A 249,056-nucleotide genomic window follows, 5' to 3' on the forward strand; every position below is an offset into this window, starting at 1 on the left:
CAATAAAAAGAAAACAAGCTGGTATGATGTGAGAGGTTTACAAAGATCCTTGACTGAAACTTACCAAAGGAAATGAAGGTAGGGGGCAAAAGGCAGGGTTTGGGACAAGGTGATCATTAGTCACTGTTTTACTAGTAGTCATTTTCTGGAAAGCACAAATCTTGGAATTTGGTTAGCCTCTAGAGGGGGAAGAGTAGGAAGGTAGTTTGGAAAGAATTAAAATTAATTCTGTCTTGGGGAAGTGGTTAGAAGGCAGGTATCAGTCTTCAGACAGCACAGGGTCACTGATACATGGAAATACGTGCAGTGTAGATCTCGGTGTGCTCAGCAAACTACTCTTTCTGTTTCTGACGCCATTTTCCGATTTTGATTATAGAGGCTAGTTTTCCTGCTGTAATCAAGCAAGAACCTTCAAAGGGATGAGAAATGTGTAAAGAATGTGTAGAGAAATGCTAGAAGTTAACACATTTCAGACGTTGCTGGCTTCTGTGTGTCTTGGTCAAGGAGTGCAGGCAAAGCTGCCTGCTGCTAGGAACCTGGCTGTTGGAGGGCAGAAGGTAAGAGAGAGGAGAGCTGGCTCCTGAGATGCTGCCATACCTGGCTGGAGGAGGAGACTGGAGAAAGCAGGTTGTGTTCAGTGCAGGCAGATGGCAGCTGGGCTGCCCACAGGCAGCTCTTTCTAACTGAATACCTTTCATTCTTTTGTTTTAATTCTTTCACGTCTAACTTGATGTAGCATTAAGTTGGCTATTTCTCTCATTCCCCTCCCTTCATTCCTTCTGCAGCTTCTGAGTTAACTTTCCCCTGGTCTTCCTTCAGCATCCTTTCCCTGTATGACGTTTTGTCTTCTTACACTGTTGTTCACCTTTTTGAAACTAACCCAGCACAGTCCCTTGCTCCACTGCTCTCAAAGAAAAATTTTTTTTAAAGATTTATGAGAATGGGAGAGGGAGGGGAGGTGAATAAGCAGCAAAAAATAGAAAACGACATCAAACAGGTAGTTAAAAACAAAAGTTGGAAAGTAGCAGGCAGATCTTTAATTAAGTCAGGAAAAGACTTGGCTGAAATGAAATACATGATCTTGACAGTGTTTACTAAAAATGAGCCCAAGACACATGGAGCCAAACCAAAGTTCCACCTAGACCAGAGCTAGGTGCTAGCCTGCTACCTAGCAGGAGCTTCCTGAGGCAAAAGTGGTTTTTGTATCTTTAGTTAACCCTTGGTGGATTTTTCTGCTCTGAACTTGTCTCTCTTTAGACCCTCACAAGCGTTTAGCATCCATTACATCCATTGCCATTTGAACCAAATCAGGATCCTAATGCTTCTGGTTTGCTCTTCTTGGGAAAACACATATCCTTTCTCTGCAATGACTGAAATGAGAAGTGTCCCAGGTACTTGACATGGGGGCTGCCTCTGGGTAATGGTCATTTTTAACTCAGTGTAATCTGAATAATATCAACAAACTATCAGAAGAGGTTACCGTAAACAAAACAAACATAAGTTCTTTCAGCATCTTAGTCTGGAGACCTTAGTGCCCAACACACACTTCTTATTTCATGCAGACTATTGCAAAGATAGATAAAAAAGTGAAGCTAAAATTAACTCACTGGGCATAGAAGATCTTTCATAGGGTAATCCCACCTCTACCCTCTCATGACTGCATTTTTGAGGACCAAATTAGGTAAGTTCTGTTTCACCTAGGAGCACCTACAAAGATGCTCCCAAGAAGGGGAGCCTGTGATCCTAACATGTACTTGGGGTTGGTTTATTTCCTAGAGAGTTTTGAAGTTGTCTTAATTTTCCTGCTGATTCTCCCATCTTCTTTATTCTGGTCTACTTCACCTTTTCACCATTAGCACTCTGGGTTGCTGGACCAATACCTGTGATAAGGATAGTGCGAACTGCTCTCTAAATGAGAAAGTAATGCTTATGGATGTGATGCATTTCACTGCTGCATTTTTCAGTCTGTTTTTTTTCCTTTCCTACTTTGCTCCTGCAAGTTTCTTGTTTTGAAATCCCTTTCTTTGTCAATCAGCCTGTCTACACGTACCCCCATAGCACACAGTAAAACAGCTCTCTAACTTACCTCCCTACTGTTTTGAACAAGGTATTGAAATGGAGTTAAACTCAGAGTGAATTTGGCCCAATGTGTTTAAAGTGTGATGTATATTTTATCAATTATTTGAGCAAGAATGTATGCCAGCTTCCAGTATATACTTAATATGCATGTAACTGTTAGAACAAGATCTGTGGCTTTCAGTTGCTGCATGTCTAATTTTCTAGACTTACAGCTGTGGATTGCAGATACTGCCTTATCTGGAACCTACAACAATCAGTAAAAGCAAATATGACACCTTCTCTCTTATACAGTACCAAAATGTTTAGTAACTTTCCTGCTGTTTCTGGAGAAATGAGTTTCTCCATAAAACTATTTTTTTGACAGAGGTTTTTCATTATGTATAGAACAGTATATGACCTGTTAATTGTTATGTATTGTTTATTTTGCATCTCTCTGAAGGTAATCATTGCAGTGAAGACCTCATTGGGAGACACTTTGTACTAGTACATGAGTAGAAGCTATCTATGGCTGAAAGACTGTAGCATCTTCTTTTAGTTTGTTTTGCTTAGAGGCATTTGTGATTTATTTCAGTGTTCTGCAGTCCAAAGAGTGCAATCTAATATTTAAATCCTTGTTCTGCTTCTCTTCAAGCTTGGTTTAAAGTATGTATTTGCATGGGGGCCTTAGGCTCACAAGTGGAAAAATACAACAGGGAATCCAAGATACCTTTTGGCCATCCAAGGACTGGTCTGTGGGATCTTTGAACTGTCTGGTTCTTGAGGGAGAACATCTGACCCCAGGGGAGCACAGCACACAGTGGTTTAGATCACACTGATCCTGCATGGGGCAGGGAGGGGATTAGGTGCCAGACAAAGGAGCATCTGTCTACCTTTCCAAAGCCGGAGATAGCCTCTTACAGTGCGTTCTAGTTCAGTGTTCTGTGATTGCACACAAAGGTGGATATAGATGCAGGGAGTGAAGCTTAACTCATTGCCAATTTTTCTTTTCTTTCTGTACGTGCAAAGCAATTCCACTCACAGAGCATGTAGGCAAAGGGAGGAGAGCCCTAGGTTTGGCTGGGGAAACTTGAACTCCGGCTGTAGTAACTTGCCCGATATGTAAGGCAAAGCATTTCTGTGTCCCAGGCTGTACTTTCCCAGTTTCGAAAGTAACTACAGTGATATGAATGTGCTCTGTAAAGCACTTGGCACATTTCAACAGTGGGTATCCTAAGCTAGGTGTTGCTTTTACTGGGAGCAAGCTGCCAGGGTAAATGGAGTGAACTGCTATCACTCCAAATGATAACTAGAGCTAAGAGTAAAATGTGTTTCACTGGTTTTCATTCTCTTTTTCCTATCTGGTATTTTAACGTCTGGTCTATGTTTCTGGAGCCTCCCTTCTGACCTGCACTGTTCTGTATCCGACTCTTCTGTTTCATTTTCCAGCCTGCCAGCACGCACGCTTTCTTCGTGAGCTGCAGCTGGGTTTCTCTCCTGAGGCACGTGGCCAGCGTAGGTCCCCAAACTTAAGTGTCCGTCTTCCTTGTAACATCAGTTTAATGTAGTTATTAAACATCAGTGAGCTCAAGTTTCTCAAGGGTCTGTGTGGGTACCAAGGAGTCTTTGAAGAATTACCATTGCCTCTATTGCCTACAACTATGTTTTCAGTATGAAGCTATGGGAGAGTTGTTTTAATTCTGGATGGAAGGTCTTTTCTGCTGGAAATCTGGTATTGGCTGCCAACAAATAAGGCAGAAATTAGGAATTCCCAGACTGTTCCTACCATATTACAACTCTGGCCTCTTCAGCTATATTCTTGGCATTCTTCCTTACCGTAAAAAGTGTGTGAACATCTTGTCATACTCACTAAACCAGGACTTTGAGAAACATACTGGAATATTCATCAAGGGAAACCATGTAACTTGAAAATATGCACATGTTGAATAAATCATTTATTTTTGAAAGAGACAGAATAAAGCTCTTTCATCTCTTGTAGTCATTTTATTAATACTGTCATTTTTTGCCCTTTGTAATGAAAGGGAGTGTTTTTTTAGCTTTACGTTGTATTCAATTTACCCTGTAGATTGGGGACAATTTTATTCTTAGTTTGAAATGTGTAGGGAACATTCACAATGAAATCATGTCAATAAGTGTAGCTTTATTAAATATCTATATAAAATAAAAGGGAGGCTAGCTGATCCTTCTCTGTGTACTTTAAATCCAGAAAAATAACACAGATATTGCTATGGTAACCAGAACTGAGTACTCTACCAAGACTAAGTTTATACTGCTCCTCTTGTTTCTTTACCTTTTTTGTGGCTGTTGAATTTCAGTAATGTAAAGATTTCAGATGAGGGCCAGGCTAACCCTTTGGTTTAAAAAAAAAAAATTTTTTACATGTTGTCATAATTTTGCTTGGAAGTGAAACTGACTCCTTGAACGTGTTTTTTTGAAAAGAATTTTCCTGCCTTGGTTTTCCTGTTCACCACTCTCTCCTTGTAGCCCTCTTTGGCTCAGTGAATATTTAATTATCTACCCAAAAGGAAACAATTCCAGCAGGAGAGACAGACTCTATAAAGTCTACTGTTAATACTATAGCTTCCTTTTACAAAAATACATTGAACTTATAATGCTGGTATCAAAATGTGCTTGACCATGACTCACAAAGGTCTGATATTTCCCTCTCAAATGCCTGTTACCCGTTTTCTGTCCCCTGCTATCTTTCACCAGCTAAAATCCTTCTGCAGAGGAGAGTAGTTTTTATTGCTGTTTCTATATGGAAATGGACCATTTAATCTGCCCTTGAACTTAATCACGTTATGCTGCTAAGTGCCATGTCACGGACACAAGTAAGAGCCTTTACATGGTGAGAGGAATTGTATGAATTCATGTTCAGAACACTGACCCAGACAGAAGGGGATCTGAACGTTCCTTTCCCATGGTCCTGTCCACCAGGCTGTTATTTAAGGGAAAAATTCTAGTTTTGGAGAGCTTGCATTTTCCAGAGGAAAAAAGTTCCATCAAAACCAGAAATTCCATATTAGTTGTCTTAGCATAGAAGGCCTAATAAAAGTATTTTCTGGGTTTAAAAGAGAGTGGTTAGATATTTCCCTCAAGATATATTTGCTTGGTAGGTTACCTACATGAGTGGAAGCTTTTCCTTACTGGTGCTTTCCAATCAAGCACTGATCCAAGCCTCCTTGGACATGAGTGTTCACCTTTTTGCTATAGAAGCTGATGAAACTTCCAGAGAAGTATGTTATTTTTTGGATTTAACATTCTCTACTCTGTCCAGGCTGTTTTCCAGCTCTTGTTATGCACAATTGGAATAACTCCAAGTGGAGGACAGTACTACAACTCCTGCCATCTAAATGTAGCTGCCTTGTTTAAGAGGTTTGTTCCTCATGTTCCCCATGTTGCCTCAGCATTTAATTCGTCCAGAGTGTCTTGGTAGGCTCCTGGCCAGCATTGTCCTCTGCAAAATGCATTACTAACTAGCAAACAGAAGTGTATTAACTTAGGACTCTTAACTTCCTCGCTCAAGAATCCAAGTTGAGCAACTGAGGTTAGGCTGTGCAAATATCCCACAATAATGGCCCTCCTGTTGCTCCACAAGACAGTCCACATTCAGCCCCAGAAGGTACCGGAAGAAAATGCAGCAGCCCCCTGATGGTTGTGGTGGCCCTACCCAGAACTCACTTCATTTTATCAGTGTATTTAGTTTGTGATGGCACCCTAAACAACCAGCCAGCTGCAGATAACAAGTCTAGCTTACTGTAGTATGTCTACCCTCCATGCTACAATATAAATGTGCCCTAATATTGTCATATAGTCATTAGTAACAGGTGTCTATATCTGGCAGCTGCTCCCTCAAGTGGTTGGGAGAAGGGCAGCCATCAGCACGGCCTTCACTCCTTTAGTGTGCTCTGGTCCCACGCTCTGTCAGGAATAGGAAATATTGGTAGCGGGCAGGTATAATTCACCTGCTCCTTAGAGGAGCTTGTCTCTTTCTGTGTTCGTCTTGCTTTCAGGCAGGTGTCAGTGCTGTTACACTGCTGTGTAAGCTCTTGAGTAGCATGGTGCGTGGCTGCTCTGAATAACATTTGGTTGGCACAGGGGACATGCCAAGGTTCCTATAAAATGATGTTGGCCAGCGGCTCCGTGTTTTGGTAGTAGAGAAGCGTGAGCCACCAAGTCTTGACCTTTTCCCTTGTGACTGGAATTTCTTCTACCCACTGGCTTTATTGCTAGCACAGCAGCACAGAAATGGTTCCTTTAGAGGACGATATGATGCAGGCAGAGAAGAAATTGTGAAAAGGAAGGTGCTGTCATCAGTACCAGCATGGTTATGTTTATTTTTTTAGGTAGCCTTCTGGTTGACTTAAACAAGAAAGACTAGTACAACTTTTATCACCTGAAATTTCTTTGTATGGAGAAGTATCTGCCTTTGACCAGTTGCACTGGATCATTTCTTGCAATGGCATTGCTTTCAGTTTGCAAGAAATCTGTGCTGCCTGCTGAAGCGTGATACTTTGGAAAGGGAGTAAATTGATACCTTTAGAGGAAGGGTAACAGTCTCCTTGGCACTGAGTATTCCTGTTGTGGAATACAAATGAAGGTTTACAGCTGGTCATTCAGTAAAGCTTATTAGAGTGAGCTTCATTAGCTCTTTTGTATGGTTTTGCTAAAGGCTAAGCAGTATTCTTTATGTCTTTGGTACTTTTTGCGCATGCTTGTATGCAATCTAAATATAGGAACCTATAGAGAGGCAATTGGTTACAGAAGACACAGCTGTGGAGTTATTATTTACAATCAAATTCGAGAAAAAGAACAATTGAAGGGAACAGAGACCCCACTAATAACTACTGGGAGCTTTGATTGAGATACTGTTTTTTCTTATATCTAAATGTATCATCAAGAGAGAAACAATTTTGTATGGTGGCTTTATTATTGGAGTACTAGATTATGTTGGTTTTTTTCATTGCCAAAATTTACTTTTTAGCTATGTTGATCACCATCTTATACAACTACTGTCTCATATTAATCTATTGCTTTTGTTTTTCTTATTTTCTTTCTGTCATAAATTGCTGGATTCCACTGTGGTACTCTAAGGAGAAAAGAATCTAAACCCAGCATCCCCTTTCCTTAATCAAAACCAGACTGCAGAGCTGATATCACAGAAATGAAAGGAAAGACCACTTTCCCAAATCAGTGATGTCATTCCATCATGTCACTGGCTGGCGAAGAGGCTCAAAGACCAACATTGGCATCCTAAGGAAAAACGAGCTCTGGATGTATGGTTATTTTGAGCCCACCTTCTTATTGTTCAAGTCTGTTCAGCAAAATTCTCCCAGATACCCCTGTATCGCCATGTTGACTTCATGCCCTTTTTGTCACAATATCCTGTGGTGCTCCTGTCCTTTCACACCCTAATTTCAGGTTGTATTTAACGCTCTGCTGCAACCTACTGATGCTCTGAGGAACTACATATTAGGCAATCCATACTAAGCTTCTTCCCTCCTGAGCCCCACCCAAGCATAACGTTTAAAATAATTTAAACACTCCATTTTCAGGACTTGTGGCATCACTGTTTGGAGGGGAATGCTCTTCTATTTTGGCATTTCTATATTTGAAAGTTTTCTATAATGCAAACTTAAGATGAATTACAGGTTCTGAAAATGGCTGTCAAGTTTGATGAGCACAGCAGGATGAACAGATTGTAAAGTCACTAACATGACGAATTGTCTCCTTCACTGTTACATTCTTTTCAGAGCTTCAGTAAGTTGTCTGAATTTATGCAGAATGATTAATAAAATCAGCTTTGATAACAGTTAGTAAGCACTCACAGTTCAGGAGCAACTTGCTCTATTAAGCTACTGAGAATGATAATATGCATAGAAGAAGGTAGCAGAGTTTTTCTCTAATAAGATGCCTTAATACCAAGGTGCTGGGATTTTTACTTGTTCTCGCATGGCAATTGCTATGTGCCCCTGTTAGCAGTTTGTCTTCAAAAAGCTGTGCAAAGATAAACTGGAATTCTCAAAGGCACATAGCTGCCAAGTCTTGTTAATTTTAGTAGAAATGGGGAACCCAACGCTGAGCTGGCCTGAGAAACAAGATAACCGTTACAGCTGAAATGATGGGTGCTTAAGGATATGACTGGTAAATGTTAGGATAAGACTAACAAGCAGGATGTCTAGCAAAGATCTACTGCAGACACCTGTACAAAGATGATAGGCAGATGGGGAAATATCCAAGTTTAGCTTTTGAAATTATACTGTATGCACTGAGAGGTCCAGGTGATGATGGGAGCTTGAGTGTATGATTATAAGGAAAATGTGTAGAAGGATGACTAAATAGTGGAAAGCGGAACTATGGACTTGGCACTTTGGATCTACGTCCCCAGGTAGTTGTACTTTATGGTGTGCTTTTGAATGACTAGACCAGCAGTCCTGTGCATCTTCCTTTATGTACTGTCTGCACATGGCACCTGGCTGGAGTCCATCCCTGAATCAAGGCTCTCCCTACTAGCGAGAGAAGCAGTTGATGAGAGGGCAGACTCTGGAGAGGTGGTTGTTAATTGGTCATGGGCTGTGAGTTATGGCCACATTTGGAAAGTCATTGGGACCACACTCACACGGCCCCGTGAGAGGGGCAGGGCCTGGCAAGAGTAGTGACTCACAGCCAGTGTTTCTGCAAGTCTCATTAGATGCCAGTGTGCATGTCACCAAGTTGGTCTTCATTCTCGTTGCTAGTGGAGGGTAATCGCACGTTCCCAGGATCAGCCTAGAACACGAGTTACTGTTCAAAAGGAGATCAGTGTTAGTCAAAGGATCTGGAGAGGCTCACAGTCTCCCAAAAGCTGTCCTAGTGTACTTCTTTGGGATTTTTAGCATTTAAAGCAGTTCCCAAATGACAGACTAAGAAATTGATTCCAGAGGGTGCCATGCTTTTGAGTTCAGTGTACTTGAGCAGGAGCTGTACTTGCGTGTTGGCATTCTGACAGCACCAACCTACTGACCCACTTCCAAGTTCAAGCCTTAGACCTCAAGAGGAAGCTCATAAGTGCTCGACTGGCTTATTTATTATGTCCCTTTCATTTAACTAAAAAAAAAAATCCTCATTTTAGGGGCACACAGATCACTAATCTGAACTGTAGGTCTTTGCCCTGCATCCCATTTTTACATGTTAAATCCACCACGGTGCTATTGAGCAATGCCTGCCTTTGTGTGAAGGCCTTTGGAATAGCAGAGCCGTATCTGGAGCTGATTTACTTTCCTACACACTGAGCATTAGTCAGAGAATGAGAACATGCTTCTGTATTTCTTGTAACAGGCAGCAGAAAAGAAACAGGGAAGAATAATTTTGAGGTTTAGGCTAAAAGGAGAATTCAGCAGTCTGCCTCCACACCAGAGAGAGGACAACAGGCACTTCCCTCCACTGATCCTTACCTTCACTAGTTGTCCGTAATCATTGGGTCCGCCAGAGATGGGGGCATTCAGCATTTCATACAGGCCCGACTCACCATCTCAAGACCTAGTGCTCGCACCCTGTGACTTACTAGTCACCTCACACCGATCAGACCTCACTGCCAGTCTGGCAATGATTTCCCAGTGACAGCCCTATGTGATAGGTTTGCTATTAATTGGTGTTTGGCTCAGCCCACACACTGACCTCACTCAAGATACATCATATAACCTTATTCCTTTCCTGAAGACTGCCTTCAGCTAACTGAAGCCAGCAGCCTGTACCTGTCTGAGAAGTTATATTAAGCGTTGTCTGTCTGGCATTGTGTTAAGTGTGGAAAGCAGTAAGTTGCAAGGTAACGTAAAGGAAGTGGTTCACGGACCAAGGGCAGACCTTATGTGACTGTAGCTTCAGAATCTCTGTGGGTCTGGAAGGCAGCTGGGGGGTGGCAGGACATGCTTGAAATGTCCTATTCTTCTCACAGTACTTCTGTGCCCTCCACCTGCTTCCATGTCTGAGCCTGAGATGTTCTCTGTTACTTTTGGTACCAATAACCAAATGAAAGTAAACCAGTTACTTTGCTGTTAGGACCTCTGAGTGTTTATTTTGCACAGAATGATCTGGAGGATGAAAAGCTCCTGAAGGGGAATGATCTGGGAGCAGAAGTTCATTAGGCTGTGGATGGCTTGGGTAAAGACAGCTAGGAGATGGAGGTATGAAATATTGTATTAGTTCTGGGGAGTAGGAACCTCTCCATGATACTCTCTAAAGGGAAGATGATGCTTTTATTTAACACTGCCAGTAGAAGATGGATTATCTGAATACTTGGAGGAAATTGTGTGAGGAGATGAGTTAAGAGCTATTAATCAGCAAGGACTGCTAAATTGAAACAAATGCAATCCAATATACTTCAGACTGTCCTGGGCACCAGAACACTTACACAGATTGGGATCACAAGAAAATAATTTATGCTGGAGAAGTTTCAACCCAGGAGGAAATTATAAGCATATGTTTTGGGGCAGCTGTAACCTAGAGCATTGTGGAATATGATTCTTGCTAATTAATATTGCGAAAGCAAGGACACCAGCATCTGCAGTGCTACCTTTAGTATATTAGCAAATTGCTCTTAGTAATAGGAGTACTCCTAGATAACAGAGGACTTTGAGCCTGATGCTGGCAAATTAATTATTGTATCACAGAGAGTGTCCTGCTGATTAGACAAAACGGCTGAATAGAAATAGGATAGGCAATGTATTACATAGCCGGAAAATACATTGGAAGAATGTAGAACATATGGAAAGCATTTTTAAGACTGTGAAGGGGGAAAATTGCTGGATCAAACTTGTGGAATCTGAAGTAAGAAATTACTCCGTGAGGCATGGAAGTTTTGAGGCTGAAGAGAGACCTTAAAATTCACGTTTTATGCCTTTGTTTTTTTCTTCCTTTCTTCACTTCCTTATAAAATAACCATTCTTATGGGAAGCCGCAGGTCACAACCAGGCAGAGTAGTGCCAGCCCACAGTTGCAGCAGTACCCAGTGTCACTCCCTTCCTGCTTCTGAAGGCGGTAGGACTTCTCTTTCCCCCCGCTCCGTGTCAGCCCAGCCCAGCTTTCCTAGTCAATGTGATCTGCATATTTTGCTACCATAATTATGTATTACTTTGACTTCTACTGAAGAGCTGAGAGAGAGATAGAATTTAAGTTTGGAAATAGGTAGAAATTAAAGTCTGTGAAAGAAAAGAATACCTGCAAATGGTGCATAGGAGGCAAAGATATCCTATAAACGCAAAGCTTATGGGTAGACTCTGGTACTGGCTTACACCTTCCTTAAGAATATGCAGCAAATCTGTCACAGAAGATGATGTATGCATTTTTCTAGGCCACTGACTCTAGATAAATGTTCCAATATTTGCCGTTCTGAACGAGCAGTTGTGATACTACAGACCATTGTTTCTTTCCCATCTTTTCTCTTGAAAACAGTGTGCCAAGTAGTTTAAAATCTCTGGCAGTTTGGGGGCTACTAAGAGTTAACAGGAGATGGCACCACCGTGCCCGTTAAAATCCAAGCCGGTGGGCTCTTTCCTGGAGGGGCTGCTAACCAGCAGCTGTGTTTGAACGCAGCGGGAATTTAAAGCTAGTCCCCAAAAAGGGATTTGCCACCCAGCATGCAACCAGGTGGAGGGCAGGTGATTTAAGTGCCAAGTTGTGATCCTGAAAACCGTGCCAAACTGCTGCCTTAGCATCTAAGCCACACAGACAGTCCTGCTCAATTTGACAATGCCCCATGTGGCTAATGCATGTTTCTCAGAGCACACATAGTGCATGTTGATAGAGCAGGCTCAGCTGTGGCTAAGGGTTGTTTCAAGATGTATTTCTTAAGCAAAAGGTGTGCAGGACTTCCTTGTCCTAAACTGTCCTCTTTAAACCAATTTGCCTTTTGGGATTTTGCATTTGGATTGATTGTGTAGAAAATAGTAATTGGAATAGTTTTTCCCCTTCTTGAGAGATTTCAAACCCACGTTTCCCATTCCTTTGGCTATACTGTAAGCAGTAGGAACCCCTCTGTCTCTCAGTGAAGCCCTACCACTGCACAAAAATAATTCAGATCTCTGTGGAAATACAGAAAGAAAACACACACACAAAAAAAGGAGTGAACATATCCTTGTATTTTGGCATTCTGCAAGAATGCTGAAGTATTCTATGTCAAGTAGTACAGCTGTGTTTTTAACTGGACTTTTGATCTGGTCCAAAGTCATTCACTAGAATTTGCAATAAAAACCCATGCCAAGGCTGGAACCCCAAACCAGATTTCCTGCTTTCAAGTCTTCCCTCCATACCTGAAAGTACTGTATTCTGATATTGACCATTTAGGAAAGTAATTTCCTGCTTATTTTTCATATAAATTCATGTTAAGAGGAGATGCCCCACTGAAGAACAAGATGCACTTGTTTTTCACCTTGTCAACGTTATTTTCTGACTTAAATACTTATGTTTCTGTTGCATGTGTGTGCATGTGGCATTTGTGTTTATGTGTATGTAGCTTCAGAACTTCAGAGAAAGTTTGAAAACATCAGATGAAAAGCTGAGAAGGCAATTTTTTATATCCATAGGGTGGACAACCAGTTTAAATACTATACTAAACAATATGGAGGGTTAAATATAGACTAAAAGTAGTCAATTATAATTGTAAGTAAGCAAAGACTGGGAGGAAGTGGGGTACCATGACTAATGTGTGGTATCTAGTATAAAACTAGACATGAAACATGTCACGTTCTCACCAGCAAGATGATATCAACAGGGCTAATTTACCCAATGATATGCTGAGTTTAATGCAAAATAAAGAATCACGGAATGTTCCAAGTTCTCACCAGTCTGACTTTTTCCCCTCTGATATTAAATGAAAGTGATGTAAAATTTTACAGTGTATGATATTTCTATTTGAAAAGCTTCCACTGGGAAGACCTCTTAAACTTTTATTTATTTCCAGCATATTATGTATTACTTTACTCTCCAATGGTTGTGTTGCCTGCAGGACAACTCTTGAATGTTACTGTCCTATATATACATAAAGATAGTGTGTGTGGGAAGGGGCTATATTTTTTAGGCTCTGACTTAAAGTCCTTGATCTTCCAAAACTCATGTACAGGAGTAGCTAAATGTTACAGTACTGGCACATACTAGCTAAATGTTACAGTACTGTAACACATGTATAAACACTGATCTCTACCACACCTCGACAAACTGGATGTAGTTCTGTGACAGGGAACTGCACCGGTACATAAATCATATGGTGGAAAATCTTTGGGAAACAGACCACATTCTCTTGGTGGTGCGGTACAGGATCTCGACCCTGCATTTGAGTGTGCAAGAGTTCTGTATTTGATATCTTTCCACGTTAATTCTGAATTCTCCATTGTTAATAGAAGTTGGCTCACTCCAGGCCTTTTGTTGTCCTATTGCCCTCATCTCTCAACAGAACTCTTTTTATTATAGAAATCTTCAACCAGCGTATTAAATTCCACTGTTTTCCAGACACAGAAATACAGTGTTTCTAGGAACCCGAACGCCTGTTAACTCGAAGCATTGTTATGATCAGTGCTTTAGCTCTTGAGTAGCTGGGCTGTACTAGACTCATTTCAGCCCTTCTGTGCTATTCCTACTCTTGGGCAAATCCAGTGCTAGCTACAAACTGTCTGGAAAAAAGAGTATGCAGTGGTCTTGATAGGAGACATGCTCAGTTTTCATTGTAAAATAGAAAGACTTCGACCTTAACAAGAACATAACAAACTTGTATTGTTTGTTCCTTGATGCTATTCCTTAAAACAGTTCTACAGGAATTGTTTTGTCTATTGCTGTATCTCCTTCATTAGCTACTTTGGATAGGAACGTCACTGATTAGATTTTTCTGCCCATTTTACTACTTTGAACCTGTGCCTAACTCTCTTCCCCACTCCAGGCCTCTGCTGCCACTTGGAACCTTTACCCTGCATTGTGTTGGGAAGGATATGGATCTGACCGGCTTTTATTGTTACTTGAAATTCCTCACTCTGTTTCAAAATGCTGATTTATTGAAGTGTCTACCAAAAGCTGCTGTGTGCCCTCACCAAATGAGACAAAGAAGGTACAGCGTAAAAATCTCACTGACCGACTATGAGATTTAATACCATTTAAAGTTGAAGTACCTGGCTGCAAAATTAAATTCAGAAGACTTTAACTCTGCAAGTCTCCTGCTGCTGTCTGAACTTATACTAGTGCCCTAAGTCATGACATTTTGGCTTCTTGAGATGCCCCAGAATATCTCATTCTAGGCAGTATTAAGTACCAGTGCACAAAAGTAATGCTTAAAACCTTTTAGGATTCACAGTCTGCATCCTTCTGACTTACTCACCTGCAGAGCACAGTCTGATACTTTCCAAGTCTGCCTGACAGATTGGGGCAGGGTTGTTGCAGAGAATATCCCTCAGCAGAGAAAAGAAATAGCATCCACACCTTATCCAGCAGCTCAGTGGTTAGGACACTCATCTGAAATGCTGGAATTCTCAGATCAGCTTACTGTTTAGGTGAGTTCATCTGAATCCTTTTCTCCCAGGACAATGCCTTTAATCTCTGGCTACGGGGTTGAGGTACCCAGCCTACAGACTGGGGTGACTGCAGCACACCAAGACATTGCAGCCAGTCTGTGGCACCCTTCCACTCTTCCTGAGGATTCCTCAGTCCCTTATTACTATGTGACTGTGTGTCTGTCACTTAAAAGCAGGAGGGTTCTGGAGCTGCACTTGGGCATGGGCAGTAAGGCTGGTCACAGGACATGGGGAAGGCGGGAGTGTATGACCTCAAATCTCTCAATTTCGCTGCTGCAATAGAAAGCTGGAATACTACTGCCTTTTTGGTGTGTGCAGCAATCAAATAAAGATTGAGACAGAGAGAGTATGAAAAACTAGAGGTACTGGCAATTACCTGGAAGAGGAGAGCCATATAAATCCGTGGGGGTTTTTGCATCTTGATTCTTCTCTGTGCACTGTGTAGTCCAGATTGCCTAAGCAATAGATCTGTCAAAACATTTGCATTCAGACAGTGCAATTTTCTTGTTTGACAGACCAACTGGCCTTCCAGAGCAGGGTTGTGCTATGTCTGATAAGAGTCATACTCATAACACATTCCCACATGACATTCTCATAAACAGACCAAGGCAGCATGGTCTAGATGAAATCGACGTTAGCTGAGTACACAGCCGGTTGAAAACTGTCCCAAGGTTAGGTATCAACTGATTTGCTAAAACAGGAGGAAATTTCCAGAGAGAACTGTCCTCAGCCTAACTATAATTAATATTTTCACTAGTGACATAAGAGTGGAACAAAGGTTATCTATTAACATTTGTAGATGATGATGTACAGGGAAGGGTTGCAAGTGCTTTGATGCAGAAGATAACAATATTCAGAAATTTAAGAAATGGTCTGAAATTCACCATTTGACATTCAGTCCAGGTCCAAAGCATTGCATTTCGGAGAAATCAGATGCACAAATATTGCATCTGGTGGGGCCCCTGGAGACAGAGGATAAAAAGAAGATGGAGTTACTGAATGCCTTCTTTGCGTCTGTCTATACTGCTGGAGGCTGTCCTGAGGAGCCCCGGACCCCTGAGGCCCCAGAAGAAGTCAGGATAGAGGAGGAATCTGTCTTGGTAGATGAGGGCTGGGTCAGGGACCAATTAAGCAATCTGGACGTCCATAAATCCATGGGCCCTGATGGGATGCACCCGCGGGTGCTGAGGGAGCTGGCGGAAGTCATTGCTAGGCCACTCTCCATCATCTTTGCTAAGTCGTGGGCAACGGGAGAGGTGCCGGAGGACTGGAGGAAAGCGAATGTCACTCCAGTCTTCAAAAAGGGCAAGAAGGAGGACCCGGGTAACTATAGACCGGTCAGCCTCACCTCCATCCCCGGAAAGGTGATGGAGCAACTTGTTCTTGGTGCTGTCTCTAGGCACATCAAGGACAGGGGGATCATTAGGGGCACTCAGCATGGCTTCACCAAGGGGAAGTCATGCTTAACCAACTTGATGGCCTTTTATGAGGACGTAACCCGGTGGATAGATGGTGGTAAAGCAGTGGATGTGGTCTATCTCGATTTCAGTAAAGCGTTTGACACGGTCTCCCACAGCATCCTCGCAGCTAAACTGAGGAAGTGTGGTCTGGATGATCGGGTAGTGAGGTGGATTGTGAACTGGCTGAAGGAAAGAAGCCAGAGAGTGGTGATCAATGGGACAGAGTCCAGTTGGAGGTCTGTGTCTAGCGGAGTCCCTCAAGGGTCGGTACTGGGACCAGTTCTATTCAATATATTCATTAATGACTTGGATGAGGGATTAGAGTGTGCTGTCAGCAAGTTCGCCGATGACACAAAACTGGGAGGAGTGGCTGATGTGCCGGAAGGCTGCGCAGCCATTCAGAGAGACCTGGACAGGCTGGAGAGTTGGGCGGGGAGAAATTTAATGAAATATAACAAGGGCAAGTGTAGAGTCCTGCATCGGGGCAAGAACAACCCCATGTACCAGTACAAGTTGGGAGCAGACCTGTTGGAGAGCAGCATAGGGGAAAGGGACCTGGGGGTCCTAGTGGACAACAGGATGACCATGAGCCAGCAGTGTGCCCTTGTGGCCAAGAAGGCCAATGGCATCCTGGGGTGTATTAGAAGGGGTGTGGTCAGCAGGTCGAGAGAGGTTCTCCTCCCCCTCTACTCTTCCCTGGTGAGGCCGCATCTGGAGTATTGTGTCCAGTTCTGGGCCCCTCAGTTCAAGAAGGACAGGGAACTGCTAGAGAGAGTCCAGCGCAGAGCCACGAAGATGATTAAGGGGGTGGAACATCTCCCTTATGAGGAGAGGCTGAGGGAGCTGGGTCTCTTTAGCTTAGAGAAGAGGAGACTGAGGGGTGACCTCATGAATGTTTATAAATATGTAAAGGGCAAGTGTCATGAGGATGGAGCCAGGCTCTTCTCAGTGACATCCCTTGACAGGACAAGGGGCAAAGGGTGCAAGCTGGAACACAGGAGGTTCCACATAAATATGAGGAAAAACTTCTTTACGGTGAGGGTGACCGAACACTGGAACAGGCTGCCCAGAGAGGCTGTGGAGTTTCCTTCTCTGGAGACATTCAAAACCTGCCTGGACGCGTTCCTGTGTGATATGGTCTAGGCAATCCTGCTCCGGCAGGGGGATTGGACTAGATGATCTTTCGAGGTCCCTTCCAGTCCCTGACATTCTGTGATTCTGTGATTCTGTAATATGAAATGGGAGAGTAACTAGCCAAGCAGCAGAAAGATGCAGGAGTGTCTGGCACCTAGGTAGGAACACCAAGATGGTGATGTTACTGTAAAGGCAAATCTCTTAGTGATGAGAAAAACTAGAGAGTTTAGTCCAGGAAGAAAAGAAGGCGGAGGGTATGTGGAGGCAAGGGACATAACACCAAGCCTTGGAGATATCCTTAAGCCTGCCTCCGAAGAGGAAGGTAAACTAGATGAACTCTTACGACCCCTATGACTATACATGTCTTTTCTACATAAAGACTTCCTTACCTAACCTGAGGCAAGTTGAGGAAAAAAGAGAGAGCGTAAAATGGGAAAAATCATGATAAGTGAATTGGATTTTTAGTATTAATGGATTATTAATATTCTTTCTGGTTTAATTGTCTAATTGTAACTTAGCACTATAGATGGGAAACCATTTACAGAGGCAGAGCTTATCTCCCACCTGTGACTAATCAGCTGGCAAAAACTCAAGTGTCGCCACCCCAAGCGCAATTTGAGTAGGGATAGAGCTTTAAAGAGGGACTTTACAGTGTGGGCCTACGGAGAAGGCAGAAGCCGGTAATATCCATGCTTTTGTTTATGGCATGTGTTGTGCCTGATTTGCATTCATCATTCCACTCCTGTGTAAGTGTAACATGATGACAAATTGGGCCTAGAAGTTTTAAGCTGTTGGGGTCCACGCAAAAACAACATTTAAGGACACAGTCAGGGACTCCCTGCATGTTAAACTGGGAATTCAGAGAACTATAATCATTGATGTGCCATTAGTGATAAATAATTACATTCTAGTCATAAAAGTAATCTTGATGTTAGCTCCTGATGCTTTTGCTATTATCTCTCAAAGGAGCTATTCAGTGTCACAGATCCGTGCCATCTTATGGCTGAGTAAGGAAGAAATGTCTTATTCCAAAGCCAAGTTGAAGAAATGCCCTTAAGGAAGACCAAGCAGCTCAGAACACAGAGCAGCAGTCTAATTGCGATGGGCCCAGCGGCACAGACGAATCCACCTGAGCAGCTTACCCTGTAGGCAGATGCTGATGCTAGAGACCTTTTTTTAGAGTTTGATATCTGGCTACTCAGCCCACTGATCTAGGAGAAATACATACACAGCATATGCCTGTGTGCATGTACAGTATCAAATCCCAGGTAATACATTAATGCAGCCTGTAATACTTGTGTGTTCTGATTTTTTTAGTGCTCTTTTAAGTGTTACACATTTAAAGTTGCATCTTTTTTCAGCCTTCTAAATGTAGTCATCTTTTAAGAACAATTGATTATGAAAACGGCACCTTCTCAGCATCTAGACCTGCTTTTTACACTTCCGTGAACTCCACCTTGCAGTGCCAAAGTGCTTTCAGTTTCCTAGTCCCATCAGCTCTCCAGATGTGGGTAGGAGGGAAGCATTTCATTTCTATTCCCTTGTCTCTGATCCACCCATGAGCCATTCCCAGCTGATCGTTGCCTTATAAACTGCTGAGACAGTGGGGCTGTAGTGGAACCTCATTTGGAACTGGGTGCTACAGTCATTTGACCTGCTGGGAATATCTGTCACAGTTGATGATAATATATGTTGCAGTAAGCAAATGTAAAAAAACAGGTAGCTTATTATCACGGGTGCTGAGGGCAAAATCTGGACTAAAAACATTCTGCATAACTGTTTTCACTGTAGGTGGTAACAGTGAAGGCCATCTTTTAAACTTACTTTGTTTTCTGTACTTGGGGAAATGAGGGGCTCTATGTTCCACTGCACAGATGGTAAAGTAAAAGGTAGCATATAGGTAAAACGAGGTGGTAATTATTGTGAAAATCTTCTCTTAAATGGTACAGCCGCATCTTTTCCCCCTGCCACATTAAGTTAACTTTTATGGAAGTTGAGTGGGAATACATTGTGTGCATTTCAGGAGAGAGTTTCTCACTCATATTAAACATGTACTTCAGTGGTAAGTTGGAATCTTTTTGCTTATGCAGGGGAGAATGCCAAAGCCCAGTGAAATCAGTGGATTTAGTCCCATTAACTTTAATGAGGTTTGATCAGTCTCAATAATGTGATGTATTGTTACTATCAACTAAAATCAAGGAACTGCTAACAGCTTCAGAGTACAGTTTCAAGACAGTTTTTTAACACTCTTCTGTAGTTACGTTAAGTATATAGAATTACCCTAAGCAGAGTACTTCTTATTCCATCTTGTTGAATGTTTTTATTTATGAGTACAGAAAAAGGAGAGAGATGTTGGCACCTGCCATTGTTACAGTCAGTGGGACAGAATTAGTTTGCATTGACTGATGTTGGCAAAAGTTCGTGTTCAGATTTTCAGTTGGTCTCCTTGGGTAGCTGTCTCCGTAAGTAGTTATGCGGCCATCACGCCCATCTGTGCTTTCATTTTACAACAAATCACTTCTTAATATTATTAGTATTTTTGTACTCCGTTACTGTATTAGTGCTCCTATTTATAGATGTTGTCATATACCCCCAAATATTCAAGAAATCCATCAGAAAGACAACCTTTGATTCTCCCATGTGTAATATGTCACACTGCCTGCTGCTTTCATTTACATCATGTGAGTTACAATCTGAGCTTGACCTCAAACTGACCTGGTGCTGGATAGGTGAAAAGGATTTTTGTTTAAAATACCATCAGTCATTTTAATTTATTATGTATCTAAATTTAAAGTAAGCCTATTGCCATTCTAGTGTTGCTGTTTGTAAATAGCAAGTGATTGCTCAAAGGCATACAAAATTTAAATATTTATATGATGCAAGCAAATCGGACACAGAGGCAGCTTCTCAACTCACAGAAATTAGATTAAACTTCAGATTTTCACTTACGGAAGTCGGTTACAATCAGCTGCCAGGCAAAGCGTTTATACTTCAATGAAGACCTTTTCCCCTCTTTCTCCTGCCAATACATACTTGAGAGTTGTCGAGATTTTTTTTATTTTTGACCTGTTTGTGATGGTCAAAAGATAATTTGATTATTTCCCTTTTTATGCCACAAGCTCCCCTGTAAGGGAAGAATAAAGCAGCAACGTTTGGCAAAATAAATCTCTAAGGAGTAAATTTCAGAATGCCTGTTTACACTTTTATTCTGACACGTGTTTATGGTGTAGCACTTTGTTCAATTCATCTGACTCAGAAGTGGGATGCGCCCAAGAGTCTTCTAGCTTGGAAAATGCAGGTCTCTGGATGTTTTGCAGAGTACCAGATTACATCAAATTACTCTTCAACACTATTCTGAGTGTTTTCCACAAATAAGTCATCTCTGGCAATGGTGTTTTTGCAGTGTCCAGATGAGATTCCAGGGGGGCTGTGGGAAGCACCTTAAACCTTTCTGCATTTTGGTGGCAAAGTGAGTGGGGGGACTTGGTCTCACAGCTGGTGTTTGTGCATGAGGCAAAACCAAAACTGATTTCAAACGCTTTGTGTGAGAGGCAGGAGGAGAAATAGAGAACAAAACTTACCCCACAACCACATGATGTGGCCATATTTCCACTTCAAGGAACGGGCTTTAAGAGCTGGCGTGTGTGTGTTTGTGGTAGGGACTAGACCATGCACTGAAGGTGGAGATGCCTGCTGTGGCACAGCCCGACAGTCAGGAGGGCTTGGGCTGGTGCAGGGGGTCCTAGTCACCTCTGTGGCATGGCAGTAGAGCAGCAGCCTCAGAGGGAGCAGAGGCAAGGCCTTTCCTTTTCCTGCGACGTTTGAGAACAATTCCTCCTCCTGCACAGGCAGAATTTACCAATGGGAGATGGTGGGAGGAAGGCCAAGGTAACGGGAGAAGCTGCTCACTGCAGTTGCTGGTTGTAGTTAGGGATGTGCAAGCTGGTGGGATACTTTCCCTGTTGAACCTCCTCCACGAGTGGAGTGCTCTGACTGGAAACTCCAGCAGGCAGATTTTTCATCCACTCTTCTATTTTTTTGCTCAAATGGAGCAAAAAGGCAAAAAAGAAAATTCTTTCCTCCCCAAAAGAAGGTACTGAATCGTATCCCATAGATTTATCCTTTTCACTCATGTTCTGCCATGCAGAATTTGCAGTCTCCAGGGTAGCCATTTCCCACCGCTGCTCCTGGCCCTGGAAGCAGTACGTCACTGTAGGCATCTTTCTGCACCCCAACCAACCACCACATGAAGTGGGCAATGGTAGGTTCAGGCTTTACTTCCCACTGAACTGAACCTGTGCTCTATTGAAACCTGCTTCCACCTTTTTTAAAATGACTGAACTTTCTGCCTTTCTGCCTTACTTGTACTGTCCGTTTCATTCTTTGATGATGGTTATTGCCGCCCTTTCCAAAGGACTTGACTGCAATTGTGTATATGCAATGCCCAAGAGGTTTGGCAGAGGTAAAGAGAGGTTGGCTGGTTCTGCTTTATTTTTATACCATAGACCTTATAGTCTGTGTGCTCTGCATTTTCATGAAGGAAAGGAGATTTGTGCAATATCTGCTTGTATAAAGGAAAATATAGCAAAGCATCCAGCTTTCACCCAAGGATTGCCCATTCAATTATGGTTGCATTCAGCACTCACACCTGTGAGGTAGCATGCTAAACACATTTAAAATAAAATTTAGAGGTCATGAGACCCATCCTACTAATCATTTCAGGCAGTATAAAAATCAAGCAGACTGTGTGTTTAGAAAAGAAAAAGAAGTCTCCTGGAATGCAGTCTTCAATGCCAAGTACACTTTGTATAGAGTACCATGGAAAAACAGCATTTAAAAATGGAAAGGTCAGGATCTTGACCTGGTTGACTTCCACAAATGGTAAAATATGCTTACTGGGGAAGAAGAATATGTGCCGTGGAGGTACGGGACATGAAAGTGAGAATTAATAGCGTGAAGACAATTAATCTTGCCTTTAGTATCATCTGTAAGTACAGTGAAAAATGTGCAGGTGGAAGTCTTACTAGAAATTTCAAGGTGCTCTGAATATCTCTAAATAAAGATTGTGATCACATGGATTTACCTTAAGCTTCTGTAATTTTATATTTAACTTTTCTGCCTGTTTTTCAAACTAAAGAGAGATAGCTATAATGATGCACACTTGTCAAGGGCTATGTGGAACAGGTAGAATTTCTACTTTAAAAGGTAAAGCCTATCGTTTTATTTGTGTGATTATATGCAATTTCACCGATGCAAAATATGACATGGATATGCACTTGTCATGACAACTGACCTCAGTCTATTGACAAGTGCTTGGTGTCGCAATTAAATCATGAACGCAATTGTATCAGTCATATGTATCAGTCAAATGGAGTCTCTCAGCAATGTATATTTAACGTAATTGATAATGGAGGAATATTTGAAATTGAGAACACATCAGTCACCCAGTGATTAAGATAAACTCGAAATTGATTTGACATGATTTTCCTTGCAGCTTCCATGGTAGAATTTTATGAGAATTTCTAAAACGGACCTAATGACATGACAGAGATAGGACGTGAAGAATGAGTCTTAGAAGGACCGTGCTGCCATGCCTGAGAATTCCTAACATCTTTGCAGAGTGAAATGTCTAAACACCAAACTTGTTATTTGCTGCATACTTAAGAAAGGCACTCTGTATTTAAAGATGCCTGTAGTCCTGTGGGTGCCAGAGCACTTGCAGGATAAGATGAGTGTCTTGTGAATCACTGAGTAATGCGTCTGCTCCATAAAGGTGCATAAATACATGTGTGAATCTTCTCCTAAGAGGCTAATACAGCTGTTGCAAATTCAAGTGTTTACTTTTGCACAGCTGAAGTGGAAAGCACTTTTTTTTATGTTCTAGCTAGATATTTATAATGCTGTTCTTAATGTAGTGTCTGACTGTCTCATAAACAGTATTGATCTTGAACTTGTACTGTATTGAAGGGGAAAGTATTGAAACCTTTTTACTGGGGAGGATGATTAATGGCAATTATACAGCTGGCCAGAAAATGGAATACAGTATTTAGATGAAAATTTTTAGTGAAACTCCAGATCTGAATGAGACTGGCAAACAGTTTAAAATAATTAACATTAAATTCGTATTAATTCCTTTTGTTCTTAGAAATATTTACCTACAGCCATATCTAGCCTTGTTACTTGTTTGGACCTTGTGAACTAAACATTTGAACACCTTTAAACTACATCCATAGTGAGGTAGGACCAACTAAAAAAAGTTCTGTTTTTCCAATCTTTCAGAGGAAAGTCAGAGTAAGATAAATTCTGCAGAACAGGAGTCAACCCAGGTGTCCAGACTATTGCCTTAACCATTAGGTTGTGCCCTGCATTACATTTAACATTATACAAGTTTAAGACCACGCAAATGCTGCTGCATAAAAACTGTCAGTAAATATTAAATCTTCAACAGATGCAGCTGTAACATTGTAGCTTCTGTAGGGGGAAGTTGGAGGTCATACAGCTGAATGTGCCCTCTGTCATTAAATAACTGCAAGGCAACCTCACATTTTACGTTTCTTACTCCAAGTATAATTGTGAATAAAAATAATTTTCCCTTAATTTTTTTTGCTTTCTTTGTTTGTCCCATATGGTAATAAGTTTTATGTTTTAAAAGAGCAGTTCCACCTGTCCCATGAGGCACTTGCAGATAAGAGTTAGGTCACTTGTTGTGTTGCATCTGTAGCTTCAAGTAGCTGGTGACTTTGCTTGCTGTGTTATTGCAAGAATATATGATCCTCAATGGAATAAGAATAATTCCTTTTCTTTCCCAGAGGATGCCTGCTCTTGTTCCAATGGAGGGAGAAGGATTTTTCTCTTGACCTCAATGCGCAATTTATGTTTCATTCTAGTCACAAGGCAAAGCCAAGTTACCCAAAAGCAACTGGTTTGGATGAATAAATATTTCTTGTAGTGTAGAATTTGGGGAGTGGGGTGGGGAGGAGTGTATCTCTAGAGTTCAAAAGTATGGATGGGGTCAGACCCACATGATGTATTCATTTTTCTGGCCACTTATCTGATTGGATGCCGTGGTCAGAGATACTGTTAAATATGTATACGTCTCTGTTCTCATTGAAATTGTGTTCTTGAATACTACGGTGTCCTTTAAATATAGCAGATTTTTTCCTGCAGTGTTCTTTTCTCCTCAACTTATATTTAACACTCTAAAAGGAGAATTTTGACCCAGCAACGCAACTAAATTTGAGGTCAGATCAGGTATTCCGTAACTAAGGAAAAATATTCTGACCTCGATGAGCCTGTGAAACAAGTACAAAGCCTATGTTCTACAAGCAGTGTGATTTCTAGCAATAAGTCTTTACAAAAAGGATACATGTTTGCCTGGTGTTTGAGGTTTACCCTTAATTACCTACTTGATCTTGATTCATTAAAGACATACCTAAGTTAATTGATTAATAGTAATAGTTCTACTCACATCAGTCAGTTGTAGCTCTTCAACAATCAGCCTACATCCTTACAACTCTAGCAGAAACAGTTAAATTTATATAGAAAAAAATACACAGAGCAAGCCATAGCAGGAATCTTGAAATATTTGGAGCCACTCTGTGACCCTCTTACCTGCCTTGCTAAAATAGCCCTACTGATGCCAGTGATGCTTCTACTCAAGCAGCTACACCCCAGCTCGTCCCTTAGAGAAAGGCTAGCTGAAGGGCTGGAAACTTATTTCTCTTAATATCTTTTAAGCTAAAAGCCTGTTTTTACAGAGTATAACCTTTGCAGTAAAGTGGACCTATAGATGTAGATATTAGAGACATTTACAAGAGTATTACTTTTGTAGTTTTTTAATTTGAGCGTTGAAGGAGATATTTTGTGTTTGCATGTTTTCACTTCCTTCCGTTATTATTTTGTGTTATGACATGATTGGCTCTGCGTTAAAACTTCAGATAGGTGTATCACCTTGAATTTGGTAAGTTCACCCACTGTCAAACGAAAATGCCAAGGGAAGTCAAGTCTGGAGAAGTAACCCAGACACAGTGCAGGTAGCAGCTATAGAGGGAGAAAGCACTCTTCAGTCCTGTGAAGGTGCGTGCTGCCTTGGTAGACTGAACTGTGTCCAAGAGCAATCGTAATTGTCCTGTAAAGGGTCAGTGGCTGCGGGCTGGTTTTGTGCCGTGTTCTGCAGGTAGCGGAATCATTAAGGATCACGCAATGCTGTCATTTGTAATAAATCAGGTGGAGTGGGAACTAGTTGGGATGTGAATAGTGAGGTCTTACGAGTTTCTGAATTACTGGACCAATTTAAAAGGCCCTTGCATTTAAAATCAGGTTAAAAGAGTTAACTTTCTTGTGCTATCAATAGTGACGGAGATTGCTAAATTCCATGTTTTGCAAATGGCTGCATCAGCAGTTAGCGACAATTTAAAATTGTACTAGAAGCTATGGAGGGCCATGTGGGCAGGAGAATTCATTTCATTGCACGCAGGAAGAAATTCAAAGCCCAAGAGAAAATGAAGCTACATTATACAGTATGTTCACTTTTTTTTGCAGCTCCGATAATAAAAAAACACAGCAGTTAGTTTCACTTTGCAGTTAGTGTGTGCTGATGATGGTACAGAACTAAGGTTGTGAACAGTGACAGAAGAGGGTGGGGGCTGGGGAAGGCATTATGTCAATGAAAAAAATGTTTGCATTGAAATTCGTGTACATCAGCTTAGAGATATAGGAAAACTGGCAACTTTTTCACTAATCAAAATAGTGACCATTACAGGGACAAAGAAAACTTAGGTAAAACATTTAACACTCACACTGCTGAGTAATCTTTTGACATGATCTGGAATCCACAGATAACAACGCTAGATCTCGGCATTAGAAAACTAAGACAATATACTGGGTAAGCTTGCAAGTACAGGAACATAAAATGATGGATTCCTGTAATCTGCTTCAAAAGCCAGTACTAGAAATGTTGGGTTACCAAACCTGTTAAAGAAGCAAACCTAAACTGAGTTTTGCTCTATCTTTTGTTTCGCTCTATGCGTGGGGGAAATGACTACTGGGGAAGGCGATTCTTTGTTGCATTTGTGAGAAAGTGGAACTATTGTCTATTCGAGCTAACACACAGCTGTGAATGAAAATAGTTTTCAGGCTTGTGCTACAAAGAGGCAAAACTCTTATGGTCTTGCTACTTAATGCAACTGCAAATTGAAGATTTTGTTTCTGATTAGCAGTGATGTTGAAACAAAATTGCTCCAAACATTCCTGGACTTTGAGAAAGTGTTCCAGATCCAAAGCTGGTTTTCAGTTGGAAACCCAGTTCAAACACTTACTGCCAGCCATTATATGCAGCGCTAAAATTGCTCTGCATCAGTGATGCTACAGTCATCCAACTCTTAGGGTCAGTCTTAAGTAGTTGTAGGAACAGACTTCAAACTCATGTTTTAAGAATGACTTCTTTCTGTAATTCCAGATCTTCAGCCTAAGACTTACTGAGTATCCAAAGTTACAACTCTGCTGTTACTGCTATTTTACTAATGCTAATTATATGTTTATCAAGCTAACACTTTTTTAAGGGTGGAGAATTAACGGGATATACCATAGATACTTTTTTTTAGCAGTCATGCTAGAACTACACTATGGGATACTTCAAATGGAAAGACTCTTACAAACTACAGTGGCCCTGTGTAACAATTGACTGAAACCTGAAAACTAAAAAACTTCTGAAATACAGAGGAACTCTGAGACAAACCAAAATAATTAATTTTGCATAATAATTATTTGGTAAACAACTATATGCATGTAAAATCCTGGACACTTGTGCTTTGCTCTATGCATGCCAATTTCAGAGGCAGCAGACTCAGCTCATCTTTGACAAAACTCCTTGCCCAGACTATTGCTGAATGTTTACTTAAGAGGATGATAATAAAAAATATGTGTTATATTTAATCCAACTGCCTTTTTTGATAATTATTTTGGTATTTGTGGATATTTCTTGCTTTCCTGCAGGCTTGAAAATGTTTGTGGTGCAGAAACAGCTGGCTCTTTTATTTCTTGAATGTCTACTAATAGATTTAAGCGGGCAACTACTCACTGACAAGTATCTGCATAGTCACTCAACCCCTAGCTTGCCCGTGTGTAGTTGTGAAGAGTGATGTGGAACACAGGCTGTTATTGCCTGACCACAGAGCTGACCACATCTGAGCAGAGGCAACAGTACTGTGCCCAAAGCCGGGGATGGCTGCAGGTTCCTGACCTGCATTATGGTGATTATTTTCTTAAAATAATTTTCCAGAATGTACATGCACATACTGAATGGAAGAAACCATTCATTTTCATTATTCTTTCTCACAGATGCAGTGTGTGTTTTCTTTGCTGTCTGCAACAAGTTGCCCTCACATGTATCAAAGATGATGTTGCCAAGAAAGGAAAAAAAAAAAGAGTAAGTAGCCTCAGTGACTCTAATGAAGAGTTCTGCCTCAACACAAAGATTAATTTATTTCTTTGCAACATCAGGCTTCAGTTTCCTATAATGAGCCTTATCTGGATTGTTAGCAAAGTGAATGGAGCCTCCTTTTTCCATCACTCAGTGGCTTTTTGTGTCAGATTTCTCAAGAGCAAGAAACCTTTTCCCATCCAGTAGTGCTTTCTTACTAAGCTTTAGCTTCAAACAAGTATCATCTTCAAGATATTACAAGATAACACCTGTTGAATGGTAGAAATATCTGGACTCGTATCTTTAATTATTTTAAATCAGTTCTGGGGCACTTAACACACTTCAGATAATTCACCTTACTGGGGAATGTTTTCCTTGCAGAAGAATACTTAAACTCTGGGCTATGATGTCCTGTTATCACTGCTGCCTTTGGTATCTTTAGTAAGTTTGGAGGAGAGAACTGGGAGCTATGTAGAGGCTGCGGTGAATTCAGAGCACACTGGTACCTACAGTGACCTGCAAACAGACAGTGTGCTCCTTGGTGAGGATGTAAGCAATGTTCTTGCAACATTTAATTCCCTAATACAACAGTCTAAATAAATGTTAACTGACTGTTGGGTTTTGTGCCTCAGTGCCTTTGCAGCTTCAAATGTTGCCCTCACACTTGTGCAGCATCATTGCCTTGTCAGGGATTGCACCTGAAGTTCCTTGGGTTTTATTTCATTTTGTCTTGCAGAGATTGCCACGCACTCAAATTTGTGATAACTCATGGTTGCGTCCTTTTCCACGGCTACCAGTGTGACTGAATTATGAAAATTCTGCGTCACAGAGGAGAATGTAAGTATTCTCGTGCGAAGAAATTCAGAGATGGCTCTCTCAGCAATCCTCTATTTTCCACCTTCCAGCTTGGTGTTAGGTGTAAAGCCATATTCCTACTAACAGAAGATAGGATAATTCCGCTGGAGGGGGAGAGCTGTGACTATTGTGTAACTCCTGTGGGCTTAAATGGCTAAACTTAATTGTACATCAGTGGAGTTTTCCGTAGTGAAGAAACAGGGATGCCATGCCAGCTGGCAGGAGGACTGGAAGACATCCAGCCTCACTCAGTGCAGGGACCACAGCAGCCCTTGCTGCTTGGCAGATGCTTCCCCCCAGCTCCGAGGGTGGTGGGGCTGACCAGAGAGTTGATTTCTCATGAAACCTGGTGGCCAGGCTCCGGGCTCGTCCGGTGAGCCGACATTCCCACGCTGGCGAGTGGTTAACACCAAGAGCAGCTCTTCCTCTGTCGAACCCAGCCCAGCAGCCCTCCTGGAAGAGCATCCTTGGTGACCACATGCACGCAACGAGGGGTGCCTGCGCTGGCACTCCTGCACCCCGCTCCCCCGGCCCCCTCCGGGGGCCCCCATCGCCCCCTCGGCGCGCAGCTGCCTCGGAGCTGCCGGGGCGGGAGTGGGGCCGGCGCTCGGCCGCGGTGCACCTGGCCAGCGAGGGCGCGACGCTCCCCCGAGGAGGGGCTGCGAACTCGGCGGCGGGCGGCCCCCGCCCCGCACACCTCCCCCGCGCGGGGGGGAGCGGGAGGGAAACCCCCAGTTCCGCTTCCTGACGGCGCCTCGGCCCGGGCGCGGAGCGGCGGCCGCAGCGCGGGGCTGCCGGCGCCCATGGCCGGCGAGCGGGCGCGGCGCTTCACGCGGAGCCTGCTGCGGCCGGGGCAGGCGGCGGAGCTGCGGCACAGCGCGGCCTCGGCGGCCGCCGCCGCCAGCGGGCGGCTCCAGCAGCGGGTGAGTGCGGCGGGGAGCGCCGGGCGGAGCGGGGCGGGCAGCGGGCGCCGGCCCAGGTGCGAAGCGCGCCGGGGAGCCGGGGGTGGGGGGACGGGGGCGGCGCAGCGGGCAGCCCCGCGGGGAGCGGAGCGGAGCAGCCTGCGGGCGGCTCGCCGGCCGCCGCGGGTCCCGCTGCGCCTGCTGCCCGCGCCTCCCCGTTTCAGTGCTACGGACGGCTGCTGGCGTCCCTCTCTCCCCTCGGCAGCGAGCTGCGTGCCGTCCTCGCTGGAGTTTCGCCGGTTTTCCTTCCTTTTGAACGAGAGTTGCGCGGGTAGATGCAGTGAAACACGGAGACCTCCGTGTCGGTGCCGAAAGCAGCCGGGGCGCCCGGGGGGACGGGACGGGACCCGAGCGCTGCAGCTCTCCGAGCAGTTGTCAGTCACGTGAGCTGTAGGTACTTCACAGCCCCGATGCTCGTCTGTAACCGCCGCTGCCGAGGTGCGTGTGCGCTCTTGGTGATTTCCACTGGAAACCCCGTGGAAGGGGCCTGGAGTGCCGCAGAAATACAGAGCCTGGTCTTCCGAGTAGCATTCGCTTCTGAAACCATTGCGTGACGCTTCTGTCCCCATGTCTCTCCATCAGTGCAACAGCACAAAAGGACTGTGAACTGTTACCACACTACCTTAACAGTATTTTCTCTCCCCTTCATGTGGTTGTACATAAGAAATTGGCTGATAGGTACGACTGGCAAATTGTTAGGGTTCACAGACAAATGTCTACTAGCCTTTTTGAATCACTAGCCATTCGTGAGTCATTTATCAGCCATGTTTATATTAAGATCCCTTTGGAGTTAAAGCTATGTGTTATGAGAGATAAATGACTCCTTCTTAGATGATTAAGCATATCATTTCTGTGAATCATGTAATTCAGATAAATATTTTCCTCTTCTAGTTTTTCAGGCAGCAGAGTTCATGAAGTAGACTAAAAAGCTGAAAGAGTGAAAGTTGTAAGTGAAATGTCATCATTCATCAAAGTGTACCCCATGCCAGTGCCTAAATGCAATGCACTTTCCCTCTGTATAAAATGGCAAATAATTCTGCAACTATGTTCCCCTAAAGTTAGTGGGCTGCTTTGGTCTTCTGAGGGGTTTTGCCCACTAGAAATGGAGAGCAGCGGTAAAACGGCTGCTCTGCTTGGAGCCAGCAGCCAGTTCGTGCTTCCTAGCTGTCTGTACACCAAATGTGAGTAGTTTTCTCTACTTCACTCGATTTGCAGTGCTTTTGCAGTCCGCTTTGAAGGTCTTCATAAAGCATTTCCAAGCTTCTGACATGTGAAAGCTTTGCAGAAACTTACTTGTCTCTCCTGACTTCCCACAAAGGTTGTACGTGCTATCAGCCAATGTCGTCTTGTGAAGTTTCTCTGCAGCTGTACTGCTGGCAGATTTGCACAGTCCTGCCCTCTGGGCACACAGAGATCAGAATTTGGCCCGATGTCAAATGGGGTATGCTATGCTGATGAAGTTTTGGTGGAGACGTTCTAGAAACCATCACAGTTGGTTTGGGCACTGCCGAGACGCTATGCTGAGTAGTTGTCCCACAAGAGAGTGTGTTTAAGTCTGTATACCATCTAAACTATTGTATTGTCTAAATGCATCCTAAGTATTGTAAATGAAGTTCTATTAGAAGTGTATTTTTCTCTGCTGCAAGAATGCAAAAAAAAAAAAAACAAACCAGAGAACAAGACTGATGAAGCAAATCTGAATTTGATGGTCTGGTTCCCTTGAGGAGAGTAGTTTTTTAAGGTGTTGCTAACAGATCTTAAACTGCTAACTTAAGAATATAGTATTTAATTACTGCTCATACATTTGAGTTATATTTTATTGTATCTGTCTTTAAAACATCAAGACTTTGGTTGTGGGGCAGCAAATATTGTCTTCTACTTCTGTGAGTCTGACTTCCTGTTGACTGACGAAACGTACTGGTGCTGGAATTCATTAGGACTTTTGATTCTGTATCTGAGGCAAACGCAGTCAGGTCTGCAAAGATGGTCTTTTAAAGATACTGAAGTTTAGATTTGAAGATGCCAGGCCAAATTCTGGTTTCAGTTATACTGCTCAGTGGGAGCACTTAGGGACTTCCAGATGTTACGTTTTATTCACCAGCAGGCACAATGGTTCTGAAGTCTGGGTTGCTTGCTGTGATGAATATGTATGGCTCTGGGAAACTTACTGAAGTTAACATCTTTTTACCATATTTTTGGGTTACCAGTAATGTTGCCTGTGAAAGGGAAATTTTTATAAAGTACCTTATGCTGAGGACTCATGCCAGAGTACAAAGCTGTTATCTTCAGAGTTAAATCTTTTCTAGCTACGTTAACTGAGAATGAGCAGAATTAACCATTGTATCTTGGCTAATAGGCAGAAGACCCCTGGGCAGCCGTAACCAGGGTTGCTGGCTGTCCATAGCCAGGTTTGGGGCTGCTACGGGGAGCTGCGATGTTCTGTGCTGAGCAGCAATCGTTGCTTCTGGATGCGTAACGTAGAGAGCTGGAGCTGGCAGGTCTGTTGAGATGTGTTTTCCAGGGAGGCTCCTCTGGCCTCTGTGCCTTGCACGTGGGATGCTGGGGTGGCACAGGCATTGCGGTAGGGCTGTTGTGTTGCTATAGTAGACAAGCCCTGCAGGACCTGAAATTTCTGGCTGAACTTGTACTGACTTTTTTGTACCAGAAGTGAATATTCTTGCAGGAGAGAAAAATCTGATGTATTCAGTGAGGTGCATTGGTTCTCATCGCGTTTTGCTCGGGTGTGTTCACGCCTTATACTGCAGTTATACTAAATCTGGCTTGTGTTGGAGTGTCCTGAAAGTTGACACAGATGCTGTCAAGAGTCTGCAAACCTCTGGCTGCTACAAAGTAGGGAAACTGTGAAGGTGTAAAGAATTAAGTGTAAGGTGTAAAGAATGGAGCCTTCTGGTACTGCCTTTGTGTATGTCCTGTACTGAATTGCAGCTGGGCCTCTGTCAGCAGGATTTGTAACAGCACCTGCAGTAGGGATTCAATCGTGTCTTAGCAATTTGGTGAGAGCCTAGTGATCAAATGCGTGTTTGACATTATCTGTCTTAGAGAAAAGTGGACTGTTGTGTCTTTTAGCTCTTTACTGTCTTCAAATATATTGCTTTTTCTTTTGTGTACTTTACCTTTCCTTTTGCTCATATTCATTTAATACATGAAAAACAGTTACTAGTATTCAGCACAAAAATCTGTTTGTATAAAGAAAAAAGTGTCAGTGTAATCAGGAGAAAGGGGATGGCAGAAGTAAGGATGTTTATCATTTGGTGTTACATTGTGTAAGAGAGGAACTTCTGTAGTGCCCTGAAAGATAGAAAGTGGAAGAAACAGAGGTTGAGGCGTATGTGTGTATCTTGTTGGTAGGGGGTAGTAGCTGTGGTGCTTTGGCACAAGTAACACATTCTATATTAATTACCTAACTCTTCAGCAGGTGGAGGGAGTGATACTATCAGGTGTTAATAGTGTGTGGCAGTAGTTCAGGTTGTTTCCATAAGTGCCTAGTTAAGCTTTCATGTAGAAAAGGCAATTCACCAACCTAGTCAGTGAAATAGATCAGCATCATCTAGAAGGTAAATAATTTATTGTATTTTGAAACTTTGTTGTGAAATTCTTTGTCTCTTCTAATAGAAAAGGCTTGTTTGAAAGTTGCTTTATGAACACTCACTCCCACTGCCGAGGAAAGCTGAATAGCTATGCACAAGAAAGGGAAATTAGTATGTCCCTTGCTTCGTTTGTGTCTGTAGCTGCAGCAGTATTTCACTGGAAGTTTTCAAAATAGGGATGGGCCAGTCAGTGCTTCTAGAAATCAGCTTGCTAGCTGCTTAGCTAATGCTAAACTTCATGTTATGCTGTTATTTCCAGATCACAATTAATTTGGCTAAGTACTGCTGGCTGCAGTACTCATCCTCTGCGTAAAGTATTGTGACACTGTTTTTATAAAAGAGCTGCGGGGGGTCTTGCTGCTCATCTCTCTTCCATACTGAAACAAGTTAATAGCAGTCTGGAATTGGGCTGCTGCTCCAAGTGTCTTTTTTTTTGGCAGGGGTTTCTCTCCATCACACTGCAGCCAAGCACAGCGAGTTGTGGTGTCCAATGACCTCGTACTGGCTGTCTCTCTCGAGTGGAAGGCTGGATTACATGGCTTTCTCTTCCCCACAAAATGGGTTTCTCTCCTTGTTATTTTACCTGGGGCCGCTGTAATTCCTCCCTGAAAGAACAGATTTCATTTTTTTCCAATGTGTATTTTTATGTGGTATGTTCTTTACAAATAGTAAAGTCTCTATTTATATTGTAGTTGTATATTTCTGGTTTTGGGCAGGTAATGAACTCTTGGTGGGGTTTGTTTGGTTTTTTTTTTGTGACTCCAGTTGTGTGTTGCAGTCTCTCAAGAGTAATGTATATTGTTTACAGCCTCAAAGAGAGTGCCCACTGCCTTGGTACCCTGGATAATAACAACAGAGCTTTAACTGTGCTTGTGCTGTAGGATCATGTTGTATGGCCTTTTCTCATTACGTGGCCATGCTTCAATTGGACTTCCATGTTGAACATCAGGCCAGTGAATGAAATTACACTGAAAACTTCATTTGTTGAGAAGGTACAGTGTTAACTGAGCTATTCCAAAGACAGAAGCTGGACTGTGAAAGGCTCCTTTCTTCTGAGGATATTCTGATGTCTGCTGTTTGTCCAGGGTGAACCAAAGTAAGGCACTTATACAGACACTGAATATACCATGGTGCTGTATGCAAAATAGACTGTGTGGCTGTATATATGTGTACATGCACAGTCTTCACAGGCCAGCTACTAGATTTTTGTCTATTTCCCTGCAGACTTCTTAATGTATGGACTCTTCCTTATTTTGTGTTTTCTTTGGTTAAGGCCAAGGTGATAGCCTGGTGAAGTAATCTTAAAAGCACATATATAGAGTGAAAGCCTCATCCCATTTTGATGGTTGAGCGGAGAGAGAGTTTATTGATGGCGCAGCCGTAAGGCAGTACTATCTGCGGTCTAGAGCTGGTGATTCTGCTTTTGTGAGCCTTTGCATTTGAGATGAGTTATGGTTTGCTCAGGGCGGACAACTTGTCAGGCATACTTGGGATGTTAGCAACCTTCTGTGAATGCAGTGCAATACTGAAGTATTAAACAAATTGTTTATATTTGTATTTTACCTGTGAATCTGTATTCCAGAATTTATCTTCCAATTAATATCCCATGCAATGTCCCTTACCTGTTCAAAGATAAGACACACGTGATTTGCAAGTAGTCTCCTTTCTCAGCAACTTTTTTGTTTTGAAGTGTCTGACAAGTAATTTTGTAGCTGTTTTTCAGTTGGGATATCCCAAGGACACTTGCAGTGGTGTGCCCCTGACAAGGATCTGATCGTTTTCAGCTGGCTGCTTATCCCAGATGTAAGGGCAAACCAAGCAAAGGGCACAGGCAAGAATGCACCGCTTGCACATTCTCCAGCTGCTAGGCTCCCTCCTCTGCAGGCGGACAAAGAGGCCAAAGTCTTCTCCTGAGCAATTCTAGGAACTTCATCTGAGGCTGGCAGTGGGGATTAAATTGATGCAGAAATGAGGAAAAGGAGATAAGGGAAGAGAGCCTCAGAGAGGGTGGAGACAGAGAAGGGAAGAAAATGGTTTAGAAAGAAGTTAAAAGCATTGGAGAAAATGGGGGAGAAGAGAAAAGACTTTGTGGGGAAAGAGAGGCTGAAAAAGATGATAAAACGAAGGAAAGAAATGAAGAGAGCTGCAAGGAAGATTCGTCAGGTTGGTGAATAACTCATACAAATAAGCCCTTAATATGCAACCCCAGGCAGTCATTTAGTAGGTAGGGAGACCTAGGCACTCGGAGTTAAACGCAGAGTTTTTGCTGTTGTCTTGAATCTGTCACTTGACTAACGCTTTGTTTTAAATTCAGGGGAAGTGAGTCATCTTGAGTAACTCAAAATGCTCTCAGTTTATAGAAACCACATTAAGTTTTTTCCCCTTGCTTACAAGATTAACTAAGGGGTCTGGGGAGGGAGAGAATGAACAGCAGTAGAAAAGAGAAGGAGAATCTGGAAAATTAAGCCTTGTGCTGGCTTTGGAGGAGGACGGTTGTGCAGAGAGAAGGTTTAATATTGTGGTTTATAACAGGCACTTCTGCAGCGAGTATGTCACTTCCAGAAGTCAAAACATGTTTCTAACTTTTCTAGCACAAGGTCAAAAGGCTATGAAATGGTGACACAGATGTGATTATTACACAAACAACAAAGACTTACTTGCAGTGTGTGTAATGTTTCCAGTTTAGGATTGCCTGCATTTCACAGAACTCAATAATAATTTTCTGAAGCTAAACTATATTGTTTGTCTCTTCTATACCAACTGTGCATTCTTATATTAGCAAATGCCAACTTTATCCCTGTTTTTGTTGATAAGAAAAACAAAACACGAGGAGCTAACTGCCCAAGATCTATAGTAAGAGCCTTAGAACGATTGTGTCCGAGTTCATCCCTGTCATGGGCTGTCCTGCCCCATATGGCTGAATAGTTTACCTGGCTGTTAAGACTGTTTCATAGTCTGCCCCACTATTCTCATTGCTCTCATGGGCGGTTTTTTCCCTCTCCTGAAAAATGTAAGAAAACTGAGAGCTGCCTGCCCTTTGTGGGCTTGCTTAGTGTAAGTGACTTCTGCTCACGTTGTGCCTTCCTGGGCAGAGCACAAACAGGCTCCAAATAGCTGTGGAATAAGAGGGCACCAAGCTGCATTGGTGCTGAATGGTGATGTGTGTCAGTGAAGCCTTCCCGAGCTGTTCTCCTACAGGAGAAACTCAGGAGATTTTTTTTCTTCTCTTTATTTCCCACCCCTCCCTCCTCCTTTATTTTGTAGATTGGGCTCACAATGCATTAGTCTCTTATTTTTTTCCCCTCCATGTCAATGATACATAATTACAACCAAAACACATTGCTTAAATATATTTTTAGTAGATTACTTGTCACCTCTGGTACAATTTTTTTCCCTATTATACACACAGGCAAGAGGCTGATGTTGCTTTTTTGTTCTTAAATTTTACTTAGCACTTTACAAATACAGGGAGAGAGTTCCCTTGGAGCACTTGGGATGGTGCTGCCCAGCTTCTCCTCCCCAACTTGTACTCTGGGAGTTAACATCCAGCCTCTTTGCTTGGGTACTGCAGTACTACTATCCAGCTGGAACCCAAATACTACATGTTTTGGAACACAATGTAATGTTTTGAGATGACATAATATAAATGTGCTTTAAGCTTGTATAAAAACACATCAGATGAGGAAATCTGGATACATTTGAGACATGCATGGGTTCGTACTGTGCAGACAGCAGTTCGAACTGTAGCTACCGTCATTAGGATCCCAGGCAAATACAGGGAAATGGAGATGGATGCCTCCTTCCAACAGGACTTTTCTGCTGCCTCTCTGAAACAAGGTTTTCTCTCTGCAGCCTACAAAAAAAAAAGTTCAAAAATTGAAAAGATACACTGCATTACATTGTAAATTACTAATTCATTCATTATTAATTAACAGTTAGCTTACTACTACATTTTCTTCCCACTATTGCTGTTGTACAGTTGTTATTATATGCATTGTACAGAAATTTAGTGAGCTGTCAGCACTGTAGTGATTTTTCTTAATTCTGAGTGTAGTTCTTCACTTCTGACTTCATGGTGTGTGGAGGAAGTACAAAGCGATTCTGTCGCTGAGTCTGAAGTGGGCTTTTCAGCTTTGAGACTAATGTTGGCTGACTTAAAGCAAACATGATTCTAGGTTACTTTGACATGTTGACCTAAATTAAATGATGTAGACATAATGAAATTTAATGAATGCAATGGAGTTGGATACAATAGAGGAAAAAAAAAGCTTCCTTTTTTAAGTTACTGTTTATCAACAACAGTAGTACAGAAATGTTCTCTCTGAAACTGGAAGGGCTAGGTATGGTTAGCATAGCAAAAAGGAAAAAAATCTTTTTTTATTGTCTCTGGTTTTGGTTAGCCATAGTGGATTTTAGTTTTTAAACTGTCATCATTTAAATGCATTGTTTGCCCATGTATGTTTTCTGCTAGATGTACCTGCTTTTGCAACTGTGAGTAGGCTGATGTATGTCAGCTGATTTTGAGGAGTGTGCTTCTAATTCATAGGCAAGAATGAAATTCTGGACTCTCAAGTGCCTCATACGTGCCCCTGCATTTCCTAGGACTAAGTTAAAGGCTCACCATGTGGGGAGCACAGCGGCTCTGCAGAGACAACACCTAGAAACATCTTTTATCCAAAAGGTGTCTGGAACACTTTAACAATAGGTTAAATTTGTGTTTTGATGCAAGTTCCTCAGTGATCTTTGTTCTAGATCGGGTTTTTTCTTGTTTTGTGGGGAGAAGTTGGCCTGGTTTGGAGAAAATACACTTCTAAAGTGTGAGAAGCTTCTCCTGTGATTTGAGTTTTTGCCAGGCTCTGGGACAATTTTGCGGGGTTTGTAAACCTTACTGGATTTCAAATCCAGCCCTTCACACTCAAATTCCTCTGACTTCCAAAAAATTATTCATTGAAATTCAAACCAGAGTTTTGTATTTTGCATGAGTTAGAGGAATTTTTTAAGAGCTATGGGCGGTTACCGGCAGTTTTCCTGTGACACCTTTACTGATTCTTTGTATTTCTTCTTGATAATAGGATTAATTCCTCTTGCCTTTCTCTCTCCTGGTCTGTTTCCTACATTTGCTCTGTGACTAGAGTTAATGCAATATAGGACCAGTACAAAGTTTAGCACTTGAATGCTCTGAAGTACAGCCTAGTTGGGGCTAACATGGGCCACTGCCCCTGTGTGCCTGTGATGCTGGGCACAAGCCCTGCTTTTCTCGCACCTCCCTGCTCCTTGCCCCGTTGCCCCTTCCTCCTACCCATCAGCTGTTTCCATGCCGTTCCCTTTCTGCCCCAGACACACTCTCTGTTCTCTCTTATGTCTAGTTTATGTTGGATTTTTTGACAGATCCTCTCCACTGTGTGGATGGTTTGAAACTCTAAAGAAAGGTTTCATGTCTCTATTTTAAATGCATCCTCCCTTACTTCCTCTCAGCTTTGACACAGGCGTGACGCATGTCTGTTCTTGGGGCATTAAAGTTAGTGTCATGGGAGAAACTGGACTTGTTTCATCATTGGCATCTATGATGGCATTGTTTGGTATTAAATGTGTTTGTAGAGTGTTTATACTTGTGCAAGAAGTATTTGCCTGGGAGTGGGGTGGGGGAAGAAATTTGGGACTTTCTACTGCCTTGCAGGGTGTCTGAGCAGGAACAAGTGTCTTCATCCTGACCCTTGCAGGCTCCTGACTCCTCACTGCGGGTGTGCTTGGTGCTGCTGCAGCTGGGAGGGGGGGAAAGGAGCACACTGGGGTGCTCTGGTTTGCAGATGATGTGTCCCGAGGGGTGCATGACAGAACAAGTTTTCTGGGAGAAGGGACTTGAGGAGAGACAGCAGGAGGACTGCTCTGGTGTCTTCTGGCCACAGTGGCATGTAATGGTGCCTCGGTGGCTTCTAACCCTGAAACTGCTTTTTCCATCCCTTTCTTCTGCTGTGAGACACTTGTTGCTGCTTCCTTCGTATCCTCTCTCCACCCCATGCCTTCTTGCCCTTTTAGCCCTGTACAAGCTCTGGCAGCCCCAGTGGAGAGTCCAAGCCAAAAAGTCAGCAGAACAGAGAAAGGGAAGGCTACTTATGGCCAGATATTGTGTAAAATGTATGTGCAGTTTGAGGGAGGGAAGGATCCAGTCCTCCATATGCCCCTTCTCTCCCCTTTGGAAGCAAATATAGCACTCCTTTCCATGCTATGAGTAGACACAGGAGAAAGTATTCAGAGCTTGTTGAGTCTTAGAGTGAAAGTGATGGGCTGAATTTGGCCAGGGGGCTATTGGTTGGACTGGGCTAGTTTAGACAATAAATGATCTTTGGAGTCTGTCCCCTGCAAGAGCTTTCTCCGTTGGTGAGCAAGTACCATGGCACATGCCAGGCTTGATGTCTTTTGTTAGGAATGCCTCTGTTGAATTTCACAGGCCATAAATTAACTTGTGGTATTTGTAGCAGTATCAGTCTCTCTTTGAAGATAGACGTGTGCAGCCTTTTTCCTGGTTGCTTTTTTTTTTTTTCTTTTTCATTAGAAGAGCCTCAAAAGTGGTCTTAAGTCTCAAAAGTGGTTCAGGGGCCAAAACTTGGCCATCCTTGGGATGGAACTGTTGCATGGCTTTGAACTTTTAAGCTATGCTGAACAAAATACAGGAAAGTGCATGGTACAGAACAACTGTGTGTTGACAGGGAGAGACCTTGGGAAAACAAGTCCTGGGTCACACCTCTGATTCTGCATGCAGAGAGAAAGGGAGTGATGAGTAAGTATTAAAAACAGTAATGAGCAGACTTTGATATTTATTCCAGAATATCATGTGGTCTGTATCTTTTGTATTCACATATTTGCAATGCATACTAAAATATGTGCTGAGCTGTCATGTCTCCATTGTCAGTATATAGACACACTTTTTTCCTTTCCATTCATGTGTAGCAGGTGGACTTCCAGCAGCAAATAAAGAGCAATTACAGTAACAATGCAGAAGTGAAATATCATACACAACTCTCATCTGAAAGCAAATTACTAAAAAGCATCTGCCTGTTCCAAAGCTCACGTCTACCTTTAACCATCAGTTGCCTTTTACATGGGTAACAGTTGTTTTTCTCTTTGAGCTGTGTGATTGTACGGTGCTTATGTTCTGCTGACACCATTTCATTAAACAGCTAAAATCGCAAACACTGATGGAAACTAAGTCGTAGAACATTAAGTAGAATTGAATGATACTGATCTCTTCAGTGCTGCATGAATTTATCCTCATAGCTTCCCCAGAATCAATGAGAACTGTTTTGGAGGTTAGTTAGGAGAACTTACTAAATAGAAATTCAGGAGATACGTGAGCAGAAATTTAGCTTATCCTCTTTCCTGATCAAATAATAACCTGTGGTTTAACAGCAACATTAGGAAATCCCTAATATACACCAAAAAAGTTGCAGTCTAGGGAGATGATAACTGTTCTTCAGGTGTCTTTCAGAAACCTTGTGCTCCTTCTTTTTATATTTCAAATACATACCCAAGCGTTCATGTCGTACTGTAGACTTTGGAAAAGAATTGGAGCTCATGAAACACAGCAAATCAGAGTGGCTTAAGTCTGCTCATTTTGGAAACAGAAGAAAATGGGATTTTTTTTTTTATGTAGGAATGGTAGCTCCATGCTGTGGATGTTGGCAATAAAATACTTTTTGCCTTCTGTATATCCTTTCTCCAGAAAGGGTAAGGGGATAACTGTTTGCAAACCGGTTTCAGGTGGAAGTTACAAGTTAATTTGTGTCACAGAGAGCAGGATGAGCAGGAGTGCAGCAGGACATGAGAACTGACATGCCTTGGTATGAGGTTTATCTCCTTTTTTTCCTTTCCGAAGTTTTTCTTGCAATGCGAACCCTTCAAATTGACTAGGTGTGGCCTGTATGTTGCACTTAAATATTATCTTACTCTCATTTCTTCATTCCTGTATCTACCCACTCCTTGCTTTGCTGCCCTTGCCCCTTCCAATCCTCAGCCCTTGTTGCTCTTTGTGTCTGTCTCCCACTTGTCTCTGAGCCTCCATTAATGCCCCTCTGTATGCAGGGAACAGTATGTCAGTTGTCTGTCAGGCACCCTATCTTTGCTTGCCAGCCACGCAATCTTAAAACCTACTTCTTCCAGGAATTTTCCTTGCCAGTTCTTCAGATGGATAATCTCTGTGCTCCTTCTTGTCACTGAACAGCTATCCTGTGTCGTTCTGTCTAGCCATGCCTCTCACCCCCATACTGTCAATGCATAGTCTTTGGGTTTGGTAGTATGCCGCTCTCCTAGCTTTAGTCTGAAGTTTTACATTAAACAAATGGTTTTGTATAGATAATAGCTATTTGAATGACTGTTCACTAGATAAATTATAATTCAAATAATAGGTAGTAACTCTTCTTGAAACAAGAACTTCTCTGCTATGTCTGTTTCCTTAAAGAGTTTCTATATCAGTGGTTCCCTGTTCAGTACGGTGTGGAAGATGATGCAATGTCCTGATGAGTGAGTGTATCAATAGATTTATACATATTTTTAAATAGACTTAAGTAAATAGGTAGCTGCCAGGGGTAACATCTGTTTCCTTGGAATAATGTGGCATGTGTGTTTTTTTGGGTTTTAAGCAGAGATACTTGGCATTTAAATTCCGTGCTGATGGATACTGAGATGTGCTAGAACGAGTTGTAAGGGCCGCTGTACTTGGGGTTTGTTCCCCGACACTTCTGGGTCTCTGTTTCCTACCACTGTTACCCAGTATGCTTTTCAGAAGAGCCTGACTCCTAATCCTAAAGGATCTGACAGGGATTCAGATTTGAAAATGTGAGGGTTTTGTATTTTGGGGAAGTGTTTGTGTGATAAAGAGTGGGAGTCAGCAAACGACTTACAATTGGAGCTTGAGAAGCTGAGGTATAAAACCTGAATGCTGCAGCAATGAGGGGATGCTTCTTAATGTGGCTGCTCACCCACGGCTCCAGCCAATGTAGCTGGGTCTAACGTCGCCCCAGCAGAATCTCTTGAATCTGTCTTGCATAGCTTGTGTTGCATCTGGTGAGCCTTGGTTGTGTTGCCGGTGCGGAGGTGAAGGCGAATGTGCTTTAAGAGTGGTGATAAGAGGAAGATCACTGTCAAGGAGCAGCAGCAAAGTGGACCTTGCCGTTTTGCCCTGAAAACACAGCTGCAGTTTTACAAAAGGACACGTATCCACTGACTGTTGACAGTTAAAAGGGTGAAACTTTTAAAAAGAAGTCCTTATATGTGTGGTTGTTAATAGTTTAAAATACAAGAATTCGAGGAATGAAAACTAAAGAAATGAAAAGAAATCTGAATCTTCCCTCATGTGTTTCCTTCTTTCCCCCCCCGCCTCTCCCCTTCCTCCCTCCCTCTTTATTTGCTTGGAGGCTTGAATCAGTGGAAGTAGATATATTTTCATGTCATCCTACAGTACTTGGGTAGATGATACCAAATGAGAATATTTAGGGACAAGAAGATCATCTTTTTCATTGTATTTCAGTTGTGGCTGTTAAGGCTGAGCCTTTGGATCACTAATGTCTGGAGCAGCCTGGAAATCTGCCTATTTGTGTTTCATTTGCTGTTCTTTGGGGGTTGTGTGTGAGGGGGGGTGTGTGTGTTATGTTTTGGAGCATGTGTCTTTTTTTTTTTCTTTTTAAAGTCCAGTTACATGCTAGGTTTTGATTCAACAGCTTCATGTGCTGACAGAACTGTGCCTCAAGGGGAACCACTTTGAGATGGGTGCCTTCAATACCAAAAGCCTAGAACCTCAGCACACCATTCGCCTCTAATTCGTGTTTATGAAGATTTTTTCCTTTCTTCAAGAAAAATACACAAGAGTAATAGCTTATGATTTCATTCAGTTAATTGGTGTTAACATATATATGGCAAAAAAGATAAGGCAGAATGACAGTGGTCTGATTCTTTTTGCCTGTGTCAGAGCTCCAGGTGTTCCCCATAACCAGCATGCCAAACAGATCCTGCTATCGTTAGCTAACCAGGAGAATTTTAAAATATTTTTCTCTGTCTTAAGTGTACAAAAATAAACAAAAATTGAACCATGACTAAGGAATGATACTTTCTAATTGTTATTATCGTGGGCTCAGCTTAGGAGATCTTTTAGTTTTTTCGTGTCTGTCTGTAAGATAACAGTAGTAAAAACCAGCAAAGTGGAAGTGCTAACGGTACAACTGCTTTTAGACAGTTTGGCAGGAAACACTGTTTCCTGTTCTGTTTGATGTTCTGTTGACTTTCTCATAAATATTAACCCATCTGGGGCTTCAGCATTTGTTGGTACAGTGGGATAGACAACATCAGTAACAGCCAAATTTAAATATCTTTGTCGCTTTAAGTAGATTGAGCAGACTCTTGTTAAAAAAGACAGAATTTCCCATGAATTCTTTTGATTGCAGTGTAACATCTTCAGATCTCTATCTGTATAGTCAAGCTGGAAAGCAGGATTAGATTTACCTTTAAAGTATGGGCTCATACAGGTGTGGTTTGCCCTTCTGAGTCGGGCTACAGCTTTCAGAAGTTATGTGTCATAGGCAGATGCTAGCACTCCTAAGTCAAATAATAGTTGTAGTGCCATTTGATGATGTGCTTCCCAGATCACCGGATAAATCTACACGTGGAGTAGGATGATGCATCCATCTTCTCCATTACTTTCGTGAGATGCATTGTACCCTTGTCTCTTGAAACCCCAAGCAAGGGCTATCCACAGTCCAACGGTAGCAGCAATACCAAGGTAGAGGTGAACCTCCCTTAACCTTTCACCATGCCTGTTTCTCTTGGCTGACAGTCGTGTGAACACTGGTTCAGCAGGATGTCTTTACTTAGGGTAGTACCTCCTACTATGGTGCAGCAGTCTTTCATGGCGGGCATTCAAGCTTGTGGTTTTTTCAAATCAGATGCTGATACATGAGATTTGAAAGGCAGAGGGTGCTGAGATCTGCTGATAAACTTGTGCTGGGTGGAGAACACGGTCTTTAGGTGTCTCACTTGAAACGCTGTGGCTTCCATTTCCCGGTGCTTATGTATGCCACCAGCAATCTGCCCCAGCGCTCTCCTCAGTAAATTACCAACCTGATCTTTTGTGAAGAGTAGTCGTGTTGAATTTAGCATTACTACATCACGAGTAAGACACTGATACTGAGAGTAATTGTAACCGAGTCCACCCTTATGCCTGACAGTGTGTGTTTAGTTGTGTGTATATGCCTTATTTAGATGTAACTGTTCCTAATTTGCTCAGCTGCTTGATAAAAGCATAAATGACAGCTAGGTGAGAGCTCTTCTGTTGGCTGCAACTCTGTGTTGCCATGAAATCGTTGTAACATTACATATAAAGAGATAAATTATTGTTAACTTCTGACTTGAATCTAATTAGAGCACTAATTATATGTTGGAGTAAATTTCAACAGAAATGAACAGTTGTTATCTCTGTATCTTAATTTCTATCAAAATTTTAAGATAAAGTTGAGAATTTTTTTCCTTGGTGTGAAAAAGGGGGTATGTTTAAAGGGAATCTATGTATCATCATGTATTCACTTGGATATCACATGCTCTAATGAAAGCTTTGGCAGCATAGACAACCAGAGTGTCTAATTCCTCAAAAAACAATAATAAAACAACCTTTATGGTTAAAGTTCCAGTGTGTAGTCTGTAACATTTAAATTATTTACTTAGGCATTTGCACTTTTTCAGCTGGAGTTACTTAAGAGCATAAGCCTGTTGAATGCCCAGCTGCCAGCAGATCAAGGGAGTGGTCCGGGAAGTGGGTCATCTATTTAAAAATCTAATTGCATGTTCAGCACAATTAGAGAACTTGATTTTTTTTTCCCCTGAAATAAGTCAATACATTTGTAAGCGTAAATAATTACGATTTCTTGAAAAAGCACAATCTGTCTGCTTTGTTCTTTATTTCCTACTGGGATTGAGAAGCCCTGGAAGACTAAATAGAGAAGAGGTCAATGTTTGGGTACTACCTAAAATTACTAGGATCCCTTGGAAGTTCATTTGAGATGTGTCATAATAGAGAATGACATCACTTCTGTTATATACTAGATCTTTTTTTTTTTTTTTTTTAGTAATGCTCTGAAATAGTTCTACAAGAACAGGATTTTTTAATAAATATCAGTTAATTAAAAAAAAGTCAACAGCAGATATGATTAAGACTTTAATAATAAAAACAAATGACTTGCAACCAGACATTTCAGTCAGTGAGAATGAAAACTCTTTGCACATATGTATTTAGCTCATAGTTTCTACTCATATTTTAATCTCCTTTGGAGTTCAGTATTAATCTTTCAAAACACACATGTTACTAATCAAAATATTATTCTTCTAAAGATTTTTGCCTGAAATACCAACCAGAAGACATATGTTTTCAGAGACTGTGTTACAGCTTAACAAATACACACCAAACAACTTATAGTTGGGCTGGTTTTGCTAATTTTATATTTAGATGAATAAAGAGCCCTGTGGATGTGAATGTTAATTGATACCAGCAACTCAGGTTCATTAGATTTGGGTTTTGTACGATTTTATTCTCTTCTGGAGTTCAAGTAAAAGAAAGGGAGTGAAACCCTGACAAGAGACATGAAATGAAAAACACATGTTGCACAGAAAAGCTGTCCAGGGGACAGAACACCACAGCGTCGCTCATTAGATGCTAAAATAGCTGTTGCTCAGTTTGATATAGTGAGCACATTATTGTGCTGTGGAAAAAGCAAAGCAAGATCATTTCTAAAAAGCGCAGCATGCTTTTTTGTTGTCTTGTTTCGCCTTTTGGGGTGCTTTTTCCTTTCCATGGTGATAAGGGCAAACCCGTGGTTTTTGGGCACTTCCATAGGTGGGGCATGAGAGGCAGCAGAGGAGCTGTGTATGAGCTGCGCCAGGTGTGTCCCTTCTGAAAGGGCTGCGACATCCCACTGAGGGCTGTTGGTCTGAGGGACCTTGTGGTTTTTGCATGCTGTTACATGGGTGGTCTCATTCCTCCATTATACAGCTTGGACTTACTGGCTCTAGTGTAAAAGGAGGTGGGATATGAGCCTCCCTGAGGTTTAGATCTGCTAAGAAAGGAAAGGGTTTGGGGCTAATCAACCCATCATTGTAATCAAGAGGATAACTTCTGTTGTATGATAGTAGCTGGCACTACATGCCCACAGATTCCGTTCCTGTGAAATGGCTTGTCTTGAGGAGAGTGATGTTTATGCCAGTAGGATTCTGTGTAGGAGGATTTCTGTGTGGAAATTAATGATTTGCCCTGTGTGCTTTAGCCCCAGAAATGTCATGACTAGGACATACATGACATGATCAAATGGGGAAAGGCTGCTTGGTTTGCTCTCCCTGGACCTATCAGGTTTGAGGGGTTTTTTTGAGCAATATATAAAACAAACAAAAAACCCAAGACCCTTCCTTAAGATTTATAGTCTGAAGAACTTCAGAGTCCTGATTCTTAGCTGCTTTATTTTGGGAAAAACTGCCACTGGATTCTTGGCACTGATAAGAAAAAAAGGATCTGAAGCCACATTATTATACTGCTAGTGGAAGTAATCCATATTCTTCTTGTGGGATCTTTCCTGTCAGATAAAAGGATACATCTGCAGCTGCTCTGTTTGGGGGAGCAGGGTGATGGCACCTCAGCATCTGAGACAACACAGTTTTTGCTGGCCCCTGTGTGTACAAATTTTACTTTGCATTTGCTTCTTACTTTATCTACGTTTTGTGCCTCATTTTCCATTTTGCAGCTGCAGAAGCTTATGCTCGGAAATGGAATGAGATTGTTCCTTTTGGTTCCTTGCTCCTGGCTGAACTCTTTGCTTATGGAGCCTCAAAGTGAAATTGCCTTGAAATATTAAGCAGGGATTATGCAGCTGACTTAAAGCAGCCTGATTGGGGGCCTCTTTTGCTCATTTCTGTGTCAGGTTAGAAAGAGAGCCTTCTGCAAAGTGAAATTGTATGGCCTAAATGGCCGGTTTGTAGCCTCTTGTTCTTGTCTTTGTGCTAGCCTTTGACTTAAGTAGCTCTTCCACTTCGGTCATGTTTAGGGCTCTCCCAGACAGGGCACAACTTCAGGCTCTCCTTTGCTAGGCTGAATAAGCTGTGTTCTTATACAGTCATGGAATAACTTATTTTGGAGGGAACTTCTTGAGGTTGTCAAGTCCATCTCCCTGCTCAAAGCAAGTCCAACTAAATAAGGTTACTCAAGCCCTTGTCCAGTCAAGTATTGAGACTCTCCAAAGATGGAGATCCCCCAGTCTCTGTGGTGTGCTGTTCAAGTGTTTAACCACCCTTCATGGTGAAAAACTTATTTTATTGTATTTAATTGAAATTTCCCTTGTCGCACGTTCTGTTCATTGTGTCTCATCCCTTGCCAGTGTATCTCCAAGAACAGTCTGTCTTCTCTAAACCCTGCTGCTAGGTAAGGTATAGAAGGCAAGATTTCCCATCAGCCTTCATTTCTTAAGGGTGGACAAACATATTTTCTCAGCATTTCCTCATATGTTGCGTCCTTCAGCCTCAGTTTATCCTGATGACCTTCTACAAGACTCGATCCAGTGTGAAGTAGACTTGTACTGGGTAAGTGAGAACCAGACACTCTCTTCAACACATTCATTCCCTCGTCATGTTAGCAGGTCTTTTCTGCAACTGGTTCATTCTTCAAGGTGGCCAGACCTGTTCGTGCATTCTCAGTGATGTCTCACCAGGGTATTCATGTCACTACTATTAAATATAGTAGCGTAAGTACTTCCTTTGCTAGAGATACCTTGCATTATATCCAGGACTACAATGAACTCTGCTCGTGGAGGTGTCAGATCAGTAGTTGATGATCATTTTGGCGCTGGCCAGTGCTTCCAGCTCTTTCCTGTTTATTTTCAGCTGCTGAACTCACAGCTTGCAGCAGAAATTCTTATCTTCAAGGCATTTGATGTTTTGAATTAAAAATTTATTAAATTAACCTGGAATGCTTTAGGCAGCTAAAATTCTGGCTCCCTGGGACAGGCCATCATTCTTGTGAGGGAGTTTGGAAACGGGTTCCTTGGCCTGAAAACCTGGAAGCCACTTGTGTGCGCAGAGCCACGTGGGAATTGCTGCTGATCTCTGTCACTTGCATAATCTGAATCCAAGGCAGGTGTTGGATACTCTCTTGTCCTGTCAATCTGGCAAGAGGAAGGATACCAAACCTGGCAGGCAGGAGATGAGCCAGTTTAACCTCTCTGGCCTGACTTCATAGGCAGGAAAAAAAAAAGTGTGGTGTTTTTTTTCATTTTTAATGCAGATAAATAAAAAATGAGCTTGGCTCCCAGGTGGTTATTCTAAATGCTGACATACTAAAGAATGGGAGACCGCTGGAAAGCTGTGACCTAGGTGGAGATGCTGTCAGAGTTAACTGTGTCTGCATAAGACACAGTGATGTGCTGGGGAAAAAGTTATTGCAATCACTGGCAGAGACTGAGACCGCAGGTCTGTGGAGCTGGTGAAATTCTGTGTGTGCGGACTTCAGGGTCCCAGTGAAGGAGACAGAGTAGAGCAAAGTCTTGTGTCTTCTCCATCTTGCTTGTGGCCGTTCCTCGACACGTGCCATGCAGGCTACCACTGAGTGCCACGCTCCAGTTCTCTAAATATTTTTACCCTGTGTTCATTTGCAATCAATAGAGTCCTGCTTCCCTAGCTGATCTGGTAAGGCTGTGTTTGTACCTGTCTTATGTAAGCAGTTAGGATTTGTGTATGAAGCCTGACCCATTCATTTAGTATCTGATTCCACTCTTTCTCGATGGGAAACAGTTAATGTTTTTCTTTGTTAAACAATATGGGAAACATTAAAAGAAAGAATTCATTTATCTCATTTAAATTCCTATGTCAAATTTTAAGGCATGTGTGTTTTTTACTACTCAAGTGAGTTGTTTGAAAAGTAAAGGAGTGTATGAGTAGATAGGAGCAGGCCAAGAGATACCTTTACTTGCAAGCTCTCTTGTGAGCTGAAAAGGAGATACCGTCTTTTCATAGAGTTAGAGGCTGAAAGTGTTCTGGTTATGGAACAGATCTATTTTCTGTTATCTGTTCTTAGCTGGGTTGTAAATAGAAAGATGTCATTGGCTTGGACTGGAGGCAAATTGGAATAAGAAATGCATTTTCTAACAAGATATCACTGTCCTAAAATTCTGGTTTACTCCAGATTTGGGTGGTGTCTTTTTGAAAGTAACTCTAGTCTCTCTGTATTTCTTCTTGCTTTGTATTTCTAGCCTGTATTTGAAAAGAAATACTAATATTGGATTGTGTCAAGCTGTGGCTCTTACAGAAATAGAGACTAGTTGCACATCCTGAAGACGAGATGTCAGCAATACAGGTTTTTGTGGCTCTTGTCCAAAGTTCGTTGATGTCAGCGACAGTTTTTGCACTGATTTGATAGGCTTTTGATCATATTTTAAAGGAGGAGGGGTAATTCATTAAACCCCTGGGCTATTCAACCCACATTCAGCCCATTTAACATAGAGAACATTGCTGTACCAATGGCACCTCATCCAAACCCACGTGTCATTCTTAAAACCTCATTAGCAGCCAATGACTTCTCCTAGAGCCATGGAGCGTGCCATTGGGAGAACTGACTGAGGGACATTCCTCCCTGGTCTCCAGAGTTGCTCATTTCTCTTCCCAGTATTTCTGTAAGCGGCAGGGCTCGTGCCAGAGCAGTAAATGGAGAATGCGTTTGCTCTTGTGTGGGATCAGTGGCTTTTCATGAAGCTGGGTGTGCTTCATTCCTTAAAATTGATTTGTGAAACATCTAGACAAAAGTCTTTGGAGTTTTTGCATGTCATGGAAATCCTGGATGCTGACAAGGTGTCAGACCCGTCGTAGTCTGTTACAGCTGTAAGATCTGTCACAAAAATAACATGTTAGAGTGAAAACAGGCTAGTGTGGTATTTTTTTTTTTTCTTTATGCCAATTTTGGTTTTCAGACTCTCTCCCCTTGGGTTAGTGAAGTGGGAGTCTTCTGGAAGCAGGACCAGCTGCCGATAATGCCGTTTGAGGGGCTGTGTGCAAGTTGAATGTGGATCTTTCTGAAAGGGAGTGATTGCTACCAGTTCTTTTTGGGAACCAATGGGGTAGTGCCTGTTTTTTCTGCTGTGGCCTGTTTGTAAAATCTTCACTTCAAAAGTGTGAGCCCAGCCTTAGTTTTAACTTCTGGTGAAAATTCTTCCCAGAGTTTATCTTAATACATATCTTTACTTAACACTGTGTTAGAGAAAGGATGAATTTTGGTAGCTCCAACTAATTCTCCTCTGGTTTTATGGGATAATAAAAGTTCTTTTAAAAACAAACAAACAAATATTTGCTTTATAAGTTAAGTAGTTATTTTTCCTGGTATGAAGTTAAATATTTGTTTTTCCTGTTATATGTTTAAGGAAACCACAGCAATGCTCTTAGCCGCTCTTTAAAATATGTAGTGCTAGATCCAGAAGCCAGTGAAGTGCATAGAAATAAAGAGGTTTTCATCACTGCCTATAGACTACAGTTCTCTCATTTTACTTAACCCAAGACCCAAGAATTCCACTGATCTCACAGAGGCTGTAATTGTAGAAAACTACCTGTCAATGTGAGAAGTTACTTGAAAATCAGCAGGGTGCTTCACCTGAGTTGGAAATAAGAATGTGGCAACTATTTGAATGCAAGTTACAAATTTATTTCACGTTTTGTATAAAGATAATATTCTGAGAAATGCCTTTAGGGATTGAAGCTCCAGAGATGTGGGTTCTAGCCCAACTTCTGTCATTAGCCTGTTGGAAATCCTTACTTCAGTCTTTTTTATCACTTTGTCCCTGTTCCCTTATTTGGTAAATGGTTGCAATACGTTGATGCCATTAGCAAACTGCTGTGGGATCTAACGGGGGAAACCTCTGTATTTTGGCCATGTACAGTGTGGTAGTAATTAAGAGTACTCCACACAACTTCTGTATAGTACTTTTCACTAGACATCAACATGAAGGAGCAAAGCAATATTGAGAAGAGAAAGGTGGCATTAGCACATGCAGTCACAGGCAGCCTGTTTCTGTGGTTATCGGGCATTTTTTTATCCCCTATGTCTGTATGTGATGGTTTCCGTTTTCAGCAGGTAAAGTCCAGAAGCAGCAGAGTTGTAAGAAGATGTTTTGCAGCGTGAGCTCCGATGAGCTTGCCGGCAGTCCAGCAGCCCCGCGTCTGCTGTTGTGCAGCCCTTGCTGGGCTCCCCGTTCTGGGTACACATCCCCCATTGAGTAGCTGCGGTTCAGGTAGCACACTGCTGTGTGATTTGCACAAGGGTGCTCTTAGAGCAGACACTAGTTCTTGTAGCCTACTCCCTCTTTCTGTGCCACATATAGCACTGTGCTGCATAGGCAGCCTTCAGCTGGTTGCTTCTGTTTTTAAAGGTACGTCTGTGCATAACTTGTCATTCAGTTTGAACCGTGCAATATTTTGAAAGGGGAGATAGAACAGCAATCCTAATCCTGCAGCCCTTCCTTTGGGCTGTCTCACTAGCTATGGTGGAGAACACCTGACTCACTTTTAAAGGTTTTGGAAAGTGCAGTTACCTTTTTTCTTTTAAATGTAAAGAGAAGGCTTTATAAACATAGTCATGTAATCTGTGTTACCTGAGGAGAGCTGGTGGTGAATTTGTCTTTCATGTTGTACTCCCTAGAGGGTGCCATACACTTACTTTCTGCAATCCTGTTTGCTCTGTAGCCAGGTGACATTGCAATGGTTTTGTGGCAGCACTGGGAAGGTGTCTCCTGAATGTTGCACCAGTGTAAGCATCGCTTGCTGCTGTAAGGTATGATGAAGAGAAATGAGGTGGTTGAATGATTTAAGCCTGTCTCGTATAGTTATAACCGTATACTACTAATAGGGGAGATTGCATTGACTGTAATTTAGTGTGGTTAAGAATTGTTTGTGGTGGTCAAGGATAGCTTCATGAGAAGAAAATACAATTTCAAGAGGAAAAATCTGTGTGTCATCCGGGAGCTGTACTGACCAGTTACTGCAGTAAATGCCTGCTTTCCCAGGTCACGAAAGAGCAGGTGGTGGAAACTAAAGAAATACAAAGCCTGGGTACTTCTGACTCTCTTGGTCACCCTTGGCAAGACCCTTGGGCCTGCTTTGCTGTTTGAGACCTCAGCGCTTCTGATATTTAACTGTTTTGAAGCAATGCTTTGAAATACAGTGCATGAATGTTTTTAAATGACTGTAAGAGGGTATGTTATGGGTGAAAGGCACGGATGCTATTTATGGCTTTTAGCAACCGTGAGTGCATAAGCTTTCTTTGAAATAAGTGCATGATCACCGTGTATGCTTTAAAGCTTTTTTTTTTTTCTCAAAACGTATGATGGCAGTGGTTCAGCCTAGCACTGCACAGCCTCTTGTGGGCCACTGGGCTGGATGTGAAAGCTTTGGGATGTAACTGAGTTAGAAGAGAAGACAGGGCAGCTCCTGAAGATGGATTCTCATAGTCCCCCAGACCTTAACCAGCAACCTGGCAACAGACAGAGAACAGGAGGTGGTATTGGAAATGCTGCCTCTGTGGCAGTGAGAGATGCCACTATAACGTGGTATCTGCCACGTTGCTTTAAGGACACAGTCACTAGAAAAAGCGCACTGAAAGATCTGAGCTTATATTATTCCTCAGGCGTAAAACATGCAAGGAAAGGAAGCACGTTAATGAGGATTTCTGTCATTAAGCAGACGGCCATGAAAACTACCTCTTTGAGTACTTCACACGTCCAGTCCGAGTCTTGATGCTGGCTCCTCGGAGGCTGGTTAGCATTCCACTGTTTGTTTTGAAATAGCAGAGCATGAAGAGAGACTTTCAAACTTGGGTACATTTTTTTTCCCTCTGCTTTCCTTGCAAATGCCTGCAAGCCTTTATGAAAACAAATACTGGAGACAAGGACCTTTGATGTCTCTGAGGAAAATTCCCTTTGCTAAGAAGATAATGTCTATCAGCTCTTTTTGTTTTGGAAGGGTGATGGGGGTGATAAATTATAAGGTGCTGAGAGATGACACAGTAGCTCACCAAAATGTGAGTGATCCTCGTCTGCATCGAGCTAGACACTGTAATTTTGTTGTTGTATCTTGCTTCAAATGCATGCCTGCTACTTGTGTAGGCCAGACCTTAACAGAAGTTTTACTACAACTGTGGGTCTGTGTGTGGAGCTGTGAGTGACAGCCACTGGCCACGTTGCTTATGTGTTGTTGGAGCTGCTCATCAGCTGTACCAGGGTGATGTATGTGGAGTAGTAACTCATGTAGGGATAGCCTTGAAAAACTGAAAGACTTGCTCTACTCTTCCCAAGAGAATAATTCATGCTTTAAAATGGCAGGGGCTTGCAGGGGTCTGACTCCAGAAGTGCTCAGATGTGCTCAGCCAAGTGCTGTGCATGTCTGTGTGTACCAGTACATCACCTGGACTAGAACCATCCCAAGCTATCTCTGATTGAGCTATGCGAGGTAGTAGCTGACCTGGCAATTTTTGCGCTCTCTCTGATGAAGGATTTTCAGTGAATGGACATTGTTTTGACAGTTTATTAACCACTTTGAGTTTAAGTAAATGGTCCTGTGCAGCAGCTTCAGAATGCCAACAAGTTGCTGTCTGTGACAGTAGCTTTGTATAAACCCGCTTTACAGCAGCAAGTACCTTGCTCAGCTGGATATTTGGGCATCCTTTGGTAAGTCGTAATGGTGGCATGAGCATGATCATCTGTAACAATGCTGTTCTTGTTATTTGTACTGTTATGCTGTCTTTAGTTCCTGTTAATGGCTTGGGGCTTTTGTGGGCCAGACTGAACAGACTGTCATAAGCAGTTCCAGGGGTGTTCCTGTTCTTGTGGATGGCTCCTGCAGTCACCTGCCATTGCTGCTTTAGGATTGTCACACTTAAAGAACTTTTGTGTAACTTCTCAGTGCACGTCATGCAAACACATCTTGGAGAGGAAGGCTTGTTTTCTGGAGAATAAAAAAAAAAAAAGTGCCATCTTGACAGCTGAGCAGGTGTGGGCAAAGGGTTCTTCTAACTTGCGACCGTCCTCCTTGCCTGAGGAGAAAGCAGCCTCCTCTGGGGTTGGAAGGTAGGATCGGTGTTTCATTTGGAAAGTCATCCTCTCACTTAAGGATCTCCTCTGAGAGCTGCCTTTCTATCTTCCTGTTTAAAGTCCTCAGCTGAAGACCAGCATACAAATAGGTTGTATCCTGTTTATTCAGATGACATGAATTCAACTGACAAAGAGAAAGGAAAATTAATGGAATAAAGAAAGCGGTGGGAAGGAAACAAACTTTTCATGTGGTGTGCTAAAGAGGTATGAAATAAGAGTGTTAGAAAATGTTTGGTAGCATCTTTAGAAAGTCTTGCAGCCTGCAGAAACAGAAATGCAGGAATATTGCAGAAGAGAAATAACCCAGTGCTTGGAAGATGAGGGGTTTACTCTCTGCTGCAGACCTCCTGCCAGTTTACCTCTTCCTGCCCTGGCTGCCCGTTTGCAGAGCTGGCATCCCTTCCATGTGGAAGCTGAGACTGGATGACAGATTGCTGTTAGCTCGAGGATCCAGATGCCTTTGAACTCTGCTTTCTTATCACGGACTTTGTAAGACATGGCAAGCGTGACCCACTTCTGCTCTTGCACAGCTTTGCTGCTGCACAGACCCAGCCCTCGGAGCTGCCAAGGACTGGGTCACTGAAGTCATCTGGCTTAAAACAACTGTCTTGCCTCTCCAGTTCTTTTTTTATTTTTTTTTTTTTTCATTAAGGTACCTTTAGTGATCTGCTTCCCAGCCTGTTTCTGTAAACCGTTATGCCGGTGTTACATGACTACTTAGCATAGCTGAGATGAGCGGTGGTTAGGAATGGAGTGGGAGTGGGCAGCGGGTGGCTTCCAGTGCGGATGTCCCTTAGCCCAGTGCTGTTGCCAAAGTCTTCGTAATGGGGGATTAAGGAGTTGCTTGCACAAAGGAGTATTTTGCTTCCCGGTGGGTTTCGCTGAATTCAGCTTCTGGATTAAAGTGCTAATTAACACAGAATAGTGCTTGATGCTTCACTGTAGGGGTAACTAACGCTGTTGCTAGTTGGTGTGTAAGCATAATGTATGCTAATGAGATCCCTACATTTGAAAAACAAAGCTGTTGATACTGTGTGTGTGTCCAGGCATTTTTAATGGGCTAGGAGGTTTCCTTTCCAATGATAGCTCAGGCTTCTGTGAGATTTCCTGGAAACAGAAGGGGCTTTTTAGCTCTTCAGTGTTTTCTTTTCCCCTGTGCATTAGCTGTTTTTTTTCAGTTCTTGAATTTCGATCAAGACCTGGAGGCTACTTCTAGCTGGCTTTGGCTTGTTAGTTTACTTGTTTTCGGACTAAGTGTAAGTGTCATTTTTCTCTCCTAAGAGATGAAATGCCAAGATTGTGTCATTCCTACTTGTATCTAATAATAGCTTAATCCACAAATAATTGTAATGAAGTCACTTGGGCCACTGGCAGAGAGTAGCTCAATCCAAAGACCACTGAAATGAATGGGTTTCTTCACTGAGCGCAAAGCAAAGCTTTGGGTCAAGCCCTAGGGTGCTGTTCCACGTACTCATGCACGCACGCACATGTGCGACAGCATTGGGCTGTGCTATGGAAACCAAATTTCATAAAAATCCCTGCCAGCTCTCCCAGCTGAACACTGATGAGTACAAGAAGATGCCGTGCAGAGAGTCAGGAGATGCATTAGCAGCCCCCTAGGTACCAGAGCAGTTGCCGTAACAGCCAGCAACAGACGTTATCCAGGCCTATATTGCTGCTGCTGGAGTTACGAGTAGGAATGTAAGTCTCCCAACAGCATCTTTTGTGTGGCCAAGGTGTCAGTTGCAGCTCTGGAGCAGGCAGGGGACTCATGAAAGCATAAACAATAGCAGCAACAGCCGGGTTGCTGATTTGGTGCAGGAATTACCCAGCTGTGCCACTGCGCTCTTATAATCGCATTAGAGAAGTCAAACTCCCAAGCATGGTGTGTGGCCGCCTCTGTAGGGTATGCCCATAGGTAGGCACGTCACGTAAGCGTGTGAAGTCTGTGCCCAGTGAGATGCAAGGAGGGAGAACCGGGTAGGTGCAGTGGCAGAGCCATGGGTGAGTTTGTGCCGTGCCTGCCAGTGCTGCTAACCATCTTCCGTACGCACTCAAAGCAGCTTACTATAATGAAACAAAGGCAAAAAATAATGGCAAGGAGTGTGTTGCTTTTAAAGGACATATTTAGCTTTTCTGGCAAATGCTTTAATTAAAATGGTGATGTCTTTTGCAAGATCACTGAGCAATTAAACACTAATCGAGCCCAGAAGAAATTATTTCCATGGAATGTTTTCAGTGCAATTCCTGATGGAGATTGTGAGGAGGAGTATTATTTACAAAGATCTCATTAACAGACATTATAAGGTTGCTTGTGCCCCCATGAGAATTGATGACAAAACTCTCATGGCCTTCATTAGAAATCAAAGCCTTTCGATGCAAGATAAATATGGTTTTGGGTGCACATATAATAAAGTTATACATATTAGTTTAAAAGAAGCTTCTCTGGAAACCCTATTGGAAATTCTTAGTTTTCCTAAAGTGTAAGAGAAATCCATTTTCTGTAGATATTTTTAGTGCTAACTTCCTCTCAAGTGGTATTATGTGACACTCTACCATTAGCGCTCGCTGTGTTTCCAGGTCAGTCATGTGATTGCTGAGCATCCCTGTGATTGCTGAGCATCCCTGCCTGCTTTTAGAATGACTTGTCAGGCAGGAGCCAGAAAGGCCAGTTGTTCCTGCTGACTGCTGGCAGCTGCTTCTCCCTGCCTGCATCCCAATTGAGAAAACACTAAAACACTTTCATCTCACCCTTCATGGAAGGTCATTGGTGTTTGGTTCAGTGTGAGACCCTCTGAGCAGAGACCCTGCTCAACACAAGCCTCCTATGTAGATGTAAAAATGTAGTACTCTGCAGAAAGCACGCATGTGTGGGAACACACAACAACTACACTATTGAAAGGCGTTTCAGAGCTGCACACTGCTGTTTCTCATTGAGCCACGGCTATTTTAGCATGAGCTAGATGAAGCAGTCCAGACTTCTGCGGGTTTTTTTACCACTTGTTACATTTACAACTCAAATGAGCTTGCTGTGCTTCAGAAAATTGCAAGAAGTTAAAAGATTACAGCCCAAATCCCTCAGTGAGCTTAAATATGTCTCTTTTTTTATGGCAAAACACCCTAAGGCAAAGTATTTTAAAAACAGCAGTGCTGATAATGAGAGCTAATATCTTTCCAGATGTTTCCTATTTTGCTACATATGACTTTTTAAAAAAGGTATTTAAACTGATCCTGCCAGTTGTTGTGGATGCCTCTGTGAGTGTGTGTGTTTAATGAACAGCTGGCTCTTTTGAACTAGGAATTTTAATACTTTCAGTTCCATGAAACTGGAGTCAGAGGAGGCGGCTGATTGTACCAGAGAGGGAGCACATTTTCTCATGTGAATTCAGAAGCAGAGAGAGGGGGAGAGAGAAAAAAGCATCGTAATATTGCGTGTGTTTCAGTTTCAGTGGATCAAATCTTTCCTCTATCTGCATCCAAGCTATTTGGTTGTGATCAGATGATCAGAGCTCAAGGAAGCGATTGGAGAGCGAGCTGGCTGCAGCTGCACTGTCGGCTGTTTTCAGGGACAAGGAGCCACTGTTTTTCAAACATAGCATAAACATAGAAGTTATTTTGTAGGCTTCAGGATGCAGATATGGGTTGTGCTGCCAGCATTGTTCTGCTCCAAGCCTTTCGTTCTGTGGTACAGAGGAACTGTCCACATATCTGCAGGCGACGACGACGAGAGGAGTTGTCACATGAAATTCTGCCGCTGGATAGCGATGATGAAATGAGCAGACCCAGGACTCTCATCATAATGGTACGGTATACTTTAATCAGCAGAGAGGGGTGACAGAATTATTATTACAGATGTTATGTGATTATTTTTTCCCTTTAAGTGTGTATTCGTAGAGAAAGAGCATTGACAGGCTGTCGCGGTAGGTTAGTCTGCTGGTGGATTTGCTGTCTCTGTTGTCAAACAGAGCTGAAATGTTACCTTACAAGTGAAGCTGTGAGCTACGCTAAGCTCTGTGTAAAGTAAATGTTCTGTTAGTTAATTGTTGGTGCGGTTTATTGCTGTTTGTGATAAGCAGCACTGGAGCTGGTGGTGTGGTTATGTTTTATTTCAGACTTGGAATTCTAAACAGCAGACAGCTTAGGAAATATTTACTAAGTCTGTTCACCATAAAAACAAACCCAAAAGCTAAGCTAAACAAAACAAACAAAAAACCTTTACTTTCACCCAGGATGCAGTTGGAATTTATATCAAGTTATATGCAAATAAACTCCCATATATCTTTGCTGCAAACTGTTTGCAGAAGTAAAATGTTTGTTGGGTCACTGCTTTCAGGTTTAGTGAGTTGCCTCCATTCTTTAATGAAGAGGGGCTTGAAAGGCTCTCGGTCTTCGAGAGTCATTTTCTTTCTGAATTAATTTGGATTATTTTTATTTTGTGCTGGGATTATAATAAACACTACAGGTTTATTAGGAATAAGTGACAGGGTTGTTCCTCATTATAAATCACTGCATGAGAATGAGAAATACACTTACAACTGCTCTTCCTTGCCAAATACACATATAGTGAGCGTTTACAGAACCCTGGAGTCGTTTGCGTCTGAGGTGGCAATGATCTGATACTGTGTGGCTCTCACTTGATGAAAATATTATCAAGACACTGCAAATAGTATTTTTGCCAGTTTGTCAGGGCACTTGTGTGTATTGTTTGAGTGGTAGAAATTTTTTTTTAATATAAAGTAGGTTATGAAGAAGTCCAAAGTACATCCCTATGATACCCCGCTGTATCACACAGGATAATAACTTAGTTGTAAGTGGGTGATGGTAACATTAGAGAATTTATTAGCTGTCATGAGATCTAGCAGTGGATGGAGATAGAGCATGGCTGCCCATAGAGAGGTGTGTGATGCAGTCATGGCAACTACAGTAGCTAGGACCCAATCCAAGCTGTGCTTTGTGTATCAGCTGAGGGTATTATCTGGTGCATGGAGGAGGCTAATGGTCCTAAGGAGGAAGGGGATGGATTTCATCATTGTGAAGCTGATGTTTAAGCTTTTGCTTTAAAATCCAGTATCTATAAAACAAACTCTTTTTTTTTTTTCCCCACTTAATGGTTAAATAAATGACCTCAACAGCACTTAAACAAATAACTGTCTCCTTCCTGGTAGTAATTTCAAGCATAATGAAGTGAGAAGGGTCTGAAAGAAATTGCAGCATGTCCAAGTATGGATCATCTGTGCAACTTACTTCAGTCCTTGGAATAAAAGGGTAGTCTTGGGTGTCATGGCAGCAAACAATGTACCAACCTCCCCATACCCAGATGCAGTTATGAGCACCTTGAGTTGCAGTTCTTTGTGTGGTAAATCCTGGGAGAGTGGGGCTCCAAGAGCAACAGCAAAGGTCTCTGGGCTCTCAGAGAAGTGAGGCTTTACGACAGCGTGGGGGGAGCTGTGGAAGCTGTCTGCCACCCTGCAGAGCTGGGGATACCCAAAGGAAAGGCATGCTGGTCAGATGGTCTGTTACCTGCTGCTGGATGTGGGCTTTCAGGGATCCCCTCCTGGTCTCAAACACATCCACCCATTGTAGTAACGGGGGCTTTACGTTTGCTACAGCAACAGTTAATGCAGTGGTGTTTGTCCTGTCAAAAGGCTGCCCTTCCCCAGGAGATCTGTGGGATCATTTTCTCCCCCTTGGTCCTTTGAGGAGGATGAGTGGTTCAGCCCTGTTGTGAGGCTGGTGCAGGTGTAGGCAGGAGGAAAGCTGCTGGGCAGGGGACGACTCAGGAAAATGGTCTTCCCTTACACATCTTTCTTTCTCTTCTGGATGTGTATTATTACTGTGCCTTTTCGTTTAGAAACAGTTAATTATGTAACTAATTAAAATAATTTGCCATTGAGCTCTGCAGTTATGCTTAGTAATGATGTGGAGACCTGGCGAGTTGCGAAGGCGGCGCTGCTTCAGAGCACTTCTGTGGCAGAAATGGATGGTCCCATTTCCACCAGGATTCATGTTACTTGAAAGAGCAGCATGATAAAGAGGGCTGGAGACTACTGGACCTTAATAAAACATGTGTTACAGTCCTAACAGATTATGTTTTTTCCCCTTGGTCTGTTGTAGATCATTGAAGTTTATGTCTGGATAATACAGTGGAGGCAACTATGGAGACAAGCAAAAGAGTGTTTAGTTCACACTGTCATTATGCACGTTATGCAGATGCCAGGAGCTAGACTGATCCCAACTGAGTTTTTGTGTCTGAGGGCAGTGAGTGACTGTGGTGCCCAAGAAGAGAGGTGAGGAAATCCCAAAGTGCAGAATATCTGAAACATACTGACATGCCTGGATGCCATCTCCAGAGGCTGCGGGCTCCTGTCAGCTGAAGATCTGGTGTTTTATCTTTTCATACCTTCAGATTAAATGGTCGTCCTCTTTGTAGCTTGTGTGCCACTGGGTATATTCTCCCTACTGAGAGCATTAGTATTTGGTATTGATTTCAGGGGATAAACTATGCCTTCTTTTTGAATGGCTTTTTTAAGTCCCCAGGCTCTGCTGCGTGTTCTTGCAAGTTTGCCTGTCCCATGTGAAGCAAAAGTAAAATCTCAATGTTGCTGTGAATCAGAAAGCAATCCTGAGGCAGAGAGAACAAGTCTACCCTAAAATGCTTCCAGTAAGTGTACAGCTCTGGAGATGTGCCCCATTTTCCTTTGTTAATCCCTGAAAGGGAATGTCCTTGTAGGATATTCTTCTAGGAATTGTGCCTTTGCCAGTGGCACTACAAGCAGGAAATGGTGTGGGTGCACTCCACTAGAAAAGAAGGGGAGAACACACAGAGTACAGCCTCCAGCTATTGCTTAACAGCCACCTACTAATCACAGTATAAAACCTTTAGGCATCACAGCAGGTATTTCTAGCATTCTAGTCCTTGCAGAAAGTGAAGATTGACGTCTTTATTCACAGACATTTTTTTTCCTCTTCAGTTTGTTAGTTTAGAAATCTGGTTTTATACTTGGGCAATACAGATTAATAATCAGTTTTAGATCGTGGCTGGATCCACAGAGCAGGGAGAGATGTCAGAAAGACAAAACTGGAAATTTTTTGTCAGTGACTATTGTGTGTCATCTTCTCTTGGACGCAATCCTGGGAGTTGCCAGAGACATGCAAAATAAGTATCCAAACAACCACTAACTAGATGTACAAGTTGAATCAATGTGTTCAGTGACTCTGCATTTAATAGACCATCTTGTTTTCTGTACCTTTAAGAGTATGTCTGCAAGAGCTGGTTTGCAAAGTAAGTCTATGAGATGGTGAGGTTTGAGATATTAAAAACCTGTGTAGAGTGAATGCAAACGACTGTACGTGCTGTTTCTGCAAGAAAAAGGAGAAGAGGAAGATGCCTAAAGGAAGAAAATTTAGTATGTGGGGTTATGTGGGATTGTTTGGTGTTTGAAGTGGGGGCACTGACGTTTAGGGTGATGCTTTGCATTTGGAACTTGTGACTTGAAAAGAAGTTGAGCTTTATCTAGTAGCCTGTTTAAGAGGTTGGTGGACAGAGTCCCTTGGGAGTCGGTCCTGAAGGGCAAAGGAGTCCAGGAAGGCTGGACGTGCTTTAGAAAGGAATTGCTATATATTCAGGAGCAGGCTGTCCCGGTGTGTAGGAAGACAAGCCGTCGGGGGAAAAAGACCGGCCTGGTTAAACAGAGAACTTAGGCTAGAACTTAAGGAAAAAAACAGAGCCTACTTGCTCTGGAAGAAAGGTTGGGTAACTTGGGAGGTCTATAGGGATGTTGCCAGGTTGTGTAGGGAGAAGATTAGAAGGGCCAAAGCTCAATTAGAGCTTGATTTGGCTGTTACAGTCAAAGATAACAAAAAAAGCTTCTGCAAATACATTAACAGCAAAAGGAGGGTTAAGGAGAGCCTCCACCACTTGCTGAATGAGGAGGGTAGTGTAGTGTCAGGGGATGAGGAAAAGGCAGAGGTGCTCAATGCCTTCTTTGCCTCGGTCTTTAATGTCAGGACCGATTGTCCTCAGGAGACTCAGCCCCCAGAGCCTGAAGTTAGGGACGGGGGGCTGTGTGAACCCCCCATAATCCAGGAGGAGACGGTTAGTGACCTACTGTGCCAATTGGACACCCACAAGGCTATGGGCCTGGATGGGATTCACCCCAGATAATGAAGGAACTGGCAAATGAACTTGCCAAACCACTCTCTATTGTCTACCGGCAGTCCGGGTTAACTGGAGAAGTTCCAGCTGACTGGAAATTATCAAATGTAACGCCCATCTACAAGAAGGGCCAGAAGGATGATCCAGGGAACTATAGGCCTGTCAGCCTGACCTCGGTGCCAGGCAAGGTGATGGAACAGATCATCCTGAGTGCCATTACATGGCACATGCAGGACAATTGGGGCATCGGGGCCAGCCAACATGGATTCATGAAAGGCAGGTCCTGCTTGACCAACCTGATCTCCTTCTATGACCAAGTGACCCGCTTAGTAGATGAGGGCAGGGCTGTGGATGTAGTCTATCTAGACTTCAGGAAGGCATTTGACACTGTCTCCCACAGCATCCTCCTAGACAAACTGGCTGCCCGGGGCTTGGATGGGTGGACTCTTTGGTTAAAAAGTGGCTGGATGGCCGAGCCCAGAGAGTGGTGGTGAATGGGGCAAAGTCCAACTGGCGGCCGGTCACTAGCGGTGTTCCCCAGGGCTCAGTTCTGGGGCCGGTGCTGTTCAATATCTTTATAGACGATCTAGACATAGGGATTGAGTGCACCCTCAGCAAATTTGCAGATGACACCAAGCTGGGTGGGAGTGTCGATCTGCTGGAGGGTAGGAAGGCCCTGCAGAGGGATCTGGACAGGTTAGATGGATGGGCCAAGACCAACGGCATGAGGTTCAACAAGAACAAGTGCCGGGTCTTACACTTCGGCCACAACAACCCCATGCAGCGCTACAGGCTGGGGGAAGAGTGGTTAGAGAGCGGCCCGGCGGAAAGAGACCTGGGGGTGCTGATCGACAGCCAGCTAAACATGAGCCCTCAGTGTGCCCAGGTGGCCAAGAAGGCCAATGGCATCCTGGCCTCTATTAGGAATAGTGTAGCCAGCCGGTCTAGGGAAGTGATCGTCCCTCTGTACTTGGCACTGGTGAGGCCGCACCTTGAATACTGTGTCCAGTTCTGGGCCCCGCACTTCAAGAAAGATGTTGAGGTGTTGGAGCGAGTCCAGAGGAGGGCGACCAAGCTGGTGAAGGGTCTGGAGGGTCTGACCTATGAGGAACGGCTGAGGGAGCTGGGGTTGTTTAGCCTGGAGAAGAGGAGGCTCAGAGGTGACCTTATTGCAGTCTACAACTACCTGAAGGGAGGTTGTAGTGAAGTGCGAGTCGGCCTCTTCTCCCAGGCAACTAGCGATAGGACAAGAGGACATAGCCTCAGGCTTCGCCAGGGGAGGTTCAGGTTGGACGTTAAGAAGAATTTCTTCTCAGAGAGGGTCATTAGACATTGGAACAGGCTGCCCAGGGAGGTGGTGGAGTCACCACCTCTGGATGTGTTTAAGAAAAAACTGGACATGGCACTTAGTGCCATGATCTAGTTGACATGGTGGTGTCAGGGCAATGGTTGGACTCGATGATCCCAGAGGTCTCTTCCAACCTGATTGATTCTGTGATTCTGTAGTAGGTCGTTCTTTGTTTTTTCATGTGATTTATTATGAACTGTGGCAGCTGAGATTTGTGTGGAAGATAAGAGCAAAGCATGATATTTGAGGATATGATCCTCCTCTCCACCTCCCCTCCCGCCCTTGGTAACCAGCTACACAAAAATGAAGTGTTTTGCGTTTTGAATAAAATACTGTCACTTGAACTGACATGTTAGCTTGAATACAGCAACAGCAAGGTGACAATACTACTCTCTCTATTCGGTTTTTCGTGTCTGGAAAGCTTGCAGAGATTTTCTCTACTCTTTCCAGTTACAGAAGAAGTAAGAGGCGCTCCCCTGTCGCACAGTTGCAGGATGGCTGCTCTGCTCTGGCGTACAGGCAGGGCTGGGGCACTGCCCTTGCTGCTTCTCAGGTCACTTAGTTTGTAAATGGAATTTTAGTCTTCTAAAAGCAGTAGAAACAATAAAAGCATGGCTTTGAGAATTTTTCCTCATCTAATACTAAAGTTCACCTCCAGAACTTGTTCCTTAAGTTTTGTTGCATGATCTGTGTTGATTTAATGTTTCTAGTTGAAATAATTCAGCGCGCTCATTTCCTCATTTGTATGCACTTACCTGCTGAAAATTTGTGCCATATGCGTACTAAGTGCTATCAATAAATGGCAACTCTAAGAATTGCAAGATCTCATGACTTACAGTTTCTGTAGGTGGGAATGTATCTGTGTGTACCCAAAGAGGGAGGACTTGCCCCAGCTTTTGGAGGTCAGCATGAGGCTCAACTCTGGGAAGAGAAGGGTGTTCTGTTCCTCCGATGTCTTGGAGGAGGGATTGTCTTTGGAAAGCCAGAGTACCCAGGGCTGTAAAGTTCAAAAGAAATATTCAAAATATTCATATCTTTTAGCTCAAGTCAGAAGCTTCAACGTGTAATACATTTTTAAGCAACAATAAACATATGTAGCTTTATTTGACCTTAATCAACTTCCGCTTTGGCACTTGACCTCAGCAGGAACAGAAACAGGCTTATGTTTGAGTAAATGAATAACGTTAAGAGTGTAAAGAGGAAAGTAGTGAGTGAGGCACAAAATGTAGTTCTACTTCAGAGCTATTTTTGCAAATGTTCTTGTTACCTTTGTGACTTCTTTGCCTTCTGTGCCGAACGCTCAGGCCTGCTGGTAGCTGCAGAGTGATTGCCAGCCCCTTCCCCTCGATGTGTGTGCTCCAGTGAGGTCAGCGGGGCTCAGCACCATCAGCAGCAGAGCGGTGCAGAAGGGACGGTGTCCGTATCTCTTCTTCAGAGCAGTGTTTCTTCTTCTGTGCTGAAAGACGTTTGGTTTGGGTTTGGCTCTTACCAGTTTAGGCAGCAGCTCTGGCTCTGGTATACAGAGGAGAATGAGCCCAAGATGTGGATCTGTTTTCATACTTCAGTGTTGCAGTAACATTTGAAGTATGCATATGGTTGAAAAAGAGATTGCGTTAAAACCAGCCCTTTTCCACTGAGCAAATCTTCTCCATCTGACTTCAGTACTCTGAGCAACAACATTTTATATTGCTTTTACTTCTTATTGGTGTTGCAGCAACATGTGTAGTATGACAGTATGTGGAATGAAATTATTATGGATCTGTTAACCAAATTCTTATGACAGCTTATGAAGAATGTGGACTCAAAACAATAAAGTGATGAAAACATTCTCCTACATAAGAGGAATTTATTATCTTTTTTTCTTTTAAAAAAAGAGAAGCAAGCTATTTATTTGTAAGCAATGCATACATGAAAGAGTAGGGTGTAAATTAAAGGGGCACAGAAAAGTCTCTGTAAGTGGCAGTCCTAGGGAGTGCTGTGGGAAGGCTTTGTGATTTTATGCATTTGACAAAAGTCACAATTTAAGATGTGTGTTCAGAATGCTTCTTGGGAGAGAAGAAAATTGCCCTATAGAAAGGCAAAGTAGCTTGATTAAAGCCAAGAAGGCAAAGAGAGAAACAACACAGACAAGGGGAAAAAAAAGACCACTTCAGTTTTTTGGGGCTTTGGCCATCTGCAGCCACACTGCTTTGCGTAATAAGCACATTTATAAACAAATCTATGCACACACATGCTTGATTTGTCGCAGTTTTGTCTGCAATGCTCTGTCTGCAGTTCTGCTTGGCTCTAGCTCTGATGGGCTATAGCAAATGCCAGCTTTCCATGTTTCCCTTGATCATTTCACTGTTTGGATCTTCTTACAGAGGAAGGTAGGAGAGTTAAGAAAAAAAAATAATCCCAATTATCTGACTGGTCTGGTCTGGGATTTTGGAATTAGATGAGCTATGGTTGTAGGAACCTTAGGCTATTTACATGGTGTAGTGCCCTCATACACCAACTCAGCCGTGAGCGCAGATCTTGCATTTATGTTTGTCTGCTTTCCTGTGTTTATCACAATATTAAATACTTGAATAAATTATAAAGAAAAGATAAACTCTGAGTAATAATAAAGAGATGAACATAGGTTTAAATGCCAAGTGCTAGGCACAGGATGAACTGTCTAAAATAACCACAATAATATCTTTCAAGTTCTGGCGACTTCAAGAAAATGCTTTGACATTTATTTCACACAGAATTTAGTAGAGGTATTTTGTTTCGTGCTGTCAGTAGACAGTGTAGTGTTGGACAGAAATATAAAACTTTTTTGTATATGTATTTTGACCAGCAGCCTCTAGGTCTATTTTCAGAGACATTCGCTGTTTTTTTGTGCGCATCTTGGGCTGCACAAGTAGTTTCAGACTCGTAACTCAGTTCAAATAATTTGTTTTTTTGCCTCCCACAGTGAGGTTTTGGTAATGGGATGCCTGATGTGCTCCTGGCACTGTACTGACCAGGCGGATGGGTGAGTGAGGCTGACAGCTAATATCTACAGAAATGGACGGGAAGCAGTGATACTGCTGCCACCGTATCTTGGGTGAGGAGCAGTGTTGTCCCGTGCTGCTCAAGCTCCATTACAGGAGCACATCTCCACTAGCGGTATTGCTGTCCGTAGCTCACAGGAGATAGGTTGGGGCAGCGCAGACAGTATGTATGAGCCAGAAGGATGCAGTAATCCACCTGCGATGCTTCATGCACGCCCCCAGCATGGCTCAGGTGTTTGCGCTGTATTACCAGTGAGCATCCGCAGCTGGAGCACCCACCTGCGCCGCACACAGCAGCTGGAGAGCCTCTGGCTGGGAGGGCGAGCGGCAGCGTGGTGGCAGCAGCGCTTGTCGTCTTCACGTCCTTGGCCCAGGCTTTGGTAGACTGGTTCTCTTCTGCTGAGTATGGTGAGCTGCAGCTGGTTTAAGAAGCATACAAAGGAATAATAACTTAAAATCATGCGAAAACAATATTAGTGCCAGTCCTCAGCCCTTGCTGCTTACTGGCATTAACTCGCCGCTGGCTGCAGCACTTTATTTTTTGTACTGTTGTAGGTACAGAATCCTCTGAGTAGAGCTGATTTGGATTTAAATGCATATAGCTGAGTCCAGTCCATTTCAGGCTTTTGGCTACAAACATGGGGTATTGATTTAGCTTGGAAACAACTATGCCCTGTAAGAGATGCACTGAGTGAGGAAGGGAGCTATAAAGAAACTGTGGCCCTCGGAGAACACCAGCCAACCAAAAGTACTGCCAAAGTAAGAGCTACTGGGAGACGCAAAGGAAGGAGGGAGAGCCGTTGAGGCAAGGACAGTGTGTAAGAGAGGAAGAGTTCAGTGATGAGAAAGAGAGAAGCCAAGTGGAAAATGCTGTTTCTTCTCATCTGAAATTAATTAGGAAAACTGCTGTTAAACTTTGGTAAGATTTGATTTTTGAGGGCAAGCCACCACTGCTCTGTGTTGACACATCAAGATACTCTGATACTGCTTTTTTCTTCCCTCCTTGTTCTTATCAAAAGCTTTGGTTTTGCTTCACAGTGAGTATACCTCTTTCTACCGTTGTTGATCCCTCCTCCCTTTCCTTTCTTCCACACCTTCCTTCCCAAAGTGGAAAACCATCTTCTGCTTTGACTTCAGGGTAAATGTACTCCATTTTCCTTCTGGGTGTATTGGAAATCTGAATGGAGTGTGACAGAACTGTTCCTGATCTTTCTCACTTTCATGAAGTTTCTTCTTTACAACAGTAATCTTAATACACTTGGTTTAAACCCAGTTTAAATAAAACAGAATTCCAGTTTAGCACATTTCAGACAAAAGCCTTATGCACAGTTCCATTGCTCATGAGAGACAAAGAGAGATATCGCTGAGCCTTTATCTCCACGCTTCATACTCTTCCATCTGTCAGAATCATTTGGTTTTAATGCATGTGGAAAGTCTTTGTTGCTTCATAGACTCTGCAGCAACCTCTGGCCAGCAAAGCAGGGTAACATGGCACAGTGCAACAGGAGTCACTTCACTTAATAGCAGCTGCTGAACCATTCTGCCATCACCTGCAACAGAAAGGTAAATTGAGGAGTAGACACTGTGAGTACATCTACAGTGTAAACTGACGTGTGATTACTGTGTGCTGTAACACCTAGTGTGGCTAGCACTGGTGCTCTTAGCTTTTTCTGTGCATCCCACGGGGGTTGCCACCTGATTTCTAAAAACTCTCAAGAGATTCTGAGTTCTAGATTACATTTCCTGAATCATACAAGGTTTTGATGAAAGGCATCACCACTTCATGACTATTAGATGACTACTGCCCATGTGTGGGTGAATACACATTAATTCCAGGTTGTGATATCTCCTGTAGCTTAAGAGGAACTGGACAAACATAGGCGAATGGTTTTGATGTTCCCTTAACCAAAGAAGGGTTTGTAAAGGCAAAACACAGGATTTCATTTCTAAGGCTAAGCGGCATTTCAAGATATTTGAGCCTGTCAGCTAGTACTAACTGGCAGCTCTGCTTTTGTCAGTGAAACAAGAAATTAATTCTCTGCCAAAGTACTCAAGTAACTGAACTCCTGTTCACTGCAGTACTGTTGTTTCAGGAATACAGAAACAGGTGTGGTGTCTTTAGAGTGTTTGGAGCTAAGGAAGATGGAGTGTCTAGGAAATACAGGCAAAGTTCTGGTCTTTTTAGCTTTTGAATCACTTCCTTGAATAAGTAAGGCTTGCAGCTGGAATTAGCGATTGGAGTGAGGAATACCACAGTGGGGAAAGCATTAGGATTCAGCACCAAGAAGCGTCACATGAATACTTCAGGATGTTTTGGGTGGCAGGAGTCTGACATCATCTCAGGGCACTATTCCAAGTCTAGTCCAGCTGAAGCTGGCTCAGACCGTGGACCATGATCTCCTACGCTGAGGTGTGGTAGCTGTACATACGTTTACACGTTTCCAGTCAGAAAGAAACTAATTACTTCCTTGTTCTGGGGCTCAATTATTTCAGTTCTGTTAGGACTCTTATTTTAAACTGTGGGAGCTCTGTAAATAAATATATATTATAAAAAAATGTACTATTTTCATCGTATTAATTTGGTGCCTCTTCAGAACAAAATGTTATGTTCTGTCTAAACAGAATTTGTGTGCAATATCTTCTACAATTGCAGTCTGTTAATAATTATTGCCAATTTGTGGTTAGCTTAAAACATAATAGATTCTATGTGTGTGGTTTTTGATGAAAAATAGCCATTGTAATGTTTGTCAGACTTCTTTCGCCTCAGGGATCACTCTGAATACAATGTATGGAACCAATTGAATTGAACACTTCATGCCTTTGGTGTTTGTTTTTCCTCACTTCTCATCTGTCAACTGCTGTGCTCATTTTCTTTTCATTAGTATTGATACTTGCTTGAAGATGAGATGGCCAGATTCAGTTCTCAGTTACACATGTGCAAACCCAGCAGAATAAGGTTTTGACTTAATGCAGTAAAATGGATCAGAAATGTAATTCTGTGCTGCTTGCCTGTTTCTCTTCAAAAAAAAGAAATCATGAAGTTACGAGTGGAAAATGTGTGTGGCCTTGCTGGATCAGTCAGTGGTTAGCTATGAAACTAGGATGTTAGGAGTTGAACATCATGTCACCAGTCACTCATAACTTTCTTTAGCGTTTCAGTAAGGGTTTGGTGTTACCTTGATGTTTTCCACAGGTTGACACTTATGTCCTAAAATTAGCACTTTCAGAGAGTAAGCCTTAACAGTAAAGAGATTAATTACTGAAATGTAGATTCCTGGAACCAGATGCTCCACTGTCCTTTCTGAGATGTTTCTTCCATTAGTAAATTATGTGCAAACATGCATTGCAGCTATCTCTATAGGACATCTGATCTTAATGGGATTACAGAGGAGGACAAGTTCTTGGGAGAAACAGAGCTTGTCATTGAGCCTGTTTTTTCTCACTTGGATACTGTGGCTTGAAGGTAAAGAATAAAAAGTGTTCACAGAGCTGATGTGCACTTCTTTCTTTTCAGTGCCTTAGCTCTTTCCCTGTCTTTAACCTGTTCTCCCACATGCTTGAGGAGCCTTTTCTTATCTCCCTAGAGCTCCTTAGAAAAAGCAACCAGGCACAGAGCATCCAGCTGCCTGTTCGGTCTCTCCAGCTGCCAGCTGGCACTTGTGCCTGAATTCACTTACTCAGGCTGTGACTCTGTTTTTGCTTTTGCAGTGTTTGAGTTCCTCTGGCTATTGACCACCATTAGCTCTTTGGTTTTAAGCAAGGGCACAGCCCTTTAGAAGGTGAAGTGATCTGAGCAGTTATCTAAAAGCTTGTTTGTTGCCAGGAATGTCCGGTTTCTTTGGCCTTACAACCTTGCAGTTGGGTCTCCTTTTATCTTTAGCTGGCCTGTTACGGAAGAAGCAGAGTCCCTTGTTGGCTGTCTGCTCCCAGGTGTTAGACATGTGGTCCATAACATCCTTCAAATGAGTGTGAGCAGCAGATGTGTGGCAGATACAGGGAATGCAATACTAACCTTGAATCTGGTATGTCCAGTAGGAAACATTTACTGTTTCTGTGCAGACTTTTGATTAATAAGTTTTCCAGTATTTAAGATATACAATATATTTTGTTGTTCATGATGCATCTGATTCTTCGTGATGACCATTTGCCCTTTGTAGCACCTGATTTTTTTCTGCTGACAGTGTAGCAAGGACATCAGTTGGGGAAGGACTCGTGACTCAAGTGTTTGTGCATCCATCACCTGCTTTTGTTCAGAAACCCTCTGACCAAGCAGCTCTGACAGATAGCATGGTCATTCCTCAAACACTTGTGTAAATACAAAATACTTCAACAGAATGTAGGGGTGTATAAAGAAAACTCATGAACGCAGTTTGAAATGAAGAACTACTTGGAAATAATAGAAATGTTTACTAACACGTGCTTAATTCTGCTTTTTATATAAAAGGAGTGAATCTAAGCCTGGAATTGTACCAGTATGTTTTTGCCTTACTTCTCCGAATCCGATTGTAAATATCGGTTAATAAAATGTAATTCTAAAATGTTTTCACTATATAAAAAAGCCAGTTCTTGAAGAATGCACCAAAAAAGACCTGCCCAAATGAAATGTTTGAGAGATGAGTTGACATAAGAGTCTGTACCAGCTCCCACTGAGAAGTTTCTTTACACAGTATTTTTAAGCTGCCAAAAGCTTTTGCACATACTAAGTGCTTGCCAGTGTTCCTTTTTTAAATTAAATCAAAGGCAATTTTAAGTTACATGAGCCTGCAAAAAGAATCAGAATTGGTGGCTAAACATTGCTTTTTGTGAAATGCATTCAAAAGACAACTGTATTTCTTGGAAATATTTTCACAAAAGGATTTGCTCCTTGAGTCAGACCACGTCTGCAGTGTTTCAGGCAGAACGAGGAGCTGAGTGAGGAGAAACTGCAGCAAACTCTGCTTTATTTCCTGTCCACATCCTTTTCTGGCACTTGTTTATGCCTGGCCTCTAGTGTGTATTTGTAGGAAATCAGATGTTAACCTCTTAGCTTCTGATTTCCTGACCAATTCTTGTGTATCCAGCTCAAGTGGTGCTTAATAGAAATGAGTCAGGAAGTTCCAGCTATTTCTACAGTAGGGAATTTTCTGGACTTTCCAGAATTTCCAAATTAAAAAAAACGAGAATTTCCAAATTAAAAAACCCAAACCTCTTGGTACAGAATCAGGTTGTCAATGATCAGTTTAGGTTTGATGATAAGGCAAGAGTGAAGGAGCAAGGGCTTGTCTTTGCATGTTGGATACAAGGAGCAAGACGTGGGAGTGGGGAGAAACAGAAAGGCAGGAATACTGGTTTACACCCATCCCATCAGAGAAAATCATCCAGAGAAAGCAAAGGAAGAAGAATTACTATGATTTCAGCTCTCCGCCTTGCGGAGGCTGGGACATGGAAGCTTAGAGCAGCTTTACTGTGTTAAGAATGACATAGTTTTGGTCCTGCTTTCCAGATCACTGAGAAATTATAAATAAATTTTGCTTTTTGATCTGTCCTTGGATGGCAGAGTTCCATAGCAGCTTCTTGGGAGGGCTTTAATACCTCATACAATTCAAAACAGACTTACTGGAATTGGAAAATCAGAGAAGGGTGAGGAGGATCAGTGAAGTTAGTCCATGACTATGTATGTAGACAAAGACTGGACCTGGACTGGCCTGAAAAATAACTATGAGAGGATACGATGGAAGTCAAAAGTGACGAATGGCCAGAGACATGTAGACTTCGCTTGCAGTTTCTTCTCTCAACAAGAGAAGCAAGGATCATCAAATGAAACTAATGGGAGGCAAGTTTGGAGGAAAAAAAATTCATGGAATGAATATTAAAATTGGATTTCCTTGCCACAAAATGTTTAGTATCTATACTGTCTGTAAGTTTGAAGAATGACTGGAAAAATTCATGAGAGAAAAGCCTTTGAGAACTAGTCAATATGCAGATGCCGTCCCAGGCTGGGAACCTGTATGAGTGGAAATTGGAAGAGTATTCAGGAGAAATACTATTATACTGACTGTTTTCTGTACTTTTACCTGAGCATCTGTAGATTCTCACAGGTGCAGAAATGTGGGTTAAATGAACTTTCATCTTATCCAGAATGACCACACTTACATAAGCTGGAATTTAATGTGGCATCCAGGTGAACATTCAATACTTTGTTTGCTACTGAAATGGTATTATTGTATGTGGCATTGTCTTGCCTCTTTCACATGCAAGTGTGTCAGCTTGATTGACCCTGCTCCCATGAATTATTTTGCATTTGTTGCAGGTTACGGTCCCTGTGCCTGTATCGCGATGCGGCTGGTGCGCGGTACCTCATCTGTGTATCAGGGCCTGCAGCAGTCCTGTGGGCATTCGTTGCTGTGAGATTGGGATAACTGAAGGAGTAGAACTTGATGCATTATACTATATTTCTTTTTTGCCAAGGTTGGGGTTATATTTAGTTTCAATAACTTCACACAGGCTTTCACAAACTGTAGGGCTCGCTCTGGGATCCCAACCACTGCCACTTTGGTATTTTCCTAGAGTTTTTTACCTTCTTATTTTGGTCGTATTGAAGATTGCACATTTGTTGTAAGTCTCAATTAGGATTGGCAGTTTTTAATTAAGAAATTAAAGACAAAGCCTGGAAAGGTGAAACAATTCTCTGGGTATACAGAAAGTTATGTCAGAGTGAGAAATACCGTATCAGGTGTTGGCACTATCTATTAGACTACACTGTTTTGCTTTCTGTGTTCCAAGAGAACAGTAAGAGGAGAGGAATGTCAAAAGGATACAAGTTGTCTTTTTCTCTTTTCCACATACCAATCTAATGTAAATCTGACTTGCAGGGTTTTATATTTCACTTCTTTTTTGCTACAATAAGAAAATAGTCTTGCTTATCTGCTTTTGAAATTTGTGTGCTTTTTCTCTCTTCCAAAATGCCATTATTTAGCTTTCCGTTATAGGATCCAGATGATGAATTATTATATGCAGTTGCTTTCTTAATTGCTTAAGGTACCCACAGGTGCTAGAAGAGAGTATATAGGAATTTGTAACATTGAATATATGGTACAAGTATGTGGTATCAAACACAATAATGGCCATACAGTCAGCTTGCACACATATGGAGGGGAGTGTATTTTAGTACTGAGAAAAAACAATGAAGAGGATCCCAGGGTATTTTATATCAATATTATGGCATCGTAGATGTTGATTGTGACCTTGAGCAAATGAGTGAGTTGCCTGACCTCCTTTTGCGTCAGTTATTCCAGCTGGAAAATTGGGTGAAAATGTGGATTCTCTTTATAAACCAGATGTTGTCTGATCTGAGCTTTTCTTGGTAAAGAAAAATCATTTCTGCAATGTCGCATAGACGTGAATAGCAAGTATTAGAATTACAATCAGAAAAGCATGCAGCGGAAGCCAATATCACAGCAGCATCAACATGTCTGGAGATAGTAAATTTAGATGACTAAATTATTTAATCGCCTTTTATGGCCCTTCATCATTATGTGTTTTGTTAACAAGGGCTGATTGCAGTCCAAGTAGATGAAAACAAAAGGGTAATGTTTGTTTGAAAGTTCCCGATGGATCGAACTAAAGAAGAAATTGAAGTAATTGCATGTTACACATCAGCAGGACAACATTGCTAATGGAAAGCTCATTCTTCCAACCTGATTGCTGATGTAAGAAGCATTGTGTTTGCTAAAGAGAGTAAGTAGAGCCCTATTTCTATCCAACCTGCGGAAAGATTCCCAGAATGAAAGCCTGTGATGGCTGTGCTCCATTGTGCTGTATGTGAGCCTGCAGCTCTGCTGTGCAGTGGGGACCCTCGCGCTTGCAACGAGGACCAGCTGGTAGCACCACGGCACAGCACTGGTACCCCCAATGGCTGCTTTCTCCAGAGGGATGATAGGGTAGATGAGGGACAGCTGCAAGCATGAGATCCGCGATACTGGTTTTCCATAAGGATACTGTGTGGCTGTAGCTGGAGGCCTTTGGGGTTGCATCAACAGGTTCTCTGAAGCCCTCCTCTGTCTAGTGGCACGGGAATGTATTGTGCCAGGTGCGGGTGGGTTTCCAGCTTGGAAAGGTGCTGAAATGCTGCTGCTGTGGCGTCTGTGTTCTTGCGGGGTTAGCTGGTAGAAACACTGCTGTGGCAAGGAGAGAGTGGGCAGGTGTGTGCCCATGGAGCGGAGTTCCCAGGCTACAGGAGAGCGAGGGGCTGCCGTGGGCTCAGCCGAACCCGCTTCCCCAAGGGGAGAACTGCCAGACGTTTCCTAGGAGCTGTAAAATCAGCAAAGGGGTCGTAAATGGCTTTTGGAGTGTGGGAATTATCAGCAAACTCTTGTGCGTGCTTGCAAGGCCATTCTGAGGTGATGAAATATATGTGCTGTAAGGGCCCTTGGGCGCTGCATGTGAGATCAGGCTGGGAGCTGCCAGACTGCCCTCCCCAGGGCCTTTTCCTCACCCCCCCGGGGTCCTTTCGGCCACAGCTGGATCTCACCAGCTCTGGCAGTGCACAGAGACTGGCAAGTGCAGCCCGCGGAGGGCTCCTGACACCACCAGCCCAGCTGGAGGGTGTGTTGTAGCCTCTCAGGCAGAGCAAAGGAAGCAGCCTCTCACGTATTTGTTCTGTGTGAGTGCGCTGGTATCTGGGGCATGAAGGTGAAGGCACGGAGGAAGGAATAGCTGAGGCAAGCGCACTGTCAGGCCAGGAAGAAAATAAATGGATTGACAAAGGAGGAGTCACTGACATCAGGGGCTGTTGCCTGGACAGATCTGTTAGCAGAGCTCGGACAAATACAAGGGGCTCCTTTCCGTGGGTGTTCATGCAGGGACGTTGCTGCCCTGTCCTGGAGCGCTCACCTTGTGTGCTGCTGGCTTTTCTACCATGATGAATTGCCAGCCCTTTGCCTGCTCAGAGCTAGCTTTGTGGATTTGTAGGCAAAATGCAAGCATCAGCTATTCTGATGGCTTCATGCAGGGTTTGTATGTGAACATTGATGTTTCAGCTTAAGTTGTTAGACTGTAAGTGGAGTCACATTTCTCAAAAAACAATGTAATTCACTTCCAGTTGATTCAATACCAGAATGACTTTACAGAAGGGTGCCTCCTATGTAGTCTTTCCTAACTAAATTTTTAGCTTTTTGTTTAAATTGTTTTGTTTTTCTATTTTCACCCTCTTAAAAAAAAAACAACCCCAAAAAAAAACCCCAAACATTTTCAAAGCATAGACCAATACTGAACATTTAATTCCAAAAGACCACCTGTTCTCGATCTCCCCCCCACACACACATCCCAGTCTTTGATGACAGAGAGGTTGGGAGGGAGGTAACTAGGGCTTCCTGCGTTATCTGGTGCTTGCTCTGTGTCTGGTCCCAGTACAGTGATCTGCTTTACCTGTCCAGTATGAGGTGCAGTTTTTACATGCATTCACAAACCACTACAGAACACACACTATTCCTGACGCCTGGATGATGCAGAGAAGACAAAGATGTGGTGTACGGTCATTGACGCTTCACTTTTAGTCTCACAGTCCCTTTAGTAGACTTTTGGCAAACATATCTGAAAGGACATACAGTGTATTGCCTCTCACTACAATTGATTTCCTAGCAAGCACTCTGACCACCCAAAGGGTGGCAAATTATATCTGATACAGCTAGCTTTGTCCAAATGCGTGGCTGACTGCAGGCAGCATTGCCCTGCTGTGCTGTGCGGGGTGGACAGACAGTGATGGTGGGCTTGCTGGGAGACTGCAGTGGAAGACCAGGTGAGGAATACATGAAAAGCAGCATCAGTTTGTATTAATATAGCTGATCTACTGGCACTGCCTGTGTGTTGTGGGATATTGACTGTGTTGAGTACACTAGCAAGGTCTCCAAATTTTGTAATATCTGCATCTTACATCCGTAATATGGGATAGAGAAGGCTGGAAGGCTGTGTGCAGTAAGTTTTTAAAAAATAAAAAACTAAAAAAATTAAAAATTTTATAAAAAGAAGATGATAGCCCTTTGGTACCCTCTCCAGGGTACCATATTTTTTCTTGTTCTCACCGGTACCTGAGGTGATAGCTGCCTGCTGTCCATGTGCTAAAGTCATGGTTGCAAAGTGCAGAATTTTTTCTGTTTCTACTCCAAGGGCTGGGTGTTTGGCATGGCTGTCATCCTTTGGTTTTTCTTCAACAACTTTGTTGCTGTGGTTCTACCAGGAACTCTTGACATGCTGAAAATGCCACAAGCCATTCAAGGGAGGTAGGCAGGTATCTTATCTGCACTATGCCAAGTGGTGAAGTATTAAGTTTGTCAGCCAAATTTCTCCATACTGGTCTACGCTGCAGAGACTGCCTGAATGGTAGTGTTACTGACATCACGGTGATCTTAGTTTATAAACGAAGCAGTTTTGTTATGAGAGGTTTGTCTTTCATTTCAGAATTTAATTTCAGAATAGGCACAATACGCAGTTGATGCAGCTTGTTCCAGCAAAAGGAGTTTTCTTGTTAATTAAAGTATCTTTCTCAAATCTGTTAAACAAAAGGCCTAAATCAGGATTATGTGCGTAATGGCTATGGATGTGCAGTTATTTATATATACATGGGCATAAGTCAAGACTATGTTTTTGACTTGCACTCCGTTTGTATGTGTCAGCATGGCTCCCAGACAGAGGTTCTGAGCTGAAGGGAAGCATTCATTCCCTGCAACTTGCTATGAATTCAATGTTTGCATGTGACTTCCCCCCTGCCCCCAAATTTGAAAAAAAACAAAACAAAACAAAAGAGCGTGGCTAACTGAAGCTTCATTTCTCGATCCTTCTTGGTGGGAGGTGGTAGATTATATTATTTTAGAAGGACGGTATGGTGAATACAGTATTTGCTATGCAGCAACTCAAATATTGAGCTTGTTTTGGAGTGTCTTTTGTGTTAGTTGAAGATACACACTTTAGGGACTTAATTTTTGTATCTTTATACGGCTGCTAGCAAAGCAGTAGTGAAATTCATTTTTCCAATGATTGCACGACATACTGTAGCAAGGGATTGGTTTTGTCCAGCAGTACATTTTTACATATTGCTGTATATCATAGATTGAAACTGAAGTCAATGAAGCATGACAGTGAATAGATTTAAGAGGGAAATAAATTAAGTTGGACAGAAGGTCTAGAAGAAATGTAGGAAAAGAGAATAAAAAAATTATTAAAGAACTCGTGACCCCTATCAGAAAACTGAATGCTAGTGGCTCTGAAGCAAAGGGAATGTACAGCTGTTCCTTAACAGGAGTAGAGATACCAAATGTTATTATTTTTCTTATTTAGATGTTAGTAAGTTTCGTCAAAATGCTGGGAACAGATGAAAATGTTCAGCAAAGACAGCAGAGCAGAGGGCAATGAAACACTGAAATAACTACCTTACATATTTAATAATTTTTTTAAGTGCTTCAACACCCTTTTTTTCACTATGTGAATCTTATACAGCAGTTCACAAACGTAAACCAAGGCTTGTGGATTTCCTGTGACCAAATACCTCTTTTCTTGGGATAACTTTTGAGGTATGGATAATACTTCTCACCTTATACATAATGGTTCTGAATTTGAAAGCAGTGCAGGAGCTTTGTACATATTAACATAACCAATTTTATGATGTCTTTAATCAAAGAAATAGAGAAGTCTTTGAGGAAAAATTAGGAAATCTTTTACAGCCACACTGATGCTAATGAAATTTAGACATTTCACTGGTGATGTTATTCCCCATTAGAAGTGTAGAGGGATTTGCATTCAAAACAGATCTCAGAAAGTGGAATCTTTATTTGCAGTTGTTTACTATTAGTTCTGTTTACATCTCTGTGTGAATGCTGCAGCTTATTTGTTATTTCATTGCTTCAACCTTTTAATGCCTTGATGTTGAGAAAATATAATGCTCAGTGCCTTTAGCATTGAGTCTGAAAAACTGGCTGCCAGAGATATGGAAATAAATGAGGTTTGATAACATTAGGAATTAAAATCATTTGGACAGAAGATGCTTAGTGGAGTAAATTGGATAAGAACCAGCTGGAAACTTGAACCTAAGTTCATCTTTTGTGTTTTTGGGGAGTAACGCAAGTTCATCAAAGTTTCAGGAAGCGGTGGGGACCGTTCCCTCGGTGGAAAGGATGCTCTGGAAGGGTTTCTCCTTGCTGCTGGAGGCAGGAGGCTGGGAGAGAGCCTTCCCAAGGGACAGAAAGATGGAGCTCAGCTCCTTCTGTGCGACAGTTACAGAAAGGAGTCTCTGAGAGGAACTGATACCTGATTAAAGTTAAGCCAGCAGAGCTGATGGATCCAGCATTAAATTTAACTTCTGGCAAGGACCCCTTGTCTTGGCAGCGGCGTTCACTACGTTATGTGAGAGGCACTTGGGACTCAGTATAGATAGCGTGGTGGTTTGAGAGAAAACAAGGGTGATTCCAACTTGGTTAATGTTGCGGTGCTATATTGGTAGCCACTTGAAATGTCTGCATACCTTGGCAAAGGGTTTCTGTTGTCTTTTCTGTTTTCTAGTGCCAGACACAGATGCTTTTCACCGCTAAGGAGGATTACAGTGAAATCTGTCTTAAGCAGTCACACAGCTGGCTCATAGCACTCAGTTTAAAGGAGGTGATCTTCTCAAAGGCAGAGCCAAATGTTGAAGATAATGATGAGATGAGTTTTTAATTCATGAAGTTGCACCATGTTTTAACTGTGGAAGACAAAAGCAAACTAATCGGACCAATGTGTTGTTTTGTTGTGCTTGGGTTGGACACGCTGGGTGGGCTCTATGTGACTGCTCTCCTGGCAGGGAAATCCTGCACGTGGAACAGTCAGGTGGAAATTCTGCAGAGGTTTGTTACTTTGGATCAAATGTTAGTAACACAGAAAAATGCGCGAAAGAGTTCGTAGAACTCAGACTTTTTTGCTGGAAAGAAAGAGGGAAAAAAATGGCACTCGGGGTAAAGTCACCGATCTCAGAGTACTTAATTGAAACAAGTTGTGAAAAAGATGCTTATTGCCCAATTTGCAAAAAATCCAGAATGAAAAAGCAGAAAAACTATCAATTTGTCTTAGTTATGCACACTGATATTAAGTAAAAATAAAAAAACTAATGCATGCCACATAAAGACTGTGCGCACAGGGGAATGCTACAGCATTCCTACAGCTAATTCCTGTAGCATTGCTGCTACAGCAGGATGAATCCTCAGCTGGAACAAAGAAGAAGAAAAGGATCTGTGTGTGTGCATGCACATGTGTGGGCACTGAGGGGGTTTGTTCAGTTTTAAAAGACCTTTGTGCCCTGCCAGCCTTCAGACAGCTGAGTGTTGGGCGAGTCTCCTACCTTAATTAAGAATAGTTTGATTGCCCCGTGTCACTACTCCAGTTGCCTCTGTGGTTCTGAGACACTGAGTGAGGGGCTCGTAACTTGTCGGGGTGCTGCTGTGATTGCCCCCACGTCGGGTAGTGGGGTGGGGGAGCTGCTGTGATTGCCCCTGCGTGGGGCATCTAGGGAACAGGCTCTGCCTGTCAGCTTTACTCTCACCTGAGGTGAGAGCAGGATTGAAGCAAGCAGTGATTTTTCTTAGTTGGCAGGGGATAAGCACTTGTAAAAGCAGGTTTTTGCAAGCCAAAAATGTGTTTTGCATATTAGAATACAACTTTCTCTATTTTTCCCTTTTTATAACTGTCTGTAGATTTAGGAGTTTGCAGGGTGCTTCCTCCTGTTGATGTTTCATGCCACTTTGAAAGGGGAACTGTTACCTTGGTCCAAAAGCAGACATGATTCGGGGCCCTGGCAGCACGAACCTGTTGCTGCGTGCTCTGTGATGGAAGTCTGCTACCGAGGGGCTCAGTCGGAAGTTGTTCCGTGAATGCCTTTTTTTAGCTTGCAAACATATGTGCACATGAAGTAAGAGTGCAGCCGTTTTGGCTTTCGAATCGGGGAGGGTGGTGAGGAGAAAGGATGTAATGGGGTTTGAGACAAAGACAGATGTTCAGTTGCAAGCGTTTTTTCTACAACTTCCTATTTAGATTTGCATTAGAGGCGGGGGCTGGGCGTATTTATGGTTTAATGAGACATTGAACTTAAGAGCAGAATATTATTCACAGGAAGAAGTGAGTTATTGCTGGTTTTCTTCTTCTTTCTGTTCAGTTACTGTGTATACTGCATGTCAGTTTTAGACATACTTCCCCCTTGAACAGTATACGCAGCTTCCAGTTGTTATGCTGAAGCTGCTGAAGGAAGGGGGTTAAAGGAGCACAGTTTTTAAAGAGAGATTTGTTTGCTGCTTGAATTCCTGCGGATACAATGAGCTTTCGCGGGAGATTCAGAAGGGAGCCCAGTGAACTGCGGAGGAAGAGAAGGACCATTAGGCGAGTGAATCAAGGAGAAATTCACAGATTAAGCTGCGTGAGTATGCACCCCTTCTTCCATCTCTTCTACGAAACTGGTAAGAAATTACAGGTCAAACACTCTTCAGACTACGTGTAGGAGAGAGTAGGATTTATTCCTTGGTGTGTACGTAGGATTGACTGAGTCTCGTCAGTCTGTGTGATGAGGTACTGAACATTGGAGAATGATTACTGAAGTCTGAGACTGAAGCGCAGGGAGGTCAGGAGTTTACAGAACTCAAGTGCATTAGGGAAACTTGTATAGCATCACGTTGTCGATCAGACATGTACTGATAGCAGCATTGTGGGATAGTCTCTCTGGCGCCTGGTAACACATGCTTGGTAGTTCCATGAAAATCCATAATGCTGCTTCTGGAGTAGAAAGTTACTCTGTGCTATTTCAGATCTCATGATCTGTTATGGGCGATTTGTGCCTCTGGAGACCAGGAGGAGGAGGAGAAAGCCAGTGTCTTCCTGCAGTGCAGGGAGCAAATGGAGAAAGTTCCAGAGCCTTTGGTGGAAAGATAGAGTGAGGTTCTGCCCCACAAGGTAGATGGCAGCTTTGCCAGTGATGTCTTTGGGCCAGGACTGCGCCTCCTGAAACTCCGCTGTGTGACCCTGGGCAGCTCAAGTTAACTGCGTTGTGCCTAAGCTTTCCTCACTGAGATGGAAATGGCGGTCAGTTTTAGGTAGAACACTTAGAGCCTTCTGTTGAGAAGCCTTAGGCAAGTACTGGTTTTCAGTGTATTCTCTTAACTTGAGAGATGACTTTATATGTCAAATGTTTAATGGCTCCCCAGAGAATAATGTGGAGCCAGTGGATCCATTTCTTCATGGCAAGAGGTGTTTGGTTTTCTTCTGTAGTAGTTTTGTATATCCAATTACAAGCTGTGTTTGTGTGTGCGTGCTGGAGGCTGTTTTGAGGCTATTTTGCGTGTCCAGTGTAACAAAGAATCAGTGATAACACACTGAAGGAGATTATTCTCATTAACATTTTTAAACAGGAAAGAAAATAACTTAGCAGTTGTAACACTTGGTCACAGATTGCTTAAGATGATCTGTGGTTCATCTAGTGGTGTTTGGGTTTTACTTGTGACTAGCTGCCATTTTGGGTAGAGACTTTGTATGGAAATGGATCTTTTTGACAAGGCTGCTTTATAGTGTGGTTCCTGCTGCCCTGAGCTGTTGGCATACAGTCGAAGATACCAAGTTTAAGCTTCATGGTCTTGGGTCCCAAGAATGAGTGCTGGTGGTGCTGCTGAAAGTGTCTAACCCTGGCGGTTCACAAGACTTTGGGAGGAGGTAGGCACTGCTGCCTGGCATAGCCTCTTAAATCCTGGTTAGGAGGGATTTTTGTCATTATTGTACAAATCTTGACTATACGTGAATAGCGCTCACCAGAAGTGTTTGAAGCCTTACAGGAAAGTATGGCTGGAAATAAAGCCCGAATGGTAACAATAAATCAGTAGCCTGCCTGCAGGTGAAGAGGAATATATTTGTTCATTCTTGCCTGTATCCTCAGATAACAGAAGCTGAGAGTTTGTTCAATTTAGTGGTGCCAAAAAACCTTTAAATTGTTGTGATGTCTAAGAGTCAATAAAATGTATCATACTCTGACCTAAAACTTAGAGCGCTTGTAACCGTGGGCCAGTTGCCTTTAACTGGAAGTAGGCAACGTGCCTTTTTCATCAGAGGCTTGTGGTTCACACTGCACTTCCCGTGACGTGGCTGGCTGCTGTAATGTCAGGGACGTAACTCAGGTTTTCGGGGGAATCTGTTCATTCTGATTTCTGTTCTTTTCAGAAATAAGATAGACTAAGATGGGGTCACTGTGTCATGTTATTCTGCAAACATATTTGTCAATAGTTTGTTTAGCCCTTAGGAAGCACAGGCACACTTGGCTTTGCTTTTGTGGCTTGTGACCTGTGTCTTTCTACTCAATGTTTCATAATTGGAGCATGTTAAATCTTTGGCCTATGGGCACTTTTTGCTATCAACCAGGAGCCAGTCTCTCCTTTGTGCATCTGTCCTCCGCACCTCCAATGCTGCGGATTTCAATGTGGTATTAGCTCCCACTGCAGCTGTAAAGGCTTTTGTATATAGGGACCTGATTCAAAGAGTGCATTTCTTAATATACTACTTTTAGACCTGTATTCTCTGCAGATGGACTTGTATTATTTGCTGGAAACTCATTTTTTGCTAAGACTAATTATGATCTGATTAGTTTTAATTGATTGTAGGTTGTTGATGGAGCTCCAAAGGTTTTGCTCTCATTTATGTTCTGTGTGTGAATGACTAAATAATTGATTGGGAGGGTAGTTGATGTCAAGGAAACGATTAGAATTTTAACGTCATTGTGAGAGCTGAGTTTATAATGGTCATGTATAGATTATACTAATTTTTACTCATAAAGCCTCTGTGGAAATACTTACAATTATTTACTCTGATATGTAGCATGAAAAATATCTGTAACTCATGAAGAGATAAGTAACTGTAGTGTAGGCAGAAAAAGGGAGATATTCATTGAGTAAAATGAAGCAGAACAGCATGCGTGAGATTTGCCCTACGGAACAATGACTTATTACTGAGTACTCTCTAGAAGTCAAGTGATATTTTTTAAAAGTTTATTTAGAGCTAATGCAAACATTTTTTTGTCAGTTGTTTTTGCTTCAGGGGCTTCTGAAGTGGTTGAGCTGCTTTCAAAAAAGCTGTTTGCTCAGTCTACAGGTCTAGGACTTCATACATCTGAATTTTAGTATTTAGGTGAAAGTGGGCAATGTAGTTCGCTTATGCACTGTGTTGCAACTTTATCATCAGACTTAAGATAGTGATCAAAGTCTTTATCTTCAGAGCATGATCTAATGAACAGACATTAGAGTTTTCCCTTTGGTCTTTAAAAAAAGAGTCTCCTATGTACTCTAAAAACAAAGTCTACTAAAAAGAAACCTTTATTTCAAATTAAAAAAAAAAGCGTTTTTAAAGACAATTCTGTGCTGTGCACAGTGTTATGCAAAATACAGCCCTGTTTTATCAGCAAGCTTGTGCCAGCTGAGCCTGGTGGCAGAGCAGGTGAGCTGGGAACACCTGGCATATCCTCCCTGTATGCAGGTGACCGTGGGTAGATCGCTCCATCTCCTGTGTTCATCCAGTTTGCACAGACGGAGGGGACTGGTTTAGTCTGATCTTGTTGCTATAATCAGTTCTATTACTGCTGTGTAGATGCTGTAGGTGTCAGAGCTGGATTTCTGCCTTTGCTATGAGGGTCATCTGAGTGCCACTTAAGGGCAAAAATTGGGAGTATCTTTTTTGTAATGTAGATTTTCCTTAGACTGCAATGACTCTATATATGTAAAGTTATATATGTGTGTGTGTGTATACACAGACAGAGTCAGAAGTGCTGTTTACATAAACTTTATACTGAAAGCTTAAAAGCTTTGGTCAAATCCACTACGTGCAGGTTGCAGGATGGTGGTGTTAACGTTCCTGTTTGTGACCATGAATCCTCCCGCCTGAGACCATGCTAGAAAAAGCGAACATGAAGCAAAGAGTGTTTACAGAATAGTTGAACTAGACTCACTCCAGCATCCCCTTTGTGGTGCCCAGGGCAGGACAATTCACTTCTTTCCTGGGGTGAAGTAATTGCCAACGAGGCCAGTGGCCCGGAGGAGCACTCCAGCTCTGCCTTGGCAAGTCCTCTCCGCTCCCCCACAGCTCCCATCCCTTCTTCCCAGTCCCCTTCCAGCACATCCCACCTGTCTGTTCAGATGTCTGTATGAAGATGAGTGAATCGCATCTTTGGCTTTTGCTTGCTTTCTTTATGAACAGATTCAGCATGGTAGCTTTAAAGAAAACCTTTTGTTGCTATAACTGCACTTTTTTTTCTGGCTAAGGTCAGGTAAGGGGAGTGAAGTGGCTGAGTGTTGCCAGGTTAGAGGTCTGTGTAAATTAAACTTAAAAAAAAAACCCTTAAGAGACTTTACAAGACTTTCTTGTTTTTCCCCTGAAGTGACCTATGGGCAAATATTTAGCCTAGGCTTCAGAAGTACTCACTGTTTAGAAGCTGTAATTTTTGACATTTTGAAAAGCCAATACATGAAATTTAATTTAAAAAATTAGCAGTTCCTTTAGAGATCTTGTTGACAGTGGTGTGATAATGCTGATTTTAGTAATTTTCTGATTAAATGAAATTTGTTTATCTCCTTCCTAAAAAGGATTTCCAGCTAGTGCATAAACACAGAGGACAAGTAAGTTGTTTCCTTGTTACCTGGAATATTTTGAAGACTATATTGGTAGTTTTATCTAATGTCTAAAATGACAAGTGCTGGTCACTGAAGATGCCCATGCATACATGCCCATGCATATACCTTCCAGATGCAGAAAGCACCGCAGCGAGGCTGCAATGCCAGGTGTTCCTCATGGCTGAGAAACAGAATTCAGGAAACACTTGTGACTAAGTTGAGTGTAGCATGAAGCATCCCCTCTCTCCCCCAGCATGGATGCTGTGCTGAACCAGCAGTCCTGTGTGGCTTGCACATTTTAACCATGAGTGAGATGGTTTTACGAGGCCTACAGCTTTCAAAATTCGTAACGAAAGCAACGATAAATTCTAACTTGAGAAATAAAGGGTAATAGAAAGAGTCGGTCCCTCCCAGTTGCCTGAGAACGGGTCTCTGTGGTTTGAGTAGTCTTAACCCTGGTTGCTCATCGGTCGGCTTGCTGGAGAAGTTACGTGTCTGTGTGCCACTGAAGTCTCCCATGGCTGCAGCTGTGGCCCTTCAGTTGGAATTAAAATGATCTGAGTTAGCTCATCCAGATGAGAGGAGTTTCCATTCTTTAAATCTTTAACACACTGTATTCTCTTACAGTAACTTTTAAAGCTGGAAAATCTGCAAAGTAGACCTTTATAGATTTTGATCCACAAAGCAATGGTAATTTCCAATGTAAGCAATTAGGATTCATCCCATCCCAGCTGTATTTGTACAGAGTAAGTCTCATTTAGAAGCAAATCCCTTACTGGTGTCAATGAGAATTTTCTTTGAATAAAGAGGCTTTAATGAAAGAAAACTACTTTTCACTTTCTTTATTCCCAGCAGGATCTTCCACAGTTTTCCCTGCTTGTGTGCTGCTTAAGCTGATAGGTACTATAGCATTTTGGAAACTAATTTCTGAATCACTAGGAATTTGGGGGTTTGAATCTTTTTGTAATTCTTTGCAATTTTCTCTGTACCAAAATCTTGTGGGAACTGGCAGTCCCCTTAATAAAATTTATTGGCATGTCGGCTTCACCACTGACACTACAGAGTGTATCAGTTGTGCTGTGCAGCCCTGAAAGACTGGCTGGGTTCTTTCCAAGCGCGGTTCTCCAAGGTTTACTGAAAGACGTGACAAATTAAACATTTTGGACATGACAAGTGAGTGTGTTTTAGGGTGAAAGGGAGGGGGTGTCACAGAAAATTTTCTTTGTACCACTAATTTTAATAAATTTGTTGACTGTGGATCACATACTGAGCCAAATGTAGCCTTTATAACATGGCCAGAGAGTTTGTTGACTGTAAATAGATGCATACCAGGCCAAGCAATCATAAAAATGGTGAGGTCTAAAATAAGAGGAACCATCTGCCTGCTGGTTCTGGCCATGCTTCCCTGTCCTTTCCCTGAATACCTTTTGCAGGGTCTGAATTTCCTCCCCCATGCTTGAAATGCAAAACTTATTTTCCGTAAAGAAAATCCGTAACACTGTGTGGAGTGTGTTGGGAGTGGAGAGACGGTGAGAGCATGTTGAGTTGATGAGACCTGTCGCTCCCAGCTCAGCTGCTTGCGGGTGTTGGGGACACCACAATCCCCACGTGGCTGTGCTGTCTCTGCTCACTGGGTGCAAGTGCTGCCACGAGACTCGCTGCCAGGAGCACGTTGGGTCATCTGGCTGCTCACCCATGATCTCAGCTGGTGGGGGAAAAGTGTGCGCCCGGCGCAGATACCCTTCCCGTGGAAATCACACAAGGCATCAAACTGCTGTACTGCCTTCTGGTGCATAGAGACTTATGTTGGTCCTACAAAAAAGTAAGTTTTGGTGACTCCGTAAAAAGCGAATGGTTTTCTGTCCTCAGCTTCAGCTCCTTGAATATTCAGGCAACTGTGGCTAGCATGCCTCAGAGCTGCTGGGCAGTCTGTATCACTAGCACATCTGAAGACAGGGTTAAATTCAGCCTTTACACTACACCTCCTCCAAAAGTCATGGAGTCCCAAGTATTCTTTAGCTTCAGTTTGGACAGACTTGGCAAAGGAATATTTAATTTAAATTGGCCCACCCTCGTGGAATAAAATTAATGACATATATTAACCATATAAAAAAAATCTGAAGTCATGTATTATGCCAGAGACAGTGTTTAACTGGGGAAAGGAAAGGAAGAACAAGGCATGTGAGAAGCACTTCACATTGATGTCATCCCAGAAAGCAATTCAATTTGCTGTTCTGAGTTTTAGTAGGGTTGGGCTTGGTTAATAGTATCATTGAGAAGTCTATAAAAAAATGAAGGAAGGTGATGCTGATATTCCAGTAAGTGGCCCTTTCTCTTTTAAGTCTGCTCATTTCAGTATTTCAAATGATACTAGAATGAATGGTAATTTTGTATACTGGAATGAGTTGCATACTAGAATGAATACTAGAATGAATTGTGATTTTAGGCAAGCCATAGCTTGGATGAAATATAAGACCAGAGTCCTGCTTGATCTTGACCAATCTGGCCATCACAATTCTTTTGACTCTTTTTATGAACATGCAGTGGATCCTCCTGTCATGAAGATATTTTGGTCCAGGTAACTGAAGTCCATCAGCTTAAATTCATTCTGTGTATCTGTTTCTTTACTTTCCTTCTTCCTGGCATGAGAAAGAGAAGAAATTCATTTAAACATCTGTACTAAATTCAGTAAATTTTAGATACTCAGGATTTGGTGTCAGGGAATAATGCGTCATTAAAGCATTAGGAAATCATAGCATTTGGTATAGTTTATTTTTAGAATGGGGAAGTGCTTGGGATGACTGTCCAGAGACTACTGATCTCTGTTACATCATTTCTTCCTTTAGTGAGTGTTTGCAGAAATACAACTTCAGGAGGATGATATATAAGTCATTTTATCCTATAATTGTGAAGAGAAGAAGAGTACTAGCATCAACGCGCAATGCCTGTGCAGCTGAAGTCAAGCCAGGTACCATATCTGTTTCTGTAAAATCATTTATGTGGATATTTTTGGTCATTATTACTGGGAAAAATAATGCTTGTGTACCTAGACCAGAAGATGATGGCGATCAAACTGTGCGTCACTAGTGGAATCTGGGCTGTTTCACCCACGTGAAATCAAGCAGTGATTACCCCTCTGTGGTGTTGGATCTCCTCACCATTCAAAAAGAGTTCGGAAAAGTTGGCTGAACAACATACAGAAGTACACTCTACAACACTCTCAGGGTGTGAAGTAAATGGTATTGCTGTGAGTGCTTTAGCAGGTGAGGAGTTGGAGAATGCCTTTTTACTAGATGTATTCACAACCGTTTCAGTACGACTAAATGTAATTCATTACTCACTTGAGATAGAGAATATAAAAAGCATTATAAAAATCCAAGCCAGCATAATTCGATCTTGGCATGGATTGCTAGGTTAGTCTGTTTCCAAAAAGAACAGACAAGTTAAATTGAGAAAAGGCAGCACTATGGTTATTAAATTAGCTTTAAATCAGCCGTACTCATTTACAAACCTCTGCTAGTGTTCGCAGGGAGAAGTTCGCTAATCCCAGCATCACTGCTTCTGTCTGACTGTGACAAGAAAACTGAGCAGTCATTCCACGCCTTCTAGAGATAAACTGCTAACTGAACCAGCTGCCACTGCCCATGCAAATGCAATACTAAGCATCGCAGTGCTAAGCTTTGCCCCATCCAAAGTGCTGGCTCTACAAGGGATGGAGTCGGTGTCCACACTGCATAGTCTTAAGGTTTGTAAGAACATGCAGAATTGATAAAGAGAGGCATCGTGTTTATTATATTGTCATGCTTGACGTTGGCAGGGAATGGACTAGATTATCTCTGCAATCGGTGTATTGATGAGGATAGGCTACTACTTGCACCTCTGATTTAAGGAAGTCGGAATAATACAGTATTGCATTTTATACAGGATTTTGCTGTAATGCCATAGAAGGAAGAATGGCATTTGTTATTGCATCAGTAGAAAAGTATCTCCATAAATATTGAAGTGCTTCACCAAAAAGTTTTGCAGTAATTTTGATAATGTCACATCTGCTTATCTTTAGTTACATTTTGGATGTGTGAACTTTCTCATAAGACTTCTCTGTTAACATCTGTTAAAATGTTTCCATCAGATCATGCACTTTGCAGCGTGAGAGCAAGAGAATTAGTGCTGTCGGAACAGTGATGTTTGTATGCTCGCTGTGTTTCTCTGCTTCGGGGTTTTCTCGAGTTGCATTCTTGTCTCACATAAATGACTTTGCAGCTGTCAAAGAGAAGTTTTCCCCTGGAGTGTTGCAGACAGCTCTCAGGAGTGGCTTTCTGACTGCTGCCAGTTTCTGAAGAGAAAAGAGAGGCCAATGTGCCATAGCTTACTCTGCCTCCCCTGCACCTGAACATCAGTGTGACGTTAATTTTGGAGGAGATGTAGCTATGCTCACCCCAGCCTCGCAGGGATTTCCAGGGGGAAGAAGGAATACCACTTCATTCTGCCAGCCCCAGCAAAAAGGGTGGTTTCCATTGGCGTAGAGAACCTGCAAATGCCGCACATTTTTATGGCATTCCCCCATATTTCAAGAGAAGTCCCAAGATTTGTGGGATTCCCCAGCTCGCTCTTAGTCTGTGACTTCAGTAGGAAGGTGGCTACTTATGGCATTTGCTTACTTTATGGCTTTTTAAGAGGTTTTGAAAGCTAACATTCATGACATTTCCAAGGAGCATCTGACCTAGATTAATATTGTGTTGACACATCTCTGGTTTTGAAGAGTGGACATTTATGGTTTCAATGGCACATCTGACTTATTCAAAGTTGAGATTGTTGCAAAACCATTAGCCTAACAGTATCTGCTCTAGGAAGGGAGGGTTCTCAGTGTAGTCAATGTCACAAACTTTCTGCAGAAAACGTACATGTTTTAGTGAAACTGCCACACAGGAAAAATGCCTGCATGAAACACTTGTACCTCATAAGTATCAGTGCATGTATTTTTTCACTTTTACTTTGAGTTTTCTTGTAAGTGGCTGCTGTAAGGTTTCCAACTGCACGTAACAGTTACACTGCTACAAGTTTGCTTTCTGCTAAACTTGGACTGAGTGAACTTTGTTCAGACCTGGGCATCGTCCCTGAAATGAGTGGTACAGCAGAGATGGTACCCTCAGTGTGCACTGGTGTTTTCTCTTCATGTTTTAACTCCTTGAAACTTATGTCTATATAGGGATATTTAATAAATAGATACAATGGTAGATTTAATGAAGGAGAGTCTAAAACTTGTGGCTAAAGGATACTGTGGTGACACAACATAACTTGAAAGGAAAGGAGAGTGAGCTGTGCGTGGTGGGATGGTTGGATGAGCCCATTACGCTACTGTGGAGAACCGCTGTCAGTAAACGGCAGACTGAAACCTCGGTAAAGAATACGGCTGCTACTCAACCCAAGCATTTCTTGAGCAGGACTGGATATTAATGTGTCAACTGGTACTGGCCAGGGCCAAGTACTGTCTTGGGACAGTCTAAGGTAACGTGACTGGGTTAACGTGAAGTCTCATGTGTCCTAGTAGGGTGCCTTGTCTTACCTGAATGTCACACACTGCTATACAGTCCTGTCACAGAATCTAAATTAAACTTTAAAGCTGTTTCTTCCCATTTGGGCCTTTTGTGTTTTACAGTGGCCTTCCTCTAGATAAGTTTGTTTCTTCTGTTAAACAATCGCAAGTTTTATTTCTAGTCAGTCTTCCTTTTGTAACTCTAAGGCAAGACTAACAACTGTCCTTGTATGTCTCCTGATTCATCTAGGAAGGAATCTAGCACAGTATCTGTGTGTCAGAATCCCTTTTTATTTTATTCATACAGACAGATCTTTTAGTGGTTTCATGGGAGTTGGTAAAGATACACCATATTTAGGTAGGTCAAGTATTGCTTCTCTTTCCTCCTCTCCCTTGCATCCCACAGCAACATTCATGAACCAGTTTCCTTGGGAAAGAGCTTTAAAAAGTCCTATTTATTACTGTTATGTGTTGATCTTGTCTATCTTGTACAAGTCTTTAATGTCTAAGCGTCAGTAGATAGTGCTTTTGGCCTGTGAATGCTAAATACTAATGATTTTTAGAAGTTTATTAACTCTTAAGCTGGCAAATGGGACTAAGAGAGTTAATAGGCTGAACTGTTGAAGGAACAGCTCCAACTTTTTAAATGGTATCTCCATGCTTGGAGGTTTTCAAGACTCATTTCAGCAGGGGGTTGGAGTAGATGACCTGCGGAGGTCCTGAGTTATTCTGTGATTCTATCATAAGCTGTTCAGCAGTTGAGTAACTTTCTAGGAACGTATGTATCCAGTGTTTTAATCTATTTTGTATGGCGATGTAACTGATACTTAATTAAACTTTTCATAGATGCATTTGATACCGAAGGGAGTCTTGAACTTAATATAGAAGGGAAACAGTGTTCACAAGGGCTGGGGAGAAATCTTGAGATGACTGTAATTACTGGAAAAACAGGAACTCTCTAGAACGAAGTCGAAAGAGGGAGAGACTTGTATATTTGGACCATTATATGTATAATGGACCATATGTGAATGAGAAAGAGAATCAAATATGAGGGAGAATCATGAGATTGTCCATTGGAGAAATTTCTTTTATGGAGATGTGAAAGCTTTCTTTTCTGATACACCATGTTTTTGGTTTTGGGAAGAGGGAGGGAAACTTTGTATTATTCTGGATAGCACGGTGTGAGAAGAGTGAGTAAAATGCAACTTACTTAATGTCCGCCATTGCATCAGACTGAAAAATTGTTCTGCAGAAGTGTTTCTGCATTTGCTTTCCACTAGTGTCCTTTTTCTCTCTCATACCTGCTTTTCCATCCCTTCTCGCAGTTCTCTTGCCCTTTCTCATTTACTCTTTCTGATGCTTACATCTTTGGGTTAAGCAAATGTTGTCACTCTAATATGTAACTCTTTGTTTAATGTATTCTAGCATGTCAGATGGGCTTATCTTTTTCTATTTTTGGGTTGTATTTCGAGACAGTGTGACTTTACTTTTGTTTGGCTGTTCCTATGGTGGTTTCTTACTTTACCACTGTTAGTACTGTTACGATGATACTAATCACACTTCTGACAAGAAAAACCATGGGGATGGGTGCCAGATGGTTTAATCCAGGAGAATAACCTTGGATTATTATCAGGAAAACAATGTGGTGGCACTCACAAGCTACCAGCAGTTCAAAAGGTGGGACTGTGTGAGACAGTGAAGAAATTAGTAGGTTACTTATTCTAAAACATATTAGCTCAAAGTCATATCTATGTCCAGTTCAAATTGTGTCCGTCCATCTATTTGCCTGCATGTATTTACGGAGAAAGAGGGAGAGTGTTTCTGAGAATGACAGGTAAGTTATTGTGGTGGGTTTGGTCTCTGTGATGAGCTGTCAGATTGCTCTTGAGTTATCAGATGGAGAGTGACTGTTACAACTGGCCCAGCTTCCTCACTTCCACTGTTCTCACATGAGCTCAGCTGCAACAAGATGGGAAGAATGGAGGGGGGAGGGAAGAAGTTAACTCATACTTTGGTGTAAAAAAAAGGAAAAATGCAGGAGATCTCAGTTTATGAAGGGTGAGGAAGGCAAATTTGAGTGTAGAGAGGTTACCTGATCTTTTCTTTTTTTTTTTTCCACAGCAGGAAAAACCCAAACTCTTGGAGCCTTTGGATTATGAAGCTGTTATCACAGAGATTGAACAAAATATTGGGGATAACCAGTTTAAGGATCTGATACTATTCCCCGACGATGACTTTTCAGTAAGTACAAGGCAAATATGTGTTATTGTTTCTCTTAGGTTTGTCTGCTCATTTATTGCTAGAGGGAGAGCTAGAAGTTGCCCAAGGGCTCTCTTAAGATTTTCTTAATTTATGCATAATGCCTTACTTCCCTCCCACCAAATTCACTCTGTTCTTTCTCTGACCTTTGTATATGAGTGAATTTACTGCTCAGGATTTAGTTAAAGCTTGAAGCCCTGGTTGTTCCCAAATATATTTCAGGAACTCAGAAAACATGTTATTCCATAACGTTTACTTGTCTGTTTACTCAGCACAGTGGTAGTTTGGTTAGTGCTGAAATCTCTCCCTACTATTATAATGTGATTTAATCACACTTTGGTAACTTACATCCAGTCTTTCTGATCCTATTCTGTTCAACGTATTTGGCCACTAGAATCAGACAACCCGTGATTCCCAGCCTTCTGCTCAAAGTCAGACTTTTTAGACGGTGGCAGTGACATATTTCCAGTCTGTGCCGTTGCTGACATTAGATTGCATGAGAAAGATAAATCCAAATGGACTTGATTTTTGTTTGGTTTTCAAGTTGTCTTAAATTCTTCTTCAGTGGGGTTTGAGATCCGGCATCCTGAGTGATGGGGGGCTGCAGAGTCCCCAGTGCTGCAGCAGGCTCCCATGGTGGGATGCTGAGAGGCAGTGGATACCAGAGTCCACAGCAGTGGAGCTGCCTGACCTCATCCCAGGTTCCCCATTGCTTGTCCTGGCAAGCTGCAAAGAAAGGGAGAACCTGGAAGTCCAGGGCAGCCCTCACCATGGCAGGGATGGGGCAGCTCGGGAGGGCAGGGGCTGCCATCCGGGCGGCTGGGAGGTGTGCTGCCAGGCAAGTAAGCTGGCAGATTGTCTGCATCTTATAGCAACTTCTTCAGAATCAACCGATCTCTGTAAAAGATTTAGATTTTGATGAATAGGCATTCTTTAATGGAAATACATTTCAATTTGTGACCAATTGTAACTGCTGTGTGAGGGCCCTTCCCATCAGCTCATGGCACTGCTACTATCCTGTGGGGCCAGCTTAATCTAATCGACTGCTTTGTTTTACTAAATGGCTCTTTTTCCTTGGTGGCATTAGCTGAGTTAATGTGCTCCTGGGATTGAGAGAAAACTAAACAGACTAGATTTCCTCATCATCATTAATTCCTTTATCCATTTTGCACATTTATGAATTTATGAAATTGAAATTTAGCATTATAAATCTGACTAGACATACTGTGGGCTGTCACAAGGCCCTTGAGCCCCTTGATTTAAAGTAACTGAGCTCAAGTCAGTGGAGCAAACCCTCTCAGCAAAAGAAGAATCATGTCCTACTGCTCAAGACCTCTGCCGGTCAAACTATATTTTCATATCCTTACTGTCATTTCATTTTGAGCAGTTGCTGCCTGGCTTTTAGTAGCTAATTCTATTTTGTTTCCTCTGTGTTACGCTTTGCAACTGTTCTGTGTAATCTGTTTCAATTAAAAAAAAAAAAAAAAAGAAGAAAAGATTAGGACAGATGGGAGAAGCGCTTGTGTAGTAGAGGTGGCCTGTATTCATAGAAGAGCAGAGGCAGTGGTAGGTAGGGTCCATATCCTTGCAGTAAACCTGTCTCTTTTCTTTGTTACCTTCTGTTGAAGTGAGCTGCAGTAACAAGAGCCTGTGCCCCCAGACAGGACTGCAGAGCTTTCATAGCACACAGGTTTCTCAGCTGCAGAGTGTCTATTTATAGCCCTGCTCCTTCCTGCTGAAATATCACCTGTGCACAAAAGTCTGGATCGGCCATTTGAGTAGAAAGAAATCCACATCTGACTGAATTAGGAGGAGCTCAGGCTGGCTCTGAGTGTTACTTAATGTGATAATGCCCCAGGAAATGGTGGACATTACTGTTTAACTCCTAATGGTTACAATTGCTTCAGACTTTGTGGCTCAGTGTTGATGCAGCCCCAGTTTGGGCCTGTGTGTTAGGACATCCTATGGGTAAAAGTCTCTTCAGACTGAAACCCCACCAAAAGAATTAGCTGAGGTAGTAAGCATAAGAGAAAATTCTGCTTTTAATAATGGTTTCCCATTTCCAAATCTGTAGTATTCACTGCATGCGTCAGATATGGGTCAATTACCATCATAGCAGCTGTACTGTCTAGTCTTTTGTTTCATCTCAGAATTGCTTTCTCTCTTTGAACGCAATTCAAAATCTTGTGAGAATAACTACATTCTCTACATGTGACAATCTCACAAGATTTTTCTTGGTCATTTCCAATGTCTTACGAGAAGTCTATCGAACAGCAAAGAATTCTTGGTATCAATCTGAACCTGATAGTATTCCTCCATTTCCCTGCATTTCAACAGAAGAATACCAGATGTATACATTACAAAGATGCATTCTGTGGTTTTACTCCAGCTGGGAAAAAGATGCTTCACTTTTTTTGTAATTATGCTTAATAATCCTTTAAAAAAAAAAAATCAATTCACATCAGTTCCACTTTTTGTTTTCCTAGCAATGCCTTGCTTGCTAACTCTCCTCCTGCCTGCCCAAAGTCCAGTTTCCCTTTGAGAAAAAACATGTCAGCTCAGCTTCATTTTTCACCTGCTCCTGGACCACATGAACAAATTACCCTTCTGTTGCTGTGCTGTGAAATAACGGCCAGTGAAATTTCTGCAGCCACACAGCAACTGTGTGGAGGAAGGATCTGCAGAGCTTCACAGGAGCTCCCTGTCACATGAATAGGAGCTTGCACTGTGCTGCTTGGTGGTAGTATCCTTTCATAAGTATTTTTTTCATCCTTTCTTCATGTCACCGTTCTTAGGAAATTCACTGAACTCCCAGCAGTCTCTTATCAAATCTCTCCAGGATCTCAAGTTTTGCATAGAATCATTGGTGCCCTCCCTTAGTGGCAACAGGATGCTAATACCTGTTAATATTAGCTAATGCTTTGCTAATACCTTTGATTGTGTGGAGGTTAGTAACTAAATATATGTTAACAATATGTTGATAAATATAAGTTAGTTGTCATGAAAAGGTAGCTGAAAGTATTAAACAGGTACTTCAGTTTGATATGGTATAAAAGCATGTTAAACTCTCTAGGTTGTGAAAATTTGTTCCTTCTTCTCTCCCCACGTACTGTTTTTTAAATCTCTGTTTGAAAAGTGGAACTCAGACTTTCTTAAACTAATTGTATAAATATGGCAACAAAAGTTGTTCGTTGGTATACAGAAATTCACAACAGATACATTTTGAAGGGGAGAGGGCAAGAGTAGGCAATGATGCTGCCTCTTCACATGAAACAGAGCACATGTGCCATAGGGGCAACTCTAAGTGCAGGACAGCGTCCTTGGAAGTAACCCTGTAAACCTGACTTATTTCTAAGATCAGAAGTTACAGTGGTGAGATCATGGGTTATTCTAAATAGCACATGACTTACCTCCCACTTACCCATGTGCTAGGCAATACCTGCTCATCCTTAGAGGAGCAGAAATCGAGTCCATTATTCTCATGACTAATGGGGTATGGGTATCCTTGACGTGCAAGTTCGCATCGTCTGGAGGGAGCAGGAAAGCAAGAGGTATCTAGACAGAGGGATGCACTCCAACATTTAAATAGAGAGAGCTAATGCAGTCAGCAAAGCAAACACTGTGTGGGCAAAGCATAGCCTCTCACACTGAATGTGACTTGGTGAGTGATGGGACAAAGTCTGTCCTTTAAGTGTGCTCTGTGCTTGCTTTCCTTTCGCTTTGCCCCCACGCACGTCCCTGCTCGGTGAGGCCTGTGCTGGGACAGCAGACAGCAGCCCGTCGGGAGCCCTGTATAGTGACAGTGTTTGCACGGTGGTATTTCTACATCAAAGTTGCATCTTGTCTATCAAATTAAAAAGCAGGATTAACTCATTACAGTTTTTGGTAATGTTAAGTAAATCTGTTTGCTTGGATGAAAATGGGGCTGAGCAGCTTTTCTTTAGAGAGATTGAATCTAAACATTAGCATACAGGAACATTTCTGCCGGTATGCGGTTAGCTCTCTTAGAAGGGCTGCCTTTTCAGGAAGTAAATATAATCATTTTTGATGCATCTGTCTAAAGATTTGACCAGTAGTAACATGTTTTCAGACTGAAAGCTATTAGAATAGATTCAGAATGAAAATATTTGAAATGGCTAATGGAGTTTGAACTCCATTTTCAAATACTAAAATCGCCGTGTCAGTGGGAAGCAGACACTGTCTGAAAACCCTATTCCTAATCAGTCATTGATAAGGAGCAATATTAACTTATGGCTTTCATTGTAGAAAGTGGATGTAGCAAGAGAGGGCGCTTAATTAAATTGCACCTTATAACACCTGGTGCCAACACTTTATGCAAATGAGACAGCCTGGCTGAATGCCAGAAATTATTGTTGGATACAGGTTATTTATATAAAATAGATTAAAAAAATAATTCAGAAGGATTATGGAATTTGATATTTTAGGCTGATACCTGTGTTATCTCATTATCACAGTTTGCCTGAACAAATGAGAAGATAGTTGGCCTCTGATTTGAACAGACAATTGCTATGGTTGCATAAACTTTAGAAAATTAGGCTTCATTCAAAGCACATTTATAAATGCTGAATTCTGTAAATAAAATCCTTTATTTTTTTGATGACCCTTTCAGAAGCACTTAGTCTGTTGTTGAAATTTAGTTGTTTTCTGAAGTAAAAAAGGTTATAGTGAATACATGCTGTGCCTGATCAGCCTTTAAGAGCATTTAACTTTGGAAGTAACCAGCTATGAACAGGAAGTGTTTTTGTGGCAAGGCTTTTGCAGCTAAGTGGTTAAACATAAGTAATTCTCAGAAGGGAAGTGCTTTGTAGTTTTTAAAACAAGTTTAAATATAACAATACACAAGATTTTCCATGTCCCAATTCGATGTAAATAAACCTGTGATATTCTTTGGCAAAGCCTGCAAATGCCACAAGCCCAATGTTACCTGATTTCTCCGTTTTGCACGGCTATGTTTCTTTATTTCAAGTGCAGTCTTGTTGAGGAGGAACATGGGGGAGTGTACCACAGGCAAAACAGTGGGCTTGAGTTACACGTCTTGTTCAGCTGCAGTATTTTAACAAGCTGTGTAAGGGAAGGGAGGCACAATGACCCCATTAAGGCAAATCTTAGCTGTCTTGGTCAGTGTGTTGGTGTCAATTGACAAGAAGCATTGTATTAGGTAAAAAAAAATTGACTTGCTGTATGTCTTAACTAAAAATAAAATACTGGAAACTATCTTCTGCATAATACATGGGGCAGATGAGTTTTGTTGTGGGCAAGCAGAAGAGGTTGCTGGTCTCTCTGCAGCTTAGTCACCATCCGGACAGGGTCAGTGCGAGGTATAGAGTGTGTAACACATCTCTTTTCTTGCGGCCTCCCACTCTGCCTTAGTCTGGAAACAGCAGCTGATACCACGGAACGATGACGTGCGTGTTTGTGGCTGCTGCTGCTGGCGGCGGGGCCCCAGCCCTGAGAACTCTCTATGACGGACCTCAGGGGCATCCGTGGGTTTTCAGCTGTGCTCAGGCATTGCATCTTGGGGCCGCTTAAAAAAAAGGGACTTAAAATGTCATAGATGTGTGAAGTAAAAGTAATGAAGCACATTCCAGAGACTGTGTGTACTGTTGGGAGGTCCCTAAGCAACCAAGGATTCAGACATCTTTGTTATTACTAAAAGTGGCCTGAAAATTCATTCTTCTTTATCTGCTCTCTCTTTTACTCATGGACTAAATGATTGTGCAAATCTCCGCTGCATGCGGGCTTTGGTAATACGGCTGGGTAGAGCCCAGGAACCTGCATTTAGGAAACCGCACTTAGCGTGTCAGAACAACAGGGGTTTTTTCACTTTGTGGTGTCTACAAGTGGTGTCACTATCGTTATTTGTGGGAGCCAAAGCGTTTTAATCACATTGTATCCTGAGCTATCCAGATGAAACAGAAAAAGGTTGGGGAATCCCATTACGTTTGCATCTGCCTGAGTAATACATGCCTTTCTTTCATAATTACTCATATGGAAAGTGATAGGTGGTCTGTGTAAGCTGTAAGGAAAAATGCGGTCAATAATATCCAGGAAATTGTTGTGTAGAGTCTGGGTGCTTCAATTTGTAGAGAAAAACCATCACTTTTTAGTATGAAACTGAGGCTTGAGAGGAGATCCTCCAGGGGCACAGTAGATATTGCAGACTGCTTTGTGGTATTATTAAACAGTGGTTCTTCATACTAAACCATTCATACACCGTAGGCCTTCCTCCAGAAATCATGAGCCTTTCTGCAATGGAAGAGAAAATGAGCTTGGGAGATCAAATTCGTCTTGGTGGAGTTACTCCATTGTAACTGAGAGCAGCATAGTCTGGTCTGCTGGGGTTTGGTTTTGTTTGTTTTCCCCTCTCATGGCAGAGAAAATGAGTGGGCCAGATCTGTGAATTAATTCAAAATACCCTAAAGCTTCATCTTGCGTGACTTTTGCAAAGTGGCTGCCTTGCCTGACCTCAGCATGGGGGCCCTGGGTCACACAGAGGAGCACTGCTGGTGGCCCTGGCCTCTTCTTGGCCTGGTGGGAACTGAGGGGAGCTTGGCTCCTTGTGGAGACCCTCTGGAGGTCCACTTCTCTGTGTGGTTTCCTGCTGTGGGGCCTGACGAGCCAGCTCAGTCAGGAGCTGCTTTCAAAAAAATGTCTTAATTTCTGCATCTTCTGTTGAGTCTGAAAGGAGGTTGCAGGAAGCATCAGGAATCCCACGTCAATCCTGCTCTGCTGTCTGCACCCATGGATGGAAGTGGCCCACGGAGAAGCTGTTGCCTGGTTCCAGTCACTCTCCGACCATCGAGCTCTCCTGTGGCAGTCCTTTTGCAACTTATTGGGAGGACTCTGTGCTCCTCTCTTCTCCTTCCGAAAGAGTCAAAGCTCCTAGTTCTGTTTCCATATTCCTTGCTGAAAAGGCATGAGGTGCAGAAGGGAAGTGGAGGAAGCAAGTAACACTGTTGGATTTGGCGTGTCTTTCTGGGAGAGGATGTAAGGAAGATTTGATGACTTTTTTTGTCCGAAACCTCAGAGACTAAAGCAAGTTTACTTGGAACAACGTTGTTCCCAGAAATCTGTTCAAACACTGCTCTTGCTTGTAATTAATGCTTTAGCTGATAGTATTGAATAGCGTGTGTGGGCAGGAGCTGGGTTGTAGTTGTTGGTGTACATGTGTATTGGCTGCATGACAAATTGAAAAATGCAAGCTGTAATAATAAGATTCTTAACCTCTTCATGAGACAAAACTGCTGTTCTGTCACTCTAATTTTCTTTTTTTTTTGTTTATTGTCAGACAGACACAATTTCACTGGAAATCCGGACGCTGTATCCTTCTGTACCTGAAGATGCAGAACAAAAAGCAGAAAATTTATTTGTTAAAGAGGTAAATATCTAGTGTGTGTGCCCTTTAATTTTAAATAAAAACAAGGGTTTGGGGGAGGCTTGCTATGATTATAATGAACATTTTTTTTCTTTTAGTATTGTTCAGATGATTTGAATCAGGTTTGAATTTTGGAGGCCAGAAGGAGGGGGAGGGTTAACAGCATATCTGCAGGTGCCTATTCTGAGATATTTGTATCAAGAAAAATTGCAAATGCACTGTATCAGCTTCTCATTCTGCTGTGTTCCAGCTGCATTCCCTGTCGCTACTGGTCCACTGATATTGATGTTGGTATGTTTACATGAGTGCTAATCATTGGTGATCTAAATGCACTTTGCATTTGAAAATATTGATATCTTTCAAAAAAAGATAACTATTTGACACTGTTTTAGACTGTTAGAGTTATTGCGAGGTATGTATCTGATTTGGAGGTATATATTACATCTATCTGAGGGGTAGTTGCCCTGCAAAGGATGTGTAGGGGTTTGTATTTATTGTCAGTATTTAAAGTCTTCTCTACATTCATAGCAGAAAGTCAAGCAAAGTTCTTCCATGGCAGTTAGAGCCCCACCAGGAGTGATTAATTGTTCTACCTTTAAAAAAAAACTATAGTTGTGTTGTTTCCATACCTGATCTCAGATTGTAGGAGGTTGCTCTTCCTGCTACCTCCCTCAGGGATATTTCAGGTTGTCACTGGTTTTATCATTTTGAAGGACGTTGGAGGTGCTGGGTGCACTGTTCAAAGGAATTTACTTTTGATGGCTCCCTGAACCTTCCCATCTTTCACTAGAGATGTAAAGTATAGCTCATCATTTGCATTAACAAAACAGATTTATGAAACCAAATTTTCAGCCAGCTTCTATAAGGGATTTAAATCCAAGCACTTAAAATTAGCCCGTAATGTGTGTATGCTCTGCCTTTTTTTCACAGATTGGGATTTTTCACACCTGGCTTCCTGCTTTGAATGAGTATGGGCTATTTCATATGTACTGTAACTGCAAGATAATTTGTGGGGGAAAAGTCAGTTGCAGATAAACACAGGGATTAGAAAAAATAAAATCCAAGATTAGGCAGAACTGCAGCTGTTGAACTGTATGCAATGAGGCATTTTACAGGCTGGCCCTGTTTCTCTCCCGCAGGTCTAGAAAGAGCAATAACAACTTAGTGCCAGCTCAAATTGCTTGAACCTTGCGATCTTTCTCTATCTGACAGTACGGTTAAGAGATAACATAGCTTGTGGAGTTATCTACCTTCCCAGAAACCTCGCTGCCCTTTCAGCACTTTGGGGTCTGCTTTTTATTTTAAGGTCCCACAAGTTGCAAGGCCAGCATTGTGCTCATGGCTTTACAGGGAAAGTGATGGCTCTAAAAATGGAACATAGCACACGATGTCTGGGAATCATTATGGCCGAGTACTCCAAGAGGATACTAATGACAACCTGGTAAAATACATATTAGGCACATCTATTAGCTTTCACTGCAATACCAGTGAGCCAAGGAGAGGGGGAGAGAGTAGCAAAGCAGTGGAAAAAAACAGTACTACAGAACTAAGGCTGTTCATGGAATCGTAGCAGGATAAGACCCTCTTTTAAAGTAGTAATGCATGTGTTCCATTTTGCCACAAAGCCAGAAGCTATATATAAAAGAAATTAAGCTCCAAGAAGAGGATGGTTTCTAGTCCAACATTAAGTAAAACTGAGCATGGGGTGCTGTGAAGTTCCGTGATTGTAGTCCACTGCAGCAATTGCACACATCTGTACTGACCCAGCAGCAGTCTGTTGTGTTCCAGGCTGGTGCTCAGCACTTCTGGATAGATGTGCAGGAGTGGAGTTCATGACCTTCCCTTATTTTTTTGGAGCTTTGAAAAAGCCAACACTTTACTCAGTGAAGGAGTCTCATCTTTCTTCAAATATACTATGATAACGTGAACAGTGAAAGCATCCATCTTGTACGTACTTGACTATCTGTTGGTCAGCTGGACTTGTTACAACCCAAGATCAAGTATCTAATTTGTGATCGGACTGTTGGGGAAGCTATACAAAGGCAATGAACAGCTTCATGTCGCTGAAGCTGTTTTGGTGTTCCCCATGTGGTAACAGCTATCTCCGACCATTAATGTATATTACGCTATCTCAGTAGTTTAGCAAGTTGTGACACAAAGACATGGAGCAAGTCAGTTAACCACAAATGAAGGATGCTGTTGAAGGTGAAGCTAATTTTGTTCATATGGTGCATTGTGAGGACATGGTACTGAAACTATTTCAAGTGCTCAGATCCATGACCTTCTGTCTCATCCTTCTGGACATTTGGTGGTGTTCAGATAGCCTTGTCTGTAAGGTACTGCTAGGTCATTTAAAAGGGCTGTCAGAAGTTTGTGATAATGCCTTAAAACCCTATGTGTCTCTTCCTGGGCATTTGCTTCCTACTGGTGACAGTAGGAAGGCTTTACTTCCACCTCTAGCTCTCTCATTGCCAGAGTCCTTCAAGGATCAGGTTTTTTTCCCCAGCCCTTGCCAAAATCCATGCATATGACAGCTTGGGGATTTGATCAGATTCCCTTTGCTCAAGTGGTCGTAAACAGTACTTACAGGCACGCCAGGATGACTTGATTGCCTGTGCAATATCGGTTTATGGATGCAAAAGAGCTCACAAGCCAGATGAAGAAAGAGGAGGCTGATGTTGCTGAGGAACAACTTTCAGTATGCATAGCATTTGATGCTGTCCACCTGTAGTGGAAGGTTTGTGCCTCTAGTTGTCTAATCCAGTTCTCTTAATACTGCTTTTAGATTCCTCAGTAACCAAAACCTTTCACTGTTGGTAATGTTCAGATGTTATGGTAATGGGTGAGGCTGAAGAGTTTACTTTAAATAAGATGTCTAACCTTCTTTCTGCTGAAACTGTAAAATGAAAATTAAAAAAAATAAAATTAAGGTGACTTGAATAAATAAATAGTCCTTTGATGACTAAATTTTCTGTAGGGCACAAAGAGAATAAATATTTTACATTTTATGCCTGATTATTATCTGAGTCCCTTTATTAATTTATACATAATTATTAGGTATATTCTAAAGGTAATACTTTGTGAATTGATCATTCCTATACCTGTAGTCATCTTGGGATATTTTCCTTGTGGATTTTTCCACCTTAACTTTTCTTAGGCAGGAGGAGCTTGAGTAGCTAAATTAGGTTCTAAGAAAAGAAAAGTTTCCAGAAACTTTTAAAGCCAGAACAAAATTGTCTTCAGTGTTTATTTTTTCTAAGTATTCCTGACTTCCTTGAATTCTGTACTGTACCATGCTGTTTCTTCCCAAATTCTGAATTTTCTCACTCCTCACAGAGTCTGCTGCACGTATTTGTGCCAGTCGGCATTGTCCTCGTGGTCCGTAATTTTGGCAAATAGAAACATTCACTCCACAAGAAACAAAATTCTTCCTTTTAGACAGTGAAAACATTCCTAATATCACCTTTCCCAACCCTGTATTCCTGACCAGATCAAATGGCATTCCTTGGGATTCTTCCCACATTTCATTTGGAAATATAAGGGGATAGTGCATTTTGCAATTCAAAGTTATATTTAGTTTGAGGAACTTAAACTATCTAGTTTCAACATATCTAATCCTGTATTGGTTTGCATCAAGTCAGTATTTTCAGAAAGCATGCATGCATACACACACACATACGTACTATTTGTGTGTGTGTGTCTATATGAGTGAAATTGTAGGTATATATGAAAAAAAATCTAGAAAATAAATAAATATTAGCTGTCAGATGTCCTTTCTTAAATGAGTTTAAGATAGATTATCCCTCCAAAAATGATAGGTGCTACTTGGATATGTTTTTGGGAAGCGTGATTGCAGGGGTCTGGCCCCATGGATGAGGAGAGGTGTGCTGGGAGCCATGCAGGGCCAGGAGGAGGACGGAGCAGCTTGCTGCAGAAGCTTCCCTAGGTTATGCAGTGTGATAGTGGAAAATAAGCCCAGGGGGGCCTTTGAGAAGCTGTCTCACCCCTCCCTCCCAGGTAGACCAGGTACCTCATGACCTGTCCCTTTTGCTTCAGGCATCTGATTCAGTGGCAGTGGCTGCTACAGGAAGGGCTCCTTTGGTGACTTGCTTGGTGACTTGCTGGGCCTTGGATCAGCTCACAAGTGCCATGACTGCGATCTTAAAATCCTGTTGCCACCACTGTTCTGCTGTGCACTTCTTACTGGTCACTGAGGTAGATTCCCTGCTGTCATGCAGACGGGCCAATATGGGGCTTGCTAGTATTATCAAAGGGCCAACTTGCGTAGGTTCCAGTGAGGCCTGTCTCCTTCAGAAATCTGCTGGCACTCTTGAGCTGTGTTTGAGTGCGCTTGTAGCTTTAAAAGTCATTGTAAAGCCAGTTGCTTCTTTCAAATCACAGACTTCTAGGCAGTCGTCATCTTGGCAACCTGTTGGAAAAAGCCTGGGAGCAGAGGCCAGTTATTAATGACGTGTGTGACCTGATCGTGTCCTGTGTGCGACATCTGGAATGTGCCAGTGCAATCGAGTAAGGGGGTCTGAGGTGAACCCAGAACTGAGTATGCTAACTTGTGGTGGTTTAACTTATGGAATTGACTCTTAAAGATGAGGGCAATGAAGAAACGAGCTTGCTGAGGAGAACTGGTGAGACTGAGCTTTCCTGCACCCCAGTGCTGGTTCCTTTTCATTTGTGGGTGTAATTGCAGTCCTCACTCTTCATCCTTAGAGCAGTAGGGACCATGCTGGCTAAAAAGCACTACATCAAAATGAAATAACGCTGTAAGAATATTGAAATTTCATTTGATGGACAATGTAGTTCATTTTGTCTGCTATAGTGTAGTATTCACGTGCCTGCCTCTTAACTTGCCTGTGTAGATTTTCTAGATACAGAAGTTGGAGTTGTCATTTGTAAGTTTTTAGAGTCCTCACAATTCATCTGGGGGATTTTTTTATTTGAGATTTTGCAGGTTGTGTCTACAGGATCTCTAAGAAATTATTAAACATGAGTTTTATTAATCATAAAGTTAAAAGAGCCACAGCCTTCTGTGTAACTACTGAAAGCAGTTGTGTGTCCATGCAGTTGATTTCTGAGGCTTTTTTATTTACAGGCTAATCTGCGTTGCTCTTGCATATTTCAAAGTCAAATTAAAATGGGAACTCTGTTGATAAATGTCACAAAGAAAGTTTTATTATTGCTCATCACAGTGTAGATTTCCCCAGCTTCAAACTCTAAGTGCTTTCAGTACCTTGAAGAGCTGTAGTGTCAGGACAATGACATACGTTATTAAAAGACAGTGGGATTTTTGATAGCACAAGAGGTAAATACTTTTAAAAAGTGTTTTCTACTTTAAAATAATAGTGTGTTGTAATGTTTTGGTTTGTTACGCTGCTGTGTCACTGGTCTTTATGGTATGTGTGAACTGTGTTAATTTGGAAACAGCTTCGAGAGCCCCAAAGTAAAGGTCCAGGCTGCTAGCAGCCAGTCGTGATGCTGCCGTGCTTGTTGCGGTCCTAAGGGAGCAGGGATAGGCCTGGGGTGAAGGGCTGAATTGCAAGCTAGGGAGATCACACCACCTTCCACCTTCCCAAATCTGGGCAAGCTGCCTTTGGTTGTTGCAGCAGAGGTCACAGGAGGGAGATGCGGTTGGGAAGGCTTTGTGAGCAGTGCCATGCATGTCCCCGGTCACGGGGCAGAGCACAGCCATCTCAGCAGCTTCCCCTTTAGCACTCTGGCCACAGCCAGCTCTGGAAGGTCTTTGCTTTCTGTTTCCAAGCTCTTGCATGGTCTTGCCCTTCCCTGTTCAACGTCTCCTGCTTTCCACCTCAGAAATAGCTGCTCTTCAAGGGTGAGTAAGGCGGCAGGATTGCTCTGTGCATGCAGTTTCCCTGTAAGAAGCCCAGTTGTTTCACAAATTACTTTTATCATATGTGCATCTCTATTTCTAAAGACCACATACCTAGCACTACCTTAGAGAGAATATAAGCAGGGGAGTTGCTTTCATATGTTTCAAGGTATTTCCTTCATTTGTGTTTCTCTCACTTCCCATTCTCTTTTCTTTTTTTGTCTCCAAAAGGCTCGTTTGCATTGCAGGGTAAATCTTTAAGTGCCTCTTTCACTGTGGTAGCCATCATGCTGTCATCACCAGAACTAGAGCTAAGAAGTTACAGGTGGAGAAAGCTTGCAGGATTGTCTGTCTCCCTAAAGAAAAATTAGGCCAGCTGGGCAACACGAAAAAAGAAAAGAAATGACCTGAATTTGATCAGGCCCTTGGGAATGGGCTGTGCAGCCTGCCTGGTCAACAATGCAGTAGGAAAGTTCATGCAAACATGTGCCAACCCTCCCACGTCCCAAAGCTTCCATTTCTCCGTCTATATTTTTCCTCCCCCACAGTCCACTTGAGCTCCACAGCCCTGCACTGGTGCCTCTACTCTTTGCCAGGAACAGTAGGATCCAGCTCTGGCCTCTTGATGAAAGCTCTGCCTCCAGAAAGGTTTTTCTTGCTCCTCAAATCAGGTTCACAGGTATTTTTCATCATTGCTAAAATTCAATTTCCAATAATAATTTCCAATTGAAAAAGAAATAAAATCATTAAAAGTCAGTACAGTCAGCAGAAGTATTTGATACTTAGTTGGGATATTCTGAGGAGAAAATGCTGTAACTTCTGCCCCCACTCCCCCCCCCCACCCCCCCCCAAACTAGATCTGGTTTCCAATGGATAATCGCAACAAGCCAGTTCAAGAACAGCATCAGCTGTTGCACTGAATTGGCTTGCCTTTTGTGAATTTACTGAATGATACTTGAATGTGCTGCTTGTCCTCTTCGATTTTCATTTTGATTAGCTTTTTCTTGGAGGAGCACAATAAACCTTTATAGTTAAACGCTAAAATACTGTGGCCTGCTCTATATGTTATTCACAACTGGTTTTTTGTACACATCAGCCTATAATGTTTGCAATAAAAGCCTGCATTGAGAATTCTCTGTGGGCTTTAATTGTAGCTATTAAGTAGAATACTTAGTAATGAAAGTACCACAGGGAAAATGTGGTCCTTTCTGTAGAAGGTTCAGTTGGTTTACGTTTGCCAAGTAGAAAGCAAGTGGAGTGTGAATTGGAGGGTCTGTGCTCATCCTCGCAATGTTCAGTGAATGAGTTTTTCATTGGCTCATGTAGAACAGAGTATATGTTGCTCTTGTAAGAGTATTCTTATAGCCCAGGTGACTATCAAATCATTTTAACTAAAACTTAGATCACACAAATACAAGAGTGACCAAGTCATTTTATGAAGATTGACAAAACAGGAAGGTTGTTTTTTAGTTGTTTTTTGTTTTTTTCTCTTCAAAGGCAAAGTGCAAACGATGTTGTATTGGTGTGGGAACATAGCTGCCAGGGGTAGGCTTTGGTCCTGACCCTGCAAGGTGCAGAGTTAGGTCAGTTATAATGCTATAGTATGATGTTCATTCTCAGAGAATATGTGATTATTTTGTATTATCTAATGGTCATACTTTATTCTGCATCCTGTAAGATAACGAGGGTGTATGTCAGACCAGAAGGTAGACACTAGATCCACATGGAATGTGTTTACTGCAGACTGCCTGTGGTTGTGCTGAACTGCTCTGTTCAGTGTCAGGGTAGAAGAGAACTGCCCATAAACATGCATCCACTTCCTTGCCGCCTTTTCCATACTCTAAACCAAATGAAGCAGTCACAGAAGACTGTGACCACACACAGGATGACTTCCTAAATTAATTTGTGGCTACATATTCTGCATGTTTTACACAAGATTTAAAAAGGAGATTTGTTAGGCCAGTGCTGAATAGTTTAGAAAGCTCCACCTTTAAGTTTTCAGCCCATCTCAGTTTTTTCTCCAGCAGCCTGATAATCCCCTCTCTGTCCCTCCGAGGCACAGACCGCTGTGCAACCAAGGACTCCCATGCAAGCTTCAGAAGATGCTGGCAAGGAAGAGAGGGAATAATCCCAGTCTGAGGAGCAATTTATCGTGTCCCTTTGTTGCCTTTTCTTCCACTTTCTCTGTGTAGCTTTTGGTATTTAATACCTTTGATCTATCCTTTATTTTATCCGCTTTGTCTCCTGGAGTCTCATCCTTCCTATGCCTTTCTGTGAGACTGTTTGTTCCCACCTCAGATTCCTTTAGATGTTGCTGCTTCTTTCTCTGCTGTAGATCTCCACCATTTTCCTTCCAGATGTTCCACCTTTTCCCTATGGTCTTGGACAGCAGCTTCTGCTATTAGGTTTTAGGCTTGATCTCTCTCTTTCTTCCTGTCCATCTCACATGGGCTGGTGCAAATGTTCAGGTAGAGTGTGGGCAGAAAGCAATACAATACTGGGGCAAATCTTTGGCATACTGCACAAGTATCAGTTTGCATTTGTCACTATAGAAAGAATCACTGGAAATTCTGACATTGTGTCATTTTGTCGTAAATGTGGACCTTATCAACAAATATTTCGTGCATCTTGTTGCCTTTAAAAATATCATGTTGTGTTTGATTGCTTTGATAAAAGTTCTATATTAAGTAAACTGCAGAGTTATTCTGGTCTATTTGACAGCACAGCAAAGCCCTTCATTATAGCCTTTGTTCAGGTCTGGTTCCCTTATTTAAGGGAGATTGATATATTAAGATCAATTTCAAAAGATGAATGCAAAACCAGCAGGAAGTTTTTTAGAAAATAAAATCTACAAGGAGATGATGAGGTGACTGAGCAAATTCAGTGTGAAAGGGAAAATGAGACTCTGGTGAGAAATTATGGTCCTATTAATACATTCCTGGGTGTTGTTTTAAGAGGTTAAAGGTCAATCCTCAAGGGCAGAACAAGAAGTAGGGGGCTTGTGCTGCAACAAGAGGGAATAAAAGGAGTAGGGAAAATGTATTTACAATGGAAGGCTTAGGTAATGAAACAAGATGCAAACAAAAAATGTGTAATGAATGTCCGTGGAGAAAGGCAGGCCTAAACAAACTAGGTAGTGTCTTTTGAGGCAATAGTGATATAACTAATGATGCTTCCTACAGAGTGGATGAGAATCGGTAAAGCATGTTAAATTGCTATCAGCCTCTTCCTCCATCTTGTATGATTCTGTGCATTTGATTTAAAAGGGAAATTGTGCTTCACAATGTGGAAACATATGACTGACTTTCCTTTTAAGAACTGTATACACAGCTATAAAAGAGAAGAATATGTTCTCTAGCACAAAGGACTCCCTCTGATCTTTCTTAGTTCTCTAGCTTTCTTGAGTCTAAACGGTTGTAGTAATTCTATTGTTGTTTGTGGTTTTTCTTTTTAGGCTTGTAAATACTACAGTTCCCAGTGGCATGTTGTGAACTACAAATATGAACAGTATTCAGAAGACTTTCGACACTTACCACAGTAAGATCTAGCATAAGTTCTTCTTCTTTTTTATTTCTTTCCTTTTAGGTTTGTGTCATTTTGCTGAGCTTTGTCCATATTTGTACTTTCCTCTGTCTCATATGCTCTGCTTGTTTTACTGTATTTATAGTGCCTTGCATTTTTAAAAAGGAGAAGAAAAGGTCCTTTAGCAAAAGTTCAAGACTCTGCAGAATTCATTAGTGTCAACAAACTCTAGTAGTGCTGATTCAAATCCTTAGAAGCGTATTTGTGTATTCAAAGTACAGTTGATACAGGGAAGCTGGCTTTCCGTTTTCCTTAATAATACATAAATGTCACTCACCTTTAACTGGGATTAATTCTCCTTTTAGTTACCCTGTGTAACAGAGGAGTAGGATTTCACTTAGTCTTTATAGCTGCACCGTACAGAATAACTGGGTGCAATGTGTACAGCACGTGCTGGAGGTGTCTGGGTAAGTGGGCATCCCTTCTGTGCTTGGAGGCAGTACGTTTAAATCAGTGTAAAGGTGCTGGGAGGAGAAGGAACAAGTTCCTTGACTTGAGTGGAAAGAAAATAAGCATTTGGTGCTCATTCCTTCATGCATGAGTTTCTACCCATACTCCTGTTTCTGGCAGGTTTGTACCCTGTGCCTTGAGGACTGGTTTAGGGAGCAGTTAATGAAATCACTGAATGCCCAAATGAGCTGTTACCACCTCCTTTCCTGGAATTCGAGGCATTAAAATCATGATACTGGATGAAAAAGGTTGTTACATGCCCATAACACAGGGATGGGTGCTTCAGGCTTGGGTTGGATGGAAACTAGTACTAAGGAAATGTGTTGTTGCAGGAATCGATAAATTGATTCTTGTGGTCCCTTTAGATGCTCTTGTATGTTGGTAGTTTTATGAACAGTGAATATGGGAGTACAAAACACCATTAAGAGCAGTTTTGTTAATCAGAGATTATAAACATATCTTTTCTTAAGTACCCAGTGTACTGATGGTTTTAGAAAATTAATGCATTTAGTGCTCAAGAAAAATGTTTGCAGCACAGCAGTCTTCCATTTAACCTTAAGCATCTTCAGTCTTATGAAGTATGCATTTGACAGATGTGGTTGCATTACGCTGCACAAAAGTGCATTTTAGCTGATTACGTACATCCTCTTCTGTGAAGGTTATTTTAATACGATGCTTAATATGATTTGCTTTCATGAGTTCATGCTCCAGGGATGTTATGGTGTCTCACATCTTCCATTTTTTCCCCCTTGCATAGGGGATTATAACAAAACAAAATCTTGTTTTGTCTTGTATCAGAACATAGCACTCAGGAATGGTTTGGATGCAGCACTGTTTGATGTTTCAGAAGCAAAGTTATAGCAGGAGTGTCTGTATTTTCTTTGCTGAAAGTTGCCATGGCTTTTGAGCTTAACGTACCTTAAACAGAGCTGGTTTGGAGTCCACCTCGTATCATACCATTTCCAGCCTCTCCAACATCAATGGACCTTGATTTGTACGTGCATGTTATGAAGTTCAGTGATTTAGACTAAATCTCCTCATTAAAAATAAAGTGGCTTGGTACGTCCTTGTCTTAGTGTTGTATCTCACTGTTGATAGCTCTGGATGCTCACCTTCCACAGTTTTTTGTTTCACTTGTGCAAAACTGCTGTCGCACTATCAGAAATCTGAGCATATTGTTGTATCAGTTCCTTGATAGGAAATTATTAACCATATCAATAGGAAATTATTAATAGGAAATTATTAATACATTATTGTATCGGGGAAGATTGGATGAGCGTTAAGCGTTTAGCTTTGCATCATGAGAAAGGAACATCATTTACAATGCCAGATCTACCTGTGGCTAGAGTACTTCCATTCACTGAGGGTGTGCTGAACCTTCCTGTGGGCTTTCCCATTTAGAAACACACAAATTGTGACTCAGCAGCTGTCAGCAACACTGAAGGGCTTCATACTTGTTTGTACGTGAGGCCATGCTATGCTGTTTCACACAGTCATACAGCATGACAAGTAATGGCTGCATGGTGTAGCAGATTTTTATCGGATATCGAAGTTATTCTCTCTGAATACTGACCCTTTCTGATTGGGAAGCAGCTGCAATGTGATGCTGACCACCTGGGCAGCAGTGAGGACTTGGTGTGTGCATGGTGCAATTCCACTGAAGTAATGCTGTGCCACTGGAGAGGAGCTCAATGACATGTGCACAACATGACCAAAACGTTTAGCAATTGCTTTAGTTTTCCTTTGAGTGTGTTCCCCCTTTGAGGTTTTTCTCAGGTCCTTCTACCCCTTAAATTCCTGTCTGTGAGCTCTCACTACCTCTTTTTACACCATTTTTTATGCTTTGTGCTGGTGTGTTCTTGCTTCTTGAGCAAGTGGAAGGGTGGAGGAAGAACAGGGGTTGCTTAGTGTGTGCTGTGGTGACAGTGTGTCTGAGAACAGAAATAATCATTAGCAAAGTTTTTGCTGTCGTTTATAGAAAACGTGGAACATTTGGTAGCTATTTCAGGTCTGGTCCCTTGGAATTCTGCATCTTCATATGGGTCTGAAGAGGCAGCAGGCAGAGAAAAAGAGGATATACCAAACAGGATCATGTCCTTACCACGCTTTATCTGCCTGCTCCAGAATGATGCCCAAAAGGATTCCCATCCAAGGAAGGGAAAAACTTCTTCTGTGGAGACGGACACAGAGGTCTGAGTGGATGAGTGTTTCATGGGTGGTCAGTGAGATCTGACACCTGAAGGTGTAGTAGTCTGTCCTTCTATCTCTTTTATAGCTCTGCTGAGAGGACAGAAGGATTTCCTTCTTTCTAAGAAACTTACCAGATACCCAGGCTTGTGGAAGGGCTGTGGATTAATGTGACAGGCTCACTCTCAGACTGTGGAGCCGCAGAGCGGGGCAGAGTTGCTGTGTCCTACGGTGAGGGGTTGGCACCCACTAATCCAGCAGATTTCTGACTCCTTCCCCTCCCCAGCAGCATCAAGGGCATTAGGGTTGGGGTTTTGTCTTGGGTTTTTTTCAGTAGCTGACTAACTTGTCCTGTTACTGGTACAGATCCTCAAGCAAATGTGTGCAGTGGTGTTCTCTGTCCATGTGTAGCCAAAGAGCACCAGTGAGTCTGCCTGCACATCACGCCAAGAGCACTGTGCTTATTTCTAGCTCTGAATAATGGATAAGCCAATAGGGTTTTTTTGTCTACAAATGTGAGGACTTGAATGGTGTTTTTTGAAAAGGTGGGATGGGGCTTGAGATTTTTGGTTTGGGGTTCTTCTGGGTGGTAGGGTGTGTTTGTATAAGAATTTTTAACAGCTGCCCTTGGTTGCATTGGAAAACCTGCAATGGATTTATATCACAAATATTCTGAATGTTAACGCTTTTACAGATGTCAAAGATGTCAATAGACTGCACGTGTTCCTTTTATTCAAAACACTGATCAGTTGCTTACATTAAATAAACACCAAAAGTGGAATAAACTAAAACAGAGAATAAAACACTCCTGTGTTCTGTGTGCACTTGGTTCTCCTGGCTCTGCTGAAATGCTGTCTTCAGTTGCGGTGGGGTAGTCACGTCATGAGAACGCTGACTTTGAAATGGCGAAAGTGAAGGGCAGAGAGATATTGCTCATTACTCTCATCTTCCTAATCTGTAACTTGTGTATGAATGAATAGAAAATGAAAAGGGTCAAAGTTACCACTTTTTCTTTTTTAAGTAGTGACATTTAACGTTATGTGCTAGCGTGGGCTAAAGCTCGCTAAGCTGAGAGAGGAAACTAGCTTAGGAGTGGGTGGTTTCTCAGCTTCTGTTTGGATTTGTTTCCTTGCATGGTAGAGTGTGCTGTTGCTCTGTTCCCCTTCTCAGGCTGGGGAGATAAAAGTACATTCCGGAAAAGTCAGTCTTCCTGATAAATGATGGGTTTTAGCATGACAACTTTTGTAGGTTTTCATATGGTAACTGAAGATTTACAAAACGAGATTTGTAATCTTCTGGAATTTGAAAACAATGTTGGTATTTCTTAGGCCACAGAAAAATCTTATTTTTTCCCCACTTAAAAATATCTTTGAATTTTTATCACGTATATTTGGCTGTTAGTTAAGGTTTAATTCTGCAACATGCTAAGTACTCTGGGCCTAAGTACAGTTACTTCTGTGCTTAAAATTAAGTAAGTGCTTAAGTGCTTTGCTTTTTCATTTTCAGTTTTGGTTTTAAGTTCACAATATGAAGATCTTAAATGGCACCACATAAAAAAGACATCTGTGTATTTTTAAAAGTTACTTTAAGTCTGTGCTCATCATATTGAATAGTAAAAAATATCTTGAAATATTGAAGAAGTGTAGAAGCTTGAAGCTGAATGTTCTCGTGTTGTTCTTGCTTAGAAAAAGCTATTAAAGAGTTCATTCTCATTCATTTGACAGCCTTAAATGGGATATCTCTTTGGGAATTCTTTGGGTTTTTTTGCCTGTTGTGGTAGAAGAGCAGTGAAGAGAACAAGTGTTATTTCATTGTATAGAACTGTTGCAACTTCATAGTGTTGGGAAAAAAAAGATATATGGGGCTTAAGAAAAAAGCTGTATTTTGAAACTGTAGTCATTTTTAAAGGAGGTAATAGAATCACAGCAATAGGTGTACTGAAGATGCAATGGGAGCTCGGGATGGTTGCCTCCCTGAAATAGCAGGTACATGATTATTTTATTAGGAAAAAAAAAAAAAAAAAAATTTTCCCTCCTCTTACAGAAATGAATGTAGACCAGAGAAACTGCCATCCCATTCCTTTGAAATTGATCATGAAGATGTGGATAAGGATGAAGTATGTATTCTGGGTTTTGGTGGGTTTTTTTTCCCCTGGGGAAGAGTTATTTATTGCTTTAATATCAAATAAAAAACAATAATGGAGGCTCATTATCTCCTATAAAATATTTCATATTTTAAATAACTCTGAAGTTAGTGGAACAGCTTTTTCTCTTATGTCGTGTGCACAGCAGGCATATTAATAACATCTTATTTTAAAAGGAAAGAACGGATGATGATTTGTTGTCAAGCAGATATTCACACATTCGTCTTAGAATTCAAAAAGCAAGTCTATGCAATATTAATCACGTCTTTCATACAGGATACAACATCCCACTCATCTTCAAAAGGTGGTGGTGGTGGAGGAGGAGGAGGATTAGCAGCAGGAGTTTACAAGTCTGGATGGCTTTATAAAGGGAATTTCAACAGCACTGTAAACAATAGCATTACTGTTCGGGTAAGGGGACAGCATTATTCTTTCTTTACTCCATTTGGATTTCTATCCCCCCCCACAGAGGCACACTTGTTTGCCACTGTTGTTTAGCTGTTTATATCTCAGGTTTGATTACATTGCTTTAAAAGATAGTAGAGTAATATTGCAGTTGTCCACAAAACACTGTGATTGAAGTGCAGTTAGGAGTTGCCTTTTGTTTAAACCCTGTGAATCAGGGTTTATCAGTGAAAATAATTTGCAGTAAAACAATTGTTATTCTTTTTCCCCCCACTTCAGTCATTCAAAAAACGCTACTTCCAGCTGACACAGTTGTCAGATAATTCATATATTATGAATTTTTATAAAGATGAAAAAATATCAAAGGAGCCAAAGGGATGTATTTTCTTGGATTCTTGTACAGGAGTTGTACAGGTAAGTTTTTGTTTATTTCATTGTATTGTTCGGGTGTCAGAGAAATTTAAAAAGGCAAGTAGAAGAACACATGCGTTGATGGAATAGCAGTCTCATTAGCAGTTTCATGAGATTAAAACACCATTAGTTTTGCTCTTTACATTGGTACAAGTGCTCAGACTGACAGGTTACAAAAAACACAGTTCAGTTATGGTAGCAGATCATGCATATGGTCATATTGCCCATGGCACACAAGAGAAAAAATGTCATGTTTCTTTTCACTGAAATTATTTTCTTAGCTGCCAGATTTTACCTTATGCTTACTAAGAGCATGCTTGCTTGTTGTGGGTTAAGAGTCTGAAGTTACAAAGTATCAGCTGTTGGGCAAGTGGTAAATTAATCCTGTATCCTGAGCCTCCTTGAAGATCATCACTTTTGGAGGTGATAGAGAGTCTTAATGGCAGCAGGTAGGACAGAGCCTTATTGTTTATTGTGGCTTGGAAAAATAAATAGGCAGAAATGTCTGACACACCTTTTTTTTTTTTTTTTTTGTTCCCCGTAAGATTGAGTTCGTAGCTTTTTTCCCCACCGTGTTGCCCTGCCTGTCCTCTAATTCTATTAATGTATTTATCTTTTTTCTTTTTTTTTTTCTTTTTTCCGTTCTAAACATAGGTGTTATCTTGAATAGTATGTTACTGTGGTTGATCCAGCCCCATGTGTCACTAAATAAGGAAATTCTTTTTTTTTTTTTTAGCTATACTTTACTACTTAACCAGTAAAGATTGATAACTGATTTGAGGATTGCTTTGAAAGAAACCTTTCAGGTAATTCAAGGGAAGACCCCAATAAGCACAAGCTTTTGTTAGTTGGGAGGTCTCTTCTTCACCCCTAAGCAGGCCCTTTGGAGCAAGAAAAATAATCAGTAATTCAGTCTGGGAACAAATATTTACTGACAGCCCCCTGCAGAACCTCATTCCTGCACCCAGGGAAGTACCCAGCTCTGTAGGGAATGGCTTTTTTCAAACAGTTGTAGGACAGGATGGAGAAGGACAATGATGTTTGCCTGTGTCAGTCCATTGGCTTGAAAGGCCCTAAGAGGTAGCTTGGAAGTGTGACGGAAGCCATAGAGGAGATTCTTATACAGAAATCCTGTTTAGAAATTACTGCTTGCTCCTACTTGCTGGCAGGCTGTGCTTTCTTTTAAGATGGGTCTCAGCCAGAGCTCTAGTTAAGCTCTGAACATCCCTGTAGTGTGGTTTTAGGTACAGATTCAATGCTATCCCACAGGGTGCCTGTTCTGCTGTGTTGTTTCTGATGACACTCCATGACAGCAGAAATGTCTTGACTGCAAGATTTCTGGTCTTTTTGACTAACCTCTGACAAAAAAGTTCAAGAAACCTTTGAAATCCTCCTCCTGAACTTTGACAGCTGCCTTCTAAATCTACAGTGTTCCTGCAGATTGTCCAAGACTGTTTGAACTGTGTGTTCTCTTGCTTACCCCCAGACACCAGTTTTCGTGTTTGTTCTTTGATTGACATTTAGAATGGGAGGCACAAATTTATGAGCTATCTTCACTAGCAAGAAGTGAGAGTCTTAACCAAGTGGGTAACAGGGCGAGTATCATCAGCTATCCAAGTCTGTGATGAACTTGGAATCATAGGGCTGAAAAACAAAACCTGGCTTAGAGTTGCCATAAACAGGGAGACCATAGAATATGGAGAAAGAGTTGGGTAAAACTGAAGATTTAGAGGAAAACTGTGATGTGAAAGTTCTGATTTAATGAATTTTAATACCACTATAAATCATTTAACTCTCTATGAATGACTTTGGGCTCCTGTTTGTTAGAGGTTGAATATCTCAATTGTAGTAAACATCCTGGAGAAATCATCTCCAGAAAAAATACAGAATACTTCCAAAACAATTCTGTTATTTTGGAAGAATGACCCTGCAGGCATTAGACTGAGCCTGATGTTTCATTTATAACTCATCCATAGTTTCTTTCTTGAGTCTTGTATTTCCTTCTGGAAGAAATTTTAAACTTGAAAATAAGTGTTGAAGATTACAAGTCAACCTCAAGGTCCACACGCCATATGGAAGGGCTTATAGAGAAGCAAACTGAGAAATGGTACTTGTTTTTTTTCCCTGTTAACTGATCGGGAAGAAAATAGTTGGCTTTGGATTTGAAACAAAGACTGTGCTGTAGATCTCAGCTGCTTGCCAGAAGTCTGAAGTGCAGATGGAAAAGTGGATATTGAAGTTTTCCTGCCCTAATGTTCTTAAGATTCAGCATGCGAGATGTATTGCTCTATTAGATAATGTCTAATAGTGTTACAGTACCTGATTTAAAGATCTTGGCCATGTCTGTAAGGGGAAGTACGTAATGTAGACAAGAAATGCATTCAGTTTATTGCTCTCTGTACTTTCTGAAGATAAATTGAAACGTAGCATTTTTCTTAATAGATTGTGCATAAATTCATATACTTAATCCACCTACACAAATAATCTATTTTAAAAAGTTTTGAATGGTCATTACCTAAGATTCTTGGCATAGTTTTGTTCAACTTCTAGCTCTTGGTCAAGCCCTCATGTTGTATCAGTAAAAACAGGTTTCAGTGAAATTTTAGTCCTTGTTTTACATTAATTTGAATGTATGTAGTGACTGGAGGATTAGAGTGATTTCAGGATCAAGAAAAATATTGGACATCCGAGAACCAATAGCTACAAAACCCAACCCTGTTCTTACCCTATGTTGGGTGAACTAAAATTTATATCCCTGAAAGAACATTCACCTCAATAAAGTACTTGAGAGGAAAACTGTTTCCTACCAAGAGAATTTCCGGTAGCAGAACTAAAAAATAACACACATGCACACACATACACACACACAATCCCAAATAAGTTTGAAAAGCCAAGATTTGACTGACTCTGACCCGAGTAGCTCCAGAAGAAGTTGTTCAGTCTTAACTGATTCCTGAGCTGGGTCATGACACGTAGTGTAAGGACTGGAGCAAGTGATTAGCAACAGATTGGGTAGGAGTCTTCTAAATCATCTCTGCTGCTGGAAAAAAAGTGTTCATGGAACTTTATTCTCTGTGTCTTGGGTTCTTTGTCTCCTCGTCTGCTAATCAGTATCAGATTTTGCCTCTCTTCCTCTTAAATAAAAATATCACTATCATCTCACCATCTGGCTTAGAAGCTATTCTTAGTAACTTGTTGATATAGGACTGTACTGAGAAATAGTTACAGTATGTAGAACTCCAGGATACCATTGTCATTTTATTTGAGGCTGTTAATGAATAAAAATAAAATTGAGTGAAAGGGCCAGTTATGGAGTGAATGAATTGTTTTTCATTTGTCAGTATCACTCCAAGCTTAGATGTGTCAACAAAGTAATGGCAATTTTCTGGAATATTGAAAATGAAACGGTGGCGCTGATGTCCATAGTCAGTGGTTGCAAAAGTTTGATGAAGAAGTAGGGGGTAGGACACGTCAGTGTTCTTTCAGATTTAAGCAAGGAGGAGAGAGAATTGATGCAACTGCTCCCATAAGACTAAGAGATAAAAGCCTCACTAATTTGATAAATTTGAGGAATGAAGCACATTATATTAGATCACATCACTTTGTTTAATTTTATTGAGCTGTTTCAGTAACTAAGCACCTGTTAATTCCTGTGGCAGAAATTGATGAATTAACTCTACTGCAGGTAAAATCTGGTGATAAAAAACAGATCTCAAACTCAAGCTGTTGCCAGTATACTGGGCATTGGTTCTTACTCTATGCTTGAAAAAGGATATCATTGCAATGACTGAACAGCACTATACCTCACCTTTTGCTTCCTGCAAAGAATTGTCGAAATCGCCTTAGTCATTTTTAAAATCCTTCTGACACAAAAGGCAGCAGTGGGAAGTACCCATTATAATCTTTTCATGGGGAGGAATTTGCCCTATTGCAATCTTCTGGAGAGACTTACTGGTTAATCTCTATTCCAAGTTTAGACTCCTATCATCCAGAAGCTCTTTCAGAAAAGTATAAAAAGAACAAAATTAGGTAGATATGTTCTCATCCTAACCACAGTGTTTCTAACTCCATTAGATGCTCAGAAATTGTTAACCTTTCATGTAGCTTGTTAGCACCATCTGTAACATCTCAAAACAGAAGATTTTATAAGTTGTTCACAATTAGCTTTGACCTATTCAGGTCCAGCCTCAGCAGTCAGGGATGGAATAGTCTTTGACCATGTGCTGACTTGGCTTGCTTGCTAGTTTGAATTTGATGAACTCAGTCCTGTTCCCACTGAGCAAATTTTCATGTGGCTTAACACTACTTAGTATCTTTTTGAGTGTCTGGTGTGCTAGTAAGGTGTAGGAGATGTGGACTTTAGAGGTGTTCTCTCCAGGCAACAGAGAGTCATGTAGCAATGCCGTACTTTGCCATCAGACGTCTTTCATTATTCCACTTGGAAGGTATTCCCTACTGTAGTTTGAAGTGTTGCTATCTATAGTCTTAGATTTCTATGGCTAAATAGAAGACGTATATTTGGCCATAGAAGATCTTAGATGCACAAAGACCCAACAATAAATTGACATAAATTTGTGTTAATATTGCACTACTTGGATTTTCTTTAAAGCCACTGAATTTTGTCTGAATGTTTTTTTTAAGGAGTGGCCATATACAAGTTCATCTTATGGATGCCTTTTTCAGTACCTTTGTATAATTAGTTCTAGTGTTTCTTTTTCTTTTCCTTTTGTTCCAACAGAATAACAGGCTTAGGAAACATGCCTTTGAGTTAAAAATGAATGATCTCACGTACTTTGTGCTGGCAGCTGAAAATGAGCAGGATATGGATGACTGGATTTTCACTCTCAACAAAATCCTGCAAATAAATCCAGAGGGAACCATTCAGGAGAGGAAAAGTGCAGATCTCACTGATCTGAAACTTGGTAAGAGTGAGTAGTCTCATGCATTGGTTTGTTTTAATCAAATGCAAAAAATTGAACCTTCAGATATCACCATTAAATCATTTTAACTGCCTGAGTCCGTAATGGATTCTGCACCTATTGATTTCTGACAAAGCAGCACCAGTCTTTTGGCAGTCCCTGAACAATGTCAGCTAACTCCTGACAGATCATTTTCAAAAGGCTGTGGGGGAGATAAAGCTGCTCCCCACAAAGTCAGCAGGAGCAACATGGCTCTGCTTTGTGTATGCAGCTCTTTTTCAAACGTAGTCCTCTCTGTCAGTGATCTTGGTCGTACTTTTTGTTTTACAGTCTTGGGAGTCTGAAGGTTTTAAAGAGTTTTGTTCTGGAGAGAGGTTAGATCGTTCTTTTTCCAGCATTTTGTTTTCTTTAAAAATCTGGAGCTAATAATTAAAAAAAAACCCAGCTGTGGTATATTGCTCTTTCCCTGGAAGCTTATTGACTTTTCATTTATTGCTTTTGTGAGTTTATGTATTAATATGCTTTCACTGTGGAAGAAAGAATTGGATGCTCTGTTATACTGCACTCTTCGTGTGGCAGTAACTCATTCCTCCACATAATAAATCCACGTTCAGTTTGAATGAACCCCAGCTGAAATTCTAAGACTGAAAACACTTGAAACCTTAATACAGTTTTGAACTGCTTGTGCTCTGAGCTGAATGAAAGCTTTGAATCCACATGCATCTGAATCTTGGTGAAGTTCAGACGTAATTGAAGGCTTCAGCGTGATGTTTATAATAAATTTTGATTTTGGAGGGACAGGATATTCTTCATATAGCCAAAGAAGTTTTTATAATTTGGAGGCACAAGAGACTTCCACTTTAGAATCAGAGAAGTACTTTTGAAAATCCCACCCATAAGGAGTATTAATGAAACAGGAAGAAATATGTGCATAAAAGGTCAAAGACTTAAGACTAACAGAAAACAGAAGTCTCTACTGGTAAAACCCTGATAACAAGCAACAGGAATGTGCTATGGAGTTAACTTGTCAAAAGGCATGATGCTTTCTTGGCAGAAGAGCTCTAAATGGCTGTAATGACTTACTTCACATTGGGCTGAATTACCTAATGAAAGCAGGACGGTCCCTGGTGAGCTAAGTAAAGCAAAGGGGTTGTTGTACAGTGCTGTTCTCTGGATCCATAGATTTGCAGGTCATGGAGTCCAGACTGCATCCCTCCCTTCCAAAGGGCGGGTAAGGTCCTGCCTGCCTCCCTGAAGACTCCCTTTACTGTAAGTCCAAAATCTTTGGGTTGACATAAACCCTCGGTGTTGCCTGAGAAGGGACCGAGAGAGCAAAGGGAGGTGTCTTTGTTGTGGGCATGAATATTTGTCATGGATTAATGTGTCAGACGTTTCACTGAGTAGAGTCAGGCCTCTTGTTTGAAAGCTTAAATATAGACTAAGTTACAGTAAACACCAGTGGGAGATGAGGTTGAGGAGGCAGAGATTTACATTAGTATCTCTTCTATTTTTTAGCCTGATGGTACTAAAGGGAACTGCAAGGGGATAGATTTTCTTTTTGTTTTTTTTTTAAACCCAATGATAATAGCAAGTATAATAAAAACATTTGCGTATTTTTTTCTTCTTTTCAAGACTCTGCAGACGTTTCGGTGAATTGTGATTGCTCTCAAGAAGAGACTGATTCTTCAGAGAACACCTTGCACCCAGACTTTGCAAAAGTAATGGATGTTATATTTATCTTTACATGCTTAGTGGAAAGTGCTACCTGGGTGAAAAATGCCTACCAGTAGATGATCATTAATATTGTGAAAGGTTTGACAATGTAGCACAGCACGTTGTGATTGTAAGAGCCATGACAATTGACAGGAATAATTTTCTTTCTGAACAGCTGATGGGTTGTTTAAATGAGAAAAGCTCCACTGGATGTAAAGAAAGTAGGTGTCCCTAGACTGGTTTGATTTAGACCTGTGAAGTCAGTAAGGGTCTGGTCCCTGCAGTAATCCATGAAATATTTACTCTCTTAAACTGCGTTTCAGAAGATTTCGGCCCTTGGAGAGCCAAGATTTCCTGTGTGACTTGTAAGGAAACGAGCTGTGAACTGCTCATCGCCTTCTGTAATTTCATTGAAAGATGCATGTAGTATAAGGGGAGGTGTTTTGTCCTCTGGGTCTCATAAACTGCTTGATGTGGATGACATAATTGTCGATGGTGCTAAGAAGCTTTTTGATGAAAAGCTAGGTTGGAAATATTTCACTGCTTTTTCTTAAATGAATGTATGATCTGTTTGTAATCTTCTGTCAGTGAGCTACTATAGATACTATCTATCTACAAAGCCAAATGCTATTTGAGGATGTTACTCCCACAGATTTGAACTGAAAGCTGTATATGCAAATGAAGACAGAATTCGGTCTACATCTTAGTGTAGGCTATATTCATATATATGAAGTGGTCATCTAGAATTTAAAAAAAAAAAACAAACCCAAAAAACAACAGAAAAACAAAACAAACAGCCAACCACATAAAGTGTAACTGAGTTTATGTATTAAGGACAACAGTAGTATCTGATCATCTCATCCATGGATAGATACTTTCTAATGGTTTAGTTATCTTAAAGATACCTCAAAGACCACTGGTGGCCTGCAAGGCTAAAATAAATGGTCTGCATGTTGTGCGATGCTTGTATTTATATGGTTAATTCCTGTTCCCTCACCCTTGCTCTATAGGCCTGGCTGCAGCAGTGATCTGTGGCCTGTCCCTAGTCTATGGCAGGTAAAGCTCCTGATCCCATCTCTACCTAAACCGGTACACCAGGGACACATCAGGACCTGCTTCTGCAAGTCAGCCCGTGGGTGAGGCATGTTAGGAAGTGAACATAGAGCTCTTGGTCTTGCTGTGCTGCTTCTGCTTGTTACTTGAGGTGTGTCAGCAACGTCGTGCTATTGTGAAAAACACAAAACATTGAACGGGACCTGAACAAGAGCATGGCCTGTACCATGTCAGCTAAGGTTTGCACTCAGTCTTGGGCAACCAGGAAAGTTGTGGACTCTGTTAATAGTTCAGAAATTGAAAAATAAAGGAAAGTTAGGAAAAAAATGTGCAAAGAAAGACTGAAGGAAATGAGCATGTTTAGACTAAGAAAAAAGGTTTCAAAGATATCATGAAGGACCTGTAAGGGGAAGGGACAAAGTTATCAAAGTTAGACATAAGGATAAACTTAAAGGCAGGGTAGGAAAGCACCAGGTGGCTTCAGGAAGTTGCTGAGTTGGATTTATCAGAGAGCTTATTATTAACTTAGGCATGTGTCCTTCAGAAATAAAATAGGTTTGACTGATCCTGCCTTGTGGCAAAAGGAGGGATGGGGAGAGGACTCACAGCCTTACCTTTGGGTGACACATTGCAATCTGTCTGCCCACCTGTGAGGCTGAGCTGCACTTTCCTGCTCCCCTTTCTGCTCTCCCCCTCACACAAATGGTTTTCTGTGTGGCTGTTGGTTTTGTTTTTTTTTTCCTTGACTTGGGAATCCCTAAAGTGATTTTAGTGCAGTGATACACCGTTCTGACATTGTACACAATGGATTCTTTAGTAATGTATATAAACTTGAATTACTTAATTTATCTATTTTGGGGTTCTTTAGAAGTATATAAAGGCCTGAAAGTCCCTGCTTCACAAGCATACAACCTTCAAAGAGTGCTTGAAGGTGCTTTGGGATAACTGCTGCAGAAATTAGAAGTGTTGTTGCAAGTGAAACATTGATCATTCATGTGGAAGTCTAACAACTCTATGGATTTCTGTTCTTGTGCAGAAAACTAATTTATTATTTGTCACCACAGTACATCACAGAAACAGAAGAAACAGTGAAAGCCTCTCGAAATACAGAGCGACTAAACCTTTTCTCTTTGGATCCTGATATAGCAGTAAGTGAAATTTATTTTTTTTTCAAGTTCTTGAAAGTTTTAAAATACAGGTGGTCTGAGCTAACTGCATTAGCTAAGCCACCAGAGTGAACTGGAGGTCAGTAAGCAACTGGGTATACCTGAGACTTCAGCTTTGAAGAGTCAAGGGAACTATCTCTAGTCCATAGAGATTTCTGTATAGACTCCACCCATGTCTGATCACAGAATGATTGAAGATGGAAGTGGCCTCTGGAGGTCATCTGGTCCAGTCTAGCTACGCTTTGAATCATTAAAGCAAACTGAAAATGTTACAGGAGCAGAACGTTCTCTTGGACTGGGAATGTTACAAGAACAGTGTTTTTATTGTTATTCATTACACTGAATTTGAATAAAAAACCAAGGATGGATATAAAAAGCAGTGGGAAGGTACAGCTGGAGGTACAAATGGCTATGTGAAAAAAAGTTTAGCTGGAAATGTAGGAAGTGCAGGTTGCTTTTCTTTTTATCTTCAGCTTGCTACTGTCAGAGTTTATGATTTAAAGAACGTTATTCCTTGCACTGAGTGTACATTTGTTGATGATTTAACTGGAAACTTTATTTTGTTTAAAAAGACTTAAGTAAAATCAGGATCAGTATATATTCAAGCTTGAACCTGTTGTCAATCAAATGTAATGCCATTATTAAAAATGTTAAGCTAATTGAAATAGTGTTGTAGTGTATAAGTAAGGGGAAAGGAGGGGAAAGGTCTGAAATCTAATCTTTAAATGTGGTTTTATAGTCGGGAAATATGAGGCTGTTTAATCTAGATGAGGAAATTAAAATCTAAAATTTTAGAAGCAGTAAGTACACAAGAAAAAAATCTGTTCTAAAATTATGGTAAACCTGACTTAGATCCCTGATTCTGCCTCTGACATTGTATATGTTGTCAGGCAATCTTTTTGCTTTGCTTCCTGATCTATAAATTAGGAATAACACTCATTTACTGTGGTAATGTGAGGATATCAGCAGTGACTTTTTGAGGTTTTCAGGTGCTTCAGTGATTTTCAAGACCTTTAAAAAGCTTACTTAGTTTTGGAATGCCATGCTTTGCCCATGCATAACAAATCGCCCAATTTATTTCAGTCATTGAATCCTCAGAAGAAGGAGTTTCCAGGGTCAAACTTGGTGATCAAGCCGTTTGAAGAAAAGCCTGCAAAGAGGATCCTGATAACTTGCAAATCCCTAAATTTGAATCTCCAGGCGTGTGTTACTGAAAATGAAAATGACCCTTCAACCAATGTAAGCTTTACTTATGTCCCTGCGATTTTTCTCCCCTTTTTTTTTTTTCTTTTTTCTCTCTTTCTGTGCACTTGTTACTTTGGAAAGAGAAGTTAAAAGGAAAGCTGTATCACGCACGCATACTGCATTCACTCCTCCTCCTCTGCCCATCCCTTTGGATTGAATAATGAAACTTTTCAATAAACATTTTGAAGCTGATTTAGAGCGCAGACTTTTAGCTACGGTTCAACAGGGAATTAAAAATGTTAAAATCCTTGAGGATTCTTAACTATTGCTGTAAGAAGAACAAGTTTAAACTGCCAAGACCTATGTAGGGGAGGCAACTGAATATCAGTTGCTGGTGAACTGGTTTTTTGTTTTTCAGAGAGAGACCAGGAACCAAGCAGATTAAATTACAGAAGAGAAGACAAAATAGAAAGGACTGGATGCTTCATCTAGTGGAAAAGTCCAGCTGAAAACAGGATAAAACAGAACATTTTGCTTATCCTTACTTTAAGAAAAAAGGGCAGGGAAAAGCAAGATGTAGCTGTCAGTCTGCAGCTTTTAGTTAGTTCTCCTCTGAAGCAGGAAAGTTTTGAGAAATTAGTGTCCTGGCAACTCAACTTTTATACATTACATAAGAGGTATTGATCCCCACACCCCCATTTGAAGATGACCTCTACAGTGAGTGCATATTCAGCATGATGTAATCAATACTTTTTTTTTGGCAGACTGGAATAACTGTTTAAATGAAGTAGTGATAACTGTACCAAGGGCATGCAATAATTCACTACAGAGGCTTAAAAATCATAGAATATTGTACCTGCCTTACATTCCTTATCTCCAAAGTTTTAAGATTCTGATTTCTGGACAGCTCAGAAGGTGTTATTCCTATTCTGAGACTGATTTATTTAATCAGAACTATGGAAACTCTTTGGAGGTTACTTAGAGTCATAGGACTTAATTCCCTGGTACTATGCGATAGAATAAGTGGGTACTGTCAGAGCGGTTTGAATGCTCTTGGTTTCCTAGCAAAATGAAACATGTTTTTCCCACACAATAATACACCCACACATTTGTGTTTGTAGCAGTAAACATTTTTCGTGTACTTACATTTGTCATCTTTGCGCCGCATTTCTGATGATCCCTGGAAAGCCCACTATCACTCTTCTTTCTTTTATAATGACTCTGAATCTACATTTTAAAAATCCTGTAACATATTTCTCTGGGGCTCTGTTCATTTGCTCTAATAATTATATGTGACAAATACATGTGTTTTTTATTCTGCGAGTTTCTAAGCTAGCTGTCAATTACTGTTCTGGCGCATTGTTAATAAACTACCTTTAAAAGCCCCTAAAATCACATGACTGGAAACTAATTGTGTTTTTTAATGAATATCATAATTTGTAAATAATATTTGTTTGCTTTCTTTTTTCCTAGCTGCAAGAACCCATTAAAAGATAGAGTTTACCCCCTTGCTCTCAGTTACCACTGTATCATGTTTCTGGTGTTTTCTCCAGGTAGAGCCTTTCTTTGTGAGTGTGGCGCTGTATGATGTCAGGGATGGCAGGAAGATCTCTGCTGATTTTCACGTGGATTTGAACCACACACTTGTTAGACAGATGATTTCAGGTTCCTCGTTTTCATTAGAAAATGGCAATGTTGAAAATATAGACTCAAATGAAATGGAAGAACCACAGGTCAAGGGTTTCCCAGAAGAATGGCTGAAATACCCAAAACAGGTATTCCATGTGTAACTTGCATGACTTAGTGACTCTTGTGACTTATTTTAGTTGGGTAGTAGTATTCATTTTCATCAGAGTATTTATCTGTACTGCCAGTGGTTCTTGTTTTCAAGAATACTCTTTTTTTATGTATCAGTGGTACTTTTATACAGATGCTTGATTTTTGAGCTCTCTGTATAGACTTTAAAACCATTTACAATCATAGCTTTGAAAAAAGTTATTGTCTGTTACTTAGAGAAATGACAGAGGTTTCATGTGCTCTTTGCGTTCATTTGGTGACCTCTCCCAAACTAGCCAAGCAAAATTGCGACTTAAAGTGACACCTAGATGCTGCATTCATCTCAAAGTGCTTCCACATTCTTCCTGTTGCTGTAAGCCTTACCTCGAAACCCCATACGTTGCCTTTTCTTCTCCCTGTCATTCCCCTGAGTTGTGACTGATTTAGGCCAGTATTTAAGTACTGTCCAAAGAGGAATGGTTTTGTTAGGTGATGCAAACATGGTCATATTGCTTCTTGACTTGAGTCAGTCTGTTTGCAAGGTGCTGCATGTGCACAAGCTTACTTCAGCACTAGCCCAAAGTTGGGTTTTTTTCCATCTGGCTATATTGAATTTGTAGAGATAATAATCCTCAATAATCCTTTCTGAATTTGGTTTGTTACTGTTTCCATCAACAGAGAGCACTGGCAGTATTTCATTTCTCCAGTATTTCCATATACTTTTTAACTGTTCTCTCTCTTATCCACAGGCTCTTTTCTCCATAAGTAATCCTCATTCTGAGATCGTATTAGTGGCAAAAATAGAAAAGGTGCTTACAGGAAACATTGCCGGCAGTGCTGAACCTTACATTAAGAATCCTGATTCTTTTAAGGTAATGTAACAGGAACATCAGTTCCTTCTTTGTCAGCTTCAGCCTATTGGAAGCTGAAGACATTGCAAATTGTGCTCACAAGTCTCACCAGCGTGTGATTGCTGAACAGGACGAGGTCACAGGAGGCCCGCGCCTAAGAAAGCAAATGTCCAAGCTCCATTGACTGACTGAATGAAGTACCATTTTGTCTGCAATACACAAATCCATTTGTGGTGCATTCCTGTGCTAGTTATATCTTAGCAGAATGAAATTTTCTTTCAGCAATCTTTTAGAAATGATGAGTTAGTGCACTTCGTATATGAGCAAAGTTGGGTTAGGCACCTGTTTCCCTCTGAGAGCAGGCAGTGCATCTGCATTGGGTATATTACAGAAAACTGGAGTAGTAACTGTAACTAACACAGTTCTGACTGAAGGGATGGTGAAGAGGTTTAATTTCTCCGCAGCATCATATTCATCTGTGATGTCTTTGCTGTCCACCCAGAACCTTCTGTTATTAAGTTATTTTAAGGACACTATAGCCTCTGCAGCAAAGGAGTACTTGGATGTACTTTGTGCTTTATTTCAGATATTATAATGACATTGATGAAATAATTAATATTTTCTTTTTTGTAGTGTGCACAGAAAGTGTTAAAATCCAATAAGCAGTTCTGCAGCAAGCTGGGGAAATACCGTATGCCATTTGCTTGGTCAGTGAGGTATGTATTAATTCTTTTTTAATTTTATAAGTGTCTTATAGCTTATTCTGCTGTTGGACTTGTATCCTTCTTTTCCACTGTTTCTGCCTGAAGCTAAGCAAAACTTTCTGCGTGGTCCAGGACCCCAGAAGATCCTGCAGCTTTATTATTTCATTGCCCTATTTTTCACACAGCTGAACCTTGGTTACTTCCTCATTAAATGTTACTGTGGTGGAATCTTTTCTTCAGGTACGTAGTGAAGTTGCCAGGGAGAGGCAAAGGTGACTGACAGAATATCAATTTATCATGGGCTCCACCAGTGATTTGGTGCTAAAAATTACCAAAGAGTTTTCAAAGTCACAGTTCTCACAAGAATTTCCTTCAAAGATAATTACAGTCTGAAATAGAGTTGCGGTGGCCACCTAAAATATAGGTGCACAATTTTGCAGCTCGGTTCTTGTTACGATGCCTGTGAGGTTTTAGGAAAACTCTAACCAAGGATTTGGAGGTCATGGTGCCCCTAAATCAGTGCCTTGGGGGTGATATTGAGGGATTATGCTTCAGGTACTTGTGCATTTTTAGTGGTTAGTAGGTGAGAGAGAGCTGTTATTTTCTTGTTTGGCAGGTCAGTTGGGTTTTCTTGCAGGTCAGTGCAATGGCAGTAATGGATTTTTGTTTTTCCTCTCTCTACTCCTGGAAAATTTCTTGCTGGTCTCACCCTCAAGATTGAGGCACCCCTGTGCCTCTTGATCCCCTTCTACCAAATTAACTCACAAAACCAGATACGGCTTTCTTCTTTTTGTTCTCCCTTTACAAGTTTCCATGCAATTCCTTTCTCTGTCCTCTGCAGTTTTTCCTTCTCAGTCTTCTGTAATTTCCTCAGCTTACTGCTGCCCTGGGATGAGGGAGCTCCCTGACTGAGACCCTCTTGTGTGTCCCTGTGACAGCTCTCTCTTCTTTCTGCCATGCATAGAGCAGGGAATATAAAATTTTATATTCCCTATAAAAAGGAAAGCTGTCGATTGCTCAGGGAAAGCATTCCTTCTCCTCTGTGGCTTCTGTTCTGACAGTGGCAGGCCAGGAGGAGAGCTGCCTGAAGCTGTAGGGAGGAAGGAGGAGCGAGTGCTAGGTGAAAAAGTCCCGTTGTGGCATTGCCCATGACCATGAGGGATAGCTGTGTGGCTGTGTGCTTCTGGTGTGGAGGCATGGAGCACCAGAAGTACAGCATCTCCTGTCGCGTGTAGGCGAAAACTTATGATTTTAGAATATGGTGCTTAGATGGCAAAGGAGAAAACACACAACAAGGTATGGCGGTTTGAAGAGTTCATTTTTTTTTTATTGACATACATTTTTGTCAATATCCAGTAGGAACAGAAGTAGTACGTCCCTGCTCAAGAAAAAGGCAGATAATGTGTTCTGATCTGTCATCGCAAGCTCAAGGATACTCGTTAATATTTACTATTTCTGTGTAGCCAAAGGATCATTCATCAAAATTATATTGATGGGTGTCTCTTGGGTTGACAGAGCTCCTTTTAGCATGTAATGGACTGTACAATGGCAAGAGGTGCAGGCTTGGCATCAGACTGACTTGAGGCTTTTTATTAACTCTGTCCTGCCTGCCTGTGGTCTGTGGTGGTACCATCAGTCATATGTCCAGTAATTCAGTCATTGCTGTAGCGATCTTTAGGTGGTATGATGATTTTAAACTAGTTCAGTGTCCGACTAGTCACTCATGCAGGTGGAGAAGGCTAAAGCATTCTTCCGCATCTTCAGCAAATCTTATCTCAGAGTGTTTCTTGCCAAAAAAATAAACCAGAAAGGTTTTCTTCTTATTCTGAAGGATGTGCATTTCTCTTTCGTAGGGTTCTCCAAGTGGCAACCCTTAGTTGCCCCTCGGTGAGAGGGAGTAGGCAAAAGCAGGGTTTGGGCCGTGCCGTACTACGCTGGTACACAGATGCTGGGCTGTGTATGTGCCGCGGCTGTACTGCTCAAGCGCATTGCATCAGTTCTGGGCCAAGGCACAGTACTGAGCTGCAGGTCTGCACTTGCTCTGCCGAAGGGAAGTCTAACAGACGTGAATGAAGTTTTACTTCTATCCGTAAGATGGAGAGCACCTTAAATGCCTGTCAGGCTAGGGTGCACTGAGAAAACGGTGCTTTTCAGAAGATTCTCCTCTCCTTTAGGTTCTGTGTTATTTCAGATATTTTATCATTAACATACCAGCTGGCAGCTCCTTGGTCATCTCAGACATAGTATTATAACTGCACAAATGTATTTTGTAATAACGGGCCACATTGATTTGGAGTGAGCAATAAAATCTTGATTAGATCAAGCTTGACTAATAAGTAGTTCTCTGCAAGATTTAAACCTGCATGCGAGTTTTTTGATTTCTAGTAACATAGTATATGATAGCAGCAGCTTCCAGTTACCACAGCCATGTGAGCAGAAGCATTTTCTATGGGTGGATTGCTCTACTTAACTACTGCTCATCTAAGCGGAGCACAACAGTTGCTGCTGCTGCACCCAACAGTATGTATTGGGTAAATAAACAGAGATTTTCTTTTTGGAATTCCATGCAGAACGGTTAATTGGCACAGGCTGGAATGTGGCAAAGGACATAAGGCAGGACGAGAGCAATAGAGCTCCGTTTGAGAGGAGCTTGCTTGTGTGACACTCAGTACAGTGGGCATAGGAATGCCTGGGAGTCTGAGCCTTCCTTAGTCTGTTTCCTTGAGACTTTTTGTCAATGGAAACCCTTGACTCTACTAGTACCATACTGTTTCAGTTTCGGAGATGGCAATGACTTCTTTCACTGGGTACTCTCTCCAAAATTACAGGCTCCTTTTTCAACGTGCAGTCCACAGTCTCAGAAAATAAGATCGAAAAGACCTCCACATCATACTACATTTTTGCTTTCCCTAGGACAGGATCAAATCATTCCTAAATATGTTTGTCTAGCCAATATTTCTGGCAGTCATTTCCCAAATATAAATGGGAATATATGCTTGTGGTGTTAGCAAACGCACAGCGAGTTCAGCATTTTGCAGACTTACTGTGTGTGCATTACTCACGTGGGCAGAGGACATAGCTGGGGTTTGTGGACATCCCTCCGTTCCAGCAGGCAGTATTTTTGGATGGCATCCTAATTCAGTGCTTCACTGCCCATACCATTAAAAAGCTTCCCTCCCATCTGTAGAATTAATTACAGAAAATATACTTGAGTATGTTTATCAGCTCTTAAACGTTTTCATTATAAATCATATTATGAGATAACATAGTTAAAAAATCATTGACCAAATACAACAAGTATATGAACTTGTTGGTATCAGTGATGTTGCACAAGGAATTTTAGTTCATTGGGCCAGATTCTGCACTCATTTACATCTGATTATGTATTAACATTACTCAGGACTCTCTTTGGTAAAAGCAAAGTATAATTTGGCACTCTGAAATCTATTTCTATTTTCACAGCTTGAAAATAGAAGTTTCCACAGGAGGCTATCACACTACAGGGGAAAAAATGGTTTGGCTATGATAAATAGCAAAACCCTGGGTTTGGAAATGTGTTTTCCAGTTATTTCATTCTGGCACTCCACACAAAACCAGGAGTGTGGTTAAATTTTCCCCCCTTAAAGCAGTTACAGATGGCCACAGTGCGATTTTTACGTATACATTCAGAGAGCCAAAATCTTGACAGTTGCGTATTGTGCGTGTGACTGAAACTCTTAATTAGCTTATGTGGCATCCGGTTTGTTAGCATCATTCAAAAGCATGACTCAGGCTTCCTCCCTGACTTCTTGCTCTGAAGTTGATGGGATCTGGTGTCTTTATTCTCTCGCAGGTATAATTACGGTATGTGTTAGAATTACAGTGTGTCAAATCCATCTTCCATTCTCATATTCCTGCCAAAACTGCTAAAGTTTGCAAATATGTGCCTGAGCTACATATTGTAGGTGTGGGGAAACTTCACTCACAGAGATTAGTTTTTACACTCTGCTATTCCTTCAAAACTTCTCCACCCTTGTAAACTTCGTGTTTTAGAGCCTAGTATTTGAATCCTTCAACATCTTGGGCAGCTGCTGGCTTGGTTCTCAGCTGGCGTACGTTGATGTAGCTGAAGGTAGTGAGGCTGCGCTGATTCACAGTAGCTGCAGATCTCGCACTGAATCTCTAACCCTGGAGGTGAACAATTTTTCCACAAATCGTAAGCCACTACTTTAAAAGTAGCTTTTTCGATGTTAAATTATGAACATTGTGTAGGTTTTTTGTGCTTAAAGAGTTTTTATGATTGTGAGCTATCAGCTAACAATGTCAGAACAGTAGAATAGTAGAAACACTCTAAATACTGAGATGATGTTTCGGGTTTCTTTAATGAAATCTGTTAATTTGTTTTCCCCTAGATTAACACCTGTAGAATCTCTTCAGGATTTTAGCTCTGTGAAATTTTTCTTATTAAAATCTCTCTGGTAAATAAGTAACCGGCAGTAAGGAATCGTTAATATATTAGGCAAATATTGGACTCATGGATTGTAGAAGTGTTTTATTATGTTTCCTTTTTTTTGATGTGACAGTTGTCATTCTCAAATGCCTTCAGTATGTTCACTGTAACAAGGAGCCTTCTTGCTCCACCTGCGCCCAGCAGCCTGAAAGGATCTAGCAAAACAGGGGGTTGCAGTTACTTAGCTGCACACTCAATACACATAATACTTGCTGCTCTGGCAGTTCTTCAGCTTTAATGAGCCAGGGGATGGAGATGGCCGTACAGTTTGACCAGCAGAAAGCCATATAATTCTTCCCTGAGTGCATAAAACATACCTCTTTTTAAGAAGTTATTTTGTTTTCAGTGGACATCTAAATTGCTCGTGCAGCAGCAAGAGCTTTACATAAATGGAGTATTGGGTGTAAGTCGGAAGGATAAAAATACTTACCTGTTTTGTATTGCGAATACCTGGTTTCAAGCCTTTAGTTTTGTCCTGGGTGTATAATTTAGGCTGGGATATGCTGCTGAACTGACGAGGAGCAGTTCTAGAGGCAGGGCATATGATACCCAGGGAGCACTGATGCTGGGGAGGAGTGGTTGTAGGCAGGAGGACTCTGTAAAGCCCTTCTGACTCCAAACTGGAGGGGAGGAGGTGACGATGCCATGTCCCCGAGCCTCCCGGGAGACACCACTCACACCAACACCACTGACCTGGAGTGAGCTACTTCCAGCACAGACCTCCTTCTTTTTCCTTTGACACTATGAACACCCCCAACCCTGCCTTGGTAAGTGCTCCACAGCCTGCTGTGCTGAGCAATGGTTTGCTTGGTGTCAGAGCCTGCACTGGAATTAGTTAATAAGCTCCAGCAGGGCCTGGGTTTGCTGAGCATCACATTGCAGAGCCCAGTGGCACGGCCGAAATCACTCACTGAATGTTTTAGTCCTCTCTGTTGGTCTGGAGAAGGAAGCAGTGCTGAGTCCAAGAAATATCATAGTGTCACCAATACTGTAATAATTATTAAATTTTTTTTTCTTTCTTTTTTTTCTGACAGTAGTTTAATAGGATTTGTAAAGTAAGTGGTGGCTGCCAGAAATTAGGTCTGGTTTCTCCCTAATAACTTAAGATTTTTGACATGGCCTGTTGGTGTGGACCTTATTCCCTCTAACTACTGGAGGCAAAAATCTGATAGAGGAGAGCTGATTATTCTCTACAGTTACAAAAAAATGAAATAGTAGTGCTTTTCTCAGTTAATTAAGTTAAGACACGGTGCATTTATACTTATCCTTGGGATCCTCTTCCAAAGGTTTACTCCATTGTTTTGCATCTGGCAACAATTTGTGCTGGCATCAATTCTTATTCTCACTGGCAGCAGAACAGAGAAGTAAATTAAGGAAGCAAGACTGGCCAAATGATTCACAGAACAGCACTTAGTGTCAAGAAAATTTTACTTTTTTAAGCAATGTTTTTTCATACTACAGTTGAATCCAAGGTTCATTAATTTGGATAGCTGTTACCTTATCCAGTCCAGCCAGCGTGTGTGACCCTTGGGGATATACAAAGGGCACTGGAATGTCTTAATTAAATCCTGCAAGTGTCAATGAGCAGGAATGGAAATATCTGGGAATGTTTTCCTGTGTGCATAACAGCTGATACTTATTGTTCCCAGTTATAGACAGATATCCTTTTTTTCCATTTCATTTGGCACTTCGTAGCTAGTTCACCAAAAATTTAGTTGATGCTCCACAAACTTGTTTTCTGAAGTAAAGCTAAGCCTCAGTGAGTTAGTGTCATGCTCCTGGAGGACACAGAACAGACTTAATGCATAGGAGGATTCACTAGAGGTTTCTAACCTGGTTCTGCAAGAGCATATGTTTCTTTATGTGATGAGATGTAGTGGTTGGGATTTGACATCTTGCCGTGATTTCTCTTACTTAAAATTATCATTATTTTCATTGGATAATAACCTCTTGGATGAAAATACCTATTGCTGTAATGAATTCTTCAAAATGCTTCCTTGAAAGGAGTCAATCTCTTTGTTGAAGTGAGGAGTCATGTCCTTGATGTGTGAGCAAGATGGTGAAGTCCCATCAGGCTCAGGGATAGTGGCTCTCAGCCGGGGGTGGCCTCCCTGGGGCTGCCCCAAGACCTTGCCAAGAGGCTGGAGCAGGCAGCCTTGCAGCCAGGACGATGGAGGGGTGGGTGGGGGTGGAGAGCGGGTGCCGGTGAGGTGCTGTACACTTCCAGCTTTCTCAAGTGAGACTTAGCTACAGAACAGGGAGAAAAAATGGTGGATGCTGAACTTGATGGTGATCTCTTCTAGCATTAAAGCCCAGCAACTCTGAACTGTGAGCAGTCACACTGCACCTGAGGTCAGTGGGGACTGTCTGCATCCTGTGAGATTAAATGAGGTCTTAAGTCTTTGCAGGACTGGGACTGCACATGGAATTGTCTGTGCTCCTGCAAACACGCAGCTCGGAAGAGCTTTCTTGTGTGAAGCTCTGCAGGGAGCCCTTGAGTTTGTGTATTCGTATCATAACCTTGTTAAAAGATTACATGACAATTTCAAATGTTCAGATATATATATGAGTGAGTGTTTATAAACATGCCATTTTTCTTTCTTTATAGACCGGTGTTTAAAGATAATCACGGAAATGTTGACAGAGACTCCCGATTCTCACCTTTATTCAGGCAAGAAAGTAATAAGATTTCCATGGAAGATTTGATTAAACTAATAGCAGAATACAGAAGGTAAGGAACAGTTTTTAATTTGGTTTGAGAAGGTATAAAAGCTTTATAAAGATGTGCAGAATAATTTTCACAGCTTTTTTTCTTCATTTAACACAGTGTGCCAGAGTGGCCATATTAAATTAGTGTTTTTCACATTAGCCTATTACCTGCCAAAGAGTGCTTTATGTTGGACTTTCCAGGAAAACTGAAATGTCATTTGGCACATTAATAAATGTTATTATAACCTAAAGATAGTGATTCCTTAAATTAGCTACCATCAGGGGAGGTGCAGGTGAAGTAACCAATGAGACAATATTATCTCAGGGGAAAAAAAGGAGAGAGAAAAAATGAAAAAGCATGCTTTAATGGTTTCCCCACTCCTTGCTTTTGTTTGTTTGAGTCTCCATGACAAACTGCAGAGTGGACATTGGAAGGAGAAAACTTCTCCAAATGTCTGACAGTGTGTAAATTAGTAAATAACGGTTTGGCTGGATGGTCTTCCACACAGGTGTAAATCAGGTTAATTCTAGAGCAGAGTCTTTGTTTGTACTGGATAAATGACATGAGAATTGAACCACGAATTTCTTCCTGTCCCTTCTATGCTAAATGTGTCTAGGAATGAATTAATCTAATTAACTCCTGGTTCATTTGTGTAAAATCAGATCACAGAAAGATTGAATGTCAACTACAGGGGTGGGATGAGGCCCTTAATCTCTTGTGCCATCTTACTGTTACTGGTCAGGAAACTACTGAAATTCTCACGACTTTTGTTGAAGTCACCACTGCTGGCCTTATCTATCTAAAACATTTCCTAGATAAAAGGAATTTAGTGTCACAGTTTTAGCACTTCTCAAATTGCTTGGGCACGAGGAATAAGTCTTAGTCCCTCTTCAACGTGGCACTTGCAGAAGCCATGATGCTGTGGACTCCTCTCATTTCAGTGGTCATTGAATTCCTTTTAGAGAACATTTGATTCAGATTTTAGAAAGAAAAAGTGGGTAAGTTAATTCTCATAAGGTTTGGTTCATCAGTTTCTCAGTATTCCACAAAAAATGCTGTAATATTGCTTGCAAAGAGAAGGCAGGAATGAGGCCAAGAAAAGAACAAAAAAAACCCAACCAAAACAAAACATACCACGTTTCTTTCCTGCTGTTGCATTTGATTTGAGTTTAATAGCCAACAGGTGTATATTAAATGTGCTTAATATGTATTTATATCTTAAATCAGGTTCTGTTTTTCATTTTAGATTAATTCCTATGATGGGTCTCATCTCCCTTGTTCTAATTTTCTAAAATGTTTACATTTTTTTCATTGCAGAGCAGAGAAGATTAGCAAAATACAGACTATACCTGGCTGTTTGGAGATTGCAGTTGATTGTGTTCCTTTGGAACATCCAAGTATGATTCCACTTTATAATTATTATTATAATTAAATAGGACATTGTCATAGGCTTTCCAGCCATAATTGGTGCCTTGAGACAGTTCTGATAGAAGTGTCCGTTGTTGTACAGAAAAATGTACGCAGGGGAGTGTTCTTGATTTGTTTTCATTTAATTACACCATTCTTTGTTTCATCCTGTACCTGGCCAGATACACCCTAGCAATACGGAACACAAATGCTGAATCCAGCATGTGTGATGAAAGTCCAAGGACCACTTTTTGGTCTCTAAGGGATTAGGCCAAAGAGCTGAGCGGACTTCTGTAGCTTGAGGTTAATAGCCTTGCACTGTTGATGGGCTCTGATGCTCAAATCCTCTGTGAGTTAGCACGTATGGGACATGCAGCAGGTTCCAAGAATGCAGGCTAGATGAAGGACTTCATTCAGAGGCCACTCTGGCATCTGTGCAGCAGCTGCTAAGATAGATGCTTCTAGCTGGATCCGTTTATCTCTTTTTAAATTTTCTGTTTTGAGGGCCACATTTCTGTGACCTACTGTTGCAAAAAGCTCAGGACCATTGAATTCCTTTGAAGTTTGTCATCACAGATCTTTATACCATCTTTGTATGATATTAGATAAAAAAAATAGTTTCACTAACATTTCAAAAGCAATTTTTATTTTTGAAATAAAAAGAAAATGATAGCTCAGATTAGGCAAAATGGCCCAAAGCAGCTTGGGTCTTGTACTGTTACCTGACTTGGTGTGCACTGTGGCCAAGTGAAAGTGTGGCTTTAAAGGGTATGTGCTAGTAAGGCGCCCAGTTCCTGTGGAAAGTCAGTGAAAATTCCCTGACTCTAAGGAGTAACGGCTTAAACGTTTCTTTGGTATGGGGAAAATTTATCTTACTCTGAATAAGGCTGTAAAATAATTTTTAAACTGTACCAGAAATCTTCCATGCTGTAGGATTCATTAAAATCTCTGTGAAAACTGTTATTGACTTCAGCCAGCTCTGAAGGAAGCTTTGTAATAGCAGTAACCAGTTCTGTTATAACACCTCCTTCCCACCCAAAATAAGTCATGCTAGGCTAGTGCTAAAATCTTCATTGCCAAGAAAAGCCACTGAAAAGGAAGTTGGCCAAAGATCTTGTCAAGAATTTGCCAGTGCAATTGTGTCTCTAGGGACCGACACTACCCTGCTTCACATGAGCATCACTTCGCGTTAGACAGCAGAAGTAGATCTTCGTTTTCATAGGACTTTATCTACTGTAGCTACAACAAGAGCTGGAGCCAGCGGTGTATCAGGGGATGTTGTCTGACAGTGTTTAACCTGAAACAAAACCGCCTTTTCTGCTGCCTGGGGGGAAGCCAAACTCGCATAGCTCTAGCAAAGGGCAAGAGACCAAAAGCTTCCTGCAGCTCCCACCTGTGCTGCATGGCCCCTGCTTGTTGTTCTTTGCGCTGTAAGCTTGGGGCAATGGGGCAGCAGGTACTGTAGCTGCTACATCCCCTGCTTTCCCCCTCTAAAATACCCATTAAAATCCCAGACTGTGAGGCTCCATTCTTGTGGAGGGCAGTCACAGAGAGCAACCTGTAGCCGAGAGCCATGTGGCTGGTAACAAACTGGGCTGTTGCGTCTGTGTGCATGTCTGTGCCATGGCAATGAGGCACGGAGAGACCAGACCTTCACCGCTGACTGCAGGAGCCTTCGTTTTCCAGCTGGCTTCTTCCTGTTACTACTGCCTCTTCGCACACTCTGCAGGCTGTCGCTGCTCTCCTATCTCAGCTATTGGTATTTAAAAACTTCATTTATTCCTTAGTCCCCTTTTTGTGTTCAGTTCAACACTATTTCTATTTCCCTGTGGATTTTCTATGGGCTGCTGGAAGTGCAGCATGTGGAGGGCACAGAAAGGCTTCTGCAGAGAGGCCTTAGCACTGCATTCTGATCCTTGGGTTGGACCCTGGATTTCTCTAATGAAAAACAAGGTTAATAATGTTCAAAAATGGATACAATCAGAATGCTTATAAATCAAGTCTGAGGGGCAGCTGGCCAAATGGTAAGGCATAACACATCCTCATATTTTAAGATGGCCTGCCTGAGATTTGCTCAAAGAGAAAGCTGCTCGTCTTAACTTTGTAGGCCAAGAGCAGTGAGCAGAGTCTCCCAAGTACTGGGAGTGTTCGTAGCAGAAGAGCAAACCTTCAAAAGTTTGTATGTGACCCTGAGTATCTTCACTGACAAACAGAGGAATTTGTGTGATCATCTACAGGAAGCTATTGCTGGGGAGAATAAACCTCAAGGCTTCTCTACAGCAGGCAGTGGTTGCTTCTGGCTGACAAATGCAAGTGATTTAATTTAGCTGTTCCCTTTTAATGCTGCTAATTTTGATTGGGAAAGACGAAAGTTCTCATATATGGATCTTTCCAGCTTAATTCAGGAGCTATGTCTGTTGGCTGGGTGTACAAGTCAAAAGGACACATTCATATTTTGGTGGGCAGCAGGCTGGGAAGAAAGTGGTCAGTGTCTATTTGAAGAAAGCAAAGAGAAACAATCGCTGGTATAGAGCCTGTTCTCCTCTGCCTGCTAGGGCTGCAGAGGACCTGCACTATCCCAAAACTGGCAATTTCCTCTTGTGCTAGTCTAGAAGGAAGTAAAATTGGGCCTAGTGTATATGAGGGACCACGAGCTTCTTTCAGCTTCCTCACCACAAATTGGTAGGCTTTTCCTGTGGGTTATTCTGGGGTTTGAGGAATGAATTTGTAGGCAGGACCTTCAGATTGCTCTTCCCAAAAATAGCTCGGGACATCCCTAAGTTGGTGACCCTTCTAAGCTGCTTTTGTGTAAACAGCCCTTGAGTTCTCCATGCTGAAGTTAAATGTCTCACTGATTTAATGGCACAGGCAGACAGTACACTCTATCCGTTTTTAATCTCTCCCTGTCTGGGTGACAGAGTGCTTATTTTCATCTTCTGTTTCTTGATCTGATTTCAATTATCCCAATTGCATCATATATTTAATCTAGTTCTGCACTACTTGTTTCCTCATTTCGTTTACTATGTTATTAGATAATAGAAAAACTTAGATGAGATATTGAGCTGTAAAATTAATTAGAAACAGCACCACTTCAGTATACTCTGTTGAAACTGTCCGTAAACCAGTAGTGCTCTTACACCATTAATTGCAATCAAATACTGAACGTGTCAAAAGAGGTTTTCAGTGCTGTGCTGTTTAACTCAAGTGAGATAAACTATTTAAGGATAATATATTGTAATTGTTCTGAGGTAACATGGATGCGATATAAGGCAGGATTTGACCTGTTGCATCTCAGCATTACTTATTCTTTGCAAGTTAAGGCAGGATTTTACTTGTTCCATCTCCATATTACTTATTCTTAGTAGTAAGACTGTAAAAACAAACATAATATGTGATGGTTTTCTTTTCTGTTCTTTTGAAGACTGTGTAACTTCGTCTTTTATTCCAATCAAGCCTTTTAATGACATAAAGGAGCATCAACCTACAGTGGAAGTTGAGGAGTTTGTACAGGAATCAACAAAATATTCTCGACCTTACAGGGTATACAAGAACCAAATATACATATATCCAAAACACCTCAAGTATGATAGTCAAAAATACTTCAGCAAGGTATGGTATGTTACAATTCAGGCCAACATTGGGTAGTGGTGTACTGCATGAGCTCTCAATGAAATGAAGGAGTACTCATCATAAAGGGAGGGAAAATGGTGATGTGAGTCCCTGACTTGGCTTTTTATCTTTTTCAATTTTTTGCAATCATAAAACATTGGTACAATTTTAATGAAATGAATCTGTGGATTAATTTTAAGTTGTGTCAGTGATTCAAAGAGAGATGATGTGGTAATAGCTATTTCATAATTCTCAGAAGAGAATCATTTCATATTTTAATGAAATGATGTGTGCAGATAAAATTAAGCTGGATAATATTTGTAGTTCTTAAATGAAACTTGAGTACTACTTGCATTTTCATGGTGATTGAAAGTTAATCAAGGATAAGACACAGGTAAGTGCTGGTCACTTTATAATCTGCTTCTACAGTCAATTTGAGGCCTGGCTTGCATTTTGCTGGTTCTTGGATATATTGTTTCTAGTGATATCACTGTGATTTGAAGGCATTTTTAACCCCATTTCCGATCTAAGCTTTAATATGTCCTGTCTTTTCAGGCACGGAACATAACAGTGTGCATTCAATTTAAAAGCTCTGATGAAGAAGGAGCGAAGCCACTGAAGGTGAGCCACAAGGAGAGTATATTCAGAGAACAATGTTTCTGAGGATGTTACTTACAAAACCCAGGAATCAGGGCTATACTAACCCGGAACAATTAAAGAGTGAATGTTGTCATGCATCTTTCTACATTTGCACTGTTTGATCCCAGCTGGTCATAGTGATTCCAGCTCACAGTCCCATTTTGCAGTGCTGGCAGTGGAGGGGAAAGAAGAGAATATTAGAAAACTTAACCATTTTTTTTACAGTGCAACTTGCTTGTTCTAAAATTTACTGTTTACCCTACATGTCTCACTGAGCTCAGGACACTTGCTTGAGAAGAGTGAGGTGCAAAATTAGAAGAACCTGAGACTTAGTTCTTATTGTTGTACTGTAGTTTCCCCACCAATAAATAAAGTTACCATCACTCAATAATCAAGGGCCTCCAGAGTGGACTCTGCCAGCAAGGAGAATAACTGCTGTAGCGTTTGTAACATTGAAAAGTCTGTAAAGGCATTGTATTGTGTATTGAACTGCATAAAAGCAAAATAGCTTTTGTAAAGCTTTTTGCAGAAAACTCTGAAATTGATAACAGCAAGGAAGAAGTCTAAGGAGTCTGCATTGCATAGTAGAGTGTTGGGTAATTTTCACAGAATCAATGGACTTTTACTGGAAGTGTGTATAAAAAATTGCAGGTTTGAGCACTTAAAATATTTCTTTTAATATTTGATCAAAGCAATTATCAATCTTTCATGATATTGTTTTCAATGTACATGCATATTAGATATACCAAGACTACTATCATCAGCAGAATTTCACAATGTAATTAAAGCATGTTACTCTTATCAGTGTATTTATGGGAAGCCAGGTGGACCATTATTTACAACAGCAGCCTACACCGCTGTGCTACATCATTCCCAGAACCCGGATTTCTATGATGAGGTCAGTCTGCTTTTTCTTTCATTAAATGTCTGCCAAGCCCACGTTTGCCAGTGAGACAGAAATACGTACAGCATACTTCTGTTGCAATTGCTTGAGTATCTGGATGTGGGCCTGTGTTATGTAGCTTTAAGTACAGTCTCACGTTTTGTTTTTTTTTCTTAAGTCAATTTCAGTGAATCCTTCCTTTTGTAAGTTGTTCTGAGTACAGTTAAGATGCTGTACAATTAATTAGAAACAGTCTAGCTCTCTAAAATGCATGTCTGGATTACATTAAGGGTCCAGCTGCATCTCTGAATTTAATGGAAACAGTAAACATTATGATGAAGGGTGGAGCCAAATGTCAGAACAAATCCCTCTCTGAGATACAAGATCTGCATTGGGGCATTTCTGTTGATCCAGTGGGCTGAACAGAATGTACAGTGATGTGTAGTGTCTGCGGCAAGTTATTTAGCTGGTGCTTTTGAGGATACAGCTGTAGAATAGAGTTCATGCACTGGCCTTTGCCAAATGTTAGTCGCACATGCATCTTTACGTTTCACCAAGTATTGATTCCCTGGGCTTTCTGCAGGTGAACTGAATTTCACCCTTTCAGTGACTAGTGTGTTTGATGGCCTGTGAATGTCACGTGTCTGTTCTGGATTTTCCACTACTGCTTTATGTGTAGTGATAAGTCTGGCAAACAGCATTAGTATGTAGCCAGCATTTTCCAAAGTGTTGGCTTGATCTTGGAAAAACTTCTTTTTTCAGTTAAAATTTACTTTGATAAAATGGCAGGGGCAACACGAGCAGATAACGTACAACTACATGGGAAGTATCAATTTTAAGATTCATGTTTAGGAACTGAGGTGGAACTTAAAGCATTACATCTTCAGAGATCTTGAAGCCCCTGCTACTCCTTTGCAAGCAGAGTTTTGGGTTTTAACACATCTGAAAATGTTCTTCCTGTGATGCTAGTGAGCCATCTGGTTTGGGCAGATTACTTTCAACTTGAACAAAGAGCTGAATTCAGATCTTAGTAGCTGATTTGGCTGGAAGAGATATGCACCTGTCCTAAATGTTCCTAGTACAGCAAGTGCAGTCTTCAAAAGAATGTAGTATGTTATCAGGAAAGTTGTCTTAATCTCCACGTCTGAATGCCCATTTCATATCTATGTTTATGGTATTAGATTCTTACCCATAAGCTGATATAACACTAGAAGCATTTATGAACAATTTCTAAACCTTACTTTAAGCACAGGATTAGCTTGGATAAACTTTATCATAGCTCACAAGGTCAAGGGGTCTTTTTCATTAGTTCCTATGGTAACATGTTTTTATTACTTTGTATTTTTATTCCAATAGGTTAATAATACCTCAAACCCAATCTGTAGGGACTCATGGATGACATGATACAGGATTTAAGACTGAGCAGAAATCATAAACAGAAGCTTATTTTCGTATCAGCCTTTATTACTTGGTCTTTGCTGTGAAATGACGATGAAGCAGTAGCAGAGATGTCATTTTAGTATTTGGTTTGGTCATCCTGAAAATATGAGGAAGGTGATGGCTATTTATCGTTACTGGAGTGCAGGTGATCACTTCTAGGCAGGGTCCATCACTCTTTAGTTCTGTCCTCTTTCATCTTACACTTTTTCATCATAAATGCAAATATTCATCCACAAGACAGAGAGGAAAAAACCTGTTTTAAGTAAAAGTGTTGGATGATCATCCTAAACAGTTTCCTTAAGAGAGCATCTGTTACCCATGCAGACAAACATTAGCCAATAAAGGCAGGCTGTACTTAGACCTCTGTGTAGAGAGAGATGTCACTCATTTAGACCATCTCTGATGCCTGGTTTAATCGATTTTTAAACTAAAGTGAGGTGTAACATTTTACATTTCAGGTGAAAATTGAACTTCCCACTCAACTCCATAAGAAACACCACATTCTGTTTTCATTTTATCATGTCACCTGTGACATAAATGCAAAAGCTAATGCCAAAAAGAAAGAGGCTCTGGAAACACCAGGTACCTGTAGTAGAATTACTTTCAATTATAAATATAAGTTATGTACATTCAAATAAGGATTGTGGAATTTCTGACTGGATATTATTGTCTTCCTTTGAACTTGAGAAGCTTATTTTTCCAAAGAGTCATATTGATTTGTTCTTGTGCACAGTGGGATACGCATGGCTTCCTTTGTTGAAAGATGCCCAGTTAGCTTCCCAAGAACACAACGTACCAGTGGCAAGCAGTCTGCCTCCCAATTACCTGAGCCTTCAAGAACCAACTAGTGGAAAGGTATTAATTCAGACTTTCATATTATTCAAATGGTACAGAGCATTTATTTGCAGACGTTTTATGTGAGATCAGATTTGCATTTGCACTTACCTGGAAATGTAAACAGTAAATAGGGTATCTGTTTTAGAATATTCATGTGCATATCATTGAGTATATAAACTAATATATGTACCGCTGGGCTGAGAGTCGTATGTTGCTGGTTCACAGGTGTATATGGAGAAAATGTATTTTTATAACTGTGTATTCTACAATATTATACCTAACTTCTCCAAAACGTGAATAAGAGTGGTCAAAAAGAACTCTTTTCACAAACTCGGGCCATATGACATTCATTCTCTAGCTGATCCACGGTCATGATTCACTCTCCAGTTTTGCAGTGTGATATCATACTTTCCCACTGATCCCGTCCAGTTTGGATTATTTCTGCCGCCTTGTGTTTGTTTTGCTATTGTCATGAGGACGGGGTGGGGCAGCAGTCTCGTCCCTTGAATGATAAGATTCGCGGGCTTGTGCTGAAAAGTGGATTTGTATTGCAATTATTCCACAGTTGGGAAAGCACACTAGCCAGCACAGTTCATGCACGCACGTGTGCAAAACTATGCAGTGAAAATTTGATCCAGACTTGAATAAGTAGGAAATAAGTGGGAAAACGTTTTTTTTTGTTGTTGTTTGTGTTTTAACAGCAGATCAGCTGTGATATAAAATGGGTAGATAGTGGGAAACCACTTTTCAAAGTCTCTACTTTTGTTGTATCGACAGTAAATACTCAGGTAAGCCGAATTTCCTCTTAGCTCTGTTACGTTCTTACAAACAAAATGTGTCAAGGAATGTCTGAAAGATATTTTTAAATCTTTCATGAATTTGTTTCTCTAACCTATAAAGGTTATTTGAGTGTAGAAGGGCAAGATGACAATGATGGAATACACACTTTAAGGAAAAATATAAATTATTTAAGATTATACTAACAGAAAAATCATGGAATATCAGTTTAAACAGGACAAAAATAAATGGTGAGCACCAGGAAAAAAAAAACAATCTGGCCATTGAAATCCCTGAGACTGTGAGGAAAAAATTAGTTGGTCACAACACTGAAAAAAGAGTGGTCAGAGCACCTAGCAATAAGTTGTACATAGCAAGCCGTGCTGGCCAATGGGTTGGGCTAAATAAGTTGTTCTGTCTTCCTGTGTCTTATGTCTAAGATGGTAGGGACCAAGTGTGTTCTTCGGTATCACAGGTGATTGCTGTAGCCAATTTATGGAACTGAATTCTGACCCTTTCTATAATATACATTAACGTGAATGTTTATCATTTTAGGATCCATACCTGAATAACTTTTTCCATCAGTGCCAAGAAAGGGAAAAGGATCTATCCCAGCCTCCTACCTCAAACTTTATAAACTCTTGTAAGGTAAAGTAACCTGCAGCACGAACTGTGCTATAAAATTGTATTTAGGGCTTTCTCCCAACTGATCTGTCACTGCACAATTCTAAACATGGCACAGACTTACCAGGAGGCAGTGGGTCCATGACAGCTCCGGTTAGACTTACTTGGTGTGACAGATGCATTACTGGTCACAGAGCTGTCTCCCATCCCTTCTCATTTAGAGCACAGCTGCATCTGCCCCATCAACTTTGATAATCCAGCCTATGCCAAGCCTCAAATCCTCTTAAAGGATGGTGTAACGTTGCTCTAGGAACGTCTGGGAATAGGAGCTGTAGCCTTCAGAGCTGCAGTGTTCCTGCTAGTCCTCTCTTGCCTTAGATACATTGTACACTTACCTCCTACTTGGCTCTTCGTACTTTCACTCTAAAAACCTGGATGCTCTCCAAAGGGCTGATAAGGGTATTTTGCATGTATAAATCAAGGGTGCTTGTTGCCTGTCAAGTTCTGGAAACAGAAAGAACATACCCTTTCTGCAGAGATGAAATGAATTAGCAAGAACTGCATTAAATGTGACTGTATTCAGTAGAGGTCAAAAGCTGTGAGAAAGGAGGAGTATAACAAGCAAATTACAAGAGCAGCAGGTAAACGTAGGGCCATGATTCTGTACCTGTTCGTGAATGGTGAAATTCAGAGTTCTCGCTTTGCAACCTGCTTACTGAACTTTAACAGGAAGGTGGGCAGGAAGGCTGAAGGGTAGCTGTGACGCTGTTCCACAGTACTAGCTCTAAAACGTCGTACATATGACTTCTATTTATTATTTTTCCTTTTAGCAGTCTGTAAAACCTAGGTGTTCTGGGGTTTAGATGTTACCATCATGTAAGTTGTTTCCTCCTTTCCTTTGTTGTTAATGTTTTCCTGTTTGAGTGTACCTTAATCAGATTTTATAAAGCTGCCTGCGAAGAGATTTTTGCTTTAATAAGCAAACAGTAAGTTCCAATAAATCATGGCAGTTCTCTGGGCAAGTGCCTAAAGGTGGCTGCTACTTTTGTTGATAGATGCAGGTACACCTGAAAGGGATTACTTTGTTTTTAAATACTGTCTTGATTTAAAGAAATGATTAAGGGATGTTTTCAAAAATCAAACCATCAGTGTTATTTAGAGGTTATACCTCTACGGAATGAAGTCCTTAACTGTTAATTTTTGGGAAGCCATTGAACACGTTGGACAAAGTTTAGGAATCTGTAAAAGCTTCACAGCTTTCTAGACAGAACATCAGTTACCTAAACTACCAGAATTGCACTGTTCTTTATTTGCTGTTTGTAGTTTACCTTTTAAAAAGATTTCAGTAATTTTATTAGAAAATGGAGACAATGTTGTATGCGACAAGGGATCAGCTATGCAATATAACCAGGGAATGGGTAATTTTCCCCAGAGTATTTTGCTTTTGTTTATAAATCACTGATACCTCTGAAGAAATTCTGGAATGATTTGGAAATGACTGAAATGAAAAACTAGGAGGAATTCAAAGGAGTTTTTTTTTTAAATTAAAACTCAATATCCTCCTTGATCAGAGAAGATAATATAATGTCAGTCCAGTCAGGTTAGAGTGTTAATGCTACTTTTTACCACTGTGCTTTTAACATTAAGTATTTTAGCCATGAGTTCAGTTTATCAGATCTCTGCATAAAAAGAATGAGTTTTCCTAAAAATGTTAGGAAATGCATGTCTTGAAAATAGTAATTAAGGTCTTTTATTGCTCTTAAGTACGTATCCTTAGTGAAATATGAAAATTGGTTTTGGTTTCTCTTTTTTTTTTTTTTTTTTTTTTTTTCCTCCTTAAGTCAGGGTAGAGCAAAATATTGGAATTCTGAAATTTGGGCAATACCTACAGTTGTGTTGATGGTCATATTTAAAACAAACTCCACGGGGAAACAGTCCCCTACTTAATTGTCCTGTTTTCCTACTGCTATTACACCAGTGGCTGTGCACTGTATTTTACCTGCTGAAGCAGGAAAGCAAGTAATCAACTTTCATTGCTTACATTGGAAATCTCTCGTTTTGTTTCTTACATCCGTTACAGAATTTGCTGAGGATCGAGAAGATCCATGTAATTATGAATTTTCTTCCTGTAGTCCTGAATCAACTCTTCTGGGTTTTGGTGCAAAACAGTGATGATGAAGTTACAACAGCTGTGACCAGGTATCTGAGTATTTTCTGTACAAGGAAAAGAATTCACTCTAGAGTGCAAAAGTACTAGTTAGTCCAATTATAGCTACTCTTACAAAGGCTGACTATGACATTTAGACTTTAGTAGGTGAGAATGCCTGCTTCCCCCTTTAACACAGGGCTCTGCAAATAATACATGGAAGAGCGTGGTATCGTGTGGCTGACTCTGATACCAACCAGGAAATCATTGACCATGGTGGACATGTCTCTGTACCCTGAGGCAATCATAGGTAAAGGTCTCATTCTTAAGGAGCTAAGTGCTTCCTAACAAAGCTGAATATCAAATTTTGGCTTATGTTTGGGTCTGAGGATGTGGAGTTCAGCATAGGAAGACCTTAGCACCTTGCAGCAACCAATGCAGAGTCAAACAACCAGGTCACACTGTTCTGGGGCTTTTTTAAATTAGAATATATCAGCAATAACTGAAGAGCAATGGAAGCATTTTCCAGTGAGCAGGCAAATAGCTGGAATGATTTGCTGAGTCTCTCACCTTTCACATAATGAAATTGTCTTTATTGATGCTGTTAATTAGGGTAGCAGGAAAAAAAAAAGTACTGGAGAGATTACTATTGGCCTCTGCAGAAGGGCAGAAAGTTACATTGCGTTTTCTTTTGGCCATAGTGGTGTTTTTGTTGTACTTCTGCCCAGTAGCTAAACATGGGGACTACAATACAACTAGTAGGAAAAAATGGCAGCTGTCCTCAGCAGCCCTGTTAGACTAATCTGCTGTCAGTATATTTTCCTTTTTTCCACACATTGTTCTTCAGAATTAGTCCCTGAAGAAAGATTAATTAGGAAAAGTTAAAGGAGCAAGGAAGCAGAATTCCTCATCTTCGCCTTGGAAAGCTGGAGTTTCAATATCCTTTGTCAAAGGATCATGGCACCTTGCAGGGCAAAGTCCAGTTTTACCACACCTAGGCACTGGGATTAGAAGAACCTCGTAAGCTTGTGTGATTTCATCCTTGCATACTGTTTTCAAAGGGAGAGAGGCAGTCGGACCTTTGTGCAGGATCCCTTTATGGCCAGCAAATCAAGGGATGCTAAGGCTAGATAGAGAGAAGAATTGTGTCCCAGGCTATGATTTCAGTATCAGTTAACTGACTGGAACAGAAATGCTATAGAAGCAGCAGCTGTTTAAAAAATGGTTTTAATGATTAGATGGAAAAATGGAAGGATGTTAATTTTTTCATGCTTCAGATTTTGACTATACACCCACATGGCCAAAAAAAGAGGAAAGAAGGTTTCTCAGTGTTTTTCTTGTATATGTGGTAGCTTTTGTGCTGGTAGTGTTGAGGTCAATGGTAATGTGCATGTCTGCTGTGTGTGCCATTCATTGATGTGTCCTATATATACACACATTGTATTTTGTTCTGAATAGCTTGAAGCAGCTTGTGTTGAACGTATTAAAAGCAACAACAGAATGAGAGCATAGATTGGCTTACGTGTTGGGGAGAAAACATTATACTCTGTCATGGTTATTTACTTGTCTGGGGGCCCAGTCATGTCATCATTTCTATGTCCCATCTTAGCCAGAACTCATTTCAATTTCAATTCAGAATAAAGGGACAACTAATTTTGTCATAGCTTTTGTGTTTTGCCCCAAGTTTTACTTCTCCTACTAATAGCAAGAGATGAGATATATGAAAAATACTAACTTAAAAGAATTACAAAGCTTTTGAATCCAATAATAAGAATTGGCAGAAAACACTCAAATCACCAAGCTAGTCAAAATGACTTCTTGTATGTGGACCACAGCTAGGCATATTAATATTCCATTTTAGTCATACTGTTATTACTGAATTTGAGATACGGTTCACTCATTTTTGACGTTTGAGAATCATGAGCTGTTTCCTCCCCGTTCTTTTAACATAAAAACAAGATTGTAAAATTGCAGTGTCTTTTCTATATTAAGCATCCCGGAAAAGTGAGATCCCAATACTCAAGAGGAAATTTCATGCTTAAGTTGAAGGAGACTTATTGCTCAGACTTGTGTTTTCTGAAACAGGATGATCTCAAACAAAGATGGCCCAGGTACATATTGAAGAGAAAATTTTGCTGAAACACTTGGTCTCATGCAGTGCCACCTGTGCTGTTAGTCGAAGCTCTGGTTGTGAGAGCGAGTGCTGGCATGACCCAGGCAATTTTCTTACATGTTGCTGATCACCAAGCTGATCTGCAGAAGCTCAAAGCATCTATGGTTGCACCAAGAGTCCATCCTGTCCTTGCTGCGCAGTAACGAGAGGGTGCTGTGCTCGGCCTTTTGTTTCTGAGTGCTTGGGCGCTCAGGCTGGGGCTGAGTCCGAGATTATGGGCAAACAGTGCAGGAGAGGGGCATGCTCGGGCTGGAGCCTAGGCTTGTGTTTGTCTTTGACAGTGCCGTCAGAAGCGGAGTGTCAGAACTTTACAGAATTACCAAGAACTGAGAGAACCTCACATGTGGCATTCACAGAGGAAGATGCCCTTGCCTCTCTGTTTCATTAACGTACTCTAATTTTTCTTATTCCTAAACATCCGAGGTCTGTATAAGCTTTAGTTAGTTAATAGTTTTCTTTTGTTGTAATGCCAGTACAGTTATAATCATTAAAACCAGGTGCATTTTGTTAGAGGAATGCATATGTAACAGCACAATCCATGCAAGTGGCGGGCCCAAGGAATGACTGTTTTTTCCCAGTGGGACAGTTTCTGTACACACTATTCATCATTTGGATCACACCCCTCATGGACTGTTTTAAATGAGGTTACAATAACAGAACAATGTGACGCATCAGATAGACTTTCTCTGCCTTATGACACAAAACAGCTCAAATTTTTTTTTTTTTTTTATCTTGCAGGGTTCTTACTAACATTGTTGCAAAGTGCCATGAAGAACAACTAGACAACTGCATAGACTCTTATGTGACGGTATGATTGCTGTTATACTGTTAACTATTTTATGTGGAGGGTTTTGGTTTTGATTTTTGTGGGATTTTTTCCTGTTTACTCTTGGCTGTACTTGTTTGTAGCTTTCTCTACATTTGCATCATAGCTTTCTGCCACTAGTAGGCTGGGTGACTCTGGTTAGGAAACTAACGTAAGATTTGGAAGAGGCTGAGTCAGTTCTCCTCCTCTGCCATAAGCTTCTTGTGTCACCTTGAACAAATTACACTGCCTCTCTGTGCTTTAAGGGCATGCTGCAGGGCAGAGTCACTCCATGGAGTGTCCTCTGCACCACACTCAGCTGCGTCCTGGATCACAACCTTACTCTGTTGAGGCGGACAAAGGGCTGCTCATGTTTCCTCTGCCTGGTGCAGCTTTCTTGCCATAGGACATCAAGTTGAGCAAGCACGGGAAGAGGAAGCTGCAGTGCACTCTTAAAGGGTACTGGGATGTGGGAGGGACAATTCCCCACAGTCGGCTCATGACTAGAGTTTACATTTTAGAAGCAACACCTAGTGTAAATGCACTTCCATTGAGCTGCTAGGAGCATAGGCTTAGCGTCAGTCTTCGTGAAATGGTGTTAAACTGAGAATTTCACGCCTTGCAGGGTTTTAGAGGAGGAAAGGGGGAGATAAATACATGAAAGATCATGAAACTTCAGCTAGATAGATACCAGTGAGAGACATTTGGTGTAGTTTGCTTACAGTTTGCAGCATTCCTCTAGATTGTGATGAGATTTATCGCTTTAAAATATCTGACCATCTGTATTATATGTGTACAGGGTTGCCCTCATTGAAAACGATCCATAAGTGGTAATTTTTATGGAAGAGGTACTTCTGGGTTCTCTTTGTGGTTGCAAGATGTCTGCATGTTTCTTACGAAGCTGTAGCTTTTTAACTAAGCTTTTGGTTATGGTATGGATTTACTTTCATGCTTCGTGAAAGTATGTGTTTACAGGGGATGCATCTCAGCACCTTAGTAGTCAAATTTTAGTCTCAAGTACTCTGATTTAAGCACAGACAAGTTCTGCTGAGGTCCCCCTCTTGAGGGCTCGATTTCTAAAAGGGGTGTAGTTTTCCCCTTCTGTCAGCTCCAGTGGGTGCTCTGTGCCTTCAGGATGAAGAGTTGTTAGCCACTCTGACTAGCTGTTGCCAATGGAAGAAAGGAGCAAGTGAAAGGTGGCCCTGCCTAGGTGGGCAAAAACCCCTCCGTACTTCCTCTGCTTGCTTATTCTTTTTTTCCGCTGGTGAAGTGGCTTGAAAGGCAGTTTAGAGGTGTCAGGATCCTATGCCCCGTTGAAAAAATAAATCATAGCACTGATTTAAAGCAGAATTTCCTCTTGGTTCACATTAAGCTGAAATCAACAGGAAGTTGTGTTTAAAACTGGGATTTTGTAGGGCAGCAGTGTTGTGCCATTGCTGCTAGGGGAATTAAACTTTATGGGAATGTATTGTTCAGTCAGGATATTTTGGTGGCAAAGATTTTCAGCTGTTAGTGGTGTATAAATAATTTCTACTGAGTTTTTTGTATTTGTTTTAATGTGCATTTTGATAATTTTCTTTTTCCTTTCTTCTTCAGTATGTGTTCATGACCAAATCACTTGAAGGAAGGACTGTTCACAAGGAGCTGGCCAAGAACATGACTGGTCTTCTGAAGTTAAATGACCAAATAACAGTGAAACAGGTTTTAAAGGTGAATGATAGCTTGACTTAGCACATTTGTAGTTTTACTACTGGTTTTCTGCCTGAAACTCACTTGTCGCATCTCTTTATCCTCTCTTCTTTCCCTGTATGAGCTTTGTGTGAATCACATCCTGCAGTGATTCAAGAGAATGGACTTACCAGACCTGCTACAGTTTCTCAGCTTAACACGTTTCTCAGAATGCCGTGATTTGCATAATAAAATTCCTGCTTTCTGTTACAGCTTAGTCTGAGTCAGAAACCCAATTCTTACACAATATGATGTGAGCAATTACTTTTAGGCTACTTCATTTTAATTTTTATTTTGGAAGATGCAGGGAGAATATTCATCTGTAAATGGGACATTTATATCTGATTTCAGCTGCTGCCTTTGGTTGACAGTGACCAAAAGGAGGATAATTGAGGTTTCCTGAGGTTTCTCATATCAAACCAGGTTTAAGAAATTCCTGAACGTGCAAGCCCGATCACTGAGGCTTTCGGTTATGATGTAAGAGCTAGCCAGTCCAGCTCAGGAGTGCCCAGTGGCAAAAATATGTTCAAATGTTTAGAGTGAACCCGTTCCGATTTCCTGTGCTGAGCCACTGGAATAGCAAAAATAGACTGAAGAAGCAGAAAAGCTGGTCTGCAGGAAGCGTGGGTGCAAAAGTACTTGTGATTTAGTTTGTTGTGGAGGTTTTTTTGCAATTTGTAAGCTTTCTGAGTGTATTAGTTTCCCATATCTCCTGAGATACGTGAGGATACAGATATTAATCTGTATACTACCTCCTCACTATTAAGTGGTATTTGAAGAACCACTCTGTTTATCTTTTAAACAAGTACCATCTTATTCTGGGACAAATTACCAATCATCTGCTGGAACTAACAAAGCAGTTTATTCTCAGCTTCTGTTCTCTGAGGTTCTCTGCGTCATGCATTCCTGCCAGTTACCTCCAAACAAACAATGAAGACAGAGCTCAGCAGGAACGGAAGGATTGTAGGAGTGGTGTTTGCGGGCTCCTTATTGTGCAGAGCTGCAGTGACAAAGTGCCCGAGATGGCTTCAACTCTCTTAAGGACATGAGCCAATGTTACTCAGATACATGGCACTTAATCTCTTTCCTTTATTTGTCACATAGGGTTTATCATTGTGCATTACTGAGAAATGCAATCCATCTATAAGGAATGCTAATGCATCATAAAGTATTTATCAGATAATCATTTTTCCTAATCTCTTTTTTTCCTTCTTTTGAACAGCATTCATGGTTCTTCTTTGCAGTTATCTTAAAATCAATGGCACAGCACTTGGTTGATGCAAACAAAACAAAAGTAAGTATATATGGGATCTCAGTTAAGCAGGCAGTCAGCCTCTTAGGGAAAATATAAAATGCAGAATCCTGGGAAATACACATACTTGGACTTTTCTTCTTGACTGGTCAAAAAAAGAAATGCTGTTATACTTTGTAAAATACTGCTTTTACCCACAAAAACATCATATTACCTGATAAGCTCAAACCTATTCTTGCTTATACAGAACTGGTGGGCCAAAAATACAGTTACATCAGCTTTGTAATGGGGGGGTTAAAATGGAATGAGAATTCTCTAATTTCTGCTGGTTACCCAACAGGTGATTTTGCCAGGCAGCAAATAAAGTATCTAGACACTCTACTTTGCTTTGAGCAAACCTTGCATAGCTGGAGATCAGTGCTTTGATCTCTTTTCTGCCTGACTATCAAAGATGCTCTTAGTATACTTGTGCTGAAATCTGAGGATAAGATTTTCCACTTCCCTATGGACCAGATTCTTCCTTTTGGGTTTTATACTCAGAAGAGATCTATGGAACTCTAGGAATATTTTTCTTCTATGCTGGATGACCTGTGTTTTATTGTCTTTATTCTTGGCCTGAATGTATTTTCAGGTTTAATGTGCAGCATCATACACTCTCACGTGATGATCTATTCCCTGCTTAGGTTTCTCGAACTCAGAGGTTTCCAGAATCATTTCAGACTGAGCTGGATACCCTTGTGATGGTCTTAGCAGACCATGTTGTTTGGAAGTACAAAGATGCTCTTGAAGAAACTAGGAATGCAAATTACAGCATTGCCAAATTTCTCAAGGTGAGATGTTCTGTCATTACAGCATATGCACTTATTTCTCCATACTTAATGCAAACTTGAGACTCTTCTAGTCTAGTTAAAGGGAGTGAAAACAATTCTGAGTGAATGATGACTCGATTTCCAATTTTAGTGTTGACCTATAGTTCAGTTTTTCTATGCCCTTGGGTCTTTGAAAATGCAAAAGCTTTATCTAAGTCTGCTTTAAAGCAATTCTGATTCATTTATATCTATTCTCTAAAAGAGCTCAATTTTCATATTTTTCAGATTCTTACATTACATTCAAATGGATAAAAAGTTTGTTAAGGAACGAAACCATAGTTACAGTTGAACTGGTATTTTTTTCTTTAAATACTATAGCTCTGAATGATTGTGGGTGGATTAGTATTTCCTAATCACAACCAGGGTGGACAGCTTTTACAAACCAGAATAAGCAAATGGCAAGTATTATGTGAAATACTGTAACCTACCTTTTTAACTCTGTAATGCCCTTTCATTTACCAAATATAAGAAAATACATGTGTGCTTTGGAAGAGTCACAAAAAGGGGTTGCATTTTATGGTTTTGTCCTAATATTTCTCAATCCTTTTTATTTTCCCAGCATTGAATTAGCTGTGGAGCATGGGAAAATTGTGATTCAGTAAGTTGTGTGGCCAGATACTTAATGTAGATTTAAACTGGACACACACTCGCGCCTTTCCATTAATGGAATGATGGACATTAAAGATGTACAGAACATTGTATATAGTACACACTGAAACCCAGACTCAATCTTTTATGACAAATCAAAGCACAGCATTAGGAGAGAGCCATATTCCAGCAATAAAATGTTTTTGTGAGGTTATAAGGCAAACAACCACGAACTGAAGGTAGATTTTTCTCCTTTCGTACGTAGGTGAAATAAATGATAAACTTGCTGTCTGCTGTGTTGGCCACTGTTGCTGATACCATATGGAAGCCCTAGTTGCTGTTGGCATACTGATGTTAAGCTGTGTCTATCCATAGTGTTACATCATTTGGAAGGTGATGCTGGTTTGAGGCAGGAGCAGAGGTGGAGGGGCTTAGTCAGCAGCTGTGTGGTGTTGCACCTGTGGAGGTGTTGCGGATTTGCATGCTATTTTTGTGTGTTACTCAGCTAAACTGGGAAGACAGTAATGTTGTGTTATTCGATATGGCATATGGCTGTGTTTTAATTTCTTTTCCAGTCTAGTCTGCCAGAAAGAATTACATAGGTTAGAGATGATACGGTGTTCTCCAAGCTGGGATTGCAGCAGCCTTGTTTGAATGCTGTGTGGGCAGAAGGCTTGGGACTTCACTAGTTTTGTAGAGTTCAGGAGTGCCAGAGAAGAGGGGAGTTCCGGATTGCATTCCCTGTCTGGTAGGCTGACTCTGCAGGGAAAAAGTAGCACCGAGGCCCTCAAAAGCCTTTACACCTTCTGGCTATTTAGCCCCATCAGTCAGCAACAGCAACGTTCTCATTGTAAAGTAATGTAGTGGCATATTTGCTCCCAGAGAGATAATGTAGCTCATAGCAAGTATTGTGGCTGGGTTGATTCCTCAAGAGTCATTGCTCTGCCACTGAAGGAGATATTCAGGTCAGCTCCCATCACGTACCACCTCTAGTGATTGAGTGTTGCAGTACATAAATGGCTTTCATTAGATAAGCTTTCTCCTGCTGCACTGTGCACTGTGGTAGTTATTTTAGACTGTAGACATGGTGAAAATGAAAAGTTTGATCAATTTATTATTACTGAAAATAAATTTAAAAATCGAGCCAGATTCACTAGTTCCCTGGTTTTCCTTGCCCTGCTATAAGACTAACTTCACCTGCACAAATTATTCTTTATAGGTGATGCAAGGCAAACAGCCAGGTAAGTGAAGCCATGTACTGCTTCTTTGGCTATAAAATAATAATTCCTTTTTCCCCCTTTCTCAGCGCTGTTTTACATTTATGGATCGTGGATTTGTGTTCAAGATGGTCAACAATTATGTAAGCATGTTTGGAACAGGAGATAGCAAGGTATAGTTTTGACTTTGTTTGTTTTTGTTTTTCCCAAAGTGACTCGCTAGCAGGGTATTTTTATACTGAAACTATTTATGATCTATTCCATGGCTTCACCATGCTCAGAACTCAAGTCAGTGAAAACATTTACTGTAAATATGTGTTAAAACCTCTTGGTTTTGAGCCATCTATCCCCTTTTCTGGGAGTAAGTAGCCGTGTCCAAACAACTGCTCACTGAGCCCTGCGAGAGCAGACTCTGCAAAGACTGCTCAGACCAAAGCATGCAGAAGACAGACCTCTCAGAAATTCTTTGAATTTAAGCTTTGATTCTTTGGAGAGTGCACTTCTGGTTTGGTCTATAAATAGCAGCAGCATTTGGCAGTAATTTTCTTTGAGGAGATTAAAGTAAGAGCATATGAACAAGTTACCGTTGTGTAAACTCAAGTGAGACTGTAACATCTCAGTTACTTTGAATGAATGGTATGCTCTTACCTCATTGGTGATGCAAGAAAGCTAATCTGCTCCAAATTAGTTTGTGCTTGCTATGAGGAAAATTCCCTGCAGCCTGAATTTCTTCAGTAATACCTATAATAGTCTGTGATATAGTTTGAACAATAAATTTCAAACGGCAAGAGGTCCCCAAATTATACAGCTTGACTCCTTTACTCTTCAGCCATCAGGATGAGTCAGAGGCTTTTTCTCCTCCATGACTGGGTTTCTGAGCTGTCATACCAGAGTATGTAAGATGACAGATAACAGAATGTAAAGATACACACTTTGAATGACTCATCTTTCCCAAAAAATCTTACAAAACTTTTGTCCATTAATTTTTTATAATTCTTTAGTGTTTATCTGGGCATTTTTAGGTAATCAGCAAGATTGCTCCAGGTCTGTTTTGCTTTTTACTAAAACCAACTTCAAGCTGCAGTCGTGTCTTTCACCTAATCTCTGGAACAGACGTAGAATGGAGTCTCTCAGTATTAACGTCATAGCCTGAAGTCTGTGATTCTGAAAATAACATTATGCAATCTGAAAATTGTTTCCACATTTCAAACTTCCCTAAATACATTCAACCACAGAAACAGATGTTTAATTGAAAAAGCCAGTCAATGGCCACTGGAAAAGCCTGAGATTAGTCAGTGTGCAGAGCAGACCTCCACCTCCCTGGCAGTAAGCGTGTGCGCGCTGCCAGCCACCCAGCATCCCTCCAGAGCCATCCGCCAACATGCGTGGAAGCAGAAGCACTGCTGAGCTGAGACACATGTACCGCTGGAACAGGCTTTGTGGCACTTGAAAGCAATAGCCACAGAATAAAATCAGAGATTTCTGACCTCAAGGGGAGAGGGGCATTGCATTGTTTTCATTTTCAGTCAGATGCTTAAGGAAGAGTCGGTTGTTTAAACACGCTGCAGGATTTCTTTCTGTGTGTCTTTTCCTTCTTCAACTGGATTGTTTATATATCAAAAAGATGAAACTGCAGTCTGACCTCTCCAGAAAATTTAAGTGTATATTGCTGCTTGAATAAATAGTTTCTGGGTATATCAGTCTATAACGTTGCAGTTTGAATTTATTCGAAAGTTGAAACACCTCATTAGAATTTAGTTCATTGTTGTGTTCTCTAAAAATGTCACAGTTCCTCTTGGGAAACACATTTCAGGTGTTTGCATGTCCAGCTGTGTTCCTGATGAGGTACTACAGGGCAGTAAAATATTTCAGGGAAAAATTCCCCACCATCCACTACTCAGGCTCTGAAAAAGTGCATTTTCCAGGTATCCAAGCCTGACGGTGGCAGCAGAAATGTTACAATTTAATTTTAGGGACTGAAGACTTAAACACAGGGCAAATAAAAGACCTTTACAAGTACTTTTTAATGCTAGGGCAAGTGTTTGACCTAGATGGATGCAGTGTCATATTGGTAGTCCTGAATGACTACTTCCTGCCACTGAGAGCAGTGAGCTGAGAAGATGGAAATAAAAATTGATTACTGGATGTCATGTATTATCTTTATATCTCAGTGGCACATCATTATAGTGGGAATGATAAATTCTTGAGGTAGTTGCAAGGCTTCACAAAAGATCATGGATGGCTTCTTGCAAGGGAAATTTAATGAAATAATACCAAAATTATCTAATACCCAAATTTCTTCAGAGCTGAAACTCACTGGCATCAATAGAGGAAGTTTTCACCACTATCAATAAGTTTTGGATCTCGCCTGTGTGGCTGAAACTTTGTATTTGGTTGACCAAAAAAAAGAAAGGGGAAAAAAAAAAGGAAAAAAAAGAGAAGACAGATATAATAATTATGACGGTACCAAATTTATGGGAACTGGAGAAGATACTTCACTATGATTATGTGCTATAGTATATACCATCAGAAGTCCCAGTGTGGCTTTAAATACACCTCAAATATTTAGCTTGGATTGAGCTTATGTTTATCAGTACATCTTCAAAGAAAAATCAGAGTTGGGAAATCCAAAAAGCTTGTTTGACTGTGACGAGTTCATTTGATAACAGAGATGAAAACTACGTGTTTATTATTTGTGCAGCTTGGCTTAACAAGCCATAAGGTTTCATTGTTGGGTGTGAGTATGAATTTTGAGGTAGAGATAAATAGTAGTGCAGCTCTATTTTACCATTTTCCCTGTTTTAATGTGAACTGAGCCATTGTGTGTTGTGATTTTCAGACTTTACATCAGTTCAAATTTGACTTTCTCCAAGAAGTCTGTCACCATGAGCACTTCATCCCTCTGTGCCTGCCCATACGGTCTTCAAACATTCCTGGTAAGAACCCAGAAGGGTTTCTGTACAACAGCGAATTATCGGGAGGTTCAAAGAGCAGATAACAATTAGTTCTCTGAAGTGTCATGTCTGCACATCAGCCACAGAAGCCCCAAACAGCTTTTCAGGTGTGGTATTTAAGCAGCATGATAAAAATAGCATCATTTCAGTATGCCTGTAAATAAATGCAACTCCTGACAGCCCAGTTAGGTTGTGGGAGGTGACTCTTTTGCTGGAAGTTTTGAAGTGAATGAACTGGACTATTTGTGAGGACTAATTACTAAAGCTGCAGTAGCCTGGGGAGGTGGTGAGGTAGGGAAGGGGTTGAACAGGTACAGCAGGAAGGGGAAGAAGCTGAGGCAGTGGTAAGGGCATTGTGAAGCTCTGCTATTTGGGAACAGGCTTTCCTGCTGCTGTTGGGAGTATGACTCGTCCATGTGACAGCCCCTCCTTGGTGGGGAAGATCTGAACTGGACATGCAGCAGGAGTTTGGAAACATCCATCTCTCAGAAAATGGGCTGCTAGTACTGTTGCCTCCAGAGTATCTCTAGGGCTGTCAGGCAGGTCCCACACAATAGCCCTTTTCTCCCAAGTGCATTTACTTTCTTGGCCTCTGGCAAGCCTGAACTTTACGTGGTCACCGCATACTGCAGTGTTTTATCTGGAGCAGTGTGGCAAGAGAGGCCCATTTCAGAATCTGTTAGTAATACCTCCTTTGGCTGCTTCTCAAGGCTGGGGATACTGTGTGTAACCCATGTTTTGGAGAGAAACATGAACAGGTTTTGCCTATGCTCTGCCACAGGAGTGAGTCTACCCTGCCCATGCCCCAAAGCCAGCAGCCACTGTGCATTCCATCTTGTGCATTGAAATCTGTTATTTTCCACCTAACTTTGTGGCCAGTGCCCAGTTCTGGGTGCTTTTTCTCTTGGTTTCAAAGGCGCTGGTGGGGGGTTTCAGCCCTGGGCACAATTCCCAGTTCTGACAGTTTTCCGTGGACTCTGGGGAGTTCACCTGGGATGTGGTCCTTTAAGTTGCTGAGAATGGAACGTATCTTCCAGTGGAAGGCAGAATCATCTCTCTGGGCAACACCTCTCAAACTATGGGCCCTTGTCTCCTTTTTGCTTCAGTTTTCAGCACCTAAAAGTGAGTTCAGTTCTGACGCTCATAGCTTTCTGTAACAGTAGAAGCTGTTTCATTCAAATTTGAGTCAAATTTTAAAAAAAGGTACAAAGCACATATATTTTTTACACTTAATAAGTTAAAAAATGCATTATTTTTGCCTATTTTTGTTTTATATTTATGAAAAATGAAGACCCTGTGACTCCTTCAGAATCAACACAGGAATATCGAACATCAGGTATGAACAAGATGACTGCATAAGAACTAAGTAGAATGGCGCATCAAGAGCTTTAAGATTTACTTTGACCGCTGCCACTGAACTGTGGCAAATTTAGGCAAAAATTGCTTACCATTTTCAAAAGTGGAATTAGTCTGGATGTCCGTGTTTTCGAACTCTTCTAGCTAGAATGTGGGAACAACAATTTGGACTCCGTGCTTCAAAGTGAATAGTCTTATTATGTGCAAAACATTTGAGATTCTCATATGGAAATGTGTATACAAATTGTCTTTTATTATTAAATTGTAAAAACTGCATGACTTTGAGAGATAATATTAGATTAATTAATTCTAGCAAGTGAGGGAGCAAGAATGGGGCAGTCAGATCAGGAAATCAAGGTTTAACAGTGGATTAAAGCAGTAAAAGTTATTGAAAATTTGGAAAATGGGGGGAGGGGTATGTAACCTGTAGATTAATTTGAGCATTCTTGTCCGTTCTGTTCCAAGATATTCCAGAGTACACATTGACCAATGAATTTTGCCGTAAACATTTTCTAATTGGAGTCCTGCTGCGGGAGGTTGGTTTTGCCTTGCAAGAAGACCAGGATATTAGGCACTTAGCTTTGGCTGTGCTTAAAAACTTAATGGCAAAGCATTCATTTGATGATCGATACGCAGAGCCGGTAAAGAAACTGTTTATTCTTTTTCATTTGCTTGTTCATAAGGTGGCTAAATATATATGAAACTTCCTTAGCCACTAGTATATGTTAATTAGTTTCTTCAGGACTGTGTTGTATCTTTTTTTTTTTAGGCAAAACAGGCACAAATAGCAAACCTGTACATGCCACTCTATGGAATGCTTTTGGACAATATGCCAAGGATTTACATGAAGGATATGTTCCTTTTCAATCTCAATACTTCCAATCAGGTAATTCATGTGATTTTTCAGAACACTGAAACAATCGAACTGAGATCTGACCCAGTCAATCCAGTGGGAAGAGGTCCAAGTGTATGCTGGTCACAAATTAGCTAATGAAATGCAGTTCTGAAAATGCTGATTTGTTTGCACCCGCAATGTTTAATTTGGAAGGTCTCGATTTGCAGAGCACCTGCAGGGCCCAGGGTACAGACTGTGTGTCTGGAACAGACCCAGGACACTGGCTGTCCCAGGGCTGGAAACTCAAACTTAGAGGTTTGCAGCCCCAGCCAGTCTGTCCGGTATGGCCGCCCTGGTGCTGCAGGCTGGGGGATGAGGGCCCTGTCCTCGGGCAGGTCCCTTGGCAGGTGGCTGGGAGATCTTGTTGTAAAGAACTCCCATCACCCCCAGATTCTTAGCAGGGTTACATGATGAACCCACAGGCAGTTTCACTGGTACAACAGAGGGACCGTGAACTATACCAGGAGGCAGAGGGAATGCCTGCAAGTAGCTGAAGGAGGGAAGGAGTACAGAAACATCATAAAACAGCTTTACCACTACAGAAAATGTCTGTATAAACTGCGCATGTGGAGGAGCATGTTTTTTTATTCCTTAAAAGATTAGATGTGTTATAATCATAGACCTGCTTTAAAAACTAGAAACAGATTGCTGCAGTGGTGTTGTGTCTTTCGGTCCTTCCAGCAAACGAGCCTGTTTCATCTGATCATTGCTAGCACCAGTTAATACTCCTTTCCCAGTGCTGTGCTAGTGTTTGAGAAGCGAACACAGTTAGACTTGATCTGTCCTTTACAACTTCAATTATGAAAGGGTTTCATATTGCAGGTAACTATTCGGCATATTATGGCAAGCCTTGGTCTTTTAAAGCTGTCGTGTCTAAACAACTGAAAGTAGATTTTCAAGCTCAGTGTGTAAGAAAAGCCTGTCAGGTGTGCTGTCATTGTGAAAGTTATGAGGGATATCATTTACTGCGGTTTGTTCTGCTTCTTTCGTAATACAGGGATCTAGGGATGACTTGAGCACAGCCGGAGGATTTCAGAGCCAGACAGCAATGAAACATGCAAACTCTGTGGACACGTCCTTTTCCAAAGATGTTCTGAACTCTATAGCAGGTATAAATGACAGATTGAACATGCACACAGGTAGATTTCTGTGTATCTCAATCCATCGTGCTTTCTGCTTAGTATTCATGATGGGTATCATTAACCCATTTATTATGATATGCAGGGAAACATGGTATGCGATGTTTCTCTTCCCTTTGGATGTTTTTTGGATTGATTTTTATTTCTTTCGTGAAGCTGCTCTTCTTCCACTGCTTCACTTACTCTCCTGCTTTGGAACGATGCCAGTATTCAGGCTCTCACAAATCCCTGTGCCTGAGTTCATTCTTGTAGTCTCTGCCTGACTTAAGAATAGTTCCAAGGTTTCTCCTGAAAACTCATGAAGTCTCTTGGAGACAAGTATTCTTAGTTTTTCGAGGCTTAATGGAAAGGTATAAACACAACTTACTTTGTTTACTTCCTCCAAACCCCATTTCAAAATTCAGGGATGTATAGATGCCCAGGGTTCATGGGCATCTTTCCACTGATTTTTGTGGCTTTAGGTCGGGCCTTACGGAATGCAACAGGCCATTTTAATGTCATGAATAACAGCAAACTGAATCATTTTACTTCAACTTGTTGCATGTTTTCAGTACTAAACATAGCCATCAATAGCTTTGTCATTGGAAGTTCAAAGCACTGGTGTCAATCCAGCATGTGACACATTTTAAGTTTTCCATTTTTCTTGTTAGTTTTTGTCTCCATGAATGTTTTAGTTTAGCATGTTTGCTATGACTTTCATTTACAGCCTTTTCATCAATAGCTATCTCTGCAGCAAACCATGCTGACTCCAGAGCTTCCTTAGCAAGTCTTGAATCTAACCCAAGTACCAATGAAAAAAACAGTGAGAGAACTGACACGTGTGAAAAGGTACATGTGCAAATGTTGAAAACGATTACTAGAGGTGGAAACCTATCACTATACCTAACAAGACCCTTTGCTGTCAATTCAACAGATCATGAGACCTTTGTCTTTGATTGGATCAACTCTTCGTTTTGACAAGTTGGATCAAGCTGAAACTAGAAGCCTTCTTATGTGTTTCCTTCACATTATGAAAACCATTTCAGAAGGTAAGAAAATGTGCATTCACCACCTAATTTACATTGTTATAAAATATTGTGAATGCTGAATCCAAACAAACAATAAATTAGAATAATTATTAGTATACTTTACAGGCTTTGGGTCAAGTTTAATTCCCTGTAACAGATACATAATATATTTTAATATCTCCCTTTAGATGCACTGATTTCCTACTGGTTGCGAGCACCATTCTCGGAAATAACAGACTTTTTCAGCATTTTAGAGTAAGTTCACTTTGTGGTTGGTTGATTTTATGTTAAAAGGTGACTAAAGTGACTGCTGCAAATAATTTCTCTTTGGGTTTGTCCACCTAGTGGAATAGGCTGAGATAGCTCTTGCATTTTAGATTATTTTGCCATAATCTTCCAAAGTCTTAATGAGACATTACTAATAAAATCCATATCCTCCAATATGTTGGTTATTTCCATGAACAGGAGACTAATGCTTTGGGTGTTCCTCCTAAAAGAGAGTTTCATAGTAGTTTCCCCATTTGGGGTTGAGATTCTGTTCTTCCCTTGAGAAAAGCAAAGCATTTAGCTCCCCAAAACTTCCAAACCATGAGAAAAGCCATGTAATGTAGAATAACCTGCTTTTTCACATCTCCAAGGTGGTTTGCTCAATCCAATCTATGCATGTCTGCAGAATCCATGCAGGTAGCTGTTTTCAGAATTTCCTCACCGTCTTGCAAGTGAAATGCGAGTTATTTAACTTCAACTGGTGAAGGAGCAATGCTTGTGCAGCCAAGATTTTACCTGTGACATTGCCTCCTCACCAAGCAGGAATCTTCAACCATGGAGAAAGAGAACAAGGGTGTGGAAAGTGGTGCCACATCTTGTGCATCCCTAGGCTGGGAACCGCTGCATATGCCACAGGTCTCTCTGAGGCACTAAGATTCAGCATTTTTTCATAATTAGGAAGCCATTAATAGATACAAAATGTGTTGTTTTATCTTTCAGGGTTTGTCTGCAAAATTTCAGATATCTAGGAAAACGCAATATTGTCAGGTAATTCTCTAGTTATAGACTGTATGTTACAGTGTTTAAATATTGCTGCATTACATTACGCTTAAATGAGGTGTATCTGTCAGTTTTCTCCTGAAAGCATTAGTCTGACATACTGAAGCCAATGTATGCTTCATTTTTCCTTTTATGCAAACAATGTTATCATGATGTTCTGGACATCTGAGTACATACCTGGTGTAAAAGATGAATTGCATGTGATGGTATGATAACTACTATTGCATTTATAACCCAAAATACTGGGCCATTCTCAACCATATTTCTGTGCATATGCCAAACAAAGGAACTTGAACACTGTATTTTCCGTCCATATAATGGAAAGAATAGTTTTAATGGGCATAGATAAATGTTCCACAGCAATTAAAAAAAATTCTTCTGTCTCTACCCACTCTCTGAAAAAGCATGAGATGATGTTCCAGCTGTGAAATATGAAATGCACACTTTGTTTCAGTTGATGTTTCATTTTTAATTTAATATTACTACTGTGAACTTTTCTATATGTCATACTGTAGAAAAACGAAAGGTCACCAGATGAACCAGTTCATGCTCCATGGCAGGTTTTGTCAGGCCTGTATTTATTCTTGAGAAGCATGGCAAAATCAATGTCACATTCCATAACAGATTAACAGTTATTTTCTCTTAACAGGAAAATTGCTGCTGCTTTTAAGTTTGTTCAGGCCACCCAGAATAATGGAACCCTTAAAGGTTCGAACTCCTCTGGCCAGGCATCGGGTCTGCTCTCGCAATGGTAATGACACATGGTCTTATTAACTCCTGTAAAACCACAATCTTTGTTGTCATCCTCCAGCCCCCTTACACTGTCACGGTGTTGACTAAAAAGAGGTTGACACAACATGTAACACATTTCAGAGCCCATTTCAGCATCAGAGAGGGTTAAAAGAACACACACGTACGCACACGCGTATTTTTCCTGTCATTGTCAGTTTGTCATCATTTTTTTCCACTCATAGAAGCTGTATTAGTTCTTTCATGAGCAGGATACATTTTTCTCATATTCTGAGTTAACAGAACTGATCTCCATTTCTCTTCACCCAAAGGCAGTTTTCTAAACATCAGCCAGCTATTTAAGTTGATGCTTTTTTTCAGTGCTTAGTGAGTGTTTTGTCTCCTGTGATCTCAAGAAATCACAGCACATCTGTTTGTTCTGTCCACCTCACTGACTTTCTTCTTCATCTTTGTCTCTCTGAAAAATTTTGCATCAGTTTGTTTAACTTACCCTTTGAGAAGCACTGCAGAAAATTCTAACTGGCGTGGAAACGTTCTGCGTAGGCATTGATAGTTTATTCTCTGTTTCTGTTTTTTAATGGTACCTTTCCCTTTCAGGATGCATTCTACTAGTCACGATGGCCACAAACATCACAGATCTCAAACGTTACCAATAATACGTGGCAAAAATGCACTTTCTAACCCCAAACTCTTGCAGATGATAGACAGCAGCACTGCAAGTAAGTACAAAAAATTATTCGCTTCCCTCTGGAATTCTGTGGGTTTTGGATCAGGCTCTATACAACTAAATCTGTTATCATGAGTGCCAGTGAAAGACAGCTTGAGGAGAAGAGCCTGAACATACATAGAGCTGCTGACTCTGCCTTTTTTCGTGAGACTAAGAAATCTGAGCTTAAATTTGGTCGAAGTTCATTTAGAAACAAAATAAATTACAATAACATGCCATATTTAAATAGCCTTAATGACAAGTTATTCCCCACTTCCCAGCATCTCTTACATCTATGGTTATGTACCTTGCTGTACAAGCAGATGTACACTGGCTGAAAAATTACATTTATTAGATCTAGCAATAAAAGTGACCTTTTCATGACAGAAGGTTCTTTAAATGATGAGATCGAAGTAATCTATCCCACTTTCCAGTTAGGTTTCTCTCCTCCTTTGAGGACAAACAGAAACAATGAAAGAATATATTCACATCACTGGTGCAGCTGGTAAAAGTTGACTCAAATTCCCTCCCCTTCAATCTCCTGTGAGCAGTTTTCTTCAATATACCCCTTGGGTTAAATGTACAGTTAGGACCCCATCTCTACTGTGCTGAGACTTAATGACCAGATTGCAGAATTACATCATCTTTAACTACACTCAGAAGATCGTTTGACATCTTGCTTTCTGTATGTTGCAGGCAGCTCCAATGAAACAGACATTGTACAGTATGTAGACACAGAGGCAAACATTGCTACAGAAGTTTCCCTTACAATCCTTGACCTGTTGTGTCTTTACACTCTCAATCACCAGGTATGTTTTACTGTTTCATTTTCAGCTTGAACTGGTGCCATGTGGGATATGGGGTGGAAGGAAGGCCTCAGGGAGCAGGCACACAGAAAACTTGAAGTACCTGAGACAGCAGGGTGGGGAAATAAGATACGCCAGTCCTCAGTGAAGGTATTTTATGAAGAAATTGACTCGTAGTACCCAAACTGAATAGAAGGATGTGGAAGAAGAGCATCCTGTGTATCCAGGGCTATGTACAGCCCTGCTATGTGTGAAAGTGTTGTGCATCTACTAATATGTCACAGTATCTGAGTCATGCTTATTCCACTAGATTTCAGAGGTTTTAGACAAAAGATTTCTGAACTGCTTATCATCTATATCTCTTCAAGTCAGCATGTGGATCCTCTGTGTCTTTAAACATTGCACTGTGAATATCAGCCCAGCTGACTTGCTGAAGGTCTCACAGCTGCAATACAGTAGGCAGCTCCTTTTAGATTCAGTGTCTCCTTTTTGCCACCCTGGCCCGTAAATCTAGTGTATACCATTCACAAGTAGGAGTACAGGCATAGGAGAGTGCTGTCCTTGAAAAACTGCAAGTAAAAAGTCTGCAGCAAGCTGGGAATGCCTCATCCGCAGAGATTTTACATTGAAAAAAGCATCTCCCTAAGAACACTCCAATGTAAAGTCCAGCAGATCCTTCTTCTGTTTTTTCACTTTAATAACCAGAATGTCCTGTCTTGCCTGTGAACTTTTCAGAGGCAGCTCCAGCAATCTGATTGCCAGAATGCATTGATGAAGAAAGTCTTTGACACACACATGCTCTTTTTGCAAATCAACCAGTCAGCTGCAGCTCTCAAGCATGTCTTTGCTGCCCTACGGCTGTTTGTAGGCAAGGTAACTATGGTTTTATTCTGTTAGTCTGACCTATTAATGTTACAGCAAGTGCAGCTTGAGGACAGTTGGGTACTTTGAAAGAGTTCTGAACTTCACTGTATTAATGCTTATTCCTGACAAAGATCTTCTGATTTATTGCTGATTAAAAGCAAGAAGTTGACAATATCTGAAAAATTAGTTCTGTTTTGGAAAATGAAAAATTTACTGAGAAAGTGAAACTTGTAAAGTAAATAGATAAGTAATGTCCAAGTCTGTGATATCTGGCTATGTCATTGGCTTTCATGCTTTTACCACCCATGGAAGAAAGCTTGAAACCCTAGAGGTCCATGGTCTTCATGGCAGATACCTGGGCTGCAGAATCCGGTGATGAATGATTACAGCTGTCCACAGAGGAGCTAGCAGGAGAGTATTCCATACACTTCACCAAAAGTTTTAGAAGTTTTACAGATACCTCATTTTCAAATAGAAGAGTTTTTGGACAAAAACATGCTTATGTATCAAAATTTCTTTGCTTGCATTGCACATATGTAAATGATCATGGGCAATCAGACACTTTGTGCGAACTGCAAAGGCTGCACAATTTCCAAGTCATAGACTTAGATGAGATCCTCTTAAAACTAACCAGAATGTAGTACACAAATAACAATTGCTATGGGGAAGTGAGAGTAAGCAAGGCTGGCCTGACCTCCCAGATGTTTCTATGAAACGCAACAGTGTGGATCAGTTTAAACCATGTGGCCTCCTTCTGGCTGTTATCTCAGGGGAAAGGAGGAGGAAATCATGCTTCTCCCAGTAACGTAGCTTGAGGACATGGGGGGAATATAAAGTAAACCATCCACAGACAGCTTTAAATTACATACCAGGCAGTCAGGAACGGAAGAGCTCTGTGCAATGGGGAGGACAAATAAATATCCAGGATCGCCCTTTTCATTCATCGTGTAGCTCTCAGGATTTAATTCCGTCTTCATAGTTCTGTGGGAACGGGGATCAGTTGAGGTTCTTGCAGCAGAACCTCTCGGGCAGTACTTGAGATCTGTAGCCAATACGTACATCTTCCACCTCTCCTCGGTCTGTCTTCTGTTATATTCACCCTGCTGATAAATAGTAGGTATGGTTTGGAGAGCCATCCTTCACTCTCTGTTGTCTTCTGCTGTTCAAACCCTTGACCACTGGAAGTTCACTGACTTTGCTACTCAAAGTATTTTCTTTCCCCTGAACAGCTTTTGTAGTAGTGCAGAACCCCCCCACGCTTTTCCTGGTTAGCTATTCTGCATTCCTTGCGGATAGGCTGCTCTCCTTTCATGCTTGCTGTGTGCCAGCTGCTGTCTGGAATTCCTGGAGGCCAGGTTGATTGTTGCATTGCATATGGTGTTTGTATGAAAACCTGTGTGCAGTTTTTACTTAACCTTAATTTGCACGTGGGATTATGTTTAGCCAGTAGCTAATTTTTTCACTAAACCCTGGTGTGAATGAATATGGGAGAGTTGTTTTTACTGAAAGTTTAGCAGAAAAAAGTATTGACTCAGAATAACTGCACCAAGGCCTGAGAGTAGGGCTAAACATATTCATACTTTTTTCTCAATAGTTCCCATCAGCATTCTTCCAAGGACAAGCAGATCTCTGCGGTTCACTCTGCTATGAAATCCTGAAGTGTTGTAACCACAGGTCACGTTCAACTCAGACAGAGGCATCTGCTCTTCTTTATTTTTTCATGAGAAAGAACTTTGAATTTAACAAGCAGAAATCAATAGTCAGATCCCATCTACAGGTAAGTGAAGTGCGAGATCATCAGTATTTAGCTGATGTGTATTGGTTTTTATCATTATTATTTTTATGCCTTGTAGCAAAGCAAATTTTTTTTGAGTCCTCAGACAGGCAGTTCTCTGGCAGCTTGATTTTCCTGCCAAGCCTGAAGACACTGGGCTGGTTTATCTGCTGTTCTTGGGCTCCTCGGCTCTGTTCCAGGGAAAGACAACAGCTGTGAATGTAGCCACATAGCCAATAAATAGCCAGATAAATGTCTATTCTTGATTCACATGCATTGCTTACAGCAGTGAGAACACAGCTGATGAAGGAACTAAACAGAATCTGATAGTATAGTAACAGAAATGTAAAGTCCAGTAACAACGTGCTTACACTGCAAAATATGAGCAATTAGAAACATTGGAAAGATTACTCACATTCCTTGCGTTGGTATATGTTATCTTCTTAAGAGAGGTATAAAAATGCATCTCTGCTAGTCTGGTAAATCAAGTCATACTAAAACAGGGACTAAAAACTCTTTAGAAACTTTGATTTTTTCTTTGCTAATTGCACCCTGTGTTTGCTCCCGCCCTGTACAGCTCATCAAGGCAGTGAGCCAGCTGATAGCGGATGCAGGGATTGGCGGATCTCGTTTTCAACATTCACTTGCAATTATAAATAATTTTGCTAATGGAGACAAGCAGATGAAAGTAAGAAACATTTTTTGTCAATCACTACCTCTTGCAAAAGGTCAACAATTTCAGAGCAGCGAGTGTTTCAGTAAATAAAATTGCTGGCTTTTATTAGACAGTGATTTATGCATTCATAGTGTGCCTTTTTCAGGCAGCCTGAAATTCATGAAAATTTTTATGACTCAGAAGCTTAATAATTGAAAATAATTTTTAAAACAAAAAAGATTTTTATTTGAAAATTGTATTATTTGTTATTCACTGCTTTTGTTCATTTGCCTGTTGTCAGAGAGGATATCATGCATTGTGACTAGTGAAACACAATTGCAGTTGACAATTTTTAGTCTACAAACTGTGCCTTTAGTCTGTTCAGTAAATGTGTATCAAGAACATGCACAGCAGTTGGGTTTTGTAACAGCTTGCTAACCCCCTGACAAGGGCACTTAGCTCTTAGATTAGTTACCATTGCTATTATAGTCGTTGTCTCTACTAAAGGTATCGGAAAAGGATTCCAGTTTTTAATTTTTACAATTCCTGACCAAACATTTGTCAACATGAATTTTGAATTTTATACTTTGGAGGTGTTTTTCCTTCTCTGAAGGTGACTTTAGGGTATCTCCACTGAGGCTAATAATAAAGTTAGTGTAAGCAAATTGGTAGATAATTAGCATAAGTAATTTGATGTCTTATTTAATAAGATGCAGTTAAAATTGTATTTGTTTCCAAAGGCCAGCTTTGATTTCCTAGCACTGCAGTCAGTCACACTGCTCCTGTAACACGCTCACCTCTGTGTGACATAGTGGAGGGAGCATTTAATTTTTTTTTTGGATGGTTTTACTTTTAAACAAAGGGAACGAGGGGAAAGAAGTCTGAAAATAGAAATGTGTTTCATTGCCCATCTGAAGAAGAGAAACTGCTGAGCTGAGTTAAATATGTTGAGAACAGCTGATATGAGTACCACAAGGACTCTGTTTTAATCTTGCGCAGTGTGAGAAGGCCAGGAGCCAGACTGCTGTGCTTTATTCACTGCGGTGAAACATGCTGTGAGAGTAGTTAAGCAGGACTATCCATAGTGCACGGTGCTGTTCGTCGGATGAAAGTGTACGAGAATCCAGTTCTGGATGCAGTAAGCAACAAATGTTTCTGTTTGCTGTCTTCAGCAGAGTTGCTGCACGCAGACAGTGGTACAACTGACTGACTGGGATGTCTAGTAGGTGCTGTGACACTTCAGTACAAAAACATCAAGGATTTGTGTACAATGTGTACGTACTGTGGAACTGTGACTCTGCTTCGGAGCCTACTGAATTAGGGAAGGGGAAGAAGGTCTTCCATAAGCAGGTTTAGCTCATTCAGGGGTGCTGCATGTGGCTCTTTGGATGGTTTTAGTGATGTATTGCTTATCTTTCCCAAAGAACGTTAATTTCCCAGCAGAGGTGAAGGATCTGACCAAACGCATCAGAACGGTTCTAATGGCCACAGCTCAGATGAAGGAGCACGAGAAAGACCCTGAGATGCTTGTGGATCTGCAGTACAGCCTAGCCAATTCATATGCCAGCACACCTGAATTACGTAGGACATGGCTTGAAAGTATGGCCAAGATTCACGCAAGAAACGGAGATTTATCAGAGGTAATGTAAATAAACGAGTAGGAAATCCATTTGTCTTTAGGCTGAGACGTTCTGATTAAAAGGGCTCTGAAAGACAGACAACAGTAGTGGTTTAAGAGAATCGTACAGTGTCTCTCATATACTTGAAATTAGACGAAGAGAGGTTTGAAAAACACCTAGAGTTGTGCTGTGCTCATTCTCTATTTGCCTAATTGTGACTACCCGATACGTGCTTGAGCAAGACTTGAAAATGCCTGACGGGGAAGCTGTGGTCAGTATTGCGTTAGCATCTCTGCTGCCTAACCCTAGCAGGCACAGTAGGTGTAATGTAGATGAGGTTATGGGCAGTGCATAACTTAAATAAAGGATTTTCTTCTCCCCCACTACAACATAGGAGAGGAGCTTCATTTATAACACGTTGTCCTTATCAAAAACTAAATGGGTGATGCAAAACTCCAGTGCATAACCCAGGAATATCTTATTTACTGAATAATCTTAATGGTTTTCTTGAGGAAATCTATGCTTTTACCTAAGACACCGTGAAATTAACACTCAAGAAAGATTTCATCGTTTAATCCTTTATTTCCTTAAATGATTATATTAATTTTGTATTCCCTTTTCTGCAGCAGGACTTGACAGTGATGAAAGTATGTGCTCCTTATCACATGTATGCTGTAAGTCATACCATACTTTAACGTATACATGTATCTTGCTCTATCATTACAGGCTGCTATGTGCTACATTCATATTGCCGCTCTCATTGCAGAGTACCTGAAAAGAAAGGGTAAGATCAATGTATTCAGAACCAACTATGTATCTATAAACATTATTGCTGAAAATAATGTTTGGCTGTCCTGCTTTCCTTCCTTATATATGAAGTATTCTTAAAGCTGCTTGAATTCTTCTCAGATATTTTGTTTTTAAAATATATTGTAAATGCTAGTCTTAGCACTGGAACAGTGAAAGTGTGTGTTTTGTGTAAAGAGGGTTAATTAAATGTTTAGTAAGCTAGTGCTAAAAGAGAATGCTTCACTTGTTGGTCTGTTGTTATTAAATATGCATGTATTAACACATACCAGTAGCAGTGTACTAATACCATCTTACACTATCATAGGTTACTGGAAAATGGAAAAGATTTGTACCTCACGTATGCTCCTGGAAGACGGTCAAGTCTCTGATAGTAATGTGTTACTAACAACTCACAATGGAGGAAGTGAGTGCTCTAACCGTGCCTGTTTATGGGTCAAATAACATAATTAGGGAATCAAATTACTGTTCTCCAGTTGATCTGGGAAAGTATCTACCTAAGCGAAAATATTTATAGTGCATGTTTACGGCTGTAATAGCAAGCAAGTAATGTTGGGAACATTATATGTTACTTTCCTGATGCTCTTCAGTTGGTTTGATGAATTGCTCCGAATGTCTCTGGTTAAGGGCTTTTTCAGCAAGGGAGCAGTGGGCTCGTCGTCGGCAACAGAAATCCCTCTGAGGTCAATTGGTGTTTAGTGCACAAATCCATGTCCAATTCCTTGACTAGCCAAAGCTGGGAGGGCACAGGGGTGGAATTAATATCTGGTTATCCATATGTAACTTAGTATAGATAAAGATTTTTTTTTAATCTGTGATGCTTATTAGAGAAATAAAGCGCAGGCTTGTATTATTAAGTGCTTCTATGCCAGTGGTTATTTAGTTTATGAAATGTGTATTTTAAAGAAATTCTCAGCATGAGATATTTTAGTAATTTTCACAAAGACCAATTTCTGTGGGCAAGGGCAAATATCTGGGGAAGAGAAAACTTAGTTTGGAAAGACCATGATTCTCCGATACACTTGGAAATGTCTGTGGGTGAGATGAAAAAATGCATCCTTTTATAAGGAAGCTTTCTGTGAAGAGCAATATTTCGGAGATGGTTCACTAGTGGTAAAATACTTTGCATGAATAACGGGTCACAGTAGGTGGAGTGAAGAACTTGTGTCATTTTAAACCTATGTTTAAATGATTTTCAAAACTTGACAGAGGGGAAGGAGCCCCTCTGTCTCAATGGTTAAAGGTTAGCTTTTTCCTTGTGCCTTACTAGCATTTTCCTACTTTTAAATTGAACACGAACTGTGTCAGAAGTTCATCGCCTCCACTGGCAGGTTTACCTTCACCATTCAAAAGCAGTAGTAAAATCTTTGCAGGTCAGACTCTGCCTGATCTGATGTGAAATGCCTGTGTAAGTTGCTCTTTCTGCAACCATTGCACTAAGGCCCCAGCTTAGCAAATATTAAATGTAAGCTCAGTTTTAATCCTTGTGAGCCTTCCCTTTAGCAGCTTCTGCCGTCAGCCTGTGCTTTCTACAAGAGAGTTCCTCAGTTAGGGCTGCAGTCGCCCTGCTGTCCCTGGGCAGGGTAAGGAGAGCCGCTGCCAGGGTGTCCTGGAGCCCAGCAAAGGCACACTGTGCTCTGGAGCGGCCGTCTCCCCATCGGCTGCCGTGAGCTTGGGGCGACTGTGCCCCTCTCGCTTCGGAAACCTGACGGGTGGGATGAGTGCAGGTCCCAGCATGTAGCGTCAGGTGTCTGCAGGTCAGGCCAGCAGTCACAGCACTGGTTTCACCAGTATAAATTGTCTCGCCTCAGCCTGCAATGGTAATTCCTGTGTAGATGAGTGTTGCAGGTGTAGTTTTGTAAGGACTGCCAGCACTGTACAGCTAAGGAACCGAAACGCCAAAGAGAGGAATAAGATTGCGTCAGGAAAATGTTATAGTTACCCTTTGCCTGGACAAGTGGATTTATATCATAGAGAAGGTGTGTAATAATCTCATAAATGCAGTCAGTTCCATTTGTGCTTCTCATCTCTTGGGCTGTGAAAAAAAGTGACTAATCCAGTCAAATAAAATCTGTCTGTTTTAATGGCACCCGATAACTTTTTGAATTATCTGGTTATTCAGGCATTAATTGACATTGTTAATACTTGCACTTCAAGGTTTATTTTCCATGGGATGGCCTGCTTTTCTGAGCATCACCCCCAACATTAAAGAAGAAGGTGCTATGAAGGAAGACTCTGGGATGCAAGATACTCCCTATAATGAGGTCAGCAGCATTAACATTTATATACTTGTTTTATATGAACAGAGAGTGTTATTTCTAACGGGTGCCTGTGCATGTTACAATAAATTATAGTGAGAGTGTACTTCACGCGGTACTAACAGGCGCACAGCTTTTGAGTGAAATGTCATAGCTGTTGCACTAAATAGCAGGGATAGGTGTTTAGCTAACTGGAACATTAAGTACCAGAGCTGGAAGTTAAGGGAGGGGGAGCCCACGAAGCAAACCTGTTCTTCTGAATTACATGTCAAGTATTCAACTGTTTTCATGTTACTGTTATTTCGGGTTTTTATCTAAAGAAGAGCTAGGTCATCAATACCCGATTGAACATTGTGTCATTGAAATAAACCTTAATATAGAAGATACAGAACAGAAATGAAATAGTGGGTATGTCTTTTTGCTGCATTGCTATTAATTAAATGCCACCAGCTGTTGAGTCACGAACTATTTGTATTTGTGGAATTGCAGAATGTCCTTGTGGAGCAGCTGGAGTTGTGTGTTGAATACCTGTGGAAGTCTGAGAGATACGAGCTTATTGCTGAGGTTAACAAGCCTATCATTGCTGTTTTTGAGAAGCAGAGGGACTTTAAAGTAAGTTGGGTTTTTTTTATTATCTTAAGACAACAGTAAATATCAAAATTTTTAGGAAAAAAAAAAAGTGCTTTCTTTAAAATGAATGTTTTTTCTTCCTGTCTGTAATTTCTCCTTTTAATGTTTTGTGCTGTGAGTAAATGAAAAACTCTGGTACCTTACCTTCCTCTTTTCAGCATCAGTACAACAGTAAAGGAACAAAAAATTTTCAAAAGGACCTCTTGTGTTAGCCAGTGGATGTGAATTTTTACATGGGTTTTTACACCAACAGCACATTTGCATTGCATTTAAGTTTAGAAACTGCTGATAGATTGTGTGATCTCTTCACAATTCCAGGGTTTCTTCATTTCTATTTACTTGGCAATTTCAATACATAGTGGATAACCAGATTATAATCTCATTTACTGATTATTCTGGTTTTAAATTAAAAAAAACCAAAAAACCAAAAAAACAAAGAGGTAGATAGCTATAAGCTGTACACTGAGGAAGCAGGTCCTCAGATTTAAACTTAATTGAAATTTTGGTTCACTGTCCTGAGAAAGTGCTTTTTAGTGGTAATTGTGGGTAGTGTATCTTTGCATGGGGTTGGGAGCTGATGGGAGTTATTGGCACCCTGCTCTCGCCTGCACCTAGGACACTTGGGGTCCCTACCACTGCCCAAGCTTGCCTTCCCGTGTGACCCGGTACACAAAGGCACCACTGCCACAAAACTGTACTCAGAAGATGACAGAAACCTTGAAATGAATCTTCGGTGACTGCTGACAAGGTTAAATCTTAGCATGTGAAGCTATCATTGCAAAGGTTTGGTAATCCAGTTAAGACAAGCCATGTTTGCATAGATCCTTAGTGTCATTTCCCAAAGTACTCGTGCTCTCTCACTTCGCCTCACTCTCCTTGTTTCTTAATGTAGAGACTGTCTGATTTGTACTACGACATCCACCGCTCGTACCTGAAGGTTGCAGAAGTAGTGAACTCTGAGAAACGTCTCTTTGGGCGATATTACCGTGTTGCGTTCTATGGGCAGGTAAGTCAATTTAACGTTCTTTTGTCTCCACAGATTCACAGATTTAAGCCACGTTCTTCTAATCCTGATGTATTTCAGGGAAGCTAAAACAGGGAAACACTTGGCAGTGAATCATGGGGTACAAAGTGCCTTGTGGGTCATACTCCAAAGAGGATTTTACTCAGAAGAGACAGCGCTCAGTTGCACTGGTGTAAACTGCTGCTATGGATTTAGTGGTGTAACGGAGAACAGACCTGTATGTCAGCTTTAGTTCTTGACTTCATCAAGCAAAACTGCAACTAAGGCAGGGCGGGTTTTTTCAGAGTAAAACTTAAATAAAACTAGATAAGACATCTTTGATATATGGCCCTCTCTTCAAATAGAGCTTAAAGCAGAGCAGTATGCAGTAGATGTTTTGTTGCATTTCTCACTGACTCTGACTTCTGCTTTCAGGCCACCTCTGATTCTGTGCAATATACTGTAGAGTAGTTTTGTTCCCTCTGCTGTGCTTCACCATCCTCAAAGCATTATTTTGTGCTTTCTTCCACTACAAACCAGTAGCAACCCAGCATGTTGTTTTAAGACCTGGTTTTGGGAAGCACACAGTCTCCTTTACTCTAAAGTAATAAGGTGTGTAAACAACAGATTGATGTGAATCATTCTGTTTGCTAATTAGATTTTAATGCAGAAATTTGCTCTTTTCTCCTTTTGATCTTATTCAAGGCTGTGGTAAGTCTAGTTCTCTTGCATGTTTTGTTTAATTCTCCTCACACGTCCTCCATCCTTCCCTGTACTGTTACTGAACATTAACTCTCCTGTGCTCTCGATTCTTTGGTTCGTGGCAGATGAAATAATGTTGTTTCATTCATTGTTGCATCCTGCAAACTAATTTTTGTTTGTTCAGTTACCTGAATTACAAAGCTGTATCTGTTGCCATTTTGTGTGTGCGCCATGGGGCCCAATGCTGCATCATCTCATCGCAGTGAAAGTTTTTCTCTCAGCTTCACTGGGAGTGGGATTGGACCCCTTCTTCCTCTGTTGAAAAACTCGGTGTAGCATTAACGCTGTTTGAATGCAAGCCTGCTTTCCTGGCCTGTGCAGTCTACGATGTACGGTGGTGGTAACTGGAGTGATCTGGGCAGGGTGCAGCCACCTGCCTGGTAGTTCCTTGTAGGAGTGAGTAAATTGGGAGTCAGAGGGCAATGGTGAGTCCTTCCTCAAAATGGGGGCAGCAGAGGGGGAAATGGGACTCTCCTACTTGCAGCTTCTTGCCAGAGCGCTCTCAGAGGCAGCTACTTGGTAGTGGGTAATTTAGCTGCAGCAGTTCTGCTGAACTGGATTAAAATCTCTGTTACAGTGCAATGACTTTTCAGCTGCCAGTGCCACAAGGACAACTTCATTTAAACAGCTGTAGTGCTCTAAAGCATATGACTTTTTCATAGCTGCGTATTGCTCGGTCTGTTCCCTGGTGCCCCCAGACAACTGGGCTCTAAATGCAAACAAGCACAGCTTCCTCCTTTCCTTTTGCAGAAGAGATGTTACATGGTAGAAAGTGGGACTGCTCTGTATTGCTCCTTGCAGAGGCATAGTGACAAAAATGTATGGCACAGTGCAAATAATTAAAGGTAGATCATTCCCATCAGCATTACTTGTGCTTCATTTACCAAAGAAAATAGGAGTGGGTGTGCAGAACTGGTTAAGGAGGGCTTACCAGTACACCAAGCACCATGGCAGGTGTGGGAGCTACAGATGAAGTTTGACCTGGAAGGAGAGACAGAGAGAACAGTCTGTTCCTATATACCAGTTGTGCCTGCATATTTTTCCCTTTGGAAGGTTTCCTTTCTGTATTTCTGTCAGTCCCTTTTTCCCATGTGCCACTTGCATTTTGGCTGTGCAAGTGGAAAGGTATGGGGGCCTTTTGGTCCTTCTGTTGCCAAGAGTATTGCAGTAATGCTGAAAGCATTCTCAGTGCCCAATTCATTTAAAACATTAAAAACATTTCCCCTTTTTTGTGCTTCTGGCAGTCCCAAAAGCTAATGGTTGCAGATTTTAGTAGTATTACACACTTAAATCGGTGTAAAGCAATATGAATCACTCTGCTTAGGCCACTACAAAGGAAATGCCACAGAAAGAAACTTGGTATGCAGGTATGGGATGCTCGGTGTGCAGGTATGGGATTCCTTTTCAGTCTTACACATACACTGTTCTGTGAAATACCTGTGGGTAGATACGTATGTAAACGCACATATTAAAAATGTATTATTACAGCCTCACCTCCATCCCCGGAAAGGTGATGGAGCAACTTGTTCTTAGTGCTGTCTCTAGGCACATCAAGGACAGGGGGATCATTAGGGGCACTCAGCATGGCTTCACCAACGGGAAGTCTTGCTCAACCAACTTGATAGCCTTTTATGAGGATGTTACCCGGTGGATAGATGATGGTAAAGCTGTGGATGTGGTCTATCTCGATTTCAGTAAAGCGTTTGACACGGTCTCCCACAGCATCCTCGCAGCTAAACTGAGGAAGTGTGGTCTGGATGATCGGGTAGTGAGGTGGATTGTGAACTGGCTGAAGGAAAGAAGCCAGAGAGTAGTGGTCAGTGGGACAGAGTCCAGTTGGAGGTCTGTGTCTAGCGGAGTCCCTCAAGGATCGGTTCTGGGACCAGTTCTATTCAATATATTCATTAATGACTTGGATGAGGGATTAGAGTGTGCTGTCAGCAAGTTCGCTGATGACACAAAACTGGGAGGAGTGGCTGACACAACGGAAGGCTGCGCAGCCATTCAGAGAGACCTGGACAGGCTGGAGAGTTGGGCGGGGAGAAATTTAATGAAATATAACAAGGGCAAGTGTAGAGTCCTGCATCTGGGCAAGAACAACCCCATGTACCAGTACAAGTTGGGGGCAGACCTGTTGGAGAGCAGCGTAGGGGAAAGGGACCTGGGGGTCCTAGTGGACAGCAGGGATGACCATGAGCCAGCAGTGTGCCCTTGTGGCCAAGAAGGCCAATGGCATCCTGGGGTGTATTAGAAGGGGTGTGGTCAGCAGGTCGAGAGAGGTTCTCCTCCCCCTCTACTCTGCCCTGGTGAGGCTGCATCTGGAGTATTGTGTCCAGTTCTGGGCCCCTCAGTTCAAGAAGGACAGGGAACTGCTAGAGAGAGTCCAGCGCAGAGCCACGAAGATGATTAAGGGAGTGGAACATCTCCCTTATGAGGAGAGGCTGAGGGAGCTGGGTCTCTTTAGCTTAGAGAAGAGGAGACTGAGGGGTGACCTCATGAATGTTTATAAATATGTAAAGGGCAAGTGTCATGAGGATGGAGCCAGGCTCTTCTCAGTGACATCCCTTGACAGGACAAGGGGCAATGGGTGCAAGCTGGAACACAGGAGGTTCCACTTAAATTTGAGGAAAAACTTCTTTACGGTGAGGGTGACTGAACACTGGAACAGGCTGCCCAGAGAGGCTGTGGAGTCTCCTTCTCTGGAGACATTCAAAACCTGCCTGGACGCGTTCCTGTGTGATATGGTCTAGGCAATCCTGCCCCGGCAGGGGGATTGGACTAGATGATCTTTCGAGGTCCCTTCCAATCCCTAACATTCTGTGATTCTGTGATTCTGTGATTACACATATGCATTTATTCATTAAACATTTTTATCAATTGTATCAATAATAAATACATACGTATATATATTTTGTAAAAACGAAACACGGCTGTTCCTTAACTGAAAAAAAAAACTGCAGAGAAAGATTAAAGGACAAAAGAATACTACAAATACTGTTTGCAGAGAGAATTAATGGAAAAAGAAGATCCATAGCTGCATCTTCATGTTCTTCATGCAAAGGTGGAGACAGTATTTGGTTACTGCATTGCTGGGGGGACCCTCTGGAAGGATGGTTTGGATAAATATAGTCCTTAGGGAGGATGTAGTCGGTTGTTTTCGCCAGAGAGCTTTACTTGCCAGTTCAGAGAGCCAGATCTCATGACAGCTGCTGTTTCAGACTGCAAATTCTGTTATGCCTTTGGTGACAACATCTCATTGCACCACCAAGTGGCCACACTAGCCAGTGCTTACGATTTTATCTGCACATGAGCGTTTTGAGGAGTCAAGATCTTTCTTGAATTAAAAACAAAAAAGCTGTTAAATATGTTGAATAGCAGAAGACTCGTATTGTGCTGATAAGCAAGGACATTCCAGACTTGTTTTCAGAGGAGTGTTAGGTAAAGGTGGAGCTGAGGTTTTGTTCTCCTATCTGTGCAAGAAGCTGGAGGGCAGATTTTCATAGAGGTGAGCTGACTGCGGGTTTACGTCTGCAGATGAGACGATGTGTCCCCTTTTCCAAATGTGATAAAACAGCTGTAGCTTCCTTACCAAAGAGTGCAACAGACTCACTTACCATAGGAGGTGGTGCTCACTCGATAAAGACAGTAAGGATCCATTAAATGCTAATTCTTGGCAGGTAAAGCAGAAGGCTTTGCCTCGGCACATCAGCTGCAGGGACAGTGTGTATTCTTCCAGCAAAGGGCAGAGAAGAGTCAGATTTACTGTGAGCTCCAGGGGCTGTGACTGAGGGTGTACAGGGAGGAAGAAGGGCCTTTTCAGCACTCCCACGGTGACATCCCAGGTTACAACTTGCCTCTCAGCACATCAGAGCTCAGTGGAAACCAATAACCTACTGCCTGGGAGGTCGTCTCCCTTCCATTACATTCGGCTGCTCAGTGTAATAATTTTCATCTGTAAGGCTGCGTTGTTCTTGCAGGGCAAAGCCAACCAGTATGAAAATAATCTAGGGATATGCATTGATAATGTGACCTTGGCTGCCTAATATTTTAAAATCCTGAATTTGGAGGATATTTGGCTCCTTAAAAGTATTTAATCTTACTTTCAATAGTCTTCCTAGACATATAGCATATGGCAGACACGAGTATTTATAGCTCACAATTAACTTCTGCTCGTCACTTGTCAGATGAAATACTGTAGGGAATATGTACTTAAATGATGTCTCTTGCAGTAGAGGCAAGACTAAATCTGTTAGTTTTTTCGTTTTCAGGTATTTTTTTTTAAGCAAAACTACTAATACAGATACTGTCTTGTGTGTCATATGGCATCAGCACAGAGATTAAGCACTTTTATATAAACACTGTGTTCCAGCATGCAAACATACACAGAATCAGTGTTTAAGAGGATAAACTATATTCTAGTTTGCTGTGTGATTAATTTGGAAAACATGAAGTTTTTTTTTTTTAAAAAACATCAAATACTAACAGAAAACAGATGTTTTTTTGACAGAAGCAGTCCTGAGTGGCATGTTTGAGTATGGTTGCATCAGACTAATGAGGTTTTCCCACATAAAGCAGTTTTGCTTCAGTGGAAACAAGATCGGAAACCAGGTTATGATTCTGCAGGTCTTCTCAGTGAAATCAATTGAAAGTCACTTGCCTGCCCAGCTCAGTAAATGTTTATAGGGTGTCAGCTTTTGAGCTCTAGATTTGTTCTCTAATTACCTGTGAAGTTCTTCATATGCCTAGGGAGTTTAATTGATAATATTGTTAAAAACTGTGCAATGTTAGAAGGTCACTGTGAGACTCATTAAAATACTATCAGACAAGCTGCTGTCGCTGCTATTAGTCATTGGTTTCCAATAACATCCACGTTGTTGTTGGCACTTGCCAAATTAAAAGACAATTTTATTGCCCCTTGTCCTCACTGAAGGAGAAGCCAGAGATGTGCATATTTGTTAATCTATACTGAAATACAGAGTAGGGTTTTTTTCCTAAACAAACATTGAAATTTACCACTAATTTATTTTAATTCTGTACATTTTTTGTGAAGATTTGCATAGTCTATAATTTTAGTGGCCAAAGTTGAAATATGCTTCAATATGGAAAGGCTCGATTTTGCAAGAGTGCTTTCCAAAGAGATTTTGGAGGTGTCTCTTGACTTCATTCATTTGTGCTTCTCTCTTTTCAACAGCTGGCAGTTTGCCTAGGCGTATTGTAGAATTAGCTGTCCAAGCCATGTTGTGTTAAGTTTACAAGGCCTTGAGTGTGACCTCATTAATGCTGTCTGCCTTTCCCCTTTATCCCTGCAGCTTCAGGTATTTTCTTCTCGGTCTCTTTGCGTTAAGGTGAAGGAGGAGACTTTGGGTACAGCTGCAGTGGTTAGCACTGCCAGATTTCATCAGCAGCATATGAAATCCTAGGAGGAGGGCTGGTGCTGCTCATGGCGTTGGGATAAATCCAGTCCTTGTTAATGGGGCGCCTGGTGGTTTCTGCTCAGCTGGGAGAGCTTCTCCTGGAATGTTGATGTATATGTTCATCATGGGGCAGTGGAGTGTCTCACCTGCACATGATGCAATGCTGTGTTAATCTTCTGCGGTCGGCATTTCTTCTGAAGCCTGACAGGTTCTTGTTCAGCTCTTCAATGGAGCCTTTTATTAAAGCTCTGCCAAGTCCATCCAGTGTAATAAGTAAATGACCTTAACAAGACTGAGCTTTTTTGCAAAGGAGCACAGTCTGTGTGTCTTTTTTTTTTTTCTTTTTAAATGTAAATCATTTACTAATTGTCTCTGAAAATGCTGCAATTCCATATGGACTTTCAAGATGCCACCGGAGTTCCTCTTCAGCTGCCCTGAACAGATGCAGACCAGTTCACGGCATCGCTGTGGGCAGCAGTGCCCTGCACAGTGCCCAGCCTTGGCCTGCACACGTAGCTCCCACATAGGATGTGCTGGAGGTGGCGTGCTGCACACATCCAGCTGGGCTGGGCATCCAGCAAACAGCTGTTACACTCATGTTCTGTTAGCATAGTGCTTCCAAATAGTTAATTTAATCAAATGATTAAAATTTAAAGAATTTTTGACGTCCATTTTTTAATGCATTAGGGTTTTTTCATCATACGCACATCAACATTCTCAAGAAAGCACTTTAACCCTTTAAACAGCTGGGTCTCTTACATGAATAAATGTGTATGAGTTATTTCCTGGGTAAAAAAAAAAACTTCGGAGATATCAGACCAGTATAAATGCAGACCTCTAGGCATGTGTCTGCTAGGAATGGAGAGAAGAAAGCTTTTAACTTAGCTGCTGGAAATGGCATACTAGAGGCTCTGGTGGGTATACAGGCAACCTTGATTCCTGATGTAAGCACCTTGTTTAGGCTTTGCCCTGCCTGTTGTGTTCACTAATGCTTCCATTTCTTTCCAAACAGGGTTTTTTTGAAGAAGAGGAAGGTAAAGAGTATATCTATAAAGAACCCAAATTAACCGGCTTGTCTGAGATCTCTCAAAGGCTGATGAAACTTTATGCAGACAAGTTTGGAATAGATAACGTGAAGATCATCCAGGATTCCAACAAGGTACGAAAGATGTGTGGTTCTTGCGTGAGGGGGAGAAGTGAATGCCCAGTTCACATTTTGAGAGCTGTGTTTTGAATGAATGTGAACTGAGTGTATGTGTAAACTACTATGACCTAGTTTTACAACCAAAAAAAAAGACCCTCACCTTATAGCGTGTCAGGTGCTGTACGGAAACAACAATGTTATAGCAGGGCATCACAGTCGGTGGGAAAAAAGCATCTTCCAGCATCTGCCTGCAGAGAGCATGCAGATGTTTACTGCAGCGCAGAAGCAGGTTGTTTTATCTCTCATTAGCTTTCACCCACTTTTGCCAATGGCTATATTCAAAAGTCCTGCTGTTCTTAGGGGCCTCTTGGTTAAATATGTTTGTATTAGTCTGTGGTCTGAATATTACATTTGGAAGTCTCAGTTTTAGTTGGTATTGCTATGACAGGTAAAAGCATCAGAAATATAATGGATGCCTTGGAAGCTCATCACACCTAACAGAATTTTATTATGTTTGCCACTGTTACACAGGTCAACCCCAAAGACCTGGATCCAAAATATGCGTATATCCAGGTGACTTATGTCACACCTTTCTTTGAAGAGAAAGAAGCTGAAGATCGAAAGACCGACTTTGAAATGCATCACAACATCAACCGTTTTGTGTTTGAAACACCTTTCACACTCTCAGGAAAAAAGCACGGAGGTGTAGAAGAGCAGTGCAAGAGGCGCACGATCCTGACGAGTAGGTTTGCTCAGGCTGCTTCCCCCCTGCCCTCCCACCTGTGCCAGTTAAGCCCAGCAGTGCGTTCCATGTGCCAGGTTTCCTGCGGTCAGGGCACAGCGTGTTGTGCAGAATTACAAGTAATCTTTTCAGTGTGTCCATTGGCAAAGTACGTGCTTTCTTACAGTCCTGCTGACCATCCTAGGGAAAGTTATTTTCATTTGCGGAGTCATCAGCTGTCTTATTTTTCCTTATTATTGACATCTTAACTGTTCTTGCAGTGATGTAATTTGGGAGTGGTTCTGCTGGAGGCAGCTTAGCACTCAGAACTATTGTTCTCTTAATAATAAACGAGTCAAAGGAAAAACAAAGAAGGGTGCTTGTTCTGCTAAGAAAAGTAAAACTTAGCAGATACGAATTTTTGTTCCAAATGGGAGTAAGATACATTATGTAGCATTTTTTTAAGTGAGAGTTAAGATTTCGTCTCATTGGGCACAATCAGTGTCTTAAGACAGGAATGTCAGGAGCACTAGATGTGTCTGTTCTTACTGAGTCATATTAAACAGGAAATGTTTAGTTCCTCATCGTGATTGAAACCTCTTTTTAAAGAGGCATCCTTCGTGAAACTGCTGCTGAAACTTGACCTGTTTGAATTTCGTCTGGGAGTATGAGAAACTGTCTGAGATGGAGGCGTTGTTCTCATGGGCAGCCGTGAGCAGAGAGACTGGTGTTCACAGCAAAGGCTCCTGAGTGACAGAAAATCCAGTTCCCCACCGACTTCAGTGCATCTGCTTCCCCCAAAGGGCAAAGTGAAGAAAGCTGCTTACAGTAGTCGCCTAAAAGTTTTGTTCTGGCAAGTCAGGAAAGATGCGCTGATGTCTGGGGGCATCTCGTTACGTGACATGACTTTGCTTGTAAGAAGAAGAAAGAAGGAGTAGCTTGTGTGTGTTTTTTTTAAATGCTTGAGCAGCAGCAAGTGTTTTGAGATCTGTATTGAAGCAGGTAGTTTCACTGACTTGAAAGTGCAGCTGTTATGGTATGTCTGGCAGAAACAGAGGGTTGTTCTTCCAGCAGAACATTTTCCCTAGGTTATTACGTGCTGTTGTCAGCTCCCACCGCTCTCGGCCTGGCTTCATCTTTGGTGTTAGATGGGAATTTGATGACCTTTTCTTCTCCCCTGCTTTTCCCTCTGGCACCTGCCTCGTGTCAGTGCTTTTCTCTAAAGGAAACCTCTTCCGCCCCTCCACCCCGCCAAAGTCATATATTTTCATTTGCTTCCTATGTAAAAAGAAGTGCTTTTAGTTGGAGAAGAAAGCAAGGCTTACCAGTATGACTGGAGGAGCAGTGGAAGTTAATTGTGCTTGGGCAGAGGTACTGGGTGGCTGGAACGGTACCCGCTCAGCATCTCTGCTCCGGAGCCTGCTGCCTGCGTTGTGCAGAGGACAAGCGCAGTCTGGCTGCGGTCTGTGGATCACTGGCTCTCTGCTGTGCCTGGCTGGGCCTCATGCTTCCAGCTCTGGAAGTCCTGGGTTTCCTGCTCTCCGAGGAGACAGCCACCCTGTAAGCTGGAGCTTGTTTAGGTCTGAGCTGCCTGGCAGCAGATGCTCACCAGAGGAGGGCATGTCCAGAGTTCGGGATGCATTCCAAAGTGTGTAGGGCAGTCAGGAAAAGATTGTTAGCTTAGATCAGGCTTAATGTGCCATAACGGTACCTTTGCCAGACTCCCTGAGATCCATAAAAAGGCCTTGACTGGAAGGAAGGGGTTGTAACGATGAATAATTCCTCTGTCGGCTCACATAGCAGTATTTAGGTTGAATACTAAAAGTAACTCCTTACTTCTTTAAGGATGATGTTTTAATAGTAGTTCATCTGTGGGTGAGGAATACCCAATTCAGCTAAACTAGAGGCTCCTGCCTCTAACCTGAAACATGTTTGATGGGATGTTTTGAGCTGTTTGAAGGTCAGTACAGACTTATCATTTGGTGCTTGTAACTCAGAAGAAGAAATTTATGGATTCTAAAATCTGAGTGGTGAGAGCTTTTTGCCAAGTGGATGTGACAGAGCTCAGTAGTAAACAGTGGTGCATCAAAAGGAAATGCTTTTCCAGTGCCAGGTACATCAAAATTCAGTTTGGACCTGCTGTATCACTTTTGCTCATTTGGTGATTGAGACTTAATTTGTATGGATTGATAAAGAGATTGACGAAGTCAGAAGTCCATACTTTGACTTAATTGTTTTACTTTCTTAAATACTCTCTTGTTGGGTGAGTTTCTCTGATATATTTTCTGCTTTTGAGTAGCCAGTCACTTGTTTCCCTACGTGAAGAAGCGTATCCAAGTCATAAGCCAAACCAGCACAGAGCTGAACCCTATCGAAGTAGCGATTGATGAGATGTCCAAAAAAGTCTCAGAGCTCAATCAGCTTTGCACAATGGAAGAAGTGGACATGATCCGACTGCAGCTCAAACTCCAAGGAAGTGTCAGTGTCAAGGTAATGACAATTTGCCTTTTTTCTTTTTTCTTTTTTTTTTTTTCAATGCATCTGCATAAGTTTTTATTCTGATTTTCATCATTCCAGACCTGTTCTGTCTATTTTATATCTCTGGTCATATCTTATATTTCAGTGCAGTTGGAGCCTGCTCTAAAAATGTAAGGGAATGGAAAGTTTTCCACTGATGTTAATGACTGCTGGATTTATATGCAAATATGACTATTCCAGTCAAATATTCTCTAAATAAATGTTAAGACCTTTCTAACAAGACTGTCATGTGTCACTTGAGAATACAGCCCATCACAGAGCCAAGCATGCAGATACTTCAAAGGGTGTTTTGTTAGGATTGTTTTTGTCATTTCCTATTTAGAAATGTTGGGATTGGTGAGAGGTGCACGTATTTCTGGTGCCCTCGTTAAAATGTATTCAAGCATATAGCTTTCTAGATGGTTAACTAGCTGAGGACTTTAAAAGGCCAGAAGAGATCTGCAGTTTGGGCGAGGCTGACCAGCTCCCTTTCCTTCAGTAAAACTCTTCAGTTTTCATCCAGGTGACAAGAGGAGTGGCGTGATGTTCTTCACACAGGCTTGGTTGCCTGAGGCCGGTCCCCAAGCCTTGGAACACAAGAGAAAATGACAGTAAACTGCTTGTTCTCTGCACCTAAGCTGTGTATTTTTCCCCCAGGTAAATGCTGGACCAATGGCCTATGCTCGAGCTTTTCTTGAAGAGACAAATGCTAAGAGATATCCTGATAACCAAGTTAAGCTTCTGAAGGAAATCTTCAGGTAAACATTAAGTTTAGGCTTTCCACCCTCTGCATAGTAGGAGTAATACGAGTAGCTGTGACACGAAATGAGGCTAAATTGAACCAGGCTAATTTACATCTGCATTTAGCCTGTCTTACAAGTCATTCCCAGGAAAACATTTACTAAAGTTTTGGGCTATCCTAGTAGCCTATGTGCCTCTTGATCTGAGGATGAGTTCTGAAATTCACTTTGCAAGGGGGAGAAGAGGTACAGTCGTGTGTGTGTATATAGATAGATACATTTTTTTCATTACTACAAAATCTGTGTGGTTGTTCTTTGTGGTTTTGTGCTTATAGGCAATTTGCAGAAGCATGTGGACATGCTCTTGATGTCAACGAACGCCTTATTAAGGAGGACCAATTTGAATATCAGGGAGAGATGAAGTCTCATTATAAGGATATGCTCAGCGAGCTGTCTGCAGTTATGAATGAACAGGTTAGATCATCTGTTTTGGTGCTGCTTGGGCTGAATGAGAGTGGCTAATTGTATCTTCTAGTGACAAATGAGGCTGTAGAGTAAAAATAGTAGAAGTAAAACCTGGCAGTGCAGCAGTCACTGAGAAAACATAGTTTACTCTTTATTTTTTTTCCCCTCTCTTTTTTTTAAAATCCAGCTGTATTATATATAATGAATCTGATTGATCAACAAAGATTTGTCTTCTACCTGTCTTGCTGCATATTGAAAAGGTGAATGTTCATGAGGCTAAATGCAGACTGAGGTCTAGAGGCATAGAATGATAATCAGTTAAACTAGTGTTTTATGCTTTGCTTGCTTTATCCTACAGCTGTGATGTATTTAATTAAAACAGTAAATTGCTTTTAAGACCTAGCTTGTTAACTGCAGGAGGTATTTTTATAGCTTCTATTTGTATTTGGCTTTCAGAGCAAGAGATACCTTTTTTTTTTTTTTTTTTTTTAATATTTAAGTACACTGTCAAAATACATGCCATGTTAAAACTCCATTTCAGCTGTTAGCAGCTTCAGAAGGATGATCGTGCATGGCTACATTATATGAAATGCATCCCAGAATACTGAACTGGACTTCAGTGCACGCTTGCAGCTATTCTGTTGCTGTGTCTCTGCAGATATTTTCTGTTATGTTTTCTGTTTTAATTTAAATAGAGTGATTCTGCATACTAAAGTGCAAATTAAATCATACTTAATTATTTCTCTGGATGCTTGTACGTAGGCCACCTTAGATTGGATCTGAGGAATACTTATTCTCCAGCAGTTGCACTGCATTTCCAGGTGCCTGTAGCACACATAAGCACTGTTTGTGTTAATTTTGTTTAAGCATTGGTATCAGTGATGGCGTCTCACAGAAGTGTCTAACAGGCACCCCATCAGACCGTGCTGTATTATTCATCTTCACATGTGAGGAGAATAAGGATTTACCAGAAATTTTGAGCCATTGTTACTCTTACTGTGGAATTGAGCTAGTTTTTCACAGGATGTAAAGCTGTGTAATTGCTTTGAAGGCCTGGTGTGTGCCAGGTGGGGGTTGAGCTCAGTGGTGGTTGCTGTTCTGTGAGTTGTGCTCCCTTCCTGTTCAGGTGTATAAAGATTTGTGAACCTTAAGCATTCCAATGATTTTATCATAACTAATATTTATCACTGTTTGTTATATTAAGTATGTAAGTATTAGGGGTATCATTTGTTACTCAGTACTCATGCCTCTCCCATGGAAGTTATTTTGGCCATCCAGTCAATGTGCATAGGCAGTACTGTATGTCTTGTGTCAACTACTGTTCCCCACAAGAATGGAAAATATATGGTCAACTTAAATGAGGCATGAGCAGCCCATGAGTTTCAGCATTCATAAAATATTTGATGAGTTCTATTAAATACTCACACCTGTATTTATATCAGTGAGCGATGAGTTTTCTTCATGTAAATGAAAAGACTAAATAATACAGAATTACTTGTACATAACAATGTTAATATGTAAAGCTAAGAGTTCATCCAGCAAAAGTCAAAATTGTCATCTGTTTAACCAAAATCACCTGAATTTGAAAGTCCACACTGAAAACTAGTCTCCCACTTGAAGCCCTGTGGTGGGGCAGCCTTATAAACAACAGCCCAGTTTTCCAGGCAAGCGTGGCTTTTTGGGAAGACTCTGCTCATCTTGCAAGGAATGCATGAACTCCCTACTTCTGAGCAGAGCGTTGCCTCAGAGAAATCACATGCTGTAAACTATGGCTGAAATATTTATCTTGCAGTTGGAAAGCTTGAGGCTCTATTGTAACTGTGCTGTGTGCTTTACACCAGTAAGATTTGACATCTTCCCCATTGTCGTATTCAGGAGGGTTTTGTTTGCTGACTCACTGACAGTGACTCTTTCATCACCATATGTTTTTCTCTTGTTTTGTTCTGTTTTGTTTTTCTTTTCTGACAGCTCTGTCATGGTCCTTGCTTATACAGCTTCTCTTCTTCCCTGTCTAACATTTCCCTCAATACTATAGCCAAAAGTGGTATGTTCATTTTTCTTACATTTATTTTTTTCTTTGAATGTCATGTACTTTCCTCACTTGCTTGTTTTTCTACTTGGTATGTTTGTTTAGTTTCATGCCTAATGACTCCCTTGCTTGGGGAGTTAAAAAAAAAGGCAAGGTCTATGCGTGATGTGTTGTCCATGACCAGTGTTGAGATGCATGTTCTTCAAGATCTTAGTCGTGAACTTGGAGAGGTCAGTGGAGCAGCTCAACAAGAGCCTCCTAATGCAAAAGCATGTGCTAGCAAAAGTAAAAGTGGCCAGATGGAAGGGATGGGGACAATTGGCATAGAAAGGCACAGATTAAGCCATGCCCCCTTTGTCCCATGAGCATGGTCCCCTTCTCGCAGCCCTGCCCACCATGCTGCTCGTGGCCGTACACTGGGACATGGGCTGAGGCCATGCTGGGGTGCAGTGGACTGGTGCAGCCCAGCGCAACAGCAGCCACCCCAGGCTCTCTTCTTCTGACTCCCTTGGGTGAGCACTGGATTAGAGTCATGGCTGGGTGAAGGCAGCACTCTGGGCAGAGCGTGTGCCGCAGCCTGCCCGTGCTCCGCCGTGCTGCCCTGCTCTCCTTGCAGCTTCCCTGGCTTTGCTGGGACTGCCAGGGTGTGCCTGTATCCCAGGGCTCTTCCTCCAGCCTGCAGCGTGGGAGCAGCTCCTTCCCAGAGCTGCCCGAGTTGCTGGCTCAGGCACTAAAGCTGTACGTGGAGGCAGCGTGGTCACGTTTGCCCGAGTAATAAATGGTGAGGCTGACCTGCAACCCCGACCGGAGATAACTGGGGGATGGTGGCGTAAGATTATGCCTGGAGCTTTGTGAAGGGGAGAGGTTTCCCTTCCACCACTGACGGCTGCGTGGTCAGTGGGGATGGCCCATGCCTCTGCTGTGGCTGCTGCAACATAGTGCCCCATGGCAGAAGGCAGGTTTTCAGTCTGTATTTGTAGAAGTAGGAAAAATAGTTATTACCAAGGCTAAAAAGAGCTTCTTCAGAAAAAGTATTCCTTCTTGCCTAGGTATAGGACAGGGCAGAGCGAGCTTTTGCCGCTGCTCCTCCCGTGTGCAGCCCTGCCCACAGCCTCGGCCCTGCCTAATGGCCATGGCTGTCCAGCTGCGTGCATGTGAAGCTCGCTGGGCATGCTGCGTGGGCAGAGCTGGGGCCGGTCTGTGCCACGGTCAGTAGGTGCTAGTGCAGGTGTCTCCTGAGCTTATAAAATGTAGGTGACTTCTCAGTTGTGTTTGTATGAGGGTTGTTAGAGAAACATGGGGTTCAGGGAACCCCGTGAAGCACCGCATGGCAGAAGCTGGTGACCTCAGCCCCATTTATCCCCCCAGCTCAGAGGACATCCTCCCTCTTGCTGCAGCCTCCGGTCACTTCTGGGTCCCCAGGCAAAGGTCCTTTTCCTCTGTCAGATCCTTAGCATCGTGGTTTAATAAACAAAAAATGGGAAACATTCAGTTAAACAGTGAACACTTCAGACACCAAACTATCCACATCTCTCTCACTGTTGCATTTTTTTTTTTCTTTTATTTTTATGAAAAGATTGCGTACAAGGAGGACTCAGCAAAACAGCACGGAATGGAGCGCACTTACTCACGAGTCGTCAATAGAGGCAGCTCGTCTGTGCCAGCAGCAACCGCCCCGGCAAATCCTGATGCGTGACTGCGGCGTGGGGAGCACACGGCCTCGGGGACACCCGGGGTGGCTGGGGGGCGTTCTGCTGTTTGGCATTTTTTTTCCTTTCAGATTAATAGTACTATTAATTGTAATAGTACAAATTACAATAGTAATTTGATCACGGACAATGCCAGGAAAAGAATTTGTGGGTTACAACTTTAATTTATTGAAAGTCTTCACAGTGTTATTTTTTAAAACTTCAAGCTTGACTTTTTCTTTTCTTTTTTTTTTTATTTTTTGCCTGTCCCAATATTTGCACATTCCCTATCTTCTTTTTGTTGTCGATTTTGTTTTGAGCAGCCTTTATTAAGTTGGGCTGATTATAAAATTCCAATTGAACAGATAGGTACACAGCAAACCCTAAGTTTGCTATAAATTATATCTAATACTAAGTCCTAGTATACATATATTTTAAAGGTCAGAGTGAATGTTTTATAACATTGAAGTATATTGCAATTGTAAATAGAAGATGTGTAAAATATGTCATTTTTACAAATTTAAAAAATATCTTTTTAGTTAATTATGACAGTACTAAGAATATGGATAACATTTCAGTTACCATTATATTAAAATATTTGTGTATGTGTATAAAAGCGTCCATAACATTTTCTCTTTGAGGGTCTGTGCAATGGTTCATTCCCATGCCAGCACTTTCCAGAGCTGTGGAGATCAGGCGGCCCCCTGCATCCCAGCTGTCTGTTGTGTTGCAGTTGCTGATAGGGACATTTACAACCATCTGCAGAATGTGGCTTCAGGTTCTCTCTGTGGCCTCAGACAGGCCACCCTGGGAAGCAGGGTCTCCCTGTAGTGCTCCTGCTTGAGGCCAAGGAAGCTCTGCTCTTCCTTTGAAGTTCATAGTCCCAGATTTTGCCCGGGGCCTGTTGGGAAGCCATGTGCCTCTAGCAAGATGTTTTGGTTTCTGCATCGTGTTGGGATAAGGTGGAGGGGTTCTGCCAGCTCTTATGAGTTCCATTTAACCTTGACACTCCCCCACCCTTTCATGTTCATTCTTTTGCCCATAGAAAATCCCTGCTTTCAGAGGTCCTTGCTTGTTGGGTGTGTATTTTAGGATCCCTCTCTTCTATGCATGCAGTCCCCACAATTCCATTAAGCTGTGGCTCATTTTGCCTGGAGAAACCCTGGTGATTCCCCTGGACATCTCCACAGGTTCACAAGTGTCCGTTCAGGTCAGAGGCCAGTTCTAGGTCTTGCTACAAGGGGATGCCAGGAGGGTTTTTCCAGTGTGCTGCCTCGTTCTGCCCTACTGTCTCCTTTCTCTGTATCTCTTCCCATGACATCTCCAGTTCACAACTGATGTATCTCAACCCAAGCTGCAGCCTGGCCCTGCAGGCAAGAGCCAAGGGTGGCCCCTAAGTTCACCTCATCTGTATGTGCCAGGTAAAAGTGCCATTATCCCGTCTCTGCCTGCTTGCCAAGGCTGCGTGTGCTGCCAGCCCTTGCTGCCATGTCTCACTATCAGCAGATCTGGGATTTTCCAGAAGAAATCTTTGCTAAAGGTTGAATCCCACAGGGTCCTCTTTCCTGGTGGGGGAAGGAGGGGAGCGGTTGGGATGGGCACCCTGTGAGCTGGGGTGAGCCCCGCTCCAGCGTTACTGCAGCAGCAGCATAAGCCCATGCCACTGACTTGGGAATAGCCGAGCTCTCGCCTGTGTGCTGCACACCAGCATGGATTGTGCGGCTGGATGGGGAGCCAGGCGCCTTCCTCATCCTCGCCTTGAACAGCCCAGCTCTGCTCTTCAGACCCTGCACTGTTCAAAACCAGTAGTCTGCTGAAAGGAATGATTTCTGACCCAAATTTTAACCTGCTTTATGCTGTATATGTAGCGGTAGATGAAGTTACCTGCTCGTTTGTATACATGGGAGGAACCGGTCATCAGTGGCGACAGCAGGAATCCACAGTACAGAGGAGGTAAGTGAGCAGTGAGCCCTGTTGTCCCTCGGTTTGTCGGTCTCACTGGACTCATTTGCACTCAGTGTGATTTGTGTTTATGGACGGGTACTTCAGAAGCCATCAAGGTGATTTGGAGACAGACCATTTCTAATTAACGTTCACAAGAACTGAGCAACTAAATCTGTTGGGCATCTTGGGAATAACTAGATTGCAAAAGCGTGGTTTGCACCAAGGGAACGTTGCAAGCCAATACCAGGCTGGTCTGAAGCCAAGCTGTGGTCTCTAAAGCAGAGGTAAGGACATCCCTGGATTGTTTTCTCAATACCTTGCACACAAATGAGTTTCATGTGTAAGTCTAAGGGTTGTGGGGTTTGGTTTGTTTTAAGCCACCAGCTCTGCAGCCTCCCTGCAGGTTGGGCAGGGCTTCGGTGGCCTGAGCACAGATGTCCCAGGGCACCTGGGAAAGGTGGTGGGGAGAAACACTGCAGGCACAATTTTGTTAATTGTGCTGCTTGAAGAAAAGAAAAATGGGCAGTGAAGACAGCTGCTGGTACTTCTTCAAGTCTTTGACTAAGTTCTTGGCAACATGTGGAATTACATAGGTGTTTCCCTTTATAGATGAACCTTTGACAAGGACTGATCTTTAGGCTGTGAGCAAGATTATTAATATGAGGCAAAAAAATAATGCCTATGTGCAAGTGTTTGCTGTAGGACTGTTGGTAGCCTTGCTGATGCTTGGTATGTTCAACTCTCTCACATTCAGATTACTTGTGTAAGAGGAAAATCTGTGTTTTTCTCCTTTATACCTTCATGGCAAACAGTTCTGCATAAGAAGAATTTTAAGTGCAGGCTGAGAAGCTACAACACAGAAGAGGAAAATTGTGAGGCAGCTGGAGCCGGAGGAGAGGCAGGTGGCAGAGGAGAAGGGGAGGTTTGGGACAGCGCGAAGCCCTGTGAGGGAGCGGGGTACAGGGGCAGGAAGGCGGAGGGTGAAGCTGAGCTCCAGGAGGCTCTTGTCCCAGCGCTGCTGTAGGCGAAGCTGCTGAAAGATTCCCTTCCATCTGAGGAAGATCTTCCTGCGCCAGCCTCAAACTGAGCTACTTTAAAAACTTTCTAGAGTGCAAAAGAAATTATTTATGTTTGTTACTTAGTGGAAGCTTTCCCAACACCCCAAAAGGAGTTAAATGTTATACATATTTTATGTTTAATCACATCTTTAGTGACACCCAACCACAACCAAAGGCTTAAATTTCAATTAGAGGGAGATGTATTAAATGTTTAATAGGAATTGTTCCTTACAGGGTAATTATATCTTAACGTTCACTGGAGAGATGTTACGTTGGCAACGTAAGGTTGAGCTGAACAGGGATGGTTTTTTTTCTTTTTTTGAATAATATCCAAATGGGAAACGGGAGGATGATCTGTACCACTCGTACTGCAGACCCGCCGCCCCTGTGCTGCCCAGCCACGGGCCTGGATCTGGGAAAAAGTAAAATTACGTTCCTGCGTAGCTTTGAACGTGGATTTTTGGATCTCAGCATGAAAATTGTTGTCCCACAGGTGCAGAGAAGCATCAGGCTGCCTTTTACTGCAGTGTTTTGAACATTTTTAAAACTGGTAACTGACTACTCAGTATTTCAGCTGTAACTAATATGGGAGGATGAATCTTCAAGGCAGATGATCTGTCAAGGATATCTTAAAAGTATCTGCTATGGATTTGAATGCATTTACCAATTTTTAACAAGTTTGGTATGCATGTGAAAGGTTTTTCTTGTAATATTTAGATTATCGCAAAAATAACCAGCATTACGCATTCAGAACAAGTATTTAAAGCCACAAAGTGAATTTTGAACCCAGCCACTTAAAATCAAAGGATGTTAAAATCAAATATCAAATAAGAACAGAGAAAAGGGATTTTGAGAAAAGCATCCAAAGCTGTAGAAAAAGAAAGAAGGAAAAAAAAAAAAAGGAAAACCCAAACTAGAATGTGTATCTCATTTAAGAGAATTGCATTGAGATAAATAAAATGAATCCAAAAGACCAAGAATAGCCAAGCCCATACAGAACTATGCTCATGACAGTGCGGCCGGCGGTGGGGCACACGGACCCCAGCCCGGGTGCCCACGGCTCTCCCCACACAGGGACCTTCCTGCGCTTTTTTATTCACAGTCTGCAGAGAGCTGCTCCGGGCAGCCGGCGGCTCGCAGGGCGGCTCGGGGAGGAAATGAGAGCACTGTTATTATTTTCACTAGGAGTCCAGCACGGTTTCTTGGTGAAATATTAGCTATGGAAAATATCAAGTAACTTTCCTACCTCCCAGGCACATGTTGGAGTGTTTGGAGATGGGGAAAATATTAAAAGTACAGTGAAACCAGCTGGGTTAGGGGAAGGTTGTCGCAGTGTCTAGATTATCAGGAGAGTATGAGTGGTTTTAAGGCAGAATGGTAAAAAGCTCATTTGGGAGAGCCTCCTAGTTAGTAGGCCGTGTGTCTCTCTTACAGGCATGGCCTCAAGATTCAGCACCGCTGGCCCCTGAGCAGTTCTGGCTCATGGCACTGCAGGAGGAGGTGCTGCCCTGGCCGGGAAGTTGTGCTGAGCAGAGGTTTGGGATCAGTCCTGGGCAGCCACCCGTGTCCCATGCCCTCAGGAGCATCCCTGGGGCCCAGTGAGGTGGGAGTCGGGGAAGTGAGTGTCCTTCAGGCCAGGAGTCGTAATCTGCATGGGATACGTGTGTGGCTGCTTGTAACGCTTCATTAAGGTGATAATGTACAGGTATTTTTTTAAAATTCTCAGTAATGCAAAACTGCAATCATGATTACTGACTTTTCTGTCCAGGTTGTTGAGGTTCTTTGTGCGGTTCTTAATTACTCACTAAAGTAAGTATCTTGAAGTTCTCAGTATGAACATCTACATCAGTAGCGAAGAAATGCACATTTCCCTTTCTTCCGATTAATTACCCCCCAGCTTTATGGAAGATCCATTTTCTGAGTGCTTTTGAGGCTGTGCTCCCCATATGCTGTTTCAGTTAGCTATAATCATGCGTTTTTGTCGGAGAACAGCTGTGAGGGTGTTACTTGCCCTGCAAAATGTTTTCAGGACCTGCTAATGCCAGGTGGTGTTCCCTATAGTTCTGAGTCATGTTTTAGATGTATTTGCACAGATCGCATATGGTGTGATATCTTATAGCCATGTAGATACAAATATCCTCACATTTTTATATGGTGTGTTTTGTTTGAGAAAAGAAAACTAAGCAAGAAGTAGTCATTATTTTGAATTTTAGGATAGATTTTCTGCTTGGAGCTGCTCTGTAATCATGAGGCTCTCTGCCATGAGTGATGGCTTGTTTCAATTCGAAAGCTATCGCAAGCTCCGTGCAGGTAACTATGGGCCTATTTGCATGCTCCTAGTTAGGAAAATCTCCAGCTGAGCGTATAGATTTTCTTGCATGAGGCATGTTTTTATACTCTGTAGCATATGTTGTGCTTGCAGGGAGCTGGCATAAAACAGAATAATTCTGATTATTCCAGACTAACTTGAGGATCCATTTAAAGGGAGAGAGACCCAGAGGCTTGAAAATGCAACACGGAGGCCTGAAGGGCTCTCTGAAAACTTTGAAATATTTCTATAGCTTTGCTTCACGGCCAGCCCAGCCCACAACCGTAGCCAAGGTTTTTGGATGCGCCTCTTGTATCTCAGAGTTTCTATTTCCCGTGTTCGGGTTAAACCCGTTTTTTTGAAAGTATTGAGCGTCCCCCGCTGGAAATCAGACCCCTTTCAGAAACCTCGAACACTCAAAATCAAAGCAACACTGATGAGGTTATTGGTCTGTGTACGCCAAGCTAGAGGGTCAGCGCGTTGCACAGGCACTCGTCTCCCTGCAGCCACTGAAGCGAGCGGTGTGCTCACAGGGGTTTGCTTTACAAGGCTTGTGGGGGATTTTCTGCGTGCGTGGGGGGGGTTAAGGCACAGTCAGGCAAATGGTCCTTGCAAAAGTAAAAGGATGCTTATGGACATTAACAACTCAAACAATTACCTGTAAATAGACTAATCAGCTTTCTTCGTGCCATTGTTAGCTAATTAGATTATGAAACCTGAGAATGCTTTAAACGTTAATTGATTTTTGCCATCGTGTTTTCTTTCTGGGAGGTTGTGCAGCTCGCTCCCCACTACCGCATCGCTGCACCCGGCGTGAGCGAAAGTCACCGCTCAGACGTGGTTAAAAGGGAACGTTTAATTAGTCATGAGTGTAAGGCAAGGTGTCATTCAAGCATAAAAAGCAGCCAGCTTTATACTCTCCCACGCCCGGCTACACGTGAGGCTGGTGAATGCTTCCACGGGGTCTGCCCCTGCAGCTCCCTGCTTCCCAAACAGCGTTTCACAGCGCGGGTGGGCTCCGGTTCGGGGGGACATCCCTCAGCGGGGAGGGCAGCCACCTGCCTGCTGCCGTGGCAGCACTGGCACCCCAGTCGTACGGGTGCCCCAGCACCGCCGTACCTTGCCCTTGTCCTGCAGAAGGGGCTTAGGAATAGCAGTGTTCAATTGTGCAATAGCTTGGAGCCAAAATTCACACTTTTCAGAATAAGTATGGAAATTTTTCAATGTTTATTGTGATTTGCAAAAAAAAAAAAACTGTTATACTGGAGTAGCAATGAGTCCTTTTTGGCTTTTTAATCTCTCTAACCTTCAGGGGAGCAAGAGAGCAGATTTGGCAGACGAGTCGGCTAGAAAAACTCTTGAGCATCGGCGGTAGCTGTGCAGGTGCCATTTGCTGCTGACGGCAGGTTTCACAACGTGCCTTCTCTGCTCACAGCGCAGCCCCATCCCCAGGGACCCCCCGCAGCAGTTGCGTACATGCACAAGTACCTCGTGTCGCCATGCCGGGCAGGGGCAGGAGCTGCAGAACATCGCGCAGTGGCAGAATAAAGAGCTGAGCTCCTCCCAGTTTTGGATGAAGCTGCTCTGCAAGGCTTCTGCATTGTGTTCACAGGTTTTCTGTTGCAGCAGTACTTGGTGTGCAGTCCATACAGCCCACTGAGACACAGCACATGCTCCGGCAGTCACGTACGGGTATTGCTGTGGGGCTGCTTGAGCCCAGCAGCTGCCAGAAACTCCACCTCTGTGTTTGGTTATTCTTCCTTGTGGAGAGGTTTGGGTATGACTGAAGGTGAATACAATTTTACCCAGGTCCATGTCCTACCAAGCACAACTTGCCAAAGCAGCTCAGGTGTGAGAAACTCTGTCTGTTCTGTTAAATGACTTTAAGTGCTTCACAGCGCAAACCACACCACTGTAGGTGTTGGCAGTAGGCGCAGGGAGGTACACTGAGCATATGGCCAGCCAAAACCTGCAGCCTACGAGTGTGCCATGACTGAGAGGCACCAAGCGTGTTTCCCACCCGTGGCACACGGAGCAATGGCACCTGGGAGCTGCCCAGCCCTGCCCCGGGCTGGCGGCCCCGCGGGTCCGGCAGCGCAGGCACCCGCCAAATTTACAGTACAAGGTTGTGTGCACGGAGCTCTGTCTGCTCACGGGGAACGTGCTGACCAGCCCAGTGGCAAATTTAGCTTTGCCAGGTTTCTGTCATCCAAAGCTCCGGACTCGTCTGCCCCTCCACCCGTCAGCCCCTGGGCAGGGATCGCAGCAGGAGCAGCAGTACGAGGTTACCACACAAACGCCGCTTCCTCAGCAGTCTCTGGTACAACGAAAGGTCCATACCTGCTCCGGTCGGGTTCCAGCGGAGCAGCGGGCGCAGGATCAGAGGAGCCAGCTGTCTTCCGGGGTAAGCTAACTGCTGAGCTGGCAACCGTTCCCTGCCCATCCAAACCCACCAGCCGCAGGATCAGCAGCGATGTTATAATGACACGTGCTTGCTGTCGCTGCTCCGGTACCTGACCTACTCGCCGGAGAAACAGAAACATAAATTTGAAACCGACACTGGAGGGTTGCTGCTATGTTTTAAGTCCTTGGATGACTCCAAAACAGAGGGGATTTGTATTTCAGTTCTAGGAGTCTTGCTCACTACACATTGTCCCCAGCACGGGGACACCTGCACTGTTGTTTAAGCCCGGGTCCAAGCCCAGTTCTGAGCCCACCTTTGCCCACTCCTTCCCATTTGTATATTATTATGCCCTTGGCAACATGCACCTCTCTGGAGGGGAGGAAAAAACTCAGCATAAGCTGATGCTTCTTGTTGATGCAATCTGGATGGGCTGGGGAGAGGACAGCTGCGACTCCGAGGAGCTTTGCCAAGATTAATGGCAGCACATAGTGCCCAGACTGCGCCAGCCCCGCAGCGGGCGGGGGAAACAGCAGGGCCTGACATGCCCTTCCCCTTGCACTGTGATTTCATGAGAGATCACGGATGCTGTGGGCTTTGTTTGCAGCCTGCAAACTCAAGTTCGTTTCACCTCTGTGCGCAGCCCGAATTGCGCGGAAGCCTCTGGAGAGGCTCCCGGGAGGTGACAGCAGGGCTGCTTGTGACTCTCGCAGCTCCTGGTCCTCAGCCTTGTGCCTGTGTCACTGGAAAAAACAGCACAGCTGCGTGTTCCTGCAGGTCTCGCAGCAAGTCCTGCCAGGCACAGCGTGTTGCTGTAGGTCAGGGGGCGGCGGGCACTGCGTGAACTGCAGGAACCACTTGATCGTTGTGAAGTGCTTTTTGGGGATGCTGCTCCCAAGGAGGCAGCGCTGCCCACATTGGAACATGCCCACGGGCAAAGCTCCTCACCTGCATCCCTCTTTTTGTCTCAGTTCCAGCAGAATCTGCCCAGCTTCCCCGCAGCTGCTGGGAGACAGCTCCTTCTCGCAGACCCAATGGGTTCCTCCCCGTAGCCCTCCTCTGACACCCTCTGGAAAAAATAAAATTGACTGATCTCTTGTTTCGAGCATCTCACACCAGCTCTCCTTCCTTCCCCCAGCTCCCCGCAGCAAAGCGGTGAAGTGCACACAGCTGAAAGGTCTTTTTTTCTCAGATATTCCTGAGTCGCTGTTGAGATACTGGAAGGTGAATAGTCTCAAAGCAAAAGGTGCGTTACATTATTTTCCTGATGCCTTTCTGGCATTCTCAGTTTTGTATTTGGAGGTGAGTTGGGGGGGGTGGGAAGGATGTTCTGCAGGTTTTTGTGTTTTACTGCCAGCGGAAAGATCGCTTTAGGGACTAGGTGATGAGAGCAGCAGAGGATTGTGTTTCCCCTCCTAATGCAAGATTCATGCCCGGTCTGTCTCTTCTTACGCCCCCGGGATGCTGGTGCAGGCACTCCCGGGAAGGGGCAGTGGGCTCTGCTGCGGCCTTAAGGAGAGCTTGAGTTTACCTGCTCGTCCATCACAGCTGTTGGTTTACTTCATTAATGGCGGGGTCTTGCTTTTGTTTGGAAATTTAATTTTCCTTTGAGAAATTGCTCATTCATTTCCAGCTAGGCAGAGTGAACATGAGTAATTGGCCCAGTGTTAAGGGAGAGATGAATTGCTGCCCAGCAAAGGTGGCCCCTCGCTCTGTGCCATGGAGACGATCGCTGGCCTTTTTGGGTAAACCAAAGGAAACAGGCTCTGTCCTCCTCGGTCCTTTTGGAGAAAACCAAAGCCCGAGGCAGGCGAGGGGGCGGGAGGGTTTTCCGATGAGGCAGCGATACAGTGTTGACAGTGATTTGTGCAGTGTGTGAGAGGCCAGCTCTGCTCTGAAAAACGAGACCATGGATGAATAAATCATGGGCCCTCTCTTAGTAACCTGACAACTCAGTCCAGCCCTCCCGATGATGGGAGCTGGCCCGAGCCCTGCGTGCAGGGAGGCACTTCTTTGTCCGGAGGCTTTTAAGGGCAGCATCCACCCACCACGGGCTCAGGAGCTTCTCTGCCGGGCAGGCGCATTGGTGGGGGAGCGGGGGCCTTGCTGCGTGGTGTGGGGCCATGGAGGGAAACGCGCACCTCCTCCAGGTCATCCGCAAGATGCGTTCCCAAATCAACAAGCTGGAGAGGGAAAACAGGGCCCTGAGGGGAGAGCTGCAGGACTGCGGGCAGCGAGCTGTGTCACCGGAGAGAGAGGCAGCCAGAGGAGGTGGGACCGGCGCCGTGAGGAGCCTCAACGAGGATGGGGAAGGACTGGCTGGCTCTCTGGCATCCCTGCGTGGGAGCATCATGGCCAGTCCTGCTCCCGCACCAAAGCAGCAGACAGGTACCAAAGAGCCAGGGCTGTCCATGGCACCCGTGTGTGCTGCCCATGCAGGATCTCCCAGCCCGGCTGTTAGGTGTCTGCAGGGATGGGAGATGAGCCACTGTCTGTCTAGTTAACTTGATGTACGTGCTCTGGCCTCCTTCAGTGACCACACCCAAAACGACCTTAACTGGGTGTCTCACCCTGTTATCTTTCTAGGGGGGTACCTGCATCCCCCAAGCTGAGCTTAGTGGAGTATTTTACTGCTGCTTAAGCAAAGAGTTCAACTCAAAGAGTTCAGTTTGTCTTTGTTTAAGCAGAATTTAGACTTACTTCTTTGAGTTTTCATGGGCATGGACTGTCTTGCCCATGCCTGTCCCCTGTCTGTTCCAGACAGAAAAGGCCCAACAGTTGTAATCGTGCCATAATCTCTCTTGCCTTAGTGAAAGATGAGAAAGACTCTACAAATAGTGATGAGTTGCATACATCACACCAGATGTGCAGTTTCTTTTTCCAGATAATGCAGTTAATTTTGGCTGAGGGAGAGAGGGACCAATATGTAGGAATACATTCTCTTCACAGTTTTATCAGAGGGGAAAAATGGAAATATTCCCCAGTTACAGAAGTCTGGTTGGGACTTCTGGAGGATTTAATAAAGCAGGAATTAGAGCAAAATGTTGTTTGTTGAGAAGCAGTTACCTAGAATTGGATGTGGTTACTGGCAGGGTCAGGCTGTTGGGTATTGTAAGTACTTGAGGCCTGTCACCTCCTTGTCTGGTGTCTGTCACGTCCAGTCCGCTGGAAAACTGCTTCACTAACGCAACTTCTTGGCATTAGGATGGTGTGTATTAGAAGTTGCAGCTGCCGCTACAGTCCACGTGCTCCACAGGTCTGGTTGCTCACCTAACCTCAGCCCTGAACCAGCCTCCTGGAGAGGTCGGGCCGTGGAGAAATGTCCCCACCAGTATTGACAGAGACAAGTCTCTGAAAACGAACGAGATGAGAGGCTGAACAGTACTAGTGGATTTACGTGAAGCTAGACGAGTGCTGCAGTGGAGTAACTCCTGCTGCCAAGCCCACTGAGCCCAGTGGTCAGGTTATAACCAGGGGGCCTCTTACACTGGGGCTGCTGGTGCCTACGGATGTTTTCAGCTTGGGAATAGCTGACTGGTCTTTCGGTGAGTGTGAAAGATGTGCAAAGTGCTTTCCAACCTTGTGGCCTTTCCTCTTCAGCTGCCTTCTAGGGAAAAGGCTGGGATCCGAAGGGGCTGTTTGGCCTCCTCTGCCTTTCGGCCTCTTTACTTACAAAACTTCTTTGAGCCAAAAGGAAGTAACTAAAAATACATCGAGAATCTCTGAATTCTCATTATTATTATTGTTCCTAGCTCTGCTTCTGTCTCTGCTACTCAGATACCACCATGACCGTGCGGCGCTACTCCACCGCTTCACCCGTGCCCGCTCCTTCCAGCACCAGGTCTCACCGTGCCGGCAAGAGGCCACCGAGCAATGGGCTCCCGGATGCACCGGGCAGTGCCCAGCCACCAGCCCCTCCTGCTGCAACACAGCTCACCAGTGGAGAGGAGACAGGGCTTGAAAAATCACCGGCCAACTGTCCCTCCTACAGTCATTCCAGCAAAATGAAGCTGTTTCAGGAGCATGTCTATAAGTGCAGGTGGGTTCAGGCTGCCTTCACAGCATCACCTGCCTGCGCCGGTTGCAGGTTTCACCTAATAACATATATATATAACATATATAACATATATGGACAGTGCTTTGGGTTTTAGTTTGTTATCAGCAAAATCTTTGTTCGAATGCATATGGGCACTGAGCAGACAGGGCACCTCTTTGGGGTAAGTAGTCCTGCTCCTGCTTGCAATGCGTGAAGATTGCGAGTGTTAGCAGTTTAAATTTGCTATAGAACAGAGAGGCTGAGGGGAGAGGGAAGGGGGTTGAAATCTCTCCGTTAAAGCCAGGCAGAGTTTTGCAGACTGATGTGTTGTTCTGACAAGCTAAGCTTGAAAGGGATTTTTAAACCTTGAACAAAAAGCATGGAGATATCGAGGAACTCTGAACTATGCTTTTTAAAGTGTCATTAATATGGCTCTCAGATTTAGATGTACTATATCATATTTCCCTTGTAATAGAAGCGTTAGAAGTTAATGCTTTCAGCCTTGAGAAAAATATTCTCAGGACAGCTACTAAATTAAGTGAAATGGCTGCTGGACAGGCCCTGACTGTCTCTGCTCATTGATGAGAAGCTTTCCAACACAGGGCAACAATCAAACATAGAAGCACCAATAATGAGACTGTGATATACGACAGCCACGATCACCTCCTGGTGCTGATACACACACCATGGGAATCCAGGTAGATTCCTGGTTTTAGTGCTGATCGTGCCGTACTCAAAACAAAAAAGAGTCCCAATGGCCCCAAAGCGTGTGTGTTTGAACAGGGAGAAGTCCATGGGTCTGCCTGCCCACACGTGTGCCGGGGCAGGACTCCAGCGGCCTTTCCTTAGGGGCTGCACGGTTGCAGGGCGTTGTGTCACCTGCGTTAACGTACCTGTCAGCATGGCATGTCACGTCAGTTTTATTCTGTACCACCCTGACAAAGCAACGTGTCCTCAGAGCAAACCACTGCACAGCCCCTCGCGCTCCCTGTGCAAACCCGGTTAGGAGCCCAGCTCATCGCTGGAGAGGCTGGATGAGGTCAAGTTTTCATAGGCACCTATGTTTTCTGGTAAGGATGTTTAAGGGTCAGATGTTCTACAGCATTTAAAGACCTACATTTAGTCCCTGGCAGGGAACTCGTATCGTTTTCAAAAGGACCCTGACCCTGTAACTCTGGATTTCAGCATATGCTCCACTGGGTTCAGGGAAACTTAAGACTCTCAGTGCACATAAACATTTCTGAGGGGTTTGCCCTGAAGCCAGCTCACGTGGAAAGCGTGTGTGTCAGGGAGCACAGGGTCAGCGTGCAGGAGAGGAACACAGCGGCAAATGCTGCTGCTTTCTCATAAGGGCAAAGAGAGGTCTCCAAGCCATCAAAATAGCAACGTAGATCTACTACAACGAAAGCCTTGGGGCCTACAGGTTTAAAAGCGCCAGTTACCCAGCAGCCAAAGGAACGGTGCTGATTATTTTATCGCTATCTTTAGAGCTGCCTTGTCAGCTCTGAACAGCAGTGAGTGCGGCACCGTGACTCCTGTCCACTCAGTGTTGGCTGCTTTAGGAGAAACGGCCATGGAAAGACCTTTCTGCCTAACCCCTCAGGAGACTGCCTGATATCCTGAAGCATGAAGCTTTGTGTTTCTTATACCAAAAAAAGTTTAATATATGTTCTGTTCATAGTGGTGGATGTTTCCATTATAAACACGAAGGTCTAACGCAGACAGCAATCTTAGTAAGCTTTTAACTAGCAGGATAATTTGTGGCAATGAGTTCAGTGAGCTAATTAAGCTTTATTTTTTACAGCGATGACATTTTTGCTTCCCAGCATGCTGGGCCATGTCAGGTTTTCCTGTTCTTTGTTTATTGTAGTTTTCTCACATTTTGCTCCAAAGCTATAATCCTATATGTGATGCTGAATATTTTTGCTTTGAAATTAACTCTGTAGAAGTTGATTCTGTGATTCTGTGATCACCTTGGATTTATCTAGAGTGCAGTTGCATCCAAGTAATAAAATAACAGCACTGCTAACAAATCACCACTAATTTGCATGTCTACAACATTTTCATTCATATATGCTAAAGGATTATTTATACCACGTGATTCCCACTTTTTTGGTAAATTAAAAAAAGACTAAATATTTGAATACATTAGGCAGGATAAGAGAGGCTGAGAACTGTTCTCAGGGCTATTATAGTAAAATTACAAAAGGTACAAGGCCTGTTTGGTACAAATGTCGCCATTGGGGTGTTCAGGCTTGATGGTTTCACCTTCCTGTAGGACAGGTCTAACTGGCAGGTGAGAAGGGGCAAGAAAATCACGGAGGACTTCTGCCCTGCAGGACACTCCCCAGTAACCATCAATAAATACTTTCATAGTTTCATGATTTTCCTTTCTCGTGTTCCTCAAGGGCTGGAGTGAGCTGACAGCAATCCTAGAGGACAGTCAGAATGAAAACCAAAACTCTGTAAAACCCAATGCATTTACTTGCCAAACCAACGAGTTTTGGGACACATAAAGCAGCATGTTTCTCTGTCTGCTTTCCCAGCCAGTGTAATTTACTATGCGCACACTCACCGCTTGGAAGCCACTGTTCTCACACCTGCTTGCAGTAGCTGGGTACTGATGCATACAGACATAAAGCCACTGAAGGAGCCCCTGGGTCCATGGGGGTGCACATGCACCCTGAGGGTTCTGTACGTGTGTAGCTTTGTACATACACATCGGGCGCTGATAGAGAGATGTGAGGCTCGGTGGAAAAAGGCAGATGCTTCCAGCAGACGGATAGACAGGCAGACAACACTGTGCTTGATCCCTTGGGAAGACCGTGTGAACCCTGTCCCAGTGGGGCATGAAATCCTGCCTCCATGCAGCGTGCAAGTGCTGAAAGCATTTACCTTTTGCTTGCCCTTTTTTTTCTTTTAAACTTTCTTTGCACATTTTATAAATTCATTATCTTCATAATGCTTTCTCGTTTTTCTCCAGGGGTAAAGTGAAGGCTGTTAGTTTCCTCTTGCCAATGGATATGTCGTCATATGCTGAAAAGCAAGGTTCCCTCAAAAGCCCACAAAATCAGAGCACAAAACAGTTAACCACCATCGCTGAAAAGGATATGTGAACTGGTGAATTTTTAAAGGCCCATTGATTCTCGAGATAAATGTGCCTTAAATGATAGCTGTGTGTCAAGTTCCTTTCCTGCAAAACGCTTTGGCAGGATGCCTGCAGAGAATCACCCAGCCTGTGTTTCGGGTCACTGGCCCTATGTTCAGCATGGAAATGGGAGCCACGACAAAGCCGGCTGGAAGCCCACACACTGCGAGGAAGCCACATGATAGCAAAGGTACCTCCACAAAGTAGCTCCTGCGCGACACGTCTCAGTGATCCCTTACCTTCCGTCTGCTGTAAACAGGGTGTTGAAGCTGGTTTTGATGTGCTTGCCACAAAAAGCAGAAACCATGTCACCGCTTGTGTTTGCTGATTCCCTTGCCAGAAAGGTATTTGATGCAAATGACAAAATAAGAGCTATTAAAGAGCCTGTGAGGTTTTCTCTGTATGTAAAAATGTAAAACTTTAAAACTCCGCAGTGCTAATACAGCAAAGTTAAGAGAGTGTTACAGAGCCAGTCATGTCACTCCGAATTGCTGCAAAGCTTGGCAATGACTGTTTATGTCCATTTGGGATTCACCTCTAAGGGAGCGCAGGGGAGAGTAAGTACTAATCAGTATGAAAATGTGACCACAAATCTGTTTCTGACTTGGTGTGTTCAGCCAGACAGAGACTAAGCGCTGTACACCACGTCAAAATAGGAAGAATTGTGAATATCAGAATTTTTCAGGAATGGCTTCTCAGCATGGCTCAGATCAAAAATCATTAGCAGAAATTCAGCAAAGAGGTGCAAAATAAATGTGTGAAAGAACTACCAACAGCTTGTAAAAAATGAGGAGTGCTTGTAAGTTCTAGTCACATGAGTAAAGATAGTGTCCCACATGTTTATTTTGATTACAACTTTTTATGGAACCAAAATAGCACTCTGCTATTTCTTTATTTACAGGCATCACTGCTGATTGAACGTTGTACAGAGAATGTATGAACAGTAGATGTTTGTACCGGTAACTTTAAGGAAGATGTTCATTCCTTGTCTACTCCTAAACTCTTGAGCTTTCAAAAGTGAAAGCAGAGACCTGGTGGAAAAAAATCCCTTCTGGATTTTCCATGATGATGTATACCTGTATAAAAAACTGTCCTCCTTTTTTCATTTTGAAATTCACCATGTTTTGTATATTCAAGTACATTTTTAATATATTCTCACCAATGAAGTAATAATTTCAATTTCACTGCTATTTTATTTGTGGATTTTTATGTTCCGCTTGGGTCCATACAGAGTTGCATTGTAACATCAGAAGTAATGAATTGATGACTTCCAGCAAATGAGGTTACAGTTTGGAAAGTTTACTGAACAGCTCATTTTAGAAGGCATTTACAGGGAAGTGCTTTTTAAATGTTTTAAAGAAGGCTTCATTGTCAGAAACTAGACACTGCACATGTGTTCAGTTAAGTACCTAAATCCAGCTGATTTCACTTAGCAAAGTAACAACAAAGTCTTTGAAAATCTGGCCCCTAGGCCTTTAAGGTACCCAAGCTTTTGACAATTAATGTTTGAACACCAAATTTAGTGAGATCTGGGAATCCATTAGACAGCTTTCAAAATTCTCAACTTTTAAGTTTTATAAGCCTCAGCTTCCATGAAGCAGCAGCGGGAATTCTCTTCTCCCACCCTTTTTGGGTCAATTCAATGTAGGTAGGTCACTGACACTGAGACTGCATATTAGTAAGCATATGACAGTGTCAATTGTAGTGGGCTGCTGATTCACACAAATACATATAACTTTGTGTATGGTCAAGAAATTAAACTCACTGCACATTTATTAGATGTATAATGGTCTTAAACTTTTGTATACTTATAGGGAATCAAAGTAGTCATTGACAAATGGCAGTCAATGGAAAGATTTATTTTTGAATTATATTTTTGCAGTCTTTAGCAGTGCCCACAGATTTAAGAACACGTGATGATGCACAGGCATATTAATTTTTAAAAGCAGTTGTGCAGATTTGACCTAGCTCTGCATCTCTGGGAGAACCAGATTGTAGCAAAGGCCACAGAGAAACCACTGAGCACATCAGTTTTACCACAGTACAGCATGAAGTAACTTACCATGGAGCACTTACTGGCAATTAAACCATTCCAGTATTAAACATTCATAGATTGTTCAGTGCAAAAAGGGCAGGTAAAAGCAAAGCGAGTGTTAAAATTTGGACAGAGAGATGCAGGCAGCAATTAAGCCATGGTCCTTTTCTTTCTTCTTCCCAGCCGGATCTGTATATCAGAGGAGCTCTGAGCTTCTACCTAAAACGACTCTGGAATATATCTATACTAAACCCTGCAATATACTAAACCCTGTTCACTGATGGCCAGGCTTGTTGGACAATTTCCAATTGGAAATTCTTCTTTTTGGAGAGGAGGTCAGTGGTATTCAGCCATGCAGGTACAGGACTGCAAGAGCAGCTGAGACAGCAAGAGGTTCCCCCCTGCATTAGCACTGGACACTGAGAGATGTACACGCCTGTGTCACACTTGTGCTTGGGGCCAAGTGGCTTTTATATCTCCACAGTGAATGCCGATAAAGACGGAGTCCACTGCTGCCATTTGGTAAATGATGTGTTCTCCATCAGCACGACTAGTCCAGAGTAGTGAAAAGTGTCTCTAGGTTGGAGACAAAAAAGTCTTGTCAGAGCTGGTTGTTGACTTAAATCAGTGGGATAGTGCCGTTTTAACTGTTACTTCACATTTACAGCATGTAAGTGAGAAATTGGGTATTATCTTTAGGAAAGTTTTTTTAAACCTGTGGTTGTAATACAGAAGTGCAAAGCCATGAGCACTGGACTGGTGGGGAGGAATTACTAAGGATAAAGGCAAAATTTAGACTTTGTGTGACTGAGAGCAGCACAGTCAAATGTTTGAAATCTTGATATCCAACTTAACAATAATAATCCTTAGATGCGTCTTCAACCTACAGTAGATCTCACCCTCGCCAAAGTAATGAACAGTGCTATCCAGTGCCTACAGATAGCAAAATCCTTATAAATAAATAAATAAATCCTACCATTCAGAAAACTGCACTTTCCACGAATGGTGCTGCTCAGCTGTACCGTGGAAAGTGCTCATGTTAATGGGTGCATCTACATCAGCATTTCAGTCAGACCAGGAATCCCCTCCTGAGTGAATTTCCTGGTCAAACCCACATACCGTACCTTGTTTCACATTGTAGAGTGGTCTCAAAGCACATGAACAGATGAAACTAAGTCAGAGGATGTGCCTATAAGGTGCTCCAAAAACTAACAGGTATTCAGTGAGTGGGACCGCACTAGCAAGCCCTCTGAAATACCTATAGCATGGACAACAGCAGTGATGGTTTCACTTTACACATTCTCTTCTACTGGTCTGTGCTACTTGCTAACATAGACAGAGTTGTAGAGCACCTAGACAAGGGAGCTACTGTCTCAGAGATTTAAAAAGGATATCTAACCAGGTGAAATCTCTTCATGGTATAAGATAGAGGGGAGGAGATGCCTTTCATCAGTCTTACCTCTCAGTCTGGTGTTTAAAGAGCCTCACTCTTGCTGCAGATGCAGTGGTGGAAATGTGGTGCTTGAGACTGTAACAGAGCAGTAACATCATCTTCTCCAGTGAGTTCTTTCACAAAGTTCAAATGGGTCTCATGCTTGCATCCTTAGATAATGAATCCACACCCAAAGGTAATAAATCGGTGTGCGGGGTGTCAAAGTCACCCAGTACAAGCACACTCCACCTACTCCAAGCTCTGTTTATAGGAGTGAGAGCACAATTTGTGATGCGCTGAACTGTCCACAACCTTTATATCCATTGTATTTTTGCTCCTACATCTTAAATCCCTGACAGCTGAACTTCAATTTTTCTCTGCGATTTCTGATCAGGCGTAATCTAAGAATATATCAGCATGGAAGTAATTCAGCTGAGGAGCCTCTGACACCAGGTAAGTGACATTGATCTTTAACACTGTTATTTTCAATGACATTAACAACATTAATTCCAGCACTGACAGGCTCCCTCTGTAGTCCTGAAACTTTATTTTTGTTAGCTGCATTGAGAAAATGAGAAATAAGCTTGCAACTTGTTTGAAGGTCTCAAACAGTTCATAGGTCTTGAATAGTCCTTCAGTGTTGTGATGAATTTGATGCTATGTAAGTCCACTACGTGCATGTCCTCCTACAATCATCTAAGCACAGCATGGACAGCTGGTTCAAAGGTTGCAGGTGGGTTTTTTTACTGTTGGGTGCTATAAAGTACACAATATTTTCTCTTCAGGATGGAAAAATACAGGTTGTATTAGATCTAGTCTGCACTTCTACTGCATAACATCTTTACCCAAAAAAAGACCCGTTAAGAGATTAAACTGTCATCGCAGTAAAAATGTAGATCAAACTCTGCTAACCTTACACAGGGAAGTTGTTGGCTGTTCTGAAGTCAAGACAGATGGTCACTTCAGGGAATGTTTCTTTTATGGTAAGTGCTCATTTGAGTAGAAATATTTCTAGCTGGATGAGTCACCTCTTTCTCAATTGCTGCATGAGATACCAAAAAGTGATTTTTACATAGGGATATTCAAAGACATGGCAGAGGCTGAAAAATACATCTTCAAAGCATCCTGTGGTGGCTTCCTTCTCCAGTGAGAGTATTATACGGCACGTCTAGATTGATTACAAGAAAATATCCTCCATTGTTTTCTTTTTGCTGAAAAGTGTGATGAAATGTCTTTTTTCTTTTTTTTTCCTTGGGATTTTTTTTTGTGTTGTTTTGTTTTTAATAAAATCATGTGGTACTTGATATACAAAATCAGTCCCACATCAGCAAAATGCACTAAATCATAATAAAATTGCTCTGTTTAATGTAAAAAGTAAGAAAATTATAGTAAAGTGCAAAAATTAGAGCGCACGTTTCTAATCTGTGGCTCTTCAGTAGCAGGTTTGACTCTTCCCCGGTTTAGAGGACGAGGGCCATCATCTGCATGCTGGTTGCCATGGAGACTCCCATCGCTTTTGGAATCATAAGTTTTGCCTGAAAGGAAACACTCCCCCAGCATGAGTTTTTAATGACTGTAGAGGTTTCTGTTTGTCAGCACACCATATACTAGATTAACTACCACATCTAAGCAGGTGGGAGGGAAGGGAGTAAAATATTTTCTAGTAATCAGTGACAACATATTTAGTCTGTATAAAATCCACAAAACACATAAATAGAATTACAAGACTTGCTGCATTGGATTAGACTGTTATGGCATCAAATCCATTATCTCTCTTTCAGTATCAGCTACTTCAAAGGGGAATGAACTTTGGTTGTAGAACATGGGCATGGCAATAAATCCTTCTGACTCCTGCAGGAGCCTGGCTTGAGGACTGCCAGGTTGCATAGCCAGTGAGGTCTCTCTTTCTCAGGCTTGAGTCAATAAGGGCTTCCCCATAACTACAAATAATCACAGCTTTTCTAGGAAAAGATGTGTACATGAACAATTGGGTCTGTCCATGTGAAGAGCTGTCTAACATTTATCTGTTCTGTTTGGACTCTCGGGCTTGACAGCTATGTCAGCTCCTCTCTCTCTAGTGCACAGTTAACACCTGGGATTGCTCTGAAGGTGAATTTGTTTGGCGCTAAAGGTGTGCAGAATGGTTAGTTTCACCAACATGGATACGCTGGCATGAACTTCTGGCTTGAGTAAAACAATGGTTATTCAGAAGAGGAATATAACAAAGCTGCAAGATTAAGCCTCAGTTACTTCCTAGTTCTGTTGTCTTTGTTAGATGGTAACTAAATAACTACCTGTTAAGTCTGCAATTTTCGCTTGATTTCTTCTTTTGAGGCTGTTTTGTGCATCTGTGGGGCCATCAATATACTTCATTGCAATGGCTGGGGTCTGGTCCTTCTCTAGCTGAGTCTGAGTAACTGAAAGAAGAACAGAAATTTAATTGAGTTGTATTAACATTCATTTGTTCAAGGAGGAAAAGATATGTTGAGTTGACTCTACCTGGCTGATGACAACTTGCTATTGTTTCAGTCCTGCCTTCTTGAAAGGACTGAACGGATTCATGGCCAGAATCTGTGTCTTTCATTGGCCTTCCCATAATCTCATTCTCAGTTGCAGTTTTATTTCTAATGAGGAAGTATGTGTGCATTTTCCCTTTGCCTTTTACTTCTATTTCTCCTCTTTCAGTCATCTCAAAATTCTTGTATTTTAGGTATCTAAAATATCAGAAGGAAAATTACACATGAAAATTCAAGATTAGCAAAAATGACACTGATGTTTTAGAAGAGCTATTGTAATCTAAGTAATCAAATCACAACAGTCCAGGAAAAACACTATTGGTCCATGAATAACTGAGGGTTTGTTTCAACTGTTTATTCAAGCCTGCTGTGCTTTTATAGCTTTACATGTACAGTCTGATCAAAAATCAATGGATCGCACTGTCAAATACTTCAGTATGGTGGAGGGTTCTTACTGATCAGTAAACAGAAATTAAGACTGAGGCAGTCAATATCAGTTATACAGAACTATCTGCAGTCACTTCATCAGAGAAGGCAATCAGGTTCGTCAAGCATGATGTACTCCTGGTAAATCCGTACTGACTATTCCCAATTGCCTTCTTCATGCGTCCAAAAACAGCTTCCAAGAAGACTTGATTTGCACTGGAACTGACATGAGGCTGACCAGCCTGTAGTTTCCCAGCCTGTCCTCCTTGCCATTTTTCAGTATAGGTGTAACATCTGGCTTTCTTCAGTTGCTACGGTGCTGATCTTCCTGACCTTCCAAAGATGATAGTCAGCAGCCCTGTAATGCCATCACCCAGCTCTCTCATTACCTTTGGAGGCATCCCATCTGCTCCCATAGACTTCTATAGATTGAGTTTTCTCAAAAGAACCCTGATCTTATCCTCTTCTAATACTGGTACTTCACCTACTCCTTGACCCCTGACTCTAGGTGCAGGGACCTTGAAGACCTCATCAGTGAAGACTGAGGCCTTGAGTAACTCAGCCTTTATTCAGGGCACTGTCACTAAATCACCTGCCACAGCAGGTCCACATTTCCATTTATTCTTTTCTGCTAACATAGCAGAAGCTTCTCTTCCTGCCTTTGAACCTTCCTTGATCGTTTCAATGGTAGTTGAGCTCTGGCTTTCCTAATATCATTCCTGTGTGTCTGGACAACATTTTTGTACTTCTTTGTGGCTTGTCTTCACTTCCACCTCTTGCATACATATTTTATGCATATATAAAATTCTTGAAAATGTAGTATTTAATTTTTAGTGACATGAGTTTTAGGACTGTAAGTTACTCACTGCATGAATAGGATAGTGGTTTATGCACTTAGTCCTTAGTAAGTGCAAATAAAACTGTTTTGCCACAAATTGTGCTCAGAGTATTTTAAAGCTTTTGTTATGCAGAATGCAAATTAAATGTTTTGACTGTCTTTCTAGCATCTACATCAGTCTATCAGTACTTCCAAATAAGCTATCATGGGTTTTTTTCCCATATTTTGCTCTCTAGGATTGAGACTCTCAAACCTCTGTCTCCATATACAAGTGCATTTGAAATAATCAAAACAAATAAAACTCTTGGCAAACAGTGATTTTTCTTTATAAGTAAGCTGCATAAATCAGTGACTAAAGACAGCATCACCTACATTGAAAGCTGCAGCTGTCAAGGCAGTGTTTTTTAGCACAGCTTTTAACAGGCAAAGTTTCCGTCATAGTTACTCACTGATAGGCACTGGAGCTTAGATGAATTTTACTCGGGACACCATGACTCTCCATCCGGGAAGCTATATTCACTGTGTCTCCAAACAAGCAATAACGAGGCATCTTTTCGCCAACAACTCCAGCCAAGACAGGACCTGTATGGATCCCAACTCTGATCTTTGTAAAGACATAAAACACCCCCCAAAAACGTCACTTGTTATTTAACATCTTTCTTAATGCTATCCAGCCACCTAAAAGTCCATGCTAACACAATACTGGACACCAGTAAAATATCAAATATCCACAGGGAGAGGCTCTTCATGAAAAATATACCCATGTGGACCTTGCCCAATGTCACAGAGGAGTCAGAAGCAGCCCTTTGATGTCCTACTGCAATACATTAACCAGAAGCCCAACCCAAGAAGTAGACAGACACACATGCATCTTCGTGCTAACAACTTACTTGGATAGGGTTTCCAGAAACTGGGTTCTGTACTCCTTTAGCTGCTATTATCATCCCCAAGGCGAAGTTAGCGACTCGCTCAGCATGAGTGGGTACAGGCACAGGGACCCCACCTACTACCATATAGGCATCTCCGATTGTCTCCACCTTTAATTGAGAGGGACAAGCATACGAGCACACCATGTATATCTTGCTCAGGTTAGTGCTTTGCTGTTTGGGGGCTCTTCTTACCTGCACCAACTCCCCCTTTCTTCTAAAAGATGTTTCCAATCACTAAAAAACTTTAGCACGTTTGAGTTTCCTTGAGATGGGGATCCTTTCCTTGACTCCACACTAAAAATTTCAATGCATTCTGTCTCTGCTTACTTGACCCATTTTAGATACCAGTGTGAGAGACCCCAAGGAGTAATGGATGCTGTGGAAGTGTCAGACTTTTTGCCTTCCTCCTACCCAGGGCAGACCTACATGCAAAGAGCTCTCCCCAGGCGCAGACTCCTGAGCCAGGAGGTTATCCAATAGCTGAATGCTATTAATTAGCTCTAATTCACAATTGCTGTTAAAAGCATATTTCTTTTTAAAAAGATATTTCTTTTTTAAAAAGTCACAATAAAGCAAGGGAGTCTATTCACTGGTGATTATTATTAAGGGGTTCACATGAAATTAAGAAACCTCTAGTCTCCAGGATGTCAGAGCGCGCAAAGCATGAACTGAGCAGTTCGGGAGCATCCTTACAATCAGCTGTTTTCCCACAACATGCGGCAGCCTGTGAGACAAACGCTGAATGGTTTGTCCTCCTCCAGGCATCCAGTCTCCTGTGCATGATAAGGCACCTGAGAAATACTCTGGGTCTTGTCCCTGTACCAGAGATTTTGCTGGGAATAGAATAGGCCTGTTTGAAACAGAGAATTCTCAAATGTTTAAAATTCGCTGTAAAAGACCGTTACATGGTAGGGAAATTTTCTGAACTGCTCTTACGAGACTTCATTGTTACATTTACCATCAGTAAATAAGAGATCAGTTTAAATTAGACTAATTGGATTTCTTAAAAATGAACACCAATAGGAGACCAGGAACATAATTTCATCTTTGGGTTTGTTCATTAACATAATAACTTAAAACTTCAGCACATTTGTCTTGAAAAATGTGTTCCTGTACATGACTTCTATCAGATAGCCAACCCCACGGTAATGCCAGTAACAAAAACAACTGTAAAAAGCTACTAATGCAAATAGATACCCTAATTTTTTTTCAGCTGTGGTAGGAGATTTAATTTAACAAGATTCATTCATAATGTCAGATTTTAAAAGCTTGGGCCAAGTTTCTTTGATCAATTTCAATATTTTATTTCTTTCTCAATTCCCTGAAATAGTAATCTCTTCCTCCCTCTCTGTACCCTAGTAATCTCCTTCAATATTAATAGGAGTTATATACAGGCATCAAAAGGAGATTATTATAGTGACAGATAATTTACTCATGATGGATGATTTAGATAGAATATGATGCTAATTTATCCTAAAATCTGTGGGTCATATCCTGAATGCTTCAATTATTGAATACAGTTTCCTTGCCGAGGCAGAAAAGCTTCTGATTTCCCAGTACAATTTATTGTGAGATGAACTGCATGCCTTGCCTGAGCAAGGAATGAATGAGATTTGGATTTCACCCTTTACTACTTCTGCCTTCCTAAATATTTAATGTGCTGGGGACAGACAGAAACTTAGGACTTGCTCTTCAGCTCGACAAATCTGGGTAGCTCTGGAGATGTTAATAACACTACTATTATATGTCAGCCAGCGCTCTGATCCTTCCAGCACGGTTTGGAGACAACACGTACATTACAGTCTAGATCTAATCAATGCTCTTTGGGGTCAGCAGGAGATCTATACCACTGCCTAAGATCTCCATGAAGCAAAACAAAGTCTAGGTATTATCTAGGTATTGTTTATAATGTTATTTCCCACCAAAGGAGAAATTTAATGTGTAAACACTATTTATAACAGGTTTGAATGAAAGAACTAGGAAAATGATTCAAATTTGCCCATGATAGATATTACATTCCTGTCTGAAAATTTTAAACATATTTAATCACACCTCTGCCTGTATTGTAGTTTCTCTGTGTGGCCACTACAAATACACAATATTTTATGGTTTATCAAAAATCATGCTGGAGGAAGAGGATTTAAGCGCATTTAAAAACAAAAAAACAAAACAACAATAACAAAATCTTTTTCCAGACTATTTCTACAGCCTTTATCGATCAGTACGTACCTTGTACACATCATGCACCGTGGTCAGTCTGTCAAATCGCAGGTACATTGAATTTAACATGAGAACTATCTGAATAGGCTCACATTGGGCACAAATGTTGGTAAAGGTCACAACATCGCTGAACAATATAGTGCACTCCTTGAACTCTCCTGTGAGCAGAAAGACCAGTAGTAAGTACTTGTAATGGTTAGACAATCACAACATCTGTTTGAGACCTATTTGCAAAGATTACTTCCTTGTCATTCTTTTAGGACATAAGACCTATCAGTCGTAATACTCATATATGGGTGCTGATATGAAAGAGAGATGTCGATATAAGAGTATATCAAATGTAAGAATCATCGCACATCTCAAACAGCCCAGACATCTGAATACACCCCTTTGTCCATCCATATTCAGGATACACTTAGCTCTTTATCCCTAACTTTGTATATGTGCTTACTAAAGGGAACTGAAGCATATTCTTACTTGCTACCCTTAATAACAATGGGAATCATGATGATTCTACGTTTATAGACAGCATAGAGGAACTAAGAGAATTTTCTAGGAAAGACCAATTTCTTTGTTAATTTCTGAGCCCTCATTTCCCTGTATACCCACGTTAAAAACAAAATCTAAGTTTCCTATTGAAACACTGAATTTTGTTCCCTGAACGGGCAGCTGCTACTACCTTTCATGTCCTAAGGGACAATTTTGGCAAATGGCTTCTGAAGCTTTGTTTGAAAGAATAGTCTAATCTTTATTATCGGTGAGATTAAGGGTCTGTGGTCCTCCTCCTACCCATGAATGTCACCAAGTAAAGAATGTACTCCACAATAGTGGCAATGGGGCTGTGCCAGCACCCCAGTCTCTCTATCACCATCACCTGGTGCACAAATCATGCATCACAAATGCATCCTGTTCATTCACCTGCCTCAACTCGCTTCCCCTCTTTCAGCTGGTTGGCCACGTGCTGAGGAAGCATGGCATAGAGCAGAGCTTCAGTCTTTTTCTTCTCTTCCTCCAGGTGCTTTGACAGTATCCGCAGCTCTTCCTTCTTCCTCTCCAGCTGGTTAGAGAGCTCCATCTCTGCCAGTCGCTGCTGATTGAGAAGAATCAAATCCCTGGTCACGTCGTGAGGTGCAATGTCTGCAATATGCATCTGTCGCTCCTCCAGTTCATGCAAAGTGCGAAGCAAAGGCGAGCAGAGATAGAGCATGCACTGCAGGGACTCCATCCAGATCATCTGGCCTGTTTGAAACAAGCGTCGGTAAGAGTTTTCAGCAGCTTGGACTTTCACTGAGGTATTGATGTTAATTTTAGGGGATGAGTTCTAAGGACAGTGGCTTTTTGTAGGGTCTGGGTAATCACAAAAATTACTCTGTTTCCTGGAATTAGAGGTGGACTTGTTTGGAGGAGGTACACTACGCAAATAAAAAAAAATTCAGGACCCAGAAGGCAGTCACACGCTCATTGCAGCTGCTAGGCAGAGCCCAACCATGCTTCAGGTCCCTCCTCTTCACGAGAAAGCCCAGTGCTTGCAACATCTCTCCTCTCCTCTGCTACTAGTTCTTGAGCTGTTCCTGAAGCCAGTCAGCCAGCATCATGCACAGGGGAACTGAGACTCACAATAATTAAGTGAAACATTTAAAGTTTAATTTCCCAGTGGGTAATATGTGGCCCCCGTAAAGTCAAGGGAGCCTTCCCTCCTGGAAGCTGGAGCTTTCAGTCACTACGATCATCTAAATAAGCAGGTACAAAAATGCCTGAAAGGTAGAAGGGATTTTTTGGTGGGGGATTTAGTTTTTGTTTTCTTTGTTACGATTTGGTTATGGGTTTGAATTTTTGTATTTTATTATTATTATTAGCTAGGACTTCCTATTTCTTTCTTTCTCTCTCACCCCATCCCCAGGGCAACTGGATGAACAGCTTGAAAACTAACAGGATTGCAGCATCAGAGATACCATGTGAATTAATCCTGACAAGCATAAGAGGAAGTAAAATTGTACCTGTGACTAGGTAAAGTTTCTTGTTTTGGTAACATCACTTTTTTCAAGGTCTCCCTAAACTCTTGTTTTTTTCTGAAACTCAGGAATACCAGACTTGACACTCATTATGTAAAGGTGAAAGGAGATAAGGGAAAATTAGGTCATATTACATAGTTCAGAAAAGCAAAACTGAGGTCGCAGAACACTTAAACCAAATGTCATTATAGTTAATTACATGAAGCAAAGAATCATTCCATACTAATTTCTCTCAGTAAAAATAATACAAATAAAATCTCTTTTGTGCTAAAATAATTTTAACTGGTAAACTCTTATGTAATATTGGGGGGGGGTGAAGACAGAAAGCAGAATCTGAAAATGCAACTACAAAAAATAAAAGCACAGCTAACTAATCTATTTTTATCCACATCTGAAACCCAGCCAGTAGCAAATAACTCCCCTCGAAGGCATAAATTAAGAATGAATCATGTATTCACATTTTAGGAATCAAAATGCATGGAGGCGCAGGGGAAGCCATTTCTTTCCTCCAGCTGTAGCAATGTTATCAAGACTCGATCTCTAAGCACTTCCCTCGTCCCCTGCCCCTTCCCACCCCTCACCCGGCAGACAGGAACCGGGCGCTGGCAGGAGTGATGCTCGCAGTGTATGACTGCGGGAACGCTCGCCCCGTGTTTTGTTGCTGTCTGTACGTGCCAAAGATGCAATCCAAGATCTGTGAACTGGCATTGCCTGCGCCGGGCGGCTGGGTTTCAAATGTTCTTCCACGTACAAAGCAGAAATTTCTTTGGCAAAGAAAATTCTTAGCAGTCCAAAGCGATTCTGTGTCGGGTGCACAGGCTGATGTGGAGAGTTATGGGGAGGTGAGACCTGGACAGTTACTTTTACACAGCTCAGTGCATCTCCATGCTGAGCCCGGTGGCTCTGTGAGCAGAAGCTGGCTCTGAGGGCTGGCAATCTAATCCTCCCTTGGCTTTGCCCCTGTTACTCAGGAAACCTGGAAAGATGTGGGTTTTGCAGCATTAGAAAAACACTATCTTCCCAAGCCTTTCAAATGGGAGCACAGTTGTTATTTCTGACTGAAAGCCTTCAAAATCTGATGAGGTAATAGAAGAATTTGTCTACGAGCATCTTAAAGTACTGTTTCTCTAAACAGAACCATCTAATCCTCTCCTCACTGCTCAAAGACAAGGCCATTTATAGGACTTATGTGAAGCCAGAAGTCCACAGAAAGGCATTAGTTCAACTCCAGCATAATTCCTGATTTAATATGAACACTTATGCTATTGAAAACAGTGAAGTACCTCTCAGCTCTAGCATCGGGCGTTGTTTCCATGACTCTGGCATCATCTCTCTTCTAGTCTGGAAAACAAATTGGCTGTTGATGAATTTCTGAATGCTAGAGATGGTAAAGGGTACTTCTGGGTGAACGATACTGAAATAGTGATCCAAGCAGATGCCCATGGTCTGAAGGCCAGGTACAATCTTTTGAATGCTCACCCCAGCTTGCTTCACTCTGAGCTTAAAAAGAAAATATGGACATTGTGTTATAATTCATATCTCGTTTGGGTTCAGGCCAAGCTATAGTTCATCACTGTTTATACATGTACACACACTTAGCCTTGCCATACTACCTGGCTTGTTTCTGAGCAATTTCTCTCTTATTAGCTTATTACCGCAAAGCTCCGAATGAGTGTCCTTCACAGCAAGACAAAGCCCCCAGAAAGGAATGTTATTATCCAAATGCTCTTCCCTATCAATTGTTCAAAACAAAACTATCTGCTATTATCCTTGCTGGCATTTGTGTAGGCCTAACAAATAGCCTTACAGGTTGCTGCAAGAGAAAATTAGAGATAACAGAGCGTGTCCTGCATTCCAAAATGAAAATAGCTGTGGCATAAAATGTCTTGGCAAATATTAATTTTCTAATGGATGCCATGGGTTACCTTCTCTTAACCATTGCTGTGTAAAGGTTTAGTCATTCTCTTTTAGCCTGCTGACTATACATGAGCTCTTAACGCCTGCAGAAATGTCCACCCTGCCTTCACTGCTTGTCATCAGAGTTATTGAAGCTCTGACCTAGCTACCAATAACAAGTGCAGGACTTGCCCTTTGTCCCCACTAGTAATTTTATCAAATTATGCAGACTGGATGTCTTGAAAGGTTTAAAACTCTGAACTTTGGCTAATGTGGACAGTGCATGGAGCAGACTGTGTGCTCTGGAATCTCTATCAGCACGATGCCAAAACATGTTCCCTGAGTGGCTGTCTTCAGCTTTCTTCTGCTGTCCTATTCTCAGCTTCTCCTTTCTTTACTCCTGTCTTAAGATAATATTCTCTGCATGGAAGTAGGAGCAAGAGGAACTGTAGCTTGGTGGGAACCAAGGCTAGTTGGAAACCAGCCACAGGGCAGTCCCTGCCAAGGGAAGGGTGATTCCATTGCTGCAGAGTATGTGTGCACAGGAGAGACTCAATCCTCGCCCGGCAGATAAAGAGATTTTTGGGTCCAGTTCCTACTAGATGGGGTTGCATGCTGCCTGATTTAGTAGGTAGCTGGGTTTTCCCAGCAGAAGCATGTAGGAGTAGGCTCAGGAAGCATGCAGAGCCTCAGTTGGCAGCAAAGCCTTACAAAAACCTTTGGATAGGTTAGTAACTGGGAGGGTAACTAGCTCTAAATACAAAGCCAGTTTAAAGGATGGGTCATGTCTCTGGCACATCCAAGGACAGGAAGGTGGCCAGAAACCTCACAAAATTCTGTTCAGTGTTTGGTAACAGACAGACTGATGCAATAAACCTTGTTGGTGTATCTGCGGCTGCTTCAGACACAGTAATCTCAATAAATTCGAAGGAGATTCCTATCTGAAATGATCCAGGTCCACTTGTAATGAGTGACTTTTAGAGCACTTCTGTAAATGCTACACATGAGTGTGCACTGTATACAGAGCACACACAGCAGTGAACTGTAGGACAGTCAAAACAGAAGAAAATTACTATATGGTTTATGCAAACTAAACGCCCTTACCACATGCTTGTCCTACCTCTTTGTCAAAAACCATATGGAAAGGAAGCCCATTGCAAAATGTTTTTGTGTCGATCCAGAGGTTCTTGGGATAAACAGGATCAAATCCTCTCAGGAGCTTACCTGTGGCAAGATAAGTGTGTAATTTTTAATCAGGGTGCACCTCATAAAACCAGTCAGCATTACTTTTTAGCACTCAGTAAGACAGGACCCTGTATCATAATAAGTGAAGACAAAGTAAGCTGTGTGGGTCCAGAAATGTGCATATATCTGTGCTAAATGCTCTGCAGTTTAATGTGCAGCTGATTAGCAACTAATCTGAGTTGGCTGAGAGTTTAAAACTTACTTAACCACAAAAAAGCACAGAGCATTAGATGCATGAAATTATATGGAAACAATAAGAACAGATGAACAACTGTAGATGTTGCTGCTCTATAAATTTGCAGAGGTCATAGCGATATAACACAGCTATATCTCACAAAAATGTACACAGCAGTGGTTTTAATATACTTTGCCAGCTACTAAGGAACATTTATGGAGAAAAAACCCCAGCATGATCTGGGTTTCAGCCTCCTATACAAAGAACTCTAGTCTGTAGCACAAAGACCAAACTACTGTTCAGTTTCTATTTTATTTACCCTGAGGGTTTTTTTGAATGGTCACAAATCTACTGAGCAGGTTGTGCTTGCTAGTGAACAGATATTTTTGTAAAATGGGTAAAAATAGTCAAAAGTGCTCATCTGACTGAAGCACCCAAAGCCTTTGATCTTCACATTATAAACCTGGATTCTCCAGTAACCCACAACAAAAAAGGATGATTATTTCAAGTGATCTCTTTCCCCCAGAAGGCGGCTATGACTGTTACTGTGGTAAATTCTGCTTGATAACAAATGCTAAAGTCACTCAGGAGACTGATGATAAAGATTACAAATTTAGGACCCAATTTAAAGGCCTCTTACTGCTTCAGGGGAAGTCAATGGGGGTTAGTCGTCTTTCAAAATCTGGCTCTTGGTAACTCCCAGCATCTATTGTTAAAGCTTTTTTTTTTTTTTAGGTAATAGTACTACTCTTTTGAATCTATATTAATTTCTTACTCAGTATATCTGCTCTTGTAATGCATTTGGCATTACACTGCATGATACCAGGTTGAATTTTTCATTCCTTACAGAATCTTGACAGCCTGGTTATACGGAGCTGGATTCTCATTCCTCTTGAGGAATCAAAAGATCCTAACAGCAAAAATCCTGGTAACACCACCTTCCATTTTATAAACATATATATAAACAGAGATTATAAACATATAATACATAAAGGTATAAACAGAGATTATGAGATTAGCAGTAGATTTTTGGGTAGCAGAGGGTTTCAGAATTTACTAGAGTTGATAACTTTGGAAAGGAGTAGCAGCTACTGAGTTTAAAAAGCACTCTTTTAAATTTATCATCTTAGGCCAAGTGACATGAGAAGGAACTATCAAATGTACCACACATGACATTTTATAGAAGAATACTTTTCAGAAGAAAATCCTCTTTAAGAGACAAAAGTGACAGGTCATATTCCATTTAAGTATCTGTCTTTACTAAGCATGCTTATTATCTGCAATTTTTCTTTGATTACCAATGTCTAAACAAAAGAAACTTAACCAGCAACATTTTGAAAAGACACAGAGGAATATGAATGGTAACTTCAAAATGAATGGGTGGGTGGAGATAGGGGAGCTTACTGACTTTCTTATTGAAGAGTCTCAGAAATGATGACAAGCTCCCTCTGAATGATCTCTCACCTTTTCCTAATGTGATTATTCCTCTTATTGTTTTCCAGTGACTTTTCTTGACAGGGCAAACAGAGCTTCCTCTGTCTCTAATTGTATTCTTGGCTTTTTCAAAGTCCTGTTGAAATAAATCCAAAGGGAAATTCAAGGGTTTTTTTATTTTAATCATATTTTAATAATATAGTAATAATGAATATTAAAATACCTCTTTATTCAGTTGGTTCTCAATTTGTTTTTCAGAGTCAGCAAGATATTGAGATGAGGAAGAAAATTTATTTCTTTCCTTGTATGAAAATACAGGGTTTTGAGTGACAAGAAAAACAATATGTTCTTTTTTACCAGTTCTTTCTTCTTCCTCTGTTTGATTGACTATTTCCATTGAAATCTCAATGTTAAAAAAATCCAGGGCTGCTGCACCGATGATTCCTGAAGGGGAAATGAAAGACGAAGTATTGCCAAGAACAAACCCTTGCCATTTTACCTTTTAGAGGGCCCACAGTGGAATTTCACTGTTTCAGAAAACACTTTTCTGAAGGACTCTGGAAGAAAAAATCAACCTGCTGTTACCTATGTCGTTCCTACTACTGTTGCCATGATAAGAATATGTGCATAGGAGATAAGCTTTAAAGTGACTGTTTCTTTTGTCTTGTCTGATGACAAATGCTTATTTTCACTAGAAAAAGCTCAGCAGGATATCTGAAGAATGTGTCCAAATAGTCATACATAGCAATAACATGAATTCCCACTAACCCAGAAAATGCACCGGATCCAAAGAGGTTCTGCTACAACAATCTATTTCAGTCATTGCAGAATATTTTCTTTTGAAAGGAAGGAAGTATCTTTCATGAAGATGCACAATCAGTCCTCTCATTTCTGTTTAGCTATTAGGTGAAATACTGGACAATGACATGAAAAGCTCTGTCTGAAATTGCAAATAGTTCTGTGCTTCAATAGGAATATGAAATGAGTGTTGACAAAGGGGGAAGTTTTGATAAACTTCTAAATTCAGCAGCATCTATGAAAGAAAGGAATATGACCATCATCTCTTACAGACAGCTGTTTAACCCTTGCACAAGTACAACTGTGGGGATTCCTACAAATGCTGGAAAAAGATTCAGTTTTGAGCAGGGTTCGCTAGTAGCTTTACAGATTGCCTGTACTGCAGGAGTATTAATTACAGGATGGATGGATGTCTTCAAGTCAACTATAACTTCTACTTCACTGTAATTTAAGGAGCATGAGTCACTGAGACCTAAGCAACAGTAGATACAATACACACCATGAACTTTACTTCTTCTTCCAGCAAGAGAGTTCCATAGGAGTTCTATAGGAATTCTAAAGCAGGAATGGACACTTATGGCCTGGGTTGTCATATTGTAAATGTTGATGAAGCTACTGGGATCTAGGAGTGATCAGGCAGTAGGGAAATACCAAGGTCAGATATCTGGTGACTAAACTCTACCAGGCTTCAATTCTGTGGCCAGTCCTCCTCTGACAAAAGATTCTGAAACCAGAGCAAAGTATATCTGCAAATATATGATTACTCTGCATACATACTGCATTACCAGCTGATCTGTACTCTGCATTCTGTCTGATTACCTGGCACAATATGGCACAGACCTCTTCTATCTGAATAGTAATGTAAATGCATTGACCCATCTTCATTCTTTTCTACTCTAAAAGATGGGGCATTCATCTCCTGAGGAAAAACAAACAGAAACAAAACTTCAGTATCTTTTGCTGGTGAATTCCACTTGTACAAAAGCATCCTATGTCTTAGTAAAATAAGCAGTAATCTGAATAAGCTGAAATATAGAAAATTAAATATGCTCATCTGTGAAGGAAAATCTACTATGCATTAGAGCCAATGCACTAAATGATATCTAATGTTGAGGAATGCTCAGAAAAAAACTATTATAAAAAGTTGTCCTAAAATTTTGGAGTGATATGTTTCACAACATAGTAGAGCCTGTTATAGCATCTTTTTCCATTAGTCATTCACACCTATGAGATGCTGTTCCTTCTGGTGCGAACTCTGGCAGAGTCCACCCACACCTGCTCAGTAATTACTGCTCGAACTTGCCTGGTAAGAAAGGGACAGGTAGCTGTGCAATGCATCCAGGTTCTCTATGAACTCGTAGAGATTTCCACCCAGTGTCCTCAGCATGTGGTCATAGCCTGAGCGTTTACAGAATTCAAAGAAATACTCTCCAAACTCTCTCAGAACCATGTCAGCAGGAACACCTGACAAAATAAAGATACCTTAGTGAATTAGAAAGGCTTGGATTGCAATGCTTGCAATGCTGTCAGGAGGATTAAGAGTGAATGCAGAAAATTTGCAACATAGGGAAGGCATTCCAAAGAGCACAGGAGACTAAAACCTGGGCTGCAGTCTCAGGCTTGACCCAGGATGGTTCATTTTTGAGGCACGGTGACACATACCTAATATTTTGCAGGCTTTGTCGACGAGCTGCATTGTGATCTCATCTTTGTAAACCTCAAAAGTCAAGAAAGAATCCTGGACTCCGGCCTGCAGTCTGCAACAGAGAAGATGATATTCTTGCCTCAGCACTGCTGTAAATATGCTTGGGTGACCCAACTGGCATTCATTAATCACTGTTTGCTGTTAACCCCCTCCTTAACCTCCTTCAAGCATTATATTGGAACATGCTATTTCCCCTAATGGTTTCACAGTGTTATTTTAACATGGCTGAATGATGGTGCCCACCTCTCCATTTCTGCTATTTCACTTTATGGTATTATGGTAAACTCTTTCAAGGACTAGGGCATCATACTGTGGGGTGTGACAGCAAGTGGTGTCTTAGTTTGTCTTCTGGTCCACTGGCTTGTTGTTCAATGTGGCCGCAATATCAGCCTCCTGGGTCTCCACAGACTTGACCAAAAACTTGCTGATTTTTTATACTGGCTTCAGTGGCTATTACATGTATGTATCCAAGTATTAGTTATATATTTTTATATCTTGGAAAATACCATATAGCTCATAAAGTAAAGACAAAACCAGAGAAGATGATATATTTAGCTGCTTTGTTGAAAGTACTGGAATTAAACTGACTTCATATCAAGGATGACATCTTTTCAGCATAATTACTTTTTGATATTGTCACAGTGAGCCAGCGAGTCTATTGCACAATTGTCTATAAGACTAAATGTCATCCTTAATTATCTGATATAACAAATTAATTGGGACAAATTAGTATCAGAATATGAAGTGTTACAGGGTAAGGAACTCTTGCTTTTGCCCTGCTAGTTACTTCTAATAATTACTTGAGATACACATCAGCTGCCATTTACCAGTGAGAAATTATAATCCTCTGCTGCTAAATTCCTGAGCATTTTCTTTCAATACACTGCATTTATTGGGAACACATTACCTTAATTTTTCCCATGTTTCTTCACCGTACTTTTCAACCACCAGAGACTTCAGGCAAGTATTTATAAATCCATACTGCAAAAGCAAATATATGAACATGGAAAAGACAAACTGATTTTCAAAATGCAGCCCAAACATGCCACCGTTTTGTATTTAAGATTCCACTGCTAATTTTGTATTGCAAAAGAGAAAGTAATGATGTTTGACAGCCATTATGTCTTTCAGTAAACAGCACAGCCTTTATCTCAGCATTCACAAGCGTTCAGCGAAACAGAGCAAACACATTCGATCCTGTTTTGCAGATAAGGACCCAGAGACGCCAGGTCAGGGATGTGTCGTGCCATGCATGCAGCCCAGAGCACGTCCCCTGCGGCGGCTGGGACAGCAGCCACGCACAGCTGCAGCATCAGGAGGTGAGTTTGGCTTTGCTGTGACTGTGATTTTTCATGTTAGTACTGACAAACACACTGGAGACGGGGACAAAAAGAAGGTTAAAAGAATACCCGTAAGCAGCACCATCCCAGCAGCATCAGCCTAAGGATGGTGTGGCACCAAAGCCGTGCGGGTCAGCACCCTCCCCTGGCACGGCAGGCGGGAGGCTCCCAGCCTGCGGGCCTCGGGCCAGGAGGGAATGGCAGGAGCTGTCCGTCTGTCTCCGACAGGAGCTGTCCGTGTGTCCGTCCCTGACAGGAGCTGTCTGTCTCTCTGTCCCCGACAGAAGCTATCTGTCCGTCCCTGGCAGGAGCTGTCCGTCTGTCTGTCCGTCCCTGGCAGGAGCTGTCCGTCTGTCTGTCCCCGGCAGGAGCTGTCTGTCTGTCTGTCCGTCCCCGGCAGGAGCTGTCTGTCTGTCCGTCCCCGGCAGGAGCTGTCTGTCTGTCTGTCCCCGGCAGGAGCTGTCTGTCTGTCTCTCCGTCCCTGGCAGGAGCTGGCTGTCTGTCTGTCCCCGGCAAAAGCTGTCTGTCCCGACTCGCCCCGCTCCCTTCCCGGAGGCAGCCCGGCCCCGCCCGGAGCTGCAGGAGGGCCCGAGTGCCCTGCCTGGCCCTGCGGGTCCCCGCAGCCCGGCCCCACGGAGCCCCCGCGCCGCCGCCCCGCAGCCGCTCACCATCCTGCCGCCCGGGTCCGGCCCCTGCCCGCTCGCCGCCGGCTCCCGCCGCGCCGCCCCGCTGCCTGCCCGGGGGGCGGTGGCACGGCCGGGCCCGGCCCCGCTGCTCTCGCCCGCGGCTGCCAGCGCGGTGACGGCCGGTGGCCGCAGGCAGGGACGCGCTGCCTGAGCGCACGGAGCTGCCCCGAACGGCGCCGGTTCCAGGTGTCCTTCGCCTGCCCGCCCGGCTGTCGGCAGAAAACGCGCGTTTTCGGTAGTTGCCGGCGTGGCAGGAATTCGGAGTGATGCCGAGGAGCATCTCTGTGAAATGGCACCGCTGCCACGTTTGCAGGTCCCGGCAGCTCCCCAGTCCCGGCTCCCTGCCGCTGGCAGCTGTGCCACGGCCGGGTGGGACGTGGTGCGGTCAGATCCCGCTGGGCACGGCACGGCGCAGCCCGGCTCTGCGGGTCCCAGCCTCCCGAGGCCTCGCTGGGGTGAGCGGCCAGGAGGATGACAAGAGATTAGGGTGTCTGTTTCCAAGGCTTTCTTAAAACTGCTCTTAGCAGAGCGGGAACAGCAGTGGTAGAGTCAATAACCACGCTTGCCCAAGGACAGGAGGTTTGTAGGGAGCAGCAGCATCTTTCGTTTGGCGGGTGGATGCTGCCGAGTCGTGCGTCGCTGCTGTAGGTCTGACAAGCAGCAGGACATGAAGCCACTTACACACGACTGCCCATCGTCCAGGCTGCATTTGCAGCCGCCCAGCCTGTCTGAGAGGAACGGACAGCAGCAGGGATGTTAGCAGGAATATGGTGGTCGCTTTTAGATGCCATGAATTCATGGGTTTTAGTGCCTGGCAGAGTTATCTCATTTCCTAGGTTTATTTTTGGAAGAATGATTTGTAGGTCACTTTTGAGAGTGGATCCTGAGAGGACACGATGGAGAACGGTGTGGGGAAAAACACTCTCCCCCCAATAAAGACGAGTTTCTGTCCTGTGCCAGCCAAACACGCACAGGCAGCTCTGTGGGTGGGGACAGCCCCGTTTCACCCACCTCGTTGCTGCTGTTTGATGTGGGGGTTGCAGGACACTACAGAGCCCCACGCACTGAGCCAGCGCTCCGGGCCTGTCTGGCAGGGAGGGTTTTGCTTGTGCTGTGGCGATTCTGAGACATGCTTGTTGCGGTGTTTCCAATCTCAGTCCCCTTCGCAGGTGCAACGTGTGTTCAGCAGGCACATCAAAACCTGGTGGGAGCCCTACACTGGGCACGGGTGCTGCTCTTTCAACGATCGCAGCCGTCCCGCCAGCCCTGTGCTGCTGCTGTCCTCCCATTGCTTCCTCTATACTCCCCTCGCCCTGCATCCCGCAGGTGTTAGTGCCTCTCTGAGACCTCACTGATCAATAAACCGGGTTTTTTTTTCTCTTAAAAGCTGTCTTCTCAGCCAAATAGTAGTTGGAGACTGGCTTAGGAGAAGAGAAATAATGAAAGCCCATACACGTGCTGCATTCCCACAGCTGCGCTGGAGAGGACTGGCTCAGCATAGAAAAATACACGCAAACCCCTCTGCGTTTCCTGGCCAATATCAAATCCTTATTTAAACGTACACCTGCCGGAGCTAACCTTAGCCAGCGCGACATGTGACGTTTCCCATGGCTTGCTGTCCGTACTGAGGTTGTAAGGCGCATCCATGCCCACTGCCAGCAGCTCTGCAAGAGGCTCTGCCCCCGCAGCCCCACAGCCGCCCCACAGCCACCCCGCAGCCGCCCTCGGGGCAGCCCTCTCCCCGCTCCCACAGCGTTGGCAGCAGAGCTGCTGTCCGTGCGGCTGTACAGGCTCTCCCCCAAAAGGATGACGACACCCTCATTTTAGTTGCCTTAAAAATAGCGGGTCAGTTGCACAGCCGGGCTCGCTGCTTCACCGCAGCCTGCACAGTAACTCCAAACAATCGGGTTGGGAGTTCGTGACTGTTGGTGCCATCAGTACAAATGTAACCCACTGTGTGATTGCTGATTGTTTTGTGTGCTGTTTTGGTTTATCTGCTGTTGATATGAATGCAAATAATTTGACGCTATAAATGACAATCAGGAATATAAAGCTAAAGGAAATGGAAGAGGAGTAAACACCACATCATCTAAGAATTGCATGGGTTTGCTTATTGCCTTCAATATATAAAATAATTTCTATTATACCTGAATAAAACTAATTTTCAGGTTTATAAAATGTGAATCACTGGAAGGATTTGCAAATAAAATAAGTACTTCAGTACCTTTTCTTTTTCTTGTTGTATGCGTGGCACCTAAATAAGCAATCCAATAATTTTTAGTAACGAAGATTAGCAACTATCAAAAAAGGTTCGGAGAAGCAATTCAGATAAGCTATCCAAAATTTAAATTAATACCTGTATACTAAAACTCTATTGTACAAACTAAGTCATACTGGAATTGAATTTATCGTTATTGCTTTAGCCCTTCTTTGGTCAGTGAGCTGATTCGACTATTTTTTCAGATCTGTTGTCGTTACGAGAGAAAAGTGGATCAAGAATCTTCAAGTCAGGATTGTTTGTGTGCAGGTCATTGGGCTGCTTGCCCTTCGCAGTCCATGGCTCACAATGTGCCCTTGGCCACCTCTGTCATCTCTAGCTGGATTACAGAAGCCTTCCAAGTAAGAGAACAGAAAGCAAGAGAGAAAAATTTATAATACACTTCTGGCGTGACTCTTTTTAAAACTTCTGTATTCCTTTGGCACAATGCAATCAGTGCTTCCTGGAATTTTGAGATCAGCAGCTATTTCTGTGTATAATCACCAGTCTTTAATCGAAGACAGAACGCCTTACATGTTTCTGTATCTCAGCCCACTCTGTGTAAAATGAAGACTCCACCACTCTCCTTCCCAGGCTGTTAGTGTGCTCCAGTGACAGTGAGTATGGTCTCTCTTGGCACAGTGTGTTCACGTCTCTCAGTCTATACTGCACCACACTGCCGTGGTCTGGCAGTGACACAAACTGCCACCTGCTGCAAGGCAGCGGACCAGGTGTATTTGGGTATGTAAGGGAGAGGTTGGAGCAGGATGTTGTTAGTTTCAGAGTGTTTCTTGCTTCCCAGATAACACAGGGTGGATGGCGATAAGTTCAGACAGAACTGCACACTGGTATTCTCTGGTATTCAACAGGGTACCTTCAGTTGAAGTATGTCTGAAAAGTCCTCCCTGGGCTTCACCTGCGCACAGCTTATCCTTCCTCCATCACCAGCTCAGTGTCCAGTGCTGAGGATGGGGTCAACTACTGATCAAGTGCATTGGTCCCTTATAAATTGCTAAAAGTGATGTGTTTGAAAGCCAAACAGCAGCCTAAGGACTGTGCTGCTAACCCTGTAAAATTCTGCAACCTTCCCGGCAGTTTGTGAGCAAGTGTGTCTTGTATTTCTTCTGCCTTTGTGGCAAAAGATCCATTAACTTCGAAAAGGGGTGCTGTGGCCTTGCCAAAAAGATACTCATCCATATCTGACAAAAATAATTATAGCAAGAGCCAATTTCCCCTGGTCTTTTGTTGTACTTGTACCCAGCTAGTACTAAACAGCATCCTTGAGCCCTAGGTAGTTCAGCAAAATAAATGGGCTATCTTCAAAGACTGTATACACTTTTTTCAATCAGATGAGAAGTGAAAATACACAATACAGCAATTTATAACTTCTGGTTACAGCCTTGGAGAATGCAGACATAGACTTTCATAGTCTGTGTATGCAAGGACATCCTCCTTTTTACTACTTTTTTCTTTCTGTTGTGTGATTATTAGCAACAATGCAAAGGCATATGTTAGTTGCCATGGTGGAGGGGCTGCTCCCATAACCGTCTGAGCAGAGCACATTCTAAACATTGCAGTCTGGAGCCCAAAATACCGCAACAGTAACAGAATCCTTTCTCCAAGTGGTTGCCAGCACTCTCTCCTGCTGAAGACCCCTAGGACGCAGCCCTTTTTAGCATGCTTCCTTCAAACACAGCCTCACATCCGCTGTTCAGATATCATGTGCTCACATTTGTCTTGAATTAGCCTGCACAGTGACTTTTTAGTGACTCGCAGAGAAAAAGAATCTGTCCTTCTACCAATGGGAACCAAAAAGGAAGTTTTATATATATGTATTGGTAGGCTTCCAGTACTTCACACTACTAAACCATGAGGACAGCTGATGTAGAGTCTAGATTATGAACAAAAATAAACACAGAAGATGTGCTGCCCTGCATAGTTCAGATGGCTCCAATTTTTGAAACATATATTTAAAAACCCCAACAGTTATATCTGAATTCTTATTAAAGATCGTGGGCAAAATTTAGATGTTGTTAATGTAGACTAACTCAACAGCAGTGAAATTGTACTAGTGCAGGCTTTACCCTCACAAAAGCTTTCAAAACCCCAACTCCTCCGGTTCACTGTTAAGCTGAGCTGCAGATGGGAGTCTGGGTCAACAGTATTTAAATCAGCTTTGCAAAACTGTCAGGAAAAGTTACTGCCTCTGGTCCAAAACCTATTCACAAGTGCCCTTTACCACACTGATGGGGAGGGAATTGAAGAAATGCGTGATTTGCTCCAAGAGCTGGATGGCCTTTGGCATCATTCCCTCCCCCCCAGCTTTCCCCGTGTGCTGCCGTGGAGTTCCTCTCTCCTGGTGGGCGACCTGCCCTGGCGCTTCCCTTCACAGGCACTCATCTCCTCTGAGCTGGGGAAGTCAGGGCTGCATCCGTGAAAATATGTGTCGTGCAAAGGAGAAACAGGCCCTGTGGGTATATTTGCTGCATGAAACTTCCTGGTTGAAGTCTTTGTGCATGTTCCTCTGGGTGTTTTCTTTAGCTTGCCTCTCGTATCACTACTTAAGCTCAAGAGCTGGCATCCGATACCTTTGTTTTCTACATAGAAAATAGCTCATTACTTGTATTTTTGCCTCTGATTGCTAGATAATGAAATTTGTGCTAGCTTTAACATCACTGCAATGAGCTACAAAGAATCATTTGTCTCCATTGCCTGGGCCAGGCTCACTTGTGCTGTAGCTCACAGGCAGCACAGTTGCTTAAGCAAGGGAAGTAAAGTTTGTAAGTAATTAGGGAGTGGTAATAAGGGAGTAGTAAACTCTCCTGGAAAATCCAGGTGGAAATCCATGATGATAACACAAGAGAGGTCCAAAGGGCAGAGAGAGGTGGCTAAGGAGCTCTAAGGAAACCGTAGATTTGCCAAGCAGAAGGGCTATGAACCGGGAGTTTTTAAATGTCCAAGCAAGGATGGCTAACAAGTGAAAAGGATGTAAGTTCTAAGGAAGAAATATAGATTCTAGTAAAGTGGAAGGAACAGGAAGACTGAAGGAATGAAGTGCTTGCCTCCCTGCCCAGTGTGTGCCCATGGGTCTTTAAAAGCACAGGGGGATGAAGGCTCCTGTTCCTCCTGTGCAGGGAGAAGTGCCGCCATCAGGAGTGAGGAAGGCGGTAGGCGCTGGCTGGTTGTTAGAGCAGCTTTATTCGTTGTAATGGGCTCCACGAGGGCTGAGGGCTTAACTGGAGAATTAAAGTGACCTGCCTGGCTGTGGTAGGGTGAGTTGGTGGGAGAAGAAACTCAGATACAGACTAGCTGATAGCAAGTAGTAAGAGGTAGTTGAAGGTAGCCTTGTGTTTTCTCCATCTCCACCTACAACTGTAATCTCCTTTTATGATCTCTCCCTTTCGAAACTGTAGGTGTTGGTGATGATCTAAGCAGCACCTGCCTCACCAGCTGTTTGTCCTTGGAGGGCTGGGCAGGGAGGAGGGCAGCTGCATCGTGTGATGGGGGAGTGGCTGTCACCCTTGTGGATCCCTTTGGAGGATTATCCAAAGATCTCCATAATTTTCCTTTCACCCTTAAACCACACCCTCGCATCCAATCAATGATGAACAAACTTGAAAGGCACAGTCTGTTGAGTTGATGTGCAGAACAGAGAAGAGCTAAGCTCTACACCATCAAGAAAACCAGAGGAATGATCCCTCTGATGCACTTTCTGATGTCTAGTGCGTATTCTGTCTTCCCTGTGTCTCTCTATACAATGAATCTATATTGTAAAGCAGGAAGGTCCTTCCTCCACAACTCAGAACAATATAGCCAAACCAGCTACCATTAGATGTTTAAAAAGATTCACCCCAAAGTTTAAATTGCTGGTCTGACTTCTGCTGTGGCTGATTACACTAACCCTTGGGAACAAAGTACATTTTTGTAAACTAGCAATGGTAAAAAAAAAAAAAGTCTTACTAGCCCAGCCTAGCTACTGAAAATGCATTGCACCTTTCTGGTCTGTTTATAATGTACTGTGGCTAGCCAATAGCTCTTGTGGGTTACTTTGGCGACAACATCAGTCTTTGTTCTGGTTTTGGAATTGTGCTTGGTTTTGCACTGATATGAATACAAGATAGAATACAACTGAGATTTTAAGGTTTTTAATATTAAATGTGGAGCTACATATATTTGAGATCTCCAGCAATTCCCCTTGAGACTGATTTTTTCCCCTGGTAATTAGTTTTGCTAAACATGGTGTTTTCCATTCTTGACTTGGACCATCTTGGTTTCATCAAAAATGGTTCTATATAGCGTGCCTTTGAGTGAGGCTAGGGAATAAATCTCTCATTTTAGCATGAATTATTTTGTTGAAAGGCCATTTTCTTTAGAATAAAAACATGTATCTGCGCCCCTCCCTGGTACGCTTGAACTAGTTCTGCCCCAGCTGGATGAAGCAGTTCAGTTGTAGCAACAAAGAACTTGACAAAGACTGTAAAAGCTGTCCAAGAAGCAGGATAAAGACCTTGAGCTCAGCTCCAGGCCACCAGTAGGATCAGGACTGGCCAGTTAGTGCATGTGTGTCCCATGCGCTGTGTAGATTTGTCATACACTTGGAAACTGGCATTGTCCTCATGATGGACATAGCTGGAATGTCACAAAGCTGCCCAAATTTGGACAGGTCATCTGGCTCTTAAAAAATTGTTTGCAACTGCAGCTAAGCCCTTACTGCTGCGTGTGTGCCAGCTTTGCTCCTGTTTTCTCACCAGGGCTGCTGCATTCACTGCTGAAAGCAAGGGAAATCCAAGTCCCTGTCTTTCACGGGGTCAGGGACAGGAACTAGGGTGAGACATGGCTGTGGAATCAGTGAAGTGGGATGATGTGTATATGCACGTGTAAACCAGGAGCTGTACTGTAATATGAATTACAGTTCAGAGGTGCAATGCTAACTTCGGCTGCATGGAATAATATGGAGACAGCATTTTGTTTGTGTGGCCAGCAAGCACTCTGTAATTTGTTTGTGTACATGTAACTGTTTCAAAGTGTGCAGGATCATACTGCTGTCGGAGTAATTTGTCGTCCCTGCTGCATGCACATCAGTGCCTCCAGCCCCTCAAGTCAAGACCGTGCTGTGGCTTTGCTCGCCTCCTTTGTTGCTGCTTGGCTAGTTTCCCCCTTTCTTTTCTCCCTTCTTTTCCCTACTCTGACAGAATAGCCTTCTGGGAAAGGGAAAGCCGAGTATTTCTGAAGCACTGCAACACAAACAAACCAGCTCCAAATGAACCTTGACTGGGAAAATCTGTGCCACACAGCATAGCCATCACAGCGCACAGCACGTGCAAGCTGCTAGAAAACACTGCCAGGCTGATGAGGAGCCCTAAGGACCAGGCATCCTCACAGGCCTTCAGCAGTAGCGGCATTTGTAAGAAATAGATTTAAACTATTTTGTTAATTAGTTTTAAAACGTTAATTTGTTTCTGCTTGATGGGCTTGTACACTGTATAAAGTAAACATCAGTTGCCAGGGTATGCTGTACCATCTCTTCAAAGCCTCGTACAAGTGATACTTGTAATGCAGGTGAATGTGGTGTCCACATTTTCCTAAGGGCAAACAGAAAAGCAGTGCAATGTGCAATGGGTTACAGGGGAGATGATCCAGCATATAACTCCAGAGCTCCTGGCCATCAGCTCTGTATTCTGGACCTTGTTTTGTTAGCTGAAACAAACAAGCGCCATGTAAAACTGGAGAGGTGTGAGTTACTAACTGAGAAGCAGAACCACCAAGCAGCTAATTGGGAGGAGGCTAGCTCCAACTTGTCCAGCTGTTCTGTCCCAACAGCTTGCCTGATGGTGTAATACATTAAAAACAACAGTGATCCTGCTGTCCGGTAACATGTATAGGCTAGTTACTGTAATCTTAACTACACCTGAAAGCAGAAACGCAGGAAGGAATATCACAGGTAAAGCCAACCCAAATCTACAGCAAGTCTTTCAAAGGACTGGCCTTTGAGATGACAGATGCTAAGTTCCATTGGCTTCCACTGCTTACCAGACTGCCTTTTGCTGCCTCTAGGCCAACAGCGTCACTCTCATTTTGCCCTGTGGCAACACCCAGCTACCAGAAATTGTAATGCAGTTTTACATGTGGAACTTGCTCAGGCTTCTAAAGCAACACATCTTCTCTCGCCTTACCTGTAAGTATGGGCATTGAAGAGAAGATATCATTGCCTGTTTCCCTACCTAAAGTGAGAGAATTGTTAATTGAGTAAGAAATATTAGGCTACCTTTTGAGGCTGTTTTTTCTAATGTAGGCTGACATCCTCAGCTATATGCCTTGGTTCCCATGCTTTGGGGATAAGAGATGGGAATAGCAATGGAATATTCTGATGCCACAACAGCACCTGGCCCTGAGCAGCAAGGCTGCTGCTGTCATGCAGACTGCCCAGGTTTCGGGCTCTTCTGACAAGTACTACTTATGGCATAACTGCCTGAAAATCTGTCCCACATTCAGGTTTGTTCCTATGACCCCTGCATCTTCTTGTGCATTGCAATATTTCCTTGCGCACTGCTTAAACAAAGAGAAAACGAGGCAGGGCTGTTTGAACAGCCATCCAGCACCAGGGCACTCTGTGGGCAAAGTAATCCTAAAGAATCTTTCAAATCCATGCATGTCACCAAAATATAATTAAGATGCAGGATTACCCAACACAGCTCTTGACTCAAGGGACTAGGACTGATGAGCACCAGGAAAGTAATAGATTTTATTGGGTAATCTGTGCATTTAGACACACAGTCCTTCAAGCCAAGTCATTCTCGTAGGCCTGGGAAATCCTTGAATGACAATTTCTGCCATTGCCACATGTCTTCATTAAAACACAGAGCAAAATCCTCTGCATTCCAGCCATCGCGTAATACCAAGGAGAAAACACTGAGTAAAAGTCTGCTCTAATGATTAAATTCCTGCCGACCTAAAGCAGACATCTTTTTTCCTTATGGCTGCAGAAATGAGACCCTGGACGAAGCTCCTGTCAGTGCTGAGTCTGATCAAGCACCGTGTGCGTCTGACAGCCAGCTTGGCGCCGCCTCGCCACACGCAGCAGCTGGGCTCCAATGGATTTCATGTGCAAGTAGGCCTGAAAGGCATGTTAATTTTTAATTAAATGTTTAAGTTTCAAGTTTAGAAGGCCTCCTTAAGATCTGTGTCAGTAATATGTATGCTACTATGAATGAGGAGGAAGGTCTTAAGCTATGTACTGTTGGTAAGCAAGCTAAAGCTCTCTACTGAGAATAAATATATATATATGTGTATATATGTGTGTGTGTGTATATATATATATATAAAAAAGTATATTTTTAAAGAAAGACATCTGGCACAAGTAATGCCTTTGCAGCAACGAGAGCCTCCTGCCTTGCTCCGGTTTGCGTTCAGCACTGTGGCAGTTGCAAAGACCTTGATGGCTGGGGCAGCTGCGCACAGGAGGAGGAAGTCACTGACGTTGGTGCTAAGAGTTTCGGTCAGAAAGGAAAATCCTAAAACAATGTCATAGCTAATGCTGACATGCGTGGAAAGAGCTTGGCTGAATTGTGTAAAGGATTGGTTGGTACGGTGTAGGTTTCTATGCTGGGAAGGCTGGCTTGGATTTTTTTTTTTGGTGGCGAACATCTAGGAAAGAGAGGAGAAGTGGAAGAGGACATGAAGAGAGAGAGAGCGTGAATGGTTTGGGCTGTGGGGAGATATGACTAGAAAATTAATTTTCCCTACGGAAAGAATTGTATCTATTTCACCACGTTTTTTTCAGCTATTTAGCCCTCTTCAGAACATACTGGCTTCCTAGCGAGTTTTTTAGGAGTTTGGCAGAAGGTATGCAGAGCTGGACTTTGATGCTCCTCTCTTCTTTCTGGATGCTTTCCTACAAATACTGAAAAGCAACTCTGGAATATCATCGCATTTCTTCTCATAGGCGTCTATACATGTTTTCTGATTAGTAAGCACCATATGTCACTCTTTAAACAGCCCAGTAGTGTATTTACTGGGACCTGAGTGTATGTGGTAAGTACCAGCCATACACTACACAAAACTTCAATAAACCAGTCACTTTTAATAATTTCTCTCCTTTTCAGAAATGCATTTATATATGTGTTGTTCTCTTACCCATGGTGAAGGAGTGTTTGGAATGTGTCATTAAGGGTAACAGATGTATTTGAAAAAGAGCTTTTTTGGATGCCTGACTATTCATTGGGATAAGTCCTTGAAGTCAGGGCAGTTTTGAAATGTGAAAGCAGCATTAAATGAAAAAATAATAATTAAAAAAACCCCAACCCATGCCACATCATGAAATGAATTACCATTTTAACTAATAGCAAAATTCTTTAGACCTGTTTCTCCTACGGCAACTGGGCCAGCATTAGGCTGATTGATGGGGCTTGTGAAATGATCTTTAGAACTTTCCTCTCTGATCAAAAAATCTTCGCAACTCCTAATAGTCCAGCTGGCCTGGAGAGAGAGTGTGGGACGTCTTCATAGATCCTTGGGATGCATTCAAAAATGCAGTCTTTCTTTTAGCAATATAAGTATATATAAGTCTTCAGTACTTTTCCAGCCGCTCACTTAAACTTGACTTTGTATTGAGCACTAGGTGTAAAAGAAATATATGTCTTTAAAATGTAACTAGAAAAGGATTTTTGTTTGTTTAATTTAGAAGCTGGCATTCTGCCTTATGCTTTTTCTTGTTGCTAATAGCAGGCAGCTTCAGTCTCTGCCAGGTCCTGAGAACGGCTAGAGGCACTGAGTACACAGGAGGACAGGATTTACACCTTTGCATTTGGCTGAGTTCGCCTAATTTGGCAGGAAAAAAAAAATCTTTGGCATTCCTGGCTTTAAGAAATCTGCAAACTAAGCGAGGTTTGCTGAACTGTTGCCTGATGTCTAGGAGTTGCTAAACTGTGATAGCATTTCGACAACAAAATGGCTAAAATAGCACAAGTGTTGCTCCTGCTATTTCTAAAACACCTTGGGACCATCCTAGGATTTATTTGCTTTTATTTTCCTGAACAATCTGGTACTAGAGACAAGGTTTGCAGTTAACATTCAACCCACATGTTTTTCATTAATGCACATATTTGTTAAATTCTTGTTCTGCTAAGATGCCTACTTGATTTTAAAAATAAAATAAAATAGGAAATCTTTGAGGAGGAGAATTCTTGAAGGTCTTTAGCTAAGGTGAACCCAAACCCTTGCAAGTTAACTAAGGGCCTTCTTAAAGGCAGTTGGATTGATGGCAAGGTCATAAAAGGACACTGGCCTTTTTAGGGGGAACTTTGGGTGCCTAGATCAAAGATGATGTTCTAGAAAATGAAATGAAAAAAAAAGGAAACCCTGCTCAGTACCCGTGTATACCTGGAAAGCGCTCGGTGCCTGGATCTGGCTCTGGACATGCTCAAAAATGCTCAGGTCAGAGACCTGGCTGCCAGGCTTGTAGGTCAGCTTGGTCTTGGTCGGACCCTTTAGAGGGCAGAGGCAGTGGCAGCCGAAAAGAGGCACAGGCACTGGCACTGGAACGACCAGGGATGCCACCATCCTGGTACTCTTCCGACAGCCCTCCCGGGAGGGGACTGGGCCTACTGCTGCACCTCTTCAGCTCGGTGGAGATATTTGCTCAGTGACTCAGGGAACAGGGGCTGGAGCTCTAACCATAAACATTTTTTTATGGGCAATCGAATGGGAAGTGTTTCTAATATATGTGTATACTTACAGTTGTCCTGCATATTGGAGGTGTCAGAAATATCCCTTACAATGGCCTTTAAAGTAAAATTGAAGGAAATGTTAAGTAATACTGATCAAAAAATGAAATTGTATCATTTTGAAAATGACAGACTATTGTGATTGTTTTATATTTTCACCTCCTTTTTTTTTATACTACAGTCCTGAAACCAATAGAAAGTAATGAAGCATATAACTGAATCTGTATTATTGGTTGAAAAAGGTTTCTGATGACAGCCCATGCCTATCCCTAGTTGTTATAACTTCTCAATTAGAAGAACTAGAAAAGTAGGTGAGGGAGATTATAGTTAAGCAATTTGCAGGACTTCTTTTATTCGTCCACTCCCAGGTATACATGGCAGGATCCCACTAAACTGAGGAGAAGAAAATTATATTCCAGTGTCCTGGTTTCACTGGGCTTTCCTTTCAGTTTGTGGCCAGACATGGTGATCAGGGCCATTAGCAGTTAAACCCAGGGCAGCTGACCCAGGCTGGCCCACAGGTGTATTCTATAGCATTAACATCAAGCTCACTATAAAAGGGAGGGCTTGCTGGAGAGAGGGGTGCTGGTTTTGCTCTCCTCTCTCCTGGTCTCCCTTTTTCTCATTCCCAGCGATTGGTATTCCTGGAACAACCTGATGCAACTCTGTAGCTAAGTATACTTTTGTGTGTTTTGTGTTATAATTGATATTGGTTTCTTGATTTTATTAATTCTGTTCAATTTTAACCCATGAGTCTCCCTCTTTTTCCCAATTTCCTTCCTCGGTTGTGGAAGGGACATTGGGTGAGAGAAAAACTGTTATTGTTTAGCACCAGGTGTGGGCTAAACGAAGACATCCAGAAATAATTCTTATTGCCTGTCTCAAATTTACTACTAGTATTCTCTCTCCATACTGAAACAGAAGTGTTTTACAGATTCAAGCTTTCTTTACAGTGGTATCAAACTTGTTGTTTGCTCAGATTAAGGACTATCATGGGTATGAGCAATAAAAAATTTATTTTCAAGAGTCCTATGTGCAACATAGCGTATTTGAGGAATACTGCCTGGGTTATGCTACATGGGCAGAATCTGCAGACTCTCTAACAGCATTTTAAATCAAAGTGGTGATTTTAGTAATGACATGAATAAAACATCCCCTAGCCAGCTAGCTGGAGCCAAATAAGTCTTGAGATCTGGCCACAACTAATTTCAATCCCTAGAAAGAATTTGCGTCAGAAAGAGACACTAAGAAATGTCATTGACAACCTGAGTATCACCTGGAAAAGCTGTTACTGTTTGTTCAAATATCTTTATTTTTTTTTTTAATCAGCACAGCAGGCTTGTGTAAAGTACATCAGTAACAATGACCTTTTGTTAATATACACTGCGTTTATATTAGGAAGATTTTGCCATACATCTGATACACCCATCCTGGGAAAATGGTCTTGCATATAGATTTTTATCCTGGTGTATGTAGCTCTTCATCCATTATGATCTTGTTTTTTCTGCACTTAGTCTTTTAATGTCTTGAGAAACGGTAGCCAGTTCATGGGAGTGAGTCCGTGCTACAAGTATTAACATACTGTGCCCTCTCACCGGGACATTATTTATTTAGGTATTTCCTGAAGGTAAAACAAATAACTCATTGGCATCAAAAGCTTATCCTTACCTTGCATCCGTGTCGTGACTGTTCAAAAAGCCAGGCTCAGCACACGTGGGCCTGATTTACCAAGCCCACTGGACACTCTGCGTGAGAGACATATGCATACATAGGTGCTCTCATGCATGTTCACAGCTGGTTCAAGATATCTATTATGCGATTTTTTTTCCTCATTTGCTTTAGCCCTCCTTTCAAACGGAAAGTCCAAGAACCATAATCCTGTTCCTGAAAACACACCTTCTTTCCCGCCACACCTTCCCCATAACCTGCCTTATCACATAATTTGTGAGCTTTTTTGTAGAAGACCGTCAATTTTTTTCATGCTTGGTCTAGTGCCGGATATGAGTACTGTTTATTGGCACTTAGATAACAGTGTAGTAAAGATAGTAGCAGTAATCTTATGGTTTAAAGAGGCATCTTGTCTGAATTTATTGTCATGGTATAAAATCTGTTAAAAGATCACTTTTTGCATTGAACTCAACCTTGTGAGTTGAGAGCTGGTTAATGGCTGAATGTGTTTTTCATGGATGTTTCACATTTTTTACACAGAACCAAAAAAATGGACAGTTGTACTATGCAACGTGCTTAACTGCTTGGTGGTCATGTGCCACTACCATTTGGCAAACACCTTCGCTGAAAGTCTTGCTCCCTCTACGTCCAGTTTTGCATTTTCACCATAGCCAGTAGTTACCACTGGCACAACCCTGCCAAAAAGGTGTATCCAGGGGAATAAATGCACGCCTCAGGCAAGTTCCACTGGGTTAGTTCAAACAGCTGACAAAGGCAGGCTTGCACTAACCAGCACGCTTTGTCTTGGGCAGATTAGGAAAACAGCAGCACAATTCCAATTTATGGAGCTATGTGAAGAGCCCTGATTTCTGAGAATGCCCATTCCAGATGCCTGGCAGCTTTAGCCTGCAGAGCCAGGTCTGAAAGAGGATGTTTACCGGCAGCCTCTAAAATAATGACTGTTTTCTGAGGCTACAGTCACGCGGTCATTCTAGAAATGGCTTTGTGGCACTTGAAGACGTCCATTCCCACCCGTAAACTGGAAATTACTCTCTTCCTGGTACAGCTCAGATGTCAGAATAAATCATCTGGGCACTCCTTGTGTGTTTCAGTGCAAAGGCAGCAGGTTAGTAAGTGCTGGTAGGAGTGATGTGAGTTTACCCACCTGACTTTCTGCTGGAATTCAGACACCGATCTTTTTGTACACAGTCTTTTACACTATGCAATAGGGTAGACTGTACAGCTGTTGCAGAGAGATGACAAACACCTGGATGTCAGTCCCATCTTAAACTGGCACAGCTGCTTCTCCAGTAAATACCTGACCCAAGACTGAAGATTAGTCACTTTGCCGTGCAAGGCTTTCCATGGCAGCATAAAGGATCTGGAAAGTATGCAAACTACAGCTGGCTAGAGAACTCTCCTGTGCAGAAGTAACTTTTAAAACAATGCATATATTTTAGGAGGACATTCTCATGTGGGAAACCTAGAGTTTTTACCTGAATGTGAAAAGGCCACAAATGTACAGGCATTTTAAGTATTCAAGGCAAATAATTCTTTGTCACTTAGCTAACAGGAAATGTCAAAATAGCTGAGGCATGAAAGTCAGTAACAGCCACAAATAAAGTAATCTCTGGTGAGTGTAACCATAAAAACTGTGAAACGTGTTTCTCCCTCAACTTTCAAAGCAACTTCCTCCAGTCCCAAAGAAACTGAATTGGTCCTAAGAAGCTAGATCTCATAAGAATAAAAATTAGTCAACCGTCTCAGAGCACACGTTCTCCACCAGCACTGTGTGTGCCACAGCAAAGCGGTGGGTGAATGCTACCAAATAGCTACATTACCCACCCGCACCTGCATACGGTGCCAAGAGTTGCTGAGGGTGTTACTACTGAGGTGAGTGCCTCAGTAAATCCGGAGCTTCTGTTTTGGAAGAAAGTGGTGTTAGCTAGTCCTGACAAAACTCACCCTGTTTGGACTCTGACTTGGTATTTAGCAAGTTACTGAGCTTCATTTGACAGGTTGAATAATGAAGGATCTGTCGCATCTGCAGGTAAATAGTTTTAAGGAATAATTACCTTTGGTGTTGCATTGGTTTTGATCTTGCTTTACTTTCCAACCACTTTGTCGAGCTGTCTTTTCCTACTTGATTTAAATGGCAGTAGTCTCAGAAATGAATTTCCCACATGGGTGCTTTATACACCAAGATCAGGTCACCCCATACCTTTTGGTAGGTGTTTATGTAGTATGGTGGTACTGGCACAACCTTTTAACTTTCACTTGGGTTTGCGCACAATGTTTTCTTTCGTGGTTTGTAACAGAAACTTTTTTTCCCCCTGAAAATCTGCCTTGAGTGTTTTGAAGTGTCTGGCTCTTTCAGGCCATCTTCTGACACATTATGTACACAGTTGTTTGCCTCTAAGAGAAGATTGTTGTGATGCGGTAGGAAAAATTTCTGAACCTGAACCATTTGTCTAACCACACCATTGCAGCTTTTACTGCTGGTTGCAACTCCTGTAGCATGATTTTTTTTTTAATGTGAGCATTGCAGAAAAGATTTGCTCCAACCAAATCTCCTGTCACACTACTGAAAGTCTGTAAAAACTCTCCACTTGACAGTGAGGCAGTGGTCTCACAGGTAGAAAATGGGGCTGTAACATAAGTCTGCCTTTTCTCCATGTGATAGCATCCCCTGTTCTAGTAGTAGCAGTGTAGTGAGGACACAGGCATTTATACAGTTACACTGTACTGCTGTAGTCCTTGTTTGCCAGAGGCCAAGGTAGGGTATGAAGAAGCCGATGGTACAGTAGTTAAAGCAACTGCTGCCGTAAGACAAGGTGCAGTGCTGGTGAATTACAGGCCACCAGTTTGCCAGTGTATGTTGCTGTCATATTGTGCAAGACGGCTGTCAAAGGCATGCATTAGAGATGTGAGTTTGCACTTGAACTGAGACTTGACTTAGTCTGTTAAGGACTTCATTATTATTCCATGTATTATTCCAACAATCTTGAAGTGGGTCAGGTACTGAAAGGGAAGACAGTGCTGGTTGGGCAGCATTAATTCTGGTTATTACGTGCATTGTCTGGTTAGACCTGTTTTTGAAATGTGCCACTACACGATGCGCTCATTACATCAACCTCATCATCTCTCTTGCCAGTCCTCAGCACGCTGCCTGAAACAGTCCACTCTGAGTCTGCCAGTGCTGGGGCAGATCTTGTGCAACACGGTGGTGGTGGAGTCTGCTGTGGGGTTGGCTGGTGGGATGGAAAGCGATACAGAGAGCTCTAAGGGAGAGCATGGGTTAAGCTGTGCCCATCAGCAAGGGTTCTGTCTTGTTAAGTCAGGTCGCTAATAGAGAAAACAGGGCTGAGATAGTACCTCAACATCTCTTTTTCTTCCTGCTTGCAAGAATATTTGAAAGTACTTTAGTGTGTTTAATTTTGAAACTGCTGTGCTGTTTAGACTGCCCTATTTTGGCGTTTACTCTATTTGTGGTGGCATTTAAATGCAACGAAATTAAATTTAAACATAGCCCAGACAAATGTTCTAAGCAACGAGTTGCCATGAGGGAACAAGCAAATAACTTTATGCTCCCTGTTTTCCATCTTGCCTTGCCCCTCTGCAGCCTTTCATTGCACCCCCAGGCCTCTCAGCCTCCCCCACTGGCTCCTAGAAATATGGCAAGGTGCTAAAACTCTTTTAAAAATAGTGTTTTTCCTTTGCACTCCTTCTCCCAGTGCAAATGCTTATCCCCTCCTGTATTCCATAATCTCACTGCCCTCAGCTATAATCTGCTGCTGTGGGTTACCAGAGCTATTTCCAATGCAACATGTTTAATCCGAAATTGAAAAGTCTTTGTGAGCTGAGGCCTCAGTGTCATGTGGTGAATATCTTAGATGCAGAAAGGGATTAAGGTGGCTTCTTAGTTACCAGTAGTTAACACAATCTGTTGTGTTTTATTTAATTGCCTTTTCTCTTACCAGGAAGAAGTGCAATCTGGAAAGAAGATAGCTGTAGTTTTGCTGCAGCATCAGGAGAAACTTCAGCTATAGTGCAGCTGTAGTGCATTCTGCCAGGCATTGAGGAGGCCGATTGAAGCCCTTCTGCTGTACAATACTGGGCTACAAGAGCAGCATTACAGCACGCAGCCCTTGCCAGGTGGGAGCAGCTGGTCGCAGATGCATCCCGTAGCGTGCGGGGCAGCGCTGGCTTTGCAGAGCAGCACGCATCATGCACAGCTGCCCCAGGAAGTAACAGGAGGAGATGCGGTCCCACAGCTGCTCTGCTGTGCCAAGAGCAGGTCCTGACCTGTCACATGGCTGCGGGAGGAAGCCTTGGGCCTTCAGGCAATCCTGCCACTGGTCCCTCACCTCTGTGGTCCAGCTTGGTGTGAATTTTCTCTGGGTATCTTTCAACTTCTCTTTCTTGTGATAGCATTTCTCACTGAGACACTGGATAGAGGGCCAAGTCCAATGGTAAAGCTGTTTTCTGTCAAAGCTGAAATGTTCAATTTTGACAACATTTTGGTTCAGGAGAAAGGAAATTATGTCTAAACTTCAGAGCACCTCATTTTGATATCTTTCAGAGTTTCAATTTCATTTTGACTGGATTTTTAACAAATTTGTTTCAAAGCAAATGGAGACGACACAGCTGTTTCCAAGTCCTCTCTGTATGTCTGCACTGGCAAGCCAGCCCTGAGTACAACTTAATGAAGAGGACCACAAAATTATTAGTATTGCTCAATATTAAACCTTTGACATTGCAGAACAAAAGTAGCAGTGTCAGCCCAGTAGCTGCTAACAGTGCTTCAACTACCTATAGCTATCACAAACTTATCGCTAGAGTCCAGCAATAAGGAGACCAGGTAATCTCATCTTCATGCCTTTCAAGCCCTGGTACTTCAGGCAAGGCTGGAGAACAGCCAGTGGCCACAGTGGTTATTGCGACATCCTTGTGCATTAGTAGTGAGCAGGCAAGTGATGCAGCAGATTTCAATCTTGCCAGTGAGTTTCAGTTGTTTCTTCTTCAGCTTTCAGGTTAGCATGCTGTTCACAACTGCGAGTGCAAGTACTCAACTGTATTTTAGTTGAGCCCTTTCTGAGCTGCACGGACACACCTGCCCTGTCTGATGTGCTTCTGGGCACAAGAGTGAGTACCAAAGCCAATTTGACAAGTGTTAGACAAGACTCTGGGACAGTCTGACAAGGATCCTCCAACCAGTTACTTGCCATGTGTCCATGTTCCAGTTTTGTGTCCAGAGAAAAGAATGGCCACAGAGGCAGCATGAGTCAGCGTGCTAGAAACTTGGGAGAGCTGCACTATATGGGATGACAGGATCCCCATCCTATGGGCCTTCAACTCAAGAGAGTCACAGAGAAGAAAAAAAAAAAAAAAAAAGCAGGCAAGAAAATAAGAAAGGAAAGAAGTACCACAAAACAGGAGTACTCCCTGCTCTAGAACCACACAATAACCTGGAACCCGATCTAGAACCTAGTGAGCTAGAACCAGAAAGTTATCTAGAACCAAAAAGTGATCTAGCCCCAAAAGGTGGTATAGAACCCAGTTATCCAGAGCATGATCTAGAACCGAAAGTGATGTACACCTGAAAAGTGACCTAGAATGCATTCTGGAACCAAGATGTTTAGAACATGATCTGGAACCAACAAGCTATCTAGAATCAACAAGCAAGCTAGACCCAACAAGCGAGCTAGAACGTTACCTAGAACCACCTCCCTACCCTACGGCCAACTTCTTCAGCTTTCAGGTTAGCATGCTGTTCACAACTGTGAGTGCAAGTACTCAACTGTATTTTAGTTGAGTCCACCTGAAAACCAGCCTCTGGAATGGACTCTAGGGCCAACCCAGACTCTAGGGCCCCAGGTCTAATGTTGACAGCAAGTGCATTACTTTGCCCTTCTCAAGTATGGGGATCAGAAGAGGCAGATCACCCAGAATGCTGATACTGTCTGCCAAGA

General features: G+C 42.1%; 3 protein-coding genes across 4 annotated transcripts; 2 read left to right on the top strand and 1 right to left on the bottom strand.

The window, feature by feature from the left end:
- Positions 1 to 29,278: 29,278 nt before the first annotated feature.
- On the top strand, positions 29,279 to 193,084 carry DOCK10 (dedicator of cytokinesis 10). Of its 2 annotated transcripts, none has more exons than XM_068407080.1 (56): positions 29,279 to 29,398; positions 92,992 to 93,111; positions 100,439 to 100,528; positions 109,822 to 109,904; positions 114,630 to 114,702; positions 115,006 to 115,140; positions 115,414 to 115,548; positions 120,284 to 120,467; positions 122,097 to 122,182; positions 124,295 to 124,378; positions 125,480 to 125,635; positions 127,135 to 127,356; positions 128,107 to 128,229; positions 128,842 to 128,924; positions 136,010 to 136,132; positions 137,429 to 137,508; positions 140,940 to 141,127; positions 141,683 to 141,748; positions 142,572 to 142,664; positions 144,548 to 144,671; positions 144,823 to 144,944; positions 145,628 to 145,714; positions 146,259 to 146,351; positions 148,408 to 148,526; positions 151,385 to 151,454; positions 153,048 to 153,161; positions 154,402 to 154,473; positions 155,115 to 155,261; positions 157,195 to 157,278; positions 159,945 to 160,041; positions 161,351 to 161,395; positions 161,881 to 162,056; positions 162,185 to 162,301; positions 163,308 to 163,419; positions 164,156 to 164,277; positions 164,363 to 164,477; positions 164,645 to 164,711; positions 165,444 to 165,491; positions 166,153 to 166,254; positions 166,851 to 166,976; positions 167,660 to 167,768; positions 168,501 to 168,638; positions 170,224 to 170,406; positions 170,981 to 171,091; positions 172,483 to 172,698; positions 173,404 to 173,461; positions 173,792 to 173,890; positions 175,642 to 175,748; positions 176,232 to 176,354; positions 177,265 to 177,378; positions 184,564 to 184,710; positions 185,227 to 185,437; positions 187,716 to 187,906; positions 188,591 to 188,691; positions 189,009 to 189,147; positions 192,744 to 193,084. In XM_068407080.1, the coding sequence occupies exons 1-56, from the start codon at positions 29,279 to 29,281 to the stop codon at positions 192,861 to 192,863; spliced, it is 6,570 nt and encodes a 2,189-aa protein (XP_068263181.1). In that variant the 3' UTR covers positions 192,864 to 193,084. The 2 variants fall into 2 exon arrangements, with proteins under 2 accessions (XP_068263181.1, XP_068263180.1); XM_068407079.1 differs by lacking the exon at positions 29,279 to 29,398 and adding an exon at positions 57,826 to 57,990.
- A 9,605-nt stretch (positions 193,085 to 202,689) lies between these two features.
- On the top strand, positions 202,690 to 207,718 carry CCDC195 (coiled-coil domain containing 195). The gene is made up of 3 exons (XM_068406580.1): positions 202,690 to 202,954; positions 204,344 to 204,605; positions 207,586 to 207,718. The coding sequence occupies exons 1-3, from the start codon at positions 202,690 to 202,692 to the stop codon at positions 207,716 to 207,718; spliced, it is 660 nt and encodes a 219-aa protein (XP_068262681.1).
- A 4,882-nt stretch (positions 207,719 to 212,600) lies between these two features.
- LOC137666510 (guanylate cyclase soluble subunit beta-2-like) lies at positions 212,601 to 229,717 on the bottom strand. Its single transcript, XM_068406581.1, is given in 17 exon segments — positions 212,601 to 212,752; positions 213,512 to 213,634; positions 213,717 to 213,931; positions 215,447 to 215,601; positions 215,888 to 216,034; positions 218,156 to 218,304; positions 219,065 to 219,385; positions 221,442 to 221,658; positions 223,175 to 223,278; positions 224,939 to 225,044; positions 225,132 to 225,352; positions 226,526 to 226,625; positions 227,010 to 227,170; positions 227,369 to 227,463; positions 228,319 to 228,464; positions 229,420 to 229,546; positions 229,548 to 229,717. Coding segments are annotated over 17 exon segments (2,709 nt in total).
- Positions 229,718 to 249,056: the final 19,339 nt, after the last annotated feature.

Source organism: Nyctibius grandis, chromosome 8, assembly GCF_013368605.1.
Source record: "Nyctibius grandis isolate bNycGra1 chromosome 8, bNycGra1.pri, whole genome shotgun sequence".
In the NCBI taxonomy this organism is placed as follows: Eukaryota; Metazoa; Chordata; class Aves; order Nyctibiiformes; family Nyctibiidae; genus Nyctibius; species Nyctibius grandis.

What these genes read in the sequence shown, in the direction of transcription:
- DOCK10 (XM_068407079.1), top strand. Translation starts at nt 57,826, where the DNA reads ATGGGTTGTGCTGCCAGCATTGTTCTGCTCCAAGCCTTTCGTTCTGTG. An exon ending in AAAATTTATTTGTTAAAGAG is followed by an intron (nt 100,529 to 109,821) that starts GTAAATATCTAG and finishes TTTTCTTTTTAG; the next exon opens with GCTTGTAAATACTACAGTTC. An exon ending in TGTTCTGAACTCTATAGCAG is followed by an intron (nt 163,420 to 164,155) that starts GTATAAATGACA and finishes TTTCATTTACAG; the next exon opens with CCTTTTCATCAATAGCTATC.
- CCDC195 (XM_068406580.1), top strand. Translation starts at nt 202,690, where the DNA reads ATGGAGGGAAACGCGCACCTCCTCCAGGTCATCCGCAAGATGCGTTCC. An exon ending in CGCACCAAAGCAGCAGACAG is followed by an intron (nt 202,955 to 204,343) that starts GTACCAAAGAGC and finishes TCTGCTACTCAG; the next exon opens with ATACCACCATGACCGTGCGG. An exon ending in GAGCATGTCTATAAGTGCAG is followed by an intron (nt 204,606 to 207,585) that starts GTGGGTTCAGGC and finishes GTTTTTCTCCAG; the next exon opens with GGGTAAAGTGAAGGCTGTTA.